The following is a 221,587-nucleotide window of genomic DNA, read 5'->3' as shown; positions in this document are numbered from 1 at the left end:
AGCACTCTCAGACACTCCCCGCACCCCCAAGCAGAAACATCGTTACCCCTGTGACATCCTGCCTACTTAACAAATAGCACAATAATTGACTCATTCACGCTAATTGACTGTGCGGTTTACACACGCCTCATCTCGTAACGTCACTGACCCCACCTCCCATTCGCCGCTAGCGTGGATCAGATTTCTTCTCACCCCCTCCCACACCTCCTGTTACACTGTTCTCTGTTCTTTTTTCCGCTGATTGTTTATCAGAAGCCGAGTAAAACGTTGTTTCTGCATCTTGACACTCGAGAATAAAACACGATCTTTATCATCATCATCTCTAAATCTAACTAGCCTAAAGAGTTCTCCCTCTCCCTTCCCTCCCCAGACCCAAATCACTTGCGACGTGAATGATCTTTCTCAAGCGATTCCTTTCTCGTGTTGTTAACACCACAAGATCATTGATGAAGGAAATACCCAAGCTCTTCTAAATTCATGATGTAACTCTTCAAAATTGATTTTGGCGTTTTATTCGATATCAAAATTATTAAATTAAGTCCTTCAATGTGTTTTCCTTTTTTCACTGTGGAAGGCAGTTTACTTTTTGTTATTTTGACAATTCGACTCTAAATTTTACCTCTTTGCCGAACCTTCTTTTTGATGATAATTATTTAATGTTTGATGATGTGGGGATAAAAGCATTAAGCCTACGAGCCTCGTAATAGAATCCTTCCTTGATCCTTGATTGTATTCCGGTGTTGCACCATTCGGCATGATCTTCTGAAAATTTTTCTCTTTCTTTATTTGTGCGATTCGATCTACTATGTAATTTAAAATGTTCAGACTAAATGCTTCATTTTAGAAAATAAATAACGTACGAAATTGCAATATTACTTCGAAATTGGAATATAATTATGCTAAGTAAAAGTTGCATGGCAGACATTGCTCCATCATTTCAGTAAAACTTATTTTCAATTAATTCTGAAATTTTAATTATATCTGATTTTTTTCTCTTTTTCTTATTTGTTTTCCTGTTACCACACGGAGATTTCATTGATGGTATTTTATCTGGATATATTTTTCAAGCCTTACGGACACGTGGGTAATGTTTTCTTGGATTGGCAACTCCTACCGTCATGGATATTCAGTCTGCCATATCAAAGTGAGTTGTTTACGTTTTAGTAAAATGCTTTCTAAATTTTATATCTTTTGATAATTTTTCAGTATAATTATAATTTAATAATCATCCTCGCTGTGTGTTAGTGATTTCTTTACATTAGCATTAGTAATTAGCACTAATCTTATATCTGCATTCTAACCTCGGACTGTTGATCTTGTCCTACGTACCTCTATAAACAGAAGTGTCACCTGTCTGAAACTGAGATCGAATGTAATGTCGCGATGTGGGGTGATAGACTGATGAAATTGGTTATTCTTTACAATATGGTAATTGGTAGTTTGGGAACATTTTGGAAGCGATAAAGGTTACTACCTGGGACTTTGGTAATAATGTGAGCAGTACTCAGTTCCGATTACGCATTATTTTGTGTGGGGGAAATGAGAGATCATGGGATATGTCATGTGATATTAATGGACGAATTACGCTTCTTTAATCGGAAAAGGGGGGAATTTGGACAAGTATCTGTGGATGTATATTATTTTGTATTAAGCTTCATTGTGTGTTGTGTGAAGTAGGGTTGAATAATTTTGGGATTGTATGGCGCTGTCTAAAATGAATTGTAGATGTGATAAAGAGAATTTTTTTTTTATCAAATTCTATCAAATTCGAAAAAAAAAATCGTTCAGTAATTTTATTGAATCCATAATAAAAGTATATCCACCATGTAAGGAAGATTCGGAAGAAGATTAGGTTAGTTAGACTTTGTTAAGAATGTGAGTAGTATTCAGTTCTGATTACGCATTATTTTGTGTGAGGGAAATGAGAGATCATGGGATATGTTATGTGATATTAATGGACGAATTACTGTTCTTTAATCGGGAAAAAATCTGGCAATTTTGTATTTGGCTTTATTCTGTGTTGTGTGAAATAGTGTTTGTGAATTTTTGGGTCCCATGGCCGTAAGTAAAGTGAATTCGAAATCGGTATATAGTGGTATTGAAAAGGATAGTAATAAATGTTTTTTAAGGTTGTGCGAGAGAGAAATAAAGATGTTTATGTTATTTATTTTACTTGGTATCTTGCTTTGAAAGATAAGTATGATTTTAAAGATTCTGAAACAGAAGTAAGAAAAGTGTATCCGCCACGTAATCAAGATTCTGAAGAAGATTAGGTAAGTTAGTATTTTTAATTATTTGAGGATATTATTTTTATGCATTGTTGTAAATGTAAGGTGGAAAGGAATTTGGTATTATTGGGAAAATTGTTATTAGCAATGATTTAGTTTAAAGTAATTAGGATTGTAAGGTAATTTTTATTAATTTAATGTATGTGCTCATTTATATTTTTAAGTAGTGTTTTTGAATTTAATTATATTTTAACGAAATGATAGTTATTTTGTGAATTTTATGTTTGTAGAAATTTGGTATACGTTTAAGTTGAAATAAACGTGCATGGAAATAATTTAAATATTTGATATTAAGTATTTGTAATGCGTGAGGTATGAATTCGTTGGTGACGTGTATAATGTAATAGATGATTTAGAGGTAAAAGTTTTTGGATATTCTATTTATTTTATATGTGGAAATGTTGATATTTGTAAAGGGTAAATACTTTTTCGCGATCATGTAATTTCATATATGTTCTTTTTACCGGGTTTAAAGATTGAGAAAATTGTCATGTATTTTCGTGAAATTTTTTTAATTTATGAGAAAAAAGCAGTGTACATGGATATAGTGAAGAGTGTGCGCAATGCCATTTTTGTGCAATTCTGGGATGTTTTTTTAAGTAAAAATAAGTCGGCGTGTACATGGTTTATGTGTATGTGTTATTTTGAAAAATGCGTAAGGAGAATGGTATTGTGCAGTTTTTCCTAATTTTGCAGTGAATATTTGTCATGATTAAGCAGTTTTGTGTGATAAAATTTCTAGCATAAGTGTAATTCGGCTAGTAGATTTTTGGAAGAAGTGTTCAGGAGATAAAAAGAAAAGAAACATGTCTTTACATCGTGAAGACAAAATGGCGGCGGGGAAAAAAAAATAGAGGGTTGCTGTAGGAGAGTTGGTCGCCAAATTTTCGCCAAAAAATCGCCAAGTTACCATAATGTAAAGATCAACCATGAAATTTTTCTCTTCAAGTGTATGTTATTACCGGTGAATTCATGAAAAGACTAAATGTGTAGCTAAAAATTACGTGTAAACTTTGAATAGAAACATATCAAACGGGCAAACTGATCCAGATTATTGTTTAACTGTATTGAGATATTTGTGTTATTTTTTTACATGTAAGCAGTTTAATAAGCATCTGAGGAGACCGTCACATGTTTTATAGACCATAAATCGTGTACATAACACAGAAATATTACTTAATAGATTCATTAACGCATTCAATAATTTTTATGGACTACTAGTAATTTAAATGTTAAGATTCTGTTGCGTGATCTGCGTCAGTGACTTGGTATGAAGGAAATCCAGTGGAGATTTTGATTTAATGCTAGTATATAGTACTCACGGGATTTGGTGACTTGGCAACATTATGATGAGCAGTAAATGAATCATTTTGGTGTGTGCTAATTCTGTCTGGAATGCGGTTCCTAAGTTTTTAAAACCGCGCCAAGGCCGTACCGTTACTAGGCTTTTACCGAGATTTTTATAAAGTCCTCATGTTTAACAGTGTGTGTCACTTTTTTTAAAAATTTTACATCCATTTGATTTCAGGTATATGATTAAATTGACATACACGTTTAATCAGCTATACATACATTTATGGAAAACAAGTTTTCAAAAAACACTAATTTCCAGGATGATTCCAATATGTCATGTATAAAGGAATTAAATGAAATGAATTAGTCTCATTGCTGATACTTATAATTAAATTTTTAAAGAGAAAATGCACGATTTTTAAAATATAAACAAAACGTAGTTAAATGTCAACAGAATGTTTGTGGTTATTAACGCCTCTTTAATTAAATTTTTTTTTGGTGGGGCGAGGAATTTGTGATACCTATTGAATTTTTGAAATGCAAATATGAGTGTAATAGAAGTTTTGTATTTGACATTTTCATGTGTTAATATTTTAATGCAGGGTTGATCTGTACATTACGGTAACTTGGCGATTTTTTGGCGAAAATTTGGCGACCAACTCCCCTACAGCAACCCTCTATTTTTTTTCCCCGCCGCCATTTTGTCTTCACGAAGTAAAGACATGTTTCTTTTCTTCTTATCTACTGAACACTTCTTCCAACAATCTACTAGCCGAATTACACTTATGCTCGAAATTTTATCAAAGAAAACTGCTTAATCATGACAAATATTCACTGCAAACTTCGGAAAAAGTGCACAATACCATACACCTTACGCGTTTTGAAAATAACACATACACATAAACCATGTACACGCCGACTTATTTTTACTTAAAAAAACATCCCAGAATTGCACAAAAATGGCATTGCGCACACTCTTCACTATATCCATGTACACTGCTTTTTTCTCATAAATTAAAAAAATTTCACGAAAATACATGACAATTTTCTCAATCTTTAAACCCGGTAAAAAGAACATATATGAAATTACCTGATCGCGAAAAAGTATTTACCCTTTACAAATATGAACATTTCCACATATAAAATAAATAAAATATCCAAAAACGTTTACCTCTAAATCATCTATTACATTATACACGTCACCAACGAATTCATACATGCAGCATTACAAATATTTAGTATCAAGTATTTAAATTATTTCCATGCACGTTTATTTCAACTTAAACGTAAACCAAATTCCTACAAGCATAAAATTCACAAAATAACTATCATTTCATTAAAATATCACTGAACCATGTACACGTCGACTTATTTTTACTTAAAAAAACATCCCAGAATTGCACAAAAATGGCATTGCGCACACTCTTCACTATATCCATGTACACTGCTTTTTTCTCATAAATTAAAAAAATTTCACGAAAATACATGACAATTTTCTCAATCTTTAAACCCGGTAAAAAGAACATATATGAAATTACCTGATCGCGAAAAAGTATTTACCCTTTACAAATATGAACATTTCCACATATAAAATAAATAAAATATCCAAAAACGTTTACCTCTAAATCATCTATTACATTATACACGTCACCAACGAATTCATACATGAAGCATTACAAATATTTATTATCAAATATTTAAATTATTTCCATGCACATTTATTTCAACTTAAACATACACCAAATTCCTACAAGTATAAAATTCACAAAATAACTATCATTTCATTAAAATATAATTAAATTCAAAAACACCACTTAAAATATACATGAGCACATACATTCAATTAATAAAAATTACCTCAATCCTAATTACTTTAAACTAAATTATTGCTAATAACAATTTTCCCAATAATACCAAATTCCTTTCCACCTTACATTTCCAACAATGCATAAAAATAATTAAAAATACTAACTTACCTAATCTCCTTCAGAATCTTCATTACGTGGCGGATACACTTTTCTTCATTCTCTTTCCGAATCTTTAAAATCATACTTATCTTTCAAAGCAAGATACCAGGTAAAATAAATAACATAATAAAACATGTTTATTTCTCTCTCACACAACCTTAAAAAACATTTCTTACTATCCTTTTCAATACCACTAAATACCCATTTCGAATTCAATTTACTTACGGCCATGGGATCCAAAAATTCACAAACACTATTTCACACAACACAGAATAAAGCCAAATACAAAATTTCCAGATTTTTTCCCGATTTCCCCCCTTTTCCGATTAAAGAACCGTAATTCGTCCATTAATATCACATGACATATCCCATGATCTCTCATTTCCCCCACACAAAATAATGCGTAATCGGAACTCAGTACTGCTCACATTATTACCAAAGTCCCAGGTAGTAACCTTTATCGCCTCCAAAATGTCGCCAAACTACCAGTTACCGTAATGTAAAGATCAACCTAATGCAGTTTTATAAAACTGAATATTTTCGTTAATCTTCACATCAATGTTACAGTTTAGCATTTTATTTTAAATTGCCGTGTTTATCCTCACCTTGTATTAAAATGATACAGTGTACAAATATGCAAAAATCTTGCGAAAAAATTTTCAAGCTTATCTTAAATCAAAAATTTGGTTTCTTGCCCTTTGTATTGTTATATAACATTCTTGAACTAAATATCGTAAAATGTTGATGCAATTTTTTTTATACTGTTGTCATGATGTACCTTTAATATAATAGTTAAATAAAACATGAATGTTTTGATAAAAAAACACGTTTAAATTTTTGAAATATTTTTGTGCCTTTAAAATAATTTCTTATTAAAATCCACCTGTATATTTTATTGTGTTGCAGTTTTTTAAGTACATTCTGTATCTGTCAATAAATGACTACTGTTGATTCGTATTATTTTATTGCTGAAAAGTAAAATATGTAAATCAGCAGTGCATTAATTTGTGTGAATTGTATGCTGCATGTTGTATTTGCTCAACTGGCCTCCGTTAAAAATTTTTCTCAGGTATAATTTTACTTACTTTAATGCATCTTTGAATTAATTAAATACAGTCAAAAGTCGTTAATTCGGACACCCATAATTCGGAATGATCTATAATCCGGACCTCAAAACTAAAAACTTTCTGCGCATGTGCCAACGTGGCGCATGCGCATAGGCGTTTACGCGTGCGCGTAAGACCTTTTACGACTGCGCATTATTGGTTTGTGCTCATTTTATGAATACCTAGTTAGTGAACTTTTTAAATTCATTGCATTTTCATATGTATATTTATTTGGTACTCGTTTGTTATCTGGGACACATATGTATGGATGTATGTGTTCCTGTATGCATGTATTTATGTATGTATATATACATGCACATACCTGCATACATTTCTGGATCTGGTCTCAGTAGCAGAGTACCAATTATTTTATTGAAAGAGTGGATTTTTTTACTTTTTTACCTGCATCCAATTTTTTTTCTTGCAGTTTAATTTTAGCCTTTATACGTTTATTTAGTACATAAGTGTGTTATGTCTGTGTATTGTATTATTACCTTGAATTTTACATTATGCAATTCCAGCTATCAAACTTATAAATTTAATAGGTAATAAATCACATTTGCAGAAACGCGTTTAAAAAAAAAAACTATTATGCATCTTTTTTTCCACAGGTTTTTCTTACAACTAAGGATCGTGCTTGTATTTTTTGTAATAAAATGCATGATAGTAAAAACTATTCCCATGCATGTTCATTATCTCTTAACCCTTTGCGGCGCACTATACGTTAACGTCGGAATTTCAACAAAAAAAGTTGTATACAGTCTATTTAGTCCTAAAGGAGTATACAAGTAAAATTTTGTAAAATTTGCACTTACCATTTTAATTTTGTGGGTGTTCCATGATGTGGAACACTGCGCCGCGAGAGCTTCTAAAACTGAGCATTACGAGCGAGCATTAGAGTGAAGCATGAAAATGAGTAGAAGCTAGACTAGAAGAGAAACACGCTAATGTGACAATCAAAATCGTAAAAAACAACCTTATATTTAGCGTAGGTATAATGAAACACTCAATCGATTTCGAGGGCAGCTAAAGGTCCCTCCTCATCAGGAGAAAGAAATACATAGAAAGAAGAAAATAGGAATCGCAGAAATACCTTTTCACAATATGTCCACTGACAGGAACCGATTTTGTAAGTTACGCCTTAAGCGTACGAAATTCTTGAATCATCTACAGTTTCTTCTTAAATGCAAACATCAAAATTTCATTCCCAAATTTATACATGTGAAATGTAGCCTTAAAGCTTCCGTTCACGTTTAAAAAATTTTGCATAAATTCAAATTGGCACTTCTTCGTCACATTATAAGGGACACACGCAAACGTTTATCTAAAATTGAATTTGAATTATATTACCTCCATTTAAAAATTGCTAATTCCACTGAAAATTTTTCCTCATTTGAACATACATCCTGGTCTAGAACCGATACCGTTTGTCAACGGCATAAAAATGTGCTCATTTCTAAATTCCAAAAACTCGCACACCAGTCGGATAGTCCCAATTATCTAGCTGATCTTCCCACTGTAAACGTTAACTCCATCGTTAATATCTCCAATAGGAATCTTTCGGAGGATCAGTTAGAAGTATTAAAATATAATTTCAACTTTTCAAAGACATCTAAACCTTCAATTCCTCAAATCATCGCCCCTATAGAGAAAGCCTTTAAATTCTCCAAAATTTCGGAAACGCAGAAGGATACAATCCGCCACCTAATTGCTCATAACGTTAATTTTAACAATAAATCTTTGGGTTCTAATCTTAGCAAAAAGGAAAATGAGGTCTTACGTGAAATTCATTCTGATACTAATATCATTATCTCTAAAGCTGATAAGGGCGGACAGATCGTTGTTATGGACAAACACACATATATTACTGGAGACTCTAAACTGATAAATGAAGGTCCATATTGCTCGATCCCTAAAGATCCTTCAACTTCGGACCTCACGAAAGTAAAAAGTGCTATTAAATCTTCCCACATTCTGCCAACTCAGTTGAAGAAATCACTTATTCCGCCTATTACTAATTGCGCTTGACTTTATGCTCTTCCAAAAGTCCACAAAACCGGTATTCCTTTTCGACCAATTGTTTCCAACATAGGTACTGCTTCATATCCTTTGGCCAAATATTTAGTTTCCAGATTTTCTCCTCTACTTGATAACAATATTCACATTGTAAAAAATTCTGTTGAAGTCATTGATAAACTTAAAAATATTTCCCCACTTCGTTCCATTATGGTTTCATTTGATGTCAAATCATTGTTTACTAATGTTCCGGTCGAAGGAGCACTAAATTGTCTTGAAACTAGGCTTCGGGAATTTCACTTCACACATACTGAAATTAATGAGTTGGTTTCGCTTACTAAAGTGTCTCTAAGTCAAACCCACTTTGTTTACCAAAATGCAAATTTTCGTCAAGTTGAAGGATTGGCTATGGGTAATCCTCTCATTCCGGCACTTGCTGACATTTATATGCACTATTTTGAGGTGAAATTATTTGATAAATTATCTTTTCATCTTTGGATTCGGTATGTTGACGACACTTTCGCACTTTTTGATGGTTATAAAGAGGATTTATCCGAGATTCTATCTATTATGAATTCAATTGATCCAGCCATCCAATTCATCTTGAAATTGAATCCAACAATTCCCTCCCCTTCCTCTATATTCTTATAATCCGCAATGAAACAGATTTTAGCACCACTGTGTACCGTAAACCCTTTGCAGTTTCTTTACCACCCCATGCCAAGTCATGCCAGGGTGGCATGACTTGGTTAAGCAAAAAATGGCTTCTTTTTACTATTATGTATTCCGCATGCTTGAAGTTTGTTCCTCTGAATCTTTGCTTAAAAATGAACTTAATTATTTGAGAGCAGTTGTGATTGACCGTGGATTTTCTCCCGTGATTATTGATAAAGCCGTTAAAAAATTTTCAGATTCCCATCAAAGAAGACATTCCACTGTTAGAAATAATATTAATGACCTTGTTGTGCTTCCATTTTATCCTTCTGTTATCTATAAAATTGCACGGATTCTCCAGAAATTCAATTTTCAAGTCGGTTTCTCCCCTATTAATAAAATTCACCCTTCGATTCTAAAAGATTGCGTTTCTGTCTTGAATTCTTGGGGAATTTATAGTATATCATGTCAGTGTGAAGATATATTGTCCAAAAAAAAAGAAAGTTGAAGTTTCGTATCAAGGAACATGAATCTTATGTCAAAAAAGGGGAAATTAACAAGTCTTCAATAGCGTATCATAGCTGGACTTTTAACCATAATTTTGATTTTGGGTCTGCAAAAATCATCCAAAAGGCTTCTTCCATAGGCGAATTGGATTTTCTTGAGGCTTTTCACATTCACAAAGATTTAGAAAGTTTAGTTAATGATTTGAAGTCCAATCCAGTCCTTCCTAATGCCTTTAAAATTCTACTGTCTTAATTCAATTATTTTTGCCGATAGATGGCATTACCTCCTCGCACTTGGTACTACCAGAGGGTATAAAAATCCGTTCAGTGGTTGCTTTCCATTATTTGAAGTTCAGATTTTGAGCGTAATGTGCATTTGCCCCTCGCTCCCTATTTTAACTTCGCTAATATTTCTTTATGCTTGATCAGACAGCCTGGCTCAGTAAAAGTAGGCGGCCAGTGCAACTCTGATTAAAAATCTAGTTATAACCACGTGCAGTGCTGATAAGCACCACGTGTTTCTGTGATTCCTATTTTCTTCTTTCTATGTATTTCTTTCTCCTGATGAGGAGGGACCTTTAGCTGCCCTCGAAATCGATTGAGTGTTTCATTATACCTACGCTAAATATAAGGTTGTTTTTTACGATTTTGAATGAGTAGAAGCGTTTGTATAAGCATGAAAAAACTGTATTATGGCTGTATACATGGTTTCCTGGATATACACAATATTCTTGAATATATATGGATAAATGAGATAAATATCTATATACACAAGTCCTATATACAAAAATATGTACAAATTTTCCTATTTCTTAGCTTCGTGAAATTGTTCAAAGCAAGTCGCACCTTTTTGATGGAAGCACAAACCAACTATGATTAAAATAATTAACTACGATTAATATTAACAAAAAAGAAAAATAAGCTTATAATATATACATACATGAAAAATATGTACACAATTATTGAAAATAAACGGGAATGAGACTAAAAAGCGACAGCAAAAAATTCGCACAGGTCTAAGTAAAGATGAGTCAAGCTACTAATAAAATTTCCGCCTAAAAACTACTCCCAAAAAATTCGAGATGCCAATATTAAGGCTTTCATAACGCAAAACACACCTCACCCCTCAATACTGCTTTGTTTGAATTCATTCCCCCCCCCAAACAACAGAAACAGAAAACGTAAACAACAGATGTTTTCTCCTAAGCACAGATGTTCTGATTCGTAACAGCATGAGATCGCTAAAGGCGCAGTGTTCCCGCTACACACGGGTTTCTTCAGTGATTCTGCGTATGGTTTTTGTATGAAAGATTAAAAAAAATATATATATATATAGAACAAATAATTTGGAGTACAGCCAGCAAAATTATGTCTAATTTTTTTTCCCAAATAAAATTTTTTATATCATTAAAAAATAGAGAAAATTACTTTAAAAAAGTGGATTTTAATAACGCATAATAAATGAAAATTCTGTGTCTCCTTGTGATATGCTGCTATCTACTGTTTAAAAAGAAAAATTAAAAGTATATTATAAAGGCATTTTTATCTATATACGGTTGAATTTAAAGGTTTCAGAAGCGATTCAATTTGGGTGTTCCATGTAGTGGAACACTGAGCCACAAAGGGTTAATGAAAAGATTTCTAAAGTTAAAAGGATAAAATGTTTAAAATGTTTAGAACCAAATCATATGGCAAAGTTCTGTAAACAATGTATTAAGTGTTTTGCTTGTGGTAAATCACATTAAGTCATTATCTGTTTAAAATTTAATAACAAGCTAGAACCCCCATACAGGGGCCAGTAGCAGACAACTTACACATGGCCGCAGCCAGGCAAACTTGCACTACTGAAAGTAGCTTTAATGCCTTTGTAGATAAGAATAGCTGATGTCAAAGGGTCTAAAAATGTTACTCTTAAATTATGGTTCCTAGAAATCGTATACTTTGAAATCATTAGCCATAGAATTGGGGTTACCAATCATCTCCAAGAAAAATGTTGCTGTTACTTTATTTGGGGGTGCCAGAAGTGAACCAAAGTTGCATAACAAATATCAAGTGAAATTCTGTTCATCCAGTTCTCGTAAATATTTGAATCTAGAATGAGCTTTTAGATCAGAATATAATACCGTATTTACGCGAATCTAATGCGCATCGTTTTTGGCCAAATGTAGTACTCAAAATTGGGGTGCGCATTAGATTCGAGTGCAAAGTTCGCCGATGACGTCAACCGAATTTAAATCGTAACAATGGATTACTCTATTTCTCGACTACATTTACCGTTACATTTATGGTTGACACATTGTTGCACAGAGGATACAAACTGCAGAGTATGTAGTCACAAATGGAGGGCAAGCAGAGAAGAATGTCATATGACGCTACTTTCAAACATAAAGTAATTCTTTATCCTGAAAGAAATGGCAATAGAAAGGCTGGGAGAGAGTTAAACGTAGCTGAGAGCAATGTTCGCTTGTGGCTGCAACAGAAATTGGCACTGTTTGCATCTAAAACTAGTAGAAAGAAATTCGCTGGCCCTCGCAAAGGAAGACACCCTAAAATTGAAGAAAAGGTTTTGGAATTTGTACGTGAAAGGAGGAAGAATGGACAACTTGTGACTAGCGACACTATAAGAAATAAAGCAAAAGAGGAGGCTGAAGTTCTTGGAATACCGAAACCAGAGTTTAAAGCTAGCCGTGGATGGGTGGATCGGTTTATGAAGCGGATGGGCTCTAAGACGCCGTACAACAATATGCCAAAAGCTTCCTGCAGATTTTGACGGAAAACTACTAACATTTTAGCGGTATGTCATCACACTTCAGAAGGAAAAGAATTTTTCAATGGGGCAAATTGACATCGCTGACGAGATGCCAATTTGGTTTGATATGCCTCGTAACTACACCATTACGGAGAAGGGGACTAAAAATGTTATCATCAAAATAGTGAATAAAGACGTTTACTATTAATCACTAATTGTAGAAACTGTTAGCTAGATAGAAATGTTACGATTTATTTCATGTTCATACTTTACGATATGCACCATATACGGTAGTGGTAATTAACAATGATTGTTTCACATAACAATAGCCCACTAATAGGTTAATTCTATGTTCTGCTACTTTATGTATAAATCTATTGTTGTATAAAATATGGTATCTAAATTTAAATAAAATTATCATACCATTGATTGATAGTTTATATACAAATCTATTGTTGTATAAAATAAGATTCAATAAATTCCTCATACCATTGATGCGCATTACATTCGCCGACAAACAATTTTTTTATTGTTTAAAGTTTTAAAATGGGGATGCGCATTAGATTTGATGGCGCATTAGATTCGCATAAATACGGTATATAGGATATACCTCAGGTGCTCATGGCTCCAATATTGAAAGAGATAAAACGGAACAGCATTTTGTTCTCGGATTTGGGAGCAGACTGCAAAAAAATTGGTAGTGATATCTATGGGAAGCTCTTACAGGCCAAGCAAAACAATTGAAAGGAGGGTTTCCAGCAGCTTGTAAAAAATTATTTTGGGCAGTTTGTGGTGCATCTGATGATTTATTCATAAATATGCTTCGGCTTTGTGCACAAGTTTAGTTGTCTATCACCTTAAAATCGTCAATCTGGGGAGCTAAAAGATGATTAAAATATTAGATGCTTATCAATACTTATAGAGACATTATTTTATTTTGATGTAGGAAATGTGAAAAACTAGCAATGCTCTCTTCGGGATTTGAACCACAGCCCACTCAAATATGAGCTGAGTGTGCTGACCACTACACCACAAAGGCATGCCACCACAGTCGCCAAATCCTTGGGGTGAAGAATCATCCACCACCATTTTTTAGTTCAAGTCATTAGGATTTTTTCTGAAGCAAGAAAGATGAAAAATGAGCAATGACCTCACCGTGACTTGAACCACGATCCTCTTGAATACCTGCTGAGTGTGCTGACCATTACACAATGAAGGAATGCTAAGAAGGTGGCAGAAACACCTTATATACTCCCCCTTTTAAATAGGCCACCCAATCCCCAAATCTTAGTGGTAAAGAATCATCATTCACCACCTTTTTTGGTTTAGTTGCTACTGTAGAGACATTAGGTATTTTTTGAAAGCAGGAGACATAAAAAATGAGCAATGCCCTTACTGGGACTTGAACCACGGACCTCTCGAATCCGTGCCAAGCTTGCTGACCACTACATCATGAAGGCATGCTAAGAAGACGGGAGAAATACCTATATACTTCCCCTTTTAAAGGGTGACTGCGGTTTTAGGGGACCAGTCGCCACATCCTGGTGGTAAAGAATCATCATTCACAATCATCTTTAGTTTGGGTGCCACTGTAGAGACATTAGGTTATTTCAGAGCAGGAGAGATGAAAAATGAGCAATGCCCTCAGCGGGACTCGAAACACGGACCTCTTGAATACGCGTTGAGCGTGTAGACCACTACACCATGAAGGCGGGAAAAATACCTTCTATATTCACTCTTTTAAAAGGTAGTCAAATCCTGGTGGTGGAGAATTATCATCCACCATCCTTTTTTAGTTCAGGTGCACTGTAGAGTCATTAGGATTTTTGTTTTGAAATAGGAAAGATGAAAAATGAGCAGTGCCCTTGCTGGGACTTGAACCTCGGATCTCTTGAATATGCACCGAGCGTGCTGACCACTGCACCACGAAGGCATGCTGAGAAGGTGGAAGAAATACCGTATATACTCCCCCTTTTAAAGGGTGACTGGGGTTTTAGGGGACCCAATCGCTAAATCCCGGTTATAAAGAATCATCATTCTTCCCTTTTTTTAGTTAGGGTTCCACTGTAGAGACATTAGATTATTTCAGAGCAGGTGAGATAAAAACCAAGCAATGTCTTTGGTGGGACTCGAACCACGGACCTCTCAAATACACGATGAGCGTACTGACCACTACGCTACGAAAGCGGGAGAAATACCTTATATACTTCCCCTTTTAAAGGGCAACTGTGGTTTTAAGGGACCCAATCTCCGAATCCTGGTGGTAAAGAATCATCATTCACCACCTTTTTTAGTTTGGGCGCCACTGTAGAGACATTAGTTATTTCAGAGCAGGAGAGATGAAAAATGAGCAATGCCCTCGGTGGGACTTGAACCACGGACCTCTCAAAAATGTGTTGAGCATGCTGACCATTACACCACAGAGACGTGCTAAGAAAGCGAGACATATACCTCATATACTCCCCCTTTTAAAGGGTGACTGCAGATCAGGGGACCCAATTGCCAAATCCTGGTGGTGGAGAGTCATCATCCACCACCTTTTTTAGTTCGTGGGCCACTGTAGAGACATTAGGTATTTTTTGAAAGCAGGAGAGATGGAAAATGTGTAATGCCCTCGCCAAGACTTTTTGAATACACGCTGAGCATGCTGACCACTACGCCACGAAGGTATGCTAATGAGGTGTGAAAAATACCTTATAAAACTTAACATCTGCTGCTGAGGATGAAATTGCCCACAAACAATTTCTGAACTCTCTTACGTGAATTGAAGATAGTCATTATTGTCTAAGGTTTTTTGGTTAGGATATAATGTAAAATTATCCTCATGTTGCCATGTAGGGGAAAGAAGATTATTTAATGTTACCTGAAAACTTAAGTTTCTGAATAAATATGAAGAATATGATAGAATTTTTAAAGATAAACCAGGTGGTGTCGTAACTAGGATGAGAACTGTTTTTGACGCATCACGTAAAGTTAGTAGATCGTCCTCCATTAATGGTTGTTTTGTCAAAGGGCCCAATTTAATAGAAAAAATCCCTTCAATTTTGTTGAGATTTAGAGAAAAATGTTTGTGAAATGTTTATCAGAAAAATGCAATATTTCTGATATCTGGCAAACATTTCGACAGATAGAGTTGAGAAAAGAGGATACGGATTTTTTGAGATTTTAACGGTGGGAGAAAGATAAGGTGGTGAAGGTTCTCCACCACAGAAGGGTAGTTTTTAGGGTAAAGTTATCTGTTGGGGGTGGTTATTTCTGAGCATTTGTCACAAGTATCTGAATGACAAAGTTTTATTGCTCAGAAATTAGATAGATCCTTTTATATTGATAATTGCGTAACTTTGGTAGACAACGAAAAGGAGCTGGTGGGTTTTGTGAAATATTCTGCCGAATGGACTTGCTTATGTGGATCTACTGACCGGTGCAGAAAAATGCGTTAGTTCGAAGAGATTCGCGCTCAGAACTTGCACTGGAGAATCCTGTACCAGTTTCAGGGATTATGTGGGACAAAGAAGCTAATCTTTATATTGAATTTAAGATTGTACTGGTTATAGAAAACATATCTAAAAGAGAAATTTTATTAACGCAGACAATGTTTGATCCTTTGGGTTTCTTGACACCTGTTTGGAAATTTGGACCATAAAAGTAGATTATATAATATCTATTATATATATATGTATATTATATAGATAAAAATAGATTATATTAAAAGTAAATTTTTGAAATGGCAAAATAAATTACGAATTCTGAATTAGTTGAGAATGCTGCTACGTATAGGGTTAGGAGATAGAAGTTTCTGGTCACTTCATGTATATTGTGATGGTAGCCAGCATGCTTATGAAACCGTACTTTCTTTGAAGTGTGAAACTGGAAAGAAAGTACATTCAAAAGTCGTTAATCTGGAATGATCTATAATCCGGACCTCAAAGCTACAAACTTTCTGCGCATGTGTCAACGCATAATGCGTCAACGCATGCACATAATACCTTTACGCATGCGCGTTTAATGTATAACGGACGGTATAAGCTAAGCTAAAATTATCTAATTATCTATTTCAGTTAATGTTGCAGATTGCATTGTTTCTTAATCTTCGAATGGATCCGGCTTATTATTTTTTGCAGACTGTTAGAGCAATTTTATAAAAGTAAGCTTGAACTTTCGATTATGTCAAATAGAATTTCTGATTCTGGAGCTGCCGAAGGATCTATAAAGCAAAAGCGTGTTTCGATGTCCATTAAACAAAAAGTGGAATTGCTGCAAAAAATGGATAAAGGCATGAAGAAAGTGACAGAGAGGTGATTTGTTTCTCTAACCATTCCGAAATCTGTTTATCAATTTCACGCTGCTCTGCGGGGGGAGGGGGGGATCGCGGCCCGCAATTAACTGGAAGTTAATTTGTCAGCATTATCCTCATCTTTAGGGCAGATGTTTTTATTTTATTCCGCTTATAATTCATTACTAATATTACATTGGTTTAACTGGGAATGCTAGGTTAATATTGGCCACTTGGGTAACATTATGAATAATGCATCGGTGTGGATTAATATCCCAGCAATTCCATGCGTGGTGGTGTGCGTTAAAAGTCTCCACCTATGATAACTTGATTGTTAATGTTTAATAATGTTTGTAAATCTGTTTTCACAGAATTTGCGAGTATGCATATAGGAAAATAGGTGGAAATAATAGTGATTGGTCGTGAAGTGTTTGGCATGAGTGTAATAGCTAAGGCTTAAATAGCTAAAAGCTGTGGTAATGGTGTGGCATAATGAGAAATAGAGCGCAAATAAAAATTAACAAACCTCCTCATGCATTGGCTCTGAATGCATACCTTCCATTAGTTGGTCTGTCCCAGCGGTGTGTGACATAATTACAAGCTCTGAAATAACTTTGGGGCCCAAGCATATGTTCCTGTAGGAGTATAATAGCAAGGGAAAATTCATGTAAGAACTTCTTAAACTCGTAAGCTTTTTGGAGCAATCCATTTACGTTCCAAGTAATAATAGTAAGCGGCATACTCTGATTAACCTGATACGTTATGAATTTCGTTTACAATTTCACAGAACATAAAAAGTTTATTAACTGGATCAGATAAGTCTTTTAGTTTAGGTAAATAATTTTTAAACACATTATTCATTAGTCTAATATTATTAATGCCGTATATATTATTGAACTCGGATATGTTTTTCATAAAATTCTGGGCGTTGCGGCTTCTCCTGAGTATTATGTATAACATTTTCATGCGAGTTCAAATTTGATTTACTGGCATTAGACATATTCAGATTTTTTAAAGCATTACTAAGATGAATTAGCTTAATATTTTGCCTTTGAGGGCTTATTTTATGCAGCAGAAGCCGATTTTGGGGTATGAGAATTTTGATTTTCATTAAACATATGCGCCTGATTTTTTGCCGTGTCCGCAAATAAAATGCTATTTTTAACTGTGCTGTCCTTTTTTTGAGGGTTAACTCTATTCCTGGGAAACTTCTCGCAACCACGGTATGAGGCCACATGATTTTTTAAACAGTTTGCTCACTTTGGTTTTTCCATCCTTCCTTTGTTGGGGCAGTCCATGTTATGATCAAGTGAACATTTTATACAGCGGGGAGCAAAATGACAATTTTCCAAAGAATGGTGCCACTTTTGGCAATTATGGAACTGTGGCACCGTATTCTTGGATACATATTTTTCTACAGTGACTGCGAAGAGTAGTAAATCTGAAACATGAAAGATTTCTTCAGCCATGCTGTTCTTGATAATCTGCACTAAAAAGAGAGGCATGGGTGCTTTGGTTCGTCGTCTTGTGAGTTGGGTGACTTTACTTATTCAAAATCCCTTGGCAGTCAGAGTGCTGGCAATGACATCTGTTTTTGTGGTTAAGGATAAACCTCGAAAAACCACTTTGATTGGTCTTGCGTAGTTTGCATCGATAACGTAGTGCTCCACTTTTTTCCAAGAAATAATGTGGTTAGTAGTCTATGATCATCAGCAGTACATGGCAATATTTTAAGAAATTCTCTGTTCACCTTCCCTAAGAATTTGGCTTCCGTTTTCAGAGGTAGATTTTTAAAAGGCCTCATGTGTTAGTTTTCCCGGTTTGACCATAATCGGGGGGACAGCCTGTGTCTGGCTATTGGTCGGCTGCTGCTGCACTACCTGTTCGCCTCGTTTAACATTTATATTTTCACTTTCAGTATTCACAGAATTATCATTAAGAATATTAAACTTATTAATAATTTCAGCATTCAAAGGTACTTTTTCTAACTTTTGCTGCTTAGTAGTTTTGTTAGGTAATTTAAATCCATTGCTGTGCTACTAATTTTCCTTTTAGATTTGCTCTCCTCACCTTTTCTTTTTAAAGTAGAATTAACTGGGGAGTAATGCCTGAGGAACAAGTCAAATTGCACTAAATCCGTTGCCTGAGCCTGGAGGGTTTGCGGATTTTTGAGCATATCCTTAGTGAGGTCAGGATCCGACACTGGTGTATGTCTTTGGCAAGCCTTAATCGCTGTTTTAAGTCCATCTATTTCCTTTTCCAAATCCAATAATTTGTCTTGATAATATTCCATATTAGTATCGTCGATTTGAGTTTGCAGGGGAAGCCCAACGCAGCTCTTGATTGTAGAAGCCATCTGTGGTGGAATGCTAATGTCCATCCGTGTGCAATCTTTGATTGTTGTACTCGTCTCCAGCGGAGTGCTCATAATGCGCAACCTACTCCTACGAGGATCAAGGACTGAATGCTGCAAAATCAGAGTGGCTTAAGAAGAGTAAAAACAAAAAAATCACTGAACGAGTTTATTCTTATGCATTCCGCTATCCAATTTTATTACCTTCAAAGCATTTTATCATTTACTCTTTAATCAGAGACTACCGTTTAAAGTAGTCTCATACCAGCACTAACTGTTATAATTATAGAAGAATTCTGGATCATTGGTGCAAGATGCACTATTAGATCAGTTGAAAGCAGCATGTCCGATGTAAAAGATTTTCAGCTAATCCTCCAACTACGACATCTATTCAGTTACAACTGAACAAAGTTCAGGATGCTTTTCTATTCAAAGTTACCGGCATAGATTTATACCTCTGATTCTCAAAAATAGTAATAAAAAAAAAAAAAAAAAAAAAACCTAGGTAGTGTTGTTTACATGTGCTTGTATCGATGTGTACTTCTGAAACTGGTAACATCCATAAGTACAGGGTATACTTCATTCAAGCATTTCGTCGTTTCATAGCCGCATGAGGTTGGCCATCTGTAATTTACTCATGTAGGGGGACAAATTTCATTACGTCAGCATTGCTGAGAAAAGTTGACTGGGAAAAAGTAACCGCTGAAGAAACTTTGAATCCCATCATGTGGAAATTAATTCTGCCCACTGCTGCTTGGTGCAGCGGATGGTGGGAGCATCTAGTCTGCACCACCGAGAATTTGCTTTTGAAAGTCTTAGACAAACTTCAGTTATTCACAAAGAGTTACTTGAAATTTTCTGTGACATTGAAACCATTAATTAACTGTCGACCACTCACTTATATCTCAAATGACTCTGGGGACTTTCTACCACTACCGCATTCCATGTTCTTTCAAAACATAAAAATTTCTGGCACAGCAGATTTAGGTATGTTAAACCGAAACAAAAATCCTTGATTCATCAACGTTTTTGCCAAGAGCTACGAGAACAGTTTCAAAACTGTTTTTGCAAGGTGTACCTTGGACAATTAGTGCAAAAGCATGGAGAGAAAGACTGTGAATTAAAAGTGGGAGACGTTGTATTAGTAGGTTATGATAAACTCAAAAGAGTTAACTGGCTAATCGTTCATATTCAGGAACTCTGTACAGGCTGAGATGGCATGTAAGAGTTATATTTGCTCGCCTTATGTGGAAACTCTGCCCTCTAAAAGTATGTTCCTGCACTAAAAATAACATTATTTGATTTTTGACATTCGAAAATCAAAAGGTGGGAATGTTGTGAAACTGATCAACCATGCCTAGATTTAGAGCTATATGATGATGCTTCTAAATTATATTTTTTACATTTTTAAAATTTTATATAATTCTGTTATTTTTGGTAAAGGTTGTACAATGGATGTCTTTCGATATTTTTGTTTTTACTTCATATGCAAAGCTAATTTTGTATTTTGAGTAAAAGCTTATAGATGGCATTGGCTGTCTTAGAAAAAAAAAGGGGGGGGAAGGAGTGATTCCCTTTTTCCTTTTTTTTTTTTTTTTTTTTTTTTGTCAACAGAGCCAATGTGTCTACATTTTTAAGGGACAGATCAAAAGTCCTGCAAGAAGATGATAACTGTAATTTTGTTGAAGTACATAATTGTACTGTGTTGGAATTAAGTGTTAAAAAATAAAGCAAGCTTGTTCGTTGTTTTTTCTTCCTTAGAGCCGTCTCCACAGATCCCAGGTAAGTTCTCACTGAATGTTATTTTTTCTGGATTGTCCTATACTGTGAATAAGTGAAAGAAGTTTTTATTAGTGAAGTATGTTATATTTTGAAACTGCATATGTGTGGTAGACATCTGTAGTTTAAAGTGTTATTCCTTTTTGGTTTTGGATGGTGTGGAGCAAACAAAAACTACTTTTGTTTGGAGTACATTTGTTTACAGAGATTTTTGTTCCAACAAATGCTTTTGTACAAAATTCTGTTAATAATTTTTGATTAACTCTTAGTTGCATTTTATTTCTGTCATCCTTTAATTTTGATGTCTAGTATGTGCAGAGTCTTTCAGCAAATCGGTTACAAACTTTAGGAGAAAGAGAGAGTACACCTAGATGATGGAAAGTCACATAGCAATGCATGGTCAAAAAGGCTTTTCTGATGCAGTAGTGACAATACAAAATACAAGAAAGGAAGAACATGAACATAGTGAAGAAGCATGCTTAATATAGTAGAAATCAAGAAACAAGAACAAAAATTGATGATTGTCATCAAAGAAGTGTTCAAAATTACGACCCTGAACCCTGTTGCAGGCCTCACATCTCTGGCACATGGAAGATCTGGTGTTTTGGAAAATACTGGGTATGTCCCGCACTTTGCCAGCAACTGTCTTGATGCATGCAATAAGTTCCTCAACGCTTCTAATGGGATTTCGTACACCAATGTCTTGAAGTACCCCCAGATGAAGTAGTCAATGCAAGTGAGGTCTGACAATCTTCCTGGTCAATGCACTGACTACCCCTGCCTGTCCCATGTTGAGAATATGCTTTGAACATAATTTTGAACACCTTCTTTGATGACAATGATTTGGTTTTGTTCGTATTTCTTGGTTTCTGCTGCCTGCACTACACATAATAAACATATATTCTTGCCCTGTTCATGTCTTTCCTTTCTTATTTTTTGTGTTATCACTACCACGCCAAAAAAAATTTCCGACCATGCTTGCTATGTGTTTTTCCATCGTGTAGGTGTATTCTGTCTCTCCTGAAAGTTTGAAACTGATATGCTGAAACATCGTGTATATATATATATAGTGTTACAGAAATTTTTTACAACAAAAATATCCCAAATCAGTAAACACGGGTTTCCTTAGGAATTTGACTCGATCGGAATCTGATCGACCTCTTCTTGATAACATTGAATCGAATTTGTTTGTATTCCTCTTCCTTTTTATTAATATTATAATTATTATGTGCATAGATATATGTATGTGATATTTTAAGTGCATAGACTACACTGTTACATTTAGCAGCACACTGTCGGCATGGCGGAGGGTGGATATTTTGATGCGCTGCAGCTTGAAGTCTGCATAGTTAGTTAGATGGATGTATAAACCAAAACTTCCAGACGTGGCCATTTCAAAACATAATTTTATTCCATGATAATTCACATCAGATCATCTTTGTAGACAAGGTATTTATCCAATTATATTTAAATACGATAATATTTATGTACACTGGTTTTAAAAGTACAACGTAAGCATCTTAGATGCGAAAGTAAAGCAGCGTGGAGATGTTAGCAGGGAAGAAGTTACGAAAAGGAATGACGTAGTTGTGTGTTAGCAGTATTTATATTAAGTAGGTGCGTAAGTACAACTAAACTACTATTGGCTAATTTTAGATTGTTATCAACATGGAAAGATCTCGAATTTAGGAGAACAGATGAACTTAAGGGGCAGAATGCCAAGTTTAGAATAGTTAATTTTGAGGTCGGCAATCATTTCTTAGTGCAGCCATCGTATTTTGTTATATTTTACATATATTTGTATTTTTGTATTTCTATTGTTTTAAGGGGCTTCTTCCGGTTTAAAAACACTGAGTTGATATTGTCTTTTTATATTTTTATTGGGAGATTTAGGGGATTGTACTGGTTTTATTTTTCATTTCTTTTATTTCTTTGTAGTTTTGGTTCTAAATTTACTGCTTTTTATCTATAATTTTACATATATATATATTGAGAGAGAGAGAGAGAAAGAGCACTCATTACAATAAAAAAAATTAAAAAGATTATATCTTAGGAAAAATTGTGTAGGGCATTAATGTTGTCTCATTTAAATTGGTAGTGAAAAGTTAAAGCTAAAAAATGTATCTTTCCCTAGAAAGCAATTAAAGTTAGAAACAATGTAACAAAAAGAGGGTGATCAACAGTTTATATTTTGATTCTGTAGTTAACTGGAGAGTCAAATAAAAACTCTTGGTTAGAGTAGATAGAAGGGTATGCCTTGTATTATCACAAAGTAGTTTCATTTATTGCTAAGTTGTTGTTTCATTTATGGTAGCCTGAGTAGTTGAATGTTATGGAAACCCTATTGTGACGTAATCGGTTACATGATTGCGATAAATCCGTAAGGGCTTGTATGTGTGTTGGTTAGGAAGAATATTGCTTGTTTTGTGGTTTAGATGGTAAGATGGCTAAATGTAATAAGTTTAATTTGAAGTTTCCATACGATTTGGAAAGAAAGGGGAAAAAAGCATTACTTCACTGGTGTGTAAATGAAGGTTTACTTAGTAGCCATTATTAAGTGTCCTGTTTGTAGGAAGGAAATGCGTATGGTCGAACGACACTACAGAGAATATTTTTTACTCTTATTTTGTGAATTTATGTGGCGATGCCAGTATACAGATTCTAGTTCAGAAAATTTTAGATGGTTTTTGGATGCTGTTAAGGAATTTTGTTTGACTGAAGACATGTGTTTGATATAAAATGCGATGAGTTACGAGAGATAATGGCGCTGGTTCCAAAATAAAACTAACTAAGTTAGGCCACACAAACATTTAATTATTTACATAATGTACAAGGTTACAAGTTAAGTGCTCCATCAGCACAGACAAAGTGGAATGAATGAACGCACCATAGGTCCGCTGCGTACCTTCTTCAACAACCAACTCAACTAAATTTGGCTCCTCTCACAAGAGGGGCACTGATCCTAGAGGGCGCTATATTATACCGAACAACATGTTAATTCATAAATAAAGTAAGTGGATATTTCCTTTGTGTAGTTGAAAGATGAATTTCCTTTTTTATGTTATTTCATTGTTTGATTTAAAATGTAGTGTATTGAGATTATATATTTTTTTTGTTGGCTGCTCCTTTGACTTTTTAAGTGAATATAGTTTGATGTGTATATGGACTTGTACAATCAAGGAAGTGCACAATGCTTAGTTTGTGCAATTCTCTGATGTTTTTTTAAGTGAAAATAGGTTGATGTGTACATGGATACCAAGTTTGTGCAATTCTTTGTCTTGTTATTTTCGCTTTATGTAGTGGCGCTACATTAGCCAAAATAACAAGTCGAAGAATTGCACAAACTCGGTACCGGCAATTTTGGCCAAGGGGGTACCTGTAAATATATTTTACCAAATTGTTAATCACCCTCTATTTAATGTTTCATATAGAACTTTTTTTTAAAAATTAAATATATTCCTGTTTTACCTACTTTATGTGTGTGTTTAAATGCTTAGTAATTTAAAAAAGAATATACACATTTAACATTTGCATAATTTAAGAAAAGAGTGTGCACATACTTGTTGATATATTTGAATGATAAGGCATTAATTACATTATGTTGAAAAATTATATCCTTGTCACAACGAAACATAACTCTGTTAAAATTTAGCCATGACGTATTTTTATTGTGTAGCATTCACTGTAGTATCTGTTTTGTGTGGATAATGCAGCCTGAACCATTTGATAGGCTGATGATAGGTAATTCATTATTAAAAAATATATTTTTAGCATTTAAAAATCGTTTTGTTGAAAATAAATCTCCTGTTTTCTAAAAAAATTCTCCCGATTTTTTAGTGTCGTAGGTTGGCAAGTATGGCCTTGCTAAGGGAAATCATGCATGAATGTTTGGCTCGTGAGAGATATCTGTTGTGGATTATTTATTTTGAGATGTCTAACACTTTGCATGTTATCTATTACACATTTCTTTATAACATAGAATTTGAAAATTAATTATGCAGAAAAATGTTAAGTTTGTTTAGAGCAAGGTATGTAAAAGTTTCAAGAAGTAAATTTTAATCATTTACTCTTAATTAATAAATTTTTAGCACATATTAAGTAATGATTTGCATGTGATTCAAAAGTGATTAGGTGATTCAAAAGTCATGCATATCTAACTTTTTTTAAAAAAGAACAATTCCTAAATCGATATTAATGGTAAATTGTTTCTATGGATGATGTCCCTGTTCTGTAATTTGATGTGATCTTGGACCAAACAAATGCTTTTTTAAAACTAACAACATGAATTGCAATTGAAATTTTAAGTGATATATTATTTATAACAGCATAGGGTTGTCATCCATTGAAAGGAATTTCTCTAAAAATTGTTAAATTTGATGCATATCACTTTTGAATAACAGGGTAAAATTATAAAATTATATAGAATTAATGCAATATTATTTAACATGAAATTTTGTTAATGCATAGTTTTTTTAGTGTATGAAGTATTTTTTAGTATTGCTAATGTAATTTTCTGTAAAAAGGCAAAATTTTTAATAATTTACTGTGTTAATGTTAAAACTGATTCAGTTTAGTAATTTTCATGATAACACTTTATAGATTGAATGCCTATGCCAACATGCCTACCCCTATGAGGCTTAGAGACCTGATTCGGCAGATTCGGGCTGCTCGAACTGCGGCTGATGAAAGGGCTGTAGTACAGAAAGAATGTGCATATATACGGTCTTTGTTTAGAGAAGAAGATAACACATGGCGTTGTCGCAATGTTGCTAAACTGCTGTATATACACATGCTTGGTTATCAAGCTCATTTTGGACAGGTAAATATTCGTTATATTGTGTTCGTTGAATAAAGGAATTCCATCAAGTTAATCTTTCATTCATTTAAAAATAATGTATTTAAAACCACTTAATTGCTCTCTCTACTTTTATATTACCTGCCATTGTAGATAATTCCATATAATGCGTAGAATGAGCATTTTAGTTTTTGTCAGTTTTAACATTTAGTTTCCCTTTTTTAATTATAAAGCTTTAATCATACATTTCCCCCCTCTTGTTATATAACATCAGTTCGCTGTGTACCTTTTTTAGCATTTTACAATCAAAAGTTAAGAAATGCAGTTCTGGTAAGTTATCAATGTACTAAAATGCTCTTTAATGAAATTTGTCTTCTGGAATTACAAAATGTATTAATAACAAGTCCTAATTGACTGTGGAATTTACAGCTGGAATGTTTGAAATTAATTGCATCACCGAGGTTTACTGATAAGAGGATTGGGTATCTTGGATCAATGCTCCTCCTTGATGAACGGCAAGATGTTCATCTTCTAATAACCAATTCTTTAAAGAAGTGAGTATTTTATAGCTTAATAAAATTAGTTTTGATAGCTTTATCATCATTCTTAGTGTATTTGAAATGCAATTACCTATTTTTTCATTTTATTGTAACTGGTTTCAGTACTGATGTATTTCATTATGTATTGTGTAAGTATCTGATGTTCTGCACATTGTATGTACTGTATTTACTCTTATCATCCTTCTAAGTTTATCTCTTGAAAATTGAGAGGTAAAAATTACATGGCATGTGCCACTTATGTTTGAAAGAGTTAGAGGAAGACGCTGATAGATAAAAAATTATACAATATCAAATATACTAATAATAATGGAAGAAAAGTTGTTTACTTTTTTTCAGAATCATGGATTAGTTCAAGAGTTGAGATTTGCAATTTCTACACAATGAAGTTTCACATCCTTGAAGGAAATGTGTTGTTGAGATAGTCATATAGTCAGAATGAGTTCGAAATTAGTTTGTATGAAACTGATCATATTTTACAGCAGCCGTATAATGTATGTAATGTTAGCACAAGGAGTTAACACCCATGAAACTTTATAAAACGAACTTGCTATAAGAGATAAAAGTATCATAGATGGGAATGATTGTAGTGGAGAAGGTTGCTGTTCCAAAATAAAAGGAAGATCTGAAGACCTCTATGTATGGATCTTTGTCAGAATTGTGAACTGAAGTTAATGTATAAGTATGGGTGTCATTTAATTCCAGATTTGGCAGCTTGCAGTTTCTCTATTCCTTAAAGAGAAAGCTTCAAATTTTCAGCATTTCAGAAATTAAGGAAAACTAGTGAATCAAGAGTATTTCAGTGGTTGGTTTCCAAAAAGCTTCTCTAAGTTGTACAAGCGTTCCAAATGATAGACATCATTACAAGAAATGCGTAGGCAGTGGTAATTTTTTTTAAAAATATTTTTTTATTTAATTTTTTTATGAGTTCTGTGCTTAAAATCTGTTTGTAAGCACTGTTTGTTTAACATTTGAAATTGAAAGACCTTTTTCATCAGTCACTCATCTCGCTAGAATAAACCGTAGAGCTTTATTCTAATGCAGCATTTTCTAGTTTTAAGTTTTTAAAAAAATGGAGATTTAATAAAAAAATTTGCTGCAGGAATAGATGCAAAATAATGGCAAAAATTAAAAAAATTGGCAAGTTCATCTTTTTATTGATCCCTTAAAATATTTTTCATAATAAATTTTCACACAGTGTAGGTGCCACAGTATAAACTCTTTCTTTTGCTGCATCCTCACTTCCATTGCGCATTAAGAGGTCTCAATGAGTTGAAAAATTCAAATGTATATTTGGTACTATTCCGTTTTGAGAACCGTAAAAAAATTGCAGTGAAAATGTATCCGCAAAAGCGCCAAATCTAGCAATTGCGCCCATGTAAACAGCATGCCAAATCTAGCGTACGTGCGGATTTCAGATTGCGTAAGTTTATGTAGTTCTATATTTTTTAAGACGCCATTGAAATACTAGTTTAATTTTTAAATCCTTTTTTGATATCCTATTATGGATTTAACAATTTGGGGAATTGCCCATGATGAAAAGTCTGCAATAGAATTTTGGGTAAAGTACAGAATCATTGACTGCTTGATGTGTTTTTAAGAATTGCACATACTCGATATCCATGTACACATCGACCTATTTTCACTTAAAAAAATCCCAGAAATGCACAAAAATGGCTCTGCACACATCCTGGACTTTATCTATGTACACATCGACCTATTTTCACTTAAAAAGTAAAAGAAAATTGACAAAGATCCAATCGCTTTTACCCTTCTAAAAAGCGGCAAACAAATAAGTGGGCGATACTGCACTTTACTGAGAATTTTTTCAAAGAAAAGGCATTATTCATTATAGAAAATTATGTTTGAACAACTAACAAGATAAAATTATGCTTTAGCGATAACTGGGTAGTGAAAAAGGCATCCATTCAATAATGTTCAGCAATTTTAATATAAATTATAATAATGATCTGAAATAGTTATTTACACTTATGCTTCCATTCAGTAATGTTTATCCTTTTGATATAAATTATAATAATAAAAAAGTGTTATATGAAATTAACCTTTCATCTAAATTAAAACATCGATCTTAGATAATTGTTTACTATTATACTTCCTTTCTTGCCGAAATTATTTTTGGCAGCACCAGCATCAAAAATAGTTTGGCGATTTTTTACGGCCCTCAAAACCGAATAGTACCGTATATTTTAATAAAAATTTAAGCTTGAATCCCCCTCCTTATTTGAGAGAGGCATACTAAGCCTCTTCAAAAGGAGTTTTAAGGTCTCCTGTCACTGTACAAAATTTGTAGAATATATGTGATTTCAAGGTTTCAGCTCTTGTGAGATTCAGAAGAAAGTTATGAAGTATGTTTTGTCTTATAAGTTTGTTTCATTGTATTACAGGTTTGTTCATCCGTATTTCCTATGATTAAAAATTAACTCAGTGAATTGTGTTTTTGATGAATTTAAAAAAATGTAACTGCACTTGGGTGTACATACTTAAAATTAATTAGCCATAAGAAAAAGTGCAAAATATAGTCAGTCTGCGATTTTTGTTTAGCATATAAATCTTGTTTATTTGATTCTGAATTAATGCAGAATGCATACTGTAAAAAACTTCAGTCTTTTCTAAATGGAGAAACACGAAGAAACAGCTTTCTCTCATCTTTTAGTTGCTGGCCAGATCTACAGCCACTTACACCATGAGTGTGAAAAAGGCTGAAATTCCTTATAACTGTATGTAAGACATTTAGTGGTTGCAGAAATAATTTAATGTGTAATTTATACTTGCTAGTTTGATGTGCTATGTGTAATTTATACTTTCTAATCATGATATTTATTGTGGCACCATGAAGCAGATACTTTGTATTCTTAAGTTCATATGTACTTTATATCCAATTAGGCTTAATAAATATGTTTTCAGACTATTGGATCTAAAATGCAATATGAAAGTGCGAGGAAATTTTATAAAGGATGCATTTTTAACTTTTAATTTATATTGTCTGTTTATTTTTTTTATTCTGCTAATTCTGTTAAAGTTTATCTTCGTTATCATATATGTAATACATATGTTTAATTGTGTACACACAATCACATGGTATGAAATTCTATTTGCAGACAATTTTTTAAATTTATAAATTGCTTAATTGCCTGAATGCTGCAGTTTCCATATTTAGTTTATTTGGAATAGTGGTTCCCCTTTTTCCCTTGTTTATGGAGATATTAATACTTCATTTTCAATAATTTTGACATAATTCTTGTACAAAATTGTTGTGTTTATTCTCACTTTTTACTAAGTAATAAAATTAAATGTTTATTAAATATTTAAAAATTATTGGAGTAAATCTTTTCAGAAAACTGCATTTTAGTATGCTAGGCTATTCTTATATGGATTAATTGTATTTAGAGCTCTTAATATTTCATAACAGCATTCTTTGTATGAGCTGTGCTTTTATTGAATGAATTGATACTGTTTTATGCATAATTAAAACAAAATAAATAGAAAGGTAATATATATTTACTTTATAGTGATTTGAATAGCCAGACCCAGTTTGTAATAGGCTTAGCTCTTTGTGCACTTGGGGTTATATGCTCTCCTGAAATGAGCAGAGATTTAGCTGGAGAAGTTGAAAAACTTTTGAAAACATCCAATGCATATGTACGAAAAAAAGTAGGTGGGCTTGTAACCTTTTTTTTATTTTTCTTTATTGAATTACTTTCATATATCATATGAGCAAGAATGTATGGATTTTTAATATGCATCTCTTAAACTAAACAATTCATAGACCGTATACATGGAAGTTGTTCATTGGCATTGTAAAGTTATGCTATTAGAAAATTTGTAATCTTAACTTCACAAATACATAATGTGGATGTTGAAACTTGAACTGATATTCAGAAAGTGTTAGCATCTTAATGTATAGAAAACTCTAAGGATCTCATTCATTATAAAATATAATTGTCAATCAAAATATTAATTTTTATATACTCAACATCTTATCTTTGTAAAACAAATTTGTATCAAATAATATTAAAAATTTGTATTACAATATATGTTTACAATAAATATTATTTTGTACAGCTGTTGCAAACCTCCAAAGGTATGAAAATCAGATACAATAAACTAGTTACGGTTATCTTTGACTTACACTACTATGTATTTTTTCAGAATTCTGCAAATTTTAACAAAAATTCACTAATTTTTGAAATCATCCAGCTTTAAAATGTTATGATCCATATTCCATCTGTAGACAAAAGTACTTTTCTATTATTTCTTAGTGTTTTACGGAAAGGCTGTGTGAAAAAGGTGTGATTCTCAATCTAGGAGATAAAGGTCACTATAAGCATATCTTAAGGACACTGTATGGTGTTTATTGCATATATGTGACTATTGAACCAAAAATCATAAGTAGGCTCTGTGATTCCATTTAAATTCTTTGGTCGAGTTGTCAGACTGGGCTCCATTCAAAGGTGATGCTAGGATGGAAATTTTGAAAGTTTCACTATTCTAAAAAAGAGGAGATAGTGAATCTTATACGTTTGAATTAACAGTTGATTCCTCTTTCATGAAATGAAATTTTTTATCCTTATTGGTTTAAGGATAAATGCTATCCGAGTTCTGTCCTCCAAATGGCATTTCAGTATTATTTACAAAAGTTAATCTTTGCTTTGCATCGACACATATCTTAAAATATATTTTGTTATTTGTTTTCATATAGATCATAAACACTGTTTTTATATTTTTATGGTATAACATAATTGTATAGAGTTATAAATATATAATTGGAGAGAAAGAATTTGCAAGATATTATTCCTCGAAAAGAAAGAATTATCATATTTAATGCTATACTATAATTTATGATGCAAAATTATTAACATGTAATGTAGTATTTCCGTAATAATTATAGTGTTACGGATTTGGTATTTGAATAGCTAATGTTAGTTGAATTATAAATTAAATTGTGCAGCGCAGCGTGTGATGAATATTAAAGGAAACCTTAGCCGGAAAATTAACAAGAGCACGTGCATTTAACATTTAATACATAAATATCTCATTTTGATTTCGAGAAAGTTCCAGAAAATTCTTGCGTGCGATTTAAAATCTTATAAAAGGAAGAAAACCTCTCAGTTCGTTGTGATTTTAGTTAGTTTGTTGTTGTTTTAAGAGTTTGTTTAGAAAACTGCTCTTGTTGACTGTAGTGAATTTGCGGATTAGCTTTCTTTAGCTGTTTTGAATTAAGTTCTCTTGAATGTTTGAGTAGTTAAAAGATAACACTGTGAGATACTGTAATACTGCACGAATATCTGAGGAGATTTAAGCATTTTTGTTGTGATAAAAATAAATTTTGTTCATTTTTCATCGGACTTGTGTATTCATTTCATACGCATGCAACAATTTCTGGTGTCAGAATTGGGATTTGAATGCCGATAGCAAGAGCGATGGAAGAACAATTGAGGCAGCTCATCAGTGCTTTTGCTGCATTCCAAGAAAACATGGAAGCTAGCCAAGCATCCTTTAAAGAAGAAATTAAAACGGGACAGGAAGCCGTTAACCCCTTCGAGCCGGGTAGTGAAAACGCGCGCTTATCGCGGAGACCCGGCAGTGTCTTCCGCGAGCATCTCTCCAGGGCCGGGGGCTTTTTTGCTACTAAGCCTAAATCCATGAAATTTCCGAAGTATCAACACATTGTTTAATAATGCTCTATAGAGTATTTAAATGGCTTATTCTTTATAGATATTTTTATGTATATACTTTAATTACCTTATTTCTTGTTTAAATGCATATTTTACACATTTTATTTTAATTACTCACCATTTTATGACTTTTAATATTATAATCTGTAAACTAAATATATTACTTAAAATTCTCTTTTCGTATGAAAAATTTTAAAACAGGGATCTACACACAGTCGTACGTTACATTCCTTGCACTCGTAGTAACTCATTTGCCGTTTTGGAGGATTTTTCCGGGAATGTGAACAAACGAAGCATCGTCGTCTCATTTTCTTATCAGTCTCTTCTGAAAAAAGTTTTGGAAAATGTCTTTCAGTTAATCTTTCAGAATCAATATCAGAATTTCAGAATCAACATCTGAAATATTTTGCATCATGTCTGCTATTTCATGCTCTGTTAAACATTTTCGACGCTTCGACATTGAAATGGTAAAAACAGAAAGAATTCATGTCTAACAAAATCTAATTATTTTCTAAAAACTGAACTGTAAACGGAAATACTCAACGCTTTAGCGCATATAAAACTTCTACTTACAATAAACAACTACCACGTGCGAATAAAGTGCGATTTAAAGAGACGTCATAAATCACGCCATTCAGAAACATTTAGTTCCCCGTTTGTGTATATAATCAAAAACACGTGTATGTGAGTCATGCTTCTCTCATTTCAAGTAGAAGGTCTAATGCACATGTATCTGAAACCACATGGACATACAGTGCCATCTTGTGGCAGAAATTATAGTTTGAAAAACGTTCCAAGGTACTGGCATTAATACGTGACAGTCGGTAGAGAATGCAACAATGCTCTGGCACGCCTGGGTTTCGGACGGTAGATAAGTGTGTTCGTTGCTGGCACGTATACGTGACGGTCGGTGCAAAGGGGTTAAAAGAGAAATGGATGCTAGTCAAAAATCTGTTAAGGAAGAGATGGAGGCCATTCAAGCTGGTCAGTTAACTTTTAAAGAGGAAATAAAAGTTGTTAAGGAATCCGTTAAAGAAGAAATAAAAGCTGTACAAGTAAAGATTGAAGAAATTCAATACGAAATGAAAAGAGAAATTGCCTGCATAATAGAAACCAAATTCGATGCTATGGAAGGCAGAATAGATGTGGTTGAAAATAAAGTGGGATAAATTGAGGAAATAGTTTCTTCTGTCAAAGAAGAAATAGAAGGAAGAGTTTGTTCCGTTCAAAAACAAATCGGAGAACAAATGGATGACCGCTTTTGCCAAAGAAGTGGATACTTTAAAGAAATTTGTAGCAAGGGCAGGGAGCAATTCGTATGGTTTAAAATTTCTACCCATGCCTTCTCGTCCCTTTCTGAAGCTATCGACGTATGATGGAAGACCTCTTGGCAAGTATATAAGACACGGTTTTTTATCGTGGCTGCTGCAAATAGATGGGATTCCCAAGCTAAGGCCTGTCATCTCGCCACTTCTTTGAGAGCAGACACAGCAGATATCCTTCAGACTCTTCCCGAAAACAAAAGGTTACATTTTGAAGCTCTGTTCGGCACGTTGGAGCTGCACTTTGGGGAGAAGTGTTTGAAAGTCTACAGCAAGTTCCAATTAAAATCCTGTCAGCGGAAGCCCACCGAAACACTTCAGGAGGTCCCCATTGATGTTGAAAGACTCTCTCCCATCTCACCTTTTTGGAGTGCCCAACCGAAACGAGAAATCCTTTCGCTGCAATATTTCATCGATGGCATCCGGGACCCTGAAATACAGAAAGCTCTGTGAATGGCGGATGTGAAGGACATAAAAAGCGCTCTTGTACGCTGTGAAATTCGAGGCAGCTCAGCAAGCAACTTGTAGAGGTCGCTACCCAATCAGAGCTGTGCGAGTCCACAAGCCAGTGGATCGATGGCTCGTTTAGATGATTTATCCCCAAACAAGTCGACGCAATGATACGGAGTAGGAGTGAGAAAGGACTGGCTCTAAGGTGTTAGAGATGTGGTTCTGAAAGTCACCTACGGCGGAATTACATAACACTCCGGAAAATAAAACAAATGATTTTACCAGACAAGTCAGTGGCTTGAGACTGAACAGAAATGAAAAGAAACCAGTTCTAAATTGCTGGAACTGTGGAGCTGAAAACCACATGCGGAGGAACTGCAGAACACCCTGGAGCACAGAAATTGAGACCATTTCCCAGCAACGATGGAGGAAACACGTGAATCGTGGAACGGAGGTTGCCAGAGAATGAAAAACCTTGTTTTAAAGCAGCCAAGATTTCTACAGTGAGTGGCAACAGTAACGGACTGTCCATCAATGGGCACATTGATGAAGTTCCTCGCAATATGATCATTGACACAGGAGCTAATGTTACCATCATTCGGAGAGTTTTAGCTCAGAAGTTTAAAGATAAACTTATTTGGACACCATCCTGTGTTACCCTTCAGACTGCATCTGGTGATAAGATCGACATAGTCGGGAAGTTAAATGTGAACATCATGTTTGGTAGTGCCACCTACCATCATATGGCATATGTGGCAGATATTACAGATCCATGTATACTTGGATTGGACATTTTAAGGAAATATAAATTTTCCTTAGACTTCAAAAACAATAAACCGTTCTCAGCATCTGAGGACATGACGATCCATCTTTCAAAAGGGATCATCGCCTGGAAATGCCGACGTCTCATGTGAAAGACCCTACTTGGAAAGCTGCCGAAATCATACTAGGGTCAGAGAGAAACACCAGACTACTGGCTATTCTCCATCTCGGATGCTCTTCAATCGAGACTTTCGTCTGCCTTCTGACCGCCTGTTTGAAGACCAGATACAACACGAGAGCTACTGGAGATATATTCAACAAAGGAGACAATTTGTGGTTGTGGAACCCGATTCAACAAAAAGGAGTCAGGCCTGAATTACAGTCACCTTGGTATGGTCCGCACACAATCCTAAACAGGCTGAATGATGTCGTGGTTCGGATCCGTGAGTCTTCGAACTCTAAACCTAAAGTCGTTCATTACGACAGGTCAGCGCATTACTATGGCCTTAGTATATAGTGTAAATAATTGTAAATAGTGTAAGACCATGGTCCTTTTTATTTCTAAAAGTGTATTTTATTTGATTTGTATTTAGTATGTGATAGCATTTGATTTGTTTTAGTTAGTGCATTTATTGTTCATGTTGTTTGTTATAGTAATGTAATTTTTATTATTGCATTTATACTTTAGTTGTAAGCTTGGCTTTCTGTCCAGGGATTGTACTGCCCGGGACGTGCAGTCCTTGGAAAGGGGGCAGTGTTACGGATTTGGTATTTGAATAGCTAACGTTAGTTGAATTATAAATTAAATTGCTTTAACCCCCCCGCAGTGCAGCGTGTGATGAATATTAAAGGAAAGCTAAGCCGGAAAATTAACAAGAGCACACGCATTTAACATTTAATACATATAAATATCTCTTTTTGATTTCGAGAAAGTTCCAGAAAATTCTCGCATGCAATTTAAAATCTTATTAAAGGAGGGAAACCTTTCGGTTTGTTGTGATTTTAGTTAGTTTGTTGTTGTTTTAAGAGTTTGTTTAGAAAACTGCTCTTGTTGACTGTAGCGAATTTGCTTTCTTTAGCTGTTTTGAATTAAGTTCTCTGGAACGTTTGAGTACTTAAAAGATAACTACTGTGAGATATTGTAATACTGCATGAATATCTGAGGAGATTTAAGCATTTTTGTTGTGATAATAATAAATTTTGTTTATTTTTTATCGGACTTGTGCATTCATTTCGTAACGAACCCGTACGCACGCCATTAAGTTCTAAATATGGAACGAACCCGTTCCATATTTAGAACTTAACATGAATTTTTTTTTAAATTAGGTTTATTATTTACTTCTTTTGCTAGAGGTGATAATGTTAACCAGTTTTTTCCCTCCCAATTCTTCATTCAATTTTTACTTGATTTTGTGAAGTAATCTATTTTTCTTATGGAATTGAAGGACTGGAAATAGCAAACCATACTTGTGGTCCCTTGAAGTTGTTATAGTGGGGTTCAACTGTATTTCAATTCTGCATCCTTTTGATAATTAATTTATGTGTTCTTAATAGTTTTTTTATTATTATTGGTATAAATTTTATTTTATTTTATCATGTAAATTTTAGGCTGCTCTCTGTGCATTTCGCATTATAAAGAAAGTTCCTGAATTGATGGAAATGTTTATTCCTGCCACTAGGTCTCTTCTGTCTGAAAAGAATCATGGTATGTAAGTTTAACTAAAAGGAAAAAAAAAATATTGTATATATATTCTGTTTAAAAAAAAAGGTGCTTTTTGGTTATCTGTATCCGAGCCAAAAAGTCATGAAAAAATATTCTGGAGGCAAAGCAGTATGTTGCCAAAAGTTATATAGCAACCCACATTTGCCAAAAGTATTTATGTGACAACCCAGATATGCACACAGAATGTCTGTTTTGTCCAGTGTGCAATTCCAAAGTTGTATGGATATCAAATATGTGCAGTTCTCTCTCTCTCTCTCTTTTTTTTTTTTTTTTTTTTTTTTTCTTTTTTGTAAAATCACTTCATTGTGTACATAGAGAGAATGACAGCACATTAAAGAAGGATTTCTTGTAAACATACTATATTATTGATGTTTCTTGTTTTTAAAATTTATTGATTGGTTTCTCTTGTATGGAATTCTTAGTTTCCCACCATTTTGAAAGTGGCTGTGATGCGGGCAGTATTATTTTATAATTTTTTAACTAAAAAACTCTAGAAATTGAATATTATGATCCTAGAGACAAATGGTATATAAATTTTAAAAAATCTACTCTTGCCCATTGATCTGTGGGTGGTGGTTGCACTGTGAAACCAGCAAATTAGGACTTTTGAAACTTACTAAAGTAGTAGGGGGGAACTCACTTTTTCCATGCGCATTTCTGATAAATGAAAAAATTCGCGAATTAAAAAAAAAGTATGTAAGAATTTTATTATATGTAAATTTTTTGCATTATTTTACAAAGTAAATTGTCAGAAAAAATTAAAAATAAACATTTATATAATTTTTCTGTAACAGTGAAAACATAAGAACCTACAAAATAAGGACATTTGGATAAATGCTTAAAATGCTCAGTTAAAAAAGAAAAAAAAAAAACTTAGTGTTTTTTTTAAACATCAAAGAATAAATTTTTTTTGTGCCATTGTTCAAAGCATGTTTTGTCTTTTTGGTACATGGATAGACCCGCATTGCATGTTTCACACATGTATCTTGTTCTGTGAGGTTTCTCTCTTGTGTTACAAAATGTATACTGCCTGGATTTGCATTTTACTAGTGTATGTGTAGCATTAGTTGGTCTCTTTTCGTCTGGTACATGAAATTTGTGGTTTTTTATGTTAATCGGGGTAGAGCTGGGTCTTTTTGGCTTTGGTATGGATCTATCATATCGTTTCCCATTCATATTGTTACGTTATTTTCTCCCTTCACGTTCATATGGGGTTTGTAGATTTGGAGTGAATAATGACAACAGCACTTGATAAAGTATCGAAAGACACTTTATTTAGCCAATATTAATCAGGACAGCTCCAATAACACGTTTACACAGTCATCAAAGAACTACAATAAACACGCTGACACGATCAGCAACACAGTCTTCGCACTATCAGGCTATAACCGTGGAGACAGCTTCACGGCAAAGCAGAGCACAGCTATTGACTCCGCTTGGTCCTTCTTGGAACTCCATGTACTCTCGAGACTCTCCATGCTACAACTCGCAATGCATTCGACGATATACCAGAGTACAGCTCCCGAATCCTCGATTCAGTCGTTCTCAGAGCTCAACACACTCTCGATGATGCACTAACCGTGATACGCTAAGAGACTCGGTGCACTCGACGACCAACTCGGCACTCACTGACTGTGTATCAACTCGATGGACTCTCACTAACTGACTGATTAAGTCTCTGGAATTAGGATAATTTCTTTGCTAACTGGCCTGAGCTACTAAAGAGCTATTGCCAATATGATTACAGTTTGCCCTAGGGCACTTGCAGTTGTAAAGTAAATGGGTACATTTCCCCGCCACTTAGGCGAAAAACACGAAGCATATGGCAAAGTCAGGGGTTGAGTAGAATCCACAATTAGCAAAAATCAATTAAATTAATACAATTTAGGTGAAGAGCCAACGAGCGGTGAGAAGAAAGAGATTATCCTCCGAGGCCAGTCATGTGGGTGGTCACCCTCCCAAGTACTGACTGCTGCATTTTGTCATTAAGATCCAGAATGGGTGATAATAATCTTTAAAAGTCTATTAAAATTTTTACGTTGTAAAAACAGACATCTATTAGTTTTCTGCAAATTTCATCAGTGAGAGTGCTGCATTAAATCCTGCGGCTAACTTCTCTGCCGTAGATTTTGCACTGCTGATTTTCTGTATTTGAGAAATAATGTTTCCGAGAAAATTTCTGATTGTTGGTTGTCTTGTAACTATTCTAAGGCATCTTTAGTTTCAGTAGGGGGAGGTTTAGGTCCACTTTAAAGTTTTTTGCTGTGTTTAACCTTCAGATGGGTGTTTTCATTAGTTACTGCAGTTTGTAAGGTCTGAGTGACTGACTCTCCACGTACTAGCAATGTTTATATAGCTTTTAGCTTATGTTCGACAACATTCTAGGCTAAGCCGGTAAAAATTTGTTCTAGAAGGTTCTCCATCTGCCCATGGGATATCACCAATTTTGTTGCCAAATGAGCGATTTCTCACCAAATGTGCGATTTCTCACCAAATGTGGCAACCCTGCTTTCGCCTTGCCATTTTCTGGCAACCGTAAACCTGCTTTGCGTAGATGTCATCTTACTGTGCCTATACATTTCATAACACTGCCGCTTCCAAGGACTGCATGTCCTGTGTAGTACAACCCTTGGTCAGAAGCCAAATTCGGTACAAACATAATAAAACAAACAAATAACATAACTAAAGAAACAAATGTTTACACTATGTACAAGTTATATACAAAATTAAACACATCACAATTTTAAATTATACAAATTAAAGTTCAGAATGAATTTCAGTCTCAGTCTTTTCATTAAGTTATACCCGGGTGAAATACTTTTCCACTGCAGTTCTCAGATGTCTTTCTGATATGCATATCACAGTTCAAAGAATCAGTCCTTTCCGACTTTTCATCCACAGGAAGATCTGAGACGTTTTGTTCACCACTCTGAAGTTTACTCACATCATGTATACAGTTCACCTCGTTATTTTCAGCAGCTGGTACATGTACATTTTCCTCCTTTTCTTGAGAACCAACTCCAGATTCTGCATCAAAGTCATGAATGGAACCTGATTCTTCACAAACATAAGTATCCTGGCTTAAAATCAAGTCCTTGTCTGTAAAACCTGCACTATGAGACACACGCATAGTTTGAAAAGTAGGTGAATTTTCTTGCAATACTGGAGCACACTGCTTAAGCTGCACATCAGCTTTCCCAATCTCTGCATCACATGCACTTTCAGATGGTTCATCACCTGCTGACAGCTTTTTCATAACTTCACTGTCGGTTTCTAAGAACTTGATAATCGCATTTTCACTTTCTTCTATCTCTACTTCAGGCACGTGAGAATCAAAATCTTCTTTCCCGTCTCTCATTTCTTCATCTTTTCGATCTCTGTCTTAAATCTTGTTAGATATTTTATCATTTGTTTCTGGATCTTTCTCAGACAGTTCATTAGTTACTTCCTTCATTTCTTCATCTTTTGATTCTTCAGATGCTACTTCTCTCATTTCCACATAGTCTTTCATGGCTCCAGTTTCTTTTGTAACCTCCACTTTCAGCTGTTGGAGTTGCTCTTGCACCTTTTCTTGGCCTGCTTTCATCTCTTCTCGTCCGGCTTTTAGATTAGCTGTCATCTCTTCATAGCCAGCTTTTATCTCAGCATATCCGGCTTTTATTTCAGCAAGTCCAGCTTTCATCTCAGCCCTCATCTCGGCTAAGAAGTCCATCAAAGTCTTGGTTTCCTGCGCCATGGCTTCCCTCTGCAGGCGTGTCACTGGCATTCACTTTCAAATCCCACTTCTGACACCAGTTGTTATGTTATTTTCTTCCTTCACTTTCGTACGGGGTTTGTAGATTTGGTGTGAATAATGACAACAGCACTTGATAAAGTATCAAAAGAGACTTTATTTAACCACACAGTCATCGTAGGACTACAATAAACCCGCTGACACGATCAGCGACAGTGTCTTCACACTATCAGACTATCATGGTGGAGCACCAGAGCACAGCAAAGCACCACAGCACAGCTCCCGAATCCGCTCGGTTGTTCTCGGATCTCCAAGTACTTTCGAGACTCTCCACACTACAAAACGGGATGCACCCGACGGTACTCAAGAGTACAGCTCTCGACTCCTCGATTCAGTTGTTCTCGGAGCTCAACACACTCTCGATGATGCACTAACCACGATACACTAAAAGACTTTCGGTGCACTCATGACCAACTCGGCACTCACTGACTGTCTGTCAACTTGATGGACTCTCACTAACTGACTGACTCTCCACGTTCCAGCAGGGTTTATATAGCTTTTAGCTTGTGTTCAAGAACATTCTGGGCTAAACCGGTAAGAATTCGTTCTAGAAGGTTCTCCATCCGTCTATGGCACATCGCCAATTTTGTTGTCAGATGGGAAATTTCTCGCGAAATGAGGTAACCCTGCCTTTGCCTTGCCATTTTCTGGCAACCCTAAACCTGCTTTGCAGGGAAGCTATCTTACCACGCCTGTACATTTTGTAACAATATTTATTTTATTTGTATTCGTCCCAAAATGTTGATAAAGTATTTTTAATTTTTTAAAACTTTTACTCAGTTTCTATTTTTAATTATAGCAAAGTGTATTTACATTATATTTAAACCACATCAAATGTAAAATTACAATACTAACATAAGAAGCAAGCGTGTTTGAGGTCAGAAAAAAATCTCTGGAAAAAAGGCCTTTTTACTGGGCAGGTGCATGTATTGTTTAGTAATAAAATAACTTTGTGGTTTCAAAGCCCCTTATCTATATCTGGATAACAACAAAGATATTGCAAAGAGCAGTGGTTTTAATGCACGGCCACTGAGCTTATAGAGGATTGTGAGCATTGTGACGCAGTGCTCTAGTAGCTCAGTGGTCTTGCCCTGAAACCAAAGAGCAAATGCCATAAATATACATAGTTTTTTTATATATATACAGTTTAATTCTTGCTATTTTTTATTGTTTATGATAGAAATAATGCTGTGTGATGATTTAAAATTTAAAATTGTTTATATTACTAAAATGAAGTTATTTTGTCTCATTGAAAACGAATTTTAAAAGGCATCCGATTTGAAGCACTAAGACCTAAAAAATATATGATTCTGTAGTCATTTTGTGTTATTTAGACATAAAAGATCAGTAATCAATAAGTTTTCATTCAAAAATTTTGAAAATTGCGGATTTCAGGGTGCGACCGCCGCACGTCAAAGGGTTAACTTAAAATTAGTCACCAGCAAGTTTGCAATTCCTCTGTAAAGTGTCAGGCGACTTTTCAATGAGGGTGCAGCTAATAAGAAAGTACCTAAAAAAGTAATGAAGAGACTTTGTATAAACTGACACATAACAAGCAAGTTAAATAATTTATTTCACAAAATTATAAAAATCTGATTTTAAAACATAATGAAAATTTGTGGCAGCTCCCATTTTTAAAAGATTCTGATAAAAAAGTATGAATTTGTCTACCTTTTTGGCGTGGCCAGGAATGAATGGTAATTTTATCCCTTAGCTTCAGAATGCTGGTCTCATGTTAGGTTATTGGTAACTGAACTTGTCGACTGTTTATTTCTGTTGCAGTTAATCCAATATTAATCATTTTAAATAATAATGAGTTCACCTTCTCATTAGATATTATATAATAATTAAAGATTTGAATATTATATGCGTAACCACTAAATTAATTGCAAATTAATTGTTATTTATGATGGGAACCAATGTAACAAAACGGTCACATCAGATTTGAGTATGTTGTCCAAGTTGTCTAAACTTATACTTATTTTTATCTATCATGGAGCACCCACTAGCGGCCGATCGGTAAAGATGCTGAACACCGGTAGTTCGGTTCGAGGTTCAAATACCGCGAACAGGCTGGCTTGGCTGCATAGGTGTTTTCGTGGTTTTCCCCACGTGTAACGTGTATACGAGTCAGTTTCCCTTAGAAAGTCCTCCACGAAGGCATCCCTCCCTTTAGGTAGATAGCCCTCGTGTGCTTTGCCTTTATTGAATAATCCAATCCAATCGAATCCAAATATCTATCATGGATGATAGAGTGATTACTGAAAGCAGTTTCATTAACCCTCTGAGTGGCCTGGGTTTTTGAATTTGTCATGAAGACCTGTATTTAAAGAGCCTTTATTAGCTAAATATGCATATTTACATATTTTAGTCTCTATTTTCATAAACTTACATTCATCAAGATAGCAGTTATATTATTAATGAAGTAAGAAAGTATCTTAAATTATAAGCTAATATATAACAAGTGACAAGAAAAGTCTCATGACCGGATAAAGCCTGTCATGGTGCTTAGAGGGTCAATCACAATACCATCCATGATGGAAAGCTGACTGACTGCCCTTAGCTATGAGCAGAAGCCATTGCTCCTGTCCTGAAATTCTGCAAAATGACTGTAGTCTGTGAATGGGGGTACTTTAAATCTGTCATTTCAAAAGTATATGACTTAAATACTGTTTTTCATCATGTGTGGTTCAATAGAAGCCAGTTTTCCTTTGAAATCATCCGTGGAAGCAGACAGAGCAGAGAAACCATATCTGCTCGAGTACTCCACAAAGGAAAAATTTTTTAGGGAGACACCTTTGTATGTTTTGCCATAATCAGTCAAACAACTGCAAAATACTGCATTCTGGCTAGTATTTTGTGGGATATCATAAAGAACAAGGTTTTGATGTAAAAATGGTATGCTGTATAATATCTCAACTAAGGTTTTAAAAAAATTTTCTGTCTAGATGAAAACTACTATTCTGTCGATCAGACTATGATGTTTATTTTTGAGTGGTGTTGTGATAACACAAGCATTATTTACTTTTTTGTGAAAAAAATCGAAGCACCAAGAAGGACTTTTGCGATCGTGACAAAATTTGGTATGCAAAAATATCTTGATCAAACATGCAAATGGTCCAAGTTTTAAGGTGAATGAACAGGAATTGCTTTCATAGTAGGCATTTCTAGTGTACAGTTCACAAAGTATAAAATTAGTAACAGAGGCAGAAAATTTATCTTTTTTTGTTGCTGTCATTGTAATTCTGTAAAGAAGCAACTAAAGATGCCATTACGACAATATCGAAGACCTTACAAACAACTAAATGACTTCGAACGTGGTCGCATTGTAGGGTTGCGTGAAGCTGTGTGGACATACCGAGGATAGGCCGCGACATGCAGCATACAAACACTGCTGTGCAAAGATGTTGGAAGCAATGGTTGCCTCAAAGAAAATTGCCAATGAAATGAAGGCTTTGGAAGGCCAAGGAGCACAAATGCTAGGCAAAATATTATGAATGTTTGCCAGGATCGAACCGCCCCCAAAGGTATCATTGACGACTATTCAACGCACTACAGCCATAACCCCTGGAGTGATGGTGTGGGGTGCTATTTCTTATGAAAGCAGGTCATCTGTAGTCATCCTCTGTACATCTTTAACAGCTCAACGATATGTTGATACCATCCTGCGGCCGGTTGCATTACCCTACTTGGCACGTCATCCTGGGGCCATTTTCCAACAAGATAATGCTAGGCCACACACCGCTCGCTCGCATATCTCTGTGCGGTTGATACTCTTCCTTGGCCAGTAAGGCCACCAGACCTTTCATCAATCAAGCATGTAGGGTGCCATATTTGTGCACCGCAAAATATCGCAAATCTGGAACTACAACTGATGAATGCCTGGCAGAATGTGTCGCAGGATGATATTAGGAACTTCTACCACTTATTGCCTTGACAAATCGACCAACTACTAATTTGAACACTCAATGGGTGATTGTGAGGCATGAACATTTACTGTGACCTTGATTTTTTTAAAATCATTTTATTATCTGTGTATGAGCAATACACTTATTCAGTGTCATCAAAAATAACCACTTCCTTCATTGTGCTTCATTTTTTTTTTGCAAAAGAGTGTATTTAGTTCATTAGTTGGAATTAATAATGGATTATTCATCTTTGGCATTAATTTAGGTGTGTATTATCTCTGTTTCATTATATTACCTTTTTAAAAATATTCTTGGAGTTCACAATTTATTTTTATACTTCTCTTGCAAGCATTGAAACAAAGGCATTCCATTTTTCATGTAGTGAAACATGGCGTGATTAATCTTAATTTTTTTTTTCTGTTAAGTGTCAGTGAATATTGTTTAGGTGAAAAAACCTAATTGAGGTAAAATTTCACTGTAATGATGAGTAGATACAAGTTTCTTGAATCCGGACAACTTTTCGTCAGCTGCATTATGATTGTCTGTAAAGAACACAACCATTGCTAATTCTGTTTTCCGGTTATACTTTGTTTAATAATGATATTTAAGATTGAACTGTAATATTGATTCAACAGTTCTAAAGCGAATGTGTGCAGTAGATCTACAGAATTTCAGGACTGGATAAAAAAAAGAAAGTAAGTTTACTTTCTTTTTGCTTGCTTTCCTTCTATTGCTGTAACCAATGTGGCATGTTCATAGCATTTTTGGATGCTTGCATAAGTCAGCTGTTAGGATGCTTATTAATTCCTTCATTGTGTTTTTTTTTAATATCCAAAATTCTTTCAGAATACTGCTTTTTAAGGCGAAACTTCAGGGAACAAGGTAATTAGTAAAATCTGGTAGTAATTAGTGAAAAAGTTTAATTATTGTTTTAACAATAGAGCTGGTCATCTATATAATAATAACAGAAGACAATACTGAAAAATTATAAAATAATCATTTATTTTAAAACCAGCCTGAAAGCGTTTGGTGGTTCTTTACATTTCAGCATCATTCTTTCTAAAGAAAAGAAGCTCCCTCTTGCGACAATACAAATCAGTTGTATGTGGGATTTTTCAACATGCCCCACTGCAAAAATTACCACTATTTCAGCTTACAAAAAGAATTTAAATGGTGGGAAGCAACTAACATATCAATATCGAATACACTTACCTGATGTAAACATAAACAGCGAAATCGAAGCTTCATAAAATTAACAAATGTAGTTAACAGCATATTTATTCAAAAATTATTCAATAAGTAAATATCAAATTGAATTTCAAACAGTAAATTATCAGTAATAACTTAACTAATCAAATAAGAGTTACAAAATTCTTTTGTCTGATAGTTTTTACTTTCAGTCTGATAGTTCACGTTGCTATATCAATTGCACAGGTCTCTTTGGGCATACACGGCCTCCACGTTCTTTCAAAACTTGAATTATTCATCCTAAATCCAAGACAAATTTAAGTGTTTTTCCAAGTAAAATTATATCACCATTTTTTTTTTTTTTTTTAATTTCTGTGTACCGAAGAAATGAGCATTTTTTAAAATAAGAGACTGATTTTTCCATTTTTTCCAGATCTGTTTTACAATAAGTTTGTCTGATAGTCTTTTCATTGTATTAGACTTTTCTCATGTCGAAGAAGTATTCAGTATCTCAGCAAAGTTTTTTTGGATATTCAGCTTTATGTCCGATCAATAGAAAATCAGCCGGTATAAGGAGTTCAGATTCATGCGAGTCATTGTAAATGTAGGTCGAATGTCGTCTGATCACAATGTTTTTGACTTCCGTCGTCAATACAGTCATAAATTTGTAGGCAACAATTATTAGTGGTCATAATAACTACTACTGCTTTCACTTTACCCATTGATGGTAACAAAATAAAAGAAATAAACAAAAATATTCTAGAGTTACTGAAGTATTGTCATAATTGAAATCAACAAGGAATTACCTTTTTAGTAAAAAAACGAGCACTAGAGAGAGAAATAAAAATGTTATAATACAAAAAATTGGTTCTTGATTTTTTTTTTGGCCATTTAAATTTTATGTAAAAGAACATTGCAAGGGCAATGAATTCTTCAAAATCTCTGACTAGTACCGTATTTGACGGCATATAAGACACACCCCTATTTAGAAGGCCACACACAAGGGGAAAAAGGATGAATAGTCTGCGCGATAGCGCGGTACCACAATGACTTAAAATGTGGTTTCTTTTAGTTCTCATGTTTCGTAAAAGCCAAATAAAGAATATTTGAATGCAATCACCAATCATATTTTTATTAAGGAAAATTAACAAATGGAAAGCTATTTTGAACATATGTAAATTTCAATAATGAATAAATGAATGAACGGCCAAGCAATCGAGCATAATACAAAATAAAGCAGAAACAACAAAAAACACAGATGGAAGGAAAACGTTGCCTATCGTGAAATTAGACTTTAATCAGTTTCAAAACCATAAAAATCCTTTTAACTATCATCATAATCAAAAACAAGGATATCGTCATCGCTAGTATCACCTTCTTTGAATAATGTGTCGTCTTCTGTTCCGTAAAGAGAATTACTGATTCCGCACTTCTTAAAGGACTTAACAATTACTTCAGCCTTTCCGTCCTCCCAAGATCTTTTTACCCACTCACACACTTGTGAAATAGAGGGCCGCTTCATTCTACCTGAGGGCGTGATGTGACTCTCCTATCCACTTGTTCCATCATTCTCGCACTTTTTCTTTAAATAGCGTATTCACCGATATATCTAAAGGCTACAATTGGCTAGTCAGTCTACCAGGAATGACAAATATCTGGGTTTTTAATTCTCTCACTTTATTCTTTATGGTTTCAGTTCTATGGGCGCTAAGATGATCCAAAACCAAAAGAGTCCACCAGGTCACCTCGCCCATACGTTCTGTAACCACAGTTTCATTCTAGCTTCGTCCATCCAGCCTTTCGGATGAACATGAACAATTACACCCGTTGGAAGTTTTTCTTTTGAATATGAAAAACGGCAGTAGTTTTGTGCCATCAGCACAACATGTTAGAACTACTGTATATGGGGATTTTGCATGACCTGTGGTTTTTATGGTTATTGATTTAGACCCTTTAATACTCACAGTCTTGTTGGATAGTACATCAAATGTGAGTGGAATTTCATTCATATTTCCTATTTGACTGAGCTCAAAAGAAGTTTTCTTGCATGCATTTATAACAAACCTATGAAATGCTAGTATTTTTTCTTCATAATCTGCTGGCATTTTCTGTGCAATACTTGTTTTTGTGTGCATTGATAAGCCTTGCCTTTTCATGAACCTGTAGCACCAGCCCTCAGACCCTAAAAAGTTCTTATTCCCATGTTTTTCTGCAAATCCTTTGACCTTATTGATTATCATTTTGGTTGAAACACTTATCCCAGATTTCCTCTTGTCTATCACCCACATTTTTACGGCATTTTCAAGTTCAGGCCAATATGGAGCTGGGCATTGAAGGTTATGCTTTTGTATTTTAGCAGTTTTCAGTTGATCTTCCTGCAGTCGCCAAGTACTTATCATTTTTTCGGTAGGTGGTGGACCGAAATGTCTTGCTGCTGCTCTATTTCCATGCACTTTGGCGTAGTTTAACACTCCTAGTTTATACTGAATTGTATAGCTTAATCTCTTGTTTCCTGTAGTCATATTTTCCAGGATATTTTTTTAAAACAAATAGTTTTAAGCACTGATACTGACACGTTTATACAGAGCAGCACCGATACTGACACATGTGTCGGCTGAGTCAAAGAAAGTGTATGTAAAGAAGGAAAGGCTCCATAGACGTAATGTGACCGTCGAACCTGCTTGAACTTCGACATCAGCTTTGAGCTTTGGCGCTTTTTGGCAACAGATATTTCACGCATGCACAAAATAATTATGGCAGATGTAGAAAAAGTTATGTGTGTCTAGACCTTTATCCGGACTAAAAATAGCATTCATTATTGAAAGATAACTTGTGTCCTTCACGTATAAGACGCAGGTAACTTTTTGAGACCAAATTTAGGAAAAAAAGTCTGTCTTATATGCTGTCAAATACGGTATCTTTTTTAATGGTTCCTTAGTACTCTTGTAAGGTATTTGTAGAATCCTCCTCACCATGGTACAAGCTTCACTATAAATTTCCAGTTCAAACCTTCAGCTGCTAAAATATTTAGAAATTCTGCTCATTTAATTATGCTGCAAGAGTATTATAAATCTCTAGCAGCATATTTGAATGTTTCCGCGCCGTCTGAATAAAAGGCACAACAGTTCCTTCTTTTTAAGGTGAAACATCGGAGAGCCAAAATAAATTTATTTGCAGACATATTGGAAATGAGTTCTATATGTAATGCTCATTTAACAGCACATGTAAACAGTACAGTATATGATTTCTAAATGCGATTTTCAGATCTGATGTAAACAGGACCTGTGAAATCCACGCTGGTAGCACAGAAAGATGGTAATTCTGCCATCTGGTAACTGTGCTGTGATTTCTTTCGCTGGTTTTACTGCATGTTTTTCTCACATTAGACAGTTTCGTAAGACTTTCTTCACCAATTGGTGACCTTTAGGAATCCAAAATTTGTCTTAGTTTGGTTGAAGTTACTGCAACTCCTGTGTATGTTATTATGTTCTCTTTCTATAATTAATTCATTAAATTTGGAATCTTAAGGAAGAAGAACCGGATGTTTTCGTCATTTGTATATTCGGTTTCATCTAGTCTTGCCTTAACTCAGAGAATTTGATTTTCAAGAAACGTTGCCAGCTGAATATATGAGAGCTCAGAGAATTTGACTTGTCAAATTGAAGAGCTCTAATTGCAGGTGTGAAGAAATCCGTCTGAGCTTTGCAGACACAAAATATTTCAGCGTTCTGAATATCGGATGTACTTAATGGGCCATTATTAATAGTCAGTTACTTTTGCTATAGCAATGAAACAGTTAATCCATTCCACAATTCCGGGAACTTTCAAAACTATGCTGAATTTTCTTGTCTGTTTTCTCAAACATGTTATAAACTGATTTCTTACTACAGCGTTCTAGTTGTTCATCACTTTCTATGTCAAAATTCTGTTGAACTGACCAGTTTATGCACTGGTTTTGTAACCATTCTGGTCCAACCCACCAAAGTGAATAGTCATCAGAGAATTTATGCTTAAACCTCTGGTTAGTAAATTTGTAAGATTTCATTACGGCTGCAATGATTCCAGTTATCGGGATTTGTCAAAGCTTGAATTTCTGCAATCCTGTTAGAGACAAAAGGTTTCTAGTTGTTAGAAAATCCTTTGATGCAATGTAATATGATTTGCAAATCTGCCCAGAAGTATATCTGTTGACAGATGTGATTAAATAATGTAGTTAGATATTTTACAATTCTAGCTGCCATAACTGCTCCCAACAGTTCTAATTGGTGTAATGTAAGTTTTTAAGAGGAGCTATTGTGGGTTTCAATGAAATACTCATTTTGATTTCACTAAACTTAATTGTATATCTGAAATATGCTACACTTCCATATGCATTATTACTTAGTTGCAGAATATGTGTAAAAAAAGTCACTGTTTGCTTATCATCATTTTGAAAGTATATTCTATCTATCGTTATCCCTTGTACTTGTCCTGAGCAAGCCCTTTTATCTATATCTGTTGTAGCAGGATTTTAATTCTAATCATAAATGGAGATATAAATCTAGTTGCATCATAAATTTTAGCTGTAACTTGTTACACTAGTCTTTTAGTATGTAACACACAGCTAGTTGAAGATGATTCTAAAGAGTTTTAAATCTAGTTTTATAGTGCCATTTTCTATATCTCAGTCAAGGCCTTAAATATTACTTCTGCAAAGGAATCATTTATTTGTAAACCGTTTTTAACCATATGTTTTTTAACTCCTTAGAATTTGATTTAAATTTACATAAATTCATACCCTGTGTTTTAAAACAGTAACTGCATCAGATGACGATTTGCTTTCTCTACTGTCTTTACTCGCTATAAATCAACATATAAAGATGAATTCAACATTTCATAATTTTCAGGTTTTTAGTGCTGTATTTTTTAATATATTTTATTACTGCTGGAGTGAATGGACTTGTAGTAATACCTAATGGAAAGTATGTCATATTCATAATTTTGAATAATTCACAATTTTCGTTCTGAAGCCAAAGGAATTTTTAATTTTTTGCGATCTCCCTCAGCAGTACATATCATTAGAAATGCCTTTTCTATAACAGTGGAAAAAGCGATATTGTGTTCTCAAAATTTAAGAATGACATTTTATATATTTAAATATATTTAATATATTGTATATATTATAATAAGATTTAAATTAGGTCCAGCCTGTAACAAATTATTTAAGGATTTAGAATTTTCTCCTTTACATGATGTATCAAAAAGAATTTTAATGCAAGATGTTTATCTGGTCTTATCACTGCCCTATGAGGCATATACTTACCTGATTTGAGATCTTACTTTTGGTATATTTCACCAATTCTGTCTTCAATTACTGTTCTTCAATTATTTTTGTATCTTCCATATGCATTTCTATATCCTTATCCAATCTATCTCTCAAAATATCAAAACGCTTCATTGAAGTATGAAAATTATTTAATTCATCAAGGTTGAATTTCCAAAGTAATTTAGTTCGGTATCCACCCTTATTAAAGGATGTAGAGTTTTTAAATTGATCAGTTATTTGTTTCTTTTTTGTGAAATACCAATTGAATCTTAATTCCCCAAGCGTTCTTAGTTCATTCATTAACACATTAAAGGCAGGGGATCTTGATGAAAGTATGCTAGGTAATGCGGCAACCGCCTGGCCTTGTTTTTCGTCCTAGAGCGAGCGATATTTTGTGTAATCATAAAAAAATGCAGACTTAAAAAAGTTTATTTAAACTCTTAAAACTACAAGAAATATTAAAAAAGAACTAAACACGAATTACAAAAAATGTTACCTTCTCATAAATATGTTAAGTACATATTTATGAGAAGAATCTAGTATTTTTCATGAGCGTGATAATGTTGATAACACTCGCCACGGTGAAGAGGTGCATTGCAAAACTTGCATTTGAAGCAAGTCAACTTTCTTTTTTTATGTGGCGCACAAACTATGCAGTTTTGTTGGGCATGTAGCTTTTGACCTTTATTTTCGATCCAAATTAATTTGTGCTCTTTGATGTCTAGCGAAAAACGTCCAGGCGGATCAATTTTATATCATGGAGTCTGTGGTGCCGAGTTTGATGTGCCAAGTTGTGGCTCTTCAATGTCCATCAGATCATTTGCATATATATCTTTATTTTCATGTGAAACCATATTGAAGGATTTCAAAATTTACTGTAAGTAGAACTTGAACAACTGAACAGCTTCAAACCACAAAACCACATTGTGCAATCCATGTGCTAGCTACAGTCGAGATAAATGTGCAAGCTACAGTTGAGATAAATCGTATTACTACGACTCCCGCCTTAAGCTACAGTCGAGATAAATCGTAGTACTACAACTCCCGCCTTTAAGCTACAGTCGAGATAAATCGTAGTACTACGACTCCCGCCTTTTAATGTGTTAATGCATTTTTCCTTATTACAGTATTTTGTGAACAAGCTGTCTCTTTTTGATCAATTATTTCTTTACCAGAGAGTTCTACACTTTTTGTGAAATTCCATTTGAGTCTAATTCTCAAAATGCTCTCGCTTTTCTTTCAAATTCTATGATTGGATATTTTTTCTGTTTTTACTAATGTTGTTCCTATTACACCTCATAGAATAAGATACATATGTGAAACGGGCAATGTGGGTCTATGCATGTACCAAAAATAAAAACATGCTAGAACAGTGTCCCAAGAAAAAATTTGTTCTTTGATATTTAAAAAAAGGGAATGCAAATGCATAGCAAAGGAATAAATGGAAAGTAGTTCTCAGCAAATAGTATTTAACATAAGTGGATTTGCTAAATGCTTACTGCAAAAGCTTCTTTGACTTTCGTCATCGAATGAGGAGTCCAGTCACTAAAGAATTAAATTCTGAATTTGCAACAACTGTCTAAGTTTGTAAATGAACATTTTTGGAACATACCATGCTTGCATTACATCGTGAAACTAAACTGACAATTTCAGAATTAGAATTCTTTAACACTTAAATATCCTTAGTATTACAGTTTAAATTGATTTTTTCTGTTTTTCCTAAGTATTATTCATTTGATTAATTGTTGCTGTATTAATATTTAGGTTATTACCCAGCCAAAATGAACGATGATGACATTTTTTCACTTGAAACAAGAAAGTTTTATTAGAACATCATTTTTTACTAATGTGGGTACATTTTGAAACATTTAAAACATCGTTTAATACTCTTTAAAACTTCTAATTTATTTTTGTGATGACATTTTACATTTAAATGAATCATGGTGCTGAACAGACAAATGCATGTAGACTGCATCATAGTGAATGCTATTGCTGACAGCGTACTTTTATTAGTTCTTTTCATGAAAGTGTTTCAGGTTTGAAGCTTTGCATTTGAGTCGCTAGTTTTTCTGCATGGCGTTTGAAATTTTGTTTTGATTCATTTAACTACTTGTTCTGTATGAAAAATAAGTTTTTTTAATCTGCTTTCAACTTCTGTTTTTAGAATATTAATTGTTTTCAAGACCCCTCCAGTCTTCATCTAATTTTCATTTGTTAGTGATCTCTAGAACAAACAGTAACTTGAGGTATTAATTTAATCAATATGGACACAATAGAATAAAACCGTAAATTTCTGAATTTACCTCTGAGGTTTCTAAATTGTGAACTTTGTTTGATAAGTATCTAACACATCTCTAAGCAGAAGACATCTATTGATTTCCTAACAGGTATTAGATTCAGGAATTTATTTAAAGGAAAATTAACGGCCAAACATTTTTTACTAAATCTTTCTTGTAAGGTTTCTATTGCTGCTTCGTAGTTTTTGCTTGTCAGTGTAATTCCTTTAATTTCATTTGTGGCTGCTCCAGTTAAATATGAGTTTAAGTAATTAAATTTATCTATGTTAGATATAAAGCTGATCTGAGAATCTTTGCCAATTGGCAGGATCACTATCGATCTTATTGCTAACGACAGTAATTTAACAAACTGTTTTTCTAATTTTAACAAGCTGATAGATTGTTGCTGTGTTCCTTGTGTACCTGGTGTGCATTTACTAATAGCAGCTTTCAACTTATATGTGCAATACTCATCGCACTTAATAATTTCTTTTTCAATTTCTTTAACATCTGTAATTTGAATTTCAGAATCTATTTCTTTTAACTGTTTAAATTTCAAATTTATCTATTCTGAAGTTCTGACTCTTCTCCTGTTTCATTTTCTAAAATTTTAGTTTTGGTTTTAGAAATTAATCTTGTTGTAAGAGATCAGAATGTGGTTCATTTGGCCTTCACTATTTCTGTTTCAAAACCAATTTCTAACAATTCTTTCAAATTAACTAAATATCTTCATTTAACTAAATTTCTCTTCTGATTTTAATTCTGTTAAGAAGAGGAGTTAGAAGTAATTTGCAATATGAAAGTTCATTTCTTAACAATAAAGAATATTAAATCTTGCCTTGTTGCAGATTATTAATCTTACTTGTTTAATCCAAATGTAGCAGCACATTACAAGGCCTTTACATTACACCACTATGCAGGAAAATAGGTTGAAGACAACACCACATTCTGTATTCCATATTTGAAGCACAAGCTTTTTACAAAACGTTTGGTATTTTCAGTTTCCCAGCCTTATTGCTATAAAAAAATATAATTATTGTTTTTCACAATTCATACATATAATACTAATAGAAGATATAATACTTCAAAATTACAGAATAATAATTGATTTTAAAACAAACTGGGAAGCATTTGGCTTTTTACACTTCAACATCGTAAACAAAACAAATATTTTTCTTTTTTCTAAAGAAGAGAAGTGCCATCTTGTGGCGATACAAATCAATTGTTTGTGAGATTTTTCAACAGTTACAGATGATTAAGAGTAATTATTTCGTTACAATTAACTACTGAATTGTACTGGCTTTCTGCAAAGAGTGATATGCTTCCAGAATACTAGTTTTTAAGGTGAAACTGGACTTTAGGAAGTAAGAGCTGTTAAATCTGGTAGTGATGATTAAGAGTAGTTATTTATTTCTTTATAATAAACTATTGGATTGTAGTGAGTGTGTCCAAAGAGAATGTTATTGCTTCTTGGTGTTCAGTTTAAATACTGAGTAGCAGATAATGACTGAATAAAATCAACAATCAAATTATTTAACAACTTTGCAGGGATTGATAGAAAAAGTTAATGTAACCATGGCAGATGGCCCTGCATGAGGCAGTTATAAGATTCTTAGTTTCTGTTTCTAGTAAATATTTTGTATTCTAGATAATTTGTTTTCTAATTGAAACAATTTTTTTTTAATTGCAGCCGAATATTTGTAGTGTCTTAAATTATACTTTAGTTGTGTTAGGTTTCATTATTTGGTAGAAAGGAAGCTGTCTAAAAATTCTTTTGTAATTTTTAGGGGTTCTCATAACTGCTGTTGTACTTCTAACAGAGATGTGTGAAAAAAGCCCAGATGCCCTTCATCATTTTAAAAAGGTATTTTTGCATTTAATGTACATTAATTGCATTTAATTTTTTGAGTTGCCATTTAGATTATTTGTATACTTATTATGTATATTTTAAAATGTGTGTTTTTATTTTAATGGTAATGACTATTCTTAAACTAGAATTTTTTTCACAGCTAGGGCATATTGACTGAGAAATTTCAATAAAATTAAAAACTTTTTCTATCGAAACAGATGTAGATGAAAAAATGCAGAATATTTTAGAAAATAAAAATCACCTAAATATTTAAACCAGAATTAAGTTCATAAGATTTAAGGAATAATTAACTGCTTTAAAACTGAATGCATTTGTAAAAAAGGTGTCCAAATTGTTTCAGAATTCTTCAAGACATTCAAATCTGTGAATTTATTGTTAGATTTTAGAGTATGCTTCATGCATAGGAGATAGTACTTTATCGAACAGTTATTTTATTTTGGTGTTTCTGTTCCACTTTAAAAAATCATAAAATATTTATTTCTGTAGAACATGCTGTTTAATTTGCTGAATTAGGAGCAGAACCTTTTTCTTCAGTCTTTACTGAGAGACAAAATAAAACTAAATATTGGTTAACAATACAATACTAAATTGGCATTGCTTTTATGCCTAATTTTACATTTATATTTCTTAATGTTATAGAAAGTTACTTTCACTTTATTTAAGAAACACCCAAAAACAAACAAACAACCCCCCCCCCCAAAAAAAAAATCTGAAAAGGTGCAGATTTTAATAATTGCAGAAAAAAGGCTCTTTAAAGTTTAACATGACTTATCAAGAGAGATAGCCCAGGTGAAATAGTGAAACATTTTGTAGCATATTACATGAATATGCATCTAGACTAACATGGGACTGTAATACAGTACAATGTCCAAGATCCAGATGTCCAAATATCCGGAATGATCTAAAATCCGGACCTCAAAAGGCCACTACCAACTTTTTTTCTTTAATTATATTTTTTTGTGTGCTGTACGCATGTGCATATAATCCCTCCTCCCCGCACGTAATAAAACATGTGGAGAGGCTCGATTCTTGATTTCTCTTCGGCACTAAATAAAATACCTTGTTATTAAAGAGACAATCATTTTAGCATAAATTTGTATGAACAATAATTTGGCTTAGTAGCTGCCAGTTCATACATCTCAAACCGAAACGTACTACAGATACATCATTGATTTTACACCTACTAATATGTTACACCCCTGATGCCAACCTAGCGAATCATTATTTATTATATTTTGCTTTCATCACCGCATGTTTATCAACACATGACAACTTGATTCATGGAGCGATACCTAAACATTTTTTGTTTTATATTAGTAATTGAGAAACAGAATGATAACCTTTCATTTTGATACTATGCTTGTCGATGATTACAGATTTAAGTTAAATGTGCTAAGAAATGTTGACAGGAAAAAATTTAACAAAGATTTCTTTCTGTATGCTAAAAGTAGATTTTGTTAATGATACTCATAGGCCAAAAGATTACATTTAGTGCTATTTGAATTCAGAATAACTGATTTGTTATTCACATAAACCCAGAACTAACACCAGATTTCATATGGCCACACCGGGCGGCAGAATTTAGAGAAGACAAAGGAAGGCGCTTGGTAGCAGAATTTAGGACCCACAGAGACTGCATCAGGCGCTGGCCCTCAATAAACCTTAAGTATATGTGGGAATTTATTTATTCAGGACTCAGATAAGTGTTAAGCACATGCAAGAAATTGCCGTAAATACTATAATAAATAACTAAACTAATACAATTCACGCTTAATTGTCTCAGTGTGCAATAGAAGCATGATAAAATTTAGCGGAAGACCTTGTCTTTAGTCGCCAATCTCATAATACATAGCCACATATGTAAAGTGAACGACAGCTAAATTTAATGATGATAGCCGTTAATCTGAAGGTGAAATTTTCCCATTAGCGGATTTTGTAAAGAAATGTGGAGAAATAGTAACAAATGAAGAGGATATAAAGGAAGTTTTTCTTTGTGATGACAATGCTTTTCAATCATCAATCTATTACAGGATGGCGAAATCTGTAGTATGATTCTAGACCCAGAAAATACCGCTACAGACAGTGTGACAGAGAGACAAAAAAATTTCGGTTGACAAGATAGTCGGAATTCTAGACACAGCAATTACAGGACTTCAACAATGGAACTTTGTAACTGAATAAGAAATTATGTCTGTCTATAGAATTAAAGAGAAAGTATTAGCACAAAAAAACAAAGGAACAACTTGAAAAAAATGTTTAAGGAAGTAAAATAATAAATGTTAAGCCTTTTTTTTTTTTTTTTTTTTTTTTTTTTGTAAATTTTGAATATCTTCTGTATATATAAAAATAAAAAAAATATCTAGATTAAGAAGTAAAAAATAATATTCTGAAGAACTATATATTTTATATTACCGGTCAAGTCCCACATTTTCTTTTTCAACTAAACAGACACATGATCCTATTCCATACTTTTGTAACTGACTATTTAAGCGTAATTTTTATAACCTGTTATTCAAGCATTTGTGCTTTGTCCATTCATAATGCTTCACAATGGACATTCTTGTCTTCTAAATTCATTTATTAATTTAGAACAAATAATAATTGTGGATTTGCTAATGATTAACCTTCTTTGCGGTACAGCTTTTTGAATCTGCTCTTGGAGAGCTGCGTTCAAACAGCATTTAATAGCTAAATTTGTATAATTACTAATTTTAGTCTGATTTTCATAAACATCCATTCACTAAGATGGTATTTACATCATTAAAGAAAGTAAGAAAATTAAATATTTTAAATTATATGTTAATATATGACCAAAGACAAAAAATCTAGTGACTGTATGAAAGCAGGGTTCAACACTAAGGGTTTAATATGCGTATTTGGAAGATTTTAATCTTAATGTGTTTATTGTTGGAGCTGAAATTTCCATGAATTATATTTAGCCTATTAATAGTATCTTTGAATTATAGCAATCCTGATTAATGAAATTAAAATTGCAATTACATAAATTATAGAATTTCAGAAAAAATTTCTGTTATTTTTCTTCCTTATTTGCCTATACAGAATAATAATTTGCATAATTTCAGTATTTGTCACCGAACCATTTGTAATTTTTTGAAAAAAAGGGGGGAATTAAACTGGTTGAGAAAAACTTTCCTATTTTCTCATGTGTAATGTAAATATGAGCCAGTTTTACTTGGCAAGCCCTCCACGAAAGGATACTTTTCCCTCTTTGCAGATGCAGATGTTTTGCCCTAATGTGCTTTGTTGTAATTAAATAACGCAGTCAATTCTTCCTAAAGTGCTAACAGCATATTTCTCCATACTCATTTTGCTTGTAGATATGGCATATACCATCCTTGTTTTAACCCTTTCATAGGGAAGTTACCCATATCACCTGTGCATTCAGACGCAATGTCTGAATAGAATCATATGTCAGACGCAATGTCTGAATGCAATGAGTGCCTGCATCCAATTTCTACTCGGTGCTTTCTCCCATGATGTTAGTGCATGGCTTATTGGTTTGAAATTTGTTCAGTGACATGCTAGTCATTCTTTTGAAGTGATTATAGCAGCTTGTTTATTTGAATGCACATTCTCACTACTTTGTTTAGCATAAGTGTTTAGCTATTGATGCTTGTTGCAATCCTGTTTAAAGTGGAAACTACGCACAGTGCGTAAAACCACACAAGATCCCCGAGAGAGAAATCATCACATCATTTCAGTGGTCATTGTTAAGGCTTTGGCATTCTACTTGGCATGGGGGGAGGAAATCAATTCCAACAGAAATTCATAAACTTGGTAATTTCAGATGTTTGAAGTGAACAGATTTTGGCCTCTGTTGATGCAAAAGAGTTAAACAAAACATTTTTTTTAAATAGTACATTTTTTTGTTTTGTTTTGTTTCAGCATTATATGTTTTTTTTTTTTTTTTTTTTTTTTTTTGTTTAAACATTTCAGTTTGCATTCTGAAACTGAAGTAAAATTTCCCTTCTAAAGAAATCAAGTACATGTATTTTGCTTATCAAATAAATAACATACTTTTCTTCATTTGAACTGAAAGCCAAAAATATTGTTTAGCTGTATGTGTGGTTTAATATATGGCTGATAAATTGAATTTGGATGGAATATATACTTTTCTACCCACTTAATCTTATCTGTGAGGTCTGGCTGTTATATTTATTATTTTGTGAGCAAACACACACAGTCTGACAGTCTATAAGGAGACAGATGTAAATTAAAATAAAAAGGAAAAACTAAATAATATGTATGTTCTCCTTAAAAGGCATTTCTTTGGCTTCAATTTGGTGAGTAGCATGATCTATCAGTTAGTGAAATAAATTAGTGTGTCTCAAAGAAAGGTCACATTCTGCAGTCACTTTCAGCAGTCAAGTAATCGTAGGGAGACACATTGAGAGACTAAAAGTGGGTGATTGAGCATGCTAGTTTTCTAGACAGCTATTGACCAATGTATGTATTCTGCAGAAAGAACAAGTTACCATGTGGTCTCTTCAGTAAGCATTTTTTAATATTCAGATAAACATTTTGTGTGTCAGTGATTGTAAAGAGGCTATCACTTCTAGGGACGTGCGAGCTTACCCGGGACAATTCCGAGAAACGAGATTCTAGTAGGACTGCTTTAAGTGAGAGGCTTCCGAGAAATGTTTCGTCTAGCTAGGAGGAACATGTCCCGGCTATGAGCAACATTTTAAAACTTTCCCGAAAATGTTCCGGCTGGAGACGTGTTCCTCGAACGTTCAACCAATCAAGTTCTGCTTCTGAAGGATCACGGGTAACTTTCAATATGGCGATGGCTCTCACTGTGAAGTCATGGGCGGTGGAAATAGAGGCCGATTTAATTATTGCTGTTTTGTTGTAATAATATAATATTTTTAAAATATAATATTTTAAAATATAGTATTTTAAAATATTTTTAAATATAATATATTTTTAAAATGTTTAAATATTCATTAAATATATAATCGTGGAAATTTCAGAGTTGACAGTATTTTACAACGTTCTTGCAGTTCGGATTTGTTTACAAAGTGTTCATCGCCAAAAGTTAACCAAATTTGTCGTATTTCGTGCTGTTCGTGTATTATCACTTATATTATAGAATTTTATTTCTTAAATTTAAGTTGAATAATTTTTTTTAAATTCGTTTGTATATGCGCGGCTTTTCTCCTAATTACTTATCTTTTAAATTGTTAATTGCATAATCAGTGAAACATTTTAAACAGCATAAAAGATGCATAAAAAAAGAAAAGCATAGCTTATGTAATAATGAGAATACTCAAATGTTTAAATATTCATTAAATATATAATCGTGGAAATTTCAGAGTTGACAGTATTTTACAACGTTCTTGCAGTTTGGATTTGTTTACAAAGTGTTCATCGTCAAAAGTTAACCAAATTTGTCGTATTTCGTGCTGTTCGTGTATTATCACTTATATTATAGAATTTTATTTCTTAAATTTAAGTTGAATAATTTTTTTTAAATTCGTTTGTATATGCGCGGCTTTTCTCCTAATTACTTATCTTTTAAATTGTTAATTGCATAATCAGTGAAACATTTTAAACAGCATAAAAGATGCATAAAAAAAGAAAAGCATAGCTTATGTAATAATGAGAATACTCATTAAATTTATCTATTATTTTCATGTTATTAATGAAATACTTTTTGGATTATAAATGCATTAGAAACTATACTTTTATTGTAAATGCTACATATCGAAACATTGGAAATTTATGGATTTACTATTATTCATGATGAAAAACATTTGTATATACATTCATTAATATAAATCTTATTCATTACATTAATACTAATAAATATATATTAACAATTTCTAAACCATCGCATCTCTCTATCTGTATGTAAATATATGACTTATTAGATGTGTATATATATATATATGTATGTATGAATACAAAAATGAATATTGCCAAAAAGTTTATTTGAAGTTACTTTTAATTCATATAACGATCATGTAATTGGCAGCAACTGTAGTCATCAGTTCTTTGCAAATTATTATGGATATGTAATAATCAGTTGAAAAATAATTGATGAGCATTTGAGTACTAAAGAATGTACAAATTTTGTTATTGGGTTAATTCCTAATTATATCATATGTATGATCTACGTAATATAAACATGACTAATAAATAATAAGAAATGTAACAGCTGTGCATTTATAACATTTGATTACTTGAAACAGTGCACAACTGATTATCACCTTCATATCTGTTTACATAATGAATTTTATTTTCCAATTAAGTGCACGGGCATACTATTGGCTGAAGCGTCGTTGAACACTGGTAGTTCGGTCTCAGGTTAAAATGCCGTGAACGGGCTGGCTACATGGGGGTTTTTCTTGGTTTTTCCCATTTGTAACTGGTATACGAGCCAGTTTAAAAATATCTTCTACAAAGGGATCCCTCCAGTTAGCCAGATATCCCTCGAGGCCTTGCCATAATCACATAAAACAAACTCATGGTGTGCACACCTAATTTCTAGAGTTGATATAATTAATGTGTTTTAGGTATATTACCGAGTGTTCTATGGGACAGTAAACAACTCGCACATGTTTTGATTGCTCATGTATTCATATGCTTTATTTGATCTTCATTTTGCTGAATAGTGTCTGCTGGCTGTGAGGATGTAAATATCAGCCATATAGATTTTTGTCGTAGAAGATTTTATGTTTTTGTGTCTGTTTGTTTGAATGGACAGAACAGTAATTATGAGCCATAAAGTTAGTCAAGAAAATGCTTTCACCAGGTCACAAATTTTCCAGTGAGCCATCAAATTTTGATTTAAACGCAGAGAACTATGTCATATATACATAAGTGATGTCTGATAAATAGGCTTATCCAGAACACGTTTTTAAACTATCCTTAGTGTATAGAGAATTTGGCTATTACTGATGTAATTGATTGCTATAACCAGAAGTGTGTTTATCTGTTACTTGAAGTGCCAGAGTGGAGATCAAAGTGATTAACTTGATAGTAATCACCTTTCTATTATCTTCCATTACTAACAATAAAGTTTAAAACGAAAAGAGTGAGAGCGATGCAAAACAACACGAAGAAGCAAATGTCACTTGAAAGGAAATGTCACTTTCTCCAATCTGAGCAATAACTGATTCTTGTTCGGCTTTCAGCCTGTTTACCAAGTGAAGATGGTAACCCTATTTCGCCAAAGAGCGTTTCTCAGAACTGTTCCACCAAACCTTTTGTTCCGGCAACAAATATCGTATGTGATAAGGGTTTTAAGGACCATACTTATTCTGAATAAATCCTCTGCCGTCATTGGGAATCACAGACATTTTCTATGAATTTTGTTCCCTTTTATTTATTTGAATATCACTAACATCATAATAAACTAAACATCAGTTTTGATGTTTAATTGTAGTATCATGGTGAAAACATTGTGTTTCATTCCCTGATGCCATGGATGGCAGAAACATATTCATATGAGTAATTTTAGCATTTTTTTTTTGCATACTTGTGCATATTTTTGATTATCTGGTGTAACATGCACCTGAAACCAAGTAGTGATCACGTTCTTGCCCAAATATTACACTAAAATTTTGCAATTCTCTGTCAACACCAAAATCATCTGTAATTTTCACATTTGCAAAATGATTTTCTCATTGTGAACAGACATTCAATGTCCAGGTCTCTGTTTATTATCCAGCGTTTCCTTGCCACATCAGAATTATGCAAAGCATCTAATATCTGTGGAGATAAATTTTAGCCCCATACAATTGCCACGTTAATTGCAAGTATCAGATAGTCAGTTTTCAGGTTTAAAACAGATTTTAATATTTGCACTACTCATGCTCTTCACATAATGCTGTCGTTGTACCATCTTTTCACTGTCATGCTACACTGTGCTGTCTCTTTTCAACAAGCATAATATGGGATCCTGAAATCCTGCCTGTCTGTCGATTAAAGATATCTAATTCTTTCACTGGAAGTTTGCTAGATGACATCTGTTGCTTGCTCAGAATAAACTTTATCTGATTATGTTATTGTGCATATTCATTTCTTAATTAAAATGCATTGAGAAAATGATCCAGTTTTCAAGGGTGTATATATATATATATATCATTTAAGGCATTTTAAGGTTTTATATATCGCTGAGTGTTCGAACACAGCTGACCAGACTTCTAGCTTCAATATACTTGTGTAACAGCTGTGTAGCTTTTTCTTTTTGTAGTATTTTCATTATTTGTAAAGTATTTAACTATGTTTTGTAATGTGCTGTACATTTTTAAGATTAATTTTAAAACTTTTGACTAAAAATAGTACTTTATGCTTTTAAATCCTTTGCATTACATTTGTGGACATGTTTTCTCTGTGTATACCTAAAATAACTTTGAAGTAGTTATGCTCTTTTCAGCTTGTTTCTAATTTAGTACGGATTCTCAAAAATTTAATAATGGCGGGGTATTCTCCAGAACATGATGTATGTGGTGTTAGTGACCCATTCTTACAAGTATGTAAATTTCTATTTTCTATTTTGTTATTGTACACACTGAGATGTTGCTGTAATGCTTAACCTAATATCCTGTATTACAGGTTAAAATTTTGAGACTACTAAGGTTGTTAGGAAAAAATGATCCTGATGCTAGTGAAACTATGAATGATATTCTTGCTCAGGTACTGTTTGGTGTAAATTTTTATTTTAACATTTAAAATTTTTTATTTAAATGTTGTTTGTGTACCATTAATATGTATAGTGAATTCATGGTGATATGCAATGGGAAGGACTGTGTCCATGAAAGAAGAAGCATATGATGGTATTGTAAATAAATCACAAACAAAATACAGTCAAAATTCGTTAACTTGGACACCCGTAATCCGGAATGATCTATAATCCGGACCTCAAAGCTGCAAACTTTCTGCGCATGCACGTAAGACCTTTACGGATGCGAATATGCGTGTGCGCGTACGCAAAATATGTTTACGAATGCGCGTTTAATGTATAACGGACGGTATAAGCTAAGCTAAAATTATCTAATTCAGTTAATGTTGCAGATTGCATTGTTCCTTAATCTTTGAATTGGATCCGGCTTATTATTTTTTGCAGACTGTTAGAGCAATTTTATAAAAGTAAGCTTGAACTTTCGATTATGTCAAATAGAATTTCCGATATATATTTACTAATACGTAAAGGATCTACAAAGCAAAAGTATGCTTCGAAGTCCATTAAACAAAAAGTGGAATTGCTACAAAAAATGGATAAAGGCATATCCTTTGTTTATCTAAACTTTAACGTTTGTTTATCTTTAACGTCGCGGCATGCAATGAACTGCAAGTTGGTCTGTCAGTACTATCCTTATCTTCAGGGCAGATGTTTTTATTTTTTTTGGCTTATAATTCCTTACTAAATGTAGTATTTCATCTCGATGTACTCCATCTTTGATATGATTTAAATCAAATTCCTCGTCATTATAATTCACTTCCGATAGCGAAGAAAGTGGCACAGAGGTCACTTTCTTCGAAAACGAAAGAATTTCGATTGACAAATTAGTCGGTATTCTCGATGCAGCAATTAGGACTTAAACAGCGGAATTTTGTAACTGAACAAGAAATTATTATTTTGTTATAGAATTAAAGAGAAAGTATTATCACATAAAAAAACGAAGCAACTTAAACAATTTACATTGAAAGAAATGTTTAATAAAGTAAATAAATATTAAGCTTTTTTTTTTTTTTTTTTTTTGTAAATTTTGATACCCTTTAGATCATAATTGTTCTTTATTTCATAAATTACGGTTTCATATTTTTAATTTTATAATTTCTGCATGCCATCCTACCAGATTTAAACTGATGATCTATAATCCGGAAAAATCGATAATCCGGAATCGCCGAAGTCCCGACGAGTCCGGATTAACGACTTTTGACTGTATTCTTATTATTAATTTGTAATTAATCCCTTTAATGAATGTACTGCTGTTTTTGTAGTACATGTTGTAGTACATAGTATTTTACTTTCAAAATTATTATTATAAATTATTTTACACAGTGTATTATTGGTAAGTAAACAACTTTTAAACTGATCTTTTTCTTTGTGCCATCAAATTTTGAAATCGTTAAAAGTGTCCCGCGACAAAAAAAGGTTGAGAATCACTGGTATATAGTTATATTTTTACTGTATAAAATAGTGGATTGGCTTAGAATAATATATATAGGTACGCTTCTGTTATCGGGACCAGATTCAGAAATGTGTGAAAGCATGTACATGTGTAAGTACATACAGGGGTTGGACAAAAATATGGAAACACCTTTAAAAAAACATGTTTCTTTGCTTAATATGGTGTAGGGAACCCGTTGGCATCCAAAACAGTTTGCAGTCTTCTCGGAATGGATAAATACAGTTCCTGCATGTTTGCCAAGGGAATATTATACCATTCTTTCTGCAAAACGGTGGCAAGTTCATATAACGATGTTGGCGGTGGATAACGACAACTCACTTTCCGTTCCAATGTAGACCACAAAGGTTCGATAATATTCAGGTCTGGTGACTGTGGTGGCCAGGGGAGATGGGACAACTCATCCTCGTGCTCAGAAAACCAGTCCTGGACAATGTGACCTGTGTGAGCAGGGGCTTTGTCGTCTTGGAAGACACCATCACCATCGGGGAACAAATTTTGTACCATGGGATGAACTTGATCAGCCAAAATGTTCACATAAGTCTTGGCAGTCATGTGCCCTGACACAGTTATCATGGGGCTAGCAGAGATCCACGATATGGTGCCCAAACCATAACAGAATCCTCGCCATGTTTCACTCTTGGCAACCAGCAGTCTGTATGAGATGGTGTTCTCCAGATGTAAACTCGGCCAAAAGTGGGAAACAATGTGAAAGAAGACTCGTCAGACCATATTACTCGCTTCCACTGCTCTATAGTCCAGGCTTTACGACTTAAACACCACCTTTTCCTGTTACGGGCATTAGCATCACTGATGAGTGGCTTCTCAATTGCAGCACGGCCAGCAATTCCCTGTTTATGAAGCTCCCTTCTAATTGTTTTGGTAATCACAAGGGTTCGGTAACACAACATTCATTTCAGCAGTAACTTTTGCAGCTGTGGTCTTCTTATTTTTCGTCACAATTGCCCTTAATGATAGTCTGTCACGATCACTCAGGACACACTTTCGTCCGCACTGTGATTTAGCATACGATGTTTTTCCACTTTTCAAATATGCGGAATAAATCTTCAATACAGTACCTCTTGAAACATTAAACACCTCGGCTACCTTGCTTATGGAAGCACCTACCATATGTGCTCCAACAATTTGCCCACGTTCGAAGTCTGTTAACTCTGACATAATGCAATGACAACCTCACATAACAGTACTCCGACAACAACTGAACTGTTTAGCACATTTATGAAGTTGTATATGTGGCGTCAGTAGTCGAAAACGCCAGCGCCACCTACATATTTCATTAAAATCAATCTTTCTTTTCAAACATGCATTTCACAAGGTGTTTCCATATTTTTGTCCATCCACTGTATGTGTTTGTACACACATATGTGCACATACATACAAACACACATGCATGCATGCATACATACATACATTTCTGTATCTGGTCCTGATAGCGGAAGAGTATTTATGTATGTATATATATTTATAATGGAGCCGGGAAGAGAAATAAAAAGTTATCTTTTGCCATTTATTGTAGTTTCGAAAAAATGAAAAGGATTTGGAAGAGTATATAGTTAAAGCACTCCAACCCTCAAAATGCAAGAGATAAAAAACTTTAAAATTTTGGTGTTTAAAAGTTGCAAACGGCATTTTAAGGTTGGTATTTGAAACATTTAAACATCAGTAAGTGTTTAGCAGTGCTTTAGCAGGTGACCTGTCTGCTTTCTGTTAGAAATGGAATGGGTAATTTGATCGAATGCAGAAATTTTGTGGAGAGTTGTATTCAGAATTGAAGTCCATACATTAGGAGTTGAAGGAAATGTCTCTGATGTAAAATGGTTTGGCAGTAATTTCAAATATTTCTGTTAGTTTTAGGATACTTCTATGCTGGTATATGCGGAATTTTGAGGATACTTCTATGCTGGTATTTGCGGCTAATTTAGGCCTTTTCCATTTAGTTAATGAGAGTGGATGCTCGGACAAGCATGTAACCAAAGATATGTTTCTTGTAACTCCTTAAGAGAAGGAACACAGAAGATTCTTATAGTCCTAAACTAAATGTTTTATTTTGTAATAAGACTTTTACTAACTTAGAGACACTAAATAACTTAGACAAGTTATTCATAAAACACTTTTCTTTATATTATAACATGTGTCATTGTTATGGATACATACAAAATAAAAACCCAATTCTAAAACTGATAACTATGAACATCGATATGCAACATCCTCCCACCTGTTGTCTTGTCCATCTAGATATTACAAAACAAAACTGATATACTTCGTACAAACTGTAATCTAACATAGATATTTTAGTCAATATTCATAAGGGTAGAGCACTTATAAATTCAGTCTTTTGGTTTGCTTTAACTGTCATCCACTTTACGTATGTAGTATTTTAGGACTTGAAACAATTCCATCATTACTTAGTATCAAGTGTAAGGGATGCAGTTTTGAATCATTGCGACTAAGTGATGAATCTCCTCCTTTCTTTTAAGGGTGTAATCTGGGCTCTGAGCTTCCAGTTTTGTCCTGGAGGGTTAAATCTGATGATGCAATCTCTAATGGATGTAACTGCTGAAGGGGATGGGCAATTTCTATGCTTCTCATTTTCTCACAAACTTCACTACTACTTATTTCTGCTTGCTGTTTTCCATCTTGTCCTGTAAATAGTTCCTTCTCTCTGGCCAGTTAATTCTTTTGGAACTATTAGATCCCACAAACACAACATCTCATACTTGAATATTACCGCTTGCCTTAATCGTCGGATTCCTTATGGGCTCAGACATATATTCTTTTTGGAATCTTTTTCAAAAACAATCTCGAACACTTTGCAAGTATCGTATCTGTTTCTTTAAATGACTTCCGTCGATTGTGTCAAAATCACAATTAGTCGAATTTGGAGTTTCGTATAGGAAATGTGCCTGTGTTAATGGTGGTTACTGTGTATTCTCCAACAAATAAGTTAATGTCCTTTTGCTGATTGTACTGTGACAATCGCATACAACCGTTGACATTTCCTCAAAATTTAGACTAGCTGTACCAAGAATTCTTTTCAGATCTTTCATATTGCATATCATATGCTCCCACCATCCACCATACCACGGTGCATTTGGTGTGTTAAAATACCATTTTATCTAACATGTGTTCTACTAACCATTCATTGCATTTCTCTAGATTTTTTTTGGGATTGGTTCATCCATCTAAGTTTCCTTTTGCGGGTTTCTTTTAAAAGAGCAGTTGCTAGCAGTATTGCTGGACATGTAAAACTGATGGGATCATACACATTGTTGATCACAGAAGTGAAATTTTTTCAATAAATCTTTCTTGTTATTTCACTAAAGTGTCCAGCAGAGCACAGGTCAGTTCATCAGAGGTAGTTTTCCAGTTAAGGCTAAGTTCCTTTTGATTTCCGTTTTAAGTTCCTGTGTCAGACCAGCAGTGTAAATGAAACATGTTTCCTGTGTTATATTTGTAGCTTGTTTTTGAAGTAAATTCAACTCCTCCTCATCGTCAGCACTTGTAACTAAGTTGTCAACATAAAAACCTGCTTTTAGCTTTTCTATGGTAAATTTCAGCTGTTCTGCTTAATATTTGTTTTAAGCTTAAATGATGAGTAATTTTCTCATTCAGCAAGACCTTTCTTACTAAATGCGAAAATTTGTCATTGTAGCACCGAGCAGTACATGACAATATCTGTATACTTTTAATTTTCCAGTAGGCTTCCACCATAAAAATCGATGTACATCCTGATCTCCTGGTCTTATGATAAGCTGCAGGAAAATTTGTTTGGTATCTGCTATTTCTCCTACAGCAAGCAGTCAGAATCTGTTCAGTAGTGTGGGAACGAGTTGTATGAGACTAGGTCTCATACTCAATCATTTAATGAAGCACAGCCAACAACCTTTACCGAGGCATCGAACACAAGGTTGATCTTTGTTGTTATACCGGGTAACTTAATTAGTGGTCTATGAGGTAAATAATGAATGATACTGTTGGTAGCAGATGCCTTTACTTCTAATATGCCTTCTTTATCTGCCTGCAAAAAAAAATATTGCAGTATTTGTTAAGAGTTACTACTCTTCGTAACCATTTTGGGAGAGATTGCAGCCTTGTTTCGGCTATGTAGTAGTTGTAATGGAGAGGACAATGTTCCACTGTATTAGGTAAAGCCACCACATAATGATTGTCAGTGCTAAAAGTTTCCTTATCTGGCAGTCTTTTGATTTTCTGTTTCGGAACATGGATGCTCAAATTTTTGAACTTCCACATCTCTTTCACCTGAAACGTTTTCATACACAGTATTTCTCTTTTCTTCCCGAGACCTAGAATGGTCCAGCCAAGCAAGGTCTCTACAGCTGAAACTTCTGATGAAAGTACCATAATTCTAATAGTTAGAATGCTCCCTAAAATATCATCACCAAAGATAACTGGTGTTGCTGGAGTATTATTGCCAGTGTCTGTAGTATCATTCCACAAGGTTTAAGTTCCGAAATTAGAATTCTAGCTAAGGTTGTGCAAGTTTGGGCTGGTCAAAAAAGAAGGTATATTGGAAAACCTTGTATTTAAACTCTTTACTATAGCATCGTACCTTCCGTGTTCTAGAGCAGGAATAGTGCCAGCACCAAATAATCCTTGTGACAGCACTTTAGTACCTGTTGAAGAAAGTGTGAGTTCCATGATTAAATCCCTTTTGATGCATGATCAATGAGCTATCATCCAACAGAGCAGGTACTATAGCTTATCTTCCTTTATGGCAAACTTTAATCAAGACTTTCTTTAGGTAGATTTTCCGTAAAGAGGATTCACCTGTAAGCAATATAGTGCACTCACTTTCTGCTTGAAAATTGGATTTGTTAGACCCTTTCTTCCAATCTGGACAAAGCAGAGCGTAATGTTATTGTCCACATATTGTATACATGTTGTTGTCCATACCAAACTGTATGTCAACATGTTTTTGCTATGTGTCCTAGCTGAAAACAAACTAAGCAACATATTTTGCTTATAACTCGAGACTTCCTCTCATCTAGAGTCACCTTAGGAGCTTTCCTACAGTCTTTACTAAAGTGTAAACAATCACAAAAAATACATTAACTCTTTCATGCTTGGACAAAAATATGAGCTGAAGCAGAAGGGATATTATTTCTTTAGGTATCAACTTTCTTTTTAACCTTGAGTTCTGAAACCTAATCAAGCCAAATTTCTTATTTTTGTACTCATAACTTCTTGCCTTAAAACTATCGTACTATTAACTTTTTGCCTTCGTACTATTCTTCGTACTTGCCTTCGTAACTTCTTGCCTTTTTCTTTCTAGAAAAAAATTTTTATATAGATTTTTATCATGAGAAACTAAATTGCCAGAAAAACTAATTTCAGATATTATCACCAAAAAGAAAATATTTTTAAAAATAAATTTCAGTCGAATTACAGTTAATTTCTATTTATTGCATAAAAACTGTATGAGCTTCTCAAAGAATCCTTGATTGTCTTCTACCTCGCTGCTACCGTTAAGGAGGTTGGACACTCGAAATCATTTCCAAGCTCTCAAAACATCTTCAGGGAGACAAGACGACGAATCTGCAAACTTTTTTTTAGATCTTCCTAATGTATCTAAAGTTCTTAAATGTGATTTGAGTTGATTATATAAAGTCTGAAATAAAATCTGTACATTTCTACCTCTTACAGCATTTTTCATTGCCATTGTGAGTAATTCATGAACATACTACCAAATGTTTTCTGCTAAATCTTTCTTTCAGTAATTCATTTGCTTTGGGGTAATTCTGAGACATAGGAGGAAAATCTCCATTAAATTGGCAGCACAAGACCCAGGAGTAATCGTCTGAATCCAGATATTTGAACTTATTTTCACTCGATATTGCTTCATGAATTCTGGAAAGCCGACTCAAATCCCCAAAAGGATTTAATATCTTTATTAACCCTCTGACTGCTCAATTTGTGGAACGAAATCACTTCCGAAATTGTGGGTTTCCTCTTTTTTTTTTTTTTTTTTTTTTTTTTTGCATATTTTAAATGTATATATCTTGATAGGAGAATTGAAAAATGGACTTTTTCTTTCTAGAAAACATTTTTTTATATAGATTTTAATCATGAGAAACTAAATTGCCAGAAAAACTAATTTCAGACATTATCAAAAAAAAAGAAAATATTTTTTAAAATAAATTTCAGTCGAATTACAGTTAATTTCTATTTATTGCATAATCTAAAAAAGTAAAATGTATAAAATTTAAGAAAATGTAAAGCGCTGAGGGGAAAATACCTTAAAAATGCAGTTTAGTATGATAGAGTTCAAAACAGGGTTCAAAGCAAAGTCCAACTTCACAGTCTTTGCACCAGATTCAATAAATCTAATTAATTATGAATCTAATCAATAAATCTAATTATAAATTCAATAATTTAATTAAATAAGCAAGATAATTGCCAAACGTTTTCTAGCAGCTATTTCTGTAAGAAAAAAGCGGCAAAAAGTGAAGTTTGAGCACTAATACCATGTGCCTTCAAATGCCGCAATTTAGTGGACAACTAACGATATCTGTAGGCCAAAATGTAAACTAAGTGCCTAATACTATATATAATTTATTTCAATGGTCAAATGGGGAAAAAAACGGGATCCGCTCCTCAATAAAGGAAGAAAAATGTATGCCCGCAGAAATCGCGGAATGAGCAAATTTTGCTAGATTTGAGTGACCCGTGGAAATCGCTGGATGATCAATCAGAGGGTTAAATGTCTGAATTTCAAATTTTTGCAGACTATACTTTCGATTACATGATAAATGAATTGATCTATCATCAGAACTTTTTTCAAATTTTTCAGCCTTGAAGTTAAAAGTACTGTTCTCTATAATTTTCAGTTTCACTGAAATCCTTAACGTACTCCTTTTTTTTCGTCGCCAAGTAATAATTCAGAAATTGCATGCTGAATACTTTCTAAGCGCTGGAATTTATCATGTAACTGTAAATTCAATTCATGAAGTATGGAAAGATTCACTTTAATTAGCCTTTGTCATATTTGTAAATGTTGTACGAAAAGTTTTGCATTGTAAGTTTAAAGCATCCATAATAAGGTATCAAAGCTTATGAGAAACTAAAAGCATAAATATTTAATGTTTAAATTCAAATTGTACCGTGCTTATTTTGCCATTACTCCAATTTCTGTCATGAACACCACTTAATTTGTTGTAACTCCTCAAGAAAACGAACACAAAAGATTCTTATAGCCATAATTTTGTATTAAGTCACTTTTACTAACTTAAAAGGTTTAGACAAATTACTTGCAAAACATTTTTCTGTATACTATAACACGTCTTGTTATTATAGATACATACAAAATAAAAACCGAAATCTAAAACCAATAACAATGAATATCGATTTTCAACAGTATTTTTTCCGTTGATGAATTGGTTAGCAGGGAGTTTGTAGATATCTCTTTAATGTTCAGCAATTTTTACTTGAAGTTTTCTAGATGCTGAAGCGATGAATTGTGTCTTTGTGTTTGTATCTTCACTGTAGATCAGAGTAGTATATATACTTGAAATATATGTTTTGGCAGTATGTGTTTTAGCTCCATCTGGAACATGAATTTATGTAGTGACATCCGAAAAGACATTTTAAATAAAAGTGTTGTCACTCATAAAGTAAGCTAAGTGCCGAACATATTCATGAAATTATGCCTAGTTAATATGGACAAAATGAATTTAATAAATTACATTAATGTGAAATGTACCAATTGTTCAAATACATATACAAATAGTGCAGGCTGTCCTAAAAAGAAAAGATACATTCAACATTTTATTTTTCATTAACGTCTAATAAGAGATATAGTTTTTTTTCCCCTTTTCACATACAAAGTGGAAAATATTTTCACTGCTAAACTTGTTTTTTACTGCTTTTCCACATTTTCTGCTGATTGCTCTCTTGCATTTGTAGTATATATTAGCTCTTTTTTATTATGTTTTCCAGTTTGGCATAGTGCACAAAATTAACTTTGATTTGTCACCGTAAACCTGTGTAACAGCTTGAAATGCAGCTGATAGTCATATGCTTGTATCAAAATTCTATATCAAATTGTAATAAAACAAATTCTTAGCTATGTTATGGCGTTTTTGAATTTTGAATTTATCTTTAAATTTTCCAAAGTTACCAAAAGGTACCCTACAAGTTGACCATAACATAAAAATAAAACTCAATTCAGCAATAAGATACTAGTAACAATAAAGTTGAAAATTTTGCGTTGTGTTTCTTCCGGATTAACCCTTAAATCAATTAGAGTAAAAGACTGGTAAAAATCATGAACACACAAAATAAATTTAACCATTGAATGATCTAGAAAAAAAACTTATTTATTTAATTCTTATGCATTTAGTATATCCATTTCTTAGAAAATCAACACAAATTCAAACAGTTCAGTACTATTGAGATTTCAATCCATACTCTTACTGAGTAGTATTACATACTTTAGCCTTAGAATCTCTATTAAAATTTACCTTTACAATCTAGTAAGCATATCAGAAATAAACTATGAATAAATGAACAATAGCCTCCCCTGGGAGCAAAAAAAAAAAAAAAATTAACAAGTTACACTTTAAGACACAATAACACGCCGAATAAATACTAATTCAGAAGTCAAACAACAAAAATCAGCGTTATATTTACAAAATTTTCACAGGACTAGTTTCGATGGTTTTACCGAACCATCATCTTCAGCTGCAAAACCGCAAATGAACAAGATAGGAAATAATGATTAGATAAGATAAGAAAGCCTGGACAAGAATAAGCAAGTGGTGCCATCTGTTGGTGAAACCAGAACTAAAACATAATTTCTTTAAAGGCCGAAGGCAAATTTGGATTGGAATTAGGATCGTTAACTAGAACAGAAAGATTTTTATGAATGTGAAATGCCTCTAGAAACTCCAGTTCTCCAATGGAAGATGTTTTTTGAATAATTTTGGCAGCAGGAAAATTGAAAGTGTGGTTTTCGTACCAACAATGTTGAGCAACAGAAGACTTCTGTATTTCCTTTTTTCTAACATATGCCTCATGTTCCTTGACGCGAAATTTTAAGGCTCTCTTAGTTTGGCCAATGTAAATTAAACCACACTGGCAAGGAATCCTACAAATACCCCAGGAATTGATATCCGGAATGGGGAATTTTATCTTGAGTATGGAACTCGGAATTTTATTGATGGGAGAATAAACAACCCGAAAGTTAAATTTCTGCAAAATATGTGCAACTTTAAAGCTAATTGATGGAAGGAAATTAGCTATAAAGTGCATAGCAAAAAATGGATAAAGGCATATCCTTCGTTTCTCAAACCATTCCGAAATCTGTTTATCAATTTCACGCTGCTCTGCGGGCCGGGTTGGGGGGAAACGCCGAAACGCCGCGGCGCGCAATGAATTGGAAGTTAATCTGTCAGCACTATCCTTATCTTTTGGGCAGATGTTTTTATTTTATTTCGCTTATAATTCCTTACTAAATGTAGTATTTCATCTCAATGTACTCCATCTTTAATATGATATAAATCAAATTCCTCGTCATTATAATTCGCTTCCAGTAAAGAAGAAAGTGATACAAAGGTTATTGAAAACGAAAAAATTTCGATTGACAAATTAGTCGGTATTCTTGACACAGCAATCAATTATAGGACTTTAACAGCGGAATTTTGTAACTGAAGAAGAAATTATGTCTGTTTACAGAATTAAAGAGAAAGTATTATCACATAAAACGAAGCAACTTAAACAACTTATATTGAAAGAAATGTTTAATAAAGTAAACAAATAAATACTAAGCTCTTTTTTTTTTTTTTTTTGTAAATTTTGATAACCCTTTTGATCATAATTGTTCTTTATTTCATAAATTACGGTTTCATATTTTTAATTTTATAATTTCTGCATGCCACCTTACCAGATTTAAACTGATGATCTATAATCCAGAAAAATCGATAATCTGGAATTGCCGAAGTCCCGACGAGTCCGAATTAACAACTTTTGACTGTATACATATTATTATGGAACATTCTTAGCCTCAATCACATTCTCTCGCTTCACGATTCTCGATTGCCATCGTGCACCCCTATCAGCAGCTTTTATACAATGCCATCTGTTTGCTGATAGCAATTAAGTTCATTTTCCATAATGCTGTCAATATGACAACTCTAGACTAAATAGGCATGCAACACGTTTTTTCTCCTTTTCGTAAATGAATAAAATTTTGAGAAAGAACTTATGAAATATCACTTAGTGTTAAGAAAAGTCACAACACTTCTGCCGCTCAAGCTTGTAAATAAATATGTAGCATTTAAAAGTAAAATGTAAAATCATGAAAATGACAGTAATTGTCTTTCTGCTTCTAATGAAATGTAACATGCCGCAAGTTCTGTGTTTTTGCTCCAATATCTCTGTAGCTGACTACTTCAAATAAAGCTTTCGACATAATCATTTATAATAACAAATGGAACATTTACTTGCATTCTGTGATATGCAAGTGGATTATGCTTGTGTGTCTTACAAATTTATCTCTAATTTAATACTTCATTATCATTTAAATTTTGATAATTTTCCTGTAAATGACTGATAAATTAAAGATTTTTTATTCTGTTTTAATTTAAAAGGTATATTGCATTTCATAACAGATGTTACATTTATGTGGTCATTTTTTAACAAATGAAGAAAAAATATTTTATTTTGCTTTTGGCTTTTAATAACCATTTGTTTGAAGTTTCAAAACTTGAAATTAAAATACTGCAAACTAATATCTTTAAATTTATTCATTTATTTACTTTAAAATATTTTGAGGGTAAAGTGGAATTTACTCTTTCAAAGCGTTAAAAATTTAGAATTTTTACCCCAAGTATTTACAGTTTTTGGAATTTTTTTAGATGCTGTTTCCTCTTAGAGTTTCCTAGGAATGTTGTAGTTCATGAAGCATGTGTTTTGTTCTCTGTGATAAAAAAACCATCAATATTCGTCATAGTGATAAAGAAAACATCATTTGCATTAATAAGTTTGTTTAAATCAGAGATAAAAGAACTGAATATGAAATGTTGTGTACAATTTTCGATATTAATGTTGTACTGTTTTCAGGTGGCTACAAATACAGAAACAAGTAAAAATGTTGGTAATGCTATTCTATATGAAACAGTGCTATCTATCATGGACATTAAGTCAGAAAGTGGCCTAAGGGTAATTAAATTTAGTGTCGAAATAATCTCTTTTTCCTTAAATATGTAAGATCGAAATGTATAATGCAGTTTGTTATTTTTTAGGTTCTCGGTGTAAATATTTTAGGGAGATTCTTATTGAACACAGATAAAAATATTAGGTAAGTTGGTCATATTGACAAAATAAGAATATCTAGCCTCTTTGTGTTCGTTTGAATGATAAGCCTTTTTTAGTGTGTGTATGTAACTTTCGATAATAGTTTTTACTTAAATGGTAATTCAATTTTATTTTTCCCCTATCAAAAAAAGGGGGGGAAGAAAAGAAATGGAAACCTCATGCTGAAGAAGGTAATGCACTGAGCTGAATATAAATCATTTCATGTATGACCTGTCATTTTTTAAAGTGTGTGCTTATGTTAGCAATACATGGTGTTATGACAGCATATGTACTTGTTTCAAAGTATATATGAGCTTCTATTTTGACCCGTATGATATACTTTTTTAATGTCACTTCTGAATTGCTTGAACATGTTTATGGTAAGTGAGTATGTTAGTTATTGTTTATTTATTTCATTCACTTAATATTTAACTTTTATGCTGCCTTAGGGTTTTATATTCATACTGCGGAAGTTCTTGATTATTATCACATAGGTAATCATGGCTCCTGAGCCTGTAGGTGATGCAGTATGTTTGAAGAATATTTAGTCCCCCCTGCCGGGAGGGCAAATACTGTATAATTTTAATTTGTGGAATGTGTAAAAGATTCTTTTGAAAAATCTGAATAGTTTCCAGAATGACTATATTGCTGAAAATGACTGATTCATTTATGTATTGTCTGAGTAATATGGAATAATACTTTTTTTTTTTTTTTTTTTTTTTTTGTATAATTATGCAGAATGTTTTCAAAACTGGAATTAGTCCTGCCCATTTAAACTTGTAGTTTAGGTTGCTATATTGGGAGGAGGAAAATAATTTTATTAATGTCTGCATGTGTATATGGAATTAAAGAACTGTGTAAATCATTTTTATGTTAGCTATATACAGGGTGTCAAAGAGTAGAAAAAAACTTTCATTACCTATTTGTTTAATCTCTGTGTGTGTGTGTATGTGTGTGGTATAAAAGAACTGTGTAAGCATGTTAAAGAGTAGAAAAAACTTTCAGTAACTATTTGTTTAATGTCTGGTGCAAGGGATAAAACTGTGTATGCAGAGCTGTATATATATATAAAAAAAAAAAACTTTAGCAAATTACTGTGGTTTTTATTGAAATGCTATAAATTATGCTGGTAGTGTGATGATACAAAATATAAGGAAAATAAAGTCTGTAATGTTTCTGTCATATTCTGTTAATTTTCAACCCTATGATTAACACTTCTGACATGATGTAGCAAAAGGAATATACTGCATCATCTAACTAAAGTTTGAAAACAAATGAAAGGGCTAGCAGTAATTATGAGTTGATTTTTGTGAGTCTTGAAAGATTATTATTTGGTTGCATCTATCGAAAACATCAAGCATCATTTAGTTACAAGGTTCTTAATGAAAGAAAGCATAAGACTTCAGAATCATTCCTTTACTTACAGGGCTCACCAGCGGCCGAGCGGTAAAGTCGCTGAACACTGGTAGTTCGGTCCGAGGTTCGAATCCCGCGAACGGGCTGGCTGCATGGGTGTTTTCGTGGTTTTCCCCATGTGTAACGTGTATACGAGCCAGTTTCCCTTAGAAAGTCCTCCCCGTAGGCAGATAGCCCTCGAGGCTTTGCCATAATCACACACACACACACACACTTTACTTACAGCATTTATGAATATATGATTTCATGGTTTAGTATGCACGTATGCTATATAAAACAGTAGTTTTTGCATTTTCATCTGCATTCAACATAGAAATGCTATTGTGTAGGTAGGGGGAGAGAGTGAGTGATACCTCTCTGTTGTGTCACTTAATGCATATAACTACTTTTCAATATCTTAAGGAAAGTCATAATGAGGTGTATTACTTTTGAGCTGCTGCTAATGATTATGTTTTTACACCCCTGTATTCTGTGCATAGTATTTAAAAGGGAGCTGTGATTGCTCCTGTATTCTAGACGTATAGAGTAAAATCGGATCTCTGTCTTTATGTAGAGGGGAGGCAAAATTCAAATTGCAGTGTTACTTCAGTGCTGAGTTGTTTTGAAGTTGATTCTTCTATGATGATTCCATCAGGAATGAACAGCTTTCTAACTATAATAAGTCACTCTTGCTAGTTTAAATTAAAATTGCACTTTTACATACAGAATGTTGAAACATATCATAATTATTTTAGCAATCTGCATGTAAGAAATAGTACTTTTACAAGTGAATAGGATGCAATAGATGGCAATATATTATTGTTGAGTTCACTGTAAATTCTAGTAGATGTCTGTGATTTCTGGACACATTCTTAGAAGAAAAGGAGGTCGTGTTAATGAGATAGAAAAAATGTGAAATTTTTGTGAAGGGTATAAGATATTAGAAAATTTCAGTAATTGAAAAAGTCTTTGAATCTACATGCCAATATTGCAGTTTGTCACCATCTGTAATTAAACTGAAATAGAAGCTACTTTTTCAAAATGTCTAAAATCTGAACAAACTTAAAACATGCAATGATAATGTATACTGCATGGATATTAAAAACTGTGGCACCATCATACTGTTTGAGTGTTGAAGACTATTTAAATTTAAATCCAGGGTTATCATGAAAATGGGATACTAATTGAAACTTTTACTTAAATGCTAATTTAATTACATACTTAAACTAATTTCTAAACAAATATAAAAGTTACTATCAAAATTTGTCGAAACATTTTTTCAGTTTCTACCCCCCTTTTTTTTCAGATATGAATGAAAGATATAGCTTACTCTTTTTAAGAGAGTATTGTTGGATGTGTATTCAGTACTTAGCACTCTTTTACTAAACAATTGGGTCTAGTTCGTTTCGAAGTCTGCGTGCTCCAATTTAATTAACCATAAAACTTAGATTAAATTTTATGATTAATTTTTGTATTTTCCTACTATAAATATTCCAACATTCATTCTAGTATTCATTTTAATGCTTTTAATTCATTTAAAACAAAATTCATATTCTAAATACAGTACTCTTGCTGTAATCCAGCCTCACATCATCCAAGAATTTTGCAGTATGTCCAAGAATTCTGTACTAATCTTAAACAAAAAGTAAATGTTTACACTTTGAGTTAGAAATTTGGCTACATGTTTGATCCCATCATTTAGTGACTATTATGGGTAGGGTAAGTGAGATAGCATTGTTAAAAAGTCAAATCTTTATGTTAAAAATCAATGTATTTTTAGGTGTAGCAATGAAACTCTCCTTATTGATTGTCAATATAAATGCTTCTGAGTCTTTGCGGGTATTTTTACATTGTAGCTAATGTAAAATCTTTCAGGAAGTTTCTTTTCTGGATGTGTCTTGTTGCATATGATCATTTTCTCAGTTTTCCCACATCTTGCAAAAATTACCTCTCCAATCTCGCAGTCTAATGATCATTCTGGTATAAAATCACTGAGACACAACTGCAGTTTGCTGCTGCAGTGTTCCAACGTTTAATTACGTAAATTCAGCCATGTAGATTAGAATGAAAAAATGGAAGTTTCAAGTTTTAATAGTCCATTTATCATTCTTCCTACAGCATGTAATTTCACACTACATTTATTTCATACATGGAGCTATATTTCTCACTCACTAATGATGCAAACTATTCTCAGTATTTCATTTGCTTTGGTTTATTTGCTTAAAAGTGTCCCTAAGAACATTAGAGCATTTATTTCTTTCAGCGTTTTCTAATTTTCTTCTCTTTTCTTACTAGTTAATTTTGCTTAAAGTTTAGTTGTTTTCAATGCAAGTTGAATGCAGTTTGCTATGCTATATAGTGCATATTTGTATTTTATTCTATATTAATTTATTTTTCATTAATTCAGTTTGCTAAATTTTCTTAGTACGAGGGCCATCCAGAAAGTAGATTACGTTTCCGTCTGTGTCCGCTAGGGGCGGGGCTAGCGCGGCCATCTTGGAGTCAGAGCGTTGCGCAGCTCAGTCTGCATCTAGCCGTGCTAGTGAGAGGTTCGTGCTGTGCTCCGTTCAGATACTGTGACGGTTTGAAATGTCTGCGTTAATTGAAAATCCTGCGAGGTGCGCTCAGTAATAAGGTTTCTGACTGCAAAAAACTGTAAACCGATAGAAATCTATCGGCAGCTTCGTGAAGTGTATGGGGACAACATTATCACTGAAGGTGGAGTGCGTCAGTGGGTCATAAGATTTCAAAATGGCCGAACCAATGTTCACGACGAAGATCGAAGTGGGAGACCCAGCATAGTGACCGCCGAACTTCTCGAAAAAGTCGATGCTAAAGTCCGTGAAAATCGAAATTTCACAATAACGGAACTTTCTTTGAGTTTTCCACAAATTTCGCGAAGTTTGTTGCACGAAATCATCAGCGAAAAGCTTGGTTACCACAAGTTTTGTGCAAGATGGAAGGCAAGAAGAGGTAACGAAGTGGTTGAAGGCGCAGGCGGCCGAATTTTTCGACGAAGGAATTTCCAAGCTCGTACATCGCTACGATAAATGCCTTAATTTGTATGGTGACTATGTAGAAAAGTAGTATTTGAGTGTGGCTTTCATCTGTATATAATAAAATTTGTTTCCTATACTTTGTTTATTTTTTTATTCCAAAACGTAATCTACTTTCTGGATAGCCCTCGTATAACAATTGCTACAGATTTTCCCTTTTTGTTCCAATCACTCTGGAACTATTTTAGGGTGGATTGTTAGTCACTCTTATGAATGTATTTGGGTTTATCGTTTATGTAATTAAGTAAGATTAAAAACAAATTATAACTTTTAATTAAAACATCAGAAATATAACTATGGAAGCTATGCATTCTTATGTGTCATTGCATTATCCATTGCTTCTTTTAATATGGTGGTATTTCCAATTTTCTAGTAATTATACAAATTTTTTTATATTAATTTATTTAAGGTTTTACATCTTTTCACCTTTCTATGGGGGCCTACAACATTACAGAGAATGTTTAGTTTTTGTATGTCTGGTGATGTGTGATATATTTCCCTTGCTGTGGGTGAGGAAAATTGATTACATTAACTGCTTTCATTCTTTGCATGCATAGCAATCCTGCATTTACTTATGTACTACATTTTACATACTGCAGCTTAATGTGTGTTAGAAAAGTTTGGTACATAATATTTTTTCTAATATTGCATATTGCACTTTTATATGTGAATGTGCTAGTGTATGTATATATAGTAGTGCTTTATTGTGTGGACGGTAGAAATAACTATGGAATTTCTTTATTTGGGACAACATGATTAATCACATTAAAATATATACACATTTTTACAAATACAGCCAAAAGTCGTTAATCCGGACTCGTCAGGACTTCGGCGATTCCGGATTATAGATCATCAGTTTAAATCTGGTAAGATGGCATGCAGAAATTATAAAATTAAAAATATGAAACCATAATTTATGAAATAAAGAACAATAATGATCTAAAGGGTATCAAAATTTACCAAAAAAAAAGCTTAATATTTATTTGTTTACTTTACTTTCTTCGCTATCGGAAGCAAATTATAATGATGAGGAATTTGATTTAAATCATATCAAAGACGGAGTACATCGAGATGAAATACTACATTTAGTAAGGAATTATGAGCCAAATAAAATAAAAACATCTGCCTTGAAGATAAGGATAGTGCTGACAGATCAACTTCCAATTCATTGCGCGACGCAGCGTCCCCCCGCCGCAGAGCAGCATGAAATTGATAAACAGGTTTTGGAATGGTTAGATAAACAAAGGATATGCGTTTATCCATTTTTTGCAGCAATTCCACATTTTGTTTAATGGACTTCGAAACATACTTTCGCTTTGCAGATACTTTACATATTAGTAAATATATATCGGAAATTCTATTTGACATAATCGAAAGTTCAAGCTTACTTTTATAAAATTGCTCTAACAGTCTGCAAAAAATAATAAGCCGGATCTAATTCAAAGATTAAGGAACAATGCAATCTGCAACATTAACTGAAATAGATAATTAAATAATTTTAGCTTAGCTTATACCGTCCATTATACATTAAACGCGCATGCGTAAAAGTATTTTGGGCCTGCGCACACGCATATTCGCAGCCGTTAAGATCTTACGCGCATGCATCAATGCGACGCATCTGTCCGGATTATAGATCATTCCTGATTATGGGTGTCCGAATTAACGACTTTTGACTGTATAGAATAAACCTTCAACTAAAGGGTTGAGGTGATGTAAATGATATATTTTTAATGGCACATCTTTTTGCAATGGATATAGGAAACCTTCTTTCTTTCCTCACTAATAATTCACAAGAATATAATTAATGCAGCTTGCTATGATATTTTCTACTTTCTGTTGGAGTTAAAGGATAAAGTAATACTCTTTGATGTTTTTTTGTTTTTTTTTTTTTTTTGATATATTTAACTTCTGAATGTGCTTTCTTATGGACCCTTCTTATGATTTCTGTTTGCATACTTTCAGGTACGGCCACTAATTATGTACCACCAATGGATTTAAATAAAATTCTATATCTGTTGCAATAATCTTCATAACTAGAAATTTGAAAAAATTCTATAATCGTTTTTATTTTACTATCCTTATCCTGGGCTGATTTCAATTTTGGTTTCACAAAAAGATATTGATGATAGACTGCATAATTGGCTGTAAGTGTACACGTGGCTGTATGTGTGTTATTGCTTCTAGGAGAAATCATACCCCATATTGAAAGTAATTTTCCTATATCAAACTGACACATTTGATTTGTTCATTTTATACATATGCTAATTTCTGTAACATCATAAATGTCTTATAATTTCTTTTTATGTTATTTTATACCTCGCTATGTGTTGTATACTGTATGTCGGTTTCATTAAATTCTACATACAGCATTCTGAGTAATCGTCATTTTTGTGATTTTTCCTTGGTAACCAGTGTATATTTTGCAAACAGACAGAGAAAATATTTAATTGAAAATTAAGAGTTGCACTCACCTGCTCCATTGACTCTTGGCTGCTGCTTGAAAAAACCAGGAATAATCTGCTCAATTGATTTTTACTTATGATTTAATTTATGTTTCCAGGATTAATTTCCCAAATTTCATGTTTGTTTGCTTTTTTGTTTGGTAGCCTTTCATTCTTGATTTGATGAAAAATTAAAAAAATTGTTTTATCTATATACACATGATTAGCATTGTGAGCCTAGGGATGCTTGCATGAGCTTTCAGAATTAGAAAGATTTGAAGCCACCATACTTGAGTGTTTAAAAGAATTTTTATCAACCGAGAAGTAACCCATACATGTCATAGTTGTACGTTTTACTAGTTGTCGGCTTTATATGCACAGAAATTATCTTAAAGAGGCAGGCAGCAAAGTAATTAGCTTTCGTACCTTTTATTGTGCAAGTTGGTAATGACAGTGTTCTGTATTTTTTCTTTCTGTCCTAGTTTTCATGATATGCCTGCTAACTTCCAAAAGCCACCTTTGGAACTGCTTATATACACTGTCTGGCCAAAAACATCTGAACACCCTCTAAAGAAGTAGTTCTGGTAGATGATATAATTTGATGCATAACCAAAAGCTATAAAAATGTTTGTAATAGTTTGCCAGGTCATATTTATGCATTTGGAAGACAATGAGTAAGTCAAAGGAGCTTAGTAACTTTGATCATGGCAGTATAGTGGGATGCCACCTTTGTCAGAAATCAGTTCATGAAATTTCAGATATTCTCCACATGCCAAAATCTACTGTGAGTGGTGGTAATTGGGAAAACAATGTGGCAGGCTGGGAAAAAAAAATACTGAATACAGTTATAGAACTCTGAAAAGGGTAGTGAAACATAATCACAAGTCATCATTGAATGAAATTACTCAGGAGTTCCAAAGATGTATGTGGACATTCTGGACAGTGCTGCTTTCCCAAATCAATGGCAGTATTTCGGGGAAGGCCCATTTCTCTTCCAGCAGGATAACTGCTCCATTCACACGTCAAGACTTGTGCAGCCATTGTGTGATGAAACGGGTGTTCAAAAATTGGACTGACCTTCTCAAATCCCATAAAACCCTGAAACCTTTTGAATGAATTAGAATGCAAATTATGTAGTCAGGCAAATTGACCGTCCTCACTGCCAGCACTCAATTCAGTTGTGATGGACGCCTGGAAGTCAATTCCTGTGGCCAACTGTCAGAATCTGGTGGAAAGTCTCCCCAAACGTATGCAGCCTGTCATCGATGTAAAAGGGGCACCAACATCATATTAGTATTTATGCGTCGGGACGGGGTATAGAGGGTTTATAACATGTGCACTTATTTATATTTATTTTTGTTTATTTCTTTCAAAACAATTTTCAATTATTGCCATTCTTTTTTGTTATTAAAATGTGTATAAAATTTCTTATGCATATATTAACATTTATGTATTTGTGGTAGATATGTCGCACTAAATACGTTACTTTGCACTGTGCAAGCTGATTATAATGCTGTACAGAGACACAGAAGTACAATAGTAGAATGTCTAAAAGATCCTGATGTATCTATACGAAAGTAAGTTGCACTTTTCTTTATCATTTGACTTGTATTTAATTTTCTATGTATTTTATGTCAACATACAAGTGTGTAACTAAACTATCAATGTGCAAGTGAGATGTGAAACCACAAAAGCTACATAAACACTTTTTAAAAAAATTATTGGGTAATTTATAATAACAGGCTAATCGGCTCAATATTTTACCAAGGAGACATTTTCTGCAGATTTTGGTGCATTCTAAAATATTTTTATATTTTTTGCAGTGCTGTATCACTTTATTTATATTTTAGTGCAAACATTTTTTTTAAAAATTAATATTTTTGTCTAGTGATTTTTTAATTGTTGCATTATACAGGGTGCCTGTTAAAGACCAGTACCACCTCTTTAACTTCCAATCGGCTGCGGCTATAATAATAAAAGTGGTGTCCAGGTATAGTTAATTGGCTATGCGGCACTAGATGAGACAGCTTTGAGCGCCACATTTTGGAAAACAACGGAGTTAGTGTCCCTATCTCGAAAACGATACAAAATAAGAAGAAAAAGTGAATTACAAAGTCGTAGAGCATCGTCGATTTAGTACGAAAAGACACCTCATAGCCATGAATGTTAAGAAGAGAATGTTTTAAATGTGCACTTGCTTGCGATTTCCTAAACTGTGACATTGCGAAATGATCTTAGAGCGGAAAATCAACTAGTTATCACAAGCTACCTTTATTTTCAATGTTTTAAACTTCATTTCATCAGCTGAAATGTATATCTGGACACTTGATAGAACTTCATGTTGCATATTGTACCATAGCCTAATACATTTGCACAAGCATATGTAATACGTCATTGAAGGTCCTGCAGTGTTCGTGGAGCGGTTGCATACACCTGCTGTTTGAGGTATCTGCACAGGAAAAGTCCTTTGGCGTCAGGTCAGGTGACTGTGGACTTTGAAACCATCACACCCGATTATTCGTTCTCCAAATTCTTCCATCAGGTACTGCTTCACTTGCAACGTGATGTTGGAACCATCCATTCAGGAGTTGAAGCAACGGCAGGTTCTCAACAAAATCCGGTATTATATCTTGCAGAAGTTATAAATACTGTGCGGACGTTAACATACCTTGGTAAAATATTGAGCCGATTAGCCTGTTATTATAAATTCCCATACAAACCATTAATCGAAAAAAGATTATGTGAAACTTCAGCAGAACATGATGGATTTTCCAGTACTCAGTAATGTGTGTTCTGCCTATTGTACATTTCACTCTGTAAGAAGCATGCCTCATCCGTCCACACTATACCTGCAAGCGAATGTTGGCTGGATCTCCATCTGGTTCATGACGAAGTTGAACCATGCTAAATGTCTCTTGGCATCCCCGTCAGGTAATTCCTGATTAGCACCTAATTCATTTAGGATTTTCCAAAAGCGACTTTTTGTGAGACCATACTTTTCACTAATCTCTCTTGTTCTGCTGTTTCAATATGTGAGGCCGTATGATAAAACATCTTCCGGTTGCACTTTCCACCCTACCTTAGCTGGTCTGCTGGATTAGTTGACTAGTCACTCAGGCTATCTCCTTTAAATGTTACACAATCCATAAGGATGGTTTTGTGTGAAGGATGCGGGCCTGCAGGAAAACATTGCTGATTGCTCGCATTTCTTGCACCCACATTCATCCTAAGTAGAACCATCTCACAATAATAATTTTTTGAAAATTGCTCCGTGTCCACGAGCAGCTATCCATTTTATAGCTGTCGTAGGTGAACAAGTGTGACGTTTCATACACTATTTGCATAATGCACAAATTTGCACACCAAGCTCAAGTTTTGTTGATGCATTTCGCAGCATGCTTGTGTGCAATTGTGTACTCTATTTGTAAAGACAATCAGTACAAGGATGCACCCTAAGGGGTTTTGAACCACAATCCTCTCGAATGTGAATTACAAGCGATATCACTCTGCTGCGATACGGACATGATTTTCATTCGAAAGATGACGTCGCAGTTTCAGAAATCGTGAAGGAACAAATGTGCGTTTTCAGCATTCTGTTTTTAACATTCGTATTCACAAGGTGTCTATTTGTACTAAATTGATGATACTCTACAACTTTGTAATTGACCTTTTCTTCCTATCTTGTATCATTTTCTAGGTAGGGAGAACTCCACTGTTTTTCACCCAGGTGGTGCTGTAATCTCATCAAGTAGCGCATAGCTACTTTATTATACCTAGACACCAATTTTATGAATATAGGTGCAGCCGTTCGGCAGTTAAACGGATTGTTACCGGATTTCAGTGTGCACCCTGTATGTAAGAAGGAAGTATTTGAAGTCTGTCAAATTCTGACATCAGCAACATTAGATAATTTAACCGAAAAAAAGGTAGGCTTTTGGTGATCATTTTAATATTAATTGGAAACAAGATTTATGAATTTGTTTAAATTCACAAACTGGAAATATAATTTGTTGGAGTACTTTGTTTTTCTACATTTATAGCAGTGGTTATATAACATACCAGAATGTTCTCGAAAATACTGGTCGAGGGGGAAGAGAAAGTTTCTTCTGTCAAGAAACAAATAAAAGAGAGGGTTTATGCCATGGAATATGCTCGTCCCTCACTGAAGCTATCCATGTATGATAAGAAGACCTCCTGGCAAGTGTATAAGATACAATTCTCAGTAGTGGTGGAAGCTAACAGATGGGATTCCCGAGGGCTAGGACCTGTCATCTCGTCACTTCTTTGAGAGCAGACGCAGTGGATATCCTTCAAACTTTTCCTGAAAACCAAAGGCTAGATTTTCGAAGCTCTGTCCGGCCCATAGGAACTGCGCTTTGGTGAGAAATGTTTAAAAAAGACTACAACAGGCTTTAATTAAAAGCCCGCTGAAACACTCCAGGAGCTCGCCACAGCTGTTGAAAGGCTGTCTCACCTCGCCTTTATGGAGTGCCCGAGAGAAACAAGGGAAATCCTCTCTCTGCAGTACTTTATCGATTGTAACCGGGATCCCAAAATACAGAAAGCTCTGAGAATAGCAGACATGAAGGATTTAAAAGCGCTCTAGTGTACGCCATGAAATTCGAGGCAGCCCAGTAAGCAACTTGTAGAGATTGCCACCCAATAACAGCTTCTCAAGTCCAGGAGCCAGTGGTTCAAATCACTACTCATCTAGACGATTTAACCTGACAACTCAATGCCTTGAGTCATTGCAGGATGCAAATTAAGCAATGAAGAGAGGAATGCTGCCAAACGTGTCATTCAAGATCTTCAAGATGTTTTCTCTCACTTATCTTCTGACATGGTCAAACTGGTTTGACACAGCATAGAATTGATACAGGGGTTCATCCACCAAATTAAGCAATATCCAAGACATATACCGATTGCTGAGCAAGAAGAGGTAGGAATAGTTTTAAAGGGCATGCAAGGAAGTAGTGTCATTGAACCTTCACCAAGTCCATGGGCATCTGCCATTGTCCTTGTCAGAAAGGAAGATGATTCAAAACAATTTTGCATTGACTAATGCTGGTTGAATTAGGTTAAGAAGAAGGATAGCTAACCTCTTCCTAGAATTGATGACATTTTGGACACTCTCTCAGAAAGCAAGTGGTTTTTCGACACTTAATCTAAAGAGTGGATATTGCCAAGTAGAGATACATCCTGATGACCAAGAAAAGACAGCATTTACTATGGGGCAAGGACTTTTGCTTTTCAAAACGATGCCGTTTGGACTGTGTAATGTACTGGCAACATTCGAACTGTTTCGAACAACATTCGAACCATGGAGACTGTTTTGAAAGTTCTTTCCTACGAAGCCTGTCTGATATACCTGGATGGATCGTTGGAAAGAATTTTGAAGAACATGTAGAAAATCTGTCTTCGTATTCTGGATGACATCATCATCATGAGGAGAAGTTTTCAAGAGCATTCAGAAAATATTAGGAAAGTGCTTCAATGAAGGAAGCTAATCTAAAGTTGAGTCCCACTAAATGCAAATTATTCAGACAGAAAGTGACTTAACCTCGGACATGTCATCTCTGCCAAAGGTATGTGCACGGATCCTGAAAAGGTGTCAGCCATTGAAGACTGGAAACATCCCAAAAATGTCCATCAGCTGAGAAGCTTTGGTGCTGTTTTCTCACAAAAAATAAACAGCCAAGAAATGTGTAGTGGCTTACTGGAATAAGTGCCTCTCTAAACCGAAGAGGAATTACTGTGTCACCAGGAAAGTGTTGCTCGCTCTAGTCAAAGCTGTAGACTATTTCCATCATTATCCATACGGCAGAAAATTCCTGCTCATCACGGATCAATCATCATTCGCCTGGCTTTTAAATTTCAAGAATCCTGAGGTTCAAATAGCCAGGTGGATACACAGACTCCAAGAATATTACATCACTATCCATCATCGGAAGGGATCATCAAACCGAAATGCTGACACCCGTCTTGAAGACCTTGCCCAGAAAGCTGCCGATTTTGTTCCAGGGTCAAAGCGAAATGTGAGCTACTGAGTCCAGTTGCACGACAAATTACATCAACATTGGCTGATTGAGACCTATGGAGTAACAAATAAGTCAAGAAAGACCAGCCGGAAGACTGCAATATTAAAGTCATAATCGATTTAATGGAGTCTTCAATGTCTAGAAAACGCACCTGGCAGGACTTCGATCTATAGTCCTACAACAAAACAGTATTGGGCACTTGGGACTCGCTCCATATTCAAAACAGCGTTATCTACCGGGAATTCGAATCGAATGATGGGAAGACTTTCCAATAGCAACTGATACTTCGAAAATCCCGGATTCCAGATGTCCTTAAAGAACTACATAGCAGCCCCACAGGAGGTCACTTCAGAATAAAGAAGACCTTGCAGAGAGTTTGTGAGAACTACTGGAATAATGCAAAGGATGATGTGCAAAAGCGGTACCGATCTCGCGATGCTTGTGCACGTCAGAAAGGACCGAAGAAACGCAGACGAGGAAAGCTGAAACGTTACAATGTAGGAGCACTATTTGAGCATATTGCCTTTGCCATCTTGGGACCTCTGTTTTGAACTGCTGTTGGCAACAAATACATCCTCGTTGTCATTGATTACCTCACCAAGCAGCCTGAAGCATATCCTATTCCTGATCAAGAAGCTGTCAGAGTAGCAGAGGTAATGATATAGCACTGGATTTCCAGGTTCAGATTGCTTCTTCAGTTACATACCGATAAGTAAGGGATTTTACCTCGGCTGTAATCAAAGAACTCTGCAAAATATTCGGCATTGACAAAACCCAAAAGATGCCTTTACATCTCTAGTTGGACAGCATGTAAGGATCTTAAGTTTTACTAACGTTTATTTTATTTTAAATCTTTACTATCACTTCTTATTTTCTACTTCCGGCCAGAATTATAAGCATGAAGGTTTTTATGCAAAGTTTGTCTCGCGAACGCCAAGTATTTAAGTGTGGCCTTTTTGCCAAGCGAAAGAGAGAGGAAGCAGTGAGTTCGAAGCAGGCCGCTTACCTTAGAAGTTACGCAGTTGCTATTTGCCTTCCAGGCCAGAGGTTTTAATCCTCTTAATAAATTAAACGTATTGTAGTGTTCACAGTCTCTGTGCTACATACGCTTCCTGTTATTATAAGGCCAATCTTCCACGTGTGTTATTCTAAAGTTAAATTAGAGTTTAGTTTTATTTTTTATACCTTTTACGTTAGACCCCGAGTGGAGGGTCATTGTATTCCGAAGTACGGAAGTCATTGTATATAAAGAAAAATAAAGGGTTTTGTATACCCTTCGTCTGTATCCTGTCTACTTACTACAATTAGTGAACATAGCTTTAGTAAGCTCTCTGTTCCTAGTCAGGTCATTGTATGTTTCCGAAGAAGGTTAGAAAAAACATTGAACCTGATAGTGGCGCCCAACGTAGAAGAATAACCATGGCCGAGTTTCAAGAAGAACCTGTGCTGCCTGCAGAAACGGCTCAGAATCCAGAAATTCCAGCTGCCGCCCTGGAAGGATTTGGGTACATCGTCCAGACCATGCGCGCTTCGATGAAACCAGAAGCAACATTTAATGGAAACTTACCGGTAACCAGTTTTTTTGGAAAAATTGGATGACCACTTCATGCTCTACCCCGTGCACGAGTTTCAAAAAGTTACCTTAGCTACCAGCGCTTTGAGGGGCCAAGCGCTTAACTGGTTCAAATGTATCGGGAGAAGTCTCTTGGGTCAAGCAGGAAGTCCCACCTATACTTACGAAAATTTCAAGACTGCCCTACTAAAAGCCTTCCCTGTTGTAAGGGATCGTGCGAAATTAGAAACAGAACTTTTCAGTATATATCAACAAAGAATGGAAAACCTGTCGAGCTTTATTTTAAGAAAAATTCACGTTTTCAAGCTCTTGTATGGAAACCGTCCGGATCCTGAAATAATTCAAGTGATTTTGCCGAGGTTACTACCCCAAGTGCAAGACTTTATTGAATTAAGAAATCCCACTACACTGGAAAAGTTATTTGAGCTAGCAATCCAGTTTGAAAGTAGAAGAACGGCGGACGTCAAAAGAAGACGCCAATATCAACAGCGAAACCAATTTGGTGCGCCAAGACTACAGCAAACTCAAGCACACGGCTACGGAAGCAAAGCGAATCAGTGGGCAAGGAAACTCGAGCATTCAAAAACAGCCGGCGAACGTCGACAGTTCAATAGCAATCCAGGAAAAAAGTCTCAAGGCCAGTGGAAAAAGAAGGAAAGCACGGAAATGAAAAATAAGTTAAACTAAAACGGATTTCTGCTGACGGGAGGGTGCGGAAATCCGAAGGCCAAGAAAACCCCTCTTCCTTCAAGTTAAATACAGTAATGGTGAAAAATTTGACTCTTCCGAAGATTGAAGTGTTGGTGAATAATATCCCAGCCACCGCACTCCTGGATACAGGCGCGCAGTGTTCCTGTGTGGCAGAAGATTTTTTTAGGAAGTATTTTCGGAAATACCGCATATATAATTCGGATAATACGACAGTGTTAGCGGCGAAAGGAGAAAAATGTAAGTGTATAGGTAAATTACCACTGTATGTCCGTATGAAGTACGAACAAGTAAAGGTGATGTTTTTCATAGTAAAGAATCTGCAAGCACATATTATTTTAGGAATAGATTTTCTTTCAGAGGCACAAGCAACGCTGGATATTAATGAAGCGTCTCTTAAGCTGACAATGAAACCAGTTCGTGGAGAAAAGGCTGAACCGCCGATGTTAAATCTTGACCACCTGCCTAATGACGAGCAAGATAGAATCCGAGAAGTGGTAAGTGAATTTGCTTCCTTATTTAGTGATATTCCAGGATTTACGCAGGTTACTAACCATAGTATTGACACCGGAGATGCATTGCCGGTTCGTCAAAAACCATACCGGTATGATAAGAATAAGGAAAAAATTATAGAATGGCATATTACCGATATGCTACGTAAAAAGATCATAACGCCTATCTCAAGTAGTTATGCTAGTCCGGTGGTTTTATGTAAGAAAAATAATGATTATCCTTTGGAGCATCCAAAAAGGTGGAGATTCGCTATTGATTACCGTAAATTAAATTCCATAACGAAATATCCGGTATATCTGTTACCGATCATAGAAGAAATTTTAAGGAACATAAAATCAACCAAATTTATGACGACTTTAGACTTAACGAATGGTTATTTTCAAATAGGGGTCAGGCCTGAGGACGTGCCTAAGACTGCTTTTATAACCAAGTCTGGCACTTATGCATTTTTGCGTATGCCGTTTGGCCTTTCTGGGGCCCCAGCAACATTTCAGCGATGCATGGACATTGTGTTAAGACCTGTTCTTGGAAAGTCCACATTTATCTATTTAGATGATATCATTATTACTAGTGATAATCTCGACCAACATATACAGGATTTAAGACAGGTGTTTTCTTTATTAAATGAGGCCGGTCTAAAAGTTAATGTCGAAAAGTGCAAATTTGCAGCCCCTGAATTAAAATATTTAGGTTACAAAATATCGCAAAAAGGGATCGAGACAGATGAATCAAAAATAATCGCTGTACAAAAGTATCCGACTCCAAACACGGCAAAGAAGCTCTCTTCTTTTCTAGGACTTTGTTCATATTATAGGTCCTTTATAAAAGATTTTGCGGCTATCGCTGAGCCATTGTTAAAATTAAAAAGGAAAAAGGCAAGATTCTCGTGGACGGCCGAAGCCAATAGTGCTTTCGAAAAATTAAAACAAGCATTAACGCAAGCCCCTGTGTTGAAATTTCCTGAAAAGGATGAAAATTTAGAAACTTCAGCAGATGCTACGGATTATGCGGTAGGAGCGGTACTTTCGCAAAATCAGCAGCCCGTGGCATTTTTAGCCGAACTTTAAATCAAACACAAAGAAACTATTCCGCGACCGAGAGAGAGGCACTTGCAGTTCTGTTAGCAGTGCAAAAGTTCCGAGTCTATTTTGGAAAGGCGTCGATAACAGTATATTCTGATCATGCGGCGGTAACTAGATTGTACTCAGGGAAAAATTTATCCCCAAGGTTAATAAGATGGGCACTCAAGCTGCAAGAATATAATCTGGTAATCAAGCATACCCCCGGAAAGGAAAATATCGTAGCAGATGCCCTATCACGAATTAAATTAGACGAACAGGGTAATACCGTAAAAGTTGCAATGCTGACAGCGTGTACAATAAATTCCCGAGAAACTGTAATAACCGAACTGGGTAAGGATCCTGAGTTTGGAAGTATTTATGAGTATTTGAAGGATCCTGAAAATTTTAGCCACCAAGTTATTGTGGCGATAAGAAATAGGGCGGCCCATTACGAACTAATAGATGGTCTATTATTTTATACAAAAACTACGAATTCCAACAACGAATTTCGACCTGTTATCCCAGCTAGTCTTAGATTAAATATCCTGCAAGAGCTCCATGACAGCCCTTTAGCTTCTCATGCTGGTATTCGAAAAACTATCCAACGCGTACGCGAGGCAGTCTACTTTCCTGAACTGCAAAAGTTAACAAGGGCGTATGTCCAGTCCTGCCCAACATGTCAAGCAGTTAATTATATTAATTTCCGCCCGGCCGGGTTTCTAAATAGTATTAAATCCGAATTTCCAAATGAAATAATCGGCATCGATTTATTGGGCCCTTTCCCAAAAAGTCAGTTAAACAAAAGTCGCTATCTCCTTGTTATGGTTGATCATTTTAGTAAATGGACCGAAATTGTTCCCTTAAAACGAGCCTCCGCGAAATTAGTTACCGATTCTATTTTAAATAAATATATTTTAAAATACAGGGCGCCCCTAAAAGTTATATCGGATAATGGTCCTCAATTTGTAAGTAATATATTTGAAGACATGTGCCAAAAACTGGGCATACGTCATTTAAAAATGGTCCCGTATCGGCCGCAATCAAATATAGCGGAACGGGTCAACAGAAATATAGTGAAAATTATCCGTAGTTATGTTAAAAATTTTCATAAAAGCTGGGATAACTATGTCAATGAATTTGCTTTCGCCCTTAGGACCGCAAAACATGATACAACGGGGAAAACTCCTGCTGAGTTATTTCTAGGCAGAAAGATTATAACACCATTAGATAAATTATTTTATGTGCAACAAAGAGCCCCAGAATTTAAAATGGGTGATATAGAAAAACTAATTAAGGAGGCAAAGAAGAATACTGAAGTAGCACAGAGAAAACAAAAATTGTATTATGACTTGAAACGACGGGGAGTAACTTATAAAGTAGGGGATGAAGTTTTAAAAATTAAGCATTCACTTTCTTCAGCACCAGAAGATAAAACTGCCAAATTTTTTCCACGATTTGAAGGACCATATGTTATAGAAAAAATAACTCACGCTGTTGTAGTGTTAAAAGTCAGAAATGGTGAAACCTGTTCCGCAAACATTGATCAAATCAAGCCCTACTTCGATCGTAATAAAATGCAAATCTTTTCAGATCTTTTGCAGGATCCGGCACGGCAGACACCGCAGGTACAAGTTCCAAAGGTGGGAAAACGACAAGTACAAGGGCAAGCCAATGAGAGACAGAAACAAGTGAAAAGAAAATTGCCCCGCGGAAAAATTGAATGCAACAAGAAAAAGAAGCCGTTCCACCGTCCAGAAAACAGAGTTCACGAACACCCCCAGAATGAAGAAGGGAGAAGGACGACGTATGTGAAGAGGACCAGGAGAAATGACGGCAACTATAACCCGGCTTTAAAATGGAAGATCTACTCATCCGACAGAACTCTCCGCAGCAAAAGTCGCCGAACTGCGGAAGGGCCATCAGCGGCGGAGGAAAAAGTTAAAGGAAAGTTTGAACGGCCAGCAACGAGGTCCAAGCAAGAACACGGAAGAAATTTCCCGGTTCCGCCAAGACCAGCTGCCATCAAACGGCAAAGACCACAAGCAGAGGAGAAAAGGAAAGTATTCAAGGGTGGCCGAACTGGTGAAAAACGGAAGCTTCCAGAGGAAAGCACTGAAGGGCGAGCCCGTACAAGAAGGAGGATAAACCAAACTACTATCTGCAGTACCTTTAAAGACTGGGCCCAGAAAAGGATGTACGAATATTACATAGATAAGTAAAATTTTATGTTACTTTGCAAACTTAAGTTAATCTTTCATTCTTACTGCAAGTGGCAGATTTCAAGAAGTTTTACCTCATGCGAGGTCTACCTTTATCGCCAAAAGGGCGAGAAATGAGTTATGACCGATTTTCTTATTATGTTTTTCAATTACTCGCGCGTAAAACTAAAGTTGATGTATAATAGCGTTGTGTAAAGACTTAAATATTGTAAAAAGTTATTGTATAAATTTTATTTAAAACATTCTAGCAAGAAAGAAGATTTAGTCTGAAAGACTTTTTGAAATGTAGTATTATTTCAATGTAGAAAGAATTGGCACTTGCTTTGAAAAGAATAGAAGTTAACAATGTACTACTAATGTATGTTTTCAAATGTGTAAAATTAACGGCATGTTGATATGTTCTTATATACATGTGAACTGTTATTTTAAATGTTAAGAAATACCATGATATGGTAAAAGTGAAAGTAATGTTAAAAATTTGTTATTCGTGTGACTGTAAAGATTAAAATCATGACGAATATGTGGTAAAGGTTGAATGATGTAGTTAGGCTCTCTGACGCTACACTTTAGAGTTAGCCACTTTTAGAATAGTACCTCAGGGTTTAGAGTTGAAAGTAGGGTGTGTTAAGAGGTCTCGTTATGTTGAATTTTAACACGTTAGTGTTTTGATTGTAGGAGGAAGTGTGGCACACGTAGACAGAAACACATTCGTGTTTGGTGTTCTTTTACAACACATGTCAGAGAGCACGGGGAGAGATAATTAAAATAGTCATGAATGAAATAAGAATGTTAAGAGAAGTATATTCTATATGTTATTTGCAATGTCATTGTGTAACATTTCATTAAACTAGTTTTCCTTCCAGATCTCTGGAAGGAACCAGAATTGAATAAAGCTCCTGTTTAGATGCAGTACAGATGAAAAAAAAAAAAAGATTGTTGTAGATCCTGGGAGCTGCTATTGTAACAAATTTCTTTCTTTTAAATTTTCTAGTTTCTAACGAAGTTATGATTGTAAAAGGTTGGCCTCGCGTTAGATTTTAGAGCTAAAAGTTTTCAACAAGGTCGTTTTAGACCTCAGTTTCAAACTAATTAACTCTGGCGGGAAGTATGTAAGGATCTTAAGTTTTACTAACGTTTATTTTATTTTAAATCTTTACTATCACTTCTTATTTTCTACTTCCGGCCAGAATTATAAGCGTGAAGGTTTTTATGCATAGTTTGTCTGGCGAACGCCAAGTATTTAAGTGTGGCCTTTTTGCCAAGCGAAAGAGAGAGGAAGCAGTGAGTTCGAAGCAGGCCGCTTACCTTAGAAGTTACGCAGTTGCTATTTGCCTTCCAGGCCAGAGGTTTTAATCCTCTTAATAAATTAAACGTATTGTAGTGTTCACAGTCTCTGTGCTACATACGCTTCCTGTTATTATAAGGCCAATCTTCCACGTGTGTTATTCTAAAGTTAAATTAGAGTTTAGTTTTATTTTTTATACCTTTTACGTTAGACCCCGAGTGGAGGGTCATTGTATTCCGAAGTACGGAAGTCATTGTATATAAAGAAAAATAAAGAGTTTTGTATACCCTTCGTCTGTATCCTGTCTACTTACTACAATTAGTGAACATAGCTTTAGTAAGCTCTCTGTTCCTAGTCAGGTCATTGTATGTTTCCGAAGAAGGTTAGAAGAAACATTGAACCTGATAAGCATGGTAAAGATGTTTAATCGAACCATCTTTAGTAACCTACCTCTCTTTAGTGGTTTCCAAAAACCAACAGGACTGAGACAAGAAGTTACCACTGTTTTTACTGGCTTTCAACAGTGCTGTCCACAAGACTATCGGGTATTCTCCATCTCAGATGCTCTTTGGCCGTGACCTTCATCTGCCTTGTGATCTCTTGCTTAGTCACCCACCAGATGTGCCTTCATCGTGTGAGGAATATATTTAAGATCTCCAGGCCCGGATTGAAGCGATGCCAATTTTGCACAGGAGCGAATCAACTTGGCGACGGAGAAGATGAAAACCTGATGCAACACCAGAGCTACTGGACATCGATTCAATGAAGGAAATAAGGTGTGGTTATGTAATCCAACTCGACAGAAAGGACTCCAAAACACAGTCACCTTGGGATGATCCGTACACAGTCCTTAACAGGCTGAACAATGTCGTGGTTTGGATCTGTACGTCATCGAACTCTAAACCTAAAGTCATTCATTAGGACAGGTTAGCTCCTTTCTTTGGCCATAGTATGTAGTGTATATATTTGTAAATAGTATAAGACTATGATCCTTTTGGTTTCTAAATTTGTAAAATTTATGCACTTATTTGATTTGTGTTTAATTTCATTTGTATTTAGTATTTGATTTGTTTTAGGTAGCTTATTTTAATTATTGTTTATGTTACTTGTTATTGTAATGTAATGTTTATTTTTGCATTGATGTCTTAGTTATAAGTTTGGCCAGGGATTGTATTGCCCGGGACGTGCAGTCTTCGAGAAGGGAGCAGTGTTATGGTTTTTATATTTAGTTTGTAAATTTTTAGTAGGATTGTAACTAAATTTTTTCATTTCCCCATGCAATGCAGCACACGACTTATTTGAAAAGAAAGCTATGCCAGAAAAGTTAAAAATACAGGAGCGTATGCATTTAACATTTAATAAATAGCTATTTCGTAATTGTACTCTTTTGCTATCCCGAAAAATCGAGAAAATAAAAAATGTTCTCGTGCATGATTAAAAAGCTAATAAAAGCCAGATCAAAACATCTAAATTCAGTTGTTTACTTAGTTCTTGTTGATTGTTGCGAATTTGCGGTGTGCTCGGATTACCTTTCTCTGCTTTTAATTGACTTCTCTTTAGTGTTTTAGTAGTTCAAAATATAACTACTGTGAGATATTGTGTTAATGTATGAATATCTCTTAGCAAATTTCAGCATTTTGTTTTATTTCTTGGGTTAAGAATAAATTTTATTATTTTTTTATCAACTTGTACATCTAATCCAGTACGAACCCGTACACACGCAAAACATGGTTCTTACCTCAATTGGAGCAGTATGCAGTCCTAGTCTCAAATTGTTGTATGGAAGACTGAAGGGAAAGTCTCTATTGCAACATGGCTTGGTAGTAACTTCAAATAATTTAATTTTGAGGTTGTTTTTATGTAAGGGTTTGTGACGATTTTGGCCTTGTACATTTCTTTATTAAATGTGGATACTTAGTGAAATTTTTTATTAAAGATGTGCTATTTCCATTGAGGAACTGTTTCCAGAAAGCTTGAAACTATTTCTTTTATGTTTCAATGCTTATTTATAATTTTCTGAATGTTAGTCCATTGTGTTAATACCCTGCTTATATCTTCATTGTGATTCAGAATAGTTTATACACGGGAAGGCAACATCACAGCATATTTTGGCAGCATCAGATTTATCAATATTAATTTCCGGATGGATGGGGCTGGAGTAATGGCAAGTTTAATCAAATCTTTTAACTGTTGAGTATATACATGGATTGATTAGGTAGTAGATTTAATACAGTACAAGTATGATATCAATCATGGTCTAAAACCTGGACTTCTGGACAACCAGCAGTATGTTTTTAAGAATTTTTTGTATGCTATATCCATGCATATTTGATATTTTTTCATAATAAAATGTAGAAAATCCCAGTTGGACACTTAAATAAAATAACTCCATATCAAAGAAACAATCATTTATAAAGAAAATTCTGTATGGTCAATAACGTGGCTCCTCAACTGCATTTTTGCTTGACCTACATCTCTAATTAAGATAAAAAAACATGCCAAAAAAGTATTAATTTAGAAGTTAAAAAAACAAGAAAAAAAAATTCAAAAAAATTTTTTGTTATAGTTAACGACCCTAATTGTAATGCATCTTTGCCTTCATCCTTTAAGGGAATTGTTTTAGTTCTCGTTTCAACAATAGATGGCACCAGTAGCTTAACTCCTGTCCAGCCATTCGTATTTTACCTTGTCTGATCCCTGAATCTTATCTCGTTCATTTGCGCTTTGGCAGCTGAGGATGATGGTTTGGTAAAACCATTGAAACTAGTCCTGGGAAAATTTGAAAATATAACACTGATTTTTGTTGTTTGGCTTCTAAATAACTACATATCTAACTTTAACATTCCACGCTGAAACATCGTTAATTTTACATGTATTGAATAATTTATATTCCTGAAGAATTATTTATTATAATTTTTTGCTTTTTTCATCACATCATTATCAACGCAAGGCAGCTTCACAAATTACTCACAAAGTCGTGACAAATCGATTTTTTAAATATTAGTAATTGAATATCAAAGAGCAGGCTAATGTTTTATGTTGACATTAAGCTTAGTGATGGTTACAGACTTCTGCTAACTGCACTGCAAAGTGTGGAATGTGTTCTCAAAGAGAAATTTAATGGGAATTTCTCTCCATATGTAAAAATTAGATTTTGTAAATGGTATTCATAGGCAAAAAGTTTATATTTAATGCTTTTTGAATCGAAAATAACTAATCTGTTATTCAGATTAGGCCAGGTTAAACTGTAAAGTTAAAGAGAAAACATTAACTCATAAAACTAAGCAATGTAAATAAGTTATGTTAAAAGAAATGTTTAATAGAGGAAACAAATCAATATTGAGCAGTTTTTTTTGGGGGGGGTGTGTGTGAATAAAGATGTCTTTGCAGATAACCATGGACAATATTAGTTGTTTTTTCATATCAACAAAGCAAATCGTATTAAAATACAGTTGATATGCAAAAGTAAATTAATTCACGAAAGATTAAAATAATGCAGTATACCACTAAGCTCATGGAAAGGATTAAAAATACATTGTTTTAACATTTAGGAACATACAGGTTAATAATACAATATATTTACCCTTTTTTTCTTAAAAGAGATTTAAGTTTATAATAAAAGAATTTAAACCAAAGTTCAGGAATTAGATGTTTCATACAAAATAAATGCAACAGAACACAGAAATTCATTTAAATTCTATATTAATATTTATATATTTAGTCATTTCAAGAAAAAATTACATTTAATGAAGTAATGAAATTTCCATCTAAGAATTTATTAAGTACATAATTGCACGACTACTGAAAACAGTGTCAAATGTTAACACTACCTTACCAAAGAAAACAAATCAGCAAGATAATTAGAAAAATTCTACATTTATAGAACTACTCCAGAAATTAAAGATAATTTGCTTATATATGCATATAGCATCATCAAAATGGTAAACACAAAATAATACTACGTCTGAAACTTAAAATACTTAAAAACATTGCTGTCAGGTTTTTAACCTTTTGAGGATGGAGCGTTAACAGCTGTAAGAGGCTTGAAAGGATGGGAATCTTGACCCTAATGCTTTGCCCCTTTAAGAAATCACTCCCTTCTTGCAACAAAGATCCTTGTTTGTTACTTGTTAAATTTTGATTCTCTAAGGTCTCTTAAGGTCATAAATGCTTCGTTGCTGAATAAACAATTATTTCATATTTTTAACTTATAATTTCTGTGTTACTTTACTAGATTTACGTGGTGATGCGGAAAAATCTTGAATCGACAAAGTCCCGACAAGTCCAGATCTCAGACTTTGTAATTTGATGCTTCATTCATAAGAACTTCACGTTTTGATAAATGACTGTAGAAGCTTGATTATTAACTTTCTCAGTGAATTTTCCCACAAAATCAAGAGTATATCTATTATTATCAGCAATTTGTTATATGCAGTTATATTCAGTTTTGTAAAATTCTGGTGTGGGTGAAAAAAAAAAAAAATCCCTGGTCCATTTTAGGCAGCTTTTTACTTCCTTGTACGAAGTAAAAAGGAAGTATTGTAATCACGAAAAGTTTCAGGCAGCATATTTCAACGAAAATATCCATTTCGACCGCTATCAAATGCAATTTAATGATGTTTTTGCGGGATATCTGTACGTAAGGACAGAATAAAATACTCTTTTCCTTCAAAAAAATTATAAAACCGCTTTAAAATTAATTTTGAAGAGAATTTTTCGTGGCGTCTGTCCGAACGTATGTGCGTACATACGTATCTCGCATAACTCAAAAACGAGTAGCCTCAGAATGTTGAAATTTTGTATATAGGACTGCTATAACATGTAGATGTGCACCTCGTATTTTGGTTGCAATCGGCCGCACCAAACGTATATAGATATATTTATATATATATCCACTCTGTTACCCGGCTCAGTGATCTCAGTTTCTTTACTCTTATATGTTTGTGAATTGTACATTTTTTGCTTTAAAAATGATTGTATTATGTTGTTTTTAACTTCCGGTTAAGGTTTTTATGCCTTTAGTAAATCTGTATGCAATATTTTTAGACTTATTAGATAATCCTATTCTTTACATGATATAAATTTTGTGCATTATGAATTATAATATGAACGAAATATATAAGTTAACTGTTATATAATTATTGCATTATATAACCATTAACTTAGTTTCCGTTATATAATTATTATATAAGTTAACTGTCATATAATTATTAATACTGTTAAGTGAATCTAGCGCCAGAGTGTCGCTATGGTAAACAAATACTAGAGTGAATTTTAAAGAATGCATTTATTCTATTGTGGTTTATGCGCTGTCGGCGAAGTAGATTTAATTCAATCCATTAAGTTTCAATGAAATGCAAGAAAAAATGCGTATAATTTAATATTCCGTACAAGGAAGTCGTGGTGTATACATCAGATTTTTTATGTAGATGAAAAAGAAAAGGCATCAAACAGTACTATTGCTGTTTTTTCAGTTGGTTTATTGTTCACTAGTTCATTATTGAAAAATTTAATTTAAATAAATCACTTCAAAGCATTAAACAATTAGTATATATGTTCTTGCTAAGTTCTCTAAATCAGTGATCAGTAATTACCGCTTTCTTACATTTTCGGTAATTTAACAATTTTTATTTGATTTTAAATGTGTAAATTAATTTTATGTTCTTAAATATTAAAAAATATTAAATGGGATAAAAATTTATCAGTTATTAATAACTCACAAAAGCCATGGTGTATATTAATTTTCACTGTTTATTTTAAGACTTGTTTTTTTAATTTATTTTTATAGTATTGTTGTTATTTTGGGTATTTTGTGAAGAAATGCAGTAAAGCCATGTGCATATGTTTATAAAGAATACTTTTATTTTACTTAAGTTATCAACAGAGTAACGGTCTAGTTGTTAAATTATTTGAAACTTGCCTCTGATAGTGTTTATCCTTTTATACAGTGAAGTTCTTGCTAAAGTAGCAAAAATAATATAAATTATGTGAAGTATGTAAAGAATATATAATTATAATGTATAAATATAATAAATAATTATAATGTATAAATTATTTGAAGTAATGCTAAAGAATGTCAGTGTTTCAACTTAGGTATGAGTGGGGCCTGTTCACATATGAATGCATCATATAAAAAAGAACATGCTTCAGAAGCAATTTTTTTACCCATCTGAACTGAATGCCGTGCAAAAAAGCTGTGCATATGAATGAGCCTCTAATGTGTTTGACTTTGTGAAGAATCATAAATGGCATTGGAATGGTAGCTGTAATTTAAAAAAAAAAAAAAAATTGGTGCAAGAGCACTAAAAAAAAGAGTAGGATTAGCAAAGGAGGGGAAAACATCCTAGGTGACTACTACTTATCATGAAACATCTAGATGTATCACAAACTATGGCTAGGACATTACACTAGGAGTTCAGATATAAGGAAAGTTATATGGCTACCCTGATATTTAGTTCAGGTTTTCACAGATAAATAGTGCGTATGCAAGTATCCCATTTATATATATTAAAAAAAGTAATTATAGAAGATATTCACCAACAGAAGAACTGACTGAGCTTGGTGTTTGATGCAGTTCAGATTGTTAACATATCGTGATAGTGGGTGAGGAAAATTTCAAATCAATTAGTTCCCTGCTACAAAATTTACAATCAGCTCTTTGATTCTTTATTATTTTTTTCTATGGCAGTTATGTTAAGGAGCATAAAATTTTCTGTGCACTCTACTAGCATTCAATTAATCCTTTCTTTAATGATCATGAATAAATTCAGCCCCAAATGAATTACATATTACAAAGGAGTATCCAATGTAGTTTAGTTCATTAAGTGATCTCTATCATAAAGTGCTATAATAATCTTGCTAATGGAATGGAATCTTTTAATAGTTTTCTAAACTGAGCTTCCCTTATCTTGAAAAATTTTAAAAGCTGTTCTCATTACAAATTAATACAAATCTAAGGCATTAATTAATTAGCCTGGATAGAGATGAAGTGAGATATATAACTTGAAATGTACATATACACTAGTGTGTAAAACTTAAGCAACTGTTCTGATTTTGATCATAATTCCACAAAAAATTAGCTGACCTGAATTTCATACTACAGAGGCACAATGTAGTATTTGATGGATAAAAAAATTATAGTAGCCAAAAAAAAAAAAAAGTGACTATGTTGTCACATATGAAATGGAACAAATACATAGGTGGATCAAAAACAAAATCTAAAAAGTTTTCAGATTATATATTATGCCCAAAGGGGCATTTTTCTAATGTTTTATGTGTTACCTTTATTTATTAAATATCGCATTCTTCACACTTAAACCATGAAATTCAATTCAACAGTAATATCACAAAATATTTAAAAGAGAATATCTTTAGAATTTCGATAGTGTCACTCGCTGGAGTTAAAAATGTCCCCCTCTTCCCCCGTACAGTGTTGCCATTGCTCACTTTAAAATCATTGAGTTTCTTAATCAAAAACTCATAAATGCTTTACAAAATATGAAGTAGGTAATAAAACAAATTCCAAATTTAAGCTTCCAGATGCCCATATTCGGGTGGACATGTACATCATTCAAAATTTGATGGCTCTAGGTACTTTTGTTTTATCACAGTGTGAGAAACATGCATACATTTATGCATATTCTTCATTATTTAATTTTTTTAAATATAAAAGCAGGCTGTAATATTTCGTGGCAACAATTTAAAAAGTGATTTCCCATTTATAGTGAATTATCACAAAATGCTAAAACGAAATTAATAGCCCCTCTGCTTTAGAAATGTTACAAACATTGATATTTAAAGCGTTATTATTGTGGAGAAAATACTATATCCTGTGATGAATTCAAAAGGCAAGAGGTAGCGTAAGTAAATTTATTTGGGTTCTTTCTAGGCTATATGCAAAAAAATAAATAAATAAATAAATAAAAATAAACAAACTTATACAGTAGGGTGAGGGAAAAAGAAATATAACCAGTTCCAGACGGTGTGAAAAAAGTTCCTGTTTAGAACTCAGCCAAGATAAATGTTCTTGTTTGGAAATAGTTCAAGCTGAGGGTTGGTTCAAGATAAGACTACAGTCAAAAGTCGTTAATTCGGACCTCAAAGCTAAAAACTTTCTGCGGATGCGCCGCATTGACACATGCGCGTAAGACCTTTACGACTGCACATACGCGTGTGCGCAAGGGCAGAATACGTTTTCGTGTGTGTATTAACTTGTTAGTTCAGAAAATGAAACTAGCAAAGATGGTAATTTAAAAGTGCAACCGGTGTAAAATTAAAGTCTAGTTGGGTAGAGATTTACTGTTAATTGAAAAGAACAAGCAAGGTTACGAGCAGGTCTCTTCCTTTAAATTTTTTTACTTTTTTTCAAACTTTTAAATAATATTTTCCAAAATAAATTACTATGCAACTAAAAGCATGCATAAGTTCACTAATAAACAATATTGATATGCTTATTTTTAATCTGATATCACTATATGATAGGTTTATTTTCCCTTTTCTCCCCCCTATTTTCCTCTGTATTTATAATGCAAGTAACATTATTTTGTGCAGTGTTTGTTAAAAATTCCATTTGGAGCAGTGCATAAAAATTTGAAAAAAAAAAATAAATTGCTCTTCATGTGAATATATTGTGTAATATTTCACAATTTAATATTATATGTGATGCAATTTTTTAATTGTTAAAAATTCTATTTAAAGCAGTTAAAATTATGCTAAATTTTACATGAAGCCATAACTTATGGAAAACTTCAGTAGTGTTTCTGAAAATGAGTGGCATTTAAGAAAGCAGTTGGGCTTAAAAAGGTGACCTTTCTAAACAGTGCTGCAGTGGAACATTGTGCATAATAAGACAAACCAGGATTGCAAACTTTGGCAACCTTCAAATGATTAAAGTGTGGTGTTTAAATCTTTTGGTTGTATATTGTGTACAGGATATATCGTTCAAAAGTATCTGTTTGTCCTCTACGCGGCACGAAAGCGCTGCGTTCATTTGTCTCGAAAACCACGACGCAGTTAGTTATTTTAGAATGCACTCGGGTTACAAAGTACAAGTGAGGTCAGACTATGTACGTTCACACCCATGGAGCAACAAAGACACCCTGAAACTCGCAGCACGAAAGCGCTGCATCGCGGTTTTCGAGACAAATGAACGCAGCACTTTTGCGCCGTGTAGCAGTCAAACGGTTATGTAGAAATTCTTAACTGACATTATGCTCGTTTCAGTGATCCACAATATTAACTTGCTGATATGTGTGCGTGCTTTGGAATGTAAAACTGTATTCTTTCAAGAAGCCCTTGCCATTAATTTGTGGGTTTTATATGCTACTCCACCTCAAATGTGAATTTAGAAAAGTCACTGGTAAATTGCACATGGTGCTTCAGTTAGTCACTCCGATTACAGATGTCAGCCTCCTGCATTTTTTTAAGGAAAGAAAGAATTGTGCTGCAGAAATGCTGGATCCGCGACTGGATAGAAATTATGTGTAACTCATAAGTATCGAATACGATGACTATTATTTTTAGTACTAAGTGTGTGATATTCTTCTATGGTTTAGCGGAAGAGTAAGCTAGTGTATTTATTTTCATAAATTCAAATAGGATACAAACAGGAAGGATATCCTGCATATAGCTAACTTCATAGCCACCGAAATTACGTATTACATACATTTGTTTATAAATATAGGTTTCAAATTTTTTAGAAATGTATTGCTTTTTGAGAACTTATGTGTTGCCCATATAAATTTTCATTAATGTTTAGCAGTAGAATTGGGTTTGATTTGTGTGTATAGTTTGCCTTTCTAATCTGACATTTTCATTTATAAGCATAGCTTGTCAAATTGGGGCATAGCTAACAGTTTTTCTCTTTTGTAATGCCACATATATGTAAAGCTGAGCTATAATTAATTTTATAATACTTCTGTATAAATATTTGTTTATTAACGTTGGTTAACAAAATGGTTATATATCTATATTAATTTCTAAGTATTAAATTAAGTAGTTTCTCTTCTAAAATTTTGTTTTTTCTCATTTTAGGAGAGCTATGGAGCTGTGCTTTGCATTAGTAAATTCAAATAATATAAGATCTATGACAAAAGAACTTCTCATGTTCTTAGAAAAAGCTGATCCTGAATTCAAGTCTCAGTGCTCTTCAAACCTTTTCATTTCTGCTGAAATGTATGTGTATTTAATGTATGTGTATTGTATCATGATTTTAGTTTTAGGAACTATGTTAAGTAATTAGACTTCATAAATGTTAGTTTTACATTTGTGATTGGGCCGAGTGGTGAAGTTGCTAAACAGTGATAGTTCGACTTGTGCTCGATTCCAGGCAATTGGGCTAGTTACTTGAGCATTTTCATGGTTTTCTCCATGTGTAGTTTGTATATGAGCCAATTTCTCGAGGAAAGTCCTCCATGAAGGTATCCCTACTCTTAGGCAGGTAGCTCAAGTGCTTTGCCATAACCAAATAAAACAAAGATTATGTTTTCTGTGAAAGAAATAGCATGATCACAAGTTTTTTCGGGGGGGGGGGTCCTCCAGGGAGCTACATACCCTGTTGTTTTACAACAGGCTTTCGATGTGAAACTAATAGTTTTAACATTTCGTTATGATTTATATGTTTTGTATATGGAATTTGGGTAAAAGTATTACTAGCCACAGAAAGATGCAGAATGCCTTAATGCCATTTGCGGGCAGTTATACATTATATAACTATTATTTCGTTCCTTTTGGTACAGAGTTTTAAATTTATTGTGTTTGTTGCAAAAACGCTGATAGATGCTAGTGTAAGAAAAGAGCGGTTAAACTGTGAAAAATTGAGAAGTGCCAGACAGAAGACTGCGAACAAATGAATGACCATGTATAATGATTCCTAGTATATTGCTTGATGTAAATATATAAGTAATTACTTTATTAATAATTTTACTTTAATAATAATGTAACCCACTCTGATGAGCTAAGCTAAGGTCACCAGCTAACATATTTTCAGAAGTGGGATGTGAACCTAGTACCCTTGTGCACCGTAAGCGTCAAAGAAGGGACAGGTTTCAATTTGAATTTTGAATGCTCTCTTGAACTGTAGAATATTTATATTGAATATTTTATGATAATACTAACAGAGTATGGAATTTAGAAATATAAAATCATGCTATTAAGGTATTGTCTTGGTTGAGAATACTAAAAAAGCTTTGGATAAAGCAAAAATGAGATGTGAAACATTAAGATTATTAAAAACGCAAGTCATTAGTAGAAGTAATTCAGATATAAAATTACTAGATAAAGGTATAGTGTAGTACAAAATGTAGATACGAGGCGTATTCAGAAACTAAGTACCGTTTTGAAAGAAAAAAAATAGTAAAACAATTTTTTCGAATCCAATTTTATTTTTACATGAAAATACATGTCTTAAACTATTTTTCAACCTAGTTTCCGCCAATGATGAAACACTTGTCATAGCGGGTGACCAGTTTTTGTATACCATCGTCAAAGAAACTTCCCGCCAGTTTCGATAACCACGATTCCACAGCATTTTTCGTTTCATCGTCAGATCCAAAGCGCTTGCTACCAAGCTCGCGCTTCATGTGCAGGAACAAGTGATAGTCGGATGGCGTCAAGTCCAGGCTGTACGGCGGGTGATCAAACTGCTCCCAATGAAACTGTCAAATTAACGATTGAGGGACACCAGCAGTATGGGGCCGAGCATTGTCATGGAGCAACACAATTCTTTTACTGAGCATTCCTCTTCGTTTGTTTTGAATGGCACGCCTCACAATATCGTGTTGCATTAATGGTTTCACCTCTGGGAAGAAATTCAGTAAGCAAAATGCCTTTCCTATCTCAGAAGACAGTGCACATGATTTTTTGTGATGACATTGTCACTCTGAACTTTTGTTTTTTCGGAGAATGAGTGTGTCTCCACTCCATCGATTGTTTCGATTCTGGTGTGAAATGACACATCCAAGTTTCATCACCTGTCACAATTTGGTTTAAAAAGTTTTCTCCCTCATCACCGTACCGCGTGAGAAATGTCGGCACTACCAAGTCGCTTTGTTTTGTGAACATCAGTGAGCATTTTTGGAACCCATCGGGAACACAGTTTGCGATAATTCAAGCGGTCAGACACAATTTCAAACAAAACAGTACATGAAATTTGTGGAAATGCCTCTGAAAGAGTTGTCATTGTGAAGCGTCTGTTCTCATGAATTGCTTCATCAACTTTCCTTACCAAATCATCGGTGACAACAGAAGGCCGACCACTCCGAGCCTCGGCGTAGACATTTGTTCGACCTGCATTAAACATTCTTATCCACTTTCTCACCATTCCATCACTTATCGCGTATTCACCGTAAACTTCTGTCACTTGACGATAAATTTCGGCCGGTTTAACATTCCTCGCGTTCAAAAATTTAATCACGGCATGAATCTCACAATCAGCGGGAGAACTAATTGTCTTAAACATTTTGAATGTGCACAGCACAACAACATAGAGCAACCAAAATGCCGACAATTGAAAGTCAGTGAACAAGAAAGACTAGTTCGCATGCGCAGGACGCCTATCACAGTGGTGCGATGGCGCTAGAATGAAACGGTACTTAGTTTCCGAATACGCTACGTATAAAATCACTGGAAGAATATCAGGTGAATATACAAGAAGAAACAGAGCAACCATTCAAGTTAGATCTAGAAATTGAGGATTTAGTTCCTGAGGTGTCAAACAGAAGTCAAGAGTAATCACAAATATAGAATATGCATTCTCTGCCTGAAAATGAAAGTCAAGAATTATCTTTAGAATTCAGATAGGAATAAGGTAAATTTTTTGATGAAGAGTAACTGTTGATGTGTTTTGAATAGCGAACCAGAGAACCCGAACTATCAATATCTGATTTAATGATACCTTATTTTAATACTCTTTACCTTGTACCATGCTGTCTAGAAAATGTGTCAAAGGACATATTTTCCTCTATAATTTAACATTTGGAGTATCTTCTACATTTTACTGAATGTCTAATGTGTTTAAATCACTGTCATGACCTGAAATTACAGAAATATAAGATATTACAACACAGTTATAACCAATGGAGATTACTTTCAGTGAAGAACAATATTGCAACAATTGATTTCACTAATATTTTTGCTGAAATCACTTCTTGCAATTACAAAATGGACATTTACCTCTAAATAATAAGCAGCAGAAAATGTAGTTTAGCATAAGTGGAATCTTCTATGTGAACAATTATTTGCTGGTGACTAAATTAAATAATTGAGTTTTATTAAACAAAGACCAAGCATGTGTGTATCTGCAGGCAATGTATATTTATACTAAAGCTTAGAATAGGACTTTCCTTGCTTATTTCATATCTTGGAATAAAATAAATGTATGAGCAAGAAGAAACTTTTTTAAAATAAATACATTAATAACTCAATTTATGGAAATACCAGCAATAAAATTGTTTAGCAAATTTTATTTTTGTATCATTTTCATTATATTTGAGATTTGGTACACATGGAAAACAAGGATGAAGTATGTGTCAAAACTGTTGCAGAATTAGCAGTAGAAAATGTTTAGTAACTTTAAGTGTATAGTGAAGTGGATTTTAAAATTTTATACATGAATGTTATTTTGGATATTAACAAAATAATGATAAATAAGCAAGATATTTCATAATTTTTTCCAAACTGTCTTGTTCAAATCTTCAGTGTATCTAGTGTGATGCATTTTTCAGAGTGATTTCGGTGTGATATTATTGGTGTAGAAATAGATTTAATCTCTGTTATCCTTGCTTTTATGTGAAAAGCATTTAACTTTTATTTACAAGTACTATTAATGATAAAGAAGTACAAAATGTAATTTTAATTACAAGCCTATGATTGTGTATTTGTGATAACTAGCCTATGACTGTTCATATTCATCCATTATCTCATTAGTAAGCAGAATATTATGGTTTTATTGATACTTTCCTTTTCAGGTATGCTCCATCTAAGCGTTGGCATATTGATACTATGATAAAGGTTCTTACACTGGTATGTGCTATAAAGTGCATATTTACATGCTGTTTTGTTCTTGAAATTTTGATTTTGATTTTTTTTAATTATTATGTCTTTATGACAGAATTTTGTGTTTTCCAAGCCAGATTATATAAAAAAATGAACTGTTTCATGTATTATTTTAGATTCTAACCTAGGTCTTAATGCCAAATTACTTTAAAAAAGTTAAGTTTTATTAATTTTTTTTTACCAAACCTTGTGTCAGATTTTTATAGAAACAAAAGTTTAGTGATTATTGCATGCATTATACTTTAAAATAATGTGAAAATTCATGCCAGTAAGTATAATTCAAATTGTATGTTTCCCTGGTTATTTTGGCACTTACTTTAGATAATCTATTATGATGTTACTAATAGAGAGAGGTTCAGTATCTGTACAAGGTTTGGTTGGTTGTATTCTGTCATGATGTTGAACTTTTCTGTTCTGTTCAGAGAAAGGTTTTGGGTAATGAAGTGCTGAAAATTAGCTGTGAGTTTGACCATCTGACACAAATTCCATTCTGCTCAATATTTGGCCATTAAATGTGAGTATTTATCATTTTTAATGCCAAAATAGAGAGTAACAACTTTCACACTTCAGAAATATAAAATGAGCAAATAATTCCACAATAGCAGAGATAGAAAGCCAGATAGTGTAAAGCATAATTAAATTCAATCTCCAGTAGTGCAAGAGGGAAAAAAAATTAAGCACTGGCTAGTCTTCTGTTTATGTTGGCCTGAAGATAATTACAAAGATTAATGAGTTCTGAAATTGCAAAACATATGTCAGTAATGGGATATTTACATGGTTAAATCCAACAGCAGATTCATGCCACAGTACCATCTTCCCATTACATTCCTGTCTGTGGTCACAAATACTAGTGGGCCTGCCAGCGGCCGAGCGGTCAAGTCGCTGAACACTGGTAGTTCGATCCAAGGTTCAAATCCCGCAAACGGGCTGGCTGCATGGGCGTTTTTGTAGTTTTCTCCATGTGTAACATGTATACGAGCCAGTTTCCCTTAGAAAATCCTGTCCTCCCCTTAGGCAGGTAGCCCTCGAGGCTTTGCCATAATCACACATACACACACAGAAATACTAGCAACCTTTTCATTCTGTGCGTGGCAAAATTGTTATTCAGAAACTTCAGAAATATAAAATGGGCAAATAATTCCACTATAGCAGAGATAGAAGCCCAAATATTGCTTGAAGGAAATTAAAGCATAATTGAGTTGAAGCTCTAGTAATGCAAGAGGAAAGAAAATTTAAGCACAGAGCTAAGTTATCTTTCTGTGTGGAAAAAATGTGTAGTCCAAGTTAAGAAATTATGTAACATTTAAACAAATCTAAATATTATTCTAAGTAAATGGAAGAATGAAACAAATGTTAATTGAAAGGATTTTTATTACTGCTCAACATGTAAGTACATCGTACAATTATTTTTTTAAAAGGCTGACTATTTTTGCTTGGAGTAATGACTAATGCAGCTCTTTAGGAGATTTCATTGCCTATCAAAAAATAACATTTTCTTTCATCGTTTGGTGAATCTCCAATGCAAAATAAGACAGTTCCTGTGACTTTTTTAACAATTCATTTAACTTCTTTTAAAGGTGTTTTAATCTTCTTTAATTTCAATGCTTTCGGTGTCGGCTGGTATTAGAAGATCATACAATTCTTCATTCCTCATTTCTCGATCGTCATTCTCAATTAAATTTTTGGCTTCACCTTCCATATCTGAAAATGCTATGCCACCGTTTATTCTCTCAGTCCAAGCCATTAATATTTCTTCCATCTTGTGCCTACATAGTTCTTGAAACAATGTCTGAAGTATTAAAGCTTTGACTCAAGACCAAATCTTTTCTGCATTCTGCCATATTGTTCTTTTGCTTGATTCTTTTACAGCTGATTCTCTTGCAAGTGATGAAAGTAAAGTTTTCAACTAATTTCGGATTTCAATTTCTTGAGATAATGCCAAAAATTAGCATCTTTTTGCTACTTTATCTTCATTCTTTCTCTTGGATGTCATGTTGAATTTTTGTAATTAAAATAAAAAAGCAAATGGAAAAGGAAAAGAGGATTATATGATTACAGCTCTGCTGACATAAGTGGTGTGGGTGGAGTTTTTCTGGTTCACTCAGCTAGTGAGGAGCACCAAGCAGATTTATGTGCTTGTAGCCTCTTGTAAGGAGTACATTTGTATGGCTTTGTAGCATACCATGTATGAATGAAATTCTAGTGTTGCATAAATTAAATGGAAAAAAGATCTGTATGTGTGAAAAGTCTTGCTCTTCAAACCCACACTGGGCAAGCTTTTAGGGTATGTGACCGAATTAAAAGAGAAACAAACCAGTGTCACATTTTAAACTAGGCAAAGGAGCAGTTTGGTTTTCGCATGAAATTTGAGTAAAACATTCAGTTTTGAGAGCAGTTAATCACATGTCCCTCTTCTTCGAGGGCAAATTTATTTTGCAACTGTAAATCATATTATGATTGACAATAAAGAGAAGTATGCTTTTTTGATACATACGTGAAATGGGGCAAGATAATCAAGCTGTTAGGAATAATTTATAGGAACACTAGAAAACTGATCAGGCTTGTTCTATAAAGAACATCAGGGATTTTTTAGTGGCTGTCAAATGAAATAACTTAAGACATTATATGAGTATATAATATTATATATATATGCATTAAATATTGAAAAGATAGATGCGTTATTAAAATAACTTCTTTAATAAATTCAGCCTAAAGTATTACAAATTGTTTGAGCAAATTTTTTAATGTGCTTGTGCAACTAAGCACCTAAGAATTTGGGAATGCTCTGTGCAGTAATTTCAGACATTTGTCGATAACTTGAATGATTGTGACTATTTTATATATTATTTGTATGAACCATATACAAGATAAAAGTTTTGTATGCTTATATTTTTAAGAGTATTTTTACTTCTTTATGTGCGTAATATGATATGTTTGTTTATTGCTAAATTTTTATTTAAACATTATTGTTAATTTTTTATTTAGACATCTGTCTAAAGCGTCAAAGACCTTTTCATTTTTGTAAGCTATGTGAATAATTTAATCTTTCTTTTAACTTCATCAAAAATGTTGCTTGTAAATTAAATGGGAATTGTATATATCATTATAACTTGAAAACACAATAGTGTTATAAGGAGGAGAACATAAAGCCTCGATTTGAAGCTGCTCTTATTTTACTGGCTAATTTTGCTTCTTAAATTTGATATCATTTTTGCAAAATTCTGTGTTAAACTAGCTTATGACTAGTTTAAACTTGCTGTATCGAAATAATAGTAGCTTGTTGCTAAGATTGTATGGTATGTATTGTGAAACTAAATATATGTTGACACATTTATACATTAAAAATGTTGCATTTGCTATTTTGCAATTTATATCCTATAGCAGTGTGGTCCAAGCCGTGGCCCATGGGCCACATGCAGCCCTCTTATTCATTTTGTAGGCACTTGCTGTTCGTACTGGAGACAAAAATGTTAGTTAAACATTTAGAAAAACAAAAGACCCTTCTTACTTGCTTTAAATAATAATAAACAGAATAAACTATATTTGTGAAAAACAAGCAGTGTAAAACAGTCACTAGGATGGGAACTAGCTAGCAAAATACAAAAGCAGAGAATACTGCAGGGAATACAAAATAGCAGATTTAGTGGGTATCCACTGACATTGGGAAAGCTATCCATCAGATGACAATTTCTTTCATTCCTAAAAATATATTAAACTAGTGATTTATATGTAGCTCATTTTCGTTCTTTAATGTCTCTGGCCCTCTCTCTCCTATACCAAAGTTTGATTGCCCCTCACTCTCCTATACTAACATTTGACTGGCCCTCGGGTAACTAAAAGTTGGACCACACTGTCCTATTATAGTATGTTGTTCAAAGTGTTAGCATAACGTATGTACTGAAATCTTTATCCTGACTTAATATTTTAGGCTGGTAATTATGTTATTGATGATGTTGTGGGAAATTTGATTCAGTTAATATCAGAATCATCCACCTTGCATACTTACACTGTGCAGCAGTTATGGAAGCAGTTGACTGGAGATCTTGCAACTAAACAGCCTCTTGTTCAAGTAGCATCCTGGTGTATTGGTGAATTTGGGGATCTTCTTAATTCTGTTGAAGGTCAAGATGCATCACCTGTAAATGTAATTAATTGCTTTTAGTACTACGTAATGTTTTTAAATATATTTAAAATTTGCATGTAAAAAAAAAAAAAGAATTGCTAAATTAACTAAGGAGGTAACTGTTACTTTTAATGCTGTATATTATAATTTGGCTAACATACTATACTGATTAATGTATACTGATTAATTAATGTATGTACTCCACTTGATAAATTATTTCCCGAATAGTGAAACATTTAAATATTTATATAACATTTAGAAATACATTAATGTTAAAATGTTCTGCATATAAAAATGTTTAAAATTAATTTGAATTAGTTTAAATTGATATTTTTGTAATTTTGTATGAGTGATTAACAAACGCAAATTATGTCTGTGTTAACTAAACAGAGTAGTGTGTTATCATAGATACACATTTGTTGCTGGTAAGTAAATCATTTATATATTTTAAGTACTATAATGAGCACACAAAAAATAGTAACTGATTTAATTTAAAGTAACAGATTTTAAATTAAAATCAATAAGTAATGCAGCTTAAAAAATTATGCAATATTGCTAAAAAAAGTAAAATATTGTTAATTAAACATGGATATTTTATGGATTTAAGTAATATTTATGAAACAAGTTTTTAGGCGCATGTTAGACTAGGCCTCGGCAACCTAGGACCCGCTTGAGTTCCAAAAATAAAATATGCATTAGACCAGGAGTTCTCAACCAGTGGTACGCAAAGAAGCAAAGTATTTTTAACTATTAAATTCAAAAATTAAAACCTTAACGTCCTGATTGAATTCTTTTCTCTAACAATCGTAAATTTATACGATCTGAGCTTTGTTCAAGAGTGGTGGGTGGTAGTAGTACTTTGGTGGTACTATAGATTTTTAATTTTTGTTTAGATGGTACGCGTTAGTCAAAAGGTTGAGAACCACTGCATTAGACTCCCCTCATAACTGGCCTAAATGAGACTGGAGTTAGGTGAAATTCTGGTTAAAGGGGAGAATTAAAAAATTATTTAGTTGATGGAAATGCACTTATTTATTGTTAAAGTAAGCATTTAGTAATTGTGTCAATTTATTACAAATGTTAATCCTTACATTAGTAGGAATGTTTAAAAAAATTGTCAATTTTTTCTTCAATCACTTGCTGCAGTTGCAAAAATTCAATGACTTGCTGCATAATTTTGCCATTTTTTTAAAGCATCGCATCAATGGAGGAAGTCGATACTTGTTGTTCCACAAAGCATAAAGCCATTTCTAATGCTTTAGCTGCGTAACACAGCAGTGACAGCACTGAAGATACCGTAATCTGACAAAGTTTCTTGCTGAAATTCCCTGTCAGTGGTTAACCACTGCTCCACGTCTTCATCATCAACATCTCGGCATCTACTAGGACATTTGAATGATGACACAAAGTTGTTAATAGGAGCATCTGTCCCTTCAGCTGCGAAGATTGCTGCTTCTTCTGCAGTTCATCCCGCGAACGGGCTGGCTGCATGGGCGTTTTCGTGGTTTTCTCCATGTGTAACGTGTATAAGAGCCAGTTTCCCTTAGAAAGTCCTCTACAAAGGCATCCCTCCTTTTAGGAAGATAGCCCTCATGTGCTTTACCATAACTGAAATAATCCAATCCAATCTTCTGCAGTTCTTTGATTTGTTGGCTAAAGTTTCCACTAACATTTTATCATTGTAGATTCAAAAACTTCTGACCATGACTCAGCTATTATATAAATAGCTTCATTTATATTAACAGCTTTCAGGAAATTGCTGATGCCAAAATCAGAGTTAGCTTCTTCATTGAAAGCTGTCAAAAGCTTTCATCAGTACTATCTCTTTAAATTTTCTATCACATCCTGGTCCATGGGCTGTAATAAAGAGGTTGGGCTATTTTTTTTTTGGCAAAAAGACTGCCTCAATACCACATACTTTTAATTCATCTTCACTAGGATGTGAAGAAGCCTTGCATCTCAAGTTTTTTTACTTGAGATGTTTTGTCACTGCTGCAGCAAACTAAGAATGTAACCATTCTTTAAATAGCTGTTGAGTTATTCAAGCAGTCCATAGAGCTTAATAATCCTCTGGCAGGGGCTTGACGTTAATATTTTTAAATGTGCTTTGCTTTACTGATTTGCCACAACAACCATCAATATGTGTTTTAGGTTCCAGCAGTGTTGCCGCATACACAGTCACTATGTCTTTACATTTTTTGTAGCTTGTTGCAGCGGCTTCTTTTCTAGATGCTAATTATTATTATTTTTTCCTGGAAGCAAGACAGACCAGTTTCATCCACACTATAAACTTGTTTGTCAGATAAAGGCCTTTTGTTAATACAGTCAAAAGTCGTTAATTCGGACACCCATAATCCGGAATGATCTATAATCTGGACCTCAGATCTACAAACTTTCTGCGCATGCATTGCGTCGACGCATGCACGCAAGACCTTTACGACTGCGGATATGCTTGTGCGCGTGTGCAAAATATGTTTACGAGTGCGTGTTTAATGTATAACAGAGGGTATAAGCTAAGCTAAAATTATCTAATTATCTATTTCAGTTAATGTTGCAGATTGCGTTGTTCCTTAATCTTCGAATTGGATCCGGCTTATTATTTTTTGCAGACTGTTAGAGCAATTTTATAAAAGTAAGCTTGAACTTTCGATTATCTCAAATAGAATTTCTGATATATATTTATTAATATGTAAAGGATCTACAAAGCGAAAGTATGTTTCGAAGTTCATTAAACAAAAAGTGGAATTGCAACAAAAAATGGATAAAGGCGTATCCTTTGTTTATCTAAATTTTAACGTTTGTTTATCTTTAACGCCGCGGCGCACAATGAATTGGAAGTTCATCTGTCAGCACTATCCTTATCATCAGGGCAGATGTTTTTATTTTATTTGGCTTACAATTTCTTACTAAATGTAGTATTTCATCTTGATGTACTCCGTCTTTGATATGATTTAAATCAAATTCCTCGTCATTATAATTCGCTTCCGATAGCGAAGAAAGTGACAGAGGTTATTGAAAACGAAAAAATTTCGATTGACAAGTTAGTCGGTAGACACAGCAATGATAGGACTTGAACAGCGGAACTTTGTAACTGAACAAGAAATTATGTCTCTTTATAGAATTAAAGAGAATGTATTATCACATAAAAAACGAAGCAACTTAAACAACTTACATTGAAAGAAATATTTAATAAAGTAAACAAATAAATATTAAGCTTTTTTTTTTTTTTTTTTGTAAATTTTGATATCCTTTAGATCATAATTGTTCTTTATTTCATAAATTACGGTTTCATATTTCTAATTTTATAATTCCTGCATGCCATCTTACCAGATTTAAACTGATGATCTCTAATCCGGAATCGCCGAAGTCCCAACCAGTCCGGATTAACGACTTTTGACTGTACAAGCTTCCAATTTTTCTATGAATTTTGTTGCAGGTTTACATTTGGCTGATGATTTTTATCCCAAAATTTTGAGCATACAAATTCCGTTTCTTTTCTTCCATACGTTAAGCCGTTCGTCCCTTGCGTTAAAACAATTATCTCCACCTATTTTCTAATGAAACAGAGTAGCCTCTTCTTTAAATATTGGTCCACTGACTTTCTTACCCTTGCTATACCCTCTTGATTAATCCATGACAAGAAATCATCATCTAATCTTGGTTTCTTTAGAGCCTTATCACTTCTACCGACGCGCATGGCTAGATGGGACATTTCCGAAAAACTAGATTCTAGTAACGCTGCTTTAAGTGGGAGGCTTCCGAGAAATGTTTCGTCTAGCTAAGCAAAACATTTTGAAAATTTTCCGAAAATGTTCCATCTGGAGACGTGTTTTGTGTATGTTCAACCAATCAGACGAAAGTTCTGCTTCTGAAGGATCACTGGTAATTTTCAATATGGCGATGGCTCTCGTGAAATCATGCACAAAGGAAATAGATGCTGATTTAATTGAAGAAATACGGAAGAAGCCATATATATATTGCGGTTTTGTTGTAGTATAACTGTCTGTCATTTTTAGATGTTTATGTATTTATTAAATTTATAATCGTGGAAATTTCAGAGTAAACAATATTTTATGACATGCTATTTCTGATGATTTGTTTACAAATTATTCGTCACCAAAAGTTTGCCAAATTTGTTATATTTCGGGCTGATTGTGTGAAAACAATGTTATTGTTATAAATTTGAATTTTTTTTATTAAGGGGAATAATTTTTTAAAATATGTTTGTATATGCGCGACTTTTACTTTTCTCATAATTACTTTTAAATTGAAATTGCATAATCAATGATTATGTATATTTATTAAAGCATAGATTATTGAATAACAAGGATACACATTAAATTTGTATGCTATTATCTTCATGTTATTAATGAAGGGCTTTTTAGATTATAAATACACTTAAGAACTATATTTTTATTGTAAATGCTACATATTGAAACATTGGAAATTTATGGATTTATTATGAATGATGAAAAATAATTGTGTATACATTCATTAATAAAAAGCTTATTCATTCATTACATTAATACTAATAAACATACGTTAACAATTTCTAAACCATCACATCTCTCTCGCTATGTGTAGGTAAATATTAGATATGTGTATATATATATATATATGTATGAATACAAAAATGAACACTGCCAAAAAGTTTATTTGAAGTTACTTCTAATTCATATAACAATTATGTAATTGTCAGCAACTGTAGTCATCAGTTCTTTGCACATTATCATGGATATGGAATACACAGTTGAAAAATAATTGAAGTGCATTTTGTGCATTAGGCTAGTCATTAAAATTCACCAATTACACTCAACCTTTGCATTTTTAACTAGACTTAGGAATTTAAACAAAAAAATTGAGCAAGTAGCCTTCATGAAATATTTAACATTTTATGGATGAAATAAAAATTTTTGACTCATCACAAAACAAATATCAGTAAATGACATTATATCATGTACATAAAAATTATTAAATAAATATATGGCTGCAAAAATAACTATTTACAATAAAATCAAATATATAAAAGACAGATCATTACAAAGAATAGGACTTCTCTTTGCACGTTCTTTTCTCTTTAGCTTTTATAATCGCCAGAGTCAAGATAAAAGTGATTTATTTAATGGCCATCACCTTTCTAATATTTTCCATAACTAATAATAAAGTTTAAAACGAAAAGAATATGAGCAATATGACACGGAAGCAATCTTACTTGAAAGGAAATGTCACTTTCGGCAATCTGAGCAATAACTGATTCTTGTTTGGCTTTCAGCCTGTTTCCCAAGTGAAGATGGTAACCCGATTTTGCAGAAGCTCACTTCCCAGAATTGTTCTTTCTAACGTTATGTTCCAGCAACAAATATCATATGTGTTAGCAGTTTTAGAGTAGACAGAAAATCGAGTGCACCTTAATCATCAAGTTTACTATAAAATGACTCGATCCCATTACCCCCTGTCATTTAACAGTACCCCAGTCATTTAACAGTACTCTCACCCTCACCAAGAGATGAAACTATATATTTTCACCTCTATCCATCTGTTTTGAAGGCATCTAATCAGCTCTCCATCAAAGATAACAAAACACTTTCTTTTACTCCAACTTGCCATTTTAGATAAATTTTCGAAATTGAACAGATTTTCAAATCCCAGTGAGTTTGAATACTATTGGAGACGGTGTTTGAGAGATTTCATTATTTCTCCTTCATTCCCCCTCAACCAACTTTAATGTAACGATCTGACCAATCTCCATTCTTCAGATTCCATTACATGTGCCCTTTTCCTTTCAAGGTCAACATTTGCCATCACTATTTTAAAACTGCATTCTAGTCAACACCTTCCCCTTCTATATTCTCTAGTCCTTTTGTTTTTGAATTAAGAGGAATGTATAGTTAATGCAGAGTTGCCAACTCCCGATTTTCGACCGCTCTCCCGTTAACCCGAATTACAATATATTTCTCCCGACTTTTTCTCATTCTTAATATTTCTCACGATTTTTATGGAACTTGGCTTAATACTTCGTTATATAAACAAACAAAAAAAAAGTCATTTTGGACGTCTGAAAGCAACTGGATTTTCTCTAGGTTATATCTAAAACAAAACTTTGTGAATCAGATGACAATTTCTTCTTTGTGAGTGACAGCATACGTATGCAGAAACGTCGTTGTTCAGTTCTCCAATGGGCAAGGAGCTCCACTGCGTGTCATCTGGCATATATTAGCCAATGAGCACAAAGCAAGCTCAAGGCCGTTGGCCGTTATTTGGATATTCTTTCGTTCATCTTTTCCTGAGTTGTAGTTTTAGAAATTATCATCTTTTGTTATGTCTGCGAGGAAGGTGAAATGCACATGCACGTTTCAAAAATCGTACACAGTTGACTTTCCTTCCATTATTTCCTCAAGGAAATGTAAAAAATTTGCGATGTGTACCATCTGTCGTTGCGATTTTTCGATTTCGCATGGTGGAAGGGCAGATCTTCTCAAACATGTGCGAACACAAAAGCACAAGGACAACATGAGTTGTTTTGAAGAAAACGAAAAATTAAATTTTTCTTCCGAAACAAAAGACCAAAAATTAATGCAGAATGTCAGTTCTCTGCCTTTTTACTGGAGCACAACTTGCCACTGAATGCATCGAATCTCGCTGCAGCTTTATTTAGAAAAATGTTTCCCGATAGTGAAATCGCTAAGAAATACTCAAGTGCAAGGACCAAAACAGGTGCAATTGTTAAAGAAATAGGTTTGAAAAATAAATCTTCAGTTATTGATTGCATTAAAACAGCTCTGTTCTTCCTCTGTGCGGATGGAAGCAATAATACTGATTCAAAACTGTATCCAATTGTTTCTTTTTTTAATCCAGAGTCTTCAGAAATTGAGTGCAGTTTACTTTCTGTCCCCACTTTAGAAGGACATTCGACAGGCTTTAATATAGCATAGCTTATTGTTAAAACTTACTAGCTAATTATTAAACATAGAATTAAAATTATTTAAATAATCATTCATAATAAAATCATATTAAAAAGTACAAAATTAAATTGTATTTTAATATTTAACAGCGTAGATTAAATTTATAGATATTAAAACCAATTACTTTTAAAATAATGTGACGTCATTCATTACATCATTCACAACATAAAATTCCTTAAAATATCATAAACAATAAAATTTTTATTTAAAATAAAAATGCAAAATTAAATTCATTTTTATTATTTAGAAGTCATAAATAATATTTAAAACACGGAATTTATGCATAATAAAACGCATTATTTTGTAAATAAAATGACAACAAAGTATCGGTTACCATAAATAACTTGTCTAGCAGTGGGTTTACCATAAGTCGTATCGCTCTCCCCCCCCCCCAAAAAATGGCCAAAATCCGTGCAACCGTCTACCAAAGTAGCACCTTTTTATCATTTTAAGTCTTTTTAACATTGTGAAAAATCTCGTGATTTCTTTAAAAAATCTCCTGATTTTCTAGTGTCATAGGTTGGCAAGTATGTTAATGCAAAAAGTGTTTCTTTTTAAATTTTCTTTTAATTTTTATTTTATATTTAAAATACATAATTACAGAATTTTCAATGGTAACTTTTCTTTTTTTTTTTTTTTTTTTTTTTTTTTTTTTTTTTAATTTTTGTACTGATATGAATTATGCTGGTTAAGGGGAAGTCTACTATAATATATAAAAAGACCTGGTGTTAACAAAAGTTTTCCTACCACTACAAATATTATCTGTGCAAGCAGTTTCATTTTGGCATCTTTAATGATATTTTGTCAAACAATTTTTGACATTTGAAAGAATGAGACTTTCTTTAATGCACTTGTGTTGTGAAACAAATATCGTTATCATTAAGTACAAGATGTGTTTACAAACACTCCTCACTAAAAACTACCTAATCTAGAAATTAAAAAGTCATTTTTACATGATCAATTCCATGGACAAATACTTTTCATCTATGTTGCATCTAAAAACAGGAGTTTTTCTTTGTTGAATCTGGTTCCTTCCAGAGGAGTTCTGGAAGGAAAACTAGTTTAATGAAATGTTAAACAATCAAATTTCAAGTAGCAAGAACACGTATATTTTTCTTTTAAAACTCTATTCTTATTTCATTCATACCATTATTTTATTATTTCCCCATGCTGTCTGACGTGTGTTGTAAAGAGAAGCACCATACACGTGCGTGTCTATGTACAAGTGTTCAACATAACAAGAGCTCAGAACACACCTTATATTCATCTCTGAACCCTGAGGTACTATTCTCAAGAAGTGGCTAACTCTGAAGTGTAGCGTCAGAGACCCTAACTACGTTCATTCAATATTTAGCACATATCCACAAAGCGTAACTCTCTTTTCAGTCATACCAATGAGTTAAAACTGTGCCATTACTACAGCATTTTCATTTTTAACATATCGCAGTACTTCTTAACTTTTAAAATAACAGTTCATATTCTACATGAGAACACATTAACATGCCATTAATTTTAGGCACTTCAAAACATACATTAGTAGTAAAATGTTTTGTTAACTTCCATTTCTTCAAACCAAATGCTAATTCTTTTACATTTAAATACTACATTTCAAAAGTCCTTCAGACTAAATTTCTTTTCTTGACAGAATCTTTTAAATAAAATTTTATACAATATTTTTACAATGTTCTTAAGGTACCTCTCTTATAAATTACAAAAGCTTTTACAATACTCAAGTGTTTACACGTACAATAATTTTATGTTACTCGCGAGTAGATGAAAAACATAGTAACAAATAGGTAAACTCAATTTCTCGCCTTTTTCGCAATGAAGGTAGACCTCACATGAGGTAACACTTCTCCTTACAGTCTGCCACTTGCAGTAAGAACAAAAAATTAAGTTTAAGTTTCAAAGTAACTTAAAGTTTTACTTATCGTTGCGATATTCAGACATCCGTTTAGCCGCCCAGTCCTGGATGGTATCGAAGACCATTGTCTGGTTTATCTTACATCTTGTGCGGGTTTGCCCTTCAGTTTCTTCCTCAATGTGTTTTTTCTTTTGGCATGCTTGATATGGCCCTTTAAAACATTCTTCTTAACTACTGATTGTACTCCCGGACGCTTGATGGGTGCTGTCCTTGGAGGTATCGGGACAACTCTCTCGTTGTTGCCTGGATCTGGCAGCTGGCTGTTCAAACTTTCGTTGCTTCCTTGCTTGTGCAGCTGGGTTTCCCTGATCAATTTGCAGACATTTGCTGCATAGAATTCTATCCGATGGTTCACTCTTCCGTTTTACAGCAGTGTTATGGTTGCGGCCATTTCTCTTGGCTCACTTCACATTTCTAGAACTTTTCCCTTCTTCGTGCTGATGGTGGTCATGCCCTCTCTTTTCTGGTCAGGGGAATGGCTTCTTTTTCTTGTTTCCTTCAGTTTTCCAACGGGGGAACTTTCTTTTCTTGTTTACCTCCCTACTCGTAGCTGACTCTTGCGGTTGTCGTTGTGCCACCTCTGGAGATTGCGTCTGCTGTGCCAGATCCTGCAAAAGATCTTTAAATATTTGCATTTTATTACGATTATAAAGGGGGTTTGATTTGATCAATATTTGCTGTGAACGTTTCACCATTCTTGGCTTTTGAAACCACTGCAGCCTGAGTTACTTTTTCGACCACGTATGGTCCTTCAAATCGTGGACAGAACTTCGCTATTTTATCTTCTGGTGCTGAAGAAAGTGAATGCTTAGTTTTTAACACTTCGTCCCCTACCTCATAAGTTACTCCCCGTCATTTCATGTCATAATATAACTTCTGTTTTCTTTGTGCTGCTTCATTATCTTTCTTTGCTTCGTTAATTAATTTTTGTACAATGGCCACTTGAAATTCAGGGGCTCTTTTTTGAACATAAAATAATTTATCTAACGTCGTTATAATCTTTCTGCCTGAAAATAACAGGAGTTTTGCCCGTCGTGTCATGTTTGGCGGTTCTAAGGGCGAAAGCTAATTCATTGAGATATCCCAGCTTTTATGAAAATTTTTAACATAACTACGAATAATTTTAACTATATTTCTATTGACCTGTTCCGCTATATTTGATATATGACATGATGTATGCCCAGTTTTTGGCACGTCTATAGGCAGTATTAATTTCTGTTTTAGGAAAACAAAAGGAAATCAAAACGCGGCTGTGTAGCACACCATGATGAATTAGTGAGGATAACCTGTTGGATGAACTTTGGGACAAAGATATTCAAAGTTATAAAAACTTCATCAGAATGTGTGAATGATAATTTGAAATGTTATTTGAACAGGTCACTCATTAAAAAAAAATAACGTCCTTTCAAGATGCTCTGCCAGCAAAATTAAAATGTAGATAGCACTTCGGTTTGTGGGGACAGGTGACTCCTACAGTTCTCTGTAATATTTATTTCAAGTGCTAAAATGCACAATTAGCATATTTATTCCAGAAGTGTATGAGGTTGAGCGGAAATCATTAACCTTTTGCTTGAACTCTCCAACACCCTCAAATTATAACATGTTAATAATAGCCTCATATGCCTTCTGTCAGCGATTTTTATTTTAATACTGCTGACTAATCATTTGTAAATAAAATCTAATTTGGTTTTCAAATAAAAAGGAAAATCTATAGACAAAATTTCAGAATTTTAGATTATACAGTCAAAAGTCGTTAATTCGGACACCCATAATCCGGAATGATCTATAATCCGGACCTTAAAGCTAAAAATTTTCTGCGCATGTGCCGCTTTAACACATACGCATAAGCGTTTACGCGTGCATGTAAGACCTTTACGACTGCGCGTGTGCGCAAGCGCAAAATACGTTTTCGCATGCGCGTTTTATGTATAACGGACGGTATAAGCTAAAATTATCTAATTATCTATTTCAGTTAATGTTGATGATTGTATTGTTCCTTAATCTTCGAATTGGATCCGGCTTATTATTTTTTGCAGACTCTAAGAGCAAGTTTATAAAAGTAAACTTGAACTTTCAATTATGTCAAATAGAATTTCCAATGCTGGAGCTCCCGAAGGATCTACAAAATGAAAGTATGTTTCGATGTCCATCAAACAAAAAGTGGAATTGCTGCAAAAAATGGATAAAGACATGAAGAAAGGGACAGAGAGGTTAGTGAAAACGAAAAAATTTCGATTGACAAGTTAGTCGGTATTCTCGGCACAGCACTTACGGGACTTGAACAGCGGAACTTTGTAACTGAACAAGAAATTATGTCTGTTTATAGAATTAAAGAGAAAGTATTATCACATAAAACGAAGCAACTTAAACAACTTGCATTGAAAGAAATGTTTAATAAAGTAAGCAAATAAATATTAAGCCCTTTTTTTTTTTTTTTTTTTTTTTTTTTGTTGTAAATTTTGATACCCTTTAGATCATAATTGTTCTTTATTTCATAAATTACGGTTTCATATTTTTAATTTTAAGAATTTCTGCATGCCATCTTATGAGATTTAAACTGATGATCTATAATCCGGAAAAATCGATAATCGCCAAAGTCTTGACGTGTCCGGATTAACAACTTTTGACTGTATCTTATTAGGTGTAATTGGCCATGAGTAAAAACTGTTTTTTCGAAATCTATATCAAAATAAAATAAATATTTGCCCTTACTTACTTTAGTTGAAAACTATTTTTTTGTGTAGTTGAATAACATGTAATTTAATTGTTTTTCTTATTAAAAAATTTCAGAAATAAATATTTTGTATCTGATACCCAAAATTAATTTTCTTCTATGTTTTTTCTACCATATCAAAAACCTAAATTCATTCTGATCAGTAGTTATATCCATGTTATATTTAGATATTAGTAAACAATTGTCATAATATTCAAGTAGTGAAATATCCCATAATACTTCAAAAGATGTATATACATTAAAAAATGCCATAGTTAGATTATTGCTCCTTCTTGGCATTTTCGATATGACGAAAAAATTGGGCATGACGTCTCTGTCAGCATGCTTGGAGTTACTGCTCAGGTAGATTTTCAAATGGTTCAAAGTAGCAATGGACTCACTGATTCATCTCCCCTACATTTCTATTCGAAATAAGCATTTACATTGTCAAAGTAGTCGTAACGAGGGGCTCACTGTGGGTCACTCGGACAGGTGTAAGTGCTCTGAAATTTCCAACAGTTTGAAGGCATACTTGTTTGCAATGATATTTTTTATGTAATGTTAATTATTAATTTATTTCTATGTTCAAATATTTTATTCTTCTATTGCTGCATTAGGTTACTCCTGATGATATTATTGATCTATTTGAAAAAGTGACTATGAATATTCATATGACGTTAACAACAAAGGAGTATTCTACTACTGCACTTATGAAGCTTAGTGTGCGGTTTCCAGACACTGCCCCGTTAGTATATGATAATTTGCCATATTAATTTTTGTACGTATGATTTAGCTGTTAGAAATTTTTTATAATTTTTTCATTTGATGTGTACTCAATATATAAAATGCATTTTTCTCCATTTAAACAATTATAAAACATGTGAGATGTATATTTTTTCTGTGCATAATGTATGCAAAACGTTTTTATTTACAGTTTGTATTTATATTTTTCAGGCGTGTGAAACGCTTCTTAGACATTTTTGGAACTAATGTAAATGTGGAATTGCAGCAGAGAGCTATTGAATTCTCGTCATTATTCCGAAAGTACAACCATTTACGGTAATTTTCTTTTATCTGAGACTAACATAGTCATACATGTACCATGTTATGCAGCTTGCATTCAGATTTCACTTTATTTCAGTATGGTATGGAAAATCTAATTAAAATTTGATTTTTTTTTTTAAATCCTACGCCCATTTTTGTCATTTCTGCTACTAGTCGAAAAGCAGCCTAGTAAAATGATGAGAGCGTAAAAACAAAAGCGTAAAAAGCAACTCCAAAGCTCGAAGTAAGAAAGTGGAGACTATTTCTTTAGTTGGGCAGAATATTCCAGTTATGTACTGCTACATCAGCATAGGATATTCTGCTATTTTTTAATTTATTGCATATAATTCTTTTAATATTACACAAAGATAAAGGATAATCAGGTTTGGCTGTAAGGCCTTGGCAAATTTGTCGACTCCATTTTTAAAAATATCACAATGGCTCGGAATCCACTGAAGAGCAATGCTCTTCTGATTTCCCTTAGCTCAAAAAGTTTTATTTTACAAGAATGAACCTGGGCATTTTCATTATGGTTAGAATTGGTAAGTGGCAAAATAACAGCTCGTGAATCGATGAAAAACAGAATATTTTGATCTGGGCTATTTTTTTATTTATCAATTGCATATGTTATAGCTGCTATATCTCCATCAAAATTCTCATAGTACCTCCCAACAGGACAGCTAATGCTAAAATTACTTGAATAGACTCCACACACACACACACACATCACATTTTCCGCTGAAACATCTGTTTAAACATGGAACCACTTGTCTGGAAGGTGCCTCTTAATATATGGTAACCAGAGCAGCATTTTGTAACTCATTCAGAGTGGAACGGTGTTTGTTCGCATTTCAAACATGATCCAGGTGTTTTTCCAGTGTATCTGAATTTAAAATGGGATTCCACTCCTGTGAGAAAAACCTGTTGATTGGATGTAGGAATATATTGTGAGTATCATAAAAATCATTTTTACAGTCAAAAGGAAGAATATGTGACTGTTTAGTCTTTCACTTGCTGGTCTATAGCAATTTAAAAAAATTCCTTTTCTTATGATTTTTTCAACAAGATTCATAGCACTCCTTTGGCATCTTTCATTTCAGGGCTTCAAATCTGTCTGTGATTCTGTAGCAACAATAGAAGTCAATTTTGCACCAGCAGTGATCAATTGCAACATTTTGTTTTGAAAAATATCCAGGATGTTTCTTACAGAATCTGGGGCAGTAATGAAAACTTCATTACCATATTCAACAACAGCACGTACATAGCTTTTATAGGCTGTACACAAAACATCTTGGGTCAAACCCCAAGTAATACCAGCCAGACATTTCAGTAGTTTAGAATATCCTCGATCAATGGCTGCATTTATTTGTTTTTTCTGGGATTATTTTGGGTCTAAATGAGTGCCCAATTAAATATAATCATGTTCTATATAGATCTTTATTATTATAATGATTGTGAATGTCATGGTATTTAATGAAAGTTGTTCTTTTACAAAGAAAGGGGAAAAGTATGTGTTTTTCATTTGTCTGTATATGTGTCAAATGGTTAATCTATTTATTAATTTACAGCTACTTCTTAGCATGTGGGTTGAATTTTATGGAAGTTTAGCAATGTATAAATTTGAAATTTCTCTAATTAGTTAAGAAACATTGACATGTGTTCCAAGTTCATTCATTTTCATAAAATTTCATTGCCATTTTTGTTGACTAAGCATTGCAGTTTTTAATGTTTCATGTTACTTTTCTATTGTTGGTCTTTCTATGATTATTATTAATTCATACTTGCAAGAAAAATTTAAGATTTTTGGGAAGTGTTGTCATGCTTAGAATACTGTCATACATTTGATATAGCTAACTGTATAAAAATGCCAGTCTTCCCACCCCTTTGTTTTGATATCTGTGTAAGTAGACGGAGAATATTTTCATGTTAAATTATTCCTTGGAAAAAAGTTTTGCTCTTATTTGCTAATAAAAAGCTTTGAGAATCATGAAATTCAATGTATGTGAGAGCTGTAAAACATGCTTGTTATAGTTTTCTTTAGATTGTTAAGCAAAATTAATATTCATTGTCATCAAAATAAAATGTGCTGAAGTATGCAACAGACTTCAGTGCAGAACAACTAAATCTTTTCTCCTTAGAAATTGGTTATTCAGGCTCTTGTGAAGGAATTTAGTACAAATTAATATAAGATTTCTTTTGTGTACATGCTTTATTAGATGTTTTGTGCATTTTTATTTATAAAAAATGCAGCTAATGTGTTATAGAATATTAAAAAAATTATATGTGACATATCTTCTGCAAAACATTTTTGAATAATTGAAGTAGTTTGTGTGGAAAAATACAAAGTATTTTACTTTGAAACTTTTATTTTGATGGGTATACTGTATGTTAGATACGACAGTAAATGTACACTATTTTGTCCATTCATCAACTCATTTCTACCTAAATAATTTCTGTAAGAATTTAAACACAACTTCTTACAACTGTTGCCACTCAAAGCAAAACTAAAGGGAAAATAATATTACACTGGTTGAATGTATATGAGCAATGCTATACCTTACGTACTCCCACCTTTTGATAACTAGATTTTTATCTCAACAAATATTTAATTAAACTAAAATTAAACCTAAATGTTCATTTTAAAGTTCACTTAAAGGTCTGTTTTAAAATTTATAGTCATTGAATCTAGAAGGCATCTTTATAGCTCGACCACTAATCCAATCTATAATGCTCATCTAAATAGTCATTAAACGTTTTGGTATCTGGATCAAAAGCTGGTCTAGGTTTAGAAATTACTTAGTCAAATAAGGATTTCTTTCTAACCTTTATCCTTCCTGTGTGAGTTGACTCAATCATTTCTTTCTGAAATTGTGATTTAGAGTAACTTTTGGAATTTGTAATCTCAACACCTCTAGTTTGTTGGCAATTTACCCATCAAAACCCATCCAAGCTGTGTTTCCATGGCAAAAATGCCTGTACTTAATTTCTGTGTTTTTTCTGTATAAATATTTCTTGCAAAGTCCAAGCCTACTAAAAGATCAATCTGCGGGTGGACACAATCAACATCTGTGATATGAATTCCCTTTCCAGCTAATTCTGGTATCGAAGGTTCTTTTTGTCAACTAGGTATAGATCCACAAATTATAGGCTAATCTAAAACAGGAATTTTGCAGCTATAAACGGTATGCAGATTCTCAAGATTTACCGTATTTGACGGCACATTTTTTCCTAAATTGGGTCTCAAAAAAGTTACCTGCGTCTTATATGTGAAGGTAATTGCATTCAATAATTGTTTATTTGGCTTTTACGAAACGTGAGAACTAAAAGAAACCACGCTATTGAAACTTTTTTTCCTTGTGTGTGGCCGTCTAAATAAGGGTGCGTCTTATATGCCGTCAAATACGCTATTTTATAACATTTATGATTCATATCAGATGTCCTTCCTCCAAGCACAATGTGTGTTGATTTTTTATGAGTTTCTAATCTTATTCCTAAGGATTCTACTGTTGATTTTAAAATATAGGAATATTCAGATCCTGTATCGATTAAAGCTCGAAGATGAAATTTCTGTCACCTATGCTTAGCACAGCATATTCCTGAATTAGAATACCCATATCCCAAGATCAAGTCTGATAAAGTGATGCTAGAACCCATTCTCAAGCGCAAAATAGTTGTATGGAGATGCATCATCCATTGTAAATCATGTCAATCTGCAGTGGACCATCAATTATCCAGTGTGGATTAACCATATGAGGCCAGCTACACATTCACTCTCGACACTATGCGTGAGAGTGTGTAGAAACACACATGCACGTGGACGCACACTACTTGCTATGTGTAAGAGTGTGTTAAAATACACACATGCAACGATTTTTCTTACTGTAGAAGTATGTCTTAATTGTGAAGAATTTGAGGTAATAACTGAAGTTATTACTATAACATGTTTTTTTTTTAATTTTATTTTTAGAAAAAATTTTGGAATACAGCTTCAGTTGCCAAAAAAATTAAAATGTAAAATTCTTCACAAGTGTCAGTCGTAAAAAATCAAGGAATGGTTTCATAGTTGCTTGACTGAGTTGGACTTTCAATGCCTGAGTGATGCAAATATCATTTCAGTTGTCGCAAGAATAGAAGAGGCTGTGAGTGATACTGAAAATGCAAGTAAAAAACGATCCTGAATATTCATTATGTTAATTCCAAGAGAGCAATGACTTTTGGACAAGAGAGCAAACACTTTTGGACTTCGTCATTGAAAGGGAATTTGAATAAACTATTAGTATTTCGAAAAATATGCAGTGAAATCCAGCAGATACTTAAGCATTCTGAAAAACAAAGTAATTTCTGATTTATGAAGAAATCAATGCATACAATATGCATGAAAATTAATAACCTGGTTATCCGTGTTCTTCAGTCATTCCTGACCTGCTTAGCCTAATTAACTGAGAATGCACTATGTTTTTATATTCCCCCCCATTTCTGTGTTTATAATATTGAATACCTGTAGGATTACTTTTAGCAATAAGCAAGGGCATTTTTTATGCTTTTCTTCTTCATTGATTTAGGCAATTTTAATAAGTAAATATTTTTATATGTATTTTATCTTTTGCATTTTAACCCAATTATGTCATCTTCATTATTAATTTTGCTTTATTCTCAAGTGTTACAATTATAGTGAACTTCCTCTTACTCAGCTTTGGTTTAACTTGGTTTCATGTGTACCAGCTGCTTTCTGTCAAGACATTTTTACGCAACTCAAAATTACTGTTACTAATCCTAGGAAAAGTGTAGTGTACTATTCATAACTTATTATTCCAACCAGAAAATAATTTTATGTACTATAGAAACTGCTAGACATAATTTAAAAATATAAGCACAAGCTTGAACATTTATGCTTCAGTTTGTGGTTGTTATTTGTCCTTCACACTGTAGGTGTTTTATGTCCATACTTCATTTTTATTAGTCCTGGTAGCTAAGTTGTATTAATTTGAAATGATGATGTGCAACAGAAGCAGGAACATGAAATGTCAACAGAGCATGTCAAATGCTTTTCAGTTTATGTGGCTTGTTATTGGGTGCCATAGAAGCTGTTTGATTGCAAATCCACTGTGCAAGAAATTAACCCTTTTTTAATCATTTTAAATATGTGTACCTTTTTTATATTTAAATATACCATTTTAAATATCTTTTCCTTGAACAGTACATTTTCCCCAGGAGTTGAATGTTCAGTTGTAGATTTACCTATGGATGGCCGAATCCATTGGTCATTTCATTGCTTTGTTGCTTAAATATTGCTGAGATGCATCATTAAGCCATAAAACAGTACTCTGCGTGTAAAAAGTAAATGCATGTAAGTATGTACTGTAAAAGAGTGGGGAAACAACACAAATTCCATACCATATTCAGGATTTGTATCCAGGCCAATCTTCATGAAGTAGCTTCTGTTTAGTTCCAGTTTGCCCAGTGGAAGCAGAATGCTAGTAATGTGCAGTGTATTAGTGTATATTACCTTGTAAAGAATTATCACATTGCCTTTCACGTGCTCTTGTGATGTAAACTGTAAACTCTTCAAACCAGCAGGTGGAAAATCTATGGCTCAAATCCTGTAGAGGTCACAAGTGATTTTTAACTTTTTTGTGCTTCTAAAATCCCAATGGTTTTCTCTGTGGCACTTGAACTAAAATATGGATGATAACTGGTTGTCACCTGTATTTGATGAGTTGGATCTCGCCTTTTTCCCGGTTACCTTTTAAATGAGGGGGAATGTGAGGCATTATCACATTCCCCATTGCAAGGTGTAAATGATTAACACATCCAAGTAGCATTTGGAAGGTCTGTGGTTTGAATCTTCATGAAGGTGCAGTTGGTTTTTCATGTATCTCATCCCAGCAATCTGGTTAGTCTCTGCAGTCTTTAGTCGGAGTGTCTTATCAATAAGAAATGATTAGAAAAGTTTAATGACCCTCAAGTGATTGCCGGTTATTAGTTCAGATTAAAACATACATGAATGCTGACAAACAGAAATATATTATTACAAAAAAGACAGTGGTTGAATGTTTGAAAAAAGATAAGTAAAAAAAAAAAGTTGAAAATGAAGTTTATTACTAATTTAAAACTGATTTTCATAATTAAAGGATCATCTACTGATAATGTCTAAAGTTTCACAGAGTTTATTAAAGCCATTTTTAAGGATATAAATGTTTTCTTTGCAATTAATATTTCCTAAATAAATTTTTAATTTTATATTTGCTTTATACAAATAGAGAATATTTGTTAATATATTTTGAAGATATTTTATGTGTTATACGTATTTCATTCTATAATTTTGACTGCTGAAAATAATTTGCATGTCAGTTTCTGTCCATAAGCACATTGGAAAATTTTTTACATACGTTCTGCAAAGTTATGGTAATTCATTCTGTGTTTAAAAATTTTTAAATTGTATTAAATAGATAAAATTTAAAAAAAAATTCTGTTTACAGCATTAGAATAGTGATTTCAATTTAGTAGTTGACTTCTGGATAGTCGTAACTATTTTTTACTGTAGTGACTTTCCCTTCTTTCGAAATAACTGAAATTTAAGTTCTAAATGTGTAAAACTGTATCTAATCACATATATTAATCAAAATACCTTGTTTCTAAAATTTATTTCTATTATAAGATGAAGCACTTAAAATTATAACAGAATTTAAATATCTGAGTTTGTGTTTTAATATTTCATCAAAAAGGCTGAAACATATTTTTTTTATTGTACTGTACTTTTTTAACGTTTCCAAATGATACACCTGAGTATTTAAATTTGCTTGCATTTTGTTTTTAATTTTGAATTGGTCAGGCTTTTGAAACTATATTAATTATTATCTAGCACAATGAAACCTATGCATTCATTTAACCCTCTCCATTTATGGATCTTTACCTGTGTATCAGTTGTTTGTTCTTTTAACAAGTTGTTATATCTGATGTAATTTTCAGGCCTAGTCTTCTGGAACACATGCCAGCTATGGAGAGCAAGAGTTCTAATAATGTTGCGATACAGAATGGAGATATTACAGAGGAAGACTTATTTAGTAATGCTATAAAGGAAAATAAAGAGAATCAAAAGAATGTTGAGGATTCTGTAAGTATTTAGCTAGAATTTATGTGTTCTGTATAGATACATTTTCTAGCAGCAAGTTTAGCAAAGAAAAGATCATTTTGAATACAAGGATTTGATCTGTTCATTCTCTTATAGAATATATTATCATATGATGCAAACTGTCTTTTATGTGATCTGTTTGCTTCTTAAATAATTCAAAGTTGAAAACTAAGTTTATATTTCTTGTGGATTCCTTCATGCCTTATCGTCTAAATATATTTCACTTTACTCATATGAATTCATGTGTAATTAATGCTATTATAATTCATATAAATTAAATTTTTTACCTAATCGTTGCTGTCATTTTTATCATTTCAAGAGTCTGTAAGCAGTGAAATATATAGTTTATGTTTCAGATTTAACTGTATTATTTAAAATATAGTTGTTAACTGAATGTATTTTAAGTTGTTTGAATTTTATAAAATTAAATTCATCAAATTTATTAATTATTAATGTGTATTAATTGCAAAAAAATATTAACGGAAATACAGATCCATGTTCCATGTTAATTCATACTGGCTAATTATACTGGACCTGTGTTATTGAACCATATTTATCAATATGTTGATGTTTGAGGGGGATAACTTCTACTGACAGATTCTATCAGTTTACAGAGCAAATGTTATAGCACTGTTTCTGAAATCCTGAATACATTTTGAGAAAGTACACAAGTAAATATAATGAAACATCTTTTATGAAAGTATTGAGCAGCAGGTCCAATTTCACAGAGCAAACTAGAAGCCCCCCTTTCTCTCTCTTTTTATTTTATTTATTTATTTATTTGTGTGTGTGGGTCAGTCATCAGGTTATGAATTTTAGAATTCAAGTTGCAAACCTAAATTTCATTTCTTTTGATAAATAAAGTGATGTCGTAGTATATGTCTTTAATCTGTTCCAGATAGGCGATTCTTTTATGTGTATCAAATGAACTTTTCCAGTAAGAAATAAAAGTAAATTAATTAAACCATTCTTTAGAAATACCCTATTGTTATTAATATAATGCTGTTTAATACTAAAATACAATTGCATTGGGTGAAATGTATACCATACGTGAATGAATTACTGCACATGATAATGTCTATAAAAGTTTTTCTGATCTCCAGATAAAAAATCATTTTTTAACATGCTTTGATCTCTCATCTTTGCTAATTGATTTCACCTCTTTCACAGCTTCCCAGACTTAATAGTTTCTTTGTGTTTCATAATCGTATGCTTCATATCGTATATAGTAACAAAGTCCTCAATATGTATGTGATCTTTGTACTTCTCAACAATCTCTTTTTTTCACCTAGTTCATTGTTAATGAATTTACAAAACAATTCCTCAAAAAAGCATAAAATTGTTTGAAAATTGGGTTATTTACGTAATAACAGCAACAGGTGCTTTGACATTCATAGGCATTTGTAGCATTGGCTTGAAAGAGGTAAACAAGTGTAGTGTGCACAGTCATAACTCATTGAATTTGTGTTCCAAACAAATGTCATATACCAAGCAAAAATTATTGCACCCTAACAGAACGTGTACCATAGTACCACTGTACTACATGCTGTTCTTTTCATTGGAGCATCATAAAAGTTAACCAGTAAAAGAAAAAGATTGCTTTTTATTTCAGTTTGGAATGTACGGTGTACTTTTCTATGTTTTGCTGCAAGGATCTTCTCCATTTAGGTCGCCTAGTATTGTAAGATATTAGTGTGTGGACCTGTGGATTAATCTACTTTCTCTTTTTGACGTATAAAAAGGGCACTAATGTGGTAGGACTGCTCACATCTTTTTCTATATATGTCAGCAGTGAGCATTGTATTGGAGAGAAAATGTGCCGTTAGTAACAGCACTATTTATAGACTTGTTTCCTTTGTTTTAATGTTGAACTGTCATAGGATAAAAAATATCCACGATGCTGCTCTTAAATAATGGCATAAGGCAGATTAGTTTTTCGATAAAGTGATTAGTTTTTTATACATTTGCTGCCAGACTGACAAACTTGTAGCAGGGTTGTCTGGAAAACCGGAAAAAGTCAGGAAAATCGACAATTGGCCCAAAAAGTCAAGGAATTTAACTATTTTAGTCAAAATCAGGGAATTTCATAACGGGGATCCCCCAAAAAGTGATTTTCTCGTCAATGTTGAAACGATCACGTTCTTGGTGAATTATGTATCGCGTGCATGTTGTTCGGGCAGCTGGTGAAGAGCCAATTTTCGCAGCGCCAATCAGATTGTCTTTCAGAAAAGCAAAGAAAGTTTCCAGCATTTCTGTTTCCATTGAATTCTCTGACTCGCACAAAGAATCGCATGTGCATGTGGAATGGAAGAAAGAGCTGAAGTTCTGCCTCATGGTTAAGAAAGCTCGTTTTTATGTTTTCAGTTAAGAAGTCTGGTAAGTTAAATTTTGTAGTCTTACATCTTATTAACTTTTTTTAATGTATGTTTACTTAACACTTTATTGTAGTTGCTTGTTAAAATGATAAGAATTCATGCAGTGCATTTTTATCAAACGAAGTTTATTGTTGCTTTTTGAATCGTATTTTGTGCAATATTAAACAAATCAAATTGAACTGTTAAGCTTTTCAACATCATTGGTGGCGTGTATATATTATGATTAGCGGACTTCGAAATTATGCAAAAAAAAAAAAAAAAAAAAATCTGATACTTTATAAATTTCACTAAAAAAATTGAATTTGTTTGGTAAATGGCAAAATATCCCCCCCCCCTTTTTCTGAATCCGGCTATCCATTGTTTTGATTTTTAAATAATTTGCATTTAAAATTTATGTTTGAGAAATAAACAGTGATAAAACTTGTGGCCGAATTCAGAAACAAACTTTAAATATTAAAATGTTTGTCCCTCATTTTTTATACACTTCATGTAGTAAAAATAAGTAATCAGTCCTGCTCTTGCTTAAAATTTCCAATTTTGCTGTGTCCTTCCCCCATGCTCGTAGAAAACAAAATCTTTTAAACATTTTTCTTTTTTTATAAATGCCTTGCTATTTTGCAATAAATTAAACAAAATAATAACAAGTTATCTTGGCTAACCATTCAATATAATTATATTTAAGAAAGTACCATTAATTATTGTAATTCACTTTTTAATCTTCAATTAATTAACTTTATTTAAATGTTATTTATGTCATTTAATGTTGCTTCTTCCTTCTAAATTTATTTAAATTAATACTTTCAAATTTCAGGCAATTTTCTCTGGCATACTCGTGAAACTAATTCTGGCAGTATGATAACATACCATTACGAAATTTAGTGCGCATATTTTTAACGTATGTGTGTTGCTCAATAAGTATAAAATACTTGAATTTATTTTTAAATATTAAATAGATTTCTTTCTTTCCTTTAGCTGCGAAATGTCTGAAAAAAAGACACTTTTTAATCCAGATTGGGCAGATTCTAATCTCAATCCTCAGTGGAGTCCACGGTTGCAACCCATCAAAGGAGCTCCTAACATGGGAAGGAAAGCAATCACAAGCCATATAAACAGTGTAAAGCATAAGAAAATTATTTCTATTATTTCTATGAAGATGAACTCAGAAAACTTAAAAAACTATTTCTCCATAGATAAAAACAGTTCTGAAACACAGCAGTCTTCGGCATTAGTTGCTGAATCATCAAATTTAAACTCCTTCTTAACTAAGGACAAAGTTTTAGCTGCAGAATCACTGTGGGCTATGAAACTTGGTTCTTCACATGTTTCTTATAATGCATTTAATGATGCTGCTATTCTGTTCCAGAAAATGTTTGAAGACAGCAATAAAGCTAAAGCTATGACCCTGGGATGTACAAAAATGTCATATTTAGTGTCATTTGGTTTTGCTCCATACTTAAAAAAGATGCTGATTTCTTATCTTAAGAACACTGAATTTGTAATTTGCTTTGATGAAGCATTAAATAGAATTGTCCAGAGAGGTCAAATGGACCTTTTTGTTTGATTTTGGGACAGTGTGAGGAATGAAGTTAGTACAAGATACCTCACATCAATTTTTTGGGGGGGACATGCATCTGCCAGTGACCTTCTGACAAGTTTCTTTGAGGGAACCTCAGAACTAGAAAAAAAGAAATTGCTGCAAGTATCGTTGGATGGACTAAATATCAATATGTTAATCTTAAATTTCTCTGAGATTTGAAAGAAAATTTAGCAAATAATGATGCCTGCCATATATTAGATATTGGGTCCTGTGGTTTGCATATTCATGATGCCTTTAGAGCTGGCCATAAAGCTACTGACTGGGATTTAAGGGCATTATGTAAAAATGGGCATAGAGTATTTAAAGACAATCCTGCTCGACGAGCAGACTATATTGCCATCACTAACTGTACGACTTTTCCGCTAAAGTTTTGTGAAGCAAGATCGTGTGAAAACATACCTGTTATTGAGTGAGCTATTCATATTTTTCCTCATGTGAAAAAATATGTAGAATCATCTGAACTACCGAAAACTGCATCAGTTGAAAGACGGAGAGAAGCTGTTAAAGATAAGCTACTTTTAGCAAAAATCTCTTTTATTTCTGTTGCAGGAGTTCTACGTCCATTTCTAAAGTCATTTCAGACAGCGATCCTTTTTGCCCCTTTTCTATGTACAACTTTCCATAGTATGCTAAGTCATCTTCTCTCCAAATTTGTCAAAAGAGATATACTGCGAGAGACAAAAACTCCTGAGAAACTGATAAAAATAGATATTCTAGATCAAAACATTTATTGTAATGTTGCAGATATAGATGTGGGTATTACTGCTGGTGCGAGTTTAGCTAAAAGTTTAGTATCTGATCTTAAGAAAAGAGAATTCAGAAGAACTCGGTGCAGAACCTTTTTGGTTAAGCAGGTATCGAAAATATTTGAAAGAAGCCCATTGAAATATAGCTTAGTTAAATACATTTCTTCATTAGATCCTAAGCTCATTACATCTAATGAATTTTTATATGAGAAAAGGATGGAGATGTTACTGCATATACTGTATGAAAGTGAAGGGATAAATTCCACAGTTACAGATAAAACAAAAGTGCAGTTTAAAGAATTATTATTCAAAAGTAAGGGTGTTCGTAAAGAGACTTTTGTAACTTATGCTGCAATGGGACGTGATCACTTTTATAAGGACTTGACTAATAACTCAAATTTTAAAGAACTTTGGAATGTTGTAAAACTACAAAACTGTAAAACAATGCCACAGTAGAAAGTGGTTTTTCAGTTAATAATTATATGGTGGAAAATCTGCAGGAAATTTCTTTAACAGCAATGCAAACTGTTTCTGATGCTATAAAAGTAAATGGAGGTATGATGAATATTAATGTAACTCCTGATGTGTTACGATATGCCAGATCTGCTCGTGGTGCATATCATCAAGCACTCAAAGACAAAAAACTGTATGATAATGAAAATAAAAAAATATTATTAGACAAAAGGAAAGCACAAGCATAGATTAAAATTTTGGCAAAAAAAAAAAAAAAAAAAAAATTGAGCAGAGATGTTTCTTCAATTGACTTGCAAATCGCAGGGTTAAAACAAGAAATCTAATTTTGTGCTTACTTTTCATTAGTATTTTTTCTATTAATGTTTTGTTTAAATATTTTAAATGTCTTTTTTTTAATTCTAATAAAAATTTACATTTAAGATATATTATGTAAGCTTATATTAAAAATTTTGCATCCGGGAAAAAAATGCTTTTTTAATCTTTCAGAATTTAGCAAGTGTTGAAATATCACTGAGGTGATTGTTTGCCAAGTATATATTATTTAATAGGTTAGATATAAATGGCCCCCACACTCCCATTTTGTGAACAAATAACTTCCATTCCAGAATTTATCTTTAATACTTTTTAATATCATTCATAATTTTATTGCAATTAATGGCATAGAAAATCTTATGTTTAAAAGTTCATACATTCTATTGAGAAGACAACGAATTTCATTTCTTTTTTTGTTTTAGATGGAATGCATTGTAAGTATTTAATTTCACAAATTTCATTTCTTATTTTGTTTTAGATGGAATGCATTGTAAGTATTTAATTTCTTTTGTAAATGAAAGCTATTGATGAAAATGGAAAATAACTCCTGTTGTAGTCATAATAGTAATTTTTGGGGTAATATACTTTTGCTAATTCCATATGACATATATATATATATTATCATATGCAATTATCAAATTTTTGTGTTATCAAGTGGCACCATACTTAATTTACCTTTAGCACAACTAATGCACACTACGCGGGTAGACTGGAATTTTCTTAAAACACACCTGGAAAAGTCGGGGAAGTTCATTCTCTTGTTTGAGTGGCAACCCTGTTGTAGGCTGTGTAAGGGGTATAGAGATGACTCAGAATCACATAGGGATGCAGAATTGCAAATGCCATAGTTGTGAACTATGGTGCAAAGAAGTAGAGAAAAAGAACAGAAACAGCAAACAAATTAATGGGACAGAAAACATTTTATTGAAAGTTTGTACTATAGCAGATGTTCGAAATTATGACCAGAAGTCATCAGGCAGGCCTGACAGCAGTGCTGCATGGAATTCTTTACATTCTGGAAAATTCCTCCTATTAGTCTTGTGGTAGATGGTGCTGAACGGAAGGTTGCAGGAACAGCAATCCTGCTGAAAGTCGTCATGTGTAATCCATTTCCCGAGCTAGTAGTATGAATATGTATTCAAATGATGAACTGGTCGACATGCTGATTGTGTATGCAGCTGCGGATTGTAACAGGCGTTCAGCTCGGTGGTTGTACCAGGAACGTTACCCAAACAGGCGTGCTGCATTTCACACAACCTTTGCCAGTGTGAAGAGAAAGTTATGTGAGACTGGTTGTCTGATGAGAGCTACAATGAATTGGTGGCAAACAATGAAAGCACCTCACAATTAGGAAGCGGTCTTACGTCTGGCAGAAGACAATCCAAGTACGAGTACTCTAACGATGGCCCAACAAGTGGTTTATCTCAATCCATTGTCTGGAGGATACTCGCAGAAACCAAATGAGTGCATAACCGTCTTCATCGTGTCCAATTATTAGAGCGTGAAGATTATCCACTCCAAAGGATGTTTTCTACGAGGTTCCTGCAGCATAGTGCTACATACAGCGCATTTGTTGCATCTGTGTTGTTCACAGATGAAGCATGCTTCACACATGTCGGAGCCTTAAATCAGGACGCCATGTGCAGCTTAAGAGCATTTCTTGGTCAGTGTTTGGGCTGGAATTTTTGGAAACTACCTCATTGGACTGTACCTTCTGCCCTTTCCGTTTCTTTCCTTTGGACAGTAAGGTATACCTGATCTTCTTTCACCAAGTCCTGCCCAAACGTCCTGATGCCCAAACTTCCCCTCTGTCATTGCACCTTTCCATGTGGTACCAGCATGATAGGGCACCTCCACATTACATGATTGGCATCTGCCTGCACCTTGACATAACCTTTGGATGGTGGTGGATAGGTTGTTGTGGCCCAGTTCCTAGGATTGCCAGACCATCGAACCTATCATGCATGAACTTCTTATGGGGTCGTATGAAGAGTTTGGTGTACGAGACGCTCTCACTTTTAGGTAAAGACCTCATCGCTCAAATATCGTGAGCTGCCAAGAAGATATGTGTTATGGCAGGAATCTTCCAGAACATAAAAGAATTCCATGCAGCGCCGCTGTGAGGCCTGCCTAACGATTTCTGGTCATAATTTCAAGCACCTGTTGTAGTACAACCTTTCAATAAAACATTTTCTGCCCCATGAATGTACTGCAGTTTCTGTTGTTTTTCTGTTTTTTTGCACCATAGCTTACAACTACAGCATTTACGACTCTGCATTCCTATCTGATTCCAAGTTGTCTCTGTACCCCCTACAACACCCTGCAAGTTTGTCAGTCTGGTAGTGAATCAGCCTGTGTGTTTGTGGTTCCCCCCCCCATTTCAATTTTTCATGGTTCAAATTAAAGTTCCTTTAAAAAAACTTCTCAAAAGTCAATTTTCAATGCTTCAAGTTTCTTCATTCTAAGGAGATAATATACTCGATAATCCATTAGTAAATAAATTATTATGTATATATATATGTTATAGCTTAAGTATTGAAATTAGGTATAAATTGTTAAATAAAATCATATGAATAAATCCAAACACTCGTCTGATATTTATTAGATGAAAATGTTCTCTGTTTTTCTGTTAAAGTTTGATAAATCATGGCAAAACATATTCAAAACATGCAGAAGTGATCTGACTTTACCAAATTGAGAGGTTAAGTGAATGCTTGTTGTACCTTAAACATGAAACTGTGGAAAACGAGATTTCTTATTTGCTGCAAGGAAAAGACCACTTATTACCTCTGTATTATAATTGACTTTTATAATTAGGAAATGTACTAATTGACTATTTGAAGTTTTTAAGGTTTTCTGCATGTGCCATAATTGTGCTGTGCTTTCACATTAGGTGACTTAAATGTAAGTAGGTTTCGTTTAAAAATATATTTTAAAAAAATTTATATGCAGATTGCTGTTGATTGTGTTTGATATGCAGTGTGTAACCTATCCTGCAGCAGACTGTGTGGTATCTTTCTTGATTGTATTCCATGTATAACAAATGGTTTCCCAGTTTCATTTGCAGGTAATTCTCAGAGCTTTTGCACTGTGCTCCTTATTCAACCCACTATCATTTGCTCAGCTTTTCAAACACATTTTTTTTCCAAGACAGCCTTCGCATATTTTGCTATAAATTTATCCTTAGTTGTAGCTAAGGATGAAATGCCAATTGAAATTAGTGGCTATCCAAAGCATGAGAGATTTTTGTAAGATTTTTCTGTAAAAGAAGTGCAACTGTTCTATTTTAAGTCGATCAACATTGCAGCTCTAAGTTTAACATGTTAGAATTACGTAACACAGAATGCTTTTATAGTTGTTGGATATGAAACCTTTTAAATAATGTTACAAGAATTATTTGTTTTCCTGAAAGCTAATAAAGATCAGGATAAGTAATTTCTCCTTTGAAATTTCTTCATGAAATAATCCCTAATTCTCATTTCTCTCATAATTATGTGTTTAAAAAATGAAAAAAAAATCTGTAAATGAGTATCAATTATGTATTATGAAATGCTGGATATTTTCCAGTATTCTCCCCCTCTCTCTTGCTGAGACATGCTAATTACCTGAGCAGAGTATAGACTATTTTTTTAAGCTCAGTCTGTCTGTATCATTGTGTTACTTATTAGCTGTAACGTTCAACATAGGTGTACTAGGTGTGTTTTAAACACTTAAATCTTCTACAAAATTAGATTGTTTAGTGTATAGATGTAGCCAAAAAATTAAGGTGTTTTCTTTTATTGCTCTACTACTCATCATCTGAATATGTGATAAAATCCTCTTTGCTGGAAACTATAAAATTCTGTTTCATCTTCTAATCGATATTGTCTTTCCTGTTTTAGAGCGTTTTACTAGATCTTTTATCTGGTTCAACAAACAATACCACATTTGAGCCAGAGATCTCTGCACCTGAAGTCAAACTGCCATCTGTGAATGGACCAGATTTACTTGATCTTTTAGGTGGCTTAGACCTAGAACCTCAGGTTCAAAGTATGCATAGCTTTTAATGCTTTTTTTTTAATCATAAAATTTTTATAATGCATTTCTTATCAATCTTGGTATATTGATCAATTTTATTTGAACAATCATTACAAAAGATAACTAGGAATAGTATTTGTATTCCAACTTTTATCTTTTTCTTTATATTTTAACTTTAATGTTGTGTTTGATTCACATGACTTATGCAGGAATTCATTGCAGCAGCATCATTCCAAGAAATGCTTCTTAAATCAAATGTTCCAACATTTTAAATTATCATTATCATTTTTTATATATAACATTACATTTTTTAAATATTCCTACATCTTCATTTCTTTTAATATTATTATTACTGCTATTTTTATTTACTGTTATTATTTACTTATTTTATTATTTACTAGATTATCATTTTTAAATTATTCCTATATTTTCTACACCTGTAAGTGCATCTTTAAGTATGTAAAAAATAAAAATAAAGGTATTTTTTAGGTAATTTCTACATTCCTAAATCACTCAAATATATGAAAAGTTTGTTTTATAATTTTTTAAAAAGTATATTAAATAAAAGGGAAAATTAATCATTGTGTAATTCTCCTTAATCTTAAAGATATTTTTTTATCAGAAGGTATTTTGTATTAAAAACTAGCATTCAGTTTGCTTAACAAATAGACTCATAAATTCTGTGAGCCTTTAACCGTTTGCTGGTCATCATTGAGCTCAGCTCTTATTCCACTTATATACTGCAGTAGGGATAAATGAACACAGCCACATAACAAATTTCTCTCTAAATGGTAATGAGTTCAACTCATTAAGTAGATTTTCCCCTTAATGCATGTAGATGAAGTGTGCTCATTCTTCGAAGTAAACCTGTGTTTTTTAGCTGTATGTTCGAGTTGAATTCACATATTAGCTGATTTACTCAATACATATGGCAGTAGAGTGCTAGATTGTTTCCTGAATAAGAAGGGTGAATTTGATATTTTATATTTTGAATGCGTGTTATAGCTTAACCCCTTCGCGCCGACTGTCACGTATATGTGGCAGCAACGAACGCACTTACCTACCGGCCGACACGCAGGCGTGCCAGAGGATTCTTCCATTCTCTACCGACTGTCACGTATTTGTGTCAGTACTTTGGAACGTTTTTCAAACTATAATTTCTGCCACAAGATGGCACTGTATGTCCATATGGTTTCAGATACATGTACATTAGACCTTCTTCTCGAAATGAGAGAAGCATGACTCACATACACGTGTTTTTGATTATATAAACAAACGGGGAAATAAATGTTTCCGAATGTCGTGATTTATGACATCTCTTTAAATCGCATTTTATTCGCACGTGGTAGTTGTTTACTGTAAGTAGAGAAGTTTTATTTGCTCTAAAGCGTTGGGTATTTCGGTTTGCAGTTCAGTTTTTAGAAAATAATTAGATCTTGTTAGACGTGAATTCTTTGTATTTACCGTTGCAATGTCGAAGCGTCGAAAATGTTTAACAGAGCATGAAATAGCAGAAATGATGCAAAATATTTCAGATATTGATTCTGAAATTCTGATATTCTGATATTGATTTTTAAAGAATAACTGAAAGACATTTTCGAAAACTTTGTTCAGAAGAGACTGATAAGAAAATGAGATGACAATGCTTCGTTTGTTCACATTCCCGGAAAAATCCTCCAAAACGCAAATGAGTTATTACGAGTGCAAGGAATGTAACATACGACTGTGTGTAGATCCCTGTTTTCAAATTTTTCATACGAAAAGATAATTTTAAGTAATATATTTAGTTTTCAGATGTATAATGTTAAAATTCATAAAATGGTGAGTAATTAAAATAAAATGTGTAAAATATGCATTTAAACAAGAAATAAGGTAATTAAAGTATATATATAAAAATATTTATAAAGCATAAGCCGTTTAAATACTCTATAGAGCATTATTAAACAATGCGTTGATACTTTGGAAATTTCATGGATTTAGGCTTAGTAGCAAAAAAGCCCCCGGCCCTGGAGAGACGCTCGCGTAAGACACTGCCGGCCTCAGCGATAAGCGCGCGTTTTCGCTACCCGGCTGGAAGAGGTTAAAACAGTGTCATTGAAAGAGACATTTGATTCTGAAGATGACATCTTTCATTAGATAATGAAAAGATTTGATTCAGATGTAGGTATTTCTTTTAAAATTTTAGATGCTTCAAGTGAAAAAGATTTTAACAGTGTGAAATGACCCATTTTATACCATTCCATGTTTCGAATTCTATCACACACAGATGTGTTTTATGTTTTAAAGATACAGTGCTAAATCATTATTATAATGATAGATTAATAATGTCTAAATATAATACCAAATAATATGTTATTTTTAATAAATTTATTATTTGTTATAGTTTAATATATTGTTTTTATTATTTTCTTTGAAATCAGTGTAAAACAGAAACATTGTATAAAGGTGCATGCACATTTTCCCGTTGAAAAAGGTCTTTATTTTTCTCACTCAAAGTGACATTTAACAAAGCATTTAGGAAGAAAACAAGTGCCATCTGTTCCCATTCTGAGTGCTGGATATCTGGCATATTTGTGAAGAAATAACTGTGTTCTTGCAACTACCGAAGGGTTAATGATCTAGAGTAGCGATGGCGAACCTGTGGCACGCGTCATCAGCCGGCATGCGACTAAAATATTACTTGCTTAATAATCACAATAAAATGATGCTATGTAATTTAAATAAGCGTTTTAGTCTTCTTGAACGTTTCACATACTTATCGCATAATGCCACTGGCATAGGGCCTAAGCCTAGATATAAGATTTTCTTATACCGCCATAGAAATTATATATATACTTATTGACCCAATTTATGGTGTTTCAAATGTTTGGGCCTATCAAATTACTTGTTACGTGCCAAAGAATATACCAGAGTTGAAACAGCTAAACTTTGCTAAACGAAAGACATGCAATTTGATAATCTAGCAAAACACAGAAGCTTAGTAGGGAAACCAAGCTTATTTGCATGCGCTCAACTAAAATAAGTCCAATAAAGCCGAAAAGGAACATATGAAATCTGTAGTTAGAAGTTTGGCAAAGAGATCTCCAAGTTATCTGTTACTGCTGTCCCCTGTTTATATTTGAATCTGCAGCCATAAATTGTTCCAATTCCAATTCCTTACTATTGGCTAATAATGTTACCTCTTTTTAGTACATGATTTATATTTAATGCTTCCTTTTTAAATTTTGTGATCAGGGTTCGTAGCGGTCCTTACAAGTGCTTATTAATAAGTCCTTATATTTGAAAATAAAATATAAAGGCCCTTATAGGTGCTTACTTTTTCTTTAAATCCCCCCCCTTTTTTTTTTTTTTTTTTTTTTAGTGCTTTTTTTAATCCTTTTTTTTTTTTTTTTTTAATGAACATGCATTTTTTTCCCGTACCAAAGCTGAAACTAAATAAACAACTTTTTTCCTTATATAAATAAATGCAACGCTTGGTTGGTGAATCATACTCCCAGAAATTGCTTTTACCCCCTTTCTCTGCATTAACGTAACCTATGGTGCGCGCGAGAGTACAGACAGGTGCACGTCGTTCTATTGGTCAAAGAATTGCAAAAACGATAGAAAATTCCGGTACATTCGGTATTCTTTTCCTCCCACCCAAATACTACACACGTTTGGATTTCCATCAAGATTTTAATAATTTGCATTCTCGTTCCACGTGGTCAGTTCATATTCGTGTTTATTATGATCGTTAAGCTTATATTATAAGCAAATGCATGAATATCTATAATAATATAGTTGCAGTAACTGCTGAAGTATAGATAAACTTCCAAAAATGGGTGTGGTTTTACATAGATTAGCTTTCTAAGGAATAATATGCGGAATGGCTTAAATAAAAGGAAAGTAATGGAATAGTCAAAATAATTTTTTGGGGAGGGGCAATACATTATACAGTACGGAGATTGGGAGGTTCTCCCCTTTCTCCGCAAAATCTCTAATATTGAAGCAGCAGACTTTGTTTTTGTCACTGTCCAATCTGGATTGAATAGGACTAAAAGTTTTTGCGGTCTACCCAACCTAAGCAAAGATAGATTCTATTCCGGAAATTTAACGCAGTCTGTTGAAAATTAGGATCAGAAACACCCCAGATTAGTTAAGTCTCTTTCTTTTCCTTTATTTAGTTCTTTATTCTCCGAATACCGGCAGCTGTTGATTCCGATTGCGTAATATCACATGTGGAAGAATTACACCGTGTGTATCGCGCAATAACGTTTGCGGTATTTTGCAGACATAATTAATTTCGATGTTCAGTCTGAGATTTGTTTATGAACACTTAAAAGAGTTTTACTGTGCTTTCTAAGCAGAATATTTCCGAGTTCTGTTGGTCTATTTTTGTATGATGCACATATCGAAATGTCAAAATCATTTATTTAGCCGAAAAATCTAAAGAACGGCTACAATCTCCCCCACTCCTCTTTTTCCAGTTACTATCCGGAATATTCGGCAGTTTCCGAGTACGCGAGTTAGTTACGCTTTTACTGTTAAAGAATGACTGCATGAAACAATTTCCCATCTTCTGATTTCAGAAATGTGCCACTTTTTTATTTAAATTATTTTGCTTGGAATATATGTTAAGGGAAAACTGTTATGCATTGAAAATGTAGAAAATGTTCAGAATTTTGATTTAAGTTAAATTATTTAAATATTAATATGAGTGGAAAAATAAATTGTATTTATTATTAGGTGCCAAATGAATACAATTAATATGGCTTATTATTATTTATTTTCTATATTTTGAACTGAAATTTCATCATTAAATCTTGTAATATAGTTTAGTTCTGCATAGTTTTTTTTTTTTCCTTTCATTGTAAACTAATTCTGTAAACTGAACTGTCATTTAAAATTTAAAAAAAAAAAAAAAAAAAAAAAAGTTGTTTTCCATGGTTGAGGTAATGCTTATTCTCTTAATAAATATTGCATTGCTCATATTTTAAATTAAAAGTGTAATTTTTCTTTTAAGGTTATGCAGTTGTGCATAATGTAATTAGACAGGTGCTTATTTTTTCCTTAAAATGTGCTTGAAAAGTGCTTATTTTTTTTAACTAAAATGTGGCTATGAACCCTGGTGATTTTCTATACTCCAGGTCTTGAACCTTGACTAATGACTCCAGCAAAAAAAGCAAAATTAAACGTTGATAGTGGAAGCATTTCAAGAGACCTGGACAGAATCATTTGAAGTTATTTGAACACAATATGAAAGCATTATGCATTCTGTGAATCGAAAGTTTTGTTTGTCGCACATCTAGTGTCAGACGGCACTTAAACACCAATCGCAAGATTGCTGCCAAACTTGATGAAGCTGAACAGAAGGAGTTTATCGAAGGGAAATTGAGGAATTGTAATTATCAAAAAGTTGGCTTTTGCAATTGTCTTTCTAAAACAAACCATCTAACAATGGCCAACTTTCAAATTTCGCTGTGCCTGGCAAAAAATCTTAAACTGCTCTCAGATGGGGGATTTAATCAAAGAGGTTTTGGGCACGCAGCCCCAAAAAGGTTCACCACCACTGATCTAGGGCAAATAGTCATTAAATATGAAAATCAGAAAGAGTAGTAGTTTCAATTTCCTTTAATGTATTCTTCTTTAACTGAATATTCACAAAACATTTTTATGAACTGTGTTTGTGAAATATGTATGCTTAAGTCTTTGTTTCAGAGAGTAATGTATTTGCTAATTCATTCATACATTGTAGGCTCTTATAGTCCGTCTGCACCTGACATTTTATTGGAGAGATACGTAGGCTCTCAACAAAGTGCAAAAGGTAATTTTTTTATAATGTTTTTAAAGGAAATAATTGTGTTAACTTTAAATTACGGTATCTGTATTTTCTATTATTTTCCTTAGGTATTCCTCCAATCACAGCCTTTGAGAAGAATGGCCTGAAAATCATTTTTGAATTTGATAAATCACCTGATAATCCACAAATGATTATTATTAATCTCATAGCTACAAATTATTCTTTAGTCCCTATACATGATTTCCTGTTTCAAGCTGCTGTCCCTAAGGTTAGTTTATGATTTGTGAATTATGTGCCAGGTTAACTAACACATTATGTAATGTGAAAATGCAATTAAGTTTTTTGTCTGAATGTTTATATTCTATTCCTGGTTTGTCTAACTTGTTTCTTTTCATAATTTCTAGGTATTTCAGTTGCAATTGTTACCACCCTCAAATAATATAATACCTGCCAATAACATGGGTTATATCCAACAAACGCTCAAAATTTTAAATCCTAGCAAGGTCAGTTTTATTTGAATTAGTAAAATGTTTTTCTTCTATTAGATGTAAGTTGAACTTAGATATCTACTTCAAAATGCTAAATATGTTTTTCATATGTAGAGTCAGCTACGAATGAAGCTGAGGATATCCTATGTATCAAATGGCAATGCCGTCTTAGAACAAGTAGAAGTAAATAATATACCCCAAGCTGTATATTTGTAAATCAATTGAAAAGTAAGTTTTTTTTTATTACTTGTTCTATCCTTTATGTTTATGTCAATATTTAAGCTAGATAATTTACACAAATATGTGCAGCTTTTAGATTTTCATGGAGGATGCTGTAAATCAGCCTTTCTCTGTTCTTTGGAGAAGCTCGTGAATTTGCATGAAATTCCTGCATGTTGATGAATTTATAGAGTCATCACAAAAAAAAAAAAAAAAATAGCATGATTCACATAGGGCATTTTATTTCTTTGTAATATTATAAATATTTTAATATATGTAGAATTATTTAATTTCTCCTGTAAAAGAAAACTGTCGTTTAGCTATTTTCCAGGTAAGTAGACAGATATAGCTTCATATATATGTATATATGAACTCGAAAAAAATATAGGAAAAAGAAAATTAGGCTTTGATGTAGTAGAGAATATTAAATGGAAGTGCAGTTATTAAAAAAAAAAATTTATCTTTCTGTCATTTTCTATTATGAAATTTAGTCTGCCCTTGTTTATTGTCACAAGTCTTTTTGAGAAAATGAATACAATGTAAGAGGAACTTGCAATAACTCGGTAAGCTGAATGTCTTACTGTGAGATATGGTGTGTTACAGAAAAACTGACGATAATTTACATCATGATAATATTCAACCGAAATCTATTTTCATGCTAATTCTAATATAAAATCTGCTCTAGCTGTAATGAAATCCTGTTGCAGATGTGCAGTGCTGCCTGTGGCATCATAAAATACACAGTTAAGAATTCAGGAGGATGACCTTAAGCATTAGTGTTTTTTTTTTTTTTTTTTTTTTTTTTTTTTTTGAAGATATATCAGAGGTAGGATTTCTAGCATTTCTGTTGCAAGATCGCACTTTAAATAGAAAATAATTACTGTTGCAATCGAAAGCAAGCAAATTCGGAAATTGTTTAAGGTAATAAATGATGCCCATGTGGATGCATGCAAAAACTTTATATATATGAATCAAAGTTTTGCATTCATGCAATTTGAATTAAGTATTTCATAATCATATAAAATAGGTTCACCAATTTGGAACAGCATGTATTTTTAATATTTGTTAAATCCTGCTCAGTATTAATTAGCCATCTCTAGGAAATCATAACTATTACAGTGGCCTAATAGTAGATAGTGCTAATTCAGAAATCTTAGCATGATTAACAGAATAGGAATTTTCTTAACTGCTTCATTTATCAACATGGGTTTGTGATGTCATTATTTTGTCAAGAGAAATCATTTTAGACCATGCAAAATAAGCAGATTTAGGTAGATCAGAAAATTCTCTCATATTGGTCACTTCTTGTATTTCACCCCTCAATTTCTTTAAAAGAGTCGAAGTCATAACTAACACTGGGATGAAAATTTTAGGTACTTTAGCAAAGTGCAAGCAATGAATCACCAAACATTGTTAAGCCACTGCCACTGATATTGCAACCACTTTCTGTCATTCTCCTCCTGGATTTTTAACATCTGACAGTTGATTATTTTTCTCAGGACTCCATTGCGTGTGGTTATGATGAAAATTAAATATTAACCTACAACTGAGGAAAATATCATACTATTTCTTAAGGAAAAATTGTTCACTAATACATACTTCATTATGTGACTTACTACAAATTCTCTAGTCAGTCATAGAATGAAGTTGTAATTTGCCATTTGCTGGCAGAGCAAGAAATATGGAAGGACAGTGTAACATCACACATAATATAACACCATTGAATTCATGTGCAATAGGGAAGCAGATGATTCATTTCAAAAAAGTCTAAATTATACTGAAAGTTTGGACTCCATTAACATTAAAAAAATAAGCTTTTTATTACTATTCCTATGTGGGCTATTACAAATGCTGCTTTAAATGTCTAAATATTGTGCTTTATGTGTTTCGTTCATTTATTAATTCATAGTTTTGGGGAAAACATATACCCTGAGATAATAATCTCAGCCTGTATGTAAAGTGCAATTGAAAAATAGATTTTGCTAAGTACTTATCACAGAAGAACTTTTCCGGAGTCTTTTCTTTTTTGTGGAAGAGATCTATTGTCTTCTTTAAAGACGTTTTTCTGAACAGGCTTCGTACGGTCCTTAAAAGTCCTTAGGTTTTTGGAATCAATTTTTGGTCCTTAAAAGTCCTTAATTTCATTCAAAATCGGCAGAAGGTCCTTAAATTTAATTATCTGAACTTTCTGCCTTGTTTTTATGACTGCTATTTTGAGTTTGAATTATCATTTTGAAGGAATATTTTTAGCAATAGTCACTGAACAATATTATCTTTTGAATGGGTTCATGGGTTATAATTTGTTTCTATTGCTAATAAAAAGGGTATGATACTGGAGTTTCTGAGCAAGAAGCATAAACATTTAAAAATTATTTAATTTTTTTCCCTAATAAAGAGTTCTTAAACAACTCTCCGCTTTTGGGTATGATGTGAATTCTTTTATTAAACGGCTCTAAATTTGGCAATTTTAAGATCAGTTTCGATATAAAATTTTTAATTCGGAGATCTGGGAATTTTTCGAAGATTTTTTTCAAACAGTATAACATTGATAAATTTAACTAAAATAATGATAATATTGTAGAAAGCTTTGTTCTATCCAGAAATATGATGAACGTGAACTTACTTCCTAGGTGGCTGTCTAGGGGCATGAAATGACGAATCTAATTTGTGGAAAACTCGAATATTTAATGGAAACACGAATAGCTGCTACAAACTACAAAGTGATTACATATGTGGCAGGAAATAGATGATATTATTTAGAGATGAGGCAAAACTAACATCTTTTACACATATGCGTGTTTGAATACCATCCTCTTTTTATACACGTCTTTAAATGCCATGTATAAAAAAAATTTTTTTACATATCGTTGTCATGCTTACTAACGTCCTTCTGCGAATGATTGCACAGTTCACTCTGTCATAGCACTCGGGACCCAAAGGTCCTTTCTCTATGGCTTGATACTGCATCTACTCAATTACGCATTCCCATAATATATTAAAATTATGTTAAAGGAATAACATTAAAACTTTTTTTTTTTTTGGCTGTCATGTTAAAAAGTGGCATTACTTTGCATTTTAGTGACTTATTATACAGTAGTTTGAATCTGAAAAATAAAAGAGGTAATAAATGCCATAAAGCACAGTTTATAAAATAATTCATAGCAAAATAGCTATGTAATTAATGAAAAATTTCTTCCTTTTAATTTTTGCATAGTTAAATTTTTCCCATGTAAATGTCTCAGAATTGACAGAATATGCATCAGTTTTTCTCTTTAAATTTAATTTTATGCTTTCTTCCACCACCACCACCTCCTTCCTCCTCTTTTTTTTAATATGTCCGGCTTTTTTTCTGTTACGAAATTGGTAGGTCAAATTTTCCTTTAGAATTTTGAGCATTGCAACCAGGAAAGTTTAGAAGGATTTGTACATATTGTCGTCACGCTCTTACTAATGTCCTTCTGCAAATGATTGCGCAGTTCACTCTGTCATAGCACTTGGGATCCAAAGGTTCTTTCTCTATGGCTTGGCACTACATCTACTCGATGCCACATTCCCATAACTGCTCGTTCCATCCTGATAGAATGTGGCCTCGCATTCTCGTAGTGCACCATCTACATCTAGGAATTCTGAAAAATAAAACTTAAAAAAAAAGAGATTTCTAGTTAGTATTGAGGGAAAAGTCGTCTTAAATGGTTTATTTCAGCCATCTTCCCTGATCATCTTAACATATACAGAAATAACAGCTTTAGCTCTTTTCAATGCTCTTTCAATGTTCGTTCATCTTTAAAAGTCTATCTGAATGCATCTATTTCACGAACACATCTTCCTTTGATGCCCTCTAAAACAGTGGTTCTTAACCAGGGTGCGGGAATGTATTTTTGGGGGTGCGGGAGAAGCTCCTACCTAACCATAAAAATTATTAAATATCATTTATTAAATTTCGGAACTACTCTGATATACGTCCTCAAGGCGCCAAATATTTTTAGCGAGAAACTCCATGCTGCCATATTGCTATCTAAATTTTTTGTCTACATTTCAAACTTTAAGCCTAAAATGTGTCCAAAAACACGGTTTTCGCGAATGCAAAAACCACATTTTGAACACACAATTTAAGCTAAAAATCCGAAACAAAAACAAAAAATTTAGATAGCAAAACCATGAAGTTTCTAACCAAAATTATTTGACAAGAGTCCATGTACACAGCGATATGTTTTAACTTAAAAAAACATCTACGAATGGCACCATCTAGGTAACGAACAAATTTACGAACTACGCACACCTCGCTTTAATAAATTAACATAACAACAATAAATTAACATAACAACAATAAATTAACATAACAACAATAAATTTCAAAGAATACCATGTACACAGCGTTCTGTTTCAACTTTAAAAAACATCTACGAATTGCACAATTTAGACAGTATGCGCTAATCAACAAAATAACTAAAATAAATTTCAAACAATAAAAAAAAAAACAATAACGACAGAAATTTATACTAAAAACACAATGAACATAACATTCTACAAAATAAGAACAAGAATAAAATAAAATGCACTTACCATTAATGCTTTTTCGAACAGCAGAAATACCAATTTCATACCGCCTTTAACATGCCGCCACGTAATCACTATCGTATTTATGTGACAGCCAGACACACTATCCAGAAAATTCATACTATGGTTCACAAATAAATGAAATAACAAATAATCACAAATCCCTACTTCTATCATGCACAGCCACTAAAAATAATCGCCCATACCTTCTTTCCACACCTTCAAATACCCATTGCCCCTCAACAGGATGGCCATGACTATATTTCCTTATGCCGAACTTCAATTCAACAACTTTCACCATTAAATCTTTCCCCCCTAGCTTCTCAGACACAAAGCATGATGGGAACCAACGAACTCCAGCGAAAGATTTTTCAACGTCAACAGGGTTGCCATACAATACGCAATCGTGCCAAAAACCATCGCAGAACACATATCGCCACATTTGGTGAAATTAGGGCATATATCAGAGTTGTACCTAAATTTCTTATAATAAAATATTTGAAATCTGCAATGGTGTCCCCTATACTGAAGGTCATAAAAATTGGTAGCACCAGAGTCGTAGCTAGGTTTTCAGCGCCCAGGAACAACTAAAGGTTTCGTGCCCCCTACTGCTTGCCAAGGATGCAAAACATTTAATTCTAAAATGTAACATCAGTTTGGCACCCCTTGGATTCTGTGCCCGGGGACAGATGCCCCCTTCTAGCTACGCCCCTGGGTAGCACCTAGCTCACTTATCGGCAAAAGACACAGGAAAGAGCTGGTGCCGATGGGTGTATACACTACACTACGAAAAGGCATGAAACGCTACAAATGAACACGAACAGGCAGCTAGGTGACGGAGAAAAGAAAAAAAAACTTTGTGGGAATACAAGCGTGACCTTCGAGAAACCTTGATAGCCACGATACAAGCAGAGAACGTTATCCCAGCTTGCGCATGCGCTATGTTCAACATGTTCTACTCCAATGACATCTATGGATTCACAGAGTTGTATCTGCATCTACTGCGCCTGTGTTAGGTTGAGTCAACGATTGTGTCTGCGACATGTGTATTCTGACTTGTCCAGAAACCTCTTCAGACTAATACATTCTTAATTGCCCGTTCAAGCCGAATAGAATTCAGTAATATTATAAACGTAAGAACATTATATATATTATATTACATTATTTCTAAATAATTAAATCGATTATAGTGAACCCCACTATGTCAAAAAAAAGACAATGGAACGATAAGTATGCTGGTTATGGATTTACCTGCACAACCGAAAAAGATGGCATGCAATGACCACAATGCATCTTGTGTTCCAAGATATTTTCAAAGAGCAATCTCAAACCTTCGAAGTTATTAGAGCATTTCAACAATGTGCATGGTGGCGAAAAAGCGCATAGCATGAACAGCTTGAAGTCAAAGAAGGCTCGGTTTGATACCAGTGGAACTATCCTAAAATTGTGCGGACCAGCAATTCAAAAACCTTTATTAGAAGCATCGTATCAAGTGGCATATTTATGTGCAAAAAAAAAAAAAAGAAAGAAACTTCACATGATCGCTGAAGAGTTGATTAAACCTTCTGCTTTAATTATTGCTAAAACTGTTTTAGATTCAGAAGCACATAAAAAAATCCAACAGATTCCATTATCGAATGATATTATATGATCGCGAATACAAGATCTCAGTGAAGATATTTTAATGCAAGTAATTGAAGACATAAAAATCAGTCCACTAAAATAAGCATGCAACTGGATGAGTCAACTGATGTTGATAATTGTAGCGCAACTTTTGGTATTTGTCAGGTATGTGAAGGAAAAAGAGGTGATAGAAGAATTTATATTTTGTGAGCCACTGGAGGTGAATACAAGGGGAATTGATATTTTCAATCGCATCAAAGATTTTTTTACTAAATATCAATTACCAATGAATGTGATTGGCTGAATATGCACTGATGGAGCCCAAGCAATGTTAGGCAAAAATTCAGGATATTTTCACACATGAAAAGAGAATTACCGGAAGTTATTAATGCATTGCATGTTGCATCGTCATGCACTTACGTCGAAAGCATTGCCAGAAAGTTTAAAACAACATCTAACTACAGCAGTAAATGTACTAAAATACATCCCAGGGCGAGCGCTTAAGCATCGCATTTTTCGTGCATTTTGCGAAGAAATCGGTGCTGATCATACCATGTTCCCATATCACATTGAAATACCATGGTTATCTAAGGGTCACATGCTTAATAGAGTTTTTGAATTGCGTGAGAAAATTATTCGATTACTGACTAGTCAAAACTGTTATTTAGTAAAAGATTTTGAGAGTAATTATGCAATGCTGAGGCTGGCCTACTTAGCAGACATATTTAGCCATTTAAATGAATTGAATCTGTCAATGCAAGGATTTGGTATAAATATAATAATATCTAGTGAACAATTATCTTCATTTATCGCAAAATTAGAAATTTGGATACGTCGAGTAGAAAAGGGGAATTTTGCAAACTTTTCCTTGCTTGATTATTGCGAAAAATGAAAAGAATACAATTACACCCGACATTGTAATACGTTTGAGACGATTGAGCGAATCATTCAATGGATACTTTTGTACCGGAAATATTACCAAAACTCAGAGATGGATACTGGATCCATTTCTATTTGACTTAAATTTGATGGCTGGTAGTGATATGAAAGAAGATCAACTTATTGAAATGCCAGCAAGTGGACATGTTCAAATGGAATTCGAACAATTAGAATTGCAACAATTCTGGTGTTCACAGTTACAACGTTATTCAGAGTTGGCGAACAGAGCACTGCAGTTACTCTTACTTTTTGCTACCACCTACTTGTGCGAAATGGGATTTTCATCACTTTTGCATATAAAATCTAAAGCGAGAAATTGCTTAAATGCAAGTGATGACTTATGCGTATGTCTTTCAAAAAAGGAACCTCGCTTCGCCAGTATAATAATGAACAAACAACAGACTAGTCATTAATAAAAATAATATTGTTTTGTATTTACATAAAATGTACAATGTTTTTCAATAAACAATAAGTTTCATAAAAAATGTATTTTTCTAGACTAAAAAAATTAAAACACATTTTTCAATGGGGTGCGGGAGATATATTTTCAGATTCAATGGGGTGCGACTCGCTAAAAAGGTTAAGAACAATTCGTCTGGATTCGTCTTCATATTTACGTCTTCTGAATGCATCGTCTTAGATACCGTCTGGATACATCTTCCGAATGCGTCTTCTAAAAATCATTTTCTTTAAGCCATCTTCCTTCATACGTTTCATCCTTAGACATCATCTTCATTCTTCTTAAAATAGTTCATTAACCCTTTGAGGGGCGGTATATAAAATAATTTAAACTGTGGTAAAATTTTGCATGAACTATAACTTATGGAATCAAAATCGTAAAAACAACCTTGTATATAGCGTAGGTATAATGAAACACTCAATCGATTTCGAGGGCAGCTAAAAGACCCTCCTTATCAGGAGAAAGAAATACCTAGAAAGAAGTAAATAAAGGAGAAGGAGTCACAGAAACATGTGGTCCTTATCAGCACTGCACGTGGTTATAACTAGATTTTTAATCCGAGTTGCACTGGCCGCCTACTTTTACTGAGCCAGGCTATCTGATCAAGCATAAAGGACAAGAAAAATTAGCGAAGTTAAAATAGGGAGCGAGGGGCAAATGCACCTTACGCTCAAAATCTGAACTTCAAATAATGGAAAGCAACCACTGAACGGATTTTTATACCCTCTGGTAGTACCAAATGCGAGGAGGTAACGCCATCTATCGGCAAAAATAACTGAATTATGATAGTAGAATTTTTAAAGGCATTAGGAAGGACTGGATTGGACTTCAAATCATTAACTAAACCTGCTAAATCTTTGTGAATGTGAAAAGCCTCAAGAAAATCCAATTCACCTATAGAAGAAGCCTTTTGTATAATTTTTGCAGACCCAAAATCAAAATTATAGTTAAAAGTCCAACTATGATACGCTACTGAAGACTTGTTAATTTCGCCTTCTCTGACATAAGATTCATGTTCCTTGATACGAAACTTCAACGCTCTTTTTGTTTGGCCAATATATCTTAAACCACACTGACACGATATACTATAAATTCCCCAAGAATTCAAGACAGAAACGCAATCTTTTAGAATCGAAGGGTGAATTTTATTAATAGGGGAGAAACCGACTTGAAAATTGAATTTCTGGAGAATCCGTGCAATTTTATAGATAACAGAAGGATAAAATGGAAGCACAACAAGGTCATTAATATTATTTCTAACAGTGGAATGTCTTCTTTGATGGGAATCTGAAAATTTTTTAATGGCTTTATCAATAATCACGGGAGAAAATCCACGGTCAATCGCAACTGCTCTCAAATAATTAAGTTCATTGGTAAGCAAAGATTCAGAGGAACAAACTTTAATCGCACGGAATACATAATAGTAAAAAGAAGCCATGTTTTGCTTAACACGGTGGCATGACTTGGCATGGGGTGGTAAACAAACTGCAAAGGGTTTACGGTACACAGTGGTGCTAAAATCAGTTTCATTGCAAATTATAAGAATATCAAGGAAGGGGAGTTTTTTTTTTTTTTTTTTTTTTTTTTTTTTAACGTGAACGGAAGCTTTAAGGCTACATTTCACGTGAAATGTAAAGTTCTCAACTGCTCTCAAATAATTAAGTTCATTTTTAAGCAAAGATTCAGAGGAACAAACTTTAAGCGCGCGGAATACATAATAGTAAAAAGAAGCCATTTTTTGCTTAACCAAGTCATGCCACCCTGGCATGACTTGGCATGGGGTGGTAAAGAAACTGCAAAGGGTTTACGGTACACAGTGGTGCTAAAATCTGTTTCATTGCGGATTATAAGAATATAGAGGAAGGGAAGGGAATTGTTGGATTCAATTTCAAGAGTGAATTGGATGGTTGGATCAATTGATTTCATAATAGATAGAATCTCGGATGAATCCTCTTTATAACCGTCAAAAAGTGCGAAAGTGTCGTCAACGTACCAAATCCAAAGACAAAAAGATAGTTTATCAAATAATTTCATCTCAAATTAGTGCATATAAATGTCAGCGAGTGCCGGAATGAGAGGATTACCCATAGCCAATCCTTCAACTTGACGAAAATTTGCATTTTGGTAAACAAAGTGGGTTTGACTCGGAGAAACTTTAGTAAGCGAAACCAACTCATTAATTTCAGTATGTGTGAAGTGAAATTCCCGAAGCCTAGTTTCAAGACAATTTAGTGCTCCTTCGACCGGAACATTAGTAAACAGTGATTTGACATCAAATGAAACCATAATGGAACGAAGTGGAGAAATATTTTTAAGGTTATCAATGACTTCAACAGAATTTTTTACAGTGTGAATATTGTTAGCAAGTAGAGGAGAAAATCTGGAAACTAAATATTTGGCCAAAGGATATGAAGCAGTACCTATGTTGGAAACAATTGGTCGAAAAGGAATACCGGTTTTGTGGACTTTTGGAAGAACATAAAGTCTAGCGCAATTGGTAATAGGTGGAATAAGTGATTTCTTCAACTGAGTTGGCAGAATGTGGGAAGATTTAATAGCACTTTTTACTTTCGTGAGGTCCGAAGTTGAAGGATCTTTAGGGATCGAGCAATATGGACCTTCATTTATCAGTTTAGAGTCTCCAGTAATATATGTGTGTTTGTCCATAACAACGATCTGTCCGCCCTTATCAGCTTCAGAGATAATGATATTAGTATCAGAATGAATTTCACGTAGGATCTCATTTTCCTTTTTGCTAAGATTCGAACCCAAAGATTTGTTGTTAAAATTAAAGTTATGAGTAATTAGGTGGCGGATTGTATCCTTCTGCGTTTCCAAAATTTTGGAGAATTTAAAGGCTTTCTATATAGGGGCGATAATTTGAGGAATTGAAGGTTTAGATGTCTTTGAAAAGTTGAAATTATATTTTAATACTTTTAACTGATCCTCCGAAAGATTCCTATTGGAGATATTAACGATGGGGTTAACGTTTACAGTGGGAAGATCAGCTAAATAGTTGGGACTATCTGACTTGTATGCGAGTTTAAGGAATTTAGAAATAAGCGCATTTTTATGCCGTTGACAAACGGTATCGGTTCTAGACCAGGATGTATGTTCAAATGAGGAAAAACTTTTCAGTGGAATTAGCAATTTTTAAATGGAGGTAATATAATTCAAATTCAATTTTAGATAAACGTTTGCGTGTGTCCCTTATAATGTGACGAAGAAGTGCCAATTTGAATTTATGCAAAATTTTTTTAACGTGAACGGAAGCTTTAAGGCTACAACGGAAGCTTTACATTTCACGTGAAATGTAGCCTTAAAGCTTCCGTTCACGTTTCAAAAAAAAAAAAAAACCCTCCCCTTCCTTGATATTCTTATAATTTGCAATGAAACTGATTTTAGCACCACTGTGTACCGTAAACCCTTTGCAGTTTGTTTACCACCCCATCCCAAGTCATGCCACCGTGTTAAGCAAAACATGGCTTCTTTTTACTATTATGTATTCCGTGCGATTAAAGTTTGTTCCTCTGAATCTTTGCTTACCAATGAACTTAATTATTTGAGAGCAGTTGCGATTGACCGTGGATTTTCTCCCGTGATTATTGATAAAGCCATTAAAAAATTTTCAGATTCCCATCAAAGAAGACATTCCACTGTTAGAAGTAATATTAATGACCTTGTCATGCTTCCATTTTATCCTTCTGTTAGCTATAAAATTGCACGGATTCTCCAGAAATTCAATTTTCAAGTCGGTTTCTGCCCTATTAATAAAATTCACCCTTCGATTCTAAAAGATTGCGTTTCTGTCTTGAATTCTTGGGGAATTTATAGTATATTGTATCAGTGTGGTTTAAGATATATTGGCCAAACAAAAAGAGCGTTGAAGTTTCGTATCAAGGAACATGAATCTTATGTCAGAAAAGGCGAAATTAACAAGTCTTCAATAGCGTATCATAGTTGGACTTTTAACTATAATTTTGATTTTGGGTTTGCAAAAATTATACAAAAGGCTTCTTCCATGTGTGAATTGGATTTTCTTGAGGCTTTTCACATTCACAGAGATTTAGCAGGTTTAGTTAATGATTTGAAGTCCAATCCAGTCCTCCTAATGCCTTTAAAATTCTACCATCTTAATTCAGTTATATTTGCCGATAGATGGCGTTACCTCCTCGCGTTTGGTACTACCAGAGGGTATAAAAATCCGTTCAGTGGTTGCTTTCCATTATTTGAAGTTCAGATTTTGAGCGTAAGGTGCATTTGCCCCTCGCTCCCTGTTTTAACTTCGCTAATTTTTCTTCTCCTTTATGCTTGATCAGATAGCCTGGCTCAGTAAAAGTAGGCGGCCAGTGCAACTCGGATTAAAAATCTAGTTATAACCACGTGCAGTGCTGATAAGGACCACATGTTTCTGTGACTCCTCCTTTATTTTCTTCTTTCTATGTACTTCTTTCTCCTGATGAGGAGGGACCTTTAGCTGCCCTCAAAATCGATTGAGTGTTTCATTATACCTACGCTAAATACAAGGTTGTTTTTACGATTTTGATTGTCACATTAGCGTGTTTCTCTTCTAGTCTATAACTTATGGACCCTAAGGACACAAAATTGAGACTTAAAAAAAATCTAGAGCGAAATCCTGAATTTTGAGAGCCGGTATATATTTTATATCGGCACCCCTCTAGGGCATTTTCTTCCAGGTAGTTGCCAACTGTTAATTTTGTTTTTTAAATTAATTTTGGGTACTTTTGATGTGCGTCTGTAGTGATAAGTGCTTGAATATAGTTATGTAAGTCTAGAGACAAAATTTTTTTTTAATTTCGGCTTAAATGTAAAATTTTAAAAATAAAATTTGTTTTTTTGCACTTTGATGATGCAACCCAGCTGAACATACTTATGTAAAATATGGGTAAAATGCTTTTCAACTTGATTTAAATTCAATATTATTTTATAAAAAAAATTAGCAAATATAACACTGCATGTGTAAATTGTATCATGCTGTAACTGAACTAGTATAATATTACAAGCAGATGTAACTCAGCCAAAATTTTTAAAAAATTGAAAAATGAATCACTACGACTGACTCAGCTGAGAAAGTATGTTGCATTTTTGAAGTTGTATTTTATGCTTTAGATAATATGTGAAAAAAAAACCATGCTTCATACTATGATACGAAGAATTGCACCCCCCCCTTCACGCACACACACTTTAGATTTCTTATTTTGATTTTCAACCCCTTTGGCTTCATAGGAGATTCTTTTCAACTTTTGGATAAATTTTAGTTTGCATCTAAAACGGGGCTTAGAAATATTTTTCCTCCTTTCACCAATTGTGAAAATTTATTTCTGAAACAACCTATTTGTATCAACCAGAGCGCAAATTTCTCTTGTGTTCTCTAGTCTTTCATCTGAAATTAACAAAGAATTAAAAAGAATTTCCCTAAAGAATAAAAGCGTGCTTTCAAACCAGCAGTTTTTGTGATTACACTATGAGATGGACCTTAAGTACATTTCCATTTTAAGTGAGCTTTTCCTTTGTGTGATCTTATCACACTTCACAAAGGGAAGAAGGCGTGACTCCCAAATGACAAATTGGTTGTCAATCACCTCTTTTTTCATTTTCTTACATTCTAGGATTTTGGAAAACAGGAAGCAACAGGTATCTTTTGGGGGCTAGCATGCCACGTTTAACCCCCATAATTGTGTAAAGTTTTGACTCCAGACGGCAATTTTGAAATCGACTTGGGAAAGGGATAAGTGCTGAAATAAAAATTTTAGCTAAACACAGACGAATGAAATTTGAGCTGAGTACACAAAGAATAAATGAAACTAATATACTTGTATTCAGTCCTAGCGCAGAGTCAGTAAACTCCCCATTCCTCCATGAACATAATATTTAATCCTAAACAACTTATAAGTTAATCATGAAAAATTATTACATCATAAACTGTTATAATAATAAAGAAATTCTGTCACGTCACAGAGTAGAAAAGGAGAAGACTGGTGCTGCTATCTATTGGTGTGGTACCCTCAGTGTGGGCGCTATATACCGGTTTTAAAATCATATAAATAATCTTCTGTTAATTATCACTTCTGACTGAAATTAAGTAAATATATAAGATTCAGCATGTGCACGTCATATATCTGCAGATTTTAAATTTTTTCTTTCCCTTCTATAGAATTTATCAATCTTCCAACATGATACCTTGGAACGAGGTATATTTATTTCATAACTGTAAAATATTGAGGATTCATAGGGTTATGTTGCCATTTAGAATCGAAAGAAAATACTAGACACTTACGATTATAGCTTTTGGTGTAGAAAAATTAGCATTTTTTCGGAGGTTAAAAAAATTTACACACAACCGGTATATATTATATACTGGTGCCCTTCAAAGGGTTAATCAAATCGGGAAAATTTGTCAACTTGGAAAAAAGTCTAAATCAGGAATCATCAAAATCTTTATTTCATTATCAAAGCCTTTTGGTTTTCTTCCTGGATCTTCCTGGATCTTCTGAATCTGCTGTTTTGCTTCATCTTCTTTAGTTTCTTTTGTTCCGTCTTTGCTTTCTGTATCAGCGTCATTGTCATCAGGTTTTCTGATCAACTTCTGCTCTTCAATCTTCTACTCTTCTTCGATGGTCTCTGTAGTTTCTTCATCTCCAGTGGCTTCTTTTGCTTCTCTATTGTAAGGTATTTCACTGAAATTGTTTTAGTAGAATTCGCATTTGATTCATCATCTTTAACAACTGACTCCTGTTCGGGAAAATGCTTCTCTTCAGAATCTCCTTGTGTCTTCTTCAGCTTCTTTTACCACTAATTCATGGTTCACAGCATCACTTTCATTCACCACTCTGTAAAGCATGTCTTTTGGTAAACAATAATCTCCATATGGCCTAGACTTCAAAACTTCTTTTATATTTTCATCAGTTTCTTGAGCTCGAACAATCTTAAATGTTATACCATCTTGAATTACCATACATACAGGATTTCGACTAAGAGCATCCACATGTCTCATACGGGTATCAGATCTGTGTTCGATTGTGTAATCATAATCTTGTAACATTAATTCCCATCTAGATATTTTAGTACAAATGTCTTTCTTGCTTATAGTTTGTTTGAATGCATTACAATCTGTCACAATTTTAAATGGTATGCCTAATACGTACACCCTGATTATTTTAAGAGCTACAACTGCTTTAACCTCTAAGTCATAGCTCGAATAGTTACGTTCAATGTCTGTCATCTTCCTACTCATATAATAAACCGGATGCATCTGATTATCAATTAAGGATTTTTCTGTAATAGAATCACACCATAACCGTCAGCACTAGCATCAGTGTGTATTTCGGTTTCTGCTTTTGGATTATGAATGCACATAACAGGTTCAGATGTCAAGATGCGTTTCAATTCGTTAAAAGCATAAAGTTCTTTAGTTTCGAATTTAAATTTAGAATCTTTCTTCAGTAAATCACTAAGCGGTTTTGCAATTAATGAATAATTAGGTGTAAATTTTCTGAAGTAACTAGTTAAACCCTAATAACTTTGAACATATTTTACACATTTAGGTTCTGGAAAGTTAATTACTGCTTTCGTTTCAGAAGAAGGATGATATAATTTCCCATCTTTAATTTTGTGCCCTAAAAATTCAATTTTGCGCTTCAAAAATTGGCATTTTTTAATGTTTAGTTCCAGCTCTTGTTCCGATGCAGTCTGTAATACGCGTTTCAATTTTTACATTCCCTGAGCTTCATTTTCAGAAGGAATAACAATGTCGTCCATATAGATTACAACAGTACTGTCCTTCAAAAGATCACAAAATATATCGTAGATGTATCTTTGATAAACACTTGGGCGGTTAGCAAGACCAAACGGAACTTTCAAAAATTCATATTGTCCATTTTGTGTTACAAAAGATGTGTATTTTCTACTTTCTTCGTCTACTTCAACATGAAAAAAACCGTTTTTCAAATCTAATGTTGTAAATACCATTGCTGCCTGTAATTTATCAATAACATCATCAATTAATGGCAGAGGTAAGCAATGGTGAATTATTTTTTTTATTCAGGCGCCGAAAGTCTAGGCATAGTCTAAATGAATCACATTTTTTTCTACTTAGTATGATATTACTTGCATAATCAGAACAGTTTGGTTTAATGATTTGTTTCTTAAACCATTCTGAAATCTGTTTATCAATTTCACGCTGCTCTGCGGGGGGAAAACGTTGCGGCACGCAATGAACTAATGAACTGGAAGTTGATCTGTCAGCACGATTCGCATCTTTATGGCAGATATTTTTACTTTATTCGGCTTATAATTTCTTACTAACTGTAGTATTTTATCTCTATGTACTCCGTCTATGATATGATTTAAATCAATTTCCCCGTCAATATAAATATCATGAATACACATCCAATAGTTTTCTGTTTGAAATTTTCTAATTTCGACTCTTTTTTCATTCACAGTTAATTCCACTTGCCTTATAATATCTGTACCAGTGATCGCTTGTAAAAACATTTCGTTTTCTGCGATAACACAAATATTTGATCGAAATTAAGAACCATCAATTTCGAATTCACCTTCAAATCTTCCTATAGGCTTAGTTTTACCATTACCTAACCCCGTTAACTGTAGATCTTGCGAAATAAGTTCAGCAGAACCTATCTTCTTATGTATATCTTCTCGGATTAGCGTTACTTGACTACCAGTATCTATTAAAGCATCAATTTGCAAATTGCCTAAATTAACAGTTTTATGCATTTCTTTCTGACAAGTCTGAGTTATTGGTGTTACATTTTTGGTATTTTGGATATTTTTAGATGTTTTATAACAAGCTACGGCTTTGTGTCCAAATAAATCGCATTTAAAACACTTATATCCTTTACTCTTATTGTTACACGGGTTAGATTTATGACCTTTACTTCCACAGTTATAACACATTGGCTTTTTACTCTTATTTGATGTAGTACGTGCTTTATTTTGTGTGTTAGTACTTGAATAACCCTTACTCTTCGTATCTGAGACACAAATTTTTCTATAAATTTTTAATTTCTCTTTGAATTCAGAAATAGTTTTATACCCATACAAAATAATTTTATTGCTACTCTGATCTGGTATCCCATTGATTACATAATCAAGAATTGATGAATCATCAAGAGAACCGTGACTGGCTATTTCACGCATGGCAATTAAATATTGAGAAAGTGATTCACCAAGTTTTAAGTATCATTTCTGTAATAAATTATGAAGTTGTGCACTGTTTATTTTTGAACCAAATTCAGATAAAAGAGTTTCTTTTAATTTGTCCCATGACATTATACTTTTCAAAGACCGGATAAATACTTTAGCAGAACCAGTAAGCAGTTTTTTAGCATAAACAAATTTCTGTAATCCCGATATCTTAAATAATTTCTTCTAAATCGCCAATGAAGGATTCAACTGGATATGTAACAGTTCCATTAAATTCAGAAACAGTTTTTAAGATATCACTAAATTGTAGGAAAATATTGCTAGGTATTATAATGTTTTCATCCACTGAGTTATTTATGGGAGGTGATTCTGACCGAACAGAATTAACATCATCATTTTTATCAGACTTATAAACACTTTCATTTTCAGATAACTCATCATCATCATCATCATCCTTTTTGGATTTTAGAAGCTTAAAATCACCAAAACTATTTAATATTAAATCACAGTTTTTATCAGAATTTGAATCATAATTAAGATGTAACAAATTACACACCGAAATAAAATCATTTGCAGTAAAAGTTTTAAGTTATTTTTGTTTTGTTTTTTCAATATTAAAATCAGATGGGAAAACCTCAAAAGTTACTCAATCTCTCTCTCTATTTTTCCGATCGCCTAAAGTTCCAAACACAATGTGATGTAAGAGTTTAATTGACTTAGTTGGCTCAGTCCTTAGAGAATTTGAAATTCTAGGAGTAGAATTTAAGGTAGTCATCTCAATTCATAGTATCGTAGAACACTATTCTTAGAAGTAACAATGTGGAAATAATTGAAAAAAAAACTTACTTCTTTTCTTTTGTAATATTCATAATGATTCTTCCTAGGCTCATTGTGGCTGGAGCACCACATGATGTGGGAAGCTTTGTTCTATCCAGAAGAAATATTATGAATGTGAACTTACTTCCTAGGTCGCTGTCTAGGGGCGTGAAATGACGAATCTAATTTGTGGAAAACTCGAATATTTAATGAAAACGCGAATAGCTGCTACAAACTACAAGATGATTACATATGTGGCAGGAAATAGATTTTATTTTACAGGTGAAGCAAAACTAACGTCTTTTACACATATGCATCTTTGAATAGCGTCCTTTTTTTATACACGTCTTTAAATGCCGAGTATAAAAAAATATTTGTACATATCGTCGTCATGCTCTTACCAACGTCCTTCTGGGCATGATTGCTCAGTTCACTCTGTTATAGCACTCGGGACCCTTTCTGTTACAGAATTGGTAGGGCTAATTTTTCTTTAGAATTTTAAGCACTGCAAACCAGGAAAGTTTAGAAGGATTTGAAGGCAAGATTTGCAAACACACAATTCTAGTGAAAAATGTGACAAAAGGAAAAATGTTTTCATTGTATTTTACAGAAAGTTTGTGATGAATTTCTTACATTTTGGAAAATTTTTGAAAGGACAATGAAAACATAATGTTTGAATGTTATACTTCTGATACTAAAAGTCTCTTTCTTAACATGTTTACCTTCCCTTTATTTTCTCAACTTTTCACTGGACACAAGTATGGAAAATATCAAAAATGTTTCTAATCTTTTTGCATGCACAGGCATTTATAAAGAAGAATTTTTCTGTTAATAAACAAATTGAAAACTGACAAGAAAAAGATACACCTTATATGTCTTAATAGATATATATACACAAGGCTGGCACTAGGCATTTTCCCACCTGATGCAATCTCTGTGGATCCTAAATTCTGCCCCCTAGGGCCTTCCTAAATTATGCTGCCTAGTGCTGTCCTGAAGTTTGCTCCCAGTGCCTGCCCTAAATTCTAGAAGTTTTACCATTTCTAGAGTTTGTTGCTCGGTGCATCATTAAATTCTAAAAATTCTACCTAATAGGCTCTGAAACCAACCCTTACCGTATATCATTTCATATTTATTCTGAATGTTCAGCCTTTTTTTTTTTTTTTTTTTTTTTTTTTTTTTTTTTTTTTTTTACATTCTTAATGCATCTGGTTTTTTAGAATAACAGAAATCTTTAATTAATTCCAAAAATTCTAAAGTGAAGAGGAAACATTGAAGAAAGAAACTGAATACATAAAGAGGTAAAAAAAAATATATATTCTTCAAAGATATGCACTGTTATTATTATGCAAATTAACCAGCTGTTTACAATTTTAGCCTTTACTATAACTTCCCCTTTTTGTTTCCTCACCATAATGCAAATCAGATAGTTTTTTAAACTGAGGTTTTTAGATTGTAAGATAGAGTGCTTTTGCCCTTCACTTAGTTCCTGCCAGCACTGATAATTTGTAATTATTTGTATTTGTGTTATCACTGCTGACATTTGAATTTGTTACTACGGTAGAGTTACTGAGTCAGCTTAGATTAAAATTAAATTATATAGTCTTTGACTACTAATGCGCATTCATAGTTTTAATTTGACTGTTCCTGTTTGATTGCATCACCACAAACTGTAGTTGATTTTGTCAACATTAGAATGTGCCTGTATGTTCTAAGTTCGTTTTAAATATATAAGAAGTTTGCTTAAACTTTTATGTGACTTTGTAGTTACTTTCAGACATAGCGATAATTTCCTTCATGTCTATCAGAGGTTTTGGATTATTAACTTTCACCAGATCAAGTAAAACCTTGTTAGGTACACTGTTAAGAGACTGGCAAGTCAGGAGATAAAACACACAAAAACTAGTGGAAACATTGGTTTGTGTATTGAAATGGATTTCTAATTACTAGAAAAGATGTTTAAAGGGAAGAAACATTATATAAATTAAGCCAAAATATCTGGGAAGGCTTCAAATTAGAAAGATGCATAAATATCTTGTGTAGCTTTTAATGTTTAAATTCCTGTCCATGCGATGTGTGCGTTGTTATATAACAATTTCAAAATTAACTAGAAGTGGACTGTACTAAATATTTTATTCGACAACTTTAATCAAATGCGTGCCATCTTTCAAGCAATGACTTTCTACTCACAACAACAGCAAAAAAAAAAAAAAAATAAAACTGAGTAAGCGTTTACAGGGTTGCTGTAATGAACATCTGCGCCATGCAAGGTGCCAAGAAGAGAAAAAATGACGTAATCTTACAGTTAAATAGTCCTAATTACTTAACATACCCCCCCCAGCATTGAAGGGTTACTTCAATAATTTCGTGCGATAATACTCATAACCTACAAAATTGTACAATTACTACCTTATACAATAAAGCAATACGAATAACATCTCTTAATTCAATATAATAATATTCAATTTTCAATACAAAATTTTATACACAATACAAGTTGCAATACAAGTTTTATAATGATAAACTAACACTTAACTAACTTAGGAAGCTTCTTCTTGGGGTAAAATTGCAATTTTTGTAATTCCACGCTTAATGATGCCCTTTGCTGTCTGTATTTCTACTACTCTAACCTTTCCGCCAACTCCAGGAAAAAGTCTTGTAATGCGCCCTAACACCCATCTACAGACAGGAAGCTCATCCTCCTTAACTAGTGCTAGCATACGTGTTTTAATATTCGTTTGTTCTACCTTCCATTTTGAACGCTGTTGTAGTGTGTTTAAATAGTCACTATGCCAACGATTCCATATCAACTGGACAAATCTGGTAGTTCGTTTCCATCTTGAGAGTCTGTTTTCAGGTATATTAATTAATTCAGGTTCTGCTATAGCATTCAATCAATATTTGGATCAGCTAAACCAATGAGTTGCAACTGCTTAACATCAGAAATGTTTATATATCTAGCAGGCGTTACGCGAGTTATTTTTGGAACAACCAAAAATTGTAAGGTACGAATAAAATCTCTAGTAGCGTTAGCGATGGTTGCTATAGCGTTTTCCTTAACACCCATAACTGTACCATTGATACCTGAAATAGAAGCATTTATTTTTCTTTTCTTCAAATTCAATAACTCAGCACCTTGTTTAGTAATGAAATTATTTTGAGAACTGGAATCCAGCAAGGCTCTCAGCGAAATAAATTTTCTATCATCTCCTTTAATGAAAATAATTGCAGTTGAAAGTAGAACTTGTTTATTAAAAGAACTGGAAATATTCAGCGCAGTACCGTTAATGGACTTTGCGTGGTTGGTTTCATTAGTGTCACTAACCTTTTGGCTGCTTGCCATTGGAGTAAATGTATCAGCATTTGGAGAAAGATTTCTGCTAAATTTATTAGTCTTGTTTGTGATTTGATTCGATGTGCCATCTGCTCTATCGAAATTTTCTTCATTTCGATCAAAATGTAAGAGCGAATTGTGAAATTTCTGACACTTTCTGCATGTATTAGAACTTTTACAGTCCTTGATTGTGCGGACCGAAGATAAACAATTGAAACATAGTGTTTTTTTTTTCTTTTTTTTTTTTTTTTTTTTTTTTTTTTTTTTTTTTTTTTTCTTTACAAATTCAAATTGTTTCTTGACTGTTAGATTTAAGAATTGCGCACATTTCAACAATAAATGATCACCTTTACAATGAGGACAATTTTTTGAATTTTCCAAAAGTGATGTAAGAGCTTTGGTATTAAATGAATGTTTTGATTCCCCATGCGGAGGTTTGTAATGTGATAGGGTGCAAGCGTGTTTCTTCAAAAAACATGTAAGTTGTTTAACTGTTCTTATCTCGTCTTTTTTAAGTGACCTTTTCCACCAACACCGAGTATTTCTATTCAACTTTTCAACTAATAAATAAAAACAATTAATGTGTCTGAAAATTCTTCCACCTTTTGCTCCAATGCTTCCAAGAATCGTAAACATTCATGCACCGTATCGATAAATTTTAAAAGCGAGGAAGTAGAATCACATGTTTGAGGTATAGAAATTAATTTTTTTATGATAGAATTCATCAAATCTTTTTTGTTGCAATAGCGCTCAACCAACAGATTCCATGCTATGTCATAATTTGAATCTGGAATTGGAATGGACTGAATAATATTTAAAGTGTCTGCCTTACACGAACTCTTAAAATATTGCAATTTTTGTGCATTAGTTAATTTGCTATTTTTATGCACAGCTGCGGAAAATAAATCCTCAAATTCAATCCATTCTTCGATTTTCACACTAAATATTGGAAGAGACAATTTAGGTAATTTTATATCCGAAACAATTATGTCTTTATTCGAACCGTTTTCATTTGAACAACTATTCCTTTGAGAACTGATCTCAGAAATTTTTCTTTTAATTTTCAAATGAATTTCATCAAGATTATCTATTACATTTTCCTTTTCCTTAATGAATTCGTCAGTGTCCTTTTCCTCACAATGTGCAAATAAAGAATCGAAAATGTTACTTAATTCCTTTTTAAATTCTAATATTTTTGATTCGTGTAACTCCAATAAGGAAATATCTGCTTCATCCACTGTAGAATTTACCTTATTTTCAAACTTTCTGATACTGCATTTTAAACTCTTTTTGTTAGCTTTAATCACTTTCAGTTCACTCATCATGAACAAATAAATAATTTATCACTTACCGTGATTGCAGATTTCTCAACAGCAGCACCAGAAATGAACGATGACACAGTATCCAATCTTAATTGCGTAATCCACACGAAAACGAAAGCATTGCAAACACTATATGAAGTTATGCGTAATACAACCAAATGAAAGTATTCCAAATGTTCTAAAATGTTAATTTTAGCAACGATATCTTTTACCTGTGGCTCGGCGGGCCATAAAGTGTTCATGCGATGCGTGCATTGTTATATAACAATTTCAAAATTAACTAGAAGTGGACTGTACTAAATATTTTATTCGACAACTTTAATCAAATGTGTGCCATCTTTCAAGCGATGACTTACTACTCACAACAACAGCAAAAAAAAATAAATAAATAAATAAAACTGAGTAAGCATTTACAGGGTTGCTGTAATGAACAACTGTGCCATGCAAGGTGCCAAGAAGTGAAAAAATGACGTAATCTTACAGTTAAATAGTCCTAATTACTTAACAATTCCTAATACTGTTTAAGAATCAGTGTCATAAATTACATGCATTTTAAACTGTGAAATGTTATTAGATTGTAATTTTAATAGTGATTTTTTAACAAATGTATTAAAAAATAAATGAAATTTAATAATTGTCATGTAAATCTATAACGACTAATGGTATTTAACTACCTAATTTAATTATTTGTAACTAACTGCTCACCTTTAAAAGTTATCTCTTCATATTAAAGCAAGTTATTGCCTTTCATTAATCCTTACCATGGTCACAAGATAAAACACAAAAATTTAAAAAATCATGTAAAACATATTCTTTGCATCTAGTGAGACTTAAAATAATGCTGGGTTACAGTCCCAGAAATTCTACATGAAGCTACAATACTAACTGCTTCAGACAGACAGAGCACAACTAACTTTCAAAACTTGTCAACCATGCCTACATCAGGCTTTCAGGTTTGTTCTGATCAACAGGTCTCTCTCTCGTCAAGCAGCAGCACTGCAATAGCCAGTCTTCTGTTACGAATCATGCTGATTATGATTTTATTTCTCATTTTAACCTATGCCATTTGACATAAAATCCACCTCTATTTACTAAACTTCTATGCTATGAGACATAAAAGAAAAAATCAACATAAGGCTAACTGTTAGTAAAACCTAAATAAAATGTCACTTATCATCTTTCAAATATTTCCAACTATTGTACATGTAAAATATTTAATGCTACTTGTTAAATTTTATAAAGTGGATTTTATTCTCGAATTTGTTTTATAATTATGTTTATTAAATTATGTTTATTAAGAAAGGATCTATTTTATTCTTAGAGTGTTATTACAAAAGTGAAGTTCAAACATAAGTTGATTGAATTTAAGTGAATTTATTTAGCTCCCATTTGCTGATAGGTCCTTAATTTTTTTCATTAGTGGTCCTTAAAACTACTTAATTTGCATGTACAGAAATGTGCACGAACTTTGTCTGCAAGTTTCACTCTGCTATTACCACTCTATGGGCCAGCACCATTTTGAAACCATTGGTTATTCATGATTAGAATTATTTTCTCCTCTCTCCCCCATTCCTAAATTATGTTTTAAAAAAGAGTCGGATCTTTTAAGTGTGCGAGTCCTTCCAACTGAAAGTTCCTGTGCTTGGCCAAAAAGTTTTATTTACAGAATTCAACTAAGTGTGTTCATCTGCAAGTTCAGAAGTTCTAATGTCCAATGAAATGATGTGGCGTGACTACTTAAATTCATAGCTGATTCGGATAGGAAATTTTGTTGGCCTTTCCAGTATGTGGAAATAAAAAAAAAAAAAAAAAAAAAAAAAGAAAGTGTTCTTTAAATTATAAAAGGGATTTAATGTTTAAGAGATTCAGCATTGCAGTGTAACGTAAGTTTCCACCCCCCAGTGGCGGGCACTTGCCTATAATGGCATTGGCCACTATTAAGGTCAGAAGTGGTGGCCATTTTATGTCGAAGCACCTAATAAGTGGCCACCGTTGCCTCCTATGAATTGACAGACAATTTTACATCCATGCCTTCTCCGGGATTCGAACCCAGGCCCTTTGGTATTGCAGCCAGGCTTCCCTAACCACTGTACCATCTGGGTGGCTATGTAAGATTGTATGATGTGGATTAATTTCAAATGTTACCATTTAGATTGATATCTTATAAACAGTTTCTATTTTTAGGACAAAAAGGGGAAATACCCTAATTAAAATGATTCATTGATGTAAAAGGGGCTATTGCCAGTTACAGTCATAAGTTAGATTTTATATTTTTTATCTTACTCATATATATGTGCTTGTATGAAATGCTGGTTTGCTAGTTTTTCCCACATTGCAGCAGATAATAAATGTAAATTAGAAATATATTTTGTAGGAAACGTGAAAATTCAAAATGTCATTTCTTAAATCTCCAAATAGTTGATTCTAAGAATGAAAATATAAAATAATAAACAAGTAGTTTCATGTAGAATCATAATTAGCATATATTAACTCTGTGATGAATTTCAGCCTTTTATAGTATTTATTTATTGTGGTTATCAACATATCTTTTCAGTCAGTATTTCCTTGCAACATTTCATGCAGTAAGGTGTATGTTCCTTTCACTCATATGAACTAATTTAGGAATTCGGAAAGTTTCACTCAGTTCTGATACATAGTGTTAAAAAATTATTAGTTAAAGCAATGTAAATAAGCAGTTAAAAATATGTAAATGGCGTAAAAATATTTGTGACTTCCCAAAATTTCAAATTGCTGTCAAATTTTGTCGGAAAGTTTGTCTCTGAAAAAAGTTTGTCTAAAAAAGTTTATATTTAATAACTTTTTTGGATTATATTTTGGATTTAGCAGCTAATTTTAATCAAATCATTCATTTCAATTGTATAGAATTAATTATATGCTCCCCTGAACTATGTGAATTTGAACAGTAGGAATACTTCTTCTTGATAGCTGTAAAATAGCTTAATTTTTTCATGTATTTATGTCTTTTTATAAATTTAACCGTTTGAGTCCCAAGCAGTGCAGTCGCTTGTTGAGATTTTATGTCAAGAAAACCCAGTGCATTTCAAACATTGTAAACAAAATGAAAAACATTTATGCAAGAATACGTCCGATCGCTTTGCAAACTGCAATAAATGTGATGGAGCAATGAGAAAAAGGATGAGAATTGCATTACCTAACAAATATAAGAAGCGCTGTTGCTCCGATTGAGATTCATTGATGTAAAATAAACAAAGCGTTATCGTGCTGCTTGGTTTTTCTTGACATAAAAAAAAAAGCGCTTGGGTCTTTTCATACTCATTTTGAGAAAGCACAGTTGCACTGTTTGGGAATCTTCAACTGTGTTTTTTTAATGCCCCCCTGTTACTCAAACGATTAAGGAAACATATTTTTATATGTTAATGTTATAAAACTCATTTGATATTAAATTCATTGTTTTGATGCAAAATAATTCTTATGTAAGTCTTTCTTTCCTCAGATTTTTATTGAAATGTTTCTGTTTGGTAACATCAATGGGAAAAGGTTGCTACCTAGGCTCTAACTGTGGCACAAACAGAAGACATCAAGAACTTCACAAATTTTGTACTACATTGAGCCTTTATTCATCCACATATGAAGTGCAGAGGGAAGAAGGAAATATGTGTGGGCTGAATTACTGTTAGTTAAAAAGGAAACCATATTTAGGAGCTTTCTTAAAACATTTTGCACTTTATCATTCCATTATAGGTTTATAGTTGTACAGTATCATCTTTTGAACTGAAAAAGAAAAAAGAAAAGGAAAAAAATTCAGATTTGAATTATTGAATCTGATCCATGGTTGGAATATGAGACTTTTACATAATTTTTGTAATTTCAAAATGTGATACTACTTCTTATTGGTTCCAACTATGGTCGTTTTCAAATAATACTTTGTGTGTGCCTAATTTCAGAATGCCAGTTTTAAGGTTTTCTTTAAGTAATTCTTCTAGAATTAGTGATTCTATCATTATATATATATATATATATACATACATGCATATATATTGCAATTATAATTTTGGGATTTAAAGTTACTTAGATTCTTTTTCTTTCGATATTAGTTGTTTGAATGGTTATGTATAGGGGTTAAAAGACTCATAGTTATTTCTATTAACTGTATATATGTAAATGGTTTTAAAAGAGTATAAAACAGAGTTTATATCCATTTATTTACAATTTACATTTTATGCAGACACCTTATGTAACAGTACTATTTAAAAATCATTTTTATATTGAACTAGTTTTGCATTTTTTCCATTTGCAGCTCTTAGTAATTTCTTTCTTGAAGCAACCTTCATCCTGAAATTATTAAATGTAAATCTAAAACTAGTTCTGTATGTTTCACATGAAAATTATGTTAATGCATAACATGATAATTCTATTGAAGATTACATGACATCACAAATATGTTATCTGCATGTAAAATTAGGGACAAAAACTTAATTCATTATACTGCATGTTTGCTTATTTGGAGGGGTAGATATTTAAGTGAAGCTGTTATTTGTAAATTAAATATTATTTTTTTGTCTAATGTATTTTATGGTAGAATTTTAAATTACTCTTATTAATTAACAATGAAAATCAATGTATTTCTTAATCAAATCCTAAAAAGAAGAATCATTTACAAATTGAAGAATTATAAAAAATTAAGAAATGTTATTTACTCATTTTGATTTCTGTTTTATTCAGTCATGTTGTAATTATAAAATTTTCATTTCTTAAAATGTGTGTTTGTAACACGGTTATTTCTGTTGATTCTATTTTTGTGGAATTGGTACTAATGCATTGACATTTAACGGCACAAGCATAAACTGAATTATATGCATAGTTTTTGTTTGAAGTGCTGAGTTAAATTTCAAGCATATATTCTTGTGCATTTTAAATTTCACTTTTATGTTCAAAGAATTAATCATACATTGTCTATTCAGATGCAAGTAATATGTGAAGCATTAAAAAAAATGAGGTATGATGTTGCACACTCTGTTGTGCAGTGATCGCATGCTGTCAGTATTTTTCTTAGTATTAAATTTAATGAATTTGTAAGTAAATGTAGTATTTTCTTTTTTCCAAAATAAAAAATATATTAATTTTGCTGCATATACATGTTGCATTAATTATGTTTTTCTTCTTTTTCACGTATAATTTATATTAGCAAAGATTAATATATTTCTTAAAAGTGGTTGATTTTATTTCTGTGATTTAAATTTGCATGTAAGTGTTCAGCGTATGAGACATATCAAGCTTTCTGATGCATCAAATTGTCATTTATAAAGAATGCGTCATTAGCTCGAGAATTCTCATGCAGTATTTCTGCCCCAAACTTTTTCCCGTCCTTCCTTTTGTTCCAGTGTGCCATTAACCCCTTCGAGCCAGGTAGCGAAAACGCGCGCTTATCGCGGAGGCCAGCAGTGTCTTACGCGAGCGTCTCTCCAGGGCCGGGGGCTTTTTTGCTACTAAGCCTAAATCCATGAAATTTCCAAAGTATCAACGCATTGTTTAATAATGCTCTATAGAGTATTTAAATGGCTTATGCTTTATAAATATTTTATATATATACTTTAATTACCTTATTTCTTGTTTAAATGCATATTTTACACATTTTATTTTAATTACTCACCATTTTATGAATTTTAACATTATACATCTGAAAACTAAATATATTACTTAAAATTCTCTTTTCGTATGAAAAATTTGAAAACAGGGATCTACACACAGTCGTACGTTACATTCCTTGCACTCGTAATAACTCATTTGCCGTTTTGGAGGATTTTTCCGGGAATGTGAGCAAACGAAGCATCGTCGTCTCATTTTCTTATCAGTCTCTTCTGAACAAAGTTTTGGAAAACGTCTTTCAGTTAATCTTTCAGAATCAATATCTAAAATATTTTGCATCATTTCTGCTATTTCATGCTCTGTTAAACATTTTCGACGCTTCGACATTGCAACGGTAAAAACAGAAAGAATTCACGTCTAACAAGATCTAATTATTTTCTAAAAACTGAACTGTAAACCGAAATACTCAACGCTTTAGCTCATATAAATCTTCTACTTACAATAAACAACTACCACGTGCGAATAAAGTGCGATTTAAAGAGACGTCATAAATCACACCATTCGGAAACATTTAGTTCCCCGTTTGTTTATATAATCAAAAACACGTGTATGTGAGTCATGCTTCTCTCATTTCGAGTAGAAGGTCTAATGTACATGTATCTGAAACCATATGGACATACAGTGCCATCTTGTGGCAGAAATTATAGTTTGAAAAACGTTCAAGGTTACTGGCACAAATACGTGTCAGTCGGTAGTAAATGGAAAAATGCTCTGGCACACCTGTGTGTCGGCCGGTAAATAAGTGTGTTCGTTGTTGGCATGTATACGTGACAGTCGGCACGAAGGGGTTAAGAAAGTTCTATTTTAATTGTTTGAAAGTACTATCAAAACATTTTGTTGTGAAGTTTGAGATAGTGTTACAACTTCTGAAGATTTAGAACAACGTAAAGACATTCTTTGAGAAGTTCTTTATATTCTAAAAAGCCACTTGAATGAAAAGTGCCATTCACTTTGCAACAGTTATTTATCATTGCCTTTCTTATCATGTAAAGGATGTATTTTTTCACTTATTGAATCAAGCACATTAATATTATTTCTGTTTTCCCTGTCTGAGTGTCTAAAATTTCCTAAAAAGGATTAGAACTGAATTAAAAATTTAAGATAAGATAGCAATATAAATGCATTTTTAATTATAATTTTTCCATAAAATTTTGCAGAATATTATATATAAATTTCACAGTAGATGATATTATGTATATAGTGTATACACACACTATATATTTTAAACTTTTATAAAACCTTTTGCAAATACGTGTTTTGATAGTTAACTGAATTTTGTTACATTGGTATGCATAATTTGTTAAAAGTATTTTCCTGTGAATCTCGTAATATCTGTATATTCGTAAGGATGATAAGAGGAAATGAAATTCAATGTGTAGGCCATCGATTTCATTATTTTTAGAAACCTGAGGAAACAAAATTGTAAGTTGTTATGGAATTTAGTTAACTGTTCTATATTTTTTGGTTGAATTTACAAGTTAGTGGTGTTTTAAAAACTTTAAAAAATAGGAAGCTCGAATAGTGCTTAAAAAAATTATGGAAAATTGGGTTTTGTTTCTGTATTCTTTTGAGGGATTGAAACTTTGAGTTGAAAAATTTCAAGTTAATAACAGCTGTTCTTCATTGATGGAATGGATTATAATTGTACAAATTCTTAGATTTAATTGATTTCCTCAATCAACTGTCAGTTTTTTTAAGCTTGTGGTATAAAACTATTATCATCTACTTTAGCTTTTAAAACAATTAATACTTAAGCTTCACCTGAGGTGCTACAAAATCTAGAAATTTCATTTTACTTTATTTAGTGACTTATTTTTCCCTGGCCTTAGTGCAAGTTTCTGAAGTTTTTTAAGTATTCTTGTAATTTTCTCCTTCCTCAAGACATTCAGAAAGCCAGCTTCTCTAAATTTTAAAACAGATTCATCTACATAGTGATTGTTTTAATCACTCTAATTGATTTGTGTGTGGAATTTGTCCATTTTTCTAATTTATTTGTGTGTGGAATCAGCTCTGATTGATGAAGTAATGATAGTGAAAAGCTTAAGTAAAAGGAGATATCTAATGTTCTCGATATTTCTGAAGATCAGTACACATAGCCTGAGCGATGTCAAAGATGATGATAACAGGTGAAAAATTGCAAGCTGTGTAAACAACATCAATTCCAGCAGCATTCATTGGTTTGAGACCTAGGGATTAAGAATGAATATTAAAAGAGAGCAAAATTCAATATACAGGAAGTAAAAATGAAAAAAAAAAGTTACTAGATAATGTATTTTTATTTATTCTTATTGGAATGTAGTTTTTTTTTTTTTTTTTTTTTTTTAAGTGTTTTTTATTAATAAATGTGGTAGTTACGGGTGGTTTATTCATGAATACATTCATTTGTTTTGTTCTTACTTTAACAACGCCATTGAGAAATTAAATTATTCACATAGTTTTCCCTTCTCAGTCTTCACTCAAATTAGTAAAAAATGAGGGGAATATGTGAGTTAGCACAGTAATTATTAATTAAACTGAAATTATATTTTGCGTAATGACATTTTTTATGATGTTGATTATATGTTTTTTACATACCTTTATTATTTGCAGTGAAATAGGATATTTAATATTGAGGAATCTTAGTCATTTCTGTGAATAAAATATTATATATTTAAAAAAAATGTTTACATGAAAGTATAATTAAGGATTCAAAGGGCCTGACTGTTGTTTATGCAAGCTATTTTGTCATACGATTTAAATCTTAGTAAAAGCGTTCCCATTTTTAAGTTTTAATTAATCAGTTGTATTCAAATGTTGCTTTTTTAACTGCTGATCTACATAAAAGTGAGAAAGCCAAGCATATGAGAATTGCTGAAAACACAGTTTCATGTTAACACTATATATTTTGCATATGCAGTGTATATTATATTCATTAAGAAATGTTTTTATTCTTTTGTAAGACTTCTAACTGGAGTGACAACTTGCAATGCCTGATAATTCTAATGTTAATTAATGTAGATTATATGGATGATTTTATGCTTAATTGTTTATATGTTTATATATACGAGGGCTATCCAGAAAGTAGATTACGTTTTGGAATAAAAAAATAAACAAAGTATAGGAAACAAATTTTATTATATACAGATGAAAGCCACACTCAAATACTACTTTTCTACATAGTCACCATACAAATTAAGGCATTTATCGTAGCGATGTACGAGCTTGGAAATTCCTTCGTCGAAAAATTCGGCCGCCTGCGCCTTCAACCACTTCGTTACCTCTTCTTGACTTCCATCTTGCACAAAACTTGTGGTAACCAAGCTTTTCGCTGATGATTTCGTGCAACAAACTTCGCGAAATTTGTGGAAAACTCAAAGTTCCGTTATTGTGAAATTTCGATTTTCACGGACTTTAGCATCGACTTTTTCGAGAAGTTCGGCGGTTACTATGCTGGGTCTCCCACTTTGATCTTCGTCGTGAACATTGGTTCGGCCATTTTGAAATCTTATGACCCACTGACTCACTCCACCTTCAGTGATAATGTTGTCCCCATACACTTCACGAAGCTGCCGATAGATTTCTATCGGTTTACAGTTTTTTGCAGTCAGAAACCTTATTACTGAGCGCACCTCGCGGGATTTTCAATTAACGCAGACATTTCAAACCGTCACAGTATCTGAACGGAGCACAGCACGAACCTCTCACTAGCACGGCTAGATGCAGACTGAGCTGCGCAACGCTCTGACCCCAAGATGGCCGCGCTAGCCCCGCCCCTAGCGGACACAGACGGAAACGTAATCTACTTCCTGGATGGCCCTCGTAGTACAAAGTTCAAGATCTGGAATTATCAGAACGTCAGTGATTCCAAATTTAGAAAATTTCTGGATTTTAGATTATCGATTTCTATATTCAGATGACATGCAGATATTTATAAAATTAAAAGTATGAAATAGTTGTTCATATTATAATAAAGCATATATGACTCTAAAGGAATCAAAATTTATGTGTACAAAAGCTCAGTATTTATGTATTAAATATTTCTTTCAATGCAACCTTTTTCTTTATATTATAATAAAACATTTTTGACTTTAAAGGAATCAAAATTTACTCACACAAAAAAAGGGGCTGGGTATTTCTTTCAATTTCTTTTTTGGGGTGTGTGCTAATACTTTCTCCAGTTAGCCCACCAGCGGCCAAGCGGTAAAGTCGCTGAGCACTGGTAGTTTGGTCCGATGTTCAAATCCTGCAAATGGGCTAGAATTTTCCCTGTGTGTAACATGTAAATGAGCCAGTTTCCCTTAGAAAGTCCTCCACGAAGTCATTCCTTCCCTTAGGCAGATAGCCCTCAAGGCTTTGCCATAATCACACACACACAGTTTCTCCAGTTATATAGTTAGACATGATTTCTTGTTCAGTTACAAAGTTCCATTGCTCAAGCCCTTTTATTGCAAAACTGAGAATTCCCATTAAACTGGAAATCTTTTCATTTTGAACAGCTGCTTAGCGATATTTTCTGGATTTGAAACTGTGCTATGGATTTCCTTCATTGACTGACTAATAGTTGGGGCGTTGTCAGGGCAATGGAGAATTTCCGTTGTATCATCATAATTTATCAACACTTTCCACGTTTTTTCACATTCCAGTAATAAAAGAATTTACCTTTTGCTTGTAATATCTGAAAATCTTGAAATTTTCTGCTGTCTTCTTCACAAGTAGTTGAAAATTAGCTGGCCATAAATAATGCCAAACAGTTTTGGAAATGTCTGTCCTCTTATGACCTTGTGATGCTTCACGCAGGAGAAATATTTTTGAATGGACCTACCATTTGTCAAATGTAGCATATATTTTACAGTGGTTACTTTACATGTTCATTTCAGCATATGCAGTATTATTGATATTCATAGGCCGAAAGATGGATGTGGAGTGTGGAAAAGAAAATAAGATAAAGACAATTGTCTTGTAATAAAACTTTGAGTGAAATATGAGCACACTAAAGCTGCTGATATGCCAAGACTTTGATATAAAAGGAATTTCAAATCAATCATTAATTAATGGTTGTGTCCTCCTTGCTTTTTTAATTCTATGAAAGATGACAGGGACTTTACTCCTTTAAATACCCAAGGTTCTGTATGTTTTCTGATTATGAAAAGTTTACATTTGTGCATTCCTGCAGTAGCTTTCATTAATGGTTGTGTTGACATGAAAAGAATTTCAAATCAACCCTACGTCAATGGTTGTATGTTCCACGCTTTTTTTAATTCTATGATAGATGACAGGGACTTTACGCCTTTAAATACCCAAGGTTCTGTATTTTTTCTGGTTTGAAAAGTTTACATTTGTGCATTCTTGCAGCATTTGCACATGCCATGAATTTTTATCACAAGTTGAGTCTTTTTCTGCAGATAACAGCAAAATATTTTGGAACACATATCCAGAAAAGACTATTAATGAGTTCGATGAATTCATCTGCAAATTGCTTAGTTGCTTCGGTATCAGCTGAAATCCCCCCCCTACAATTTTTAATAATTTTGATACCCAATCTGTCATATATGTGCACTCAGTTTCCAAGTCAGTAACCTCGTGAAATATTTCGACTTGAGCCATTAACATTCATCCTGGTAACGGCATGTCCTTACTGTGATGCTCTCTCATCCATTCAGTTTTCATTCTGTCAGCATAAAGAATGGTTTTTTCTGTTATTTATTGTGAGTAAGATGACAGAATTTTTTTTAAAAAATCGAAAGTTCTTTTTTTTTTTTTTTTTTTAATGTTACATACCATTAACTTTTGAATGCTTCACTTCTTGCATAATTTTAAAACAAATATGCTTTTTGCATTTTTTTCTTTTGCGTCAGTTCCGTCTTTTGCTTAGTTCAAATCGAAACATGCTTTTCACTCTGCAGATTCTGCTGTAGCTCCAGGATTTGACACTACCTTCTACATAATCAGGAATTCAAACTTTAATTTTGATAATGTAGCTGTAATAATAATAGCTTGCAAAAGCTGGATCGAATTAAAAAGTTATGGAAAAGTGCAATTTGTTATGTTAACTTCATTTCCTTTGAATCTTTTTCTCTCATCTCCTCTGATATGCCAACCCCAAAAAAAAAAAAAGTATGAGAAATATTCCTATCCAAAAAAAAATGTATTTTGGAATCTTCAATTATTGTTTAGTCCAGGTAGAAAAATGTTAACCAAAATTGTGATCTTGGCAGCCATCAATATGTCAATCAGTATTGTCATTAGGCGATGGAGTGATTACTTTAGTGAGCAGACATTTGCTGAAATCTCAGGATAAAAATCCCTTTTATGGCAAACGCCTACTTTTATATATATATATATATATATATATATATATATATATATATATATAGTGTTATAATCTCCATTCCTAGACTTTGTAAGAAGAAATTTTTTTTTTTTTCCGGATTTCAGACTTTGTATTGTATATATTAAAGGCACAGTTTAAAAAATTCATGGTGTCTTTGCAAGATATTTAAGTGTGTTATTTTGTAAAAGTATTTAGTGTTTACTTTTCACATCTATCGTAAGCTAGGAAATACAACACACATGTATGTCAGTAAAACCTTTTATATATATATATATATATATATATATATATATATATAAATTATGAAATTTTAATTTGTGTGTAGCTTCCAGTAAATTTTGATGTCATTGTTGTAACCTTATTTTTCTACTTGAAAAGATCTTTTAAATCCTGTATGGTCAGATGTAATTTTCAGTCAACAGTTGTTTTCTAATTTTTATTTCCTTATTTGTTATGCATATCATTGTAACTCACTGTGACCAAGTTACTCATAAAGTGTCACTGTGTGATTGAGCCCAATTTTGTTTTCCAGAAAGGAGTTGCATATGAATAACAGTTTGAATTTTTATGTGTACCCCAAAAAATTTATGTCTATGGAAGTTTAGTATCCAGATGAATATTAAAAGTAACACAGGAGTAGTTATTCAGTTGGAATGGAGTAACTGTGTAGAATTTGACATTATGATAAGAAATTTCATGTGAAAAACTAAGAAAATCCTCTTTTAAATTGTTCCCTTATCACATTCAAGGTGTGTGATTTAGTACAGAAATGCATTTGCTATATCTGTCAGCTTTAATAGAAAGACCTTCCTAAAGAACTGCAAAAGGAATATGTTTGTATCTTTATTAAACATGCAGGAAATCTGCATGTTCTGAAACCTGGAGTTAAATACAAAATGAACTACAAGTATTAATGTTAAAATATTGGGTCTAAGTGCAAAGTTATCCACTTGAATAATATTTTTTTATGAATCAGTGCTGGTTTATTTTGGAATATTTTGAAATTGCAGTTGAGATTTCAGAAATGCTTAATTCCAGTATATTTCAAACAAGTATTCTAAAGTAAAGGTATAACACAATAATTTGTCTTAAATGTAAAGTTATTAGCTAGGCAGAAGGAATCGAACACTAATAACTTCAAGAATGCAGTAATATAATTTAGTAACAGAATGGTTAATTTTTCTAAAGGAGAAATGTAAACAAAGTATTTCTTTTCAGGATGCAATCTTTTAGAAGTGGGAATGAGGCTTCACTTTACTAGAGTGGGACGCAAATTAGATACAGTTGGCGAATTTGGAAAATTGTACTTATCAAAATTCTGTAATATTTAATAGATAATGATAAGATTTGTAGTGCTTATATTGGACAGGTTTATAATGCCTCAGAAAGATGGGTCTGGCTAAAATTTCAGCCAGTATAGTTCTACACCCTCGTGAAGCACTTTGGATGCCACTGGCAAAGTTCACCGTATAATAACCTTCACTACGTTTCATATCTGAGGGAGGAGGAATAGAAGAAAAGAGAAAAATTCTTTTGATTTTTTTGTTGCCCCTTAGCTTTGCAATAAGAAAAGCAATCCTCTAGGAGTAGTACTGAAAGTCAGTAAATGTTTCTTTCAAATGCTAAGGGGGTGGAAATGTGACTCTTGTCTCTCATCTTTTTAGTTGTTAGCTTTTAAATCTTCCATAATGGAGATATGTTAGTTATTTCAGACATTAGGCAAACTGTGTACCCTTTGTATATGTATTTTTTGTGCATGCAAAAAGAAAATTCATGTCTTGATGGTTAAGAACCTTGATTCTTGTGCAGTGATATAATTAATCTACAAGTCTAAATGACGTGTGAAATAGAGGGCAATTAGTTAATAATAAGTAATAATTTTTTTTAATGTAGGATGTAAAGGTGTTAAAATTTATGTAATTCGAAGTCAAAATTAAATTACATAAATTAATTTGAAGTGTATACCTTGAAATAATAATGTGTTGCCTGTGTTTTTAAATTGAAAGGTAATGTAAATGGGTTGCAATGCAAATAAAATGTTCATTTTAATAATAATTATGTGCAAAATAAAAGTCAAATTTAAAATGATTTCCTTAAATGTATTTTTAAGAAACAGCATGTATGTGGAATGCAAACTTGGGTTTTATATTAAGGATACTTATGCGTGGATTGAAAATCAAATAAATTGTTATTCTGCCTTCTGTAAAAAAACTGGGGGAGGCTCTGTGTGTGTGTGTGTATATATATATATTAGAAATTAAGTTTGAAAAGAAATTATTTTTTAATGGCTTATCCTATCTGAGGAAAAATTTGTGTAGGGTCAATAAATTAAGTCTGTAAATGAGAGGTGAAAAAGTTTTTTAATCCTGATATGTAAACCTATCTTTTGTTCTTAAAGCGAATATTAAGACTTCACGTAAAAACATACTATATATATTTTAAATCAATGGCATGTGTGATATTGCCAACATTTGATAGCAGACTTTCTGAAATGTGCCCAGAAGTACTGAGGCTTAAATTACCAAGCAATAAAAATTATCTATTTTTTTGTATGTGTGTGAAAGTAAGTGCTGAAATCTGCATTTTCAAAGAATTGTGCTTATTTAACTGAGCATTATTCATGAACTTTTGTGTATTGATATTTATGGTCATTTGAAAATTATTATAGATAAAATCTAAATGTTAATAATTAATCAAGGGTTTCTTTTTTTAAGTCTAGCAACCAAAATATTTGTTTTTTCTTAGGTCTTGAACATTAAAATCCTGTCAAGAAATTTTTGTTTGTGACTTATAAACAAGCTGTTAACAGTTCAGTATTTTCAAGTTTGCTGATTTTTTGAAATCCTTGAAATGAAATTTCTAAATCGTCAGTTAATTATATTTTTTAGAATTGAAGGAATGATGATAAATTTTCTAATGGAATTATAGGCAGCAGTAAATTGAAAATGTAAGATGTGCTGTTTGTATTAAAGTGAAAGAATTGGTTCCTTTCAGAATAAAAGAGACCTGGAACTTTATGGACAGAGACTGTATTCTCTATCTTGCATAAAAATAGATGTCCTCTGATGAGTAAGCCAAAAATGCCTGAAAATATGATCCAAGAAATAGCTTTGTTTATCTCATATATAAATAAATGGAAATCAAACTTAATTACAAGAAGAGAGGGAAGAAATTGTTGCCATTTACTTAAAAGAACCCAAATTTGTGAAAGCTTGGAACTCAATAATTAAGAGTTGTATTATTCAATATATAATTGCCATATTTTGAAATATTAACCATGGCTGAAAGTGTGTTAAAAGAAATTAAATATCAAGGAAGAAAAAATAGCTGATGCCCATAGTGTGCCCTTCCCTCTTAAGTGAAAGACTGAAATCCTGTTGATTTTAAATACTAGAATATTTGAATACTGTAATAAAGTGTAAAACATAAGAATTGATTGGTTTACAAAAAAAAATCGAAAATTGTTGTATAAAAGTGGATTTTTTTTCACATTAAATGCAAAGCGGGCAAAATTTCTGAGCAGCATCAAGTTGGTTGGTCACCAAAGGATATTTAACAGTGGACCAAAATTCTGGAAGATTTATTTGCTGATGACAGTAACCAATTTCTTTCTCATCTTACTATCATAAGTCACATAAGTATGTTTTTAAAATGGGAAAGATGTATCTAAGTAATTCAGAAGTCATTTCTAGTCTTTGTGCACTTTAATCAATGCATTTCTTCAATATAAAAGTATAGATATAAAAAACTTGTCTGATAATTTCTTTTCTAAAATATTCATAGACTTTCATTTATTTTATTTACTGTCTGGTAAAACAAATGGAATCTGCGTATATCAGAGAACTTTACCCCCCCCCCATGCAGATACTTAATGCCTAAGTTTCTTCTGGAAAGTGTTTTCTCAAAAAGGAAAAAAAAAAAAAAAAAAAAAAAAAAATGAATATCTGAATGTTTTGCAAGGAACAATTTGTTAATAGAATTGATTTTGCATTATTAGCAGTTAATTAGTAGAAAATCTAAGCATAAAAATAGCCTGTTTTTCATGATGAATTATTTTCTGTTTTTGTAATTTTTTTACTAACAAATTAATTTAGTATTTTATTTCATGAACAAAGAAAAAGTGTGAGGTGTAAGAGGAGATGAATTCTTAGTTTTTCTTACAAGTTAAAAACAGCACTCAAACTCTGTTATGTTGCATTATGAATTCCTATATGTATACAAGAATTTTTTAGTTTATTTGTCTAAAATAATCATGATCACTATACATAATTTTTGTTGTGTTGAGAACATGACTGTAAACTGAATTCTGTATCACTAAATTGAATTATACTTTGTAAAAAGGGGGTTATATGACTTTTTTTTAGAAAATCTGTCTGTGTTCCTTGAAAATTAATAATCAGGCATTACAAAAAACATGATCTGTAGTGTTAGCCTTTGTAGAAAAAGTAAGTAGTTCTTTGTTTTTCAGTTTTGTTAGAAGGTGTTTCTCATCTATATGCTCTTTTGAGTTGAAATGTGCCAGCCAAAGACTAATCTTTTTGCTAACTAAGAACTGTCAATTTGAAGCCAAGATATTTTTATGTATTTCCACAAAACTATGAAAAAAGGTTCATAAATTAGATAAAGTAACCTTTAGATTATTTTCTATGAAAGTATTTATTTGTAGCAGTAGTGGTGTAGAAAACCTAAAATCACATACATGCACACATGGTTTTACTGGAAACATTAATTCTTTGAGAAAAACTGCCAAGCCATTTATTAGAATACTGAATCCACTTTTTGCAATCAAATTATCATGACAAGCAAAAACAGATGGTTTCGATGTATTCCAGAAGACAATAAATATTTCGTCTTTACTTTATTGAAAGAGCCTGCTAGAGAGAAGATCATTTAGAATGTAAAATAGAAACAACATTAAATGGGATTGTATTTAATATTTTATTATCTTTATATATAGCAGTCTTAGATGTCAGTGTAATTTTTCATTTCTTAAATGTTGCTTTTCCAAAAATTTGGTAATTTGTGTTGCTTTTATTTATATTGGAAAACGAGAATAGTATAGCAGTCAAAATTATTTGAAATAGTGAGGAAAGAATGATGAATCTTAAAAACACGTTTCCAACTTTTCGTTTTTAATTTTCTTTGTTTCAGTTTTCATAGATAAAAGCGTATTTTATAATAAAGCTGTTTTATTGTTAGTATATTGTTTGAAAATATGTCGTTGAATCTCTTGTTGAGAAAATCTGTTGTTGAGATGATTTTTTTGCCTTCACCTTATCAGAAAATAGTATGACATAGGTTTTGATAAAAACTGTGAGATTAAACCTATTTAATTAATAAACTACACCCTTTGTCGCTTTCCTGTGCTTTGGATGGCTTCTTGCCTTCACACTTAACTTGAAGTCTAGAACTCTTAATACAGGTAGCAAATGAGATGTAAATAAAAGACTATCTTTAATAATAGTACAACTAAAATTTAACAAAATTTAGTCATCATTACTTGGAGGGTTAGAGGAATTCCTGTATTGAAATATGTATGGCATAATAAATTATTTTAATTTTTTACTTGCCAGTAACTATATTCAGTTTCTAGCCCTACATACTAACAAATTTATTAAACACTCACCATAACAGATTGGCATGCACATTGTTAGCTCGTAGAATTTATTTATTTGTGCGTTGCCAAAGCTGTCTTTCTAAATAATGCATTTACTTGCTATTTAAACATCAATATTTATTTGCATTCTGCTAGAGGAGAAATGCAGGAAAGATTTAATGCAAAAATCAGGTATTAGTTAAAGTAAATCCTATACTGTAAGGAGAAAAAGAGTTCTAAATATTATCAATTATTATTTTAAATAAGATGGGTATGTAAATTATTGTCATTGCTTACTTTATCATAGGAGTTTTAAACACATTACCAATTATTATTTTAAATAAGATGGGTATGTAAATTATTCTCATTATTTACTTTATCATAGGAGTTTTAAACACATTAATTTTATCGTTCACTGCCAAAAGTAGTTTTCAAGGTTAATAAAAAAAAATTTTTTTTAGCTGAAGCAAGTTCACTTATTTTAGTTCAAGTAAATGATGTGCTGCTAGGGTAAAAAGGAGGATCTGCATGTTAAATTTGGAAAACTAATTTAATGAAACTATTGAAATAAGGATAATATACATCGATGTAAAGTTGATTGCATATTATCTTAAAAATTTAGACATTCACATTGATTGTAAAAAGTGTTTATCTTTGTTGTAACTTCATAATTTTGTTTTATTACCCCTTTTTACAGATGATGGTTCAATTTAGTCAAGTGAAAATATACTTATGCATCCTGAACCAAATGTGATAGTTTATTATTATTTCTATAAATTTGTATTGTGCTCCTTGCTTGTATAATTCTTTATTTTCCTGCATTAAAGAGTGCACTGGAAAGTGCCTTATGGCTATTATTAAGTCTAAAAGTAATTGGTTGTTGAATGCCAGTATTTCAGTTTACATTATGAAATATAGTTTTTCTGATTGTTATTTATCGTAGATTTTGTGCTATGCAGAACTGAATTTGTGATGCTTTTGTGACAAAATATATTTTTTCTATTAAAAATGTGTGTAATTTTCTTTGTTTCATAGAATTTTTAAGTGCATATCTGTTGGTGATTATCTTCGATGATTACTGTGAATTTTTGCCCATAATATATTACTTATATACATACACTCTTCAGATGCATTAATGCAAATTAAATATGTAAGTAAAAAATATAAGGCCACCTTTGTAAAATGGAGAATCTATGCCATCATGCTTACTTTTAGACTTGGTATGGTGATGATGCTGCAGATTTAAGGTGCATAGTAGCATTAATTTAGTTATATGAATTTGCATGATTGGCAATCTTTGTTGTTTTTATTTGCTTAAAAACCATCTCTGTCATTTCTATCAATAAGGAGTATATACAGGGTGATTATAATTAAAGTTTAAGTTTGAAAACGCTATAAAAAAAGAACCACTCATTAAAATGACGTCAAATTTGAAAGGAATGTTATTGAAGAAGGCGGAAAGCGTATGGCAGAAGAAAAAATTTAGTTTCAAAAGTTAGCAACAGATGGCGGTGCAAACGGAAGAAGACGTAAATTAAAATGTTTGTTAAATTTCAGTGTTATAAAGCCGCCAGGTACCAGGCTGTTCCTCATTTCGCGTCTCAGACGTTCGCCATGGGTGTTTCACTGGAGGACCGCGCTCTGCTGGTAAAGCTGTATTACAAGAATGATGATTGTGCAAGAGTAGCTCTGCAAAAATTCAGGACACTGAAGGGTATAAAAGAAGGCGTTGGTCCAAGGAGTGTCGTAGGTCTAAAGAAAATGATGCAAAAATTCGAAACGACAGGTCCGTTTGATATGCAATCTGGTAGAGGGAGAAATCGAGTGCATTCGACGGTAGTTGAAGAAGTGGCCACAGCATTACAGGAGGGATCGACCGGTGGTGTGCAACCGTGCAGTGCACGAGGCCGAACATTGGACAGGCCTACGAGCACGGTGCTGAAAATTGTACGAAACATCCTGCAATGCTATCCGTACAAAATTGGCCATGTGCAGGAGTTGCTTCCGTCTGACCTGACAGCTAGGGAGACGTTTGCGTTAGAATTCCTGACTCGCATGGAAGTGAATAATGAATGGCCATGGAAAATTTTGTGGACAGATGAAGCCCATTTCCATCTGACAGGATACGTGAGTACCCAGAATTGTCGAATATGGGCAACAGAAAACCCACTGGTAACGCACCCCGTACCACTTCATCCTGAAAGGGCCACGGTATGGTGTGGCTTTACGGCATCATTCATCCTACAACCATATTTTTTCGAGCAGACGGGTGCTTCCGGTCCTGTTACCGCTACCGTCACTCGTCAGAGATATTCGTCTCTTTTGCGCAACCACGTGATTCTAGCTCTGCAACAGCGTGGATGTGTGGATGGAATCATTTTTATGCAAGATGGCGCTCCTCCGCACATTGCACATTCCGTGAAGCAGCTGCTGAGGCGCCATTTCCGAAATGCTCGATTTATCAGGCGTCATTTCCCTACAGCCTGGCCGTCCCGATCGCCTGATCTTACTCCGTGTGGGGATATCTGAAGGATGTTGTGTTCCGTGCTCCAATTGCAAATTTAGCGGAATTAAAGGCACGCATTTAGCAACACATTCTAAACATCACCGCGGAGACACTGCGATCCGTTGTGGAACATGCTGTTTGTCGCTTTCAACTTGTTGCACACAACAGTGGACACCATATTGAACATGTTTTGCGACAGTTCCGAACTTCTTTGATGAATGGTTCTTATGCGGTATGTCGCCGCAAAACTCTTGAAACCGATTTGTCCCTTTCGATGTGATATGTCATGCAAATAAAATTATTCAACAATTCTAATTTGTCAATGCGTTTTAATGTGTAACTTCCACCTTAGCCATTGTTTTACTAATCATTTCTCGTTTCTCGTCGTGATTCTGCCGCTTACAGCGCCATCTGTTGCTAACTTTTGAAACTAATTTTTTTCTTCTGCCATACGCTTTCCGCCTTCTTCAATAACATTCCTTTCAAATTTCACACCATTTTCATCAGTGGTTCTTTTTTTATAGCGTTTTGAAACTTAAACTTTAATTATAATCACCCTGTACTTTGCTTGCAAAGACCCATTTACTAACTGTATGGGAAATTTTAAGCGGAAAGTATCACTTTCTTAAAATCGCTATACCATTAAATCTCCCTCCTTCCCTTTTTGTTTATAAAAAATAAAGACTTTATTCAGTTGTGTAAGTCTTTGAATGGGAGTAAAATGAAATGTGTGTAACTGTGGCTCAGTATAAACGAGAATGTCTGAATATGATAAGTGTCTGTGCAACAATAATTTTATGAAACTGAATGTTAAATTTTCTGATCTGTTATTATGAAAACTACTCTAGCAAAGCAAACGTACACGCAGACAAAACAAAAACTGCTATTCAAGTCATGGTTTTGCTTAATTGTGCGATTAAGAATAAGAAGTAGAAGGCAGAAGTACCCCAACTGGTTAGTGAAATCCTGGAGTTAAAAAAAAAAAAAAAAAAAAAAAAAAACTCAGATCCTGTAAATGTTGTATGTAATAGCATTTTTTTAAATTCTTGTAATTTAAATGCATGGGGTTTATATAATTCCATTACCTCTAGAATTACCGATCAGAGGAAATTGAAAGATAGAAATATGTATATTATAAAGTATTTCTCCCGCCTTCGTAATGTAGTGGTCAGCATGCTCGGTGCGTATTCGAGAGGTCCGTGGTTCGAGTCTCGGCGAGGGCATTTGCTCATTTTTCATCACTCCTGCTTCCAAAAAACTCCCAATGTGTCTATAGTGACGCCTGAACTAAAAGAGGTAGTGGGTGATGATTCTCCACCACCAGGATTTGGTGATTGGGTCCCCTATATGCTTATGCTTTACTTTCACTACAGGCATCAACTTCTTAGAGTTTAAATCTGATCATTCTAACTTGCCATACGGCCATTCATGCTTGTAGGAAAATTTAGGGCGTTATCACGCCAATCACCAGAAGGCGAAAATAAGAGTCTGAGAGATAAGCAGGAGTGATGAAAAGGTGGCATACACTAACATAATAGCAAAAATTTCAGTTTTTAAGTCATGAAAATCATCTGAGTCCTGACTGAAGAACATAAAACTGCTTAGTAAGAGATTCGAGAGAATAATATCTAATTCTTGAGAATTCAGGGTATGAGTATCACGTGACCGGTACTAGCCAGTACGGTTGGATCCACATTGGTGGCGTGGTGAGTTCAATTATTTACACTTTGTACAAATAACACTAAAAGTATTTGCCTGTCCAGGCACTAAGTCTATATTCTTAGCAGTAAACACAAACTCACAAATACGGAAATAAATCTTGGTTAAATACTTGAATAAAATGAGATGAGTTGGGTAAAACTATATGCATATTTACAGCTACCACTTTACATTGTGGTGAATTGACCTAGGTCGTTTCACTACGCTTTCCACAGTGGGATCATAGTTCGTAAGTTCTCTCAAAGTATTGACTTGCGAATTCTCCATTTTCTCAAAAAAGTTGTGAGCATCCATTAGGATCTGCTCCGGTATTGGTTTAATTTTTAAATCTTAATAAATGATCGTATTTGTAACATACCAAGGCGCATTAACCATCGATCTTAGTATTTTACTTTCAGGAGGTTAATTTTCCTTCGTTCAGTCTTTAACGCCGTGGCCTAGGCCGGGGCTGCATAAAGCAAAATTGGTCTAATAAGTGCTAAGTACGTTTAATTTTTAAGGTTAAGTTTAGATTTCCGTCCTATGAGATTATAGAGTAAGCTCTATTTGCTTTGTTAGCTTGGTTAATTACATGGTCTTTAAAGCTAAGTCATTCATCAAGAATCACTCCGAGATATTTAGCGGACGAAGAAACTGGGATCATATCATTTCCAATTTTTATGTCACTATTTGTTCTCTCATTTTTCCTGTAACGACAAAAGTGAACAATATTGCATTTTGAGGTATTAATTTTTACCTGCCAGAGCTGACACCAGGAGGCGACAACGTTCACGTAGAGTTGAAGGTTATTTAGAGCTAACTGCGGGATTCTTGATTGCGACAAAATCACTGTGTCATCTGCATATTTTAGTGTTTTAGACTCCAATGGATTAGGTAAGTCATTTATAAAAATATTAAAAGGCTTTGGTGCGATAACTGAGACTTGCGGGACCCCATTTTGTATTACTTTCTTCTGTGACAGAGTATCTCCAACCCGAACTTGAAAAGTTCTTCTCTTCAGGTAAGAAATCATGAGCTTCACAAAACTGATGGGGAACATGAAATTATTGATTTTATAGATCAGGACGTCGTGCCAGACTCTGTCGAACGCTTTCTCCAGATCTAGGAAACACGCCGCAACTCCTCTCTTTCGGAAAAAACCACTGGAAATAAATTCTACAACATTAAGTACTCGGTGGGTAGTCCTGTGGTGCTTTCTGAAGTCGATCAGATCAAGGCGTTCTGGGTGACATGTGATTCTTGAGTTAAGAGCTCTCTCGAATACTTTACCAATCGCCGGTAAAAGGCTGATGGGACGATAACTGGTAGCTTCCGATGGGTTTTTCCCCGGTTTTAAAATCGTAATAATTATAGAGTGTTTCCACTGAGAAGGGAAGTGGCAGTTTCTTATGCTCGCATTAAAAATGTTAGCAAGTAATGCGAAACATCTGTGGGGGAGAGCTTTCAAAGCTCGATTGTTTACCCCATCAAACCTCGGGCTTTCCTGATGTTAAGTCTTTTAATGATGTACTGAATTTCACCTGGTGAAACAAATTTAATAAAATCTTGGTTATCTCTGCCTTTTATGCTATTAATTTCATTTTTGGTGTCCGTGTTGTGGGTCGGTCGTAGGGTTTGGCCAAAAAGTCTCTTCCAGCGTATGAACGAAGACATTCGCAATGTCAGCTGCGGAGTCGTGGGTCAAGTCCACGTGATTTAACGGCACGATATGATTCGTCTTTTCTTTCCGCATAGCATTAGCAATTTTCAAAACTGTGTTTACATCAAGGAGGTTCTAACCTCCTTGGTTTACATCTGCCCCTATGTTATCCAATAAATCTTCTCAACTGCTTGATTTAAAATCATTAATATCATTAGAAATTTTGTTCTGCTTAAATAATTAATTTGCCTTTTTAAGGTAGGGTCTTGAGTAATATGCCTTTTCCTTAATCTATTCCTTTCTTTGATAGTATTTTAGGATATCATCCATGAAATAATTACAGTAGCTACAGAATTACAGAAAAGAACAATTTTATTAAGCAATTGTTTTTCTTCAGTAGTGTGGCAGGTATGGTATTGAGTGTTTTAGTTTTTTTCATTGTTATTCCAAATAATTTTCTGACTTTTTCATCGGAAATCATCAAAACAAAAATGTATTGCTGGTAAGCAGAAGAGATTTTTTATCACCTTCCTAAATGATTCTTAGAAGAACTGCTGAATCTGAAGTCCCTTTCTGAAGCCCCCCCCCAACGTGCTTGCTTGGAGGAAAAAAAAAAGAATTTTTTAAGCTGTGTTTCAACACTGAGAGATAAGAATTCAGAAAGCTACGAGATACAGTACCTGTTTTCTCTTATAATTTTGTTCTCAGATAGAGAATTTTATCTCATCTTATGGGAGGAAACTGCTTTAATTCATCAACTGAGCTTTGATACCAATAATGTTTTGCCCGTGTTAAAACTTGGTCAAGACATGTTGTAAAGACGTTATTTTATTCTGACCAATTATTTTTAGTTTTACTTTCACTCCTGATTTCAGTTTCCTGCCGTAATTTAAATTTTAAATGGCGTAATATGCAAAAGCTAATCGTGTTTCAGAAGCACTATTTAAGCTGCATTTCAAGAATTTCGGAGTAGTATTAGTAGGGGAGGTAGTTTCAAATTTATGTTGCGTGTTTGAAATTTGCTCTCTAGCCAGTGTTTAGCACCCATCAGATCATACGGATATTCTGTACGGATCTGCTGTGTTGCCGATTTATCGTTTAGATTACTAAGGAGCCAGTCGTTGGCCATTCAAACTTATTGTGATTCGTTACATTTATATTTTCTGCTACATTTAATTATCCACAAGTGGTAAACTGTGAGCACCGAGTATGTGCATCTTGTTAAATTTTGTTGAAATAAAAAGGTTTTTTAAGACCTTCTTCTGCAGTATCTATTCTTCAAAGACATAGCTGGCATTTGCTACTTCGTCTTCTATGTAGGGTCTAAATTTTATGCTTCTCAAAAGAGTGAGGCTCTATAGTGTATTATAAAAGCCATTCATTTATAATTAATCTGTACATGTATAGTTTACTTGTCCGCTGTTAAATGTTTCCTAATACATAATTTTGTGTTAAACTCCTGCTTAACTTCCTTTATGGTACAGCATCATAAACTAATAAAGGAACTGTAAATAAAAGATTTCGATGGAAATTAAAGCAACTTTAAAGCTGTATATCTGAAGAAAATTGTTTCATTTTGTAACTAAGTTTTATTAAGAGAATTTGGAACATTAAAGCAGAGATTGAAACTGGAGATAAAATAATAAGATTTTGCTCAATTTCTTAACTTATGACTGTCTCCTTTTTCTCTTCTGCTAAATTTTAAATTATATGTAAAGACTTTGTGTTTACATATTTTTTATTCTTTTAAGCTTGTACTTTTTTAAGAAATAGGAAATGAAAATGAGCTTTGTAACTAATTGATTAATTAAGAACTTTGATTAAAATGATAGGAATCATTCTGGATGTAAATATTTTTAATTAAATCATTTTTGGGGGGAAGGGGTAAATGGATGAGACATTTTTGAGTTTTTAACCGAAGTTGTTTTGATATTTTTGAGTTTTTAACCGAAGTTGTTTTTGTGCTACTGATTTAGTCAGAATGAAACGAAGCGAGTGTTGCATGATGTGAATGCGTATTGGACAGTTGTATTTAAAATCAAATATAAATAATAGTATAAATAGTAATAAATGAAATTAGAATGCAAGTTAATAGTTATGTAATTTTATTATTACTGAATCCAAATTTTCAAATGTAATTGGTAACAGAAAGAAAACAGTATCTGAAATAGTTAAACTTTTACAGATGAAAGCACTTTTTATACATGGTAGACAGGATAGGAATTCACTTTTATTTATATGAATTTTCATGAAGAACATTTGTGTACCAGTAGTAGATGACATTCCTTGCCAAATACATGTGATATAATACCATATTTACTCATCCATTTCCCCCTGTACTTACGATTACTTTTCGAAAACAGTTGGAATAATGCACATTTTGTATTTTTTTAAGAGACAGCTGAAATGATGAGTACAGCACATTAAAAAGCACACATAAACACACTGATATCATATTATGTATTTCAAAAGACTTATCAGTTTTAATATTTTTTACTTGCGCAAAGTACTTTTCTATTTGTGCAGATATTTAACATTATCATAAATCAGAAGTTTTTAAATCGCATGCTGAAAAACTAGAGAAGAAATATGCAAGTAAATACAGTATCTTAAAAGTCATTGGGTACAGACCCTCTCATCTGGACGTTTGTGAGTTTCCCTTTATTTTTTTACTTTTTTTATTTGACTTTCATTATTTTTGAGGGAATATTTTTTGCCTACAGTAAGCAAAATTATAGGTAGCAAATAGGAAGAATGCAAGTGAGAATTAAAAAAATCCTGTGTCATCTTTTGGCAAATGAAATCTTATTTTTATTGTAATAGTTAGAAAATAATGGAAGTTCAATATATTGTGGAGATTCATCAACATTCCCTCTGATTCAGTTGCAAAGTAAATGAAGACAGCTTTACAGTGCAGAAACAACTTCAGGGAGTAATAAAATTCTAAGGAACGATAACGATTAACATTTCAAAATCTTGTTTTTATGATTTTATATAAATTAGGTTGTAGGATTTTCCTTATTTTGCATAACAAATTTATTTTAAGTTTTCCTGTTCTCAACTTCTCCTCACATTCTCTCGCCAGAATATAAATTTAAAGTTAAGTGAAGTGCTGTTTAAACGTGTGATTATCTCAGTTTATTTAGAGCGTGTTTCGCTAGCCAAGCTCACGTTCGTTGTTATTTCGCGATCATGCTAGTAAGCTTCTTGGCCTTATCAGTTTAGTATCACGCCGGTTAGATTTCTGCGAGTCCACCCTTTAGGCGTAATTTTGAAGTGCGTTCTTGCACTCGTTTACTTTTCAGATTTGATTTGTATTATAGTCTATGTTTAGTTACCGCCGCAAGTGAACGGTGTTTTGTAACGCACTAAGTCCGCGCTTTTCTGTTAAATTAGTTTGATTTAATGAAGTATTATTTTGCACCTTTCTTCTGTGCTGGTATTTAATTCACGCCTGTGCGAGATTTCGCCAGGTTCATTGTAGGATCTAAGTTAGTGTATGTGGAAAAGTACAGATAGGTCTTACAAGGTTTAGTGGCAAAATTCTGCCATCCTTTAGATTGAAATTGTTTGCGGGACTTTCCATTCCCATAGTTACATAAGGAAAACTTCTTTCTTATCCGCAGGAGATTAACCAAAATAGTTTACTTAAATTCCTGTATCTTAGAAATATCTATATAGCAGGTGAAGTTTTGATCAGGAAATAAATTTTATTGAATAATGATGGAATAAATGAACGAAACGCATAGTAGCCTATGCAAACAGTAACGTTTCCTTGAAGATATTTTACTAGTTGAGTTTAATTAGAATTTTCCCCATAATAATTAATGGAAAATTTATTCCTGAACCACAGATGATTATTTATTGAAACTTTACAACAGCATGACTTCAGGGTGTAGTGGTCAGCACGCTCGGCGCGTATTCAAGAGATTCGATTTCCGGCGAGGTCATTGCACATTTGTCTCTTCTCCTGCTTCAAAAATACCTGATGTCTCTACAGTGGCGCCCAAACTAAAATACAGGTGGTGGATGATGATTCTCCACCACCAGGATTTGGCGATTAGGTCCTCTAATCCCCAGTCGCCCTTTAAAAGGTTGGAGTTTTATAATGCATTTCTCCTGCTTTCTTAGCGTGGCTTCGTTGTGTAATGGTCAGCACGCTCGGCGCGTGTTCGAGAGGTCCATGGTTCGAGTCCCGGCGAGGGCATTGCTAATTTACCATGTCTCCAGCATCAAAATAATCTAATGTCTCTAAAATCGCTCCACTCTGCTGAGATTCTGTGGACCTTTGTTTCTCTCAAATGTTGACCAGTGTGGTCTGCTGTTACTTATATTTTTAAATGTTTCTAAAGTGAGACATGGCCTTATCATTGAAAATGGTTCTCCTTGTACTTTATAAGGGTAATATTGTTAAGTGAAAACTTTGCATCTTATCCCATTTTGCACACATTTTATGTATTGAAGAACTAGGATCATTTTTTGTTCATCCTCTTCTGAAGACATATCTTCCACAATTGCCTTTTGTTGCTGCTTCTGTAGTTGTAGTTCTTTCTTGTTTAGCACATTTTTAAAGTCCTGTAGTTACTTCTCCACGTCTTTATTATTAGCTACTTATTCCTTGGTTTTTCTTAAAGCCACAATATCATAGACAACAAAACAGCCCTAAATGTTAAAGTCTCTCCCTGCAGCCTTAGTCTGGGCATGATATCCTCCAGGCCAAATTCATGATCCTGTAAATGACTTGTTGCCTGGCTTTATTAATGTGAATTAAGCTCTATAAAATATTAAAATAATGTTTCCAGAAGTTCAGGGTATGTTTTGTTCGGATAATGTGTTCATGATATGAGATTCCATTGTATTTATAATATGTAAGGGTTTAGCTCTTAGTAAAATGAAATATCATCCAAATCTTCATGTCATCTCTTCTCTATGTAGCCTTTTCACGGATATGTTTGACGCTATGGCATTCATTGTGTCCAAATCAGACTATATTCTGAAATTCCTTTGCAGAATGAACTTAAGCAGTCCAAAATTGTCTTCGGTCTAATCTAACTGACAAGGAGTTTTGTTCAAACTTTTATTTGGTTGAGAAAGGGTTCAACAATGCAATACTGCAGGTTATTTTATCAGGTTCAATGTTCCGTCTTACCTTCTTCCGGAACATGCAAGGACCTGACTCGGAACAGAGAGCTTACTAAAGCTATGTTCAAAACTGTGGGAAGTAGACAGGATACACAAGAAGAGTATACAAAACCCTTTATTTTTCTCTATTTACAATAACTTCCGTACTTCGGAAATATACAGACCCGCTACTTGGGGTCAAAACGTAAAAGTATAAAAATAAAACTAAACTCTAATTTAACTTTAAAATAATAAACGTGGAAGATTGGCCTTATATTAACAGGAAGCCGTATGTAGTACAGAGAACTGTGAACACTACAATACGTTTAAAAATTATCAAGAGGATTAAAACCTCTGGCCTGGACGGCAACCAGCAACTGAGTAAACTTCTAAGGTAAGCGGCCTGCTTCGACTAACTGCTTCCTCTCTTTTGCTTGGCAAAAAACCACAACTTAAGTACTTGGCGTTCGCCAGACAAACTTTGCATAAAAACATTAACGCTTATAATTCTGGCCGGAAGTAGAAAATAAGAAGTGATAGTAAAGATTTAAAATAAAATAAACGTTAGTAAAACTTAAGATCCTTACAATTTGTCTGGATTAAGACTTGTAGGTGCAGAACAGATACATCATTAACTATGTAAAAGAGCAATCCTATTTCGTTGAGCAGATAATGGATAATATTAATCTTCCTTCTTTGCTTTCCTTTCACTGTCTTTTATTTTTAGGGCCTCCTAAGAATGTATTTCCGTTCCTATTTCTCTAAAACGGAGTTAGTGCTGAAGTGCAATAAATAAATACATATAATTACTTCATATTTTAATAAGATTGTGATTTAATATTTTTATTTGTAAATACCTGTAATATTTGTAAAATATAAATAAATATATTTATAAATTTGTAATCTAATATTAATTTTCCTGCATTTCAGAATTAAAATTATATCAATATATTTCAGCATAACTAATAGATTGATATGACACTTGTATGCAAAACTTAAGCAGCAAATTCATTTTTCAACAGACAAACCATAAGATTGCTAGAAAGGGCGTTTTGCAATCAGTACAATGAAAAGCCAACGCAGCAAAAAGATGATGAGTGTACAAATATCAGTACCATGACGTTTGGGCACGTAAAACGTGAGAAGTCGACGCATGCAACGCAAGGCAAATTAAAAAGAAGAAAGGCGCATTTCCAGGCAAGTGAAAGTGAGATCGTACGTGCAGTATGTTTGCAAGAAAACATCAGGGCGGCTTTAGACTTCGTAGAATGTTTAGTAAGCTTGAGGAAGGGCGTAGTTTGACGTCTGTCGCCCAAGAGTTTGAAATTGGCATATAAATGATATTCTCCAAGAACTATTTACTTCTAATAAAAACAAATTATAGTAATATATAAAAAGAAAACTTTATTAAATAAGATTAGTCATAACAAACCTTATCGGATTCTATATAACCATAACAAACTCTCTAGATTCCAGATACATTTTTAACTCATTCTTTACAATTTAAGAAAATATCAATGTTGCCAAAGTATCAAAACTTAAAATTAGACATTATAAACATATACTATCGATTTTCCCTTTATTTGAGATTAAGATATAATTTTAATCAGTCAGCCATGTCCATACCTTAATAGTTCATTTTTCAATTTTACCCTAGGTAGATATTTAGTTAAAATATCCGCTTCTTGATTTTGTGGACACACAAACAGAGAAATGATTTGATTCATTTCGTATTCATCTTTTACAAAGAAATATTTTCGATTAATGTGCCTTGAACTACTACTTTGTTTCGTTTTTTTTATCCAATCTATTAATTTGTTCTAATTTCTATTGGTTTGTCAATTAGATAATCTTGTCCCAATTCTTCAAGTGAAAACGTGTACCATTTAACTTCACAGGCACATTCACAGAATGCTGAGTTCAGCTTCCATTGTAGATAGAGTAACTATTCTTTGTGTGTTGCACTTCCAAGTTATGAAATTTTTACCTAATTTAATGAAATATCTTCCAAATGATTTTCCATTTTCAGTGGTATACCAACTTGCATCTGATGTAGCAATTTCCCATTGTCTGAAGTATATACTAAAGAAGCATTTTGTGTTCCTTTAATATATCTAAATATCCTCTTCAGAGCTTTCCAGTGTTTCTCTTTGGGATCTTGATTATATCTTGACAAATTACTTATGGCGAAAGATAAGTTTGGCCTTGTGCCTGTTGCTAAGTACATCAATGAATCTAATGCTTCTTGATATTTCGTCTTCGACACAGGGGACGAAGATGCTATGTCATCAAGATTTTCACCCAATATTCCTGGAGTCTTGACAGGGTTATATTCATTCATTTCAAAGTGTTTTTAAGATTTTAATTATATAGTGTTCTTGACTGAGTATCAGTTTTGCAGATTCTTGCCGGATGTCTATTCCTAAAAATTTGTGAGTTTTAGTGACTTCTCGTAATGTTAACGATTTAGATAGTTGAGAGAGGATGTCATTTACTCAGAATTTGAATTTCCAGTCACCGTTAAGTCATCCACATATACTGCTATAATAAGATAGTTGATCTTATTTTCATAAATATAAACACGCGGATCTGACTTTAGTTAAATTCCGTTCCTTAAGAACTTTACATAATTCATCATACCAGCATTTTCCTGATTGTGGTAATCCATATATACTTTTGTTTACAAGATAGACTTTGTTCGAATCTGATATAAATCCAGGAGGTTGTCCATGTAAATTGGTTTATCCAAGTATCCATTTAAATATGCAGTTTTTACATAAAAACATTTTGTAGTTTTTGTAAACTGCAATCGATAACAATGCTCTAAAGGTTTTAAGCCCCATTACTGGATTAAATCCATCTTCATAATCAATTCCTGTTCTGTGATTAAATCCGGTTGCTACCGGACTTGCTCTGTAAAAATTGTTCCTAAATTACCCTTTTCATCCCTTTTTTAGAATATCCAGCGGATTTTAATAACTTTCTTATCGATGCATCTTTCAACTAATTTCCAGACTTCATTAGACTCCATTGAACTCAGTTCTTCTATCATTGCATGTAGCCAGAATTCACCTTCAGCAGATTCTACAGCTTCATCATATGTCTTAGGTAATTCTTCATTTGTATTGTATACTAAGTAATCTTTTAATTTTTCTGAGGGCTTCGTCGCTCGCACTGGTCTTTTCTGTACAGAATTTCCATGACTATCATTTCCAGGCTCTTCATTTATTTGTAGATACTCTGTTGGCTTATCCAATGAACTGTTATCGTCGTGTTCATCATCAGTGTTTGATGGTAAAATTTTCTCAGCTTCTTCATCTGTTGTATTATCTTTCCTATGGTATTTGTCAATTATTTCCGAACTGTTTACGCTGCCATTAGTTTGTTCCTTGTAAACAATAATAAGTTCTTCTAATATTTGATTTTTATAAATAATTTTCTTTTACTAAAGGTGATCCAAGTTTCTGCTCATTAAATTTTACATCTCTCACTTCTTGAATTTTATTTAGTTCAGGAATGTACATTTTGTATGCTTTTCTCTTCATGCTATAGCCTATCATAATTCCTTTTCGAGCTTTTAGATCAATCTTTCTACGTTTTTCTTGTCTTATATGAACATATGATTCACATCCAAATCTTTTAAGATCAGTAAAGTTAGGCTTGCGTCTTTTATATAGTTCATATGGTGTAAAATTTTTATCATTTTTGTGACTCCTGTTATTCACATGTCAGCTACTTTAACTCTTTCAGACCAAAATTTTATCGGTAATTCTGCAAAAATTAACATAGTTCTGGCAGATTCAATTATAGCACGAACGTTCAGCTTTTCCATTACTTTTTAGAGTATAAGGGGTTGTAAGTTCATGTTTAATTCCCATTTTTTGAAAAAATTCTTTTATACTTTTAGCCCCTACGCAACGATGACACGCAAAATCGTGAAGCGTTCCACATTTTGAGCTGAGCTCCCGAGCTCAGCAAAAACTTTTGGTTTTTGCTTGTTTTTGTACAGTACTGACCCAGTCCCTTAGGCGGTCAGTTACTTTACTTCTTGCTTTTCTGAGGACTTTTGTGGACTTGAAGTGTGATTCATTTGGGTTTCACGGATTAATATGTCATTTTTTAGGACACCGAAAATCGATGAGAATATAAGCGATTATTCGGACTCCTAACGGTCTACGATATCTCTCCCAACCACCTCCAAACGTGATGAATTTCTGAAAGACCCCCACCCCCGACTCAAGAAAAAAGGTAAAGGAAAACATAAGAAAACAATGTCTGAAATGGAGACGAAATATGATGAAAAAATTTATGAACCGGAATATCGAGAAGAAGAAATACGCAAACTTATGAAGGAACGTGGAGCTGATTTCGAGAAGAAACATACATAACTTGCGAAAAGAATAATGGCTGCTAAGACTTCTGAAGAAAAGCAAGCAATCGCGTTGGAATTCGTTACGGAAACTGCTAAATATATCGTGAAGAAACAACGTACGTAGCAAGCTACCAGTAATCCCGATGCTGAAGGCGAATGGACCATACCTACGAAAACTGCGAAAATACAGGAAAACAGTGAACCCATGGAAATCCCTCAAGAAAACCGTTTCCAGCTACCTCAAAAAATTGCCGAACAGAATTCTGCCAATTCAAAAAATTGCCAATGCAGAAATCCCTCCCCCGCCCATTGTATTCTCTAGTGAAGAAAGATTGGTGATATTAGACGAAATATTCAAGAAAAACTAGTTCTGAGCCCTACGAATGCCAGATGACAGCAAAATCTATTTTTGTCTTCACGAAAAACTTGAACGACTACAGTAAAATTAATCAGCTTCTGCTAGCCAAGAAATTCCATTCATATCAATACGAATGTGAAAAGCCGTTATGAGTTATACTAAAGAACCTCCTCGCTTCGAACCCATTAGCCGCTGGTGTTGCGTTGACGTAAAGGTCAAAGTAAATGCGTATATAAATATAACTACCTAAGATATTTTATACCAGCAGATGATTTTGTGTACGGAATATTATGAAGATTATTTCTGTAAAAAATATTTGCCTTCAGCAATCATTTTGTTTATAATAATTAATCTCATACTTTAAGCAAAATTTTCGACCGGATATTTTTGCTGAAAATATTTAAAAAAAAAGAATCGCCGTCTTTATGAGTGATCTATTTTTAGTCAAGGTCACCGTTTATCAGAACATTACATCAGTAAGATGTTTATATTTGTGTTGGGAAGGAGGGGAAAACAGGTGTTACGTTGACGCAACGTTCAGCAGGAAACGGGTAGTCAATCTCCTTTTTCACTCATTCCTTTCGATGTTCTGGTTCATGTTCTGGTTGTTTAAAAATGCCTAGAACGAGGTATCTTACATTAGAAGAAGCCCTTCAAAGATTTTTTGATGAAGAAACAGATGATGATAATGTTAATAATGACCAGAATGAAACTGATATTGTTGTTGTTCCCCCAGAAGTTGCAGAAGCTACTGATGAAGATGAAGCGAATAACAATGTTTTAAATAATGATAATGATATTTTACCCAATAATATTGCTGAAGAAGTTGAAATTTACGTAAGAAGTAAGTTTCAGCCTTCTAAAAGCAGTTATAATCATACTAAAAAGTTCAAAAAGCAGAAGACTGAAATCTTGAAGTGGATAGAAAAGGAACTTTTAGTGTCTCAGAAAGAACATGAAGAAAGGGTAGAAGAGAAATTATAAAAGACAAAATACAAGGTAAAGACCGTATCTAAACTTACTAAATATCACCACTTTTTACTGCTGAAAATATAAAGTCTCTTTTAGATTTCAGACGCGAGAATGCATTATTCCTTTTGGAAACTCCTATTAAGAGTGTAGAATTAACCAGAAATAGATCAGCAACAGGAAGACCTAGTAAATTCAGCATTCAAAAACCATTGCATGGAGATGGTAGACATTTTATCGTAAAGTCCGTTGATAACAAAAGACTTTGTTGTAAAGAGTACTATAGCCAGACTGTTTATAGATGCAAAGTATGTAACGTAGCTTTACATCATGATTGTAATCAAGCTTTTCATGCTTGAATCTTTCTATTGAAATAATTTGTATTTGTAAAAGAAATACAATGTATATTTTAATATTAAATTAATTACAAGTAAAGTGATTTGTAGATTTATGAAACGTTATACAGCTAAAAAGTAATCCTGCGCTTCACTCAAAAAAAAAAAAAATCACACGAGTACAATCCTACTCACTAAACATCCGTAGTCTTATTCCGCTGACGTTGCGCGAACGCAACACTCGCTTTTTCCACAGGTAAGAACATTTTTTTTAATTTTCAATCTAAATTTATGTTAAAAATGCTTATTTTCATGAGAAAAGAAACATTCCTTGTAGTTTTGGCGGTTAATGGGTTAAGGAAGAAGCCATCTACCAGGACCTTGAACGTAGGAAGTATCCTATTACGAAAGAGAAACAATTCACCAGAAACCAAAAAGGACAAGTTACTAAGCTACCAATATTTTTGCTGGACCTATGAAAAAACAACCAAGGAAACCTGATACACCAGTTAAACAACATTGCTTAGTTTCAATGTGGTAGTTGAAAAATTCAATCCGAAAAGAAGACCAGTGCAGCGTTCCCGCCGTCAGCAATTTGGCCATTCCCCAGTTCTATTGCAACAACCCAGTCAGATGTGTGAAATGCGGAAATCAACACCGAAGTAATCAGTGCACTGTGAAGCCTGAAGACAAACCAAAATGTATTTTTGCGGACAAAATCATGTAAGTAGCTACAGAGGGTGTAGTGAATAGAAGAAAAAATACGAGAAGAAAAATTTCCAGACTCAACCTAAAGCTCCCGAATTTACAGAAGAAATTTTCCCCAGCAATGCCGTAGCTGTCCAAGATATTCGATTCGAAATCTTTTACGTAGATCTTGTAAAAGTTTTTGTCGATAAATAAGCCTTTTGTTTAAAGATTTCGCATCTATATTATCCAGATCAGGAACTTCAATTTGTCGAATCTCATGGAGAAGCACGGAAGATCAGATCGGAGATAAATCTTCAACATCTTCCGAGATACATGTCAATAGACGACTATTCATCATTTCTTCTCAGTCGCACAAAATTGTTATCAGTTCTTCATGATTCAGAGATGATCGTCCTAAAACTTTGCGAAGGATTCTTTTCATGACTCCAGGAAGCTGAAGGCGGAAGAAATTTCCATGTGATCCTGTGGATACTAGCATGTTCTAAGATTTTATCCCAATTCAAGCTTCTGAACAATCTATCATTTCTTTTGAAATTCGTTCCATTGTCGGAGTATATGGTGGGGGTCTTCCACGTCTAGCAATGAAACGTCTCAGTGCTTGCAGAAAACTTTCAATCGATAGGGAGAAAATTAATTCCAAATTTACTGCGCGAAAAACAGCACAGTTAAAAATTACTATCCGTGATTTATGATTTCCCTTCAGTATTAATGATCCAGTCAAGTCAACACCAACAATCTTAAGCTCTACAGCTTCTCTCCCTCGGTCTTCAGGGAGAGGAGCAATGGATGTTTTCGAAGAACTAACATCGAACCTCTGACACACAAACACAGCTTCTTATGACTTTCTTGACAGTCTTTCGTGTTTTCAAAATCCAATATTGTTCTCGTAAAGCGGATATCAAAAATTGTACTCCTGCATGATTTTCCATTTCATGTTTAGCTCTAATTAATTTTACTATGATAGGATGATCTGAAGAAAGAATAATAGGAAATCGAAAATTTTCTGTGTCATCTCTTCTCAAAATTCTGGTTTTAACCCGAAGGATTCCGTTAGAATCAATCATTGATTGAGTATACACGTAATCTTTTGTCATCTAATCCAGAAAATGATTCACTCTGCACTAATCTCAAAAGAGTTAATTCGGCTCTTTTAATTTCTTCCGCCGTAATTTTTCTAAAACTTCATTCATTAAGACTTAGTCTAACATTTTTAGCAAAACCGAAGATCCAAGATATTACCTTTAGAATGGTATTATACGAAAAATTCTTATCAAAATTAACTTCTGTCATAACATTCGAATTAACTGCAGAAATTATTGTCTTCTTTCTTCTTTATAATGTCAAAATTCAGTGCAATTTCAGAGGTAGGCCATTTTTCTGGATCATTTCTCAACCAGTGGGGAACCTCCCACCATTTCGATTTGACTAAGATTTCCGGACTGTATCCTCGGGAAGGGAGGTCCGCTGGATTTTGCGTTTCAGGAATGTAATTCCAGTCGTTTAGAGTACGGATTTCTTTCACTCTATTGTGAACAAAAACGGCCCAGTTTTCCTTCTTTTTGATCCAAAATAATGCATCCATGGTATCATTCCAATAATAAATAGGCAAAGTTTCTAGTCTCAAATCTTCCTTAACATGATGTGCCAGTCTAGCGTCAATCGTACAATATAACAGCTAGTCGTGGTATGGAGATCGGCTTGATAGGTGCCACTCTGGATCGAGCTGAGATGAGCTGACATGTAACGGAATTTTCATTACAGCTTCGCACAAATATGAGTGAGGAATAAGCAGATTTGCTTGCGTCACAAAACACGTATAAATATAAATCAGAAATTATTTCGAAGTCAGCAAAAATTCTTTCCAAATTGTGTAATTTATTTTTCCAACTTTCGAATTTGTCTGAAATGCTTTTAGGTAAATTGTTATCCCGTGAAATCTTCTGTTTCCAGCATTCTACGTATAGTAGCAATAGCTTTGGAATCAGAGTAACAGGAGCTGTAAACCCAATCGAGTCAAAAGTCCTGTGTACTATTAACAATGTATTCCTTTTGCTGAAAGGCTGTTTCACAGAACTGTCTTTAGAGTCACAGTAGAATGTGTCATCTGATAAATTCCATTTCAATCCCAGAACTGCTACGGCTTTATAGGAGTCTCCACTGTAAGGATTTCCTTTCAATGTTTCACCGCTAGATTCATTGTAACACCATTCTCTTAAATCAAATTTAGCAGTCGACATAATTTCCTTCGACACACACACTACACTGGTGTGCAAAAATTAAGGACGAGACGGTTTTTTCAATATAACTTTGTACAAAAGCTTTCCAAATCAACACATTTAATACCGTAAGATCCCCAATACGTAAGGACATGAGTAATGTAAGCAACACTTACTAAAAGAGAAATCAGAGCGATAAAAAGAAGCTTTACTGAAAAAGTAGCATGGAGCGCAATGCGACTGAAGGCCGAAACATCCCTGTGATGGGTGTCCAGCAAGAAACATCCGGTCTTTAATAGGGGATATGCTATCCCCTGACTGCTAGGCAGGTTTCACAGCGTCTGCCCATGCTGAGAATGAGGGTGTCAATAAGTTGTTGAGGCATTGCTGCCCATTCGTCTTGCAGCGATAATCGAAGCTCCGGAATCGTTACTGGTGGTAAGGTACGAGCTGCCAAGTGTCTGCCTAGAAAATCCCATATATGCTCGATGGGATTGAGATCCAGAGATCGTGCCTGCCAATCCATACGTTCAATATCCTCACTCTCTAAGAGCTGTTCGGCAGCTACTGTGCGATGATATGGTGCATTGTCGTCCATGAAAAGGAACTGCGGACCCATAGCGCCTCTAAAAAGACGCACATATGGAAGAAGAATCTCGTTATAATAACGGGTCCCGTTGACTGAACCTGCGTCGAAGATGTGAAGGTCTGTACGACTACCAAGCATGATGTCTCCCCAAACGAGAACACCGCCACCTCTATACCTGTCCCTTTCAATGATGTTCGAGGGATGGTTGCGGCTTCCCCGCTCTCTCCAGATGAGTATGCGATGAGAATCGCTACGCAGACTGAATCTGCTCTCATCTGTAAAGAGTACTCTCCCCATTCATTGTCTCTCCAATTCCGGTGTTCCCGGCACCACAGAGAACGCCTTCTCCGATGGGCAGGCGTTAGAGGTACACACCGTACAGGGCGTCGTGCAAACAGACCACCACCGTGCAGTCTTCTGGCCACGGTAAAACGCGATATCGGTCGTCCAGTCGCCTGTGTCATGTGTCCAGCGATTTCTCCCGCTGTCTGCCGCCTGTTTCTTCTGGCCTGTAAGGCAATATACCAGTCAACTGCGGGTGTGGTTCCTCGTGGACAACCACTACTAAACCCCCGGATAGCTGTTCCTGTAGTTTGAAATTGTCTCCAAAGTCGTGAAACGATGCTGTGAGCAATTACGTACAAAGCAGCCACACTTGTCACACTGCGGCCTTCCTTCAACTTCCCAATGATTCGACCTCGGGTAAAAGCATCCAGATGCCGTCTAACAGATTGATTATTCGCCATTTCCCGCTGAGGCAGAAACTCGGTGTGATTTTAACTGCTATACGGCGTGCAATCTCTTTTCCAGAAATACTGATCTTACACCGACAACATGCTTTATACTACTCAGACACTCCCCATTACGTCTACCTGCATATCTGCGCATGTGCTACCGTACATCACCTTACTTAATCTCCTGATTGGTCTTTCTGTCCGTTCTGCCTCTTCGTTCAGCTGATATGCTAATTTTTCGACTTCGTCCTTAATTTTTGCACACCAGTGTATATAGTACATTACGGGGAAGTTTTTGATCATGCGATTCGAAATTGAATCGATGCCTGGTGCCTTCTTGGGTTTCATCTTATCAATGAATTCTAGCACCTCAATTGTGTCAGTAGGCCCTGAGATCAGGCGTGATAGATTGTGTTAGAAAATGTTCAACACATGAGTGCATGCGCCCCCGCAGTGGCTAATCGCACCGACGGTGCGAATAGCTAAAAGGCTATTCACACCACCTACGTTTGCACATGAGCACGAACAGCCCAGGTACCAGCATTTTACGCCGATTTCCGTAAGGCAGGCGGTAGCCAGAGCGAAGGTTGTTAACTCGGCAATAGAAAGGGTTGTTAATAGTTCACCAGAAAGAGAATAATTTGCAAGTAATAATTATCAGTTACAAACACGAGGTCAATTTATATACATGATAATGTTCAGGAATTGATTAGATAAAATAGGGATTTAATAATTGTTCTAATTGCAAGCGAGGACGTGTAATTAGTGAAAAAATCTTTAATGTATTGACAAAAAGGGCTACAGAAATTACTTAAATTCTTTTATTCAACAGAGGAATTTTTATGTAAACTGAGACTCTAGTCTAGGACTGTCAGAATTTATTGTTCAATAAGAAATTATACTGAAAATTATAATATTCTTATATATTCATAACTTTTTCAGTATCCACACATGTTTATAGGTTCCAATGCCATATTTCAAAATCAAAGTTATTTATGAAATAAAACCCTATAAAATTTGATGTATCATTTGTGTGTACAAATTTTTAAATCTAAATCTCTTACATTAAATTATTTCTGTCTTTTAAATTACATTCCATTATTTATTTCAATTTAATTGTTTAATGTGTTTGTACTAACATTTCAAAGTTCTTTGAAGCACTTTTTGTGTCCTGAAAATGCCAAGTATTTCCATAAAAAAAATAAGCAGGAATACAGAATAATTCATTTAATAGTTGATATAATCGCTTTTAACTTATTTCATGTCTAAATTTTTTATATTATTACGCAGAAATACTGTTTAATTTTTAGTATCTTTTATCAGACGAAATTTTTCAAAGCGGAATGAATTAAAGTCTTGATAGCGCAAAACACATCTTTGAAGCTAAATGTATTCTAAGAAGTACAAAAAATGTTAACAAGATTTTGTCCCCCCCACCCCCAAATCAGTCATTTAAACTATTTTAACAATTCAGGAAAACGATAAACATTGCGAACATAAAAATCTGCCTTTTTTTATATATACTTTAATAAAAGGAAATGTGTTCCTTCTACTGACGGATCTGACAACTCAATGCGCATGCGTGGTTAATGTTGGTGCGAATAGCTTAAGCGGCTAATCGCACCGGTGGTGCGAATAGCATCGGCCCTGTGTAACCGAGTGGTTACAGTAGGCGTCGTTATTTGTACTGAATTGTGTAGCAAGGCTATCAGCGATAGCTTCAGCCTTTTCAGTATCGGTAAAAGCCATCTGATTAGCATTGCCCGTTTGAAGGGGCGGAATGGGTTTAAATTGTTTGCGTAATCAGGCGACGGCGCGCCAAACGATCCGTTGTTAGTCGTTAAGGATTCAATGTAATGTTTTTGCAAACGGGCTTCAGACCTAATCTCGTTCTGTAGTCTGCGAAATTGAACACGGATACTGGGATCACGTGCTCTTTGCCAAAGTTTTCGCAGCTAGTTTCACTGCTTAATTTTGGATTTAGTCTCAGGCGGGAGCTTAGCGCCCGGGTGAGTGATAGGTTTTGAAGCCGCAGCTCTCGCTTCTTTCAGTACAAACTCCAAGTTTTTTATACACCTGTCAAAGTCCGCACTGCTGTAAATTTTGATAAGGGAGGTAGCTGTACGTTCCAAAATAAACCGAAAATCGTCCAAATTTGTAAAGACTTGCTCCTGCAATTTTGAGTATCGATTTTGAATATCTAGGGTAATCAAAACAGAGTAGTGATCAGAATCGAAATCTTGAGTCACTTTAATTTCATGCCGAAAATAAACATTATAAAAAGCATCCAGATCAAGAACTGCAGGGGACCATCTAGCAGGGTGATAACCCGGGGCAGTAGGAGCTATGATCTGTACACGGGAACTCTGAGCCTATGAATTTAGTTTAATGCCAAACGTGTTTCTAGTAGGACAAAACCATGCGGTATGGCGTGAGTTTAGATCACCAACAATGATTAGGTGATTTAAAATTGCAAAAAGTTGATCAAAATCTATGATAGGAAAAACATTTCTCCCACAAGCAGCTCCTTGAGGGGGAAGGTATGTCGAAACAATTGTAAGGGGAGGAGAATTTTGTATAAAAATTTGGATAATAGTCGCTTCCAAATGTTCTAAATCCGGGGGAGGTATCATGTGATGATTAATTGAATGTTTCACATAGATACAGGTGCCACCATTTGCTTCTCTGCCATATGACACCCTGTCAGTCGAGTAAATGTCATAATTCCCAATTCTGTGAGTTCGCCCTGGGATAAAGTGTGTCTCTTGGACCCAAAACACGTCAAGATCGTGCTCTGCTACAAAATCCCGTACTTCATGGATTTTATTGCACAAGCCATTTGCATTCCGTATACAAATGGATAAAGATATTTTGGCACTATAAATTTTTCACTTTGTGAGTTGAATATAGGCCGTTGATGGTAGGTTCTGCAATGATAACAGGAGACATAGGCCGAAAGATTAGCCGAATTAGTCTTATATATAGTGAATATAGCTTTCATAAAGGTAAAAAGCTCTTATTAAGGCATCTGCTTGCCTAGGATTAGTCCTAGCCTTTTTGAAAGCTAGTAGCATAATCTGTCTACCGCAGGGTCGCGGGAGATGTCAATCAGGCATTTTAGAGTGGAGGAGAAAATATCTTCCGAGTCGGCACTCTCTGCTGAGGTGACTGCTGGAGGTTACAGTTTTTGTTTTTGCTGCAACAGGCAGCACAGGGTGTCTGGAACCACATCCGAGCTCATTGGTTTCATTACTACCACCGCTGCATAACTCAGCGGGTTAAAACCACTGAGGCGAGCATGTATGGGACGTATTGGAACGGCGTTTGCTGAGGGAATCGAAGAGCCCTGAGTTGGAGCTGCCGGGTTAGCGGCCCTATCCTTAGATATAACTTTCTTGCCACGAGTCCCTTTATTTCCTGGGAAACGAGGACAAAATCTATAGTTAGCAGGATGATCGACACCGCAGTTGCAGCAAGTAGCAGGAATATCCATGTGCCTGGTACATTCCGAGGTCCAGTGTGGTCCAGAGCATCTCACACAACAGATTGATAATGTGCAGACTCCCGATGAATGGAAGAAACCCTGACACCGAAAGCATTGAGTAGGGCCCTTACGGCAGCAATAACGCTCAACTGCTGACCTCAGTGCCCCACATGTCATGGACAGTAAACGGATGGTCGATGAAGGGGCGAGGAAATACTTGTAAATATACAAGTGGCACTGGATGTTTGGAGAATGGCTGAATCAACCGAATGCACCGATGCCCTTTGAAACACACTGACTCGACTTCATCTTTAACGCCCTCGATTTCAGTTTCAACCTGCTGGCCTCTAATTACAATTTTGATTGTCCGATCCGGCTGTAGGTCTAATGTCTTATACTGGATGCCAGCTATTTTCATCCAGAGGGTAACCTCCCGGAACTCAAATTCTGATTGAACGAATAATTTTAAGTAGGAACCAGTGAGTCTGCTCTTAATATTCGGGGCAATCTCACGCAAAAATGAGATTTGCGTCTTCCACTGCTTGCCTGATTTTACGTGAATAGCGGGAATATTATTCGGTTGCTGCGGAGGGAGGAGACGCTCTTCACATGCTCGCTAGAATAATTACTCGTTTCTCCTCTGTTTACCTCTTGGTTGCCAGGGAAAACCGAAACCTCAGCGTTGGAATTTGGCTCTTCGTCAGAGTTCAACAAAGACTCTTATTTCCTTCAACTTGTTTCTACTAGGTTTCACCTTTGACTTTTTGCCAGTAGCAGGCTTCACCTTTGACCTTTCACTAGATGCTTTTGAAAGAGTAGATTTAGCGGCCGTATTGGATACATTAACATTACTAACATTTAAAGTTACATTTTCACAATCATTTACAATTTCAATATCTTTATTTAAGTCAATAATCAGAGGTTTACCTTGTTTCCTCGAAACTGGGGTAGTAAATTCCTCGTTATCAACTTGATGGTGTGTGCATTTTCGCACGGAATTTGGCTTACCAACAGAAATACTCTGCTTAAGTTTCTCAAGTCCCGCTGCTTCTTTCTCTTTCAACTGAAGTTCTTTAGTTAATCTTTCTTTCTCGATAACATTTAGAAAATCATCCCTGGTTGGGGAAAGGTGGAATATCTGAACATCAAGGTCATTTGCTATCTCGTTTATTTTAGAGAAAAGAGTTTTACCAGCACGGTCGAGTTGCTCGAAGCCGGCGGCGTCCAGTGGCGTTGAGGCCCGCTTCCTTCATCGCTTTTGCCGTTGTATCTCCTCATATTGTAATTTCAGTTCGTAGAACGTCGCAATTAATCCAGATCTGTCGTCACATTGCACAGAGGGAACTTCATCCTGTTTTTGATTATTAATAACATCAGTTTCTGACCGAAATATCCATTGAAGTTACGTTCAAATCACAAAATTCCTTCGAATTTCGCTGAGTCAAAGTAAATGGGTGCATACTTTGAAGGAAGGAGACTCTGGGGAAATAAAATATAAACTGCGATTAGTAGCGGCTGGATTTAATCAAATAAGAAATAAGTATTATACCGCATCACATTCACCAGTTGTTAACATTGAATGTTTTCACTTTCAGCTAAATTAATTTTGATTGTTAAATTTTATGACGTAAAAAAAGCAAAGTTGGCCTTTTAATGATGTAAAAACAGCAAACGTGGACGCCGCTTGTTGGGTAGGTTTCATTCCCGGATAGTGGAGGAAACTGCGAACTCTCCCTCCTTCTATTCTAACCTCCTTGATGTGATAGGGTTTTATGCGCATGCGTATATTAATTATGATGGCGCAGCTATCTCTTGTCCCGACACAACCGTCATTCGAGCGTGCAGAGATGGTGATATACTGTATGCCAAAAATAGATCTATTCTATCCTCCTTGCTATATGCTGTGTAATGGTCTACATGATTTGCTATGTGTTCTTTTTATTCGTTATTTGTTTAAGTAAAAGGTGTTTTCTAAATCGATGGATTTTTCACTCTTAATGTGAGCCTTTGAACCACAAATTGAAATACAAACAAGTTGTATATTGTTATTCTGATTCATTGCGATCCGAACGCTTTCAGATCGTCACTAGTGAAGGCCATTAGAGATTCTGCACTAGTGCTAATTTGACGATGAAGGCTATCTTAAAAATAATTTCAGAGCTTCTGGAGGCAAGACTGTGACAAGTGCCGCTAAAATGAAAAGGCGACACATCAGGACGCTCTATAATTCACTATATGTGAGGTAAGGAGATTCAAAAATTGTTTTTACATTATTGGCACATGTCAGGTATTTTCCGATACACGAAAAGGATAAAAGTTAATAATGCTCTTGGGGACATTATTGCCTATATGTACATTACTGCTTTAAAGTGTGGTTAGATAATTAAATTATTTACGTTGCTCTCATGTAATGTAATATTGAATAATATAAAAAATAAAACATTTTAAATTCTATCCATCTCTATTTAAAATTCTAATTTCTTCTTTTCACAGTTTCTACTTCCTGTCCCCCTAATTTCCAAAATAGTCGATTAGTTAGTTTTGTGCATTTTGTACCAGTTAGCAGTTTAGGAAGTAGCATTTTGTACCAGTTAGAAGTTTAAGAGTAGCTGATTAAGGAAATTTTGTGATGGACAATAATTTCAGTATATATTTCAATACATTCCATTTTGGTACGACTCTGATATACGCCCTAATTTCACCAAATGTGGCGATATGTGTTTTTTTCTGGTTTTTGGCGTGATTGCGTGTTGTATGGCAACCCTGTTGATGTTGAGAAGTCTTTGGCTGAAGCTCGTTGGTTCGCGTCATACTCTGTGTCTGAGAAGATGGGGGGGTGATAAAATGGTGGAAGCTGTTGAATTGAAGTTCGGCAAAAAGAAATATCATTGTGGCCATCCTGTTGAGAGGCAGTGGGTATTTGGAGGTGTGGAAAGAGGATCTCGGAAATTATTTTTAGTGGCTGTGCATGATAGAAGTAGGGATTTGGGATTTTATTTATTTGTGAACCATAGTATGAATTTTCTGGATAGTGTGTCTGGCTGTCATACAAATACGATAATGTGGTGGCATGAAATTGGTATTTCTGCTGTTCGAAAAAGCATTAATTCATGGTAAATGCATTTTATTTTATTCTTGTTCTGATTTTGTAGAATGTTATGTTCATTCTTTTTTTAGTATGAATTTCTGTCGTTATTGTTGTTTTTTGAATTGTTTGAAATTTATTTTAGTTATTTCAGTTTATTTTGTTGATTAGTGCGTAGTGTCTAGATTGTGCAATTCGTAGATGTTTTTTAAAGTTGAAACAGAACGCTGTGTACATGGTATTCTTTGAAATTTATTGTTGTTATGTTAATTTATTAAAGCGAGGAGTGCGTAGTTCGTAGATTCGTTTGTTGCCTAGATTGTGCCATTCGTAGATGTTTTTTTAAGTTAAAACCTATCGCTGTGTACATGGATTATTGTCAAATATTTTTGGTTAGAAACTTTAGGCTTTTGCTATCTAAATTTTTTGTTTCGGATTCTTAGCTTAAATTGTGTGTTCAAATGTGGTTTTTGCATGTGCGAAAACCGAGTTTTTGGAGACATTTCAGGCTTAAAGTTCGAAACGTAGACAATAGATTTAGATAGTAACTAGGCAGCGTGGAGTTTCTCGCCAAAAATGTTCGGCGAGAAATTTGGCAACTTGAGGGCGCATATCAGAGTAGTTCCTTAATTTTAATTTATTTAAATACATTTAATTAAAATTACAATTGCGAAGATAAGAAAATTATCTCCGCAATATAATTTTTTAATGTAAATCTTATTCGATATGATAAGATAATTAAATATCCAGAAAAATATATCTTTACAGTTTTTTGTTGTGCCAATGACGCTCGTTATAGCAACCTCTGGCCTCCAACATAAAAACAATGTTAACGTGTAGCCATTGGAGAATTTCTTTTTACTTCGCCATTGGGACAAGCGCCTGGCCCCAGCTACCACCCCAAGCTCTTATTGGACACGACTTCTGATGTCATACAGTGACGAAAAGAATTCTCTGCAGCATTTTTGTGCGCCAAAAGCTTGAGCTCGAGGTCATTTTAGCGCTGAAACAGGCGAAGCAATGGAATAATTTGCCATATTTGCGAAAAAATTACAAAAATAAAAAGCAGCTTCAGAAATATATTGTTAATATACATAATATTAGAAAAAGGTGCAATTGCATGTGCAGTCCATAACTGTTTAGCAGTATTTTTGTCACTAGACGAATATCGAAGTCATTTGACAATAAACACTTTTTATAAAAGTTAAGAAACAACACAATAATACATAAAAAACAGATAAAAAATGATAACTCCAATTGACAAAGTCAAATAAACTATATTATAAGTATTTTACGATTTAAAAGTATCTTATCACTTTATCTTATTTTTAACCATAAATGAAGAGAAATTAGTGCCTAGAATTAGAAAGTAAAAAATTAATCTGACTACGAAGAATTTTGATACCAAACAATCTCTATATAACAAGCAATAAATGAAAGGAAGGTTATTTAATTATCAAACAGTTCATTTTTATAAAGAAATAACTAGCTTTCACATTTATATCACTTTTAAAAACACTTGTTTGCAAAATAAACCGCTAGTTCATGAAAACTGCGGCAGGCATTATTTACACAGTAAGAGTTAAGTGCTATTTCTTGACGTTGCTGACGAAGCAAATCTTGTTAATGGTCTCCTGTTATACAGTCAAAAGTCGTTAATTCGGACACCCATAATCCGGAATGATCTATAATCCGGACCTCAAAGCTAAAATCTTTCTGCGCATGCGCCGCATTGACGCATGCGCAAAGGCGTTTTACTCGTGCGCCCAAGACATTTACGACTGCGCATATGCGTCTGCGCAAGTGCAGAATACGTTTTCGCGTGCGCGTTTAATGTATAACGGACGCTATAAACTAAAATTATCTAATTATCTATTTCAGTTAATGTTGATGATTGCGTTGTTCCTTAATCTTCGAATCGGATCCGGCTTATTATTTTTTGCAGACTGTAAGAGCAATTTTCTAAAAGTAAGCTTGAACTTTTGATTATGTCAAATAGAATTTCCGATGCTGGAGCTCCCAAAGGATCTAGAAAACGAAAGTATGTTTCGATGTCCATCAAACAAAAAACGAATTGCTACAAAAAATGGATAAAGGCATATTCTTTGTTTATCTAACCGTTCCGAAATCTGTTTATCGATTTCACGCTGCTCTGCGCGGGGGGGGGGGGGAAGACGTCGCGGTGCGCAATGAACTGGAAGTTGATTTGTCAACACTATCGTTATCTTCAGAGCAGATGTTTTTATTTTATTCGGCTTATAATTCCTTACTAAATGTAGTATTTAATTTCGATGTACTCCGTCTTTGATATGATTTAAATCAAATTCCTCGTCATTATAAATACCACGAATACAAATCAAATAGTTTTCTGGTTGCAATTTTCTAATTTCGGCTATGCGTAAGGTATGCTTTACGCATCCGCGCGTTGAAAGAAATGTTTAATAAAGTAAACAAATAAATATTAGGCTTCTTTTTTGGTAAATTTTGATACCCTTTAGATCATAATTGCTCATTATTTTATAAATTACGATTTCATATTTTTAATTTTATAATTTCTGCATGCCATCTTACCAGATTTAAACTGATGATCTATAACCCGGAAAAATCGATAATCCGGAATCGCCGAAGTCCCGACGAGTCCGGATTAAAGACTTTTGACTGTATTAAATTATACAATACATTTCTTAAATATCAGTATAGCGCTATGAATTGCACTGAATACAGATTGCTTAGCCAAACAATATTTACGCATTTTAAAGTTTTATCTACTCCATTAACTAGATTAAACAATTTATATAAAAAGTGCCGACATATTTTCTTATACTGTTAGGTTCGTTTTAATTACAAATATTCTGTTACACTGCACAAATTCACATTAACACAGGAGGGAACCAAATCCAAAGTAGTTGTAAGTTCCACTTGACATAACTCAAACGAAACAGATAATGGAATTTTTTCAGCCTGACGTCATAAACGGCAACCAATAAGAACAGGGGTGGTGGCTGGGGCCAGGCGCTTGTGCCATTGGGGGCTTTTTGTTCCGGTCACTGTAATGGTAGATTCGTTATTAAGTGCATCCACTGTAATAAATAGTATTTCCGGTATTTTTGTCTTACAAGCAAGATATCCTCTTTCAAACTTTGAAAAAAAAAATGAAAGGCTCAACATTAAACTATTTAGATAGTTAATGTAGGTGTTTTTAAAAAATTAAAAGACATAAGAAGATATTTTTTAAAAATTTAATAACCTATATTTACTTAATATCTGGTTGTAACGAAGGTTTTCCGGAAAAAAAAAAGATTAAAAAAAAACATGAAGGTAGTGCCTACAGTGCGGGTAGTAATCGTCACCCAAATCTATGACTACATTTTGGTAGTTTTTCATAGCCTTTGGCCTAGAAAATTAGTGGCCGCGAGCCCAAAAACAGATAAACATCGTTTCGGATGTCCTGTGCAAAATGGAATACAGCACCAGTAAGATGTAACTGCAGGTGTGAAAAAAGGTAGAAGTTCGAAAGAGCGATTTCGGGACTATATCGTGGGTGCGACAAAACATCCTATTCGAGTCCGTAGGGTCCAGCTGGAGATTGCAGACGCATGTGGTCTTGCA

The 221,587-nt window shown here is 33.6% G+C and overlaps 1 protein-coding gene and 1 pseudogene across 6 annotated transcripts; both read left to right on the top strand.

The window, feature by feature from the left end:
• The first annotated feature begins 1,031 nt into the window (after positions 1-1,031).
• On the top strand, positions 1,032-191,149 carry AP-1gamma (adaptor protein complex 1, gamma subunit). Of its 6 annotated transcripts, none has more exons than XM_035352909.2 (23): positions 1,032-1,144; positions 25,584-25,803; positions 26,209-26,333; positions 29,867-30,008; positions 36,175-36,271; positions 54,547-54,623; positions 63,034-63,129; positions 63,213-63,293; positions 75,890-75,988; positions 76,072-76,127; positions 84,479-84,592; positions 106,445-106,585; positions 110,377-110,431; positions 114,393-114,608; positions 126,804-126,931; positions 127,141-127,245; positions 134,200-134,344; positions 143,748-143,895; positions 149,618-149,686; positions 149,770-149,930; positions 150,067-150,165; positions 150,265-150,378; positions 176,082-191,149. In XM_035352909.2, exons 1-22 carry the CDS (start codon positions 1,119-1,121, stop codon positions 150,364-150,366), a joined length of 2,502 nt encoding a protein of 833 aa, XP_035208800.2. In that variant the 5' UTR covers positions 1,032-1,118; the 3' UTR covers positions 150,367-150,378; positions 176,082-191,149. The 6 variants fall into 6 exon arrangements, with proteins under 6 accessions (XP_035208800.2, XP_085664459.1, XP_085664458.1 ...); XM_085808333.1 differs by having other exon boundaries at positions 63,019-63,129; positions 114,393-114,602; XM_085808332.1 differs by having other exon boundaries at positions 63,019-63,129.
• On the top strand, positions 137,717-139,977 carry LOC146993097 (uncharacterized; annotated as a pseudogene).
• Positions 191,150-221,587: the final 30,438 nt, after the last annotated feature.

Source organism: Stegodyphus dumicola, chromosome X1, assembly GCF_044657685.1.
Source record: "Stegodyphus dumicola isolate Sdum_Otavi_A_Nest chromosome X1, ASM4465768v1".
Taxonomy (NCBI): domain Eukaryota; kingdom Metazoa; phylum Arthropoda; class Arachnida; order Araneae; family Eresidae; genus Stegodyphus; species Stegodyphus dumicola.
Note: the sequence above shows the minus strand (reverse complement) of the source record. Positions and strands in the feature narration are given on the sequence as shown.

Excerpts from the sequence above, each read along its gene's own strand:
- AP-1gamma (XM_085808332.1), top strand. The coding sequence starts at position 1,119 with ATGGATATTCAGTCTGCCATATCAAA. Across the intron at positions 149,687-149,769 it reads CTCTCAACAAAGTGCAAAAG|GTATTCCTCCAATCACAGCC; the intron begins GTAATTTTTTTA and ends TATTTTCCTTAG. Across the intron at positions 150,166-150,264 it reads AAATTTTAAATCCTAGCAAG|AGTCAGCTACGAATGAAGCT; the intron begins GTCAGTTTTATT and ends TTTCATATGTAG.